The sequence below is a fragment of the Accipiter gentilis genome, chromosome 1 (genome assembly GCF_929443795.1).
Source record: "Accipiter gentilis chromosome 1, bAccGen1.1, whole genome shotgun sequence".
Taxonomy (NCBI): Eukaryota; Metazoa; Chordata; class Aves; order Accipitriformes; family Accipitridae; genus Astur; species Astur gentilis.
Window position 1 is genome coordinate 38,681,686 of NC_064880.1, and position 238,938 is coordinate 38,920,623.

Consider the following 238,938-nt stretch of genomic DNA (forward strand, 5'->3'; position numbering starts at 1 on the left):
ATTACACTCAGCTTCTGTAGAGGGATTTTGATATTCAGTGTTTACATTGTATGCCCAGAAAACGTGGTTCTGATAGTCTCTCTTAAGTACTGCATAAGTAGTTAATCATCTGATTTTAGCAAACATGGTTCTGAAGAAGACAAAAGCAAATTTTTAAATATGTTATTAATCAAACAAATTAATAAAATGTAAAAAAAACCCCAGCCAGTGTTATACTCTATAAATTGGCCTTAAAAGACATTCAAAACAATGGACTGAGCACATTTTTCTTATTTACAGTTCAGAAAAATATCTTCTGGTGACACAAATGCTCTGAAGCTCTGGAAAGATCACTTACTCCCTGCCATCTGCAGTTGAGAAACCCTTTCAAAGTCTGCATGAACTCAGTCAGGTTAGGATGTAAGACAGGAGAGAGCAGGTTGCTGTGTAGGGAGGTAGGGGCAAAAAGCAGTTGCTATTTCCCATACCGAAGCCATTGTTCAGTATAAAGTGCAGATATCCCAAAATATTTTTAACTACAACTCATGATTTCTTTTTTTCTTTTTTTATAATCTTAATACCATTTTGCACAGTATGTTTATACATTTGCAATAATGAAAGAACAGCTTTTACAGGGATGAATCTGGTTGTAACAAAAAAACATCTGTGAAGGTGTCATTAGTGTCTCTCCAGATCTGTAATCAAATTTGAGTATCTCTTTCTAGGCAGTATTTGACTACTTTGCATTGCTCTGTGTAGACAGTACTCCATTTTGGTTACCAATGTTTACTATTATCAGTTATCTATCACAGGTGTCAGTGTACAGCTTTCATGGATTCTTCTGCTCTGTGTTAGCAGTTACCTGCAGTGTATGAAATGGGGATACAACTTATTCATTCATCCTTTTAGCACCAGGAGTATCTACAATAACCATACTAGTTAAAAGTCTAGAAAAAAATCATAAATCCCAGCATATGAAACAGCAAAATGTATAATAGAAAGGGGCAGAGACTGTTGAGCTGCTGCTGACCTGACAGGATAGAGAACCTGTAGTACAGAGATGACCATAATTACTGGTTTGGGTACAGTGTGGCAAAATCAGCACACTTGGCTTTGCTGTGTGCTTTAGATTCTGTTGTGTATTTCAAACTATTACTCTGTGACTCCCTGGCCTAAAAATTTTTCCCATAAGCCTTTGTGGGTTTTTTTCCTCTGTTTTTTTAATAGGAAAAAAGCATGAAAATAGAGACTTTTTCCCTTCTGTAACAGTAACACTATGGAGTTACCTCCACTAAAGATTCAGCATTACATGGTAACCTCACTGTGACATTTCTGTCCTCCTTCCCAGGCAATGTAACAAGAATTTAAGATGCCAGTGAAGATTCTCTTAAAATTTAGTAGTGTTTAGCTGAAAGCAATACCAAGGATAACCTAGATTCAGTGCGCTAAAGAGAAAAAAAAAAAAAAAAAGAGAGAGAGAGATGCTTTGATGCTATCATTACTTCACAAATACTTCAGATTATTTCAATCTTCTGTTCTAGTTTTGAAAATTTGGATGACATTTATACCAACTGGAAATGTCTCTTGGACTTCTGCTCTTATTCAAGAAAATAAAGATGGATATTCTGTCTTCCCATTAGCATCCCGTTCTGTGCCCCATCTCACAGGGAGATCTCTTTCAAAACTTTGCTTGTATAGTCATCATATATCGCCCAGTCACATCATGTCCAGCTGCAAACAGAAGAAATAGATTTGGAAGAAGCAGCATTGAATTCAAGTTATTTCTTACATGTGTGTTTAGCGCTCAGAAAACAAAAAAAAAATTCAGAAATTCTTACTGTGTAACAAAAATGGACTGCACAAAACTTAATACTAAGCTGCTATAAAGTACAAAAACAAACCTAAAAATCTTATCTTCACATAATCATATGTGCAATTTATAGATTTTTAAAAAGTATAGTCCAAAAGTAGAAATCTGCCTGCTGTTGAAGCTTCTTTAAAACTGTCTACACCATCAGCTTAAGCCTTGGAGACAGATTTGTAATGACTCAGCCTGTAAAAAATGGCTAAAATATTTATTAAAAATCCTCTTGGAATCCTTGAATTTCAGTAAGCCTATATAGAGAAGGTTAACTGAGAAGATTAAAACATGTTTTTTAAAATTATTTTTAGTTTTCAACCCACATAAATAGCTGTTCTAGATCTACAAGCTTTGTTAAATGCTATTATAGTAAATTATAACAATCTGCTATCAAATGAGCAGCCTCACTGGCTCCTTCGAAACACACTAGAGGACATGTTTAACCTATGTAAACACCTGTGTTACTACATAACAGTATTTGCCATCATTAAATTACATACCTGGTTATGTTTTACAATAGCAAATAAGTAATTCCATGTGGCTCTTTTCTGACTCAATTCCTTAGGTGTTTTCTAAGCCATGCACTCTAACCTACTGCTTTAAGAAGCACTCTCTCTCTCTCACTGCACCTTTCAGTTATAGTTTAATTCTAAAGCCACATCATGTCTTTACAGTACTCACCAAGTCATCAACATCACCACCTTCATCTGTGGGAGGCAGAGTTTCATTTTTCTTGTCTTTCGGAGCCAAGAACTGAAAATACAAATGTATTTATATGATACTGACAAAACTCAGACTCTTAATATTAACAGAATGTCTCCTTTGTATATCAAAGCAAATCCACCTATAATTAAAAATTATGAAGGAATTTTGTTCTGGTTTTCACCCTGAAAAATAATCTTAAACTACAGAAAATTTCATAAGACTTGCTTTTAAAGGATTTTACGGTGAAGTGTGTTGAAAAACAAACAAAAGGATATGGTTCTTCAGACAACATATGGTTAAGCTGTAGTACACCTTCTAATAAGGATGCTGCAAATATTAGTCTCTAGTCTCACAGGGAGATGGGGAAAGTTCATCGAAAAGAAATCCTTCGAAGTCTAAGTCCACAGAAACAACCTCAAGCACTGAAAGTACTCGAGACATCAGTGGCTGGAGCCTGGAACTGTACACTTTTCCCTACCCATCAGTTATTGTCCACTGTCAAACATGGGATTCTCGGCTAGATGGAAATTTTGTTTATTACAGTGTGGCCATGTTTATGTTCTTAAAAAAGATAATTTTTAAAGTAATATTGTGTGTAGATGCAAAATGCTAAAGGACAGCAAATTGCTCCCCCCAGTATGAATATGTACGTAAGCTGACCAATGGCTTGTTTAGCAAATTTCTTAAGTATGATATTCTAGTTCTGTGTGGAACTTGGAAGTTTCCCATTTAATTCAATTAACATTTAACAAATTAACAAAGACATGAATTTAAAAAAAACCTTCAAACATGCAAGATGGTTAGAATGCCAGTCTTTAAAAATAGAAAATTCATTATGTAAAATTCTATTGCCATAGCTGCTGATACAACTTACCATATGCCCTTCACTTAAAGCATGGCATCCATAAACAGAAGATAAAGGTAAGTTGCTCAGATACTATAACAACTGAAATCAAACATACAGACAATGTCGGGAGTACAACCCCCTCTGAATGATTTTTCTTTTAGCCTAACATAGTGAAAAAAAAAAATTTAGCTAGAAAGGTAGAAAAAAAAATACAGATACTTGACTCTTACTTAAAAAGTATCCAGTTGTCTCAAAGTTTTAGTTACAGTCTCTTTACAAATATCCTTACTATAAAATCATAAATTTTCTTTTCCTTATTAAAATGTACCAGAACAAGTATACAGAGCCAGGAACAACCCTGCCCCAGATAAAAAGATGTCTGTGAAAACTGAGGAGGAAGAAAAGCCACATTCCATAACTTTGAGTTCCATCATCCTTAATTCAGAAACAACTTCGCTGTAACTCTAGATGATGAAAGAGAACAGCTAGTTAGAAAATAACCACATTAAACAGGCTATAAATACCTGCTTAGAGTTTATGTAACTCTTTTGTGCAAACAGCTGGCTCTTGAAAGCAAACTACTGTTTACCTGAGGACTTCAACTATAACAGCCAAGGAGGCTGCATCCCATTTGTGGGAAAGTACCAGCTATCCACTAGGATGAAAAGCAAATACATTGCTTTTGGTTAACACCAAACACAGAGGATATAGACAACCTCTGCCTAGTTGTCTCAATACCCAAAGGTCAGACCTTTCCTACATCCTAATCAGCAACATCCAAGAGGAATGTAGAAAGCTTACTCCACAGACAACACTCAAATTTTGACATTCTGAATTCAACTTACACAGATTTTGTAGCTGCGGGGAAAAAAAAAAAAGAGAAGGTGACAGGGCCAGAAGGAATTAGAATTTCAAGATGCCATATGTCTGTGTAACTTTTTTGCTGGAAAAGTTCTCAATCTAGTAGTAATATAAAGCATAAACTATGAAAATAAAAACTAATGACATTGTCAGCTCTGAAAGGCTTTTCGTGCCAGATCAAATTTCATTTTACACAGTTAATTAAGAGTCAAATGGTATTTCTGAAAGTAGCACATTTTTCAAAGTTTTCAAAATTAGCTTTTCCACACGAAATTAGGTAAAGAAAGCTAAAAGCTAAAGAAATGTATGATGAAGATTTGCAAAAAATTGAAACCTGAAGTTTCCACCAAATGCTGAACAAAGTTAGTTTCCAAAACCCGTTTTACATTTATGCAAAAGCAAATTACATATAATAGTTGTGCTGAAATCCATTATCTTCCCCAAAGCAACCAGAAAAAGCACTTGACACTTCTGCTCTTTTAACCCATCATCATCATGCTCTAAAATGAGTATCTCCGCTATTACAGAAAAAAACCCCCTACCTAAAATCATTTTTCTCAGTGATAAGAAAATATGCATGGATAACCTAGCTCATCCAAAAAGAAAAAGAAATTTTTTACATGTTACCTTTCTAATAATTGGCCTTCTAAGTTTTCCTTTCTCTTTCAAACAACAACCCTCTAAACCTGAAATCTTATATCCAAAACAGTCCTGAAGCTGCTATCAGCTAGCTATCTGCACATAAGATAAAAGGCTTTTGTGTCACATAGGACCACACTGACAGCCAATCTCTTGACCTACATGCTTGCACGTGGTCTATTACACAGGTGAAGAAAACTTGCATCTTACTCTATTGTGTGATATTTTAAAAGATCCAATATAACCCTTTAGAGAATTGTATCACCTTCAGTATATAAAACAAATGAACCATTTTTGCAATCTACTATAGACCTAGGAAAATGCTGGCTTTGTATCACACAGGAAAACTGTGGTAGGGTTTAAGTGGACCAAGGAGGATTAGATTTTAGGTCAGTACCATAACCTCAAGATAAAATTTTCTGTTCCTGCAGATCTTACTCCAAGAATAAGCAGTCTTCCAGTTTCTTAAGTAAAAAGTCATATGAACCTTCAACAGACAACAGCAAATCAGGGTTCTGGGTTTGGGTCTGGAGAGCGTGGGGAGAGGTGGTTATCTAGTGAATAAGTGGGACTGCCAACTGCCTAGTTAGCAAAAAGATGCAACCCATTTATTCTGAAAGTTAACTGCCATGTTAGAGAACTCTGTTGCAGCGCTGATTTCATGCAATCTCTCTTAGTCCCCTATTTTAAAGGGAAGTTATGGCCGTGGTAGGACCTTCAATCAATCACAAATCATTTCCTGTATTGCAACACCTGGTTGACTGTAGGATGATGTTAAATAGAAAAGTCATTTTGAAGTCAGCCTACAAATGCTTTGATCCAGCTTAGCTTGGCAGCTGTAAATCTAGTCCTCGGTACTCCATAATTTCTGCTGCATTCCTACACAGGCACAGTATTTTTTAGCCACCACAAGCTCACAATTAAGACAACAGTATGCTGTAAGGTCTTCGTGGCTAGTAGAGATTTCCTTTAGGAATAGTGGCTATTTCACACAGCATTAGTACATTTTGAGCATCAATGGTAATTTCAAACTAGAAAGCGAAGTTCTCAAGAAAAACATTGTCTTCGGAGATTTCCAAGTAAATTCATAGCATTTGGAATATATAACAAAACCTGATACTCTTTAAAACCACCAATGGGGAAAAAAGTTGCTCTATACAATTATGTGTGACGAGAAACAGCCAGTAGATCCTTCATGTCTAAAAAACCATCATATTGTGTCATTTGTACCCTGCACATGTACTTAGCTTTCTGGACTCTTAGTTTGTTAGCTTTTCATTTTCATGACATTTCTGTGCCTTCTTCACCTTGAGGTAAATTGTTACAGATGAAAAAAGCAGTTTCTAAAATACAACCTTTTATCTACTCATTAATTCACTCATGGAGAACCTACTTTTATCCCCTTCTGGTTATTCCTAACGTAAGGCCTGGAAGTTGCAAAAATCAATGTGGCATCTTTTAGAAAAGCTGCTTCTCTGCAAAGTACTTGGTGATTTTAGCTACGGGTTTACCTTCAGGGGTCTGTAATACAAGGACATTCTTTCTCCTAAACTATTTAAAATCATGGCTAGCAGCCTGACACAAGAATGTCTGTTTTACCCTCTCCACACCAATACAATTTTTGACAGCAACTCTGAATTCTGCTTGTTTTCAAACAGAAGGCACCATTCTGCCTGTTAGAATTCACTGCTTTGTAACTGTGACATCCTCCTTTCATCACTGCAGTTACTGAAGTGATATATTTCTGTAGAAATAATACCTGCTAATACTCCAAAACTTTCATTTCCAAAAGGTTCTATTATGATCACCAATAATACTACCAGCATCATCTACGATGTGCATGAATCCACGAGAACTGCGTAAAGTGGAAAATACTGATATAGTCTCATATATGGTGAAAACTAGCCATAACAACTTTATATTGCTAAAGTTCACAACACCTTTAGACAAAAAAGTATCCTGATTTTTGAACTTGTGTGCTAACAATGAGAAAATAGTTCTTTCTATGAAGTTCAAATAGTCATCCTGCATATATAAATAGTCTATAGCCATTCCACTACACTGAGTTCCTGAAGCTCCTATTCTTTGTAGAGGACATTTTCAGGTAACAATGTCAATACATGCTACTTTCTAAAGACCAATTAAAGTAAAATGCTGTGGTACATGCTAGCAAATTATTTTTGTTCTGAACTGAGGCAATTTCAGTTGTGGGGCAAAAGAACACTCTTCTTCCTTCATATGGATCCTATTTCGTTCACCTAAAAATTTACCCACGTAAGAAAGTATCTTCTGTTCCGCAACAAGGACTCTATACAAATAGAGTCTCATTAAAAAAACGTTACCTTTTCAGCCTCTTCACTAGTCACCGAACTTTCCTCTGTTTCATCTTGAGTGATCAAAGAAATTCTGTCTGAAAAATATAAGGCATATAAAAATATCATTAGAAGGCTTCCCAAAAATGCAGTTAATGTTAGAAATGAAAAAAAGTCTTCCAAATTCCAACTTCTGAATGTGTCATCATCACCAGCAAAAATAAAAAAATATTGCTCAAAGGAAAATGTGACTTGCATAAATGAGTCAACTATGATATAAACTATGATATAAAAATAAATTAATGAGCATATTCATAAGCTTGTGGAAGTATCCATTTAGGAAACTGCTAATATTATGACAATCAAACTAATGAGAGACTGAAATCAGAGATCACAGACGAAATGCTGAAAATCTATTAGAAATTACACTTTTAGTCATTCACAGCATGCTCTTAGGTCCTTAGGAAAATTAACTCCTAAAGTATAAAACACTTATGCTGTGACTACCTGCAATTTGACTACCAAAGTGCTGGTCCTGCCCCTGCTTTGCTCCTTGATTGTGCCAGCACCACCATTCTGTACAGTGACAACCCTGCCCACGACACTCCCTCCCCCAGAAAAAAATCTTAATTACTTTTTACCCCAATAGTTTTTCCAGTCTAGCTCACCACTTGGCTACATGAATGCTTGTGCCTGAATAAAGAAGCTGTGGGTGTGAGGGCAAAGAACAGTAGATTCAAAAAGGTTTCAGAAGCAGCACAAGTGTAATGCCACATTAATGTGCCCATAGAACTACATGGCAGGGTTTCATGAGAAGTGAACTTGTCAAACAAATCTGCCTTGCTCCTGAGCCACTAACTCATTAAGTCACATCCATCCTCTTTTGGTGATTGCAGTCACTCATGGCAAGGCCCAGTGCATGCCACATTTGACAAAAAAGAGGGGATGGATCATGTGACAAGAAGCAGGGAAAACAGGACTTCTGCTTTTGGTAGCAGCAAGTGAAAAGCAATTTCAGCTACCTAGTGAGAGCAGCTAGATTATGCATAAAGCACCACGATTTTATCTTCTCACAAGAAGAGAATCTACTTTGTATGAAAACATCAACCCTGTTTTTATTTGTAAATTTTTTTTTCTCAAAAATATACTCCAGTTTGTCAAAAACTCTGGCTTGTACGAACTAAAAATTATTCTAGCCTGGCTTTGGAAGATCCAAGTTTCCTACTTTCAAAGTGTGATGGTTTCTTTTTTCAAATTTCTTCAGAGAAGGTCCCCTATGATACTACTGAATATAATATTCTTTCAGTGTTGTCTTGTGCTGTTTGGGTTGCTAAACAAATTCCCATCTTATATTTTGAAACAGTTAGATGAAGTAGACATTACAGAGTGTCTGGAGTTCATAATTTTGAAAGGTGCTATACAAAAGCATATAATTGCATTTTATAGCATGCAGCCTTAAGAGATACAGCTGGACATTTAACAGATTTTTTTAGCACTGGTTCCAATTAAAAACAAGAGTATGACGTAAAAGATTTTTTTTAGTCCACCATGTTTTGTATTTGTGAAAATGTTCCTTTATTTATCACTTGCGTAGTCTCTGAATGTCTTTTAGAATTGCACTGCCTTGTATCTCTCAGTTTAATCATAGGTAGGTGTCATATTACTACATATTCTGTCCTTCAGGTTGCTTAAATACAAAATGATCCGTGACATATTTCAATGCTATCTGTGCCTTTTTTGAAGCTTAATTTGGAAGAATCTTTTTATATCTCTGCTGCATGAGTGTTTTCCATTTATTTTGAAATTCAGCTGAACTTGTATCTTCTTCTCCCGACCCTGTAACATTTAATTTGTCTCTCTTCTTCCACAATTAATTTACCATTTCAACAAGACTTGGCAAGGCAGTATGAATATTGCTGATATGAAACTATTAGTGCAAAAAAGGAAGCTGCAATGTGAAAGTTTTTTAAAATTTTTTTAAACAGGCTGCAGGAATGAACCATATCCAAATGCTGCTCTGGGGTAAGTGTACCATTGCTAACTAAGTTTTCTTTTACATAATGGATAATACAACTAGAATTTTAATTTTTTTTAAATGCCATCATACCTTGTATCAGGATATCCCAGAAATCAGCTAAGGCTTTATCTTCCACCTTTGATTTCAGGGCCTGCAGAAAATCATTAAAGCACTGCACCTTGAACAGCTGAAAAAAATAACAGCAATGATAAACAGGAAATATTAAAAATACTAAAGAGCACTGCCAACTTAATTCTTCATGAAGTCATGTAACATGGTGAACACAAAAGTCACTACAGATTTTGGGTTTTATCTCTACTAAACCCAAGAGTTCTAAGGAAAGGTGAGCCACAAAAACTGCCTTCTAGAAAGCTAGAAAGACTTTCTTGTAACTAGCTTTACTGAAGAAGAAATTTGTAGGATTGCTTATATTTCTTTTACAAGCATCAGGTCATAGGCCTTCTGTTTTTATGTTTAAAAGAAAACAAAAAAAACAGCAAATAAGACCAGAGAAGCTAGTCACCATTCCAGAATTCCAGTAAAGAAACATAAAATGCAAATATATTTCTAAACTTTCAAACAGCATAACAGATTTTAATCTACAAATCAATTCTTTTTGCTATAGTAATAAATTCTCAAGTTTCTAATAGAGTAAACAGTCCCATCATGTCTTTAATTTGAAAGAGATGAGAGTTTTCACATATTAACATTACCTTCATGGCCTCCTCTCTGAAAACTCTGATACAGCTGATCCCTTTCATGTAATACTGTGAACTTTTATTTTCCAGGAACTGATCAATGCGTTTTATCAGCTGCTGACTCACTGAAAGACAAGGAGAAATAAATAAATCAAAGAATGCACACTTTCAAGGCAAAAAAAGAATTTTTCCTTTACATCTTTCTATTCCACAGGCATCTAAAGAGTTAATCATACCTACATCACCTGAAGCTACTCAAGTTGATAATTGTGATCTAAGCTACTGACAATTACTTCAGCCTTTCTGGAAAAGCTAGATATACTAGGAAGAAACCTAAGCATGGCCAAGGCAAAAGTCTTTCCCTGAAAGCCAAGAAAAAAAGCACTGGCCTAGCTTACTTGATAGAAAGTAAAACCAGAACATTTGGGATCCTAAAGCTGAGGGAGGTTATGTTCTACAGTGCAAGCATACCCCCCCAAGCATCCTTTGAAATACATGCATATTTCAATAAAAGCGTTAAATTTACAGTGAAGGTGTAATAATGCCAAAACAACATCTGTAGGGTGATTGCAGTTAAAAGACTACCTTGTTGTTGTTGACATTACAGTATATCTTGTCTCTGTACAGGTAGTTTGATGATTTTTTATCTGGGCAATGCTGTTTATGATTATGGAGATAAGTGTTATAAACTGTGCATGCCTGACAGAAAAGCAGAGGCAAACAATGAGACTTGTACCAACAAGAAAGGGAACACCAGTTTCATCCTCACTGTTGAGCTCCTAAAAGGTAGGTAGCTATAAAACACTGCAAACATGACAAGTGGAAAATGTCACCAAGAGCTCTGCAAGCCCAACTAAATTCTGCTGGATTTTAGTACTTTATTTTCTTCATGTTTAATTACAGGTGAGGAACTGTCCTATTTTACCATCTGGCAGACACCTCAGCCTGGGAAAAGACAAGCGTGTGGAGGATACAGCAGTGATTTATAAACTCAGAAGCATTGTGAAAAGGACGGAATGATAATCCACTACATCTCTCAAAACAAGAGCAAAGAGTTGTGTTAAGAGCAAATGAAAGAAGAAGCACCTCTTGAAACAGAACCAGTTAACCTCTTTACCACAGGCTGCTGTGGGATGCTAGAAGTTTGAACAGCTTAAAAAAAATGCTTGAACAAATTCTTAGAAATCTTAAGAGAGGAACTCTATCAAGGGAGATTAAAGATGTTGCCGCCATTGAGGAAGAAAATGCAGGGAAGCATTCTGGGCAAGTCACAGCATCTGCCTGTCCTCTTAGAAGACAGGTTACTGGATTAGCAGAACCTTCAGTCTGACCTATAGCCCTTCTTGTATTCAGATGTTACGGGCACAGATGTCACTGCAAGTATTTCAGCCACAGAAACAACATAGAAAATCATCTGCCAGAGCGATGGAAGAGACAAGGATAAACAAACATACCAAGAAGCAGACATGTTTAACTACTGTATTCCACTCTGCTCACTGTAAGCATACGCAGTGCTAGCTGTTATATTTTTGTTCTATAAAAGGCCTAACTGAACTGAATCTGAGGGACAGCATCTCTGAAGAGTGAAATAAGACATGTCTGATATTCTCCCACTAGCTTTTGACTCTACGGAGTTTCTAGAAAAGGAGGTGTGTAATGGTTCTGTCCAACAGCACCTATCACACAAGAAAATGTGCTGAAGTGCCTACTGCTCCAGAATTGATCAGCTCACTCTATTTATTTTACCAGTAGCTGACAAACTAAATTTAAGTCTCACTACTTAAGCTCTCCAAGTTAAGTCAGTCCATTTTTTTCATGGTTAACGATTTTCTCATTAAATGTTCTAATTTCTTACGAATTGCACTAATAAAAGCAAGTCCTGCTGGTGTTTTCAGTGGTGGTGGCGTGTTTTTTTTTAAACGCTGCCTTTTCATTGATGTGTTAAATTAAAACCCCAGGCACTACGAGGGTGCAATAAAAGTCTTTATTGTCAGAATGATTCCAGCATACTGTTTGAAATTATCAGACACTCTACTTCTTTTGCATTTAATTTTTTTAAAAATTCCTTTCCATTTGATTGCACTGGCAGGCATCAGAAGAAAAGACTTTTTCTTGCTACTGACTGTGAGCTGCCTCCTTTTGAAATCTGTTGTAGGGAACCAAAAAAACTCTTCAACGTTTTACTAGGCACTGAAAGACCATAATATATGCAAGAAACAGGTTACATGGCAACAATATTTTAAGTCAGATTCTTCTAACATCTTGAAACAGCTTGGCTAAAGTTGGGTCTGTCCATTGGGTCTCCCTTAAATGATAGGCCAAAGATTGATGAATCTAAAATAGATAAAATTCTTGTGTTTTGATTAGACTACCAAATTACTTCAGAGGGCCAAAGACAATACCAGAGATGGTAGATAAGGATTATAACTGGAAGTTCTCCAAAGTGGACTCTGTTCCTTTACACTTGTAGGTCTGAGAACTTTGTTTATTTCCTGCTGCCCATTACCTGTCTTTCCATTAGTATGAATCTTTGGTTTTGGGTGCTGCAAAAAATAGATCTCCCTGGTTTTGGAGAAAGGCATGTTCTGCATAAAAATGTCTTTTTAACTAAGCTGTGAATATTAGCATTAACTCTGATATGTCCCAGACAAATCTCAGGCACTGGGGTCTTGAAGAGCAGGTCCTGGAGTTACAAACTGACAGGCTACTTTTGTGTAACAACAGCTTTTTTTCTTCTCTCCCAACTTCCCTCATCCCACACACAAATTTAAGGAAGTGAATTAACAAACTTCTACATTTTGCATAAACTGGAATTCCAGCATGTTCTGCAGAACATCCCAAGAAATTTTAATCTTCTGCTTCCTCCTTTTACTGTACCTGAATGGTTAGATAACAAAATATAGTGATTAAAAGCTGGAGAACAGGAAAAAAAAACCAAAAACCAAAACTCTGAAGAGAAGATCTTTTAGTTTTAACAGAATTTAACCCCTTCCCCACTGGCATTCAGATACATTCCCTACTCTAAAATGCATTCACCAGTGCTGTTATTTCTTGTGAAATATGCCGCCAACAATTATATTAACTTGTTATCTCTGAATAGTTACAGTACAAAAGTGTAGTTATATTTTCATGTTTGTTCAGTTCAGTCCTTATTCTGGATTACTAGGCCAACAAGATTACAGAATAATAGTAGCTAAAATTGTATTATAGTCCAAGTTCAATTCCTTGGGGTTTTTTTCTCCTCCCTTAAAAAAATTAATCAGGTTAAAAAAATAGTTCCTTCTGTAGACAAAAGAATCCTGCTATTATCAATCTTTTAATTTATCACTGATGGTGGTAATGAGTTGTATTCATGGACAGTGCTTAAACTAAGAGTCACTGACAAATCAGTTAAACCACGTCATAATTTTAAACTACTGCTCTGTAGGTATGATCTTTTTGTAACTGAAAAAAAGAAAGATTTTAAACTGAAAAGTGTCCTAATTTTTAAGGATTTCCTTCAGTTTTAAGCCAAGAAATAAGAATTTGAAGATCACGACTGCTGAACTGCTGCAGTGTCCTATGAGGTGCTGTTCAATTTTGAAATGGTCCCTCCAAATGGCCTGTGGGTATGGATCAGAATGATTTAGGCTGGATGTCTGAAGGACATATGGCCCAAATTCCTGCTCAAACCAGGGTCACTGTGGATTAGGTGGCTCACTGCTCCACAGACTTGAGTTCCAAGCAGCTCCAAAGATGGAGAGTCTCCAGGTTCTCTGGGCCCCTCTTTCTGTGTTTGAGTTCTGGGCCCTTCTTTCTGTGTTTGACTACCACCATTGTGATTTTTATTATTTTTCCCCCATAACATCTAATTCAAATTCTGTTTGTTGCAACTCAGAGCTTTGCGTCTCACCCGATCACTATGCCCTTCAAAGACAAATCTGGCTTCATCTTCTCTGTGAAGCAGACGTACAGAAAACTTCAAAGTGATTTTATATACTCAAGTATTTGGTTTGCAAATACTCTTCTAATGACTGAATCATTTTCATCAAACCAGCCATTGCATTTGGCCTACCTAGCAGCAGAGCGTGAACAGTCTCCGAAATACACAAAAACATCCAGTAAGATAAAAACACAGATGAACTACAAAGACATATGCTAACAAAAACTGAAAATAAATACCAGTTTTTTAAAAAACTATCTTAGGTCTAAAAAGGTAGTTAACTATACACATTTCTACAGAAAATCTTGCGATAAAATATCATTCTTGTTGCAACTGTCTAATGAATTCCCACTGCAAATCTCTTATACACAATTCTTTTATGCATACAAAGCATCCAGTGCAAAACCAGTGTTTTACATTTTACTTATGAAGCTATCTACAAGCCATGGGAAAAGTGTGACACCTCAGGCACAATGGAATATTTGCTGAAATCTATATATGTAATTACTGACTCTTTTAACTTTATTTTTCTAGAAATGCCTAGGAATAAAAATATTAACAAACTTGCTATAAATATAAAAATGAGAGTTTGGTACAATTTGTCTATGGACATTTTTTCTTATGACCATAAACTGCACAGTTGTCATTGCAGATTTCTCTCTTTGCTGACAATCAATAAAATAAAAAAAGCTCTTTCAACTACAGGACTTCAGACATCATGTTCTCAGGTAGGAGTCCTGTAAGATGCAATGAAATCCAGCCTATAAGCTTGCCCAGAAAATTTACAACCAAAGAAAACACTGTGCATGTGCCAATATCTTTTTTTACTCCCCATTAAGACATCCTATCTTCTACAGAAGCCTATGAAAATACAACACAGCATATCAGACACCTTCTGCTCTCCAGAAATGCAGACATAGATGGAAACCTGTAAACAGTACAACAGAATGAACTGGTAGTCATGTGGCTACTCCTTTGGTATTACAAAGATGGCAAGCACTCAGTGCATTTGAGAATCTTCTTTGCAGCCACAGCAGTGAAGAAACTCATTATATACCCTTGGGAGTAACAATTAGATTCTACTCAGGCAAACTAATCTATTTTATTTGCATTCATTGACAAAAATGTCAGAAGCTGTTATCAGAAGACTGCTCTTCATGATGACTGTGCACTTGTAACCTGCTCAAAGTAAGACCTGCATAAAATGACATCTCCCTGGCCATGAATGCAAATAAGAAAGTAAAGATATCTGGTGGGGAAACACAATACTAGTTACATGAGCAATCAACATTAACCAGTAAGCTGACACCATCACACAAGCCATAAGTGGGTCTCTAATGTAGTAAACTACACAGATGTCAATTAAAACTAAAGTTGATTACTGTTTCAGGAATTGAGCTGCTAGTCTCAGAAAACCTATCCCTAAGACCCTTGCCAATTTGAAACTCTTAGATTTTCTAAAAATATGTATTTATACATTAGTGACCTGGTTCTCAGAGTGAATGTGTCGTTTCTCCTGCTCTGGTCCACTGTGGGATGCAGTATCAGACACAGGGTGTCTAACTTGCACTTAGGCTTCTCCTATGGATAGCACAAACCCTGATCATCAAATCCCAGTGAGGCCACTGCAAGCGACGCATTGGTACTCATTTTCAATGATAAATATACAATTAGGACTTCCTACAAGCTGTTTGGGGGGTGGGGGGGAAATTCCCCTTGCAATACTTTGGTATTGATAACTTTACAATTTTGGTGAGAGATTTGCTGTGGACTGAAGGGGATGTGTGCCATTAACCTGCAGCTTAATTAAAAAGCCACTGTACTGTCAGTATTTAAAGTACAACTCTTCCTACTGCTACAACTTCTCTATCTGCCAAAAAAAACCACCTCCAATCAAACAGTTGAAAGGTCTTTTTCCTCCCTGTGGAGGGACTCTGTTGCTATTTTGTTTTAAAATGAGAATGTAGGCTCTATTCAGTTTGGAGGAGTACTCTCGATGCTCTTTTTATACAAGAAAGAAGCAAAACAGAATGCAACCTAGTAGTTCCCCTGTCTGTATCCTCACACATAAAATGTAATATTTTTTTCCCCCAATAAATTATTTGAATGCCACAGATTATCGTTTCCTGCAAAGACTTTTTACATTTCACATGTTCTAGCAGAGGAGAAAAAAAAAGTTTCATCATTAAATATGATATAAAATTATACCAAAAAAACCCCTTAGAACCACTGAATAGTTTTAAGGTAGAATTTACTATTTACATAACCAGAATGCAATACAGCAAGCAATTAAAAACATGCCTGTAATGTTTTATGTATTAAACTACCTAAAAGGCTCTAAAGCAGAAAAAGGATTATGCAGAAGAAAAAAGTAATATGCAGAGCATGTTTTTATTTATAGTGGTTTCTATCTCTCCTTTAAATGGGTGACTGTGCTACATTCTGTCTAACTACCCCTTATAATTACAGAGCAAATCACACAAAAAATAAAAGCAGATTGCTGAAAATTTCAGAAGCCATCCAAACATGTACTGCAGTTATCTCCAGCACAGCTACCAAGTGGACATATTTAAGCACTCTTTAGTTAAACCATCTTCAAGGGTAATCACTATACTTATTTGTGCCTTAAAGCTTTCCCACATGATAAAATGAATTACCGTAACGAAGTAGTCAACTGTTTCACAGTTTCTGTATTCTAATATATTGTACAATGCTTTTTTACTGCATCTTAATATAGCTGAGATTTGAGAACACAATTCCAAATAGTTTTTCAATAAACAATTTCTTCTGTATCTAATGCAAAATCCATGTAAAAAGCTGGCTAGGTGGCTTATAGAGCTGGAAATTCTGGACAGAAATAGCTAAGTAGGCTTTAACAGACTGTATCACAAATCAAATATACCACTCAACACCCTCCTTGAACTATGTCTAAAAGGACCAATAGCCATGTTGAAATTCCTAGCACCTCACCTCAGCATCTCTGCGAATCTTCTCTTTGAAAAGAAATGTTACATTAGTGGCTATTCGGCAGATGAGGTTTATCTTGCCACAACCTTCAAATCACCCTTTAAAAGAAGAAAGGACCCCATCCACCTTGTGCACTCTTTTTATGATACCTTTAGATTACATATATCTCTGTAGAGCTATGCCAGTAGGGAAATACCATACAAACAAATGATAATTCCATTGAGTTTTCAGACTTATGGCGTGCAAGACAGTGGCTGACCTGTGCTTTGTATTCTTCCTGCCTCTGCATCAAAACCCTGTTTTGCTGTATGCTGAGAATAGATTCAGTGCACAAAGAGCCTCATCTCATCTTTAAGAGTCACATACTACCTGCTCTTTACACCCTAAATCCACCTTTCTTTTGCTTACCACAAGCAATAAGAAATGTTCTTTGCATGATTTAAATCTCAGGCATCAGATTCTTATTTCTTCATGGAACAGATTAAGTAGACAGCAGAAGACAAGCTTCTCACACCACGTGCAGCCAACACAGAAAGTTCCCATGAAGCTAGATGAAAGCTGATACCCAGTTTGAATGACGCAGTCAGTACGAAGGGATCTTCTGTTAAAAAGACCTGAGGAGTGGCTCAGATGCCTCAATGTAGCTGTCTAGTGCCATCTTACACAAACATAGATATCTGAGACTTTCAAATGGGGAAGGCAAATATTAAGACGGGAATTGAGTGACACCTTTCTTTGCTGAGTGGCACTAGAAGCTAAGCAGTAAAGTCCAGAGCATCTCACATAGCACTAGAAAGTTATGTTTAGACAAACGGATTGTATTTACTGAACCCTGAAGATGCTAGTAAATATAATTAAGACAGATGAAAGTCATTTACCGTCTTTGAAGTCAGCGTTTTTCTGCCTCACCAGAATTCGGAAATCTTCTGCTGGGTTAACGCTGCCAACCTACAAAAGGTCCAAAAATGATACAGTCGTCTGCCAATATCCCTCTCTTTTTTCTTGCAAGGCAATAAGAATCTTTAAATTTCTGTTTGTTTTAATATGGAAACAGAAGCTCTACACTTCTCTGCATGCAGATTCATAAAATGCAAGTCTTGCAATGTGTGTTAACGTGCAGTACTCCTAGCAAAGGTTAGTTATGACATGAGCAAGATGAACTTACTATGCTGCACTGTTAAGCCAACCGTGTTCTCTGGGGTTTAGAGGTCAGAAGCACAGTAATTCAGGTTATCTGCTAGTTCAGCTTTGAGACTTTCTGTAGCACAGACCTCTCACTAATCTTGACAGACGCTTAATGAGGAATGGGAGCTCCCAGGCATGTGGGTACAGAATCATTGGCTTGTCACTCCAATAGGAAGCTCAAAATTAAAAGCTTGCACTCAATTCATCTACCATTTCTGGTCCAGTCTGATATCTTAAAGCTGAAGCTCTAAATAGGCATACAAGTGCAGAAACCTTACAAAGGAACTAAAACGAGGTCAAAAATAAATAAGCACTTACTGAAAAATGGATGCAGTAAGTTTAGAAAAAAAATTACATTGCTTAAAATTTCCTTTCAGGAATCAAAATTCTCCTAAATTTATTTGAAATTTTTATGCCTTGCTGTCAAAATAGTTCACAGATCTTTCAATAAGCTTGCTTGGTGTCTTCATGTTTCTTTTAAATCTGCCAATGTCACTTTTCAGGAAATATCAGAAATTTTTGTTAGGAGTACAGAATATTTAAGTCTTTTTAGATTTAAAATATTTTTTAAAATCTCAATTGTGCATTTTAAAAAACCAACCTTAAAGGATAGCACATTTGAAAACAAGTGAAGTTATCTCAATATTAAATCACTTTTTTTCCTGTAATATGAAAAATCAAATAAACGAAAGCGCACAGTTATGATACAGGCTTCATCTACCCATGTACACAACATCTGGAATTAAGTTAGACCTAGCAGCAAGATTAAACCAAATTTGTGATTCAGAACCCCAACTAATGCAGAGAACAGTCTCTAAAAATCACAATTTAATCACCCTTGATTAAATATACAGAGGCAACTTCTATGTTACAGACGATATGAAAGGGAGCAAGAACAAAATTCAACCACTGAACCCCAGTTCTGAGATTCTGTTTTCTTCAGATCCTCAGGCTTGCCCTTTAGAGTTCTAGACATTGGGGCAGAATTTTGTCCTAAAATATAGAAGGCTGATGGAAACTTGTGCTAACATACGCCTAAGGGCAGAGAAAGTTGTCTTTACAATCTCTAGCAGAGAGTCTCAAATCTACAAGTAGACAGTATTTCAGTCATGTTTCAGGTAGAAACCCTCCTTTTATCAGGAATTCTGTATATTCACTATAATACACTCAGAGAAGTTTATCTTCCCCTTTAATAATCAGATTTGTAAAAAATATGCTTACAGAGGTGACATTGCCTTCAGCAAGTTTTATGATGCTAAAGCTACTTTCCTCATCTTCAGTTTTTAGTTTCTTAGGGTTGGGTCCATCTTCACTGCTGCAAATGAGAAGGAAAAAAAAATTAATATAAACACTTAAACTGTCCTGCCTACTAAACAGGGAGTCAGTAAATTAATGAAATACGCACCAAACACTGAACAAAAATTCATTATATAACTGCTCCAAAATTAACACTAAACCATGCCTCATTTTTCCCCACAGGCTGCACAAAGCATACAGTAGAAACAGAGATCAAACTTAATCTTAGCATAAAACAAGGGCACCGCTTGTTGAAGATGCGAGATTATTCATGCTTATATACACATCTTCTCCACCTTTCTAAATACATAATATCTTCAGTCACTTTACTTGGAACCTGTATATTGAGTTAACCTTGATAATTTACAGCATATGATTTATTGATTTACAGTGTATTACATAACATTTGCTATTCTCACCAGATTCATTCAAAATACGAAGTGGGAATGAAAAGTTAACATTTAAGAGAGAAATTCATTTACTCTTCAAAAATTATCTGCTAGTTCCTGTCTTGGAATTGATAGCTACTACAAACCTGTTTACACAGTGGCTTTTAAGTTTAGTGACCCATATTCTCCACGACTTACAGCAGTCAAAACCTGCTAGACAAACCCCAATTAAGCACGTAAGAACTCTTTTGCAACATTTTAAGCTACATCTCAAAATGCTTTCAAAAGATTATTTGTTATTTTTAAAAAGGTAATTCTGATTTTAGGCTACTTTCTAACTTTGTCCTCACAGGTAACATATACCAAGGTGTGCATTCAAACTAGGAACTTAATTGTAACATCTAATGTGCAAACTTTAGAGCACATCTTGGCAACAGAGGAAAATCCAGGTAATCACAAAACGGGAAAAAAATCAGACACTGTGTTCTGTGTCACTTAATGTGACAGGCTACTGACACAGAAGAATTGATTTCAGTTTAAGAATGACTGAAAGCTACTCAGCGATCTAAACGGCAGTATTTGTGTTCAAGGAATCCCAAAACAAAGTAGGAAGTTTTTCTTAAAAATTCTACTACTGCAGTGAAAAGAAGAAACTGCTTGACAATGTAGGGACAAAGCCAGAGATCCTGGACTAGGTGCCACTTTGCATTCTACAAGGTTAGAACTGATTTTTAAAAACTGCACTGCACGTTACAGAAGCAATCAACTGTTAGAAAGAATTTGTACAGTCTTCCTTTTTACTTTCTATAGCACACTCCTCCCCTACTTTACAATCAGCATTTATCCCACTTTGTTTCAGTAGTCTTCTCTGTCCTTTACTTAATTTTGTCACTACTGAAATGAAATCCCATCTCAGCAACTCCTGTCATCCAACATAACCTTACTTATCACTCTAGGAGAAATGATGACTTTAGTTATGCCTCAGGACAAGGATAGGATACCTTGCTTCATTCTCAACTCTGCTGACCTTCTGGCTGACCTTAAACAAGCTGCTTGACAGCCAATATGCCTGTCCATAAAATGGAGAAACTGATAGTTATCTAAAACCAGTGAGTTTAGAATTTCTACGTGAATCAAAATTCTTGCATATTGATGTGGTTTGATGAAAGGTGCAAAGAACAATGAAAATTCTCTTTTAGAATATTTTTCTCCAAAGGTGTTTTGCAATCAGTTGCAATGTCTTGAAATCTTTTTCCTACTGCATTATTTTTACTGATTCAAAATGCTTTGAGATTAGAGGAAGGAGGAGAACATAAATGATGATGATGCATTTAACTGCCTAAGACCAAATCTATAGCTGTCATTAACCAGAAGAGTTTGTTAGAGTACTGCAGAAACTAATGAATCAATACCCATTTATACCAGCCAAAGATCTGACATTTAGAATCTGTTACTTGTAATGCACTGATTAGCAGTATTTTTAAACTGTAAAACATGCAACTACTATTTGAGAAAAATTAATAAAATAGAAGATTAATTTAAAACACCCACGTCTACATTTATATAGAAGCCTCTCACATACTGCAAAGCTGGATGAGGTAACAGCCTCTCCAAAGCCAACCTAAGAAGTAAAAAGTAAAATGCTTTCTATTTTACTGGATTTTTTTAAATTACACAGAGCTTAGCAAAAGCGAAACAAACAAATGCTGCATATTAAAATCTGTATTAAGATATCATGGCTACATTTATGCTGCCTTAGTAGACATTAATCTGGTCAATATGATAATAGGAGACACAAATCAGTTTTAGAAAACAAAAATAATGGTTAAGAGAGCTTCTAGCTAACTTTTTCAAAATACTGTAGCACAAATTACCTAGATCTGATAATTCTAATAAGTTGAATATTATTTGTTGTTTAACATTTTTCTTAGTCATTGTTGCAGTGATATACCTTTCTCTATCAAGTGATTTTATTTTACCACTCAGCTTTTCCCCAAACACAGAATAAAACCATACAGTTAACATCTGTTATAGTAATGATAATACTACTGTTCTCATTCAATACCACAGCAATACCAATTTTTTTTTGCAATTTTTTAAAATCCTATTACCATTCATTCTTCTTTGTGTAGTTGAGTCTGTATCCTTTTGCCTCCTTCACAGATTTTTTTTAAAATCATTTTAATGCCCTACACCAATTTCTAATCTCAATTATTTTTATAGCTGCTTTCATCACCCCTCTAAAGGAAACCAGTTTTCAAACAAAATAGCTTTCCTTCTTGCTTGTCAACTTGATGCCTTTGGAGCAATATGTTTTTAAGCAACTACCAGTAATGGGTCACTTTTTTGTCTAAATTCTCTCCCTAGCTTGTCTGAAGCCAAGTTTTGATTTTATTTTATTTTTTTAACTGGTTCTATCACTTTTAAAAATACACAAATAAATGTATGTATATGCAACACAGAGAAACTGGGGCACAGAGTAAGGACAAGAGAATTTAATCAGTATGAATTCAGAGACACACCAAGGCAAGACAGGCACACAGAACAATGAACAAAATAAAAAGCAAGGTGTTTCCCAGTCTGTATATAGAAATGTGGTCACTATTCCAGAGCAGTAATGTGAGAAGTCCCATCTCATGTCTTCCCAAAGATAACGCACTGAGGAGGCTCTAGCCAACTCAAGGTAAAGGATATATAACAGCTCACCTAAGCAAGGCCTCAAAATGCCTCAAAGACATTATTCCTTGCACTGAAAGGACTAAGCTAAAAATGACAAAAGGGAGGGAGAAGGAGCTAACTGAGAACTCTCCAACACCCTAGGGGACCCACTAGTTATATTGTAGGCATTCAATAAATTAAGCTCTAAAAAGCAGATTTTTGTTTGAGCAAATTGATTTGGCTGGTGTGACAGTACCAATGCAGTAGCAATTAAGCATTTATTCCTCATATTTTCAGCACAACTAAAGCAAACACAATATAAGTAGTAACATAAAAAAATAATTTTATCTTAAAAACTGTTCAGACAACAGATGTTCCAGGAAGAGTCCATAACAGTTTGATTTTTCGAGACATCCACATTTATTGCACAGCAGATAATAATGAAGCTGCTTTTCTTTTGATTTGGTATTCAAAATGAAAGCTACAGAACAACATAAATTGAGCATGCTGAGAAGGAACACTCATCTTTACAGCTAATTTAAAGCTCTGCAGCATTTATTTTATACTAAATTAGACCTTCTGTTACTCTTCTTTGAACTATTTTCTAACTACCAGTAGGACAAACTGTTTGACCAGGAGACAGTAAGTAATGCGACAGGTTGCCCAGTGAGCATGTGCAGTCTCCATCCCTGGATGTTTTCAAGACCAGACTGGTTGAAGCCCTGAGTTACCTGTTTAGATCTCACAGATTACCCTGCTTTGAGCAGCAGGTTAAACAAGAAACCTGCTGAGGTCCCTTCCAGCCTGATGGATTCTGTGACAACAAATACAGACATAAGGAAGCTACAGACTGGCTCTGGTGTATCTTGCACCATAATAGTAAGACCACCACTATTCAACAAAATACCCCAGACATACTGTGGTACCACAATATTCTCCACCCATCATTATTTTTTCAGTGTGTAACTCATTGATCTTATGTTCAAAAGACTCTAAGCCTGCTTCATCCAGCAAAAACAATTTGAAGTGTAAAAAAAGTTTCAGAAAAATTCATAATACATATCCAACTTACTTGTCTTTGAAGATGTCTTGAGCAGTCTTCTCTTCTTTTTTCTTGCCAACTTCCTTTAGGGGGAAAAGTGCTTTTACTTTTTCAAGAGGAGCCTGACACCGTTCTTTAACCACACAGGGCATCTCCAGCATCTCTAGAAGGTGCTGTTCAATTGGCGGCAATGGCTCATTGGGGTGAAAAGCCTTATGCTGCAAACACTGCAAGAAACAATTTAAACTAATTGCTCATGTGCCTTTAATATAATGCCTGTACGTCTAACATCATATGGTACATGCAAAATATCCTCCATATTAAGAAACTACCATCATATGGCTGACAAATATTCCAGCTGACAAGAGAATTGAAAGTCACATGGTCAGCTGTTTAAGGAGATTAATAATGATATTAAACAAGAATACCGATGCAGATGAGTGTTCCCACACTCACTGGAATGAGTTCTATGAAAATTATTAGGAAAATCCCAGGAATAAAACAGTCATCTGCATCTATTCAGCTTTTTAACTTCACTTTACGTTTAAAATACAGTTCTATTATAAAAGTCACATGGGAGAGACTTCTATACATTCCAAAATTAGGCAACAAGATATATATCCCAACCATGTATTCCAGTTATTGTCACAGTTTATTGTCCCTCAAAGAAAATATTTCTTCTTGGTCAATAAAACTCAGTATGCATACAAGAGAAATCTTCACCAGTTTAGGAGCAAATGGAAAGAGAGAAGTTAAAGGTGCACAGGTGAGGCACAGAATATAGGTATGTTTGTAAATTAACTTTGAAAAGAGTGTAGGAATGAAGGGGCTTGACAGATGTACATCAAAGTTGGAACAGATGGTAGGAGCTACAGAGGAGGAGGCTTTTTCACCAAAGTGTAAAGAAAGTGCATGCAGTCAGGGAGCCAAGCAGAGGGAGAGAGATGAGGTTAATGAGGCAGGCTACAGAAGTTCCACTGAGAATTTTAAAAACAAAGTAGGTATCTCTAAAATGTTGTGAAGTGTGGAATAGCAGTAGAGATGTATGTGTATGTGTATATATATATACATACACAGATACCAGTGCATGCACACACATACATAAAAACACGTGATGTACATGGGAGAATAACTTTTCCAAGCCTGTTGTACTGGGTTAGACAGAATTAGACAGAAGTGTGAAGGTAACTACTCAGTAAACTAGGAATACAGCAGAGATTTGCTCTCCTGTTGGCTGTCAGACATGACATTAATTTAAAAAACAAAACCAAAGCAAACAAACCCCTCTGTTCATGCTGAAAAGCTGCCAATAAAAGAAAATCCAGACCATATGCTACACATCGATACTGATGTGCTTTCATGCTGCCATTAAGATTCCAATCCATATTGGAGCATACTTTCAAAAGGAGGCAGTCATACAAGGCTACTGATTTGGAAACACTTGTAATGATTTAAGGCATAATTATTTTGAAAGAGAGTAAAAATGTTGCTGGAAGCTGCAGTAATGGCTCTTGTGATACAAAAAAACAATATTAAAAGAACATTAGGAAATTGAATTAAACTCACAAAGCAAAAAACCTAAGTCCCCTGTTGTGAATGTGTTTTTCAGGCTTTTGCATCTGAAATCTCTACATGTGGAGCTACAAGAGCTGAGCAGACTGAGTAGCCACAGCCTCCACTTGTTCCTGTTTTTAGGGTAGATGACTGTCCTGGTTTCGGCTGGGATAGAGTTAATTTTCTTTTTAGTAGCTGGTACAGTATTATGTTTTGGATTTAGTATGAGAATAATGTTGATAACACACTGATGTTTTTAGTCTAAACACTGCTTAGCAACAACTAAGTCAAGGTTTTTTCAGTTTCTCATGCCCAGACAGCAAGAAGGCTGGAGGGGCACAAGAAGTTGGGAGTGGACACGGCCAGGAGAGCTGACCCAAACTAGCCAAAGGGGTATTCCGTACCGTGTGACGTCATGCCCGGTATATAAACGGGGTGGGGGGAGTTGGCCAGGTATGGGGGGGATCGCTGCTCAGGGACTAACTGGGCATCAGTCAGCAAGTGGTGGGCAATTGCATTATGCATCACTTGTTTTGTATATTTCAGTTCTTTTATTATTGTCATTTATTATCATTATTATTATTTTCTTCCTTTCTGTTCTATTAAACTGTTTTTATTTCGGCCCACAAGTTTTACTTATTTTTCCTCTGATTCTCTCCCCCATCCCACTGGGTGGGACGGGGAGTTAGCAAGGGGCTGCATGGTGCTTAGTTGCTGGCTGGGGTTAAACTAGAACAATGACAACCTCTGAAACCTGATGGCAGGTACCATCAATACTCAGGTGCTAAATGGAGATGAAGTTGAACAGACTTAACCTGGAGTTTCCAATCCCAGACAGTCCCTTTTAACCTTGTTTCCTCTTCCTTCCGTGCCCAGCAAGAACCACTCTACCTTCACTGGCCAGAAAGCAATCCATGCTGCCACTGGCTTCCAGACTCACTGTTCTACTCATGCATGTTGTCAGCAATGTACTAGCTCCTCCTTGTTCTTCCTAATTTCCTTACATTTCCAGCCTAGAGATGTAGCCAGCTTTCAGGAACAGGGGTCACACTAAGATACTGGTCAATGGATGTAATGAAGTGGGCTTTTCACATAATTAATTCCATGATAAGCAACAGCATAGACAGAAATTTACTGCAAGAAAGCATCCTACCTTGTTCCCTTCCACACAGCATCTAGGAACACACTTTTGTAAGAATGTATTTTAGCAAATCTATAAATACTACAGGAACCTGAGGGTATTTAAAGCCTTAGAACACGGGAGGCAGATTCAGCTATCTAAAAGATAAGCATCTAGTCTCTATCAGTCACCTACTCACTCTACACAACCATAACTATCATGTACTTAGGATCTCTGAAACAAGAAGGATCAATTACTTTCCCAAGGTTCTTTTTTCACGGACTATGGAATAGACTTGGACCACTCAGCTCTCACTAGTTAGCTAGCTGTGGTTAAACCTGTGTGAACTGAATCCCAACATGAGTGTCTTAGACTTCCGTTTACACCTAGTTTGTGACTATTTCAACATGACCTTCCAACAGATCCACTACATTCAACCAAATATAAGATTACTCACTGCTGAAAGCCCTTACAGACTTCTGTGAGTGACCTCCTGTCCCCCTGCTGCTCTGCTTTTTGAAAGAACATAACCATACAGTCCAACCGCTTATAAATGAGCTCAGTCCTCTAAGGTCGCTTACACATGTGGTCTAACAAGAGTCACTACAGCATATTTAGATACAGACTGCAGCTGGATCCCATGAACTATGCGATGCTGCAGGCCACTGTCCCTGCAAACCTTCCCCGCCCAGTACAGAACAATCATTATTGATCAATTTGCTTATTTGGCTATCAAATAAAATGCACTGCATTCTCCAAATGTCTTAGGTGCTTCAAATCCCTGTATTTAAGAGGAACAACTTAAGCAACAACATTGGAAGTCTGCCACCCCAAAAGCTATGGAAGTTCACTTAGGCTTTTCTGGAAGCAAGGAATAAAAGTTGAAACTCTGGATATAGGATATTCCTCATCTTCCATTCCAGCAAGCATTAGCAACTCCTTTCCACCCACTCTGTCATTTCCTGATGCCTACCACTACCTCCAGAGATATAATTTAGCTTGATGTTTCTGTTTAAATTCTGGCTCTTGTGTCACTTATCATTCCAAATATCTTCATGAAGCAACAGAGCAAGAAAATGAAGGAGGAGTTCATCCTTTCTTCAGAGTTATTTTTCCAAACCATTTATAGGTCCTGTTCAGCCCAACCAATTTACTGGATACATTCAAAAGATGATGTATAATTTTCCTTCATAGTTCTTAAGGAACCAGCAGTGCTTCTTGGCCTAAGAGAAAAATATTAAGAATCTGGAACATGTTTGCAGCAATAATTCTTTCTGCAAATTATACAGATTAATAGCAGTTTTGTAACCAAGACAAAAAAAAGGGGTTGTGCGTGGCCAAAAGAAAGCACTAAAAGGACTAGTAATTTAGGGTTTTATAAACAGCAAGCACTGTGGACAGGAACTCTATACTGCCTAGTACATTGAAACAGTCAATAAATACTTTTTTCACCAGTAGCATTCACCCTTCCAAAACCCTATTACCCTCTAAAGAAATTGGCGAGATATGCAGTTACTCTCTTCTAGCAGCACTTGACTCAACTGCTGGGACACCACCATTATACTGTTTCAGAAGACAAATGGCAGACCTAAACAAACATCTTTCATTGGTAGGTGACATCCACTGAACCAAAAGAATGCAAAATTGTATCTAGCAATATAATAGAGAAAATTCTATGCCCTGTGTTTTGTTTATAAGCAAAACTGTATTTGTTTTGTAATACCCAAGCTTTACAATCCTTCCTAAAATATGAGTCATGCAGAAGTCAACCCATTTTAAGCTCTTTCCCAGCTTAAACCTTCTACTGACCAAATACTGCATTCAGTTACACACTGTCTTGTCAATATGACTGGCAGAATTTGTAGGGAACACCAAGTTCTTCAGGTATCAGTCAGTGTAGGATTTGAAGACAGCGGGCTTATATGTGTTCCTGAAATATATATAGAACCTTCAGATCCTTTGGTTCTTTTGACAATACTGAGGTAGCGTGGCTTTTGGAAGCTAGGATAAGTTTTCTTAATTTAAAAAAGCATCTTCTTCCAACTTGTAAACTGAAAAAACAGTTGGAATTGTTGAGATATGATGAATATGGTTGATATAATACCATTTTTGGTCAATTTTCAGAGTGGAGTCATGCACTCAATATATCTCTCTGGTTCTGTATACAACACAATTCTGCAGCTGTATAAATTGCAATGTAATTTTCCTTCCAATGACTTTTTTGCCTCAGTCTGCACTGGCAAGTGCTCCAGCCACACTGCCCAAGTCACAGAAGGCAAAGGCAGGGACTAGGAGAATGAAGAACTGCCCACTATAGAAGAAGATCAGGTTCAAGACCATCTAAGGAACCTGAAGGCGCACATGTCCATGGGACGTGATGAGATGCATCCACAGGTCCTGAGGAAACTGGCAGATGAAGCAGCGAAGCCACTATCCATCATATGTGAGAAGTTGTGGCAGTCCAGGGAAGTTCCCACTGAGTGGAAAAGGGGAAAGATAACCCCCATTTTTAAAAAGGAAATAAAGGAAGATCCAGGGAACTGCAGGCCAGTCAGTCTCACCTCTGTGCCTGGCAAGATCATGGAGCGTATCCTCCTGGAAACTATGCTAGGGCACATGGAAAATAAGGAGGTGATTAGTGACGGCCAACATGGCTTCACTAAGGGCAAATCGTGCCTGACAAAGTCGGTGGCCTTCTACGACAGGGTTACAGCATTGGTGGATAAGGAAAAAGCAGTGGACATCATCTACCTGGACTTGTGCAAAGCATTTGACACTGTCCCACACAACATCCTTGTCTCCAAATTGGAGAGACATGGATTTGACAGATGGACCACTTGATGGATAAGGAATCAGGTGGATGGTCACACTCAAAGAGTTGCCGTCAACAGCTCAGTGTTGGATTGGAGACCAGTGATGAGTTGTGTTCCTCAAGGGTTGGTATTCGGACCAGCGCTGTTTAACATTTTTGTTAGCAACATGGACAGTGGAATTGAGTGCACCCTCAGCAAGTTTGACCACAACACCAAGCTGTGTGGTGCGGTCGACAAACTGGAGGGAAGGGATGCCATCCAGAGAGACCTTGACAGTCTTGAGAGGTGGGCCCATGTGAACCTCACGAAGCTCAACAAGGCCAAGTGCAAGGTCCTGCACATGGGTCGGGGCAATCCCAACCACAAATAAAGGGTGGGTGATGAGCGGATTGAGAGCAGCCCTGAGGAGAAGGACTTGGAGGTATTAGTGGATGAAACACTGAATCTGAGCCAGCAACATGCACTTGCAGCCCAGAAAGCCAATTGCATCCTGCGCTGCATCAAGAGAAGTGTGGCTAGTGGGTCAAGGGAGGCGATTCTCCCCCTCTACTCTGCTTTCATGAGACCCCACCTGGAGTACTGTGTTCAGCTCTGGGGTCCCCAGCAAAGAAAAGACATGGACCTGCTTAAGCAGGTACAGAGGAGGGCCACAAAGATGATCAGGTGGCTGGAGCACCTCCCCAGTGAGAATAGGCTGAGAGAATTGAGGTTGTTCAGCCTGGAGAAGAGAAGGCTCCATGAAGACCTCAGAGCAACCTTCCAGTACTTAAAGGGGGCCTACAGAAAAGATGGGAAGGGACACTTTAACACGGAGTGTAGTGACAGGATGAGGGGTAACGGTTTTAAACTGAAAGAGCATAGATTTAGATTAGATATAAGGAAGAAATTCTTTACTGTGAGGGTGGTGAGGCACTGGAACAGGTTGCCCAGAGTAGTTGTGAATGCCCCCATCCCTGGAAGTGTTCAATGCCAGGTTGGATGGGGCTTTGAGCAACGTGGTCTAGTGGAAGATGTCCCTGCCCCTGGCAGGAGGGTTGGAATTGGATGATCTTTAAGGTCCCTTCCAACCCAAACCATTCTACGATTCTATGATTATTTTTGAATCTGCTGTGTCATTTTTTGAACACTTGAATTTCAATGTATAATTAAATCTCTCATCCTTACAGTTGCTATGAAAATCTTCATGATATGAAAGGAACGTAAATCAAAATGTAGACAGCTTGATACAATAACTGCAAGAAGTGTGAACTGTTCTGCTCGCCTGTAAAATGCATCAGCTCAGACACCCAAATGGAATATTTTAAATGTCAACAATGTTAATCATTCACTACAGATCATATTCACCTCAGACTGATCTGTTTTGGAACCACTGCTAGATGCAACAATGCACAGAAAAGTGACTCTGCTCAAGATTTGATGAGATATAGAATGAGAAGCTGAAGAGATCCCTGACTTTCAGTCAATTTCTCTCTTTACCCAGAAGCTGAAGACTGAGTCTATGTGTGCACCATGATAGCTGCAATACAGTCTTGAGATACCCAAACAAGTTTTAACATGTGTAGTCTAGGTGCCCATGAATATCACTGATGCTGTTGCAGACACCTCAGCATAGGTGTAAATTCCCTTGCTTCCTGGAAACTGGAAATTTTAAGAAAAAATTTATGTCAGGGACAATACAGAAATCATGGGCTACCCCATACTTAAATGCAAAAGACTTTATATTCCCATCTTCACAATGCAGATCTTTTCAGTGTAAATTAGGGAAAGACAGAAAGGGGAAAAGTTTTAACAGAGTAAGTTTTTAAAAAATGTCATATAGTTCATCTCACCTGATACAACCTCTGAAAATGAGGGTTTGGGATTTTGCTGGGCTTAAACAGGTCCTCAAAAGTTTCTCCATCATCATTTTCATAAACCAAATTCATAGAATCAATCAAAGAGTCAACAGCAGATAACTGATCCGCTAAGACAGCAATCATATACAAAGAAAAATTAAATACATTTGCAGATGGATGCATTTCTTGAAACAATTTATAAATGAAGATTCACTTTCCAATGTGAGATTTTGACCAAGTCATTACATGCCACAGAACACACTGCAGATACAGACATGCAATAAAGAATATGGATAACGGACACAGTAATAAACTCCTTGTTTTATTTAAGGACTACAGTGTAAAGTCATAAAGCCTTCCCCCCCCCCCAAGACCTCCATTATTGCTGCCTTTTTGCTTCCATTTTTCTTCTTTTTCAAGATGTTTTTATTTGCAACAGAAGGTTTATAGGCCACTTAGAACATAAGAAGAACAGCTGGTTTGAAAAATTAAATGGTGTCATATAAATTTTAAAAGTTATGATTGCAAATTAACACAGTTCACAATAGCCCACTATTGCTTTGGTAAGACAGATTTTGGATTTGTTCTCAAACTGCTGATTACAGGCAAGAAAATAGAAACTGTTTCAGAAACAACTCAGCATGCTTTATATACCCTGACATGCAGATGCCCATTCAATGGATCTCATAACAAATTGAAGAAGTGGGAGTGGATTTTAAACTACATCCATTTATGCTCATTACTGTGCAAAATTCTCAGAATAGTGAGTCAAGTTTTGTATGGCTGCAGGGGCTCTCCAGAGACGCCCTCCATCTGAATCTGGACACCACTAAGTCCATGCTTTAAAAATCAACACACCACAGCAAAAACAGTCTTTGCCTTTGTACATTATATCAACAGGCCATACTGCAACTGGCTACAGGACCAGCTTTGTACGAACAGAGCTGATGCCTCTATTCTAATTCTAGCTAGCTAATCACATCTTGTAACTCCCACAAGGTTTGGCCATTTAGTCTCACAAATTAGTTCAAAGATCAAAGGATATGGAGGACTAAATCTCAGATCTCTATCACAGAGATCCTGTCAGACTAATAATCCCATAACCTGAGCCAGAAGTCAGGACAGTTTCAAAACACTGTCTGCAAACCTCAAGTCTGCTCAGACCGCAACTAAGCTGGCAAAGTTTTGATACAGGCTTTACACTTCAAGATGACATCACCACAGTGTATTCCCAAAGGCCTGGGCTTTTTTTTTCCCTAAGCCAAAATAATGACAAAGCTGATGTTTTCATTGAAAAGACAAATATTCTAACTCTTTCAGTGTCTTAAAGGAAGAAAAGTAGGTTACTTTGTCCAGTTGCCCAGCAAGGGACTATCTTACCTGTAGGAATGCATTTTTTGTTGTTTTTCAAGGATGAAAATATGTACTGTCTTAAGTCTTCCATGTAGGGTAGTTGCACATAGATGAGACACTGAGCAAGATGAAAGAAGAAAGAAAAACTGAGCCTGAAGAAAAAAAATCTAAAGTATCCCAGAGTGCCCTATCAGGGCAATACAAACACATAAGAAAAATCCAAAGATCTAATATCTGTATGTATCAAAATACTTAAAGAACTTAAAGAGCAACACAGCTTTAAGCAGAATAAAACACAGAATTATTTTATAATGTAGCGATGGCTACAGTCCTAATTTTTCTGCTGTTGGAAAGACCTCCCAGGTCACCCAATCCCTTTTTCTTGTGCAGAGTTCCAACCAGCCAAGCTTTAAATAATCCATATATTGGTGCTTCAGGAGGTTTTATCATAGCTTACTGTGTTTCCAAGTCAAAAGTTGATTTTGGTTTTTTAACATTCTCAGCCTAATGTTTTCTTTATTCAAATACCTCCTCCAGTTCATACCACCCTAAATAATTCCTTTCCATTCTTTATGTTTATAGCCTTCAAAAGTCTGAAGATTGTTATATCTACCCCCACCTTCGTCATTGCTTAGCCACGCTACACATACTTAGTTCTTTCAATAGTCTCTCGTAAGTAAGATCAGTGGAAACATATGCTGCAAAAATTCTGATATGCAGTGCTGCTTCTGGGTCTCTCAGAATTTTAAAAAAAATTATTTCAAATAAGATTCTGCTGTGTACAGAACTTTTTCTTTTTTTTGTTTTTCCTAAGAAACAGACTTCATTTTTTTTCTCCTTTTTTTTAAAATAACCTTTTCAAGTAAATAAACATGCTAATGTCTTCCTAACTCTCCATATGAATTTAAACAACAGCTTTAAATGCTGTGAGCTCCTCCCCTCAGTAACAGCTGACTTGGAAACCCAAAGACAACAGTGTAGTTGGACATGCTTGAAATGTCATGCCAACTATCAAGTTCAAATTTTGCACTACCAAGCATCCTGGAGATAAATCCATAGTTTAAGAAAATGAAAGAATCTAGTGCAACTTTGGATTGTATGCAGAGAGGCAGGTAGTAACACAGAAAGAAAGCAGTAGTAACTTATTACATAACTGTGTGGTTACACTGTTTCTAGATAGCAAAAAAATTGAGACTTCCAGGATAACAAAATGAAATTATTACTATGTTATTGAAATATAAATCAGTATTATTTAAAACTGTAATATAGAGAATACTGATAGAAACATACGGCATTATTTTTCCATGTATTTTTTCCTAGGGAATTTTCTTAAAACTATTTATTACCTCCTTGTCCTAAGACTGGGTACTATTTCCTAAAATCACACTGAAAAGTCATATTGGTATTACACAATACTGCAAATTCATATGGTTCAAACATGATCATTTATTAATTAGTATTTGTAAAGCATCAATACAGAGGCCCTCTGCAGAAAGGCAAGAGTGAAAAATTACCTCGTATGCATCCTTAATATAGGGAAAAGCTACTCCAATTTGCGGGTTGCATCTTCCATCATAAGCATAACGCACTATAGCTACCGCTTTCAACTCATCCAATGCATGAACAAGGGCAGAAAACGCAACTGCTGCATTCTTAGGGGTGGAGGGGAGAGAGAAGAAAACTCTAGTCATGCAAGTTCTCATTAGTCTGCTGAAATACGTCTTTCACAGTCAATTCCACAGCATTGATTTAGTCAAGACTAGTTCCCATTTCAGCTATAACTTCAACACAAGCATTTTTTATATTCAAAAAATGAAGCAGCAGAAAGGTCAAATCTCATCACGATAGTGGATCTGTTCAAAGCTGAGAAAACTTTAGATCCAGCACACTCCACCTTTTCCAGTAGGTGTGAAGAGCTCTCAGAAGTATTAAAGTATTACAAGAGAGAGAAAAAGGGAGGGAAGTCAGACCCTTAAAGGAAAACATCAGAGCATTACAGTGAGTTTTTTACCTCTAATATTTAAAATAATTTGGGGGTCTGTTTTAAGTAACACAGTGACAGGACACACTGTGGCTCTGCATGAGAATGGACTTAAGCACCAATTCCAGGTTCCCCACACCCTTGCACAAACATAGTATTTAACAGTTTCTCATTATTCATGAGATATGGTATTCATTTGAGGCCTAATCCAACTTCTTTTCATCCTAATAGGTAATGGAACAATACATCTGTAAGCTGCATTAAAAATATTTTGTTTATTAACACGGAAAGACAGGACAATCTCAAGCATCACTACTATTCTGTTCCATAGCAAAGCACTTTCAGCATTAAACTTCAGTTCACCTTACCTCATCATCTTTCGCTGCAAAGACCTTCAGAACCTGGTTGCCCATGTAGTAATGCTGCTGGATCTACAGATTCAAATGGTCAAGAGTTAGACTGATCTAAAGAAAATGTCATTAATGCAACTAGAGCAGTTAAATTATGAAACAACTTATATTACTCAAGTGAGAAGCCACAAAATGTAATTACTACAGATAGAAGTTAAAGCCCTGTATATGCTTCATATCTCCATTTATCACTCAATATGGATATTCAGTCATATTCAGCAGGATATTCTCATACCTTCCTATTGGTGGGCAGGAATTAAAGACTATGGTACTTGCAGCTGTTACGAGTCTGAACAATACTGCAGTAACCAAAAGTCAGTGTGGTTACAGTAGTTAAAAGACCTAAACCTAACTGACATCACATCTACGCTATTAAATTTTCCGAGCAAAGATACGTCAAAAAGGAGCTGAAAAAAGTCACATCCTTAACTAATAAAGCTACTTCAACCACAACCTAGTGTATCTACAGTTGTGCTGGCAAAGAAGCACTTCTGTTAGCAGAGTTTATGCTATTCATGAACATGGGTGACACACCCTCTCCCTTCCCCCCCAAAGGAAACTCCACAAACCCAAAACAGTTTCATCAAGGCGCATTGCTGGAATAGCTGGAGCTACAGAGGCTGCGAGGCACACCCAGAGAAACACTGCAATAGTGGAAAACCTGTCACAAAGACTGCACACTACTATGAACACTGGTTAAAATGACCTTTCTTTGTTAAAGAAAAATCTCTTCAAATTACACTCTCTCCATATTAACCTGCAGTTTCATTATTTAGCAAATTACCATAATGCTGTTGAAGTCAGTGACAACTTCCACCAGAGCAGATCTATTTAATGTATTACAGCACGATTCTTCAAGTCAGATTATTCTACCTGCAATCATTCTTTCCTGTTCTGTCTTTAAAGGCTCAGGAAATTTTATGTTCGGTATAGTATAACTAACTAGATGTGTGTATCACTACACCTTTTTTTGTTTGGGAAAAAAAAGAACCCTTTGTAATATTTTCAAGTATTATTTCTTGATTTACATGGCGTTGCTTATAAATTAAAAATCAAAGTTTAAGCGGCCTCTGATCTTCTTTCCTGAGGGATGTGAATAACTCAGAAAAATAATATAAGGTGGTTATATTCCTTCTTTAATTATGTATTTGGAGCTGTTCCAGTTTCTCTAGTTAATAATAAATTATCTTTTCTCCAAAGTTTTTAGAGAAACAATTTAATATAAAACATACGTTTGAATAGTGTCAGTATTATGATTCCAAGCAATAAAACTTATGAGCCAAAACATGAGGAAAGCATGGGTCTTCAAAATTCCAGCTGTAGTTGAAAACTTCCTGATATCATTCTCTATACAGTGTAATTTTAATCCTGCAATCAAACCTGAATAATTTTGTTCCACCGAGGTTTATGCAGCTACTACTGGGCATAATTACTCACACTCCTAGTTACAGGCCAGAGCACACTGTATTTAAGATGTAATCCCTATTCATTATGAAATCCACAGACAAAAGCAGCACATCATAAAAATTATCAAAAGCAATAAATATTTTGTGCATTGAAAAAATATAAAACCAATTTGTTAATTCTTTGAGGCATATTTATGTGAATCAAAAATATTCCTACAATTAATTATATTCCTACAATGTATTTGAAGGTATTACCACACTGTCTGACCAATGGTGGAAAAAAATTCCAGGTGAAATAACAGCACACTTACAAAAGCATGATTCTTCTCATCTGTTTTCCTCTTAGTTTCTGTTTTCAATAAAAGTCAGACTTCAAGTCAACATAGGAGGCCAGCCTCCAGCATAAGAAAACACTGCACATGGTGAAATACATCTTACAGAATTAAGAGAAGAAAGTAAGACTCGGCTGTAGGCTAATAACGCATTAAAAGATGCAAGAAATTGTCTCATTGAAACACTGGGTTCAGACACAACATTTCACTTGATCCAGTTTCTGGTACCGGATTTAGCAGTCCCTAACATCTCTCTGCCATGGTCAATTTAGGGTGTATAAACCCAAGCGTGGTATGTTTCCTTGATCAATCACTTTCGTACACCAGCTCCTGTGTTACTTAAGTTTAAGTTCCCAATGTCCTCAAGGAGCAACCAGGTTACAGTTCTCATTTAGGCTGGCTTCTCATTTCAATAAATCAACTTCCTGGCTCCTCAGTTAATAATATGCTTTGGACCACTACATTGCAGTAGTCTAAGGGCATATCTAGCAACATGCAGGGGTCTGTGCCACCTGTACCGTAAAGTAAAAATAGGTTTAGTTACATCCATTTGGGAGCAAACTCCCACAGATACTTCCTCTTTCATTAGCATCTTTCTATTCCTGGCAAAGGTAACAATTCCTCAACGTTTGTCAAGCATTCTATTTTGTTCAGGCAGCGAGACATTTCAGAGAAGAGCAGGAGGGCTGGGAGCTTTCAGAACAGAAGGCACAGAGCTGCCCTATGATTTCATTTCAGTTTTGAGTGGTGAAGGGGACTGGGTGCAGTGAACTCCAAGAAGAGTAAAGTTTCAGTCACCCTGTGCAATATCCTGGAGAAGAAAGAGTGGGAGCAGCTTAACAGAAAAAAATAAAGCTTTTCAGGACATGGTTTAGTGGGCATGGTGGTGTTGGGTTGATGTTTGGACTCGATGATCTTAAAGGTCTTTTCCAAACTAAACAATTCTATGATTCTATAATATTTCTAGCAATTACTGGCGCTCACATCTCTGTACTTTCTCCTTATGTGTCCTGCTTCAAGAATGCTTTTGTTAAGCCTTTGCCTAAAGCCCTCCTAATGCTTAAGTCCTGGATTTTCTACAGAAAGTCACGTTGTGCTGGATAGCTTTTAAGGTACTTGCTCAATGTAAGTTTCTTACAACTTCCAGGCAAAGTTAATGCCACAAGTACAGGTAAGTGCATACAAACACCAAGCATCTCATTGAAATATGGAGAGTTTTTGAATGATGTTATCTTCATCTAAGCTTTATGAAGTCTTTGCTACATTTAGTTTTTGTTATAGCAGAAACAAGAAGCAAGTCACAGTTCACAAACTAATCTTTATGGAAATGAGAACGAATGCAGTCAGTTCTCAGGCTTTCTTTAACATTTCTTTAATGTTGAGGGAGAGGCTTCTTCTGTTAAAAAGAACACACTTGTGGCTGGACAAAGTCCAAAAAGGCTTCTGCATGACCTGAACAGAAGAGACACTATCTTCTGTTGCAGATCTGGTATCACTATTTAAGTTTGTGAGATAAAGTGGGACTACAACACCTCTGCCTCCACTTTGCAAAGATCTGAGTTCAGTGGCTCTGGCTTCACTTGAGGACCCAATGGCCACATTTATGAGCTTCTCTCCTTTACAAAACTACATACTGTTTACATGTACTAGAATCAGCAAATAAGTCACCCCTGGTATACCTGATTGCAGATGCCTCATTCGCAATACTGGAATACAGTACACCTCCACAACTTTAGTGAATTCAAACTGAAATCAATTGTCTTGAACAACCCAGGAAGTAGAATTGGAAGAAGTTTAGTACTGTACCTGAGAGGATCTGCTGAATCCCAAAACAGAAAAACATTTTCCTTCTGTTTTGTATTTCATTTGCTCTTCATCTTCCTTGGAAAAAGGAACTATATCACTCCCATAGCGAAACCCTGGAGAACAAGAGAAGAGCATCTGGTAAGCATATCGGCCTACAATTCTAACACTGAAATTAGCTCTCTGAATATTTTAACAATGCATGCATGCCCCACAGCTACACTCCACACATGCTCATCAAATTACTTTCCCCGTTAACAAAAAAAACACACACCCCATAGACACTCTTTGTACCTCACGAACAGCAGTTGCACTCCTTGTACATCACTTTATGTAACACCGCTACCCTCATAGTGAGCAGCAAAGAAAATAAAGCAACTGAACATCTTGCCCAACAAAATTACGCTCACAAAATAGATTTAAGCAAATCAGAATAGATTTCAGCAAATAGACTGCAACAATCCCTGCAAACATAGTACAAAAAAACCCAAACATACCACGAATCATGGACAGGAAATGATTCACAGAACAAAATGTGTTAACAGTGGAAGTGAGATACACCCTCACACACAATGGAAAACCAAAACACTCTTGTACACAGAAGTGGTCTTTCTATAGATTTCTGTGTTTTACTTCCATGCCTTACATTACAGGGATAGCGCCACAAAATAGGAAGCTGTTAGTTTCTCAGAGGTATCATCTGTTCCAACTGTTTACTTGCCCATCTCAATCTCTAATACCCTCCCTGTAACATCATCATCACTTTATTTTACAGTCACAGACTAAGGATGATATCCTCAGGTGCGAAGAAAACAGAAGGAACAGAGATAAATCCCTGGATGAAACATCTATATGCAGACACATTTTCCTGGAAGCTGAAAAACAAACACACAGGCAGAATGAAAGAAATTTCAGTATGGGTGCTTCAAATGCAAAATATTGTCTAATTATGACATTTCTCAAAAGGCCCACAAAAGTCCACAAGGCATCAGCAGCTCTTTAACTGTAAGAAATATCACACCATTGGTCTCTTTTGTTCACATTGAACTGTTCATCACTTCTTTTTACTAGCATCCCGCAACCACTCACCAACTTAGGCAGTCAGAACATCACCAGAGAACGGTACAAATACTTCACTATAAAAAGTGGATTTTTTTATTTTACTAGAAGTTTTGAAGTTATAAACATAAACAGACTACTAGCTTTTAACTATCATTTTTGCTTAAAGAAACAAAGAAAATCACATTGTTATTGGGACATTTTTATCTCCTGCTGCTACAAAACACCTATGATTGCTACAACTAAAAGAGATTAAATAAAAAAATACAGTATTTATCTTAATTTTTCAATTTTTTTTATTCATTTGACAGGACTTTCTATACTGTTACTGAATAGTTCTGCCCTTTATAGTTAATACACTTGCCCTACTTGTGTGGGATTGAAACAGCAAGGAAAGAAAAAATTAGTAACAAAATGTATCTATATTGCAAAAAATTAAATATATTTGCTTAACTCCATTTTTAAAAAGTAGACTATTTCATACTGTTTCTGGAGCCTTTAGTCTTCTAAGGAATTTAATCCACTCAGAACGAAGCTGAAGGTTATAAAAGAAGTATTCTGCATACCACTACTTCAGATAGAACCTGTTATGGAATTTAAACAGCAAAGCTAATAGACTCTTGAACACTAAGCCTTCCGTTAATGGTTTCATCTTCCCAATTGCAGAATACCTGGAGCAGTTGCTTATCTAGAAAAAAGCAGTGTTATGAAGGTATTCATGTTATCAGTACAACTGAACATTTGAAAACAGGGTAGAGGTAGCTGCACTACTCACTGCAGAGCTGAGGTATCATCCTCCACAGAATAATTTAGGAAGCTGTAGTGCCTTCCGAGTTCCACCTGGTGGTATTATTATTATTCCTATTACTGGCAAAAGTAAGAATTTTTAAAATACGTGAAGACAAAGAGTCTCACATAACAGTCTTCCATCAGCTTACAGAATTTACATTCTAAGATCACAGCTAGGCTTCGAAGTATAAAACTAAAAGGCACTTAGGTGATTGAAGACTAATATCCATTGTCTTTGGTTTGTCTTCAGGGTGCACATGAAGAAGTCATACCTTGAATAGTATCATCTTTCTGAACCTCTGTCTCATCATCATCATTCAAGCAATAAACAGTTTCTTTTCGCACATCATCTTTTCTGAGGGTTTTAGCATCCACAACTGTCCAAATTTTTTTCACCTTCTCTTCTGTGACCTTCATATCAGAATTCAAAAAAAAGGATTATTTAACATTTCAGCGGGATCCAGAGTGCTTACCAGAACATGCAAAAAATTCTTAGACCAAGTGCTGCATTATTTTGCCAATAAGGGACTACTAATGACAGCCCCAAACATGCATCTCCAACTGCTACCACAGTGCTTTCAGCACACTGTTTCATCTGCACGAGACCTAACACCTGAACTATATCATATTGACTGCATACTTGTCTTGGTTATTTTTTAAAGTCATGGGCTAAGTCATTTGTAGAAGTCTTTTAGTCACAGGATAACATGTAACTTGCTTGCTATGTATTTTACTTCCTCCACCTACATAAATGCTTCTGATGGAGCATTAAGATACATGTTAAAGACAGGAGAAGACTCAATGCTCATTCAGCTTGTTTGCCCAAGTTTTTCATCAGGCTTACTACACTACAGGATAAAAATACCCTATATTACTGCAACTTCCCCAAAAGGCAGAAAAAGATCCCAGTTGCATTACGGGACTGGGAGGGAAAAGAAGGAATAAGTAAGTATCTGCAATGAGTGAATGTTTCCCAAATACAGGGAAAGAAAAATGCTTTCTTTTCTCTCTACTTAAGTGAAATTGATGGTTTTGATGAGAATGAGAAGAAAAATGGAGAACTGGGCAGAAAAGACAGAATAGATTATGTCAGTAGATATCACACGTCTATTCCTAGCTCTAATCCAACTGCTCTATGACCTCGGGCTAGTCACTCGGTTCATGTTGCTTACTCTCCCGAACTTAATTTATTTTGTGTGTAAACACCTTTGGGAGGGGACTCTTACTGCATATTTGTACAGGTCTGGCACAATATCCTAGTTTAAAAAAAAATAAAAAATGAATAAGTATAAATAGAAAGCTGCCAGCAGAGATCTCTTTCAATGCTAGTATGCCTATCTCTCAGAAATTAGATATATTTCAACTTCATAATACATCTTCCTGAAGCCTTGTAATACTGGCCAGACTCTTAGTGTTGGGTTCAAATAAGAAACCAACTAATCTCCATCTCACAAGATCCATCAATGCTGCCACACTATATAGTTACCTATTAATTATTCAATAATTGGAATTTTGCACATTTCCTGTGTTTAAATACACTTCTTCCTAGCACTTTGTGAAGGACCCATATAAACTGTACGGGAAACAGACTGTGCACATGCTCTGCCAAACAGTATAAAGCAAACAAGCTTTTTTCCCAAGTCTGAAATAACAATAGATGCAATTCAACACAATAGTTGGTAAAACATTTACGCCCACCATTTTACATACACATGTGCATAATTCCTCTCGTGCCTAGGGCTTAAGAAATATATACTAAGTCTCGTTTAGCTGCAGACTTATCACTGATGCCAAACAGAAAGCTTCACACAACCGCAGCATTCTTAAATCAGGTTCGTCAACTTCAATACCATTAAGTGTCACAGCGTAGACAGCAATTAGTTCTATTTCTGTACATCATGGATTTTAGTTCTTTAACATATGTGTACAATATGGTGAAGTTAGAGTTGCTGTGGGAACCACAGTTTTAGAAGTACTGGCTTCTACGCACACAAAATCTCTACCATAATTATTTTGGATGCTGTTTTAGCTTTTATTTTCTTAGCTTTAAGGAAAAAACCATGCAGCTGCACCTAACTTGCTGCCAAAACACACTAAAACATACAATTTATGAACTTACTGATTTGTAGGCCACAATGCTTATAGACAAATTAGAACCAATAGTGAGCTGGCAGGGCCAAGCCATAGGTCTTCTTTCTATTTTCTTAAACATTGAAAGACGCTCCAGGCTCTCTCTAAATGAAGGAATCAGGAAAACAGAAATGAACTCTGGTGAACTGTAATAAAATATTACAGACAATACACTCTCTTCAAGGAGATGCAGGAGTCCAATTGTTTCAGCTTAGACTGCATAAAGCATTAGTAAATAAACTGTATGAATAATCTGGTCATTAACTATTGTCAGAAAAGAGAATGAAAAAAAGAGGTGGTACAGTAGATTATTCCCATCTCAAGCCTTTATGATGGTGTGACATTAGGGCTTAAAGACATGGTTATGTTAGGTCTTGTGATGAAACTACACAATTGCTTATTAAGCATTTTACATTTATCTGTACTCACCCAATTAGGGCATGTAGCTAGCTGAACAACCCAAATTACAAAAGGCTCTCTAAGTGGTAAAATGTTTTCTGCAGTGGAGGTGAAGAAATAAAGAATCCAGTTTCAATTAACAGTATTTTGTTTGTGTGGTAATTAACTTTTGACACTTTTTTTTTATACAGTACTAATGAAGTCATTATTTTCAGGGCATCCTGTTAGACTGAAACAAGTTACTTTGAGTATTTCTAGCCTAAACAGCATACAAACAAGTTCATAAAATACACAAAAAAAGGAACTGTAATGATTTTATACTAAAAAGTGTTAACTTAATTGCACAACTTTAAGCAAGGGAGTTCAAAAATTTAAAATTTACAGTAAAAGTAATTTATAATATTTTACTGTGGAATCAAATAGGCTTGCACCCAGAACAGCTTTCACCTAAAACAAACTGTATTGGCTATTTTGCTGCAAAATTCCAATGCAGAGAAAGCACTCGATGAAGCAAAGATAAAACAGTACTGACGTCACCTTTTTCACATGATCATAAAACCCCCAACTACCTCTTTCTTGATTAAAGCACTTGTCTGGCAGAAATTAAGATCAACTCCTAAAACCAGTAATACAGAATTCAAATTGGTATTCTACTTTTCAAGTTTCTTAGGATGAGCAGGGGTTTTTTGAAAATTCTAATGGAAGCAAAATGAAAGGAGAAAATGCACTGGAATTCTTATGAGATAAACATTGTATTTCCTTTTTTAATCTGTTTTTCCCTTGGGGAAAGGAAGGAAGGGAAGACAAATTATTCTTTCTGGCAATAGACACATTAATATAGGATTTTTTAAAAGAACCTGTTACTATATCATTAAAAGTACTGCAACAGCTACATTCAAGAATGAATGTGAATATCAAATACCTAAGTGTCAAATGCCTAAAATTGTCATTTAAGCTTAATATAGTAACTCTATCCTTTAATTTCTTATATGTATAGAAGACAAACGCTTCCTGTTATCAAAGAAGACTCAGCCAACAGAACCCTAGTAAATGCACATTTCAACTTGTACTTTAAAAACATGTCTCTCCTCCTTTGGTCTCCAATCCTTTCCCCTAAAACCCAGAGGCAGCAGAAGTATCTCCTGTCCAATAGTTGGAATATCAACCCCCCAAAAATACAACAAAATTTTCTCACTTACTTTCCTGGCATGACTAATTTATTTTCACAAGAGTTGAAATATTTTTACCAGCAGGAATAACAGATATAGAAAAACAGAGAGTGTATCTGAGTTGGTAGGTTATCATGACAAATTTGCAAGGCTGACTTCTTAAAGCTTGATAAGCAACTTAACTGCATCTAGAACCTCACGTATCCTTCTACAACTTAAACAACTAAAGCTTTAATTTATTTGCCAAATGCCTATTTATCCAAAGATTTTGGATTTCCCCTGAAAGCATGGCACAAAGACAGCTTATACAGTAGCAAGAACCTGCAATAAAAAACCCATATAAAGCAGGCGCCAAGCCACATATAGCTTCATGCATATGGATTATCCTAAAGGATAAATGGGCCCAGAAAGATACTGCTTTTCTGTGCAGTCTTTTGATGCAATGACAAAGCCTGCTTTTTTCTAGATACTGAGACTGCTCTGTTGACTAGTAAGGAATACACATACAGTGATACATGTTTCTTCACTAAACCACACTAATGCTCAAGTAACAGTTTAACTGGCTGCTGACATGCAAAGCAGATTAGTTGGGCAGGGTGCAGGAGGAAAACCCCACAAATAAAATGACAAATAACAGCATGCAAACCTACAGGTACCAACCTCATCTAAAGATTACACTTGATAATCACATTACAGCTATGGTCTACTAAGTTTCCTGAAAAAACATGTTGCCCGAAAGATCACACTTCATAATTGTAGAGTAGAACTACTCAGACAATAACATCAGACTTTTTATAAGGTGCATAGATGCATTTTGCTTGTTTCCCAACTGAGACAACACCTATGTGGAAAAGTCTTGGATATAACATTAGCTACAGTTTTTCAGAGACACACATACATTTTTATTCTTTCAATGGGGAAACATGAAGTGAAAAACCATCTTACAATTCCTTCATTAGGAATGCTGCTAGAAAAAGTATATTGTTTGGCACAATGGCACAGCAGTCTGTGATTAAAAAGCAGGACTCAATCCAACATTACTCAAAACATTTGTGGGAGTTTGATAAAATAGTGAGCTAAAAGAAGTCTGCAACCAAGAAACAAAGGCTAGCATTAAATGCAAATGTTCTACCTGCAGTATGTCACAAATTCCAACTCTTTCCAAAACATGGTTTTGAAATCTCATTTATAGAAACTTTCCCTCCCAAATCCACCAACACTTAAGATGGGAGAAAACTGATTTTTTTCTTTAAATACAGATACAGAAAATTCATTTTCCACTGAAATCTATAAGCTCTTCTACTTATTCTAAAGCCACTGAAGAAGCTGTTTGAAAGGGATTGAGTGTACAATACATTATAAAATTCACTGACTTCAGTGAGACTGAAAGCCAAGTGACTGATTACTTACTTAATTTCATCTTTTGGGGAAGCAATCATAAAGTAAATTTACAGTACAATAAAGAGGATTAGCCAAGTTTACCTAAAAGTGTAAATTTCTTCCAGCCCTCCTTCTTCATCCAAAGTATGCATCAGTTTCCTCACCACATCAATGCCTTCCTTCTGTTGCTCAGTTAAACCGTTTTTTGGAAAAGAGTTTCTGTGCATATGAGAATGTACACTGGCACTGACATCTCCACCTCCATCATCAATATCCATTGGAAATGGCAGACTAAGAACACAAGCAGAAGCAGTTAGTTTAACTTTCTTCTTAATTAAAGCAACCAACCAAAACCAAAACAAAAATTGTATCAGGATCAACAACTTCTATCTAGCTGCAGTCAGATGTATAAAGAGCCACATGGCTTGCGAAACACATGGTAGTAGTATTTCAGGTCTACTTAGCAGTGGTAACATCTTACCAGAGTGCTGCACCGGTTCTGGGCATCATATGTGAACAAAGATATCCACAGACAGGAAGGTATTAGGGACTAAAGACAACGCTGATTAGAAAACAAGATCTATGAAAAAAGATTGAACAAAATAAAACCCATAGAGAAGGGAGTCAGAGGGCAAGAGAGTCCTAAATATAAAAGGCTGTTGCAGAGAGGAAGGGAATAATTGGTTCTTCATAATCAGCCTGCACTCAGATCACATCACGGAGTCAGGTCAAATATTCAAAAACCTGATAAAGGCATTTCAAACCATAATCTCTAAAACCAACTGCCTGAGGAGATAGAAGAGTCCCCATCACTGGAAATCCTTATAAAAAGATTAGACAAACAGCACTCAGCAATGACATACATACAACTGATACAGTCTGAAGCAGAGGATTGCTCTAGATGACTTGTTAAAGGCCATTCCAGGCCTGTGATTCTGTATCGGCTCCAAATGCCAGTAAACGGGACTTACTCTGCAGTGGTGCTATTAGGTATTTCCGGAATAAATGTTACTCTTTGAGATTTTAATAGCTTACAATACTAGGTGAATTTCTGATTGAAGATGACATTTTCCCGCACTTCAAGAATCAGATTTTAAAATTTAGCCAGGGGTTATAGATAAAATGATCTTGCTGCTCTTCAAAATGTAACAGAGTTAACTAAGTATAATAACCAGAGAAAAGAGATGTGTAAGATCCTCCACTCTATGCCCCTGACAATGCCTGCAGATTTTTCAAATCTTTCATCTGATCCAATTTTGAACAAACCACATGATGCCTTTTACCACAAAGTAAAAGAATTTTAGCATTGTATTATGTTTTCAAAAAAGCAGCCTACAGATCTCTACCTTACTTTCACTTCATTGGTCCTCACTGAACTTATCTGTGGAGCAACGTATAATAAGGAGAGTTAACAATAAGCACAACAATGTCACATACAGCAGAATTAAAGATCAAACTTCAGCAAAGTGTTTGGTATCTTTTTAGGAAGCAGCATCCACTGACAAATAGAGAAACTGTACTTTAAAGCTGTTAAAAGAGCAAAAAGCTTCAAACCTCTGATACATAAAAGTTAGACTACTTTTATTATACAGTGCTTAGAGACTCCTGTGATGAGAACTGTGTAATACCCAAAGCTACACAGTGCTTAGCATGTGCTTGGGACTTGATAACAGGGAGGAAAACCAACTATCTACCACAAGTTACAACCTAATCAATAAACAGGGTGTAAGAGATGGAAGCATTGGTTATAACAAAAGGATGAGGTTTAGCAAGAAATTATTTTTAAATCAGTATCCTGAGTATTCTACCTTTGTACATATATTTCTCAAAGCATCATTTGCTCGTATAGCTGAGAGACAGGGTATAAATCTACAGCTAATACTGTAACAGCAACATTTCCCTAGTGCTTCTATTAGATATGGGGCTTTTCCTTTGCTATGTTACAGTCAAAGAAAATGTAAAGACATACCAGAAATCTCACAGAATAAAACTGCAACATTAACTTGCGGTGGTAGCATCTGTGCTACTCTGCACAGCAAACTACAGGTATGGAGACAAGGTAGCAGGGGCTAAATACCAAGCCTCTGAAAGATGTACTGTGGCTGGCAGCATGTACTCAGGTTCACGGTGGTGTGTCTCCCCTGCCTCCAATGCCAACAATGGCTCAAATAAGCTAGAAGGGGCATGTTAAGGCATGTTACAAGCATACCTTCTTTTGCTGTGTAGACAGAACCTGGGAGTAGTCTGACATTTTTACATTGAGCCTCTCCCAAGCACAGGCAAAAAAATTTTTTTGTGGCGGAACAGCCCATGATTTTCAGTCATGCTTTCCTACCTAAGCCCTCTGTCATCTTGCAGGTGGGTCCACAAATGGCTTTAATGAATTTATCAAGTTCACAACATTGCTCCTTACAGAACGCTGGATCTAAGTGAAAGTAAATACTAAAATGATCAGAAGTAAAACTGCAGCTTTAACTTTCTCCTGTGAAATTATTTGTTATAAACAGCAAGCATTAGCATTCACACAAAGTTTTGCTTTTAAATAAACTCTTACTAGAAGGCCTATAGCTTCCTATGTTACCATCATGTGCAACAACTAATACAGATCTCAGCACCACCATTGATTCTTCAGATCAATGCCTATACCTATATCAAGACAGCCAAGGGATTCCTGTCATAACACTTAAGACATTGCTTCCATTTTCCACTCCCATTTTCCAAGCCCATCATTGTGAATATAGCATTTCTCTTCAGACTTGCTTTTCTACTGACACCAGAATCAGGCTATAAACATCTGCAACGCTACTTCCCAGTAACTTCTTCCCAGTAACTCCCTTACCTAAAAGGATCTAGGCTGTTGCTGTGACAAAAGCACTGTTTCTGAGGCTATTTCTGGCTCATTGTTTCCCACTTCTCTGCTTATATAGATGTTTTGTCTCCCATTTTACATTTTGCCTCTAAGCTATAAGCTTACTGGAGAAGCAGCCATCATCTTAACCTGTATTTGCACATCACTTAACCAAGGCAACTTGGTTCATAACTGGAATTCACGGCATGTGTAATTGATAGAAGTACTTACAACAATCATATTACATACTGGTACACCTCTATAGATACAATACACCAACAGATCACCAGTTCCTTCAAGATCGTTATTAAGAAAGTGTGTAACAGCCACTTCCATACTTACAAAATCTGAAGTGAAATTCCTGTTTTTTTCAAGTTAGCAATAATAATTTCCAGCTGATCCTCACTGACAGGACTACTAAGGTCTGTAAACAGTTCAATATGTCTCTTCTTGTATTTCTTGCCTCTTAAAATACAGAAAGAACATTTACATATATCAGAAATATTATCTATAAGGCCTTTTTCTAGTTCTTTCCTTACAAAATTGAAATTTTACCGAAGTACTATATTTGTAAAGAAAAAAATAAGCAAACAAACCTACTTGATAGAAATTATTCTATCATTGGTCATATTATTTACGGCAAATTTTTATTTTTATCAATTACCCCTACTCACTTCTACTCCCTAAAATTGAGGACTCTAGCCTTGTGACTGTTTAAATCACTAACTACATCTAAATGAATGGAATTCTGCCAGTTTCCACCAACGTATATAAAATGCTAATAAAATATGTTAGGCTGTTTATGGACTATACTGGATATTTCCTTTGCAGCTATAAGTCTGTCCTTGTGAAAATGGAAAACATATTTTAAATTACTGTTGCTGGTGGGGGTGCCATTTTAGTAAGCTAATTCAGTAGATTCATTGGATAAGATGGACTTTAAAGCCTACTTAATATGCTAAGAAGTAGTACCAATAAACATCAGAAAGTTCTGCCAGCTACAGAGCAAAATTCAGTCAAACTGATACAGTTTTTATCTGGATATTCAAGCATAAAGGTGATTTTTCTTGAATTTTTACCTGACATTATTTTCTCAACTGAAGGTAAACTCCATACCAAAGGGTTTGGTACATACGAGCAACTTACTCAGAAGATAACAAAAGCAATTGCTCTGTAGGTATTCAAGGTTATACTGCCATAAATACACTGATTTTAATTCACAACTCAGTTTTAACCATTAAATTGATACAGCTTTCCATGCCGATTATACTTTATTCATAAAAATACCAATTGTATCACTAAGTCTAGTCTTCTGCATTCACAATTAGGTCATATAATCTTTTTAACAACTTGTTCAATCTCTGTTTTAAGAGGAAATAAGGTTATCTTCCTTCCTCTGGACCATCAGTTCACCCAGTGTTAGAAAGGGTCAGATTTCCAGTCAAAGTACATTCACTGACAACTTTGTAACACTTGTGCCAACATTTTCTTTCAGCTTAAACAGTGCTTTTCCCTACTGCACATTTGTCTCCCACAGCCTGTGTATTTACTAACAGCGACCTTATCTCCTTCAACAGCCTTTAATTTGCTAGGCTGAACAAACTCACTTTTCTAGTTTTGTTGTCTTTTTTTTTTTTTTTTTGGTAAGATATGCCATCACCCTTATAAATTTGGTAGTCCTTTTCTATGCGTTTTAACATCTGAATTAATGTTTTTTGAAAACAGATCACAAGAAATGCAACACTAAATGAAGTCTTTGTGCCTTGTATAATGGCATTAATATTCTCATGAATCTATTGCAAAGTTTCCAGTTGCATCAGAAAGTTCTTAAGATTGTCTGGAGAAGCTAAGTGTCTCCTGGGGATTCTTCAGGGACAGACTTCTGTAGCGTGTTGTTCGTTTTTAATGTTTGGGGTTTTTTTTATAAAAGTATTTTCCATATTTACACAACACTGGAAATATAATACTGACAAGAAATCAGATTAGCTCCAAAGTGTAAGGTCAGAATTCTGTAAAAGGCTTTGTATTACATACTCACATTGTTTCCTTCTGAAGCAAGTCCATACACACAATAATTGCATCCAGGACTAAGCAAATTTAAGAAAAATCTCACTTAGAACATGAATCATGTCACAAAAGTGGTTTTCCTATGAAACAATCTTCTGTTTTGACCCCCTCCCAAACATTGACAAACATGATTTTAGTTAACAAGCTAACAATTTTTTGAGACAAGTAATCTTCAAATATCTACTGTGCAAGAGGTTCCTATATAACTTGTCTGTTTTGTGATCTTGTCTCTTCTCCATTTATCTGATAGAACAGTAAAAAGACTGCTTCAGGGCCCAATCTTCTAACTGTCAATGAGGACGCTCAAGTCCAACAACAGAGCAACCTAATCATTACATTACTTTGAATCCACAAACAAAATTTACTTCCACTTTCAATACACAATACCATTTTCTCATGCGAGTTTTCTTTCAAAACATCTGCATCTGGCAATTTCTTGATAGTTTCTTCCTCATCACAATTTTCATTAGGAACCTATTTTTATCACTGCACACAAACCTGCCCACCCATCAGAGAAGAAACATGACTGCTTCTGCTAAGATAACAGTTGACTGGCTGCACACTTCTCTGAAACAGCTCTGACTGTCTGAATAGAGGTAACAATCATTTTGCGGCCAGGAAGAGGGAAGACAACACAGGAAGTTGAACAGTAGGTAAATGAAACACACAAAGGGACACTCTATAGACTGCCTTCTTTTAAAACTCTTCACCTTATGCAACTTACAACAGAATACATTCAAACACAAACAACATTCAAACCAGCAAGTGACATTGGGCAATGTTAGAAATCCTTTATATAGAAATCAATTTGATAAACCTCTATTCTGTTTTGTCTGGCTTCTGCTGACATACTTCGTAAACAGTATTTTTATTTGATGAAAAAGCATAAACCAAGTTTTGCAACACTATTTTTAAAGGCAGATGCCTTATTTGAGGCCTAAAATTATATTATTGCTATCTTTGTTCTCTTTAATTGACAGAACACTTCATAAAAGCAATGATTCCCTAAGGCCAAGACTCCATCTGCTACCCTAAAAGAATGTCAAAAAGCAGCTAATCTGCTTTTGAATAAACCTACAACCACAACTTAGCTGAACTCTGATAGCAGTTAAAACTGGAGGCAAATCTGAGCCCATTTCACAACACTAACTTCCTGCCTTCCGTGTAGCTGAATCAGTTCAAAAAGTGCTCTACAATGAAAGGATACAGTCTGCTTTTTCAGAGCCTGGTTTAATCACATCTTGAATGTCTTCCAGCAGATCAAAATCTGGTAGCATGAGTGACCTATGTACAGTAATGTTTTGGTATTGATCCCCACTGGCAAGGTCATTCCTAGTACCATCAGTGCCAAACAAAATTACAGCAACCTCATCTTTACTCTCAGCAAAAACCTGGCAACAGAGAAAACACAAAACAGGTATAAAAACACAGGTAGATTCATACACAACTATGTTAGGCAGACTCCAGCAAGCTTAACTAATTTTGAAACAGTGTCAAGTACAGTGGATTTACTTTTCAAGTGCTATCCTACAAAAATGTAATCTTACAGAAAGTTCACTGGTTTAGATGTAATTAAACTAACAGATTGACATGAAGATATCTAGGATAAAACAAGTAAAGTTGGCTGACTTAGTCCTTGAAATCAGTCTTCAGTGTGGTAAATCTTAACACTGCTGAAACATTTTACAGAAAGAGAAGAGTACTTGTTTTCCCTAAAAGCTTCTACTGCCCTGAAGAAAAAGAGCAACCAATCCAACCCCCACATCTCATCCACAAAAGTACAGCTGAAATAAAGAGCACTGTTACTCCTGCATAAAACCAGACTAATTCTTACTCATTTCTCATTTATTTCAATTATTAGTAAATGAGGAAAATATTTCATAGATATTATTGCTTCCTCTCCCTTTTTAACAGTTTTTTATCACATGTAAAGTCACACATACCTGTCGCTGCACAAATTTCATCATAATCTTCTTGGCTTGTTCAAGTGAAGACTCCTCACCAGGGGCAGAACTGCTCATTGTAAAGCCTACATCCAGGCACAGCACTATGGCTGCCTAGAAAGGAAAGACAATACCAAATGAGAATGCAAAAGGGCCAATATAAACATAATTACTTGAAAGGGTACATACAAAACCTAAAAATCAAACTACATCACTACTGGTTTCTTTTACAGTAACTGTTAATATGAGACAATGGTGGAGGACAGAACCAGTACAACACCACTGAACTGAGGATCATTTAATCCTGTATCATGTTCCAGGCAACTCAGTGGAAAATACAAAAAATCCTATGTTACACAATAATCTGTCAAGAGGGGCAATTTCTATATAACCCTGCAAACTTATTAGGGATCCAAGGGCTCTGCTACACTAGGAAATAAACCAGAAATATTTTGGTTGACATTTACAACACAATACAGTATATCTGCACAACACAAGGTAGAGATACCAACTTGTTCCCTAAACTCTACAGCTACATCCATTCTTCACAGTAGGTCATAATAGCTGTAGAGACCACTCTTTGGTCTTAGCCAAGAACAGTAAAAGTGACAGCACTCCTATAGCTCCCAGGGAGAGCCAGAACATTTATGCTGCTGGAGGTGTCTGCAGCACGCAGTTATGCTCTTAATGCCTTAGAAGAATGAATTCCGATTTCAATTTACAGGCTTAAATCCTACAACCTAGCATATGTGTTTGCATTTCTGACCACTGCTTTAACTGATCTATATATAACACTGCCCAAGTCTTCCCCTTAATTGATTTATAAACAAGTATACAAATAAAATAAAATTGCTTCTTGTAATTTCTCTCGTTCAACTGCTGCAAGTTCCTCTAAAGTTCTTCCACAGACTCTACTTATCTTGATTAACCTGAATAACATTACCATCCAGCTGAATGAAGCTACAAGAGAAATTCAGCAAAATTATGCCCTGCATCTCCAAGGACATTGACAAAAGGCCAGCTCAAATTCATTGTCACTGATTAAACCAAGGTTCTTTAAATATGCATCAAAATCTTGCCTGGTGGACTGCCAGTAGCTTAAATTACACTGCCCGCAAAAAATTATTGTTTGCCAGAACACAGGAAAGTTAGGTATTACCTAGGTTGGAGCCAGTCACCTTGTTTTCAAACACAAAATATATCCAGTTCTCTAAGAAGTGAAGCTGCCAAAAGGATGTGGACAATAAATCAGAAGACTGTCAAGCAACATGAGATGCATAGTCTGCTTTTGCAAAGCAAAAGGGATGAACAGAAAGAAAAGGTGTCAGTCTAAGCTCTTTTGCATATGACAATGCAAGTAACTCCAAAGACCTTTTTAAACATCAACCAAAAGAACCTGATTCTTTCTGTCACCCAAACAGATAATTCTTAGTATCAAGTTGTATTGGGTTTGTGTGGCAAGGTTTTGGTGGGGGGGCCAGGTTACAGGGGTGGCTTCAGTGAGAAGCTGCTTAGAAGCTTCCCCCGTGTCTGACAGAGCCAATGCCAGCCGGCTGCAAGACAGACCCACTGCTGGCCAAGGCCAAGCCCATCAGCAACAGTGGTAGTGCCTCTGTCATAACATATTTAAGAAGGGAAAAAAAAGTTGTGGCAGGCACAGAAACAGCAGCCAGAGAGAGGAGTGAGAACATGGAAGAGAAACAACCCTGCAGACCCCCAGGTCAGTGAAGAAGGAGGGGAAGGAGGTGCTCCAGGCACCAGGGCAAAGATTCCCCTGCAGCCCGTGGTGAAGACCATGGTGAGGCAGGCTGTCCCCCTGCAGCCCATGGAGGTCCACAGTGGAGCAGATATCCACCTGCAGCCCGGGGAGGACCCCACGCTGGAGCAGGTGGATGCCCGAAGTAGGCTGTGACCCTGTGGGAAGCCTGTGCTGGAGCAGGTTACTGGCAGGACCTGCAGATCCATGGAGAGAGGAGCCCACTCTGGAGCAGATTTTCTGGCGGAACTTGTGACCCCACAGGGGACACACGCTAGAGCAGTCTGTTTCTGAAGGACTGCATGCCATGGAAGGAACCTGTCTGTGCTGGAGAAGTTTGTGAAGAACTGCAGCCCATGGGAAGGACCCATGTTGCAGAAGTTCATGGAGGACTGTCTCCCATGGGAGGTACCACACACTGGAGCAGGGGAAGAGTGTGAGGAGTCCTGCCCCTGAGTAGGAAGGAGCGGCCGAGACAACGTGTGATGAACTGAACCCAACCCCCATTCCCTATCCCCCTGTGCCGCTGGGCGGGGGTAGGTAGAGAATCCTGGAGTGAAGCTGTGTCTGGGAATAAGGGGGGGGGGGGGGGGAGGTATTTTAAGATTTGTTTTTATTTCTCATTACCCTACTCAGGTTGATTGGCAATAAATTAAGTTAATTTTCCCCAAGTCAAGCCTGTTTTTCCTGTGACAGCAACTGGTTGGGTGATCTCTCCCTATCTTTACCTTGACCCACAAGCCTTTCATTATATTTTGTCTCCCCTGTCCAGCTGAGGGGGGGAAGTGATAGAGCAGCTTTGGTGGGCACCTGACCTCCAGCCAGGGTCAACCCACCACACAAATTTATAAGAATAATTTGCCGAGATTAGCTGTCTAATGCTCTGTATTAGCAGCTCTAAAACCATTTTCTTATTCTCCTTTTCCCAGGATATGTTGTGCACCTCCCCTGTCATTTTAACAAGCACTGGTTTAACTCCCTGCATCCTCCCAGGACAGGACAAGAGGGAGGCAGGCAGGCAGGCAGGCAGGCAGGAAGCTGAGCAACAGGGCTCCACAAGATGTCCAGCAGGTTATACTCAGTCTCAGCACTCTATTCCTCACTCTACCTTCACTGGTGGCTTGCCAGGAAGCCAGGAATTAACGCCTCTGAGTCAGCTAGGTCTGCAGCTTAGAGTAGAATAGAGGCAGTAACTGAGGCTGCACTAGGTTCTCACAAGAGCTTTGTTACTGCTCATCTGTCAGCCTGAGGAATTAGTATACCACCATCAGCAACTGCAGACCCTCGGCTTGTTGCTATACTGCCTCAAGACACACAACGGCTGGCAGCTGAATTAATTCTGTTGTCCAAAACAGGTAAAATGCTCTTCACAGCTGCTAAGATGACAGCAAAGAAACCAAACAAGTGCAGAAGTGAAGAGCTGCTGTTTTGCTTAAGAAAATACAATCAAGTGTCAAGTGCTAACATGCTCTTCTGGAAGGCAGCAAACTCCAAGCCTGCTGCCTATTCAGGTATATGGAACCCTGCTTCAGGAAGAGGGCAGGTCTCTCTTTTGGTAATCTCCCTCTATATGTCTCTTCGTTTGTTATTAACTTCTGTGCATCTCACCTCTGAGCATCCAGTACTGTCTTTTTCAGGTGCAGTATACTAAGCAATGCTTTTAAGATGCTCAGCATGTGTGGTTGTAGGACAACATTGTCACACCTGAGCTAACATCAATCTGCTTTGCTCAAGTACTGATAAGGGTGAAAATGGAACAAGCCTGCCTTTATCTCTAACCTCTTAGTGCTGAAGCTAGCTGTAATAAAGCTGAGATATAGCTTCAGCAGCACTTCAGCCTGCAGCACAGACAAAACCTGTGTTTAACAGATATTAAACGTCCCTGTATCAGAAGAGAACTTAATGTGGCCTTCACCAACAGGATTCCTTAAACATACCAGACAAACAAACTGCATTTTTTAAGAGGGCAAAACCATTTCTACCATTATTCTAGCAAGAGCAATGGCAATTACTACTGTGGTAGCTGCACTGTGCTTAAAACCACAGCTGCCCCCGAGACAGGAATACTGAAGTCCCTTTGAATTAGACTGGTTTGTAACCAGCAGCAACTCGAAGGTCGGCACAGGGAGGAGTTACTCGGTTTCAGAGATGGATTTTGCAGCCGCGGCTGCCGTGCCGTTTGCTGCTAATACCGAAGTCAGGTCACTGATGGCAAGACGGGCCCGTTCCACCCCACGCGGGCCGCGGTACAGACCAGCCGCCTCACGGCAGTTACAGCCCCTTCCCTCAGCATGAGCGGACCGGCCATGTTCAGCTCACAGAAAGGCACTACCGGAACACCCCCCCGGCGCCCTCAGAACCCCCCCCCACCGAGGACGAGGGCCGCGCAAACACCCTCCGCCACAGGCGCCACGGGCCCAGGGCCAAAGCTGAAACAGCCCTCGCGTTACAGGCGGGCAAAGGCGGCTCCGGCCCGCAGAGGAGGGACCCGTTGTCACGCCCGCCCCCCCCCCCCCCCCCGGGGGGGCTCAGCCGCGGCCGGGCCCAAGCGGGCAGCACCTCCTCCGTGGCACCCTCCACCCCTGAGGCACGTTCCCGCCATACCGGGACGGGGGAGACAGCAGACGAAGTGTATGTGTGTTGGGGGGGGGAGGGTGCCCAAAGGCTGTCGGGATACTGGAAGACACCCCCCCTCCCTTCCCTCCTCTCCCTCACCTTGCTGCTGCGCGCCATCTCGCTCGTTCCGGGACGCGGTGCGCCGCGCTAAGCGCTCCGGCCGGCGACGCGCCCTGTCCGCTCCGCGTCGTCGTCCTTCCCCCGCCCCGGGAACTCGGCGGCGGCGGCGCTGCCTCGCGTTCCGCGGGAGGGCAGGCGCCGCCCAGCGGCGGGCGGCCGCGCGGGCGGGACCGAGACAAAAGGCGGGCGAGGGGCGTGAGAGGGGCCCGGCCTGGGGCTGCCCCGTCCCCAGGCTCCAGCAGCAAGGAGGGGACACGGCCTCCTCAGCCACGGCCTCGAGTCGGGCCGAGGCTGGCGCGGGGCAGGCCGCAGGCGGCAGCTGGGCCGGCTATGGCCCAGCTGGGTGAGAGGGGAGGGAGATGTGGGGTGCCCCCCCCCCCCCCCGCCATCTTTCTTGTCAGGTCATCCCCCCAGCCTCCCGCAAAGTGCCACATCTCACAGGCATGACTGTAGCTGCAATTTTGGCTATAGGGCGAGCAGCGTGTAGCCAAGGTCAAGCCTGGTTTGAGTAGACTTGGCTCAGGTCTCTTGAGGAGGGGCAGCAGCAGGTCAAGTCTCTGGGGCCGGAGAGGCCCTCCTGTCCTCTCCTGCCTCTGAGCACCCCCTGACTCACCCCATCTGTCACCCACCCCACAGGGCCCATCTGCCCAGGGCTCTCCAGCTTCCTCCTGGCACACGGGAGTCCCACAGAACAGCCATCCCCCTCCGCCACCAGGACAGGGCTTTGGGCTGGATGGAAGTGTCCAATAAGCCACATTCTGCCCATGGATCACCAGTGGGACAGGATTTATTTATTTAAACATTGGCACCACGCTAGCTTTCTCCCAACATTAATAATAGAGAGAATTTCTTACCCAAATTACGTCCAGGGTCTTTGATGAAACTGAAGCCTGCTGATTTTATAATAGATGCTATATCACGTATATCTTGGCACCTGTTAGACATTAAATCATCAGCAGAGATGTACAGAGAATGGCAAATATTTCATCACATATATTGAGTACTTCTTGTTCTGTGTTACTTTCCCTGTATCCTTTGAGAATATCATTACCAGTGTCCTTTCTATTCTCAGTGTATCTCAAAAACCACATTATTATCCATAATTATTCTCAAAACAGAGTGCAAAGTGGTGATATTAGTATAGCTACAAAAGAGTAAATCTCACATGAACATTTCAAAAACCTTGTACCAGAAGATGGACCCTACAAACAGAAGTGTTTTCTTTTTATATTGAGTGATGTCTAAAGACAAAAATCCCTTTTCCCTCCTTACTACATTGCCATGCTTTGGGAATATTGGTAATTGAGGGATTCTCTCTTCAAAGTGCTTTTCATATCAAAGAAACAGAGCAGCTTAGCAATGTGACAAACATTTTATGGGAAACCTGTAGATAAAAAAAAAAAACAAAAAACCAAACAGTCAGGAACTGCAAGAGAAAGCTGTGTGTTGTCTTCTGAATGTCTCTAAGGAGATTTCAGATTAATCAGCCAAGGAATTCGGGTCTGCTTACTATTATTATTATTCCTGATGTTATCTTAGTCCCTAGGAGTGCTCAGCACAGACCAAGGCACCCCCCTTTGGCCTAGCAATCAGGCAATCCCCCACCCCAACTGGTTTCGACATAGCTTGCAGTCTATGCATAAGACAAGAGATGTGCACGTGCACGCACACACCCAAATGGGAAGAGTGGAAAACCAAGAATTGATCAACTTCATCAGCGAGGGCTTTACACATCAGCAGAAAAACATTTTGCCAGGCATCATAATAAATGAACATTTTATTTTTATGCCAGGGTTGGGAAGTAAAACCCCGGCCCTGACTGCTGCCACAGAATATCGACACAAACCCCTTCATAGTCCTCTCCGTATCCTAGATTTGACATAAAAGCTGAATCCCAGGCTTTGGTCCAAACTGTCATAGCTAGAGCAGTAAACATTACTCAGGGAAACCTAATTTGGGTATGAACCAGGAACCTCTGCTTTGCAGGAAGGTTGGTGTGCCCAACCCAGGTACAGCACTCTGTTCCCTTACAAAGTCTGAATAAAAAGACACCTGTAATGGTAAAACTCCATCTATGATCTTTCTATACATAAACTCTCAGTCTGGCATAAATGGGGTCTTATAACTCTCTCAGCAAAATGCACAAATGATAAACCCAACATTCCCCCTTTTGTGCCTTCATGCTGCCAAATTTCCTCAGATCTATTTCCCCCATTCAAAGGAAAACTGGCTAATCATTTCTGAAATGTTAATCCCCATTTCCTTTGCAAGTCTGCACAGAGCTCCCTTACAGGTAATCATCAGATCTGACTAACAAACTCCATCTTGGGGCACTGGGGCTTTGTTAACCTGGATTAAGACTTGAGGATCTTTGCTTGTAAATGCTAGCCAAAAGATGCTTGTGATTAATTGGCCATTTCCATTTTACAGAATGCCAGTCTCTGGGCATAAATAATAGATACGTGACATCTCAGAGGATTCAGCATCCAGGGTGATCAGCTGTAATCTCATTTGCAACAAAGTGAGTCAGACTTTAGTCCCAGTGAGTTTCTCACTCACTCATCTGCTTACTCCTTTTTTGGTTACTTTTCTTCCCCCTGAAAAAATAAGCCTGGATTAAATAAGCATGCTCTTGGGAAATAGCAACGAGGGGCTTGCCTTGTGTTTAACTTCACTCGATGCCTTTACAAGGAAAATGGCTTCCCTGATTTGTTACAAGAAGGAATGTATTATCCAGGGAGTTGCAGCTGGGACCCAGCTGCTTATGGCAGCTCTGAGCAAATGTGAATGGTTTCAATGTAAAAGTAGAAAGATGACTTGGCCTTTCTCCCTCTTGGAGCAATTGCCCACAGGGTAAAACTTTGGATAAATGCCTGGTGGAAAGAGGAATACCATAGCCATCTGGGATCAAGCCCAATAGTTTTGTTGAAATAGATACATGAAGCAGAACTTTCCACAGAAGAATTAACTTTGCATTCATTACCTATTCTTCGCCTGGATTCATACATAGAAGGGGGCACTAACTGCAAACTGAGGAATTATGAACTGAATTTCCTACAGAGATAAACAAAGCAGGACAAGGACACTGTGACACCAAGTGGCTTTGTATTTCTACCAGTACCAGCCTGCCAGCAAGCTGAAAGACAAATTAGACAGGAAATTGGCACCCAAAGCAAAGCAGAGCTTAGAAGCACATCTGCTAGCATCTTCCTGCATTGGGCTTCATGAGGTGTGCACAGTTGTCTTCTCCCAAGAGGTCTTTCCAAACACCTGCTTGCAAGCACATGCCAAAACGGCGGTGCAGACCAACAGTAGTATTTATTGTGTCTGTTTAGTGACTCCTGATGGTCCTTCCCAAGCCTAACACATGGTCTTTGCTTAGTTGCTTCTGTGGGATATGCCTGCAGGGAAAAGATCTCAAACACTGGTTTCACTCTCTAAAGCGAAACTGGTCTTTGACTTTAAGGATCAGCTGTAAGTCCACAGGGCTTGTCCTCTTGGCTGTCTATGACTCAGGAACACTTAGCACATTACAAAACTGTGTCTTTAATAAACTTTAAAAATTTTTTAAAAATCCATCTGAGGATTTCACAGTTCCCATCTGTTGGTCTACCTGCTCAGTCCACTTTCTGTTTAGTTTATGCAATGGAAGGAAATGAGCCTACTAGGAAACAAAGAAATTGTTTTGGTAAGAAAATTAGAAAGCTAAATAGTAAGGAGAGGTAATGAGTTATGAGTGTATGTTGACTTGGGGTGTGTCCTACCAGGCACATTCTAGCTCAAGGGTTCCAGAACTGTGGCAATTGGGTGGATCATCGCTGATACACAAACTACTTCAAAGCAGCACACCCACAACTCATAGTCCCACACCACCACAGAGGAGACGGGGAATACGTCAGAAATGGCTCCACAAATCCTTCTGCACAGAGCTGAGAGTCTGCGAGGACCCATGGTCATAGTTCCTCTTCCAAAAGACAGTGTCACTATTGCTTTTCCTCCTCACTAACCCTGATGCCAGCTGCTAAACTTACAGCCTCCTCTTTCCCCTGACCAGTCTTTCTCTTCTTCAGACTATCCAGTTAATGCGCTTTTCTCAGGCAGAGTAAAAACTTCCACTGGCTGTAATACACCAGCAGAGGCCTTATTAAGCACCACAAAGAAGGAAAGCATGAAATCACAAGCCAACTCTGCATTACAACCCCTTTTCCCCACGTGGTATTTACCTTTTTCACACTACCATGGAGTCACACTGAGAATCACACTCTTCTGTAGCACGTGTATACTCTCCTACAGGATTGCTGCCCAGCCAGTAGTTCTTTCATGTGATGGTCATTATTCCAGATGAACACAGAATGGCACATTTGCCCAAAAAGTTGCATCCTGTTTTTTTTCTCTTTCAGATCATTTATGAAATTTCTGACAATCATTTTTTTAGTTCTCATCTTCTCAGCCATTGTGCTTGCCATCCCTCTCAGTTTGGTACCATTTCCAAATTTCATAAGCACATTTTGTCTTCAGCGAAGTCATGAAGGAACAGCACTCAGCCCGAGATGGCCACCCCTGTGAATAACCACTATACACAGCTCTATATATAATGTTGTAGCTACTTTTGCAGCTATTTTATCATATATCAAAATATGGAATAGCTTCCTAGCCCGCTTATGAGAATGTCATTTAAAGCAGCATCAAAGCCTTATTAAAATCAAGGTAAATAATTTCTATCAAAAAAGCCTGTTTCTCTCTCACAACAACAACAAAAAGGGTTGATTCAACACCATTTTTTCTTTACCCCCCCCAATTTTCCTTTTACTTACTAATTTCTGAGCACTTATAAATGGTTTAATTATCTGTTACACTAGTTTCCAGTAACTGGAGCAGGAATAGCATATAACTCCCTGACATCTTTGCATTCCCTCAGTTCTTTTTAAAAGTGGATGTTATATCTCACCCATCATTACAACAAAAATCATTATTGTTCCTGAAATTGCTTTAGCTAGTTTTATATTTCCCTTGGATGAAATTCACCTGACTCAGCTGATTTGAAAACATCTCCACTGTTTAACCGTGCTCTGACTTTTCCTGTTTTATCTTGAATCACTTTTTGCTGCTGGTATTAATTGTGTTGCTGCCTTATTGCAGGTGACCTTTGTAAGTGGACAGTCTTCCACAGCTGTCAATTATTTAATTAGCTAAAAAGGCAGAAGCATATGCTGTGCTTCTAAAGGTTTCAGCCCAGCTGAAACCCATGTGGCTGCCAGGAGGAGTCTATATAATGGAATTTCATTTTATTTCTTTAATGTGTTTTTCTTTAAGAAGTAAAGAGAATGTTAAAGTTGCAAAAGTACAGCTCCAAAATGCAAGGAAATTCTGATATTAATGTTTCTCTTGCAACCTTAACCAAGTAGTTTGTGTCTAAATATTATGATACAGGTTCAACTACAGGAGCAGGTACTTTTTAGTCCCGCAATGCCATAATCTCTTTCAATACATATTGGGATAAAATTAGGGCTGTGCACTAAAGGAGTCATAAGACTCTTGCTTCATTTATTACAAAAATTGGGAGACACAGAGCAAAAGAGGAAATTCTTATGATTATGGTAGCTGAATCACATCTTAAGAATTAAATTCTCTGGGTTTGTTCAGCAGGTTGTCTGTGTTCTGATTTACACATCACCTGAACCCAAGTGTCTCACCAGTAGGCACTGGTTATGTGAGTCACATTTTCTTAGTGCTCAGTTTGAGATAGTCAGATCTGTGTATGTGCTGAGCACTTACAGGCGTTCATGAAAGGAGCTTCACTTTCAACACAGAAAATGCCTTATTATGCTAAGTGTTCTGAAGAAATCAGCTGCAAGGCATCTCAGAGGGGCACTGAGACTTCATAGACATTTGTAGCTTTTAAAACCCTTGTGCCTTTGTTGCCACATATAAGTTTATCAGCATGTATGTCACATGCTATTGCAAAAAAAAAAAAGAAAAGAAAATTTATGTGAAGTACTTACATGTTACAGTGGCATGTATTATTGAGAGATTGCTTTGCACACTCTGTGCAAATGGGTTTTGGCCACACTTTGAAATACAAGGGCAAAACAAAATGCTGGATTGGCTACTTATTAAATGCTTTCACATGCCCCACTATATAAACCTGGTATGCCAGAGAAAGAATAGCATGAACTCCTGTGATTGAAGATTGGTTCAGATTGCATACCTATAAGGAAGGGGGAGAGATTAATTTTATATGAATATGTTAAAAGTTGGCATGATGTAACTTCTTAGTGTCTGCCATTGCACTTTCATGATGTGTAGACTTTGGATGCATTTCTAAGAAGAAAAATACTGCAATGAGCTTTTTTCCCCGTTTTTCAGTTCAGCCACTGGAGGGCAACATGATCCCAGTCATCTACACAGGAAGCACTGCAGCCTTCAGAATCGGGTAGTGTGCACCCAGCAAGCACCGACCGCCAACTGCAGAGGAATTTCTGCATACACGTATGGCAGAAATTAAGCAATAAATATATATATATATACTTTTACATTGCACTTTTTTTGGAAGGTAGATTTAAAAATTTCTTCCTACATTTAAAATCTATTAATCTGGGTTTCTGCTTAGGATGATGTTTTCATGAGTTCTAAATCCATGGATTAGCCAAAGGATTTCTGAAGGAGGCGATGCGAGGGCCACTCAGCCTAGTATTACGGGAGGTGAAATATTTCCTGCTGCTAAGTAATTGAAAGCCTGACACATATTTCTAGTCTTGAAATAACGCTGGCAGACTTTTCTGGATTAGTTGTTAAATCTGTTAAAACAGATGATTTCTTTATTACATTTTAGAGGAGTGTTAGCAGTGTAGGGCCTGATTGTCTTTAAAATTAATAGAAATAGTTTGGCTCAACTGAACTCCAAAGCGCCTGGATTCCTGGAGAGGCCCAGAGACTTCACATCAGATATGCTTGTTTTGGGGAAAGCAAGAGCCCAGCAAAAGAGTATCAAATAGTGCTTGGAAAAAAAGTTAAAGCCAGTGTTTTAGGAAGAGGTAGTAAGTACAAAGTAGATGCCAATAAAATGAAACGGCACCTTGGAAACTGGGGGAAAACGCAGACTGTGTTATAGGACATGGCAAAACAACAACATTTTGCCCAGAAGTCTTGTTTTGGCTATTTCAGAATGGGTTATTGCAGAAGCAGAATCTCATCCATCTTGTTCTTCCCATGCTCTTCATTTCACAGTCTTCCCCTCTCTCTCACCTCTCTCTGTGCAGTAAATCTTTGTTTGCAGCCCTTAGCAATCTAGCTGTGTTTTCAGCATCTCTGGAAAGCGCTTTCATGCAGTGGGATTGTTCTGGACAAGCTAGCCAGGATAACTCAATGTGTGAAGGATTTGCTCTGCGGAAGCACAAGGATAAGCCGTTAGCATCCTCCCTGCTTCATCCCACACACCCCCCCCCCAGCATCATGCACATAGACATGCAGGCACACACACGTGCTGCGTAATGGTCCAATTTAATCCTGAAAGCACAGGATTTGTTTCTTATCCATCCAACCGGACTGCGGGAGGGGATGGGGAGAGTCTTCAGCTGCCAAACAAGGCTCTTTCCAAGCTGGAAGAGAGGATCCCATTTTAAATCCCTATTTGTTTGCCTGCACCTGGAAACAGATTGAAATCAGACTGAAGGGATGGAAGTTTGGATCTTTAGAGAAGTGTCAGCCTTAATGCACTTTAAAAATGGAGCATTGCAACATGGAGGATGGGATGTCATGTTTCAAAGCTTTTAATTCTTGTGAATTCCCAGTTTGTACAGCTTGGGGTACAAAGCAGCAGTGTGAAGGAGGGAGCTGCTATTTGAGAGGAAAGAAGAAGGGATTAAGTTTGGGTTTTATTTGTATAAATTGATGCTAGCCCATGACACTAGCAGATATGTGACAGTGTCAGATGTAGGGGCAGAGGAAGAATAATTTCAAGTTTTCCCTGTCAGTAATTTTTTGCAGGAAATCCTTGGAGGGAAGAGAGTCATCAAGATGACAAATGCTGATTTCTGTGGGGGTTTTTGTACTAGGCAAGGCAGACATTCAAATTTTTATAACTTTCTATTGAAATAAATGGCAAATTTAGCCATCAAGAGACTTGATTTTAGGGTGGATTTCGAGCCTCTGAGCAATCCTGCTGTAATTGTGGGGCTGGCTGAAGTTACCACCACCACATGAAACTATTGCCTTAGAGCCTGTTTCAATATTAGAGTTCATTGGTGTGTAATTTCATTGTAGAGGAGTCAGTATTATTACCTGCTTTGAGTCACTAAAGGTACCTCTACCAACACATATTTGGTGAGAACTGAGATGTCATTTAGCAATGACTACATGTGCCCTGGGATGATACTGCTTACTATATTAAATATTTCACTTCTTTTATTACTACATGCAGATACTAGGAATTATTTCTGCTCATTTCTTAAGTCACAGGAGAGCTCATTTGAATAAATTAATGAAGGTTAAAATTGCTTGTGTTTATTAATTCTGCATGCAACTTTTACATGGTTAAAGTGTTAAGGAAACTCTCCCTTATGATGGAAGGATATTCTAGCAGTTGCCTGTAACTATAAAAGCAGCTCGCTACAATATATTTAAATACATCATAGTGAAAGACATTAGAAGCTGAAACTTCCATAGTTTAAGACAAGTAATGTATTTTAGAAAGAAAGACTAAAAGGCATGCTCTCCTTAGGCTGACTACCCCAGGAGCTGTTGGATTCATGCCCAGCACTGACACTGTCAAAGCCATTCAGTTTACTTATGATATTTGGGGTTGTTAGGATCACAACTGCAGGTGATTCAGATAACCAGGGTAGAATAAATGAAACTGTATTTGTGTTATATCACAATGAGCCAGTTTGACATTATTTTGTAGTAGAAATAATTGATTCACTTCCTTCATCACTGTAGGAGCAGAAAGAATTTGGCGTACATATGAAGATAGTCAAAGGCACCTTGAAATACATTGGTCTTAATATACGTTACTGATGGAGAAACTTGTAATAAACCAAGCCCTGAGGGAACATGTTGCCTGGGAGGTGGGGTTTTATGCTATTTGCCAGGCAGAATGTACTATCAAATTCAGTAGTTAGCCTTTTTTATGTTGTGAAGTTAAATTTCCAGTTGGATGAAATGGTTGGAAAAGGAGCCCTAAGATAGGGAGATCACATCTGGGCATAAACTTTTTACCTTAGAGGGCTCCAGGTCAAATTCATCCACGGCATACCTAATTTCAGTGGATGAAAACCGCAATGGATTTTAGCTGCTCTATTTTGGGGGGAAGGTTTTATGTTGTAGCATGCTAGAAGCAAGGCATTTTTTTAACATGGGGACAAAGGCATTGTTGGCCTAACTCAGGCGTTCTCTTTATTTTAATGCATTCTGACAGACTTCAGCTACCATGTAATGATGAGAAATTAAGACGACTGAATGTTATTGGAACTGGGGGACCAAGAGGGCTCCATAAGAGCCCCTCAAGCCTTGTTTCTCTGGGCTGCTTGGTCACATGCAGACACACTTCACCTGTTTATGTGAAAGGATGCTTAGGGAGTTTTTTGAACCCCCTGGCAACTCAGCCTGATCAAACACACAACCACAAGCTCTCCCTCATCATTAAGTGGCTGCCTGTTGGAAGAGAAATCATGCTTTAGTAAAGATAAGCAAACATGATGTCCCTTGTAATTCACCAAATTAATTGAAAAGTTGCATTTCTAAGTGGATTAGCCCCATGAATTTGCTTCAACCTCCCTCTGAGTTCTCATTTCCATCCAGGGAATGAATTTGGATGGACTAATCTACTCAGAAATGAATCCACATTAATCTAACTGCCTCCACATCAACAAGTCTTTGGAAAGAAGCAGGAAGGGCACTAGTCTCACAGTAATTCACTGCGTGGGACAAAAAGGGCTTGCGTAAGTTTTGAGCAAAATTGTGTCCATCACAGTGCAGGAATGCGGGCTGTGCATAATTATTTTCTCCTTAAATGCTAGTGTAATTGCATGCTTCAGTGTGCAAGAGCAGATGGAATGACTTTTCTTAACTAGTGGTTGCAGCTTTGAAAAGGTATGCATGGGGGTGGCCACATGGATCCATGGAGCAGTCCCTGCTAATAGTCTCAGTGAGGAATTGCAGGATCCCAGCCTCAGGATTCAAAGCACTGGCCCGACGGATTAGAAGGGTGAATTCAAGAGACTAATTGTGGTTAAAAGCACAGTTCATGCTGTGATTGTTTCAGTTCTCAAAGAAACTGAATGGGATGTGGAAGTCAGCAGACAGAATTAGCACCTTCTCTTCCCCTGGTGAAATACATGGTGCAGCCATACAGGTGTGTTTTGCCTGATGCAAAGGTCTTCAATAGGAGTCTCTCCCACTGCTAACCATTATCTTATAAAATGATTACCTTGTACCTCAAAGGTGAGAACTGCAAAGGCTAATGAGCTAATTCTCTGGGCCCACTACCTCCATCCCACCCTGCCACGCCAGGAAGCTGTGTGTCCTTCACCAGGTTCTTCACTGGAGGTGGGAAGTCCCCAACGTACATCTGTCGCGCAGGGAATCCTGTTCCCTTGGCAACGTTTGCAGCAGGAATCACACCAAAAGCACCTTCCTGGTATTTCCAGCTGTTTTCTTGGACATGGCACTGCCAGTTTGAGGAAATCACCTGCAGGTAGCCTTTTGGCTCAAAGAGCTGTTACACTGAAGCTGTGCTAGACCTCTGCTATGCATTTCATTTGGGTTTTCTAAAGATCCCTGTCTCCTTCTTAGAAGAAAGAAAATGTCAAATAAGTGTTTGCCCGTGCTAGCAGGAGAGTAGCACTGTACTAAGACTGTGTAGGAGAGCGCCGAGGGTATCATTTAATATTTAGACACCTCGAAGAACTGTGTTGGTAGATTCTCCTTTGAGTTATCAGAGACATGTCTGGAGTACTTAGGGGATGTAAGAAATCTTCCCATCACAGCTGTAAATAGCAGCTCCAAGTCACAGACACACAGACCATATTTGTAGAGTTAAAGGTACTTCCTATTTTGGTATGGAAGCCTGTCCCTCCTTACAGATCCTTGGGGCTAAAGCCAAACAGATACCCAACGAGTGAAATTAAATCAAAAGTTTTCATTTGTGCACTATGAAGTAAAACCAAAGGAGAACCCAGGGCCCAGAGATCTGACAGTTCTGGATAGGCATAGGTTAACAAGAGGTAAAACTGAGACCCATTTCAGACACATTTTAAAGTGGGTCTTCAAAGATAATGACTTGTAATCAATTATCAGCATAGAATGACTGTGTCCATCCCACAGCGCTGTTTTAACACAAAGTCAAGTAGAAGCATGAGAGCAACACTCTTCTAAAGCCATGTACATCTTTATTCTCCACCCAGGCCAGCAAGGATGGGAAAAGGGAATGCAATTAAAAGTAACAATCAGCAAACACACAGTATCTTTACTTAAAAAAAACATCCAGACTAGAACAGCCAGAAACACACTCAACAATCAGAATAACTGGAATTCCCTGCAGTTTGGCAGTGGCACATATGCAGAAATTACTTGTGAGTTTCTGAAAGCAAGGATAGAACAAGACAAAAACTTGTGCTTTTTTTCTATTACAACAATTGATAATGACTATATATTTTGCAGCAGGCAAACCACTCTTGGGGGATAACAGGCAAGAGAGAAAGCTATCCAGAGTTGTTTTGAGAAAAGTTTGATTGAAACTTTTACAAATAGCACCAGAACTAACCCCAAGCTTAAACTAGCCCCCACCAAAATCAATGGCAGAACACCCTGACTTTGGCAGGAGCAGAGGCAAACTTGGTTAAGTGTAAAGAAGTAGAAAACAGATGATGGATTGTTCCAGTATATCCCCAGAGAGGTGGCCTCTAAACCCAGAAGCATAGCTGCTGTGGCAGAGGGAGGGTATTACAACTTCTCTGATGCTCCTTTGTGTCTACACAGCAGTAAGAGGCACAGATTTGGTTTTGTCTCCACTCTGGCAGGCTGTTCACAATCTGAAGGCAAATCCTGCAGCTCAGCAGACGTTTCACATGGCTGTATTCTGTAATGAGCTAGTATTTACCATTCAAGCCCTCTGTAAGCTGAAGGCTCTTTGTGCTACTGACCCCAGCCTGTCGTCTAGCCTTGAACAGCTGCTCTTTGGCAGTGACAGCTGAACTGGGTTTTCTCCTTCGGCAGCAATGCACACTTGCCAGCCATCCTTCCCCCAAACCCACTTGTTTGCTGCATGTTGGGGCCAAGATACACAATCCAGTCCTTTCACGCCAGCAGTGTCCCTCTAGGCAAAGCGTGAGAACACTTGCCAGCGGGCCTTCCTTCCCATTAATGCGTGTTAAGCATCACTTCTTCCCACCCTCCAGCCATGTGGAAGCCTGCGATTTCCATGTGGAGGAGTATTAAGCAGAGTGGCTGTGCTGGGTCACTACAGGCTGCCAGTACTGACATAACTTATCCTCAGCTTCTGTATTAATTCAGAGGCATATCAAGCTCCCTGATTGAAACAGCCCTGTGAAAGGCATTTCACTGCTTGAACTGGTCCCAGGCATATGTCATCCTCTTTGAACCCCACTGAATTACCTGCCATTGCCTCACAGGTTGGGGTCTATATTTTTTTTTCCTGGAAGTTGGTCATTGCCTTTAAGGACTTAGCCAGTAAAAACTGAGCTGTGCATCAGGAAGAAGCAAATGCAGCCTTGGCTGTACCTGTGCCCAGGGAGCACCTCTGCTTTGTCAGTAAATTGTGGGGCCGAGCCTGCTTTTGATATTTGGCTTGTATACTATTCACACAGTTAATCCCCAAGCCAGTGCTAAGAGGCTGCTTTGGCTGGACCTCCCAGAAGGAGACAGAACAAGGATGCAGCCGGGACTTCACTTATTTCTCCATGTCAGGCCTGGAGGATCGGATGGGCTTGTTTATACATCACCAGTTCCCAGCTGTCCTAAGCAGGACAGACAGCCAGTGTAGTCTTGAGCTTATCCTTGAAATGCAACATGAAGCATTAGTTCCTGTGAAATCCAGCTTCTGAATGCTTCTCCTACCATCCTAAAACTAAAGCAGTTCCCCCTCTGATAGGGAGACTGTGAAAGTGAAACACCTATACAGACATGAGTGACTGTGCAGCCTGACTGACTGCACACTACAAATTACCTACCTACATGCATGCAAATGGTGGGCTCCTCTGGGTTGGGGCTGAGCCAGACTTTCTAGCAGCACCAGCTGAACTAGAGCACTCAGAAAATCAATCATGTTTCAGACATGTAACTCAGTCCCCATTAGAGTCCGTTATAGCTCTCGTATTTTCTTCATGTCCTCCTCAGGACAAAACCCTAAAAGTCAATCCAGAAAAAGAACTTTTCTCCTAGTCAATTTTTAAAGAAACAATTAAAATTTCTCCAGTCTATGGTGGCCACCTCAGCCTGGTCTGGGAGCCCACTAAGATGCCATGCAAAGTCCCAAAAGGAGGGAAACCAATTATGAAAATGAGACATGAGGGCAGGAAGATGTATAATCCATTGCGCTTCCATATAATTAACCAGGAAGTGTAGGGGGGACACAGACTTCCAGAGCTGAGGCACTAATGCAGTTTGCACTAGCACTAACAGACATGGGCTCAGGGATGCTCCTGTTCTGGAAGGGAAGGTCCAGCAGCTCTTCCGTAAGAGCAACTTGAAAAACAGAATGACTGTGTCAGTGAGACCTTGCCATCCCAAGCACCTTCAACTCCACCTCCCAAAATACAGGTGCCGTCGGTCCACACCTGCATTGCAGTGACATGCAAACTGATCACCCTTCCTCAGAGCAGGTGTTTCTTCCCTATACTGCAACTGTTTGCACTGCACACCACGTATGACTCCCATTACCCGTTCCTTCCTAGCAGTGCACCTATCAAGAGATCAAATGCAGGTGTGTCCTAAGCACCTATCTGTGCACCTACAGTCACTGGAGGGAGCTTGGTGACAGGCCCGTCAGGTCCCCATGCACCGCATTACAGAGCAAGCCCTACTCTTCCACCATGTGATGGCTGTGTTTCAGGTCAGTGCAAGGCTCACGTGCCTTTGTTGGAAGCTATGCTGTCCTCTGCCAGTGAAAGGCTGGGCACAACTGTTCCAGTGGTCTGTTTCTCAGACTCTGACAGTGTCTAAGCAGTTAGCCTACCTGGAAAGTTTGCTGCACTTGTTGGAAAGACTGGAAAAGGACCCTTTCTAGGAAAACTGCAGGAACGTCACACATTTTGCAGTTTAGCCTTCACCTCTGAATGGGTTCCTATCTCCTGAAGTTCATTCCCTGAGTAGAGACTTCTTTTCACTGGGTCAATGGGTCACTGTTATGTCCTATTCCTGAAAAATAAAGTCTAACTTTACAGAAGTGGACTTTTCAGCATGTATCTCTGCCACTTCACAAACAGCCTGAGCCCCACAGACCTGGATTTTCTCACCATTCCCAGAAGTTGTAATTAGCTAAAACAGATGATAAATCCTTGGAGAGTCATGCACCTCCCCACCCAGACCACGTGAAGCTAGCACACTTGCATTCTGTGACATTTAAAGAGCACTCCCAGCCCAATATTTTATTCATTAACTTTGTGTTTAAATATATATATATATTAAAAAAATCAGTGTGTTTTTTTCTAGGTGAAAAACCACTCGCATATGACCGAAATAGTCAGCCAGGACAAAGGCTCAGACTGCCGAGGTCTCAACCCCCTGCGCAGAGCTCTTGCCAGAGAGACTACCTGAGATGTTGTCAGAATCTAGCAGCTCGACAATGCTGTATGGAGAACAATCTTCCAAACCCAGCTTGCTGCAGAGCCAGCCACAGAAGCCCTTCTCCATATCCCTGACAGCATGCCACCAGTACCCAAAGGACCATGCTACCTGGGCCACAGCCGAGTACAGGCCTAGGGAAAAAGACACAACCATAATTATAATTGGGTAGAAGATGATCAAAAAGGGACAAAAGGTGATTTTGTGCCAGAAGGTCCTCTCTTCATTGTACACCAAGAAGATGTTGTACCATGTAATGGTTCCATAGTAGAATGAAACCACAAAGGACAGTACAAAAATGATGGGGAGGCAGATGATGGTCCAGAGGACAATGTGGGGTCCTCTGTCCAGCCCAACATCACATTTCTTCTTCTTCTCAGGTACATCCTCTTTAGGAGGTTCCTTTGACTTAGCCAGTTCCTGCAGCTCTTTGTCCGTTAATGTGACATGGATGTCCACCATCTGACCCTTCTTCTTTCCCCTGGTGATTGTTCCAGTCAATGTGACATAGCGGCTGTCTAAAGGCATGTTCCAGACACCTACAAACACAGATAAACTCATCTACATTAGATTTATTTTCTGTATGGATTACATTGTGTAAATCTCCACAGACCCCAAAGACAATTAAAGAGTGCATATGGAGTTATAGTTAAATGAAGAAAAGATGGAACACAAGAAGCAAGGCAGTATAAAGAAGATTATCACAGAAGAAAATGGAAGAGGAGATAATGAGGGAGAAGACAGGAATTCCAGATGACAGAAATCACAAGGGAGAAGACTCCAGCATCTGCACTGGGGATAATATGTGAAGGGAAAGTGCTGAAGGAGTATATGAGAAAGAGATGAGACAGAGTAACTGAATCAAAATGGTATGCCTATTTTCTCTGGTACCCTCACAGATTTATTCCTGAACAGTGTGGACACTTGGGGTGAATTACATAAATAGGACTAAGACCCTTGTTCTGGAATAAGCACATCCAAACGTGGAGTTGTACTTGAATAGCTAATATTTCACTTTACATTTGCACTGTATCTCAATCCAAATTAATTTTCAAAGTTCAGAAAAAACTTACAAACTCTCATATATTATATAATTATATATCGATCAACAAAGGCACCAAACAGGAAAGTGTTGGGATATGTGTTGAAGTCACAGACTGCCTTAGTTTCCAAGTGACATTGGTTTAGGATGGTCCCTGCTGTGGTACTGGCCATAAACTCTTCTATGGGGCTAAAATATGCTTTTTCCTGGTCTTAATTCTGACTAGCTTGGAAGGACATCTTCAGAGGCTCTTCAAAGGAGGCTGAGCATTTTGAAGTGGCCCACAAAAATAGGAAGGCAGCACATAAGCCATGAGGACAGGGGTTGGGATCATGGGAGAATCTGGTGCAGCTGATGGACCAGGAGCATGCATTCACATTTAAGCCCCTCTCAGCCTGCACTGCTGACTCAGAAGAGGATTAGCCATAGAACCTGCCTTCCATACTTCTTCACTGCAAGGGTATTCAGGACAGACATCAGAAGTGAAAGTGACTCCAAGATGACCCACAATGACTTTGGCAAATAATCACTCTTAAAGAGGAAACTGTGCTGAGAATATGCAAACAGAAGGCAACAGCAAATCCTAGACAATGAGTAAAACTCCCTATCACAGGTAGAGCCACTAAATCCATCTGCTTCCATCCTTTCACTTAACGGGCAGTTGTTTTAGGCATGGACAGGGGCTTGATCACAGCATCATTAGTTTAAAGCATTTTTCTGGATCAACCCCAACCAGCACATACATTTAAAACTAAGAGAGCGGCAACAACCAACCTCTGCAAAGAACAGCAGAAGACACCCCAAATCAGCCTGTAATGCTTTTTATTTCAGAGCATTTTCATGTATTAACTCAAACTCTCCTTGCCTGCAATCTTGGAGAAGGTTGGTCCCACCAGCACTTCCATTTGACCTTAGTGCATGCTGGCATCAAAAAAAGTTTATGGAAAGTGGGTGTTCCCAGGAATACATACCATCTGCCATGGACTGACCCAGGAACTTGGAGCCTTCCTCAGAGGTCCTCTCCCCTCCTTCTTCATCCACCTGTTCTTCTTCTACCTTATTCTCATTCTCCGACCGATACACTATTATTGACTCGGGACGGGACTCTTTCTTCTTTTTTTTCCTCCGGTCCATAGTGGCTTCCCCATCAAAGGTGACAGTGGTTGCCACAGCCCTTCTCATGGTGCCGTGGCGAGGGCTCTGGCTTCCAGACTTGCTCTCTTTCTGCATGGTCTCCTCCATCCCACTGCTGCTCTCAAGCATCTCACTTGGCATCTTGTAGCACTTGTTTCCAAACTAACAGCTCCTGCACTTAGAAGTCATTAATTAGACAATGGTCCCATGGATGCTTTTTTTTGGTAAGATGTCTCACTGCTGATGTCCAAACTATGCACTCCATTCCCAGCCTAAAATGAGAGAGAAGGCTGAAAAAGTGTCTTTTTCTTACCAAGCAGAAAAAATTGCCAGAATCTTCCTATAAAGGGTTACTTCCAACTGGTTTAAATGTCATCTGAAGATCCTTATTACTGAACATCAATTTTATTACATGGATACATGTTTTGTAATATCACCTAATCCTGATTCTCAGGTTCCAGTTTTAAATATAACAAAGTAAAGCTACTGGAAAAGGAAAGAGTATTAACATTCATAAGAAGAGATTAAACAAGCACAGCTTCCTGGGTGAATTTAACATTCCTCTGTAATGCTGGAAGCAGATAGAAGACAATAGTTTTGGCCTACATGCATTAGAATGAAGAAATGAAACCATAGACGAAAAATAAGTTGACTGATTTAGGGGACTAGCGTAGATTAGAGACAACAGCAGCAGGAGTGTCCTGTAATGCATCCTGCATTACAACAGCTATATTGATGCCAACCTTTCTCATTTTGAGTGTCTCCTGATTTACTGCCCGTTGCAAGGATATTACAAACAGTAATCAAGTTATGTGAAAATGAATGATGTTTCAAACCTTACCAATTTAGCATTATGTCATGCTGTCAAACCTTAAAAATACAGTATATACAGTGGATTTAAAGCAAAATTACTATTAAGATGACTTCACGGGGAAGGGAATTGGAAACCACAGCAAAGTCTTCTGACTGGGCAAGGAAAACAACCCAAATCTTCACAAATCTTTTAACAAATATAAAGGCTCAGTTTTTTACTCCTCATTCAAGCAAAATTAACAGCAATATCAAGTGACACTGTTATCTATGGGTAAGCTGCCTAACTAAAAACCATATAATTAAACATGCATTGAGGCAGGCAAACTCTGTTTCGTGAACATGGAAGATGCAGGATTAATGGTTCTCAGATTTCATAACAGTTTAGAAACTGACTGCCAAGTATTCATGAAGTATTTAGGTACAAATCTGAATACACTGAATAATGTTTTAACAACTCTGTTAACAAGTTCTGTTGAACGTTTACATGAACATTTATATTTAAAAGAATGCATATGACCAATAATTAAGTGTCTACCTAGTATCTGAATCATCTCTTTAACATGTAACTAAGAAACACAGTTATCATAATTTATAGCCCACACAATGCTGGGGAAATTGTTTTACTTGAACAGATGCTAGGAAAAAGTTGAGCATTTTTAGATTTGGCAGTATGGTCCTGGTCTTCCCACAAATATAAGATTTTGCTGGTTTGTTTTGAAATTTTTTGCAGAACTTTGGATCAACTATTTATGCCTCATACACTCATACTCTCACACAAACACCCCCACACCCCCCACTTTTAATTGTGTCATGTAACACCTAAGAATGTGGCCAGTTGGCTCTATGTAGCTTTGAAGAACTCAACAATTCAGATTATTTTTTGCATTATAAAAAATAAATCTTCCCTGGTGATCAGAAGCCACATAAAATGGAATTCAAAAAGCCCAAGATTTGGCATATCCCAGAAATCAGACTACTTCTAAATCACTGGGCAGGGAATATCTCAGCTAGCTCTGCAGCATGGCTGCGAACAGACTGTTCAGATTACCATCTCAGTTTACACTTGCCGTGCAAAAATGTATGCCTAAATTTGCAGACATACTGGAAAACAGCTCTATAAAATACTAAATTTACTGCAAATACCCTCCTCTCACTGCAGTGTCAAGTGTTGCACTTTAGAACTACCTAGAAGCAACTCAGTTTAAATATTCCAGTGTTGATCAAGGGAAGCAAGAGCAAAGATGGGCCATGATGACTAATGCCCTAATCTGGTGTACCAAATAAGTGTAGTTTGGGGGGGGGGGGGGGTTGTTCAAGGTCACTACCTATGCATTTTCCTCCCATTCCAAAGTCCAACTTCAACAGAGAATGGAGAAAAAACAAGAAGGGAGTTTTTCCCGGAGACCTTTGGGTTTCTGAAAAAAGCATCTCATCACCACCACCCCCCTTAAAAAAAAACATAAATGAGCTAATGAAAAGCAATTCCTCAATATAGTTCTTGTACCTCATCTGCCTGAGGAACGTGGCCTTTACATCTGTTTACAAGCAGTGTGCAGATAGGCAGTTTTCGACATACCATAATATAAAAGAGGAATGGGATACGCAAGAAACTTCGCAATGCAATCTAATGCTTTGCTTTCCACTTCCCCCTTTTAACTCCAAAGCAAACCATCCACTGACTTCAAAGATAAGAAGTTCTGGCTCTTAACGTGTTAACATTGGCAGAATCCAAATATCTCTTCACATCCATTGGAATTCACATAAGCTTTCATTCAGTGTTTTTTAAAAATGCCTTTATGGGGAAATGGAATAAATTTATTCTATAGAATAAACTCACTCTTTGTAGTAAATTCATGCAGGAGGTACAATAGGCTCTAACATGTTCTTCTGAGAATCAGCAATAAAACTTCATGTTTTACATCTATAAAATCCTTAAATCACCTCGAGCCTAATGAGCCCCTGAGACAACAGTGAGATTCCCCTCACAGAGGTGGTGAAAAAAAAGCAGGCCTGGAGCCACAGAGAAGCCAAAAGCATCACTGCTCGGATGATCTACTAAAAGTCTGGAGACACAGAAGTTGATTTGGGATTAGATCCCCAAAGTTCCTGGCTGTAGTTCCACGCTCAGTCCCTACTGCCTTGAAAAGGGGATGACTTGCCAGTAACATTTTAAAATAACACAAAGCTACAGGCAAAGATTTGTGGTTGGGCTTTTTTTTCTTAAAGTTTATCCAGCTGTGACCTTGGTTAAACTCACAGTAGGTGATAAGTGAATGTCAGTTCTCAGTGTGATGCCAAAGCCTAAAGGACTATGTCAACCTTGACTATGCAAGGAAGAGCAAGGTAATGTCACTTTTGAATCTGTCACATAGGCACCAGAAATCTGTGTCCAGTTTTTGTGCTCACTGGTTAGGCGGGATGCTGATTAATGACCAGAAGACACCCATGATCCCTGAGTTATTTTGCCATGTCTAACGTTCCCACCCCCACTATAGCAGCTACTTGCACTGTGAATTACCACCAGGACTAGAAAGAAACACCTCAACAGCAGGGTTATCAAGGGGTGGCAGCTCTGTTTCTTCTTCTCTTGCTCCTGAGCTGAGAAGAAGGGAGGGAATGGGCAATGGGGGACAAGCCCCTACGAAGCGCTGTTGCTGTGGCTGGGTCAGAGCCCTTGGGATAAGGAAGTGAAGGATCTCAGATTATTCTGTTTAAGGCACAAGGACGTAAAATCTGATGTCAGTCTATCTACATCAGAAACAAAAACGTGGTGAAGATCCCTCTGATCCAGCAGAGGAGGATGCAATAAGATAAAAAGTTGAAAGATACAAACACAGGGCAGATGTTGGGTAGGTGTTTTAACAAAGTGGGTAGATGTCACTTGATATACATCACGGATGGCTGTGGAGAGTTGTCCTGTCCCTGGAAACTTCCAAATCTGGACTAGGTATCTTGACAGCAGTTTCGTCACCAGTACTTGACCAGAAGAGGTGCTAATGTGGGGAAGTCCTCTGGCTTGTATTAGGGAGCAGTCAGATTGAAAGATCACAAAGATCTCTCCTGACCTTAAGCCTGTTTTCACAATAGACGTTTATTCTTCTCTAATCTGTTTCTGCCAGTGGAGCAGCTGGGATACCCTCTACCACCTGGTCTAGACCTTCCGAACACAGCACTTCAAAACACCACCATCAGCCCCACATCCTGCAGGGATGCTGGTCATCAAACAGGTTCCTGCCCCAGTCCCATTTTCCTGGCAATATTTTCTCCGTAGTTGCAAACAAAAAAAGGACTCTTGTAGAAATCACAGTAGTGTATGCAAAGCTTGGTTTTCTTCTCTTTCTTTTCTTTACAGCCTGTAAGAACAAGGCCAGCACTCAGCACTACACAGCTGTCCACAGCACCAACTCTTTCAGCCATACACTGACATCTTCACCCCTTAGAAGCCTTGCTGTGGAGCTGAAGCATGACAATTGCTGTGCATATAATATTAGTGGTCTCCCACGTGGGAGCACAGGGGCAGACAGGAATCTAATAACTGTCCATGAGAGGGAAGGAAAAGAACTGGTCAAATTTCAGAGATAGCAGGGACCAGTTTATTAGCCAAACAGTTTGTTATTAATCTCCGTGTGAAAACAGATGGAGAACCCTGGGGAGGCGGCTCTGCAAAAACACTCTGTAGAGGAATTTTTAGAAGCACAGTCTTCTGTTACTAAGCAGGAAAGCTACTGCTGCTTACGCTTCCCATGACAGTATTAGTCTTTGACACACAAAACAGAAGCCTAAAAGCTTGGCCTTGCACCATTTAGGTCAAAGGAAGTTTTTTCCATTGGTTTTCAGGGCTTGATCCTGCTGCTAACACAAGAGAAATTATCTGGTTTGAATGCAGACAGGAAAGAAGAGTCTCCCTGCAAGCTAATAAAATCCTTGATCTTAAATCCTTGCTACAGCACAAGTAACCTTTTTATGACTGCTCAGAGCAGACATGAGAGGAAGAAATGTAGACGGTAAGCAGTAAGGAGCATCAATTTTTATTTTTATAGTCACATAAAATGTACAACACAGAAGAAGGACTGGCACTGTGTCTTCACTCACATCATGCAGGGGTTATCTGCAGAAACAAAAAACAACCTGTGCTTTAGAAGCACTGTGAGTTACCCAGGATAGGGGAGAGATAAGGGGAAATTTAACCCAGAGACACACCTTGAGAGAGAGCTCCCCAGCCATGGATCCTCCTTTGCCTGCTCCTTCTACTCCATAGCCTCCCCATCCCTAATCCCTTTTCCACCCAACCCCACCTCTGATTTTGTGCATGTACTTGTGCATGTTTCTGAGGATGCATGTTACCCAAAGAATTATTTCCAATTCCTAGTATTTTTAAGGGGGTTATCTGCTGGCAGACTGTACACATGAAAAATGGATGGTATCTGACGCATCCAGCTGTTCAGGACAGATCTGGCTGTCACCAGTCAATCATGTAATGATAAAACACACTGGTCTAATGCAGGACATGCAGCCCCAGACCCTACAAAAAACATGTGGCAAGACCTATGTAAGAAAGCACATTTAATTCAGACCTTATGCTGGGAGAGGGCCAAACAGTAGGGCTCCCTCAATAGCTTTGGATCTGTTTTAAATACCTAAATGACTCCACATGATCTTTCACATATGCATCCTCACAAAACCCTGCTGAAACAGGACAACCTCTGTCTCCATTTAATGGTGAAATAGCTCAAACTAGATTATACAGTTACTTGAATCTAGCAAATACTCAAGGCTGTGATGAATGACACATCAGAAGGTGAGGCAAGAACAGCCCCTCCCTATTAGTACCTGTGCAGCTTGCAGTGAGCTTGCCGGGGGCGGGGGGCGGGATTTATCTCACTGAAAAGAACCCTTTTGCATTTTAAAAGAAAATAAAATGTTATTTTCAGCCAGATGGATTCCCTCATCAGGTTCACCATGCAGCTACCCCTAAGAAAAGAATGTCTAAGGAAGGGGAGAAAAACTACCCCTCATGGCAGCAGCCCATTGTGAGGCTACGTTAAGTGCCTGTATAACAATAGCAAGAGGCACAAATTGAAACATCCACCTATGCCATCCCAGCAAGGTAGGAGAAAGCAAACAGCAAAGCTCACAGATCATACCCATCTTTCCCTTCCTGTGTAATCCACAAGCTTCAAAGCACTTTCATTTCTTGGAGAGAGAGACAAGAAAAATGACCATGCTCTGGGCGTGTATCCGAGCAGCAGACCTCAACCTGGACTGCTGAAAGCAGAGGATGGCACTGAGCACCAGACCAGAGGGGATAATGCAGTAAGATGACTCATGGCACCAAAAAGTTTATGGGTGTTTGCTAATGGAGCCCCCTGTGCCATGCCTTCCCCTCAGGAGGTGAGGGTGCTAAAAGCTCAAGCTAAAAGCAAAGGGAGGAGCAGGCAAGCAACGCAATCTCTGCAGGCAAGTGCGGACAGACCTAAGTTTGCCCAGTCCTTCCCATTTATCACTGGCACATGGCTCCTGCCTGTTGGCAGGTGGCACTAGTGCCAGCACTGCCCCACACTGCTGAGCAGCTTCTGGACCAGTCCTGCTGGCACCATGAGCCAGACCTGCATCGGCCAGCACAGGTTGACCATCAGTGAAGCTGCAGTAACGCTGGACTTGCTTGGGTGTGGGTTAAGGGCTCGCTGGCTCCCGGTGCCATGCTGGGCAGCTCAGGCCCCTTGCTCTCCCTGCTGTCCTTCCGTGAGACACCCAAACGCTTGCTGACAGTATTCTATGGGTACAGCCAAAAAAACAAAAAAAAAGTACTGGAGAGAGGCATTCCAAAGTATCACTAATTTGTTTCTGGATGATATTTTCAAAGGATTTTTTTAAAAGTCAAGGACATTTTACAGAGTATCTGTTTTATGAATCAGTTCTTTTTATTTTCCTCTGCTGTTCCATAACTTTTCCAAATGTCACAGAATAATAACTGCTGCGTAGATCAGTATTACTGAAGGCTGGAAAACAGCATACAAGCATAGCTGTGCATTTTTATTTCATACTAAAATTTTATTTTATATTAAATGAAATGCCTAATCGATTTTCTGGCATACTAACTTTTTCAAAATCCCCAAACTGTACTGGTCTAGATTTTTTTAGAGCAAAAGCCTGAAGTGCTGTCTCTCCCTTGTCTCCCCACTTCTTTGTCCAGACTGCTAGAAGAAAGAGAAATTAAGACAAAGGACTCAAAGCTTCCCACTGCCTCCACAGGGATGAGTTCTGTTTCTTTATGTTTACTATACTATGCTAAAAATATCAATGAATGGTACATGCACATTAGCCTTTGAAAAGAACTAAGGCTTTAAAAGGAGAATGACTTGGAAACGGATGTTGGTTTGAAATCTTCAAAGCAAACCAAGTGGTTCAGACATGAATCTTGAATAAACTCAGTAAAAGTCCCTAAATCCTGTAGGAAAAAAAATCAACGATAAAGTGGAGACATGATCTCTCTGTTCCCCTGCTCTACCCCTCACTTCTGCATTTGCCAAAGCAGGCCATCCTGCACCTTGAAAGAGCAGATGCCCATTGTAATTCCTACCCCATCCACCAGGTCACTGCTGGATTACACAGCACCACAGGAACAGCCAAATGAAGTCAGTCCCACCAACTTGAGCCCAGTATACTACCTCCACAGTAGTGCCTTTAGGCTAGGATCAAGTGTAGCATCTATTTTTATTGGTATAATACCTGATTCATCCTCAGTTTGAAGGCTTGATATTAGATGTGATTGGAAGATGCACTAGGAGCTTGCTGCACACATCAAACCAGTGTTGTGCCTCCTCTAGGCATCCAAGCAGATGCCTAGAACACAGTAACAAGAGCAAGCATGTAGAACACGAAAATGGAGTTTTCACCTTCCTTTCCAGAGTACAGAGAAAACACCTTCCACACGGTGTATGCACACACACATGTGCAAGTAAGAAACACTGGGAATTGCTATGTCTGAAGACTGCAGAGCCATGAAGCACCAGTGGTGGGTGTGAAGCACTTGTGCTAATGCAAGACAGCATAGTCCTAGTCCTAGTTTAGCTAGAGACCTGGCTGGCAGGTGGTTACTTCAGTGAAGGACCTCTGTTTCCTTTCCTTAGGAAATCATGCAGTGCTCTCACCAGGATGCCTTAATGCCTGCTGGACTCTTGCCTGACCTTTACAATAACTAAAAACTAGGAGCCTGTGTTGGTACCTCAGACTCTTTCTCCTTCCCTTCCTACTCAGAAGACACCTGACCATCTCGGTGGTCTCTCCTTCCCTGCCCTGCTCTGTGCTGGCAAGATCAAGCATCCCAGTGCTTTACTCAGACAAAATGAGGAGAGACCACACATAGAAATACCTGCAATTAGAGAGCAAGAAGTTGCAGCCATGCAGCCCAGTGGAAAACACAGTCAATTGTAAATCCAGTCTGGAAAGGATTATCAGAAAAATACCAACACCAAACTATATCCTCTGGTTCTTATTTAGGCAAGATATTTGGGGGCTTCAGATTGGAGCTTTCTCCAAGTTATACCCAGCGGCAGCCCAGGAGTTACTGAAGAGCCAAACTGCAGAGACAGAGAACTGGAAGATTCCCCTGGGAGTGATTCAGGATTTCTTAATGCATTGCACAGTAAATATAATCTAAGATATTTAGACAGTATCTCCAGCAGCAGGAATTAATTGGCTCAGGGGACTCTCGATTGGATACAAGTGCAGATACAGATCCGTGATGCCAGGGTATTAAAAATGCAGCACTTTCAATTGCAGATAAGTGAATGCTTCAGTATCATTAGTATGGTATTAGCGGGGTGTGTGATTATTTAGAAAATCCATCTACGTACCAGTTTCAAACTGTTTGATGCTGACATTCTACATCTTGCACCACTACGAACTCTGCTTTGAGCGGGGTCTGTCTTTGGTATCTCCTGTATTTATTTTAATTACTGGAATGAAATTCCTAGGGATAATGATGAAAGGTTGCAAAATCCTGCTCATCTCCTAATAGACTGAAATCCCCCAAGATACCACTGAGAGTGAAGTACCTTTCCAGAGGAGAAGTCCCTAAAGAGATAAATTGACCAGAGAGCCTGACCATCAGCTGGGGCTGACCAGCAAGCATTCTGACATGGAAACCAGAAGCTACAAAACAGAAAGGCTCTCACTTGCCAGTGAGAGATGATGAAAGGAAAAACAGCCACAGAAGAAATGCAGACAAGAGGTGAAAATAGCAGGGATTTCCAAATAGGCCTTTCGCATAATCCCACAAAAAGGTCCAGAGAGGTATGGAAACAGAAACTCATGCCAGTTTTCATTTCGTATTGGCTCATTTCAGGCACTTCTTGTAATAGGTATGGGGGGCAGGGAGGAGAAATGATTGTTATGCTTTGTGCAATTCGGTATCGCAGGAGAAGAAAGATATGAACCTGGAGCATCCATGAGAGTGGGGTTCTGGGAAAGCAGAGACTGCTGGAGTGCAAGCCTGCTTTTTTCTGAAGGCTTGCAGAAACCCTCTGTCAGAAATTGTCTTTGACCTTATTCTGGCACTGAGATGCTTTTCATTAAATCTCCCCTGCTCTCACCTCCTTGCGAGACTGACTGCTGGCCCCAGAGATACCTCTCCCAGGGTCTGGATGCTGCGGAGATTTCTCTCCTATTTGGAACCATCTGTTTTCTCACATCAGGTTGGTATTTAACAACTCTGAGACCTTCCCCCTTGCCAACATGGATTACGAGCTATGGAAGGGCACAGACCCCCTGAAGGACAGCAGGCTATAAGGAATTATTAAGACAGTACCTATCGCTGCCAGGATTTTTAAAGCATGGCAGCATGCTGCACTGGCAGATGTCATCAGATGAATAGCTGAGCCATAGGCTGGCAAAGCACAAAATCAGCTTTTGACAAAAGTAGCCTTTTCTGAAAATGCAGAGTTTCCTATTCATCTCAACAAATTGAACTAGTTCATTCAAAGCCATGACACAATCTGGGAGCTGTAAAAACAGGAAATCTAGTTTTTCCTCTTCAATCTATAAATAAAAAAGTAGATGTTGAAGAACGGCATGTGCTAATCCCACAACTCTGAAGGAGCTGACAACTGGGAAGAAATATTGATGAATTCTTTTTCCTAAATGTGTCATTTTGATTTTTGAATGGTTAATGTCTTAAGTGATAGATATACCAAGGAAAAAAAGTTCAGATGGTTATTAACTTCAAAAATGAAAATGAAGACTCCAAGGCTTTAAATGCAGATTTATTTTCTTCCAAATACAAGCTGACACATACTGAAAAAATACATAAATAAAAAAATCAGCTGTCTAATCAGACACTATTTCCTAACACATAAAAATTAAGAATCTGAACATTAAGTTTATAGAATAACATAAACATGTAAGAAGAGCCTTCTGCTTACTGAATTTACCACTATGGCTGCATGTAGCGACAGACCAACATGTTTTAATGCTACCAATAAAAGAAAATGAACATTCCTTTGCGAATAAGAAACTACAAGTGTAGGAGAAGATTAAAATTTATTGTAGTTAATAAGATTTTCTTCTTTTCAGCTTAAATAATTTTGAATTTCAACCACTAGCGTAAAATCAATTCAACAAAGGTACACTTTGAATCCTTGGTTCAAAGGCAACCCACATGCCAGTGAATAGAAGCCATTGCCTTGCTGAAAACATCTGTGAGCATTGGTTATCTCAGCTCTGTTCTTTGTGGATAGATTTTGTACCAGAAGGGGCTACCCTCCATTGAATGCCAAGGAGTGGATGTCCCCTTTTCTCACCTCCTTACTCTCCAGTCTTTATGCCTTTGCCCTTTCTCTTGCCACCCCTCACACACAGAACCTTAACTCGTGTTCAGCCCTGTATTTATGGCATTTCTATGTCTACTGAGTAAACCAAGCAACTGACAGGGAAGAAAAATCGTTTGATTGTGCTCTCCGGGAAGAACACTGAAATTAAGCAAAGTCGTACGAGCAGAGAGGCCCACTGGACATTCCTTGGTGGCCTGCAGCTCAGTCAGGATGGCAGGCAGGTTGGAATATGAAGATCTAGTTCACTAGCACAGATGAGTGCTTCTCCCTGGGGTTAATTAATGATCACTCTGATACAGCCTGCTTAAGATATGTAGGGCAGTCAGAGGCAGTTAATGGGGATCTGTGGAGTCTACAGATTGTGGAAGATAACTAATGGGGGGAAAAAAAATATTCTTGTAGTGTCACCCACACTGCTTCACATTTTGCCTCCAGAAAGCAATACTGTGCTTTAAAACATTAAAGTATTCTGCAAACATTAGCCCACCCAGAAGGCAACTTTGTCTAATGGTTGCCTCACCAGCCTAAGTCACCATGCAGAAATCCATCCTGTCCTGTCACCCTTTGCTGAATGAGTCTGGACACACTGTTAACTCCTCCATGCTTCCCCTTCCCTGCACTTAACAGGAGGGCATACAGCTTCCTTTGAAACATACTGAACTTCAGGACAAGGATGTTATCTTACAATTGTCTCTGTTTTAAAGTATTAAACCTTAGAACATGTTTAGGAAAAGCAAATAAATGTGTTTAACAAATGAGAAAACCAAAACAGACTCAATGATTCTCCCACTTCACTCATATGTCTTTTAAAAGACTTTTCTCGCTCTCTTCCCACATCAGCCATCTCCCCTAAGGCAAAAATAACAGGACAAAATTGGCATATACTTCCAAACATCTCTTCTATTGAAAAAGACAGAGGAGATGCCTGAAAAGACACTGAACATGCACACACACACTCCTGGGCACATCAGCGCTGGTTAAAATCACCTGCAACGGACAAAGATGCTCTGTCACTTCACTGGAGGATAGAAAGGAAAATAATGTTGCCTGTTCTCCGTGCCAACCGTGTAATTAATACTGAGCTTACTGAGGGCGATTTTAAGTGAAAAAAATCACCATAAAGGCATTTTAGCACAAACCGGCTATGGTACGGACATGGTAAACGGTATCACCTCAGCCTTCACGGCCTCTTCCCGACAAAGTCCGTGCCTGGAGAGAGGATTCTCTGTCCGCGGGTCCCTGGCAGGAGAACACCAGCAGCTTCCTCTGCTATTTATGACACCTTCAGAGCATTACACTGACTTCTCCTGGCTGGGGCTCCACGCCCCACGCTCCTGAGAGTGTCTTCCCGCGTCGCTGTGGAAGGTGACCCGAAACGGTACACAAAAATGGGAATCCCCCTCCCTTTGAAGCAGACGAGACCACGGATGGGGGCTCGGTGGGTTGAGCTGCGAGGCTGCCGCTCCCAGAGGCGGCCCCGAGGCACCAGGACGTTACCTGAGGAACCGAGAGCCCTCCCAGGCGCTGAACGCGCGGCCAACGGTCTCGCCACCGCGGGGACAGACCCGGGCGCCCCCCGACCCGTGGATAACCGCCCCCCTTACCTGCCGCCCGCCGGCTCCGCCCGCGGGGCCCCAGTACGGCGCTGTGCCGTGCCGCAAGACGGGGGAAGCGACCCCGCTCAGCCGCAGCCCGCCCGGGGCCCCGGGCACCGCTGCCGCCGCCGGCTGCTCGCCGTCCCCGGCGCTGAGCCCTGGCGCGAGCGGGCGGGGCCTCTCGTCACGTGGCGGGGGTGGTGGCGGCCGTTGTGCGAGCCGCTGGCTGAGGGGGGAGCGGGCGGGCGAGGAAGATGGCGGCGGCGCGCGGGGTGCTGGCGGCCGAACTGTTCCGTGGGCGGGTGGCCATCGTTACCGGCGGCGGCACCGGCATCGGCAAGGCTATCGCCGCCGACTTGCTGGCGCTAGGTGGGCGCGGGCGGGGTGGGGTGGGGTGGGGTGGGCTCCTCAGGGAGCCGCGGTGGGGCAACGGGGCAAGGTGGGTGTAGGGGGGAGCAGGGCCGGGCGTGAGGTGAAGGCGGGGGATGGAGTTTGAGGAGGCGGGCCAGGGAGTGCTCGGGGGTTGTGGTGCGTTTTGGGGGTAGGCAGCGCTCGGGGAGCGTGCGTGTGAGGAGTTTATGGGTGGGACGTTGTGACAGGAGTCAGTGAATGGCGAGAACGAGGTGAGGTAGACGTGGGGCTATGTCTTTTGACCCGCTGGCACTTAAAAGATGCGCTGTTTTAAATACAGCGGTCAAAGTGAGGTTATATTAAACCCGGGCCCTTTCTCTCATTCTCCCTCTTAGGTGAGTTTTCGTCTTGTTTACCTGGAGGATTATCTGGTCGTTGAACTGAGTCTTACGAAATAGTATGGTTTTGAACTCTTGTCTGCACAGTAAGCTTAGAGAAATGGTGCTTCTCTCTCAGTGCTTGTGACAGAAATGTCCTGAAGTTAATGTACATCTTCAGCGTGCGCTTTGTGGGTTCTCCTTCTGTGCTGATTACAGAGAAGTGGTAAAATCTGGAGTGAAAGGCAGTCTTCTGAGTCATGCACCTTGCAACACCTTTTCTGCAGTTTCAACATAAGTGCTAGGGATCATCGACATTGGACTGTTTTCAGATAATGTTTATTCTCGTGATTGTGTCACTGTCTTCAAAATACCAACACTAGCATTATGCCTCACAGTGCCAGGCTCCTCATGCTTTGCGCTGTTTAAATGTGTACCACGCCATTCCACTGCATATTAAAGAGGTTTCTTTGTTAAGATGGTGTGCTGGGAGACATCTCTGCCTCTCCTGGCCTTTGTCACCTCAGCTCTCCACTTGCTTTGTAGAGCTGAAGTGAGGGGTTAGTTCTGTTACCTTTTTATTACTGGGGAACTAAGCATTTTTTTAAGATGTCCTTACATGCTCCCTTAAAGAGGTGCTTTTTAACCATCATCACACTGTTGGTTGATGATGTTACCCAATTACCTTAAAATTGTACTTAATTTGATCTGCATTATTTTTCTCAAGCAAAATACAAATAATAAAAGTGTGTGTCAGTAACATCCTAAATAGAAAACAAGGCTGCAAATCTCTACAAAGCACATGTGAGAAAATAAAGACTGAGTTATGGCTTAAGTCTGAGTAACCTTCCTTTCCCACAGACTTGCTGGCTACTCCTGACAAGAAGATGGCCAGCAACTATTTCCATGTACACCTTGCTCTTTAGGCTGTATTTTTTTGGAGGGGAGCTGGGTAGAGAGGAAATACCTGTAGGAGCAGTGACAGATAATGCCAGTCATGGTGTACATTGTTTTTATAACTTGCCGCCTTTGAAGCCTTCTGGACAGATTTAAACCTTTCATCTGGAAACTTGTGCCCCTTTCCCCCTGACCCTATCAGGAAATGGACTGGTCATTCTTTGTGAAGAAAAATAAGTGAAGCAGTGTACGCTTGTACAGTAGGTATCCAGTGTTCCTCAGTGAGTTAGAATCTCCCTCTCCCGCAGTTAGCGTACTTAGCAAAAATATAGTCTTTACTGGACCTTATTCTATATCAGTATGTGCACTGATAACAATTTAAGTTGATAAATATAACTGTGCTGCTGTGTTTTAGTATTTTGTTTTAATCGGTAATTGTGTGCCATTTTATGAACTCTCCTCTGTGTTAGTCAGGTGGTTGTGCAGGTGATTTGACTTCTTCATTTAAAAAATCAGGAGACGTCAGAGACTAGTATCTTTACATGTGTTGTTTTAAGACGGCCACTGATTGAAGGTGAACCTCCCATTCCTAGGGATATGTAGTTGCAGCACTTCCTTCTGGAAGAATTCAACTCTTCTTCCCCCCCCCCCCCCAGTTTTATGTATAGTTTCACAAGACAGCCTGAGCCAAATGAACAGCTTGCTGCTCTTTACTTCCACTAGTTATTTTGAGTTGATTCTGGTGTTTGTTTGATCACGATAGGCCAAATTCCACTCAGTAAAATAGCAACAAAGGAAGAAAAAAAACCACCCACCTGGCAAGATGTTAACATTTTTTTTTGACTCTTTGAGGGTGTTGAATTGGTTTATGTTAAAGCAGATGAGCAGCAGAGCTGTTATGAGGAAGGGATGGCTTCTACTGTGGTGCTGAGATTATGGAAGGAGGGAACTGGGAGCAAGATGTCCTTGCCTGCTTGGCAGGAGAAGCTAGTAATTTGTTTTACCCATAATATGAAATTACACACCTACTGGATTTGCTCTAGGAATTAATTGGGTGTGGTCTGTTTTAGTTTATGTAGTAGCAATCACTGAAGCCTTAAAGCTGTCCTGAGTCCACTGGTGTGACAGAAGAAACTAGACTGGTTGTAGTGTAAGTGCTTGCTATTAATTTGGCACCTGCATTGTTTTTCTCTGTAGAATGAGTCCTTCTGCCTCCAAATGCTGAAAAAAACCAGAAGACTTGAGGTTCTGCCTAGTTTTTTCCTCTCCTTTCTGAGCTAGGATTCTACAGAGTGTGGCGGTGCCACAGGGAAGCCTCTGTTCCTGCTGTCTATAGTCTGCAGATAGGAAATAATCTCGTGAGGCTATCATCCTTTCCTTCGGACTCTGTAGGGTTAAAAAGCAGTGTTACATTTGCTCACTGCTAGTCAAAATTACAGCTAGACATATAGTTAGATTATATTTGTGGTTTTAGGAACAAGCATTTTTTTGTAATCAAGATCTGCTGAAACATCTTTAAATCACATAATTGATAAATGAGGCACCTGTGAGCAGAGGCAGCAAAAGTGATGTCTGAAAGCTACTTTGCTGACTCTGCAACTCACAGGCTATCTTCCCTTCTGCAGGAAGGAGAGGGAACCTCATGGACAGTTTTTTGATCGCTCTTTTTCCTAGCACAGTGGGATCTTGTTGCTAAGAAGCACCTGATATCAGTCATTTCTCTCTCTTACAAGAACTTCAACAGTGTATCTTCTAGTCAGTGACTAATAACGCACATCCTACAAGATATCTCCATAATCTTATTAAAAAACTAGCATAACTGTAATTTTAATTATGTTAGCTGAAGGATGTTTAATTTTGTCTCTACAGATTGCAGTGTTGTTATTGCCTCTCGTAAATTTGACCGATTAAAAGCTGCTGCAGAAGAACTGAATAATACATTTTCTTCCATGTGTTCTGCCAAAGTGACTCCCATACAGTGTAATATCCGCAAAGAAGATGAGGTAAAGACTAGCGATCTTGTTCTGGGGCTTAACATGTCAAAAGCTTATTATATATATAAATTCTCAGATCTCCAAAGGTCATCTTTGGCCTTGTCAAAACTGGCTTAGATCTGGGGAAAGGTGCAGTAAAGCACTGTTAAATTGATCTAGGTAAAGATGTGCTTTCCAAGGGAAGACCATTTTTTAGCCAGCTAAGTGAGAAAGCATTTGTAATGGCAAATATTTTTCTGACCATGCATACGTATTTTAGATATTTCTGAGAGAGAGAGGCCTTGGAACTGGGATGTTACACAGCCGAGCTGGAGCCCACTTAGCATGGTTCGGTGTCACATTTCTGTGATAGCAATGGGGGGGCGTTAACTTGTGAAGATGGAGACCTCAGAATAGTTCCTTCAAACACAAAGTCATAGCATGGAATCTCAACCTTGTGACTTGACACAAATGGCCTGCATTGTCAGTTTTGCTTGTATTAAAGCAAAAAAGCACCACAGTTATTATTTTTAGTTGTGTTTCAATTTTGGTTACAATTTGAGGTGTGCCTCATTACAAACTACTACTATCCCAGTTGAGTTTTTTTCTTTATATTACAAAAAATGGAACATCAAGAGCAAAAGTATTTTATCCAGTTTCTTCAGAAGTCTGCATTCACCTCCTAAGTTTTTTAATCCGAGTAATTAAACATTTAAAAGTCCAGCATCACGTTGGACTTTTAATTTATTGAAGACAGCTAGAAAATATTCTAGTAACCACTGATTGCTACATTTTTCTTAACCTTTCAAAGTCTCTGTTAAATTCTAGCATAACTTAAAGAAATGTTAATGACCTTCAGTAGCTGTGTAGATTCTGGAAATTTCCTAATATACAACCATAAAGCAAATAAAAAATAAAATTCTTCCCTTATGGAACAGCTCATGCCATAAAATATTTATAGATATACTTAGACTTTCTCTCCTGAAGGAGATGAACCCTGGGGCTGTGCAGTATGTCACTTCACCTACCAGTGAATTTTAGGTTTGTATTTACTAGCATCAGCAGTGCGATATAATGGGTTGTGACAGATGTCAGAGGGCAACTTACATGATTAAGGGTAAAGAGAGAGAAAAAGTTTAAGCCTTCTTTCACATCAGTGTTCTTGCAGAAAGTACTCTGGCATGCTTAATAGCCTTCTGCAGGTGAATCTTATTTCTGCATCAGTTTAAAAATGATTTAGTGGGAATTGCAGTGTTCTGTGAGATGGTAGAGGGCTTGGATGGTGAAATGAGTTAATCTCCACTAAACAAACTACCATTCCTTCTTTGTTTCCTGTTTATTAAGTGTAGCTAAATACATATTTGATAAAACAGCCTTAGATGGCTTTGGAGACTTTTTTGAAGGTGCTTTTAAATCCTTTTTTATAGTGCTGTGTAAAGTGTTTAGGCATTATTTTGTGTTACTGGTAGCCATGCTGATACTTGGAGAAACTTCTGTCTTTGCTATTACCCTGCAGTTTCATCATAGAATTGTCTTGTTTCCAGCTTAGTTTTCAGCTCTACTCATTTACAGACACACCAGAACTTTCTTAGAACTTTTCATACAATATTGGAGAAGCCTCTATCAGGTGTCTCCTGCCAGTGGAAGTTCTCATAAACCATTGTCTTTTTTATATCTGTATCTATTGAAGACAGCGTTGAGAGGAATAAGGTAGATTAAACTCCAGTTTTGAATTTTTCGATCATTGACTCAGTCTTATAGTTTGACTCAATTCAGTTCTCCAACTGCTCTTACTTCTTTCTGTTGAAGTCCTATTTAGAAAAAAATCACTGTGAAAATTTCATAAGCCTTTTGTGGAAGTTTTGAATAAAGAATGCAATTTCTGTTGCGTATTAACATAAGAACTTACGTGTACCTGCTAAAGAAATATTTATCCATTCCAGATGCCCCTCTCCAAGACCAGATATTTTTACCGGTTAGAGGCATCTTGTGATCTTGGTTCTTTAGCTCTTGTTTTTCTGGCTCTATCCTCTTCCCTTAGCTCTTTAATGCTGAGATTCTCAAAGATTGCTAAATCCTGGACACTTATTACTTAATTTCTACAAATTACTATTGGACCAGAAATACATGGATCACGTTTTCAGCTTTTAAACTTGTAGTGAGGATAGCACTTCCTTACACTTAGGTGCTTGGTGTCTGTAAGTTGAAGCTAGATAAACTTACATTATCAGTTGGTAACTTACGCTGCTAAAAACCATCAGAACTTAGAACTGAGGGATGTGGCAGGTTTTCCACAACCCACTGCTCACTATTGCTTATTTATTATATTTGCTAAGGGCAGCAATGGTGAATACTTTTTTTCTAATTTGCACTTGATTACCTTGCAGAGACTAGATGAAAAGTACCTTTGGGCTTTTACTTCTATTCAAAGGCATCATACATCCACTTTCAAAACCTATTCCATTCTTAACCTAAAATTTAGTGCCTGGGACTTGGAGTCAGGAACAGGGATCAGTAAAAGACGTGGTGAAGGATTTTTCTAGCCTAGGAGGTAAATCTTGAGTAGAGGCAATACAGCAATATAGCTCACTTCAGCATTTTCATAAATACAGGAGTAGCTTCCTGTTTACAGTGGAAGATGGGGTGAGAGGGCATTTAAAGAAACAAGACTTGTACAAATGTGTTGGCTCCATGTGCTACTCATTAATAGCTTTACAACTCATTGTCTGGTTTCAGCTTAGTATGAGTGAAGACTATTTACCTCAGAAATTCACAGAAGCACATTGTTGGGTAGAGAGGACAGCCTCTACAAGTATTCCCTGTGAGTCGTTACATCCTCTTTTTCAGGTACCAAAGAATGTGCGAAGGAGAAAGACCTTATAAATGTTTTAACAAGGGAAAAAAACTTAGGAGTTCAAACCTCCTTAGATGTCAGAACTGATCCATCACAAGCTACAAAGCCCAGGAAGCTTCCTGAAGAACTACATAATTCATTTAGTATATCCTTTTCTTTGACATCTCACTGAAACCTTTCTAAGAGTAAATCTTTCTCTTAAAGGAAGCCACTGTGATCACCTGTAGGAACAAACCATCTTCTTACCGTAGCATGCCTTTTTTTTTTTCCCTCTTATCCCTCCATCAGTTGCTCTGTGTTTCTCTAGAGGCCCCTATGAGTTTTGTCCTGGTTTTAATTTTGTAATCAGGTAAACTGAAGGGAGGGACTCTGAATAGAGGAAATCTAAGAAAGATTAAAGTGCTTTCAAAATTGCCAGATGATTTTTTAATTTTTTTTCCTTCCTATTGCAAATCTTAAAGTAACTGACCTGCTTTGAAGATGACACAGCTCATTCCTCTTGCGTGCCCTAGTTTGGATTTGTGAAATTCAAGCATTAGAAGATTCATCCCTTATCATATAGTGCGATATGTCTGTTAGAGTTCTTTATGGCCTAGGAAGAGTCAAAGAAGGTGCAGTGAATTAATTGCTGCAGAAGCTTGATGGTGTATATCATGGGAATAGCTTAATGAATTCACATTTTTAAGTCTCTTAATCTTCATCCTCAGAGGCCCTTTTGCTTTCTATTTTCTAGCAAAGCTTACTTTTCATTTAATGTGCAAGAAATAATCTTGCTTGATGGAGGATTTTCAACCACTGCATAACCTGTCAGGCTTATTTCTGTCACGAGTTTGCTGCTGCTACTTTTGGCTAGTTTTCCATTGAGTGTTTTGTAAAGGATTACAAACCTGTTTTGTTTTTAAAGATGGAAGAGTAGAAGGTTCTGAGATGCTGGTAAGAACACATGAGGTTTCTATGTTCTGTCTTCATAGGGCCTTATCCTGAAGCACTGATTGTGCACCTGTCCCTTATCCTGTGGTCTGGAGTATATGTAGTGATCAATACTGCTTCTTAGTGATTATGAAGTTGAAGTGATTTTAATTACTTGGATATTTTCTAGCACTGCTCACATAATGTGTTGAACATAACAAGAGCAGGTCAGTTTGCTCTTGCTGAGATGCAGGCCAGACAGCTGTCTGTGTGTGTGCATCTTTTCAAACCAAGCTCTTTTCTCAAAATCCAAGGATCTAATTAATTAATTCCAGTGCCTCAGTGTAATGGTGGCCAGAGTGGAGGAGAGAGACCCCATCCTTTTTCTGTTGTAAAAAGAGCTTTCTATTTATCTTTGTAGGCGTTGGGAAGGGGAAGCATGTGTTTGTGTATCTTAAATGTTGAGCTACAGCAAATCTGTAGATGGGGGAAAGAAAGACGTGAGGAACTTTTTACCCTTGTAAAGCCTTTGTGCTATATGCTCTGGACAAACATTTCTTTAACTAGCATCTAGGTAAGTAGAAGACATATCCAGGTAAGTGGAAGATAAAACCTTGTACTTCTAGTAGGCCACTGCTCTTCTTGAAATCAGCAATTCAGAATTCTGTCCATACTCAAGCTCCAGCAACAGCAACTGCTGCTGGACCAGACCCCAAGGCTAAAATCTATCACTTGGACATCTGACAAACAAGACTTCTTGAGACGGACTCAGTACAGTATTATTTAGGACTTGTGTCTGAGTTCAGTAGTAGCTTTTCTTTTCCAATAAACTTTATAGCTTAGCATAGTTTCAATTGTCTTATAAATACTTTAATGCCTGTCTGTGTGAAGCCTGTAGTGGAAGACTGTGGCTTGGTGGGGAGCTGTGGATAAGAGATTCCTGTTGTCATACTTTAAAATAACACAGCAATAACACAAAGTAAAAATACCTGTTATCACTGTGCAAGAATGCCTACTAGTGCTAGTCCCCAAAGAACAAATCTCTAACACTCTGTAGTAGATAGTTTGCCTGTTGAGTTTTACTGAAGTTCAAGGTGACCTGCGAATGCAGGTGGACATTTGTCCCTTTTCTCTGTGTCAGCAAGTACTGCCATCTCAGTTACCTTTGGAAGTGTGCTACTGAATAACACTTTTGAGTTGCAGTCACACAAAAGAGTTCCTTATTGAAGAGCTCCAGTCTTCTGGTTATGTCTGAAGTGCCTGATTTTGTTCTTTTCAGTCTTTTTTCAGAAGAACGTTCTAAACTGTTAGCTCTACCTTGTGCGGTTTTGCTTTGCTTCTGGAGAGAGTCTTTAATAGCTTTTTTTATGAAGTTCTTTCTGTGTGGTTTTTGGTTAGGAATAGAAAGGAATCTTCTTTAGTTCTCACTGTGATTTAAACGTGTTCCAATAGACTCTCTTCCTCACTGTGCTGGTGGCTGCTGTCACCATCTTTACTGTAATTGTGAGAAGCACTGCAATGATGCTTTCTCTACAACATAGAAGACATTGTGAAGATTGCTATAGTTGGAGCCATCTGAGCTGTCACGGGAGAGCTTGTTAGCCTTTCCTAGCTTTTGGAAAGCCGAACTGATATGCGTTTGTTGGGGTTTTTTATTGCCCTGAGAATATGGTGTGACAAGTAGGAACAACAACAGAGTTTCTTAGAATACAACATGTGAACCATTTTGAATTGATACGTCATAGCAGATTTTGTCCACCTGTTGAAAACTTGCTTGTAATGCCCCTTCTTAGTGGATTTTTCTTCTGTTAATTTGTTGTTTTGTTGAGGGTTTTTTACGATCTTAGCATTTTGCCTTTTTTTTCTCTCTCTTCCCTCCCCACCCCCAGCCTGAATAGCCTTAGTCTGTTCAAACATTCCTTGTACTGAAACCATTTCTCTTCCATAAATGAGCCCATACTTCAGTGACTTATGGAGAACAATATTCAAAGCAAGATTCTCAGGCTGGCAAGGAGAAGAGTTTGATATTGCTGAGCAAAGCACAACTTCTGCTGCCTAGTGACAGATAACTTGGTTTTCTCTGGTTGTGAGCAAACCTGGAAGTCTTAGTGTGGCATGGTGGTTCTCACCAGTCATGGTTTTGGGACTGCTGTCACAGGAGTTTTGATTTTTTTTTTGTGGTTTCTTTTCCCTCAGATCCCACAAGCTGCAGTGACTGATGTGAGGAATAAGATGACATTCAGAACTTAAAGATGGTGATTTAGGTATTAAAATTATTTTCTTAAAGCATTTTTTCTCAGCAGGCATTATTTTTCAGTCAGGCTTCACTCACTATATATTTAGGTTTTCTTCTTCAGAGAGATGCATCCTTACAGGATCCATACTATCCTGTTAAACCATCCTGAACTGTTAGCAGCACAAGATGTAAGGCAGCTATTTATGAGACTGAGTTGGTGGCACTCTTGGTGAGATACAGATCATGCATTGCTTGTTCTTTTATTTCTGATGGTTTTTACTGCTAACTCAATACAGAGGAAGGCTGATTGATATCCTTCCCCTAATCAAATCTGTTTCAGCAGCAGCATTGCTCCTGCTGTTTGTTTTTTAGGGTTTTTTTTGGTCTGTGTTTTCTTTGACCACAGATGCTGGATTAACTTTTTATACATGCTTGAATAGGAATAAGTGATGCATGGTATCTAGTTATGATAGACAGTGTAAGCAGGAAACAGTCATGTTGTCCCATTTACCCTGGTTCTTGAGATAAAGGTTAAATTATTAAGCAGTTGCTATAGAGTTCTTATTACTATCTTGTAATAGGAAAAATACATCAGCTTTGGTATCTGTAAAATCTTTGAATGCTTTGAAATACATTCCCCTCCAGAAGTTCTGTTGTGTTTAGTGTGTGTGATAAAACTGCTGTACTTCCAAAACAGAAGACAATGTAAAAGGCTCAGCTCACAGCCTGTGGCTCAGATTAGGTCAGTGTTAGAACTAGGTTTAGATTCTCAAAATCTCTTTCCTTCTACATGAACTTAAGCCACTCCTTTTCTGCACTGACAGCTCGTTGAGTGAGTGAATAAAATGTCTGTTGCTATATTTGCTGTTAATACCTTCTCAGAGTACCCAAAGGTAAATAGTGCCAGACAGTGCTCTTAATCATAAGTATTCATCCTGCTTATAGACAGATGGTATCTGCTTAATCAAATATTCACCTTTGTTTTGCTGAAGAAGACAACTTGTAGTATTTCCAGCACTTTTTAGAGTTTATGTTTTGTAGGGTAGCAGACTAACCTTCCTGGTCTGCGTAAGAAGATTGGCTGTTGCCAACTCATATGTCAGAGCTTTAGTGAATGTACAAAACTTCTAGATGAGAATGTTAAAACTTCACAAGATGACTTATGTTTTCTATTTAAAATGCTCAGGTGTATGGGTCAGGAAAAAAACCCAGTAGCTACCTTATATGGAACTCTTCCACCATCTGATGTGAACACCCTCACCCTTGTGAAAAATGTCAGGAGATTCTTAGTAGGTCTTAAGTAGCGGGGGTTTTTATGTGTGTGTGTTTTTACAAACCTTCAGCAGCTTAAATCCCCTTCTTTCAGTGCTGGTATTCTGTGTAGCACCTGCATTATACCAGGAAGATTTCCTAAGTAAACATGGAGTCAGCCCAATCCTTCTTGGCTGACTAAACCTGTCATACCAATCTTCCAGCCTCTCTGAAGGCTGGTACCTCCTCTTTATGTGTGAAAAGGACATGAGAGAGAAAATACTGTCTGAGAATCAAATTGGGTATATAGCTTAATCAGCATACCACACTAACAAATATTGTTTCAGGTAGAAGCTTTGGTGAAGTCTACACTGAGTCTGCATGGGAAGATTGACTTCCTGGTGAATAATGGAGGTGGCCAATTCTCAAGTTCTTCTGAAGCCATCCGTGCAAAAGGGTGGAATGCTGTGATAGACACGAATCTGACAGGGACCTTCTACTGCTGCAAAGCAGGTAAGGACTGACCATTAAGCCTTTTTTGTTTAATTGTTTTGTTCTTTACAGCAATACCAGAAGACAAGAAATGTAAAGTTTCCCTACCTTCTTTTTTCACACACTTCTCTGACAGCAGATATTTGTTTCCATGAATCTCATTCAAAGCTTTATATTAAACTGTACGTTACATTTGTTCATATATACAAGCATACATTTAGGCAAGTATGATCTTCTGGTTAAGGCCAGGTTTGGGGAGTCACTTGGCTTGGATACTCATTTAAAAGACTATAGGAAAGCCACTTAACTTCTGTGGCCTGTATTCACTGTGTGTAACAGGAAAAGATTTCTCTCCCATTAGGAATGTAAATTTAAAGTTAAATTTAAGTATGATACGTGATTCTCAGATAGCATTGGGAACGTGGAAATGAAAGTAATTTACATGGAAGCATGAAATCTTGATTGCCACCAAAAGGCTTCTTGACAAACATTGAGCCTTACCTGGACTGCACCTGTTATCTCACCAATCCAGTGGTGAGGCTATGGTACGAAGAGCAGATTGCATATCTATATCTGCACAGGAAATGTGTAGTGTAATTCGAGTTAAGGCTCCAAATTTGGCTTCCAGTTGGCAAGTTCATTTGTATGCATTTCTTCTGATATTTAAGGTTATCTTCCTCCTTCATACAGTGTACAATGCCTGGATGGAGGAACATGGTGGAGTCATTGTCAACATTACTGCTGCCGTGAGAAATGGGCTTCCTGGAATGTCGTAATACATATTTTATTTTTACATTTTCCTATATTTTTTCCCCTAGAAGTACTAATTGCTCCTGAATACTTCATTTTAGAAAGGTGTGCACTGGGCAGCAGTAGAGTATAGAAATACGGTAGTTAGGTCAAGAGAGAGCAATAGTATCACTTGGCTGTATGTGTGGGGATCTCTTATTAATTCAGTAGAGACTAGAGGAGTAAATGGCATCTCTGGTCTCTGTCAACTTGTTTGTAAGAAACTATGAAGCAAGACTTGCCAGTGAAGCTTTCACTGGAAGTGGTATGCTAGGGGGACTAGTTGCACTGAAATGTGACCTTTACTTGTTCTCTCTCCAAATTTCTGGAGGGTTTGCAAGAGCTTGGCACCTGTTGTTTTCTTCTACTGTTAGTTTACAGGTCTTGATGGTGTAATGAGTTATGGGAGTTGGACTGGGAACAGGGGACTAGGAGGAACATTTCTAGTATGTTACCAGGTTTTGTCTTTGTCCTTTGGGTCACATAATGCCTGCCTTTCCCATTTTCCTTTTTACTCTCGCTTTGTAGCCATCTTTCTTGGAGAAGGTCTCTGATGCAGAGAATTGGTTCTATTTGCTCTGCTCATTTTTTGACTGGGAGAAGGCTCATGGGTACAAACATATTACCACATTTGTAGTTCTTTTATACTGACATAAATGATCACAGCTGTCTACATGAATATGCAGCATCCTCTCCATATCCCTATGTGTACTATATTTGTTCAAATTTCTTTATCCTCAAAATGGGGGCGAGCAGGAGTCTTCCTGTTTGAAACTTTTCCACCAAAAAGTTCCAATTTGTTGAAATAGAAATACTGCTCAGAAAATTAATTGTTTCAGTTCTTTTCTTTTCAAAGGAAATTTTGAAGTTATCAAAATACTGCATTTTGACAGTTTCTTAATTGAAAAAAAGTCTGAATTTCTTCTTTGAAACTACCTATTTTTTTAAACTTTGAAATTGAGTTTCTATTGAAGAAAATATAAAAATATAATTTGAGCATATTTTACGTTACCACTCTTTTTCCTGATTCAGTGTTGAAAGTTTCCAAAATGTAAAATTTTCAAGGAACAGCAAAATATTGTCTTACTTGTTCTTGGCAGTACAAAATAAATTTAGAGATCCACAGGGTGGTGCTGATGCTACAATTATTTGAGTTTCTCCACTCTGGTTAAGTCTCATTGAATTGTCACAGCAAATAGGCTGAAGCTATATTTGAGAGTTGAACCAAGAGATAAAAAACCTAATTCTGACTAACAGTGGAAAAAAATTTCCCAAATAACTGTTGCATGTGGATGTAGATGGATAGACAAAATTACTCTCAAATTAAATTCCTGTTGAACTGATACTTGTTTTAGAAATATACTATTGAAAAAGACTTGCCTTTACAAGTCTAGCCACCATTCATGCCAAAAATCACCTGATACAGTTTTTTGTAAGTATTAGTTTTGAACATAAAACTAGTCAAGTTTGTTTGCTTATAGTGTACCTGGAAGTTATTTATTTCTGGCCTAAATGTATGAATAAGTTGGGTTTTCTTATGTTTTTCTTAAGTGTTCCTTATTCCTTTCCTGGTATCTGAGAATCTATTGTATCTATTTTCTCTGTTTTGCTAGGCTAAAGGAACTAAACTCTGTTAGTTTTCTCTGAGTCCCACTGTCCACTATTTACTACAGTAATTTTGTCTGTATTTGTTCAAACTTGTAATCATTTCAGACTAGTGTCCTATAGCAGCAAGGTGTGTGAGATCACTCTGCCTATGGTCATCTCTTCCGTCTATAGCAATTTTTGAATAGTGGCTTATTTTAATGATGTTTGTCAGAAGATCTAAACTATTTTTCAGACCACTGTCCTTCCAAGTGTTTCTTTACCTATGCAGCCTAGCTTTCGTAGTTTTACACAGTTTGAACTTTGCCTCCAGTTGTTTTTCATTTTATAAGCCTGCTTCTGCAGTAGAATGTAGCTGATCTCGTGTTACGCTGGGGAAGAGATGGTAAGTATTTACAGAAATTACAGGAAATCATAGCATAGCTTGTTTGAACTGTGAAGCTATGGTCAAACTTACAAACTAGAACATATCTCTCTCTCTCAGATGCTTGGTCCAGTCATAGAAACCACTCTGACTACCCTAGTGAGGCTGCGGTAGAATTAACATTGGGCACTGTTAGCTGAGGGAACAGATGTTTCTTTTGCTTTCTTTTCTCAATAGGCATACAGGAGCTGCAAGAGCTGCAGTGAATAACCTAACCAAGACTCTAGCTTTAGAATGGGCCCACAGCGGAGTAAGAATCAACAGTGTTGCTCCTGTAAGTAATGGCAAATGATCTGATTAAACTTAGCCATCATATGTGTTCATGGTTAAAACTTTCAGACCAAAAGGGTTTTTAAAACCTATAGCCTGTAACTGTTTATGGATCATTTATGTATTTATTTATTTATAATTCCCTCATCTATCTTCTTCAGGTCATTTGAGAGTGTTTTGTACTGTTTGGATGACAAGCCAGAGACGTGGGATAAAATGGCTTCTGCTTTCTGCTTTGACTTGGCATTCTTGGGTTTTTTTCCTAGCTTAATGAATTGATACCTGGGAGGAGTTGGTAACCTGTCTTACAAACCCTTGACATAAAATTACCAAATGCTTTGTGTTTCAGTAATGAGTACATTATTTCTGAGTTCACAAAACTTTTTCTATTTGAGGTTCAGGTATGCTGATGATTTCTACCTGTCGTTACAAAGTTATGCTTCATGTTAAGTTAGACTAGTTTTAGGCATAAAAAGACTATTTGGAGTGGACCTTCTCTCAAAGAAATTACATGTAAAAATGTGTGTTCTGATTTTTTTCTTGTCAAATATATGCAGACAGGAAACCGCTATACAGGTCAGCTAAAATATGCCTACCTCACATTTCTGAGGAAGTAGGTAGCATGTAGCAGTTGTTTTAAATAACTGTATGGAAAAAGCAGCTATATTTTCTAGTGCATGGTGCTGTGGATACAGAGGTTACATAGAAGCCCTAGGTTTGACATTTGAGATTCTGATTTGTGTAATCTTCACTCTTAACCACAATTTGTTTTGCACATTTACTCCCTTGAAAACAAAAGAGGAAAGGTAAACTTTGCCCAGTTACTTCTACATTCAGAATTTCTCTTACCTCACAGTATAGTAAAGTGTCAAATTTGTTTAACTGATCCCTAGGAAGATCTTTCTACTATCTTTGTAGGATGTCTGTATATCTCGTTGTGCCTCTTGTCCTAAAACATCTGGCTCACTTTCTTTGGCATAGCACAGAATGCTTAATGGCAGATGTGTGATGATCATTCAGGTCGTGGCTCTTATGTAGCCTCTGGAGGCCCAGCTCATCTGGAGACTTGTTAAATTTTAAGATCTACTTGCTTGTTTTTCCTGTTCATTTGTTTTTTTCTGATTTATCAAGTCTTGGGGAAGTAAGTAATTAAGACAGCATTATTATGTGAATATTTTTTTCAGGCATGCTAATTACCTAATGAATCATACTAATTATAATTTATAGCACTTGTCAAAAGAAGTTTTTGACAAGCCAATGCTTCAGTGGTTTGGCTCTTTCAGAAGTATTTGCTAGCTTTGTTACTAGCCTGGTAACAAAAATCCATGTTGTAGTTAGAGTAATACTTTATATCCTTCTGTCACCTTTATGGACACACTAGGTCTGTGGTAACCATGCAAAACTTACTGCTTTATAGGAGCAGAGTAATATGTAGGGAATGAGTAGATAGAGAGGGAAACATGCATTCTAAAAAAAACCAGTTTCACTGTGAGTTACTTCCCTAGCTCCCAAAATATAGTCACTCACATTTCACGGATATCTTAGAATAGAAATCTTAGCATGTACTCCATGGAAGAGTTCAAATTTTTTTATCTTACTTGAACTTGAGTCCTAAAGGTTCTGTCATAACTAATCTATGTAACCTTGTTGTCCCCATTGCTGTAGCCTTCATCTTGCCTCTGAAGTCTAAACTGGACTGTATGATCATCAGAGCAAAGAGTTGCCTATTTCTATAGCAGCTAAGTAGGGAGAGTCTGAATTCTGACTGTGAAATCTGTCCCCTTCTGTAATTCACAATAAAATCAATCTAGTGTTTTTATGGTTTACAACAAACTGTTGAGAACTTGTTCTTGGGGCTTTATAGTTTTCTGCTGTAAGTTTATATGAAATGATTGTAATTTCAAAACAGTCTTTGAGTTTCTTCTTTATACTCTCCACTTCATAGTTATTGAAGTGACAGTGGAGAATTGGAATAATCTGAATTATTGCGCTTGAATAGAGATGTGGCTAGCAGCCAAATTACCTTCTTGTAGAAATTATACCATTCCATTAAATTTAAAAACTTGCATTCAAGTGCTGTGCAGCTAGTTTAATCCCACAAAAAATACCGGTAATGACAACTTAACAATTTTACATTTATCACAGTTTAAACATATGCAGGAGAATGTAATTTTCACTGTGCTGTTTTAAAATAGGGAATAGTATTTTCGGAAACTGCTGTTGCAAACTATGGAGAACAAGGTGCAATGATGTGGTTAAACACCATGCCAAAGATTCCTGCCAAGAGGTTAGCGGTTCCTGAGGAGGTAACGTATTTCAGAACATTTGTAATATTTCTACTTCTGTGTCTCTATTTTGAAGCCACTTTATTATGTGGAGAACAAAAAAAGACTTAAGTTTTGCACCGTAATGTAATATTAAAAAAGAAAAAAGCTTGTAATAATGTGTAGTAGTACCAAGTGGGAGACTTAACCAGTAGTCACTGTTACACTGAAAATTTAATTTAGATGCCTCTTATACCTGAAGTGTTTCATAGTAGACATTAATTCCTGAAAAGGTTGACTTCCAGTAGGGAGCACTAAAAGAATGAATATTAATGTGAAAAAAGTGTATCTTAAAAGTACTTAGCTCTCTTCCACAAGAATGTGCATCTTTGATAAACCAGTCAATTTTTTTGTTTGAGTTTTGGCATCTGATGTGTATTTTTGAGAGCTTACTGTTTTCATCTGTTATGTACTTGATGTTTGTGCCTGGAAAGATGGCCTTAAGACTGTTAGGGTTTTCATTATTGAGTAGAAAATGTTGCTATGCCTTGCCTGTAAAAGTTTTTACAAGCATCTTTGCTATGAACAATTCGCAGGAGTTTAAGACAGATTAAAATTGTCATTCTTTTGTTAGATCTCTTCTGCAGTGTGTTTCCTACTATCTCCAGCTGCTTCTTACATAACTGGGATAACCATGGTTGTGGATGGTGGCCACAGTTTATATAGCCAGATCCTAGAAATACCTGGTAAGAAATGGGCTACAAAATAATACCCTTCAAGTGACTGAAGTTGGGCAATGGGAGGACACAAAAGTAAAATGCTTGGCTTCTCAATCAACTAAGTATGTTGTTTTATTTGTTTTCCTCAGATCATGACAGATGGCCCTCACCACCAGAAGGAAAAAACTCTGAAATGCTTAAAGAGTTTCTTTCTGGCAAATTCAAGCCAAAGCTGTAAAATAATGAGATTTCACCATATTCCCAGTTGCACACTTGCTGATAATCTTGTTTTGTGATTTGGGCATGTTTTTCTCAGTAATTTAGGGGTTTTTTTTTCCTCTTGTGTAACTACACAAGAGTTGAGTGCCTTGATTATCATTGGTATATATTTAAAACTTGAAAGGCTGTACGTAGTAAATTTCTTCTCTGAAAACATTCACTGTCCTGAAAACATTCAGTCTCTTGGGAAGAGAAGGTATAAAAGAAATTTTGGTTTGCACAGGCATTAAGTAATGAAGAATCTCAGTCAGAAGTGAATAAAAAAAATACTTATTTTGAAGAGAAGGGGGCAGAGAAGGAGTGTTTCGGAATCCTTCTATTCTGAATGATTTTGGGGAGAAGATAATTTAAATCTCTGTTATTATTAGTTGCATTGGTAACCCTTGAGGTAGCTGTTAGCTCTATGCTATTTCTGTTCAGCCACACACTGAGTGTTCAACAATGATTTTAAAGACTAAGTAGGGTAGGTATTTCTCTGAAAAGAATTAAAAATACGGCAGAATACTGTTATTAATGTTTCAAACAAATATGGCATATCATATTGGGAAAGTTTTGAATTGTTTGCAGATAAAACAACATAATGGAGTTAAACTGGCTGCAACTTATATTTGGTAATAGAATAATCTGATAATAAACTTAAGCTTTAACATACAGTGATGGAAAACAGTATAGATTCAACAGTTTGACATGCAAAGTCTTGAAGCAAAAGCTGTGGTGTATATTGCAGTGCTTTCTGCAGTATGCTATACTATTAAAAGGAGAAACTCGGAATCCTTCATTTACCAGTTAAAACTCTTTCTATCCATACTGTGATGTCTTACAATGTTAACACAATTTTGTTCACCAGTGTCTCTAAAACAGGTGTGATTTTTGTGATCAATGCAGAGATTCCATTTAAAAAACCAGAAATCTTGCAATATATTGCTCCAAGAGGCTAGATTTGTAGTTACTCACTTCTTTTTATTAACTTCAAGGCATGTCTGATAACTTTAATCAAAATATAAAAAATAAGTCGTGACTGTGTTTGCTGTAACAACTGAAATTTGTGGAATCAAGTTGCTGATATGGAAGTGACCTCTTTAATACTTCATTTAGGATTGAATGTAAGAGTCTCTGCCAGTTGTTTGTTCTCTGCAAAGATATTTGACTTTTGTGTCCTTCATTAAAACATGGGAACTTACATGGGTACATGTAGACTGCTTTTTCATGAAAATCTGAATGCCACTTTTGTGGGGGAGGAGGAGTTTGAGCCAAAATGCTTTCTCCTTCTGATACATCCTTAGTAACTGAGTGGTCATTTATGTGGTTGTGAGAAACTTGTACAGAGATAAAACCAGCTTTTTTTAAACCTCTTGTGCAAGGTATATTTTGATTATTGCAAATGTTAGTGCAGGGTACGCAGCAAGAGAATTCCTGGAAGAAAATGCACCCGTTACATAACTAACTCTAGAAGCCTAGCCCATTGCATTTAAGTGAAATTACTTAATTAATCTCTTGTTAAGAGATTGTTTCTACATTCTTAACATCTTTCTTAAGAAGATTAAACACGAACAGGCTCGAGACTTGTGGAATTTACTTTCTCTTCATGTTTAACTGTGAGCTTCTGTGATACGTGTGGACTGTAGATTTGTGAAATGGAAATTATTTGTTAAAACTAAATTACTTTTATTATATACCAGAACTGTTCTCTACAGGATTTGAGCATAAACTTGGAAATAATTTTATACTGTTGCAAATTTCCTCGTTAACTTTGCTGGAGTTTGAATATTCATAAAGAGGGAAAGTTTATACATGATGGTGGTGAAATGCATCACTCATCTCAGTGAAATGAAACATTAGAAAAGTGAGCATTCTCCTGTGTGGGAGACATGTTCAGTCTGCAATTAATAAACTTCTCCACAAGTAAGAACTATAACAAACCTTTCCACTTGCACTGAATAGAAGGAACGTTTATTTGGCCTTGCCTTCTTCAACTTCCATCAAAGCAATGGATCTATTCAGAAGATCTAAGCTAGTTCTTCAGGAGAGTCTTGTTCCTGTGTGTGCTTTCTTCCCTGGCAAGAAGTTGAAACAGCCAGCATTTGTGGAGCCAAATGTGCTGCAGCTTAGTGCAATAGGAGAACATACTCAGAATACTCTAGGGGTAAGTATGATGTAAGAATGCAGAAAATACATCCTCGAAAAGAAAAGGGGAAACATCACTGTTCTCTGTTTTTTTTGCTTTTTCTTTTTTTTCAGTAATAATGTTCTCTATGTGTTGAGGCTTACTGTGCACAATATTAAAATGCTTATCACATTATATTAGTTATTAGGATACTGACTCTCTCTTGCTGTAATAGTTTTGCAATGATCACAGCCTCTCTTCTTTTTTTTTTTTTTTTTTTTTTTTTTTGTTTCCCCCTCCATTTTTTCTTCTTGCACCAGGGAGAACATGAAATTTTATTTTGGTCTTTGCCTGTTTGGTCCATTTGTTTGCAGATTAAAATGATTTTAAAAGTTTTGCAGTGCCTTGCAGAAACCCAGTGTTGTGTCAGCTGGCAGCACAAATGTTTCAGGTTTCTGCTGTTAGTGCCACAGATAATATAAGCTGTAGCAAAGCTCCTATGCTGCTGTTGTAACAACAGCCCTTGATCAAAGGGCATTGAGAGGTTAAAAAAAAAATGGGTGTGGTAACAAAAACATCCTTGACCTCTATAAGATTTGGGTATCTGAAGTTCAGAGAACAGGGCTTGATTTCATTTTATTTATTTTACAAGGGAGGTGAATGCAACTGTGGGAAAAGTGCTAAGGAACCTTAGGAGGAATCAAGGAGATTATTGACCAAACACTGAAACTTAAACGTTTGCTGTACTGTACAGTTGTAATAAGAGAAGAATGTTAGAATGACACATTTACCATTCTGTTAGAAATCTCTTTTCAGTTGCTTTAATATTTACCTCTGGCTAAACCTGTACCTATTCTGCCTACCCCCTATCAGATAGTCATTTGACTGATAAATAGGTGCTTATCCACTGTCTGGTGTTATATCTGAATATGTGTCGTAGAACATTACATTTATGAAAGCAGTGTAGTTCCATGAAGGGGAATTTTTATCAAGTGTATGTGCCTTATGTTTTACAGATATTTTTTGTGTTAAGCAGAATACTGATTATTCAGGGTATTTAGTGTAAAATGAAGTTTGATTAGTCAGGGGGTTTACTTAGTGTAAAATGAAGTCTGTGTTGTAAAAATCGTCGTTCTTTAAAGATTAACAGTCATTGTGTTTGCTAAAGGCAATATAGTCTGTGTAGTGTCATTCTGCAGTAAGGTCCATTGCCTGCCTTAAGATGTAAATGAATGAATACAAGGCAACAGTTGCTTGTTGCAAGCTTTTATGGCTATGTTTAGTCTTCTGAATCGTTGTATAGAACATCCTGTATAATCTTTAAGAAAGCATGCTATTTGCCAGGTAGTGTAATTTCATATACTTCTAATCAGCATCTCCTAGTTTACTTTTGCCATCTTGACTAGCAGACTTGCATTAAATGGCTGAGTAATGTAGACATTAGGGGAATAATCTTATTAGTAGAGTCAACAGTGCCTGTGTTCTGGATTACTGAATATGGCTGAGTCCTAAAGGTAAATGAGTTGCTCTATAAACTTCAATGACAGGGTTGGAGCAAACAAACGTATCAGTACTGCTGCCCAGGCTCATTTACAGTGTCCTTTTTCCAGAGAAGCAACTCCATACCTGAATGACTACTGTATTTTTCCCATACTTAGGTCATTTCAGGTATTACAGACAAGCCAATAGCTAGCTGCTCTTTATTTATTTTGTTCTGGAGCTAAACGTAAATGTCTTGGGCAGTGGGAATGCATCCTGAAATGCAAAATACTAAGTGTGATGGGAGATTCCAGTCTGGATAAGAAATACAGTTGCTAGGGGAGGAGATGAAGCTTCTTATGAATCTTCCAGCAGAGGTTTAGGACTGTCCTCCCCAAGCTATTTGCTCTTCCGGTCTTGGCATCAGCCTCACAGTGATGGGGCATTTGTATCGAGATGAACTAGAATTACTGAGATGCAGGCACATGTTTCCTTCTCTCATGGAAAGGCAGAGGAGCACAGCAGACAGGTAGGACTAGCAAATGCTTGAAATAATACTGTTGTTTGCTCAATGCACGCGAGCTGGATTTAAATTTATAAACAGAAAGTTGGTCCTCCTGCTGGTGAGGCAGGACTCTTGATCATGTTATAATATCCTGGCATCACAAACTTTATGCTACTGCTGTTCCCAAAAGAAGCTGTTTTGACTTCCCTTATCTGCTCTGTCTCCAGCAGCTTGTTCCTTTGCCAGGTAACTCCTCTTTTGATTTAAAAAATATGAAATTAATCACTTATTTAATTAGATACTTTTCTGGATGTAGTTCAGAACGTGGTAACATGGTAATACAGTGCCAGCTATAGGAAGGAGTGGTAGGGAGGCAAAGAAACTTGGGGAGGAAAAGGAGGATGAAGGCATGGCCATGAAAAGCATCTGGTTTGTTCCCATTTAAAGTTTAGAAGCTGTGGCTTTAGCGTTAACTAATACAGGCACTTGTTAGCCTCAAGCAGTACGTCTAGAAGGTGAGAACCTCTTATTGCAATGAGGTATTGATTCTGGAATCCAGGGAGAGACACACTGCCAGATTTCAGTCAATTGCTTGAGTAGACTATCCTAAGATGTGCTTACCCTATAATTTCCACCCCTGCTCCTCCCAGCTTCCATCATCTGTATAGGGCTTGTACTGAATGCATAAGTGACCTAATGTGCTTTATTGCAACTTCTGTCACCTATTTTTATGCTCTTCCATATCAGCAATTACACTGTTTCTATAAGGTCTGTTTTGCTCCAGTAGCATGACACGCGGGCTGTGCTTAGCATGAGCCAGTGTCATAAGTGCTTGTCCCTGGTGTTGATAGATATTTTTTATCTCAAAGTCAATATTTAGCTGTTTATCCTGCTCCTGATACTGCAGATGCTCTGGTTTAGGGACTATGGCACAGTAGCGCTGATGCCTGTCAGGATGCAGGCACTGCAAAGCACTCTCGGGATGGCGCTCATACTGCAGTGAGAGTGCTCTGTGCTATGCGGTCTTTGTGCAGAAATACAAAGGACCACATGAGTAGAGGAATGTGGGATGATTTTCCACAACCCTTGCTAGCTGCTCCTGTAATGAAGAAACTCTTGACTTCAAAACCTACTGTTCACTAACCCTTCCTCCATCAGTGAAATCCATTTGCAAGATGCTAAAACTGACAAATGGCCATGAACTGGAACATTAAGGCGAGGGAAACACTGGATGTGTTTTCAAAGCTGTGTAAGCAGCTGTGGCTCATTGATCTTGCTTGATGGTACAGGAGCATCACACGACATCAGCATTTTTCTTGGCTCTTTCCCTATCATTTAGCAGAGAAGGTCACCTTTTTAACTTTCTAGTTGAAGGCTCTTGGTCACGACAAGTGTCTCATGAACATGGCTGACAATTTTGCCAGCTGTGGAACAAAGTGTCTTAGCTTTGAGATACGACTACCTCTCCTTCGTGTTGGCTCTGGAGTTCTTATTAATCAGTGTGATTCAGAGCCTTGTGCCTTTCTTGGATATGCTTCATCAGTTGGTCTTTCTTTAGCACAGTCCTCTTCATTCCATTTTTTTTAAAGATGACAGTATTAGTTGTTATCATTTTCTGTGGCCTGTTTCAGTGGAAGATCTCAAAATACTCAGGTTGTGGGCCTTGATGTGCAATTTTTTAGTTTCTTATGTGGTTCCCACTGAAGGTTTACTTCCTTCCCTGGGTATGCAGCTTGGGGTCCTGTCCCACTGGAAGACTTGTCTATTTGCAAGAGCTTCCCTGCATAGTTATATATGCCTATAGTAACGATGTAAGTCTTAAACTTCTGTTCAAGTAGGCTTTCCCAGGTTTGTTTAAGGTGGCCACAAAAAGCCCCCAACCCTTGTTTTGGGTAGGTTTTGAGGGCTTGTCCAGGCTTTACAAACCTCTAATTGTCTTAAAGGTCAAATACCTCCGGCCCCATGGCCAGAAAGCAGCATGTGAGTGGCAGCTCAGCTGGGATTACTGTGCTGTAGTCAAGTTGCAGCAGCACCGATCACCGCTACCTCGGTACGACTCTGAACACGCGCCGCCCGCCCGTCAGCATGTCACAGAAGGGAGTTCGCTAAACACGCACAGGTCACTCGTGCATCTTGTACGCCACGGCTCATGCCCGTAAGCTTACTTTTAAATCTGTACAAAACTAATTACAGTGCCATAGTAATCTTCACAGGCATCCGCTACTTAGACTTCGAGGGTAGCAATAATAGTTGTCCTGCTACCTACTGGGGCATGCTTCCTCGCTGACTAATGTAGGGTAGCATCCTTCTTCCTAGCATGTACTGATTTCCTGAGGGAAGAAGGTGGCTCCTGCAGAGGACGGGCAGCCAGTGCTGGGAGAAACGGGCACCCCGCGAGCAGCGGAGCGGCGTTTTGAATTGTCCCTAAAAAGCGTGCGCAGCCGGCTCACCCTGGGGTCACGGCAGCTTGTCCGACCGCAGGACGGTGGCGGGGGGCTTGTCTCCGGGACCAGGGTTTTGGGGGTTTTTTTTTTGCAGTAAGCAGCTGAGGAGACAGGATTGTACCGGGGCGAACGTCCCCATCCGCTCCTCGAACAGCACACGTCGCAAACCGCAGGACGGCGACCGGCGGCTCCCCCGTGCCGCGGAGCGCAGCGCGGCGCTCCAGCAGCAGCGGCCGCCGCGGAGGCTGCCGGCGGCGCCCCGGCTGCGTCCCCCGCTACCGCCGCAGCGGCGGGCGGGGCGGCAGCGCTCTTCCGCAGCCGCACCGGGGAAGGCGGGGCCCGGCCTCGTCCCAGGCCTCCTCACGGCGACGCCCCGCCTCAGGCCCCGCCGATTCCCGGCCCCGCGGAGCGGGCGGGGGGGGGGGGGTGTGTGTGCCGCCGCCCCGTGACCCGAGGCGGGGGAGGCCGCTGCGCACGCGGCTCCGCCGCCCTTCGGTGCCGGCTTCCCCCGTCGCCGCCTCCTCCCCTTTCTGCGCGCGCGCAAGAGGCGGGCCGTCGCGGTGGCGACCGGCCGTGCGCCGTGACGGCGAGCCGCGGTGACGTGCCGCGCTCCCGCCTCCCGCCGACGTCACGAGTTTCGGCGGAGGGGGAGGCGGAGCTTTCGGTTGGCAGCAGAAGCAGCGGCGGCGGCCGCCGGCGCCTCACGCCTGACGGGACCCTCCCCGCCCCCTCCCCCGGCCCGGCCCGGTCCCGCCGCGGCGCCGGGCGCTCCGGGGGCACCCTCCCCGCTCCCCCGCCTGGGCGCGCGGCTTCCTCCGCGCCGGCCTCGGTGCCTCCTGTCACCCTCCCCGCCGTGCCCCCGCGCGGGCAGGCCCCGGGCCCCTTCCCCCCCTCCTCCGGGGGGGGGTGGGCTCCTCTCCGGAAACCTGGCCGCTCCCTCCGCGCCGCCTGCCCCGCCGGGCCTGCGCCCGCCGCCGCCGCCGTCGCCGGGCAGCGCGGGGGGGGTCCCTCGCGGCCGCCTGGCCTCCGCCGTGACACAGGTCGGTGCCGGCAGGGCGGGCGGGGGCGGCTGCGGGAGAGGCCGGGCGGCCCTCAGCCGCGCGGATGCGCGTGTGTTTGGCGGGTGGGGGGGGGGGGGGCGAGCTCGCCGGTGTGGGGGGCGCCTGGGGCAGCGCCGGCGCCCGGGGAGGGGGCGAGCCCCGGCCGCCGCGCCGGGAGCGGCCGGGGGCAGCGTCCCTGTGTGCAGGTGGCGGAGGTGCGCGGCGGCGGCGGCGCAGTTGTTGGAGGTGCCGGGGGGACGGGACGCGGTAGTTGTGTGCGTTACGGCTGCGGAATCTTGAGGGGTTTGCGAGCTCCGCCAGTAATTATGTGTCACCGTAAACCTTCCCGTGATTGCATTCTGGTGCTGTCGTCTCTTGTCTTTCAATTGCTCCGCAGTGATAGCAGTGCTACGAATGGGGTATGTAGGTCAGATTCCGCGAGATGTTTTTGTCGGGGGAAAAAGTGGATGTTAGATTATTTTTTCCCCTTGCTGCTTTTGAGGTGCATTGCAGCACCCACGAGTTTTGATGGCGGTTTTTTGGTGGTTTGTTTGTTGTTTTTTTTTCTTTTTTTTTTTTTTTTTCCGGTTTATCCCCCCCCCCCCGGCTTCCTCTCTTGCTTCATAAATCTGGTTTTAGTTTTTGGCTGTGGAATTACCGAAGATCAAAGCGTTAAATAAGCTGAGCGCTTCTAAGCTGTATTGTATCGTGAAGTGTCCTCTAAGAGGGGGGTAGAAGATAATAGAAGACTGCCTTGAAATAAGGGGGATTTCTAGTCTGTGCAGAAAATGTTTCTCAGCTATAACGTTTCTTTTCTTTAAACAATGCAGCACGTTGCAGAGCGTAAGAGGCCTTCAGAAATGTGTTGCTATGTATATGCCAAAGACATAGTATTTGCAGAATGAATGTCTACATGCTTGTCTTGCACAACATTTTGTATTCTCTTGGGGCATAGCACTTATTAGCAGAATACCCTAGAAAATGTTTGTTTGTTGTTTTTTTTCTATGAAATTCTCTTATAGAGCGTTTTAAGGGAATGGGCAGCGACGAGTTTGGTGGGTTTTTTGTTGTTTGGGTTTGGTTTTTTTTCCCCCTACCCTATGGCTAAACCCTTCACTGTCATTTGAAAATGACAGAAATAATGTATGCAGAAATTTTACTTTCATGTATGCTTTTGCTTACAGTGGCTTTTTAAAATAATTTCTTTCCTCATAAATATATTAGAAAATGAGAATTTGCTGTAATTCCTGTTTTCTTTACACTTTGTGTTCCATCATGATTGCCCCTGAAATGTATTGAACCCAAATATTGATTCAGATAATGAGGCTGTATATAATTAATTTGATTTTTTTTTCCCCCAAGGTTTTATTGTATTTTGATAAAGCAGAATAGCAAAGGTAATGTTTGTCAAATTGACTCATTGCTGGAGAAAAATCTGTGTATAGCTTGTCTTGATGAACTCTGTGTCAGTGGTTTACCTGACACTAATGGAAGACTACAGTGAAGAAAACGTGTTTCTGAACTGAATTGCTTGTCTTGGCTTGCTGAGATTTCTAAAGTGTCAGAGGAGACTTTTTTCTAAGATAGCTGTGGCGTTTGGTAATCTTGAGAGTTTTTATAGTATATGCGAGTAGGCAGATATCTGTGACAGGTAGAATTTATTAATGTAGTGTGACAGGAGCATTATCTTATTGTTTAATATCATGACATAGAGTCATGGACCTGTCAGTGGTTCTTTGCTGTGGTTCTTAGGAAAGCTAATCAATGCACAGGCTTGTGGAATTTAAAGCTGGTTGAGGCTAAATGCAGAATACTTATTGTTTTATGATAAAGTTTTCTTCTGGAGGAAGCAAGAAAGTTGGTTATGCTGTAAATTTAATTCATATTTATAGCTTTTACTTAACTTTTTTTTTCTTACGATTTCCTATAATACAGTGTTAAAATTTAGGTACAAATCAGAAGTACTGTTTTTTAAAACCTTGTCGTTATTAATAAAATAAGAATTTATGGAGAACTTTTCGAAAAAAGCTTTGCATACTAGCAATCCTAAGTTTCATTTTTTGTCTTTCATCTATATTATCTTTACTGCAGGCTGACTTTTTACATCAGCAAACTAAGTCAAAAGTAATGAATAACATGTAATTTATTTTTGCGACAGATTGTTCAGTGGCTCTGTAACTGAGCATTCTCTGAACCGAAAATGATGTTTTCTTATAAAATGCAACCTGAGAATGGTAATATAGTAATTACCTTCATTGATTCCCCCTCTTGCACGGAACACACAGCCAAAGGTGTTCTGATTTATCAAGAGGTACACACTTGGTCTGGAATAATGAATGTATTGTCTAATAATTTCTTTTTAGATCTTTGCTGTTAACATTATCCTCCCTTTAGATTCCTATTTGGAGAAAAATAAATGAATGATGAAAATGTGACTGATCACTGTAATTAAGGACATCTTATTACTTTTGTAGAGCTTGTTTTCTACGTATGACAAACTAATCTAAATATGTATATTGACTAGTGACTCTACCTAGGTTTATCTAATTGGCAAACAATTAAGTTTGCTGTCCTGCAAGTTTAATTTCTAAAGTTAAGCATATAAAATTCTGAAGTAGAACTGACACAGTGTTAAATTAAAAAAAATAAATATTAAAAATCAGTGAGTTCTATTAAGCCCACTAATTTTTCTGTGGGAGAGAAGAAAAATCTTTTTTTTTTTTTTTTTTTTTTTAAAGAATAAATGCTGCATTTGCTATTTTAATACTCTGGTATTTTGTAGTGCTAAGGAAGAGGTCAAAACAGATCATGCATGCTATAGTTGCATATATCTTGCAAAATAACATCGTAAACATATAATTGGGCAGTGGGAACATGTTCAGAATGCAGTGCGTTAGCAGTGATTCTCACTTCTGGATCTTAGCACGAGATCTTGATTTAGTAATATGGTAGTAATGACAAATGCAGCTTATGGCTCTCTGTTAACCTAATTTCTTAGACTAAACATCCTTGTTTACAGGTTTTTCTGAGATGTTTTAATATGTTCACCTTAAGTCTATTTTTTGAGAAGCTGCAGAAGGTTTGGTGACAAGAAGTGGAGGAAAGATGTGGTTCTGTGTTAGGCTGTTGCACTGATTTCAATCTGTGGGAACCACTGCTCTGGAGACACTTGACCCACAAATACACATATGGCATAGTTTAGAGCCCAGCTTAATGAGGTCATTTGAAGTTGGACTTACTTGAGCAAGGCCAAAGCAGGAGTATCTGCAGTGTGCTTTAAAAACTGAGAGTCGGGAATGGGTAATGTAGGGAGGCCTGTAAAGACGTGACTTTCCTGTTCATTTGCGAAGTCTTTTCCTTATGTTTACTTCTATATCCCAAGTTATTGCATACTTTTGAAGTTATACCAGCAAACTGTAATTTAGTTTTTCATGTGAGAGGAAAATAATTTTCTTTATGCGAAATATATTTTTTTTTCACTGTAGCTTTGTTTTCAGCCACTTTTTCTTTGAGTCCTTCACTATTTTTTCCTCACTTGCTTCTCTTTCTGTATTTCCGTTCAATCATTCGCTCACTTCTGTGGATTATCTGCAGTAGTAAAAGATGATGCTTTTGTGTTCCTGAGATGTTTTGTGCTAAGTACACTAACAGTCTTGACAACAGCAATGTAATAAAATTCAAATATTTCAGATGTTTATGTTGCAAAGACTGTACTTTTGAAGCTCAGGTATGATAACACTGATAAACAGTTGTCACTTGGATAAACAAAGGAGTGATAGATGTCTAAGAAGGGAAGGGAATTCGTGAGGTCAGTCCCTACTGTGAGGCAGAAGCAAATATACTGAAATCGTGTCTGAAGACATTTGTCTGATCTTTTCTTAAAAAAACTCAAAAGAAGGGAATACCACACCTCTTCACTGGTCTATTTATAGCTAGTACATAACTATCATTATAGTTAGGAGGCTTTTCTTAAATATTTAACTTAAGTCTGTCTTTGTGCTAGTTAAGCCAGTTAGTTCTTGTCCAACTATTATTACTCATGCAGGATAATGATTTCTGTACTCTTTGCACCAACTGTTTGCATACGTGAAGACTGTTCCTCTGTCTCCTTTTATTTCAGACTTCTCTTTACTAAACTGTGCAAACAGCCCTTTTCTTCACAGGTCATGTTTTCTCAAGATTTTTGTTACTGTTGTTAACTCTCACTGGACTCTGTGTGATTTGTCTGTATCTTTTTCAAAGTTGCCCAGACAAAGTCTTACAGCAACAGGGTAATTAACTTACTGTATATGCTGCAGCAGAAGTAATGTGACAGCCTTATTAAAATGTCATTCTAGGGTGTGGGTGCACAAATATGGTTGTGGGGTTTGTTTGGTTTGGTTTGGGTTTGGGGTTTTCTTCCAACACCATCAGGTTCTTGGCTCCTGCATTTGTTAACATGGGAGCTTGGATTAGTATTTGTTACACCACGTATCTCTTTCTTCATATATATGATTTGAGTTACCTTTTCAAAGAATAGAACCTTACACTGTATTGAATTCAATCTTTGTTGCAGGTTAGTTTTCTTACATTAAGCATTTCTAGACTCAGCAGGATCACTGGTCAGTACGTTATTCTACAGGGAAGTATGCAGTTTCTGCTCTTGGACATCTATTTCCCAGCACTTACAATCCCTGTGGCTTTTGAACGTAAGCCTGCTCTACAACAGGAAACTTGATTGAGAACAAGTTCTCCTAGGGTTAGATGCAGAATCTATTGGCAAAATGTGTCTTTACCTGTCTATTTTATACATGTGCTGTCTTTGAAGTAAGTCATATTGCTAAGATAACTTCTGTCAGTGTAACTGTACCTGAACAAGGCTTTTGCCATTTTGAGATGTCATACAGTCCAATGACGTAGTAGAAGAAATTTTTATCCTATAGCCGTGCTTTATTGGAAGAATTGCAGAGCCATCTACAAAACAGATGTGTTCAACATGTTCTCTGGCTTTACTCCATTTTATCTGACTTATGTGAATGATTTTATCCATAATTTTTGAGACTAGATCACAGATGGGACAAATTGTGCGATTCTTTCAGCAGTGCTGCCTTTACAAAAGAGATACCAATAATAATTATTAAAGAAGGCCTTTAGTTTCTTGCAGGAAGAAGTATTCAAGTAGTAGTCAGTGTTGATTACCTCTTACCTATCCTCAAAATTATTTTAAAATAATTTAGACAAGAGAGTTCTGTAAATGCCAACAGTTTGAATGCCGTGTTACCAAAATGGTAGTGATAGGAACTGTAGTCTCACCTTTGAACAAAGATTTGAAAACTGGAAAACATCTGTATCAAACTGTTGTTTGAATTAAAAAAAATAATAATAGACACAAGCAATAAATAAACTTCTAAAGAAAATGTAAAGAAAATCAGATGTTCTATTGAAGAACATGAGAATTGTCACCCTAAATATTTTTTTTTTTTTTAAATCTAACTGCTGAAAACTGATTGGTAAAGCTCAACCTGCATTTAATTGTTTTGTCACACTAGCTATGTGTATTTTTAGCAGTACTACAATTATTGTTAAGTTCAGCATAAGACTTTTTTTTTTTTTTTTTTAATAAAAGTCAATTGGAATGGCAAACCCCCAAACCTTCAAGCACTGTTTTGTCTTTTCCATAATGGTTTGATGATAACTGAATGGGTATAAAGTAGTAGTTAGAAAAGCATTTCTCGTAAGTGTAGTAACTTCAGGCAGGGATGAAGTAGATAGTGTAATGAATAACTTTTTAAGCTGCTGCAGCAAGCTCCCTTAGAGAATATCTATGAAGGCTCTGTGTCTGTGATATTGGCACTATCATGAATACCAAATGAGACTTTCAAATGAAAATCTAAACGTTGTTGGTGAAGTGGCTGACAGGTTTTAGGTAAAATCTTAATCTGTAATGAAATCAGACAAAAGATAATCCAGTATTCTTCCTCCAATGGTGAGCATGAATGAATACTTATGGAAGAGTGAGAACAGGGCAAGCGTATATAATACTTAGCTTGAATATTCTTTCAATTCCTAGCTATTTTCAGTAAAGGTTTGTTCTAAATCTGATGTGAGTTTTGTGTAGCTAGTAACCTTTGGATTTTTTATCCTCAAACTTGGCCAGTCCTTTTTTTGCATGCAGCTAAGTATCTGGCGTACAAATATCCTTTGGTAAGGAATTCTACAGGTATCTTATTTGTCATGTTAAAATCTACCACTTTTTTTTTTTTTTTTAAACTTGTACTGGATTCCTTTGGTGCCACATTTCTTTCAGAAGAGAGTGAACAATCCATCTGTCCTGGTTTGGGCTGGGATAGAGTTCATTTTCTTTCTAGTAGCTGGTATAGTGTTATGTTTTGGATTTAGTATGAGAAAAATGTTGATAATGCTGATGTTTTCAGTTGTTGCTAAGTAGTGTTTAGACTAAGTCAAGGGTTTTTCAGCTTCTCATGCCCAGCCAGCGAGAAGGCTGGAGGGGCACAAGAAGTTGGGAGGGGACACAGCCAAGACGGCTGACCCAAACCAGCCAAAGAAATGTTCCATACCATGTGGTGTCATGCCTAGTATACAAACTGGGGGCAGTTGGCCTGGGGCAGGGGGGATCACCGCTCGGGAACTAACTGGGTATTGGTCAGCAAGTGGTGAGCAATTGCATTGTGCATCACTTGTTTTGTATATTCCAATCCTTTTATTATTGTTATTGTTATCATTATTATTTTCTTTCTTTCTGTCCTATATAGCTGTCTTTATCTCAACCCATGAGTTTTACTTTTTTCCCTGATTCTCTCTGGCATCCCCACTGGCGGGGGGGGGAAGTGAGTGAGCTGCTGCATTGCTGGCTGGGGTTAAACCACGACAGAATCTCTGAATATAACAATCCATCTCTCTGTTCCTCATATAATTTTGTAGCCCTTTATCTTTTTCTCCCTCCACCCGAGTATTTCTGAAACCAGAGTCCTAACTTGCCTATTTGTTTTCCCCTGTAGCACCCATTCTACGCCTCTGATTGTACCTTTTGCTCTTCTCTGAAACTACTGCGTTCTGCTACATCCTCTTCTGGAGCTGAAGGCCCCAGGACTGCTAGTGATAATTCAAGATGGGCAGACAGTGATATGTTTTGGACTGATTTTTTTCATAATAAGTCCTAACATTGGCTTTCATTTCTGAATGCTGGCAATATTCAGGACAAAGCCCATTGGTTTATGTGCAAAGTTAGAACTGCTTCTCTCCCTCCTCCACTCTGCCCCCCAACTTCCATCACTTCCATTCATCTGTGCTGGCTATCATATACTTTATTGCTTAGTCCCCTAGTCTGATAAAGACCACCTCCTCTACTGTAGTCAGCCCTTTCCTTGCTCTCCCAAATAATGTAATACTGATAGGCACAGTAGTGTCAGAAAACTTTTTACCTTGCTTCTGTTTCCTGGGTAATTTAGAATACACTGAACAACACAGACACTTGTGGAGCTCCACTGGTATCCTCCTTCCTTGTGAGAACACCAACTGTGTTTGTCCTGTGTTTTCTATATTTTAACCAATTTATTCATGCAAGGGTCTGTCTTCTTTCTGTTGATGTGACTGCAGGCAAGGCTTTGGTGAGACTTTTCCAGCACAGGAAATCCAAGTAGACCATGACAGTGATGAGTTCAGCTCTTTATACACATGTTCAGAGTGCACAAAGAGATTTAAAAGTGAGGATCTCTTTTTGGAACAGCCACATCTACTCTTTCCTGCTCTATCATAATTATCCATATGTTCATTATTTCTAGTTTATTTGTTATAGGTCACACTTAACTGTTTGTAGTTCCCTGGAATCCCTGCATTACACGTGCCGTCTTTTAAAAAGATCCAAATCTGTGCAGTGGCCAAGAGGGTGGTTCCAGCATGAGTTCTTGCTCCTTTCTTTGTGTTGGTATTGGTGCTGTAGAAGTGTGAGATCAGTTAGACAGGCTGATGGTTAATTAAAACGCAAACTAAATATTTTCAGCTGGATCATCTGTTTGCTCTGCATCTCCTGCTTGTCATTGAGGTTCAGCTGGAAAGCAGCAGTTGCTGTAGACAAGCAGGACTACTCCCTTGACAGAAATGCAACCTTAGCAGTGGAACTGTAGTCTTAAAGATGATGATTAGGTGTGAGCATGTACATAGTAATCCTTCCTCTGGAACTTTTGAGTCTGTAGTTAATTTACCTTATTAGCGGTATTTATGAGGGTTCTTACATTTTTATCACTTGAGGGAAAAGTATGATTATGTAGCATTATAGATGTCATTGTAATGATTTGATACCCACTTCTAAGGGGTGTGCTATGGGAGGTGCAAGAAGGAAACCTTATGAAGGTATGTTGTCTTTGTGTCTTTGCGTTTGATTCTTGGATGTTTTGACAAAGCTAGATTTTTATTGTTACATTTTGGTTTAAATGTTATTATGAGAGATTAAGTTGAATTACATTTTTTTCTGGTTTGCAGAAGGCTAAAGATTGTTGCCAAAGCACAAAGTGAAAAAGAGTTTGTGTATTTGATAGCTTAGCAATGTCTTAATGTGTTGGCCTTTGTGGGTCATCCAGTTCAAAAATAGTGCCTACTGAATATGGATAAAAACTTACAAGTTTGTCCATTTAGACCTGCTGGCTACAGAAATTATGCACAAGCATATTACGCATGTAGTAAAAAAAACTTTGGATTTTGCATGGTTTGTGTTACCTATGCATGCACACGAGGTTTTCTCAGTTTCTGTTACTGTATATTAAGTACACACTTGTCCGTCTTCTCAGTGGTATTATTGAGCCCTCTGTACAGTTCCAAGCATGAGAGGTCTGAGTCTACCTATACCTGTGGCTCCTTGGTTAAATTTATTGCTCTTCGTGGTTGTCATTGTTGAATGTTTTAATCTTGAATTGGAGATTGATTCAGGAGTGCCTTTTCTATGCTGTGTTGGAAATGAGTATGGCTCATGAATGTCTTACACTAACATGGAATATTTAAGTAGGATATTATGAGACTCTTCTGCATTTTATGTTATTATTGAGGATGGAAATAATGGAAGAAATGTCTGACTGAATGTAGAGAATTAATTAGAGTTATGATGGGGAAAGTGCACATGGCGTATTGAACTAGGAAGACTGGAGTGTGAGCCAGGAAAGACATTTTAGATGGAAGCTCCAGGTGATGGTGTGTTAATGGGGTGGGAAAACTTGGTGGCAAGGTAGCGGAAGAAGATGAGAAAAATTGTAGTTATATTACCATACTCTGGATTTCATCATTGTATTGCTGCTTTATGTAGTGTGCAGGAAGAACTGTGCTTTGAGGAATGACTGCGCTTTGAGGAATGAGTAAGCCAGTATGCAACAAAGGCTGTTCACTGAGGAGGATTCCTCCTTGATTTGTTGCAAAATCTAGAAGATGTATAGCAAATGAGACTGAGATGCCTTCACAGTGAAGACACAAAAATGTCCCTAGAGAATTAGATTCTGTCCTTGCTGGTGTCACAGATACCAGACAGATCATGTTAATCAGAAAGGTTCCTATGTGGTGTTGTGTTAAGTTTTTTTGGTACTTGATTTGAAATAATAGTAGTGTGATTTGCAGCCATAATTAAAACTCACATCTGCTGCAGCAGTGAAATCAGTGAGTTTTGCTCTGAATGGAAGATGCTGTCAAGTGTGATGGTTGTATTGAAAAAACCCCACAAAGTTTCTCAGATTTAGCACCTGAAGATAGATATTAAAACTAGCTGTAGAAGTGGAGAGTGGTTTTATTTTTCTAGTTTATTTCCCAAAATAGTCATCTTTCAACCCATCATGGTCAAAAAACTGGAAGATGAACTGAAATGGATAGAACTAGTTACTGGAGTTTAAGGATGTGCTTTCTTCTGTATGTTCTCAAAAGCAAAATCTGACTGATGATTTGTATGTGTTTGTTCTCATACGTTAATTGAAATGCTCTACTTGTTTGCAATACTCAGTTTCTGCTGGAAGCCTGCTTTTTTTCTCATGTACTTTATTTTTGCTTAAAGAATAATGTTCATAGATTATAAGTGGTTTGTGAGAGGTTTACTTTTGATAGTGAATGGTTATTCTGAAAATTAATTTATTTGTCACTGGTTGTAGCACAGTCTTCCATTCTTAACAGTTGTGAAGATTACCGGAATTGCTAATACCAGTAGAGCTGGTAAGATTAAGCTTGTTTACTGTGTTCAATTAATTCTTTGGCTTAACTGGTGTTCTTGAATTATGTCACAAGGAAGAGAGATATACTGCATTATTTTAAGGTATATGCTGTGAACTGTCTGTGATACAAAAAAAGTTTTCCTCCTGTAGGATCTTGGTTAAGGGGACATGCAGTTACATTTGTAGTAGGGAATGGTTTTCATTTTAACACCTTTAGCCCTTCTTCACAAATACTTTGACTTGCTAGTCATAAGTTTGGAGTAAAACTAATGTTTATGCCACTCATGACAGCTTCAGCAGAAGGCCTCCAAATGACAGCAGCAGGTGCTGAGCTGAGAGCACCACTGTGATTTTTGGAAGGAGAAACAGAAGCACCTAAATCTGATTATGACACTCTCTGTAGTGCATGTTTCATGGGATTGTATGGATTAAAATTTCATGCAACGGTTTTCTTTGAGAAGCCTTTTATGGGGCTACTCAGTTCACATAAGATAGTAAATAAGGAAAAAGTTACAAACATCAAAGAGGTGGTTTACTCTGTGTATTTGTGAGCACTCTAATGTTATCTTAATATACTGAGTAAGCCTTAAACATTTTTATGATGTGAATAGCATTAATCAGTTTGTGTAGTGTTTGGCTTAGTTAATGGTAAGGAATTTGTTGTTCTTAGTGTTGTGATGCTCTGATACTTTCCATCACAGTGGTGGTGATAAATTTCCAAGATGCCAGAGAGATTTTGGAGGCCGTGATGCAATTATTTGTAGCCCGGTGAACTGTGTCTATTACTTTTTAACATACTTTTGTGAGAAAATCTGGTCTCACATAAGAGTAGAGGAGTATGAGTGGTCGATTTCTAGCCAGTATGTACTGTTGCAAATTTGGCAACACTAAAATATTTTGCAAGGTTTCATTGTGGCATCTGTCCGCAAGTTTCAGCTGTTGTGACCCTTCCTCAATTTAAAATGCATATGTTTATTTCATAATAGTTGCCTTTTTTTTCCCTTAGAATCATGAACAGGTCTCAAGAAAGCATCATGACTTTCAAGGCAGCTTTGCTTGATTTATCAGCAAAGTCATTCTTCAGTTGGGTCGAGAAATGAGCTGTCAGAGTGCTTTGGCTGCTGCTGAGGCAATAACAGATACAGGAAATGGAGAGGTTCTGTAAAACTTGAATTAGGTGAAGAAAGATCTTGTTGAGGAAAGTAGATGCTTTTCTGTTTGAGGCCAATCACAGTCTTATCTTTTTTGTGTACATGGAGTGGGCTTATGAAGGGTTAGCCAATAGAGACTCTTGATACCATTTGGAAAGAAGAGGTTCATTCAAAGCAGGAAACTTGCATTTAAGTGCCTTGAAACTCTAAATATGCTTATCTCTCCCTATCAACTGTAAAGGAAGTGTAGGGAGATTAGTTTTACTAGACTACAGTTACTCTTTGTGAATATTGCTGTAAGTGTTAAGATATTTATCTCAAAAGCATAATTTTGCTATAAACTAATCTTGAACTAAATTATCTGCAACTTTGCATTTTTATGAGAACAATCCTTAAAAACTGTGCCCTTGCATTCTCAAACCCTCCAGCACATTTAAACTTATTCAAGTCAAGATAGTTGTTCATCAAGCTAATAAATGTTAGACGAAAGTGTCAAATTACGGTTTATAGAACAGCAGGAACTAAAGATTTAATCTGAGTAGGATGAAGTTTTACTTCTGTCACTGGGCACGTTGGATCCTTCGGTTCATTCTGAAATCTGCTTCTCAAAGTACTTTGAGAGACGAGCTGCATTTATAGTCCTAGAACTGACAGCACTGCTTTTCGAGATTTTATCCTCCTTGTTACTGGGAGGGCACCATCCATAATTAGAAGTTGTATTTTATGCAAGTCTGGTATGTTTTATGTGTTTTGGTTTTGTTGTGTTGTTTTGTTGGGTTTTTTTGTTTGTTTGTTTTTAATTGAGCTCTGGAAGGAGTACAGCTAGTAACCATTCTTTTCAGAAAATAAACTAATACCAAATCCTGTCTGTAGCTGTACAGATGAGGTAAGTCTGTGTGGTCTTGTGTGCTAAATTAGACATAAATTCACTTTTTGCTTCCCAGGAAGATTTTAGCAGTCTTTAGTTTAAGAAATTTCAAGTCTGCATATCTGATACATCTGTAGCAGCAGTAAAGGTACTGATGGTTCAGCTATCCCACACTTGCTGTCTGCAGTCTTTCTGATATTCTGCACTGAACAGTGTATCTGTAGGTTGTCTACAGAAGCAAAATGGCTTCTGCATACACTGCATTTTTATACACACAAGATTGCATTATCCCTCTTTAATTTTGTGTTGCACTTATGTTTGATAATTATACATTGTTTTAATAATTCTTCTGAATTGCCTCTTGCTAAAGACTGTCTAATCTTGCAGCTGCAACTTTTTGCTAATTTCCTAAATTATTTTCTTTATGTTAAAATGCATTCAATGCAAAAACATTTTATTGAATAAACATAATAAACCACAATATTTAGACTTACATGAAATACAGCTTCTAATTATGGGCGGTACCCTCCTGGTTGCAGGGAAGATAAAGGTTCAAAAAGCAGTCCTGTCAGTTTTAGCGCCATAAATGCAGCTCATCTCTTTAAAAAAATTATTAAACACAATAAAAATTAATATTGAATGGGGGCAAAAATCACAATAAATTATTTCATGTATTTAAAATATTTAACTGTATTTAAATACATTTTGCTGGACTATGACTGTTTTTAAGTGATTCAGGTCATTTGCTTAAGCCATAACTTGTATATCTCATTGTGCCTACCTGATCATTGCTGGTCTGTAGGGGGTTGCACTAGGAATCATGTTCATTGACGTTTTCTGCTAAATAGGAATATGGATTTCAAAATATTTTATTTTAATCCATCAACTGACCTTCCTGTTAGTTAATTGAGACTTTAAAGCAAACAATTCAAATGTCATGTGATGTTTAACCAAATATGTTGGAAAAACCTAAGTAGGGTAATTGCTGTAGTTAGTTCTGTTAACTAATCTGTAATCATTTCAAAAAGCAATATTTTGCTTGGCAGTACTAATAATCCTTGAAATCAAGGCACTTACTGTGTTTTTACTTTTAATTCCATGAAACCAGAAACCAAGCTAATTATTACGTTATTTTACTCTCAATTGATATGGAGGTAAATAATCAGCAGCTCTTTGACCTTTTCCTTTATCCTTCTCATTTATTTATACAATATTTACAATCCACTAGAATCTTCTTGTTTTCCACATATTTCCAAATATTTGCAAGAATGGTCCAGAAAACTGAACCACTAATTTTATGAAGAGCCTTAGTTAGACTCTTCTAAGTCCCTGGATCTTTAATTTAAAATGTTTGATCTGAAGTATATTACAAGTAGTGCACTATATCTCTTTGTTGTTGTGGATGGTGAAATTTCTATTCCAGTAACACTGTGCTGTGGTTTGGATACATCCTCTTGATTTTTTTCAAAACCAGAACAAAAAATGGATGCTGGCTATTTCCTGTTTTTTATCACCACTTGCTATTTCACCATCTACATTCAGTAGAACACATGTATCTGAGGGTGGGGTGGTTTTTTTTTTTTTCCTTTTAATGTATTTTTATTTAAAAGTCTGTTAACTTTGAATGCGTTGGGTGCTGCTGTTTTATGAAGCCCATTATGGTGATAGAGGTAGTTGGCTCAGGATTCTATGTGTTTAAGGTTGCTTGGTCTCTACACTAGGTTAAAATAGCTTGGGGTTCTGAATAAACTGGTTTAATTACAAGAGAGTGAGAAATTCAGGGCAAAGTTTAGAACTATACTGACTAAGCTACATACGATCAGAACAAGACTTAAAATATTTTGAAAAATAAACCCAAGTACTTTTGGAGGAAATGAACCAGAAATGCTCTCTCTGCAAAGGAGTATTCGATGCGTTTATGTTCCTTACTCTGTCAGTCATTTTAGTGGTAGCTGGGTTTAGTTCAGTTGTTCAGGATAGTATTGTTGAATGATGATAAAGCAAGCAGTAAGGGGAAAAATAGCGGGGAACACAGTTCCTGTCTGATGCTGTCTGACTCTAGGACAGGTAGTCAGTCCTGAATTACTGCCCTGGTTGTGAGAGATGCTGCTCTAGATTGTGTCTTTCTTCCTTGTTGTGGCAGAGCTTGATTGCCAGTCTTCCCTAGCACAGCAGAACGAAGTGGACCCTCTCAGTGTATCCTGCCCAGTGCAATTAATCTCACCATTTATTGCTATTGGGATAGTGCTTCAGAATAGAAGGGGGCATGTGACAGAGGAAGAACTAAGGAGGAAATTATTACTGCTCTGTGACTCATGCCCTTACTGGTGTGCTGTTGATAGGCAAGATCCCTCCCTGCTGGCTTTCACATCTTAAGATTCCCTGAGGTATGCAAAGAAGGCTGGAATCAAACATTTTAACATCTTTTTTTCCTAAGAAACTTTTATCCATTCATTCTCCTCCAATATCTTTTCATTTTCAAAGTTCCCATAGTACTGTGACAGGAAGAATATTTCTGTTATTTTATTCAGCAGTTAAACTTAATGTCTAATGTTCCAAATTTGACACACAGAATCCTATTTTTGTTTTGCTTTGTTTTCCTTAATTTAACAATGCGTCATTGGCTTTTGATTTGCATTGATTTAATCTTTCTCTTCCTTTCCTACTTCCCTGTGAACACCTTTTCTTATGTATTATTTCAATATGTTAAAGATCTGAGTTTTTCTAAAACTGAGCCTCAAGTCTGATGTGTTATTGTTAGGCTCCAATTATTAACAGACCTTTCTGTCACCTGCTTAAATGTTTTTCTTGTTACTGCTCTTTGCTTCTCTTTTTTCTGTCCTTCATGATTTTGTGTTGCTGCTGCTTTCATACTCTTTGAAAAGAGTGTTTTTTTGTCCAGTGTTCACTTGTGTGTATGTCCATATAAAATCCTCTATGCTTGGTTCTATGGAGTTACCTTTTTTTTAGGTATCTGCTAATGTCTTGTAACAATACTGAATTTGCTTCTATGCTTGCCACACTGTGTAAGTTCCTGTCATTTATGCCAACAGTTGCTTTGAGCTATGAAAAATTCTTCTACAGAAGTTCAGATGTAGGTATTACTGTTTGCTGTCTTGTTCACAGACACTATTTTTATTTGATTTTAAATAAAAAAATTATTTTAGTTAATGGTTAAGTAGGTGTATTTGACTAGGTGATCATTTGAGGTTTTGTCAGCCTTGCTTACTGTGATTTATAAGAGGTTGGTTGAGTGAGACCAAGCATTTGTTTAAAAATAACATTTTTGGGGTAAATCCATTTTGTCTGGCTCATTCTTCTTGCTATGAAATAAATTTTTATAGTCTTACTTTATATTCTGATTATCCATTCTGCAGTCTGAAAAATTACCTGTGAATGCTCACTCATCATGTTTACCTAGCTCTTTGTATCATCTATTATTTTTTTTATAGACAAGTATGTCTCTGAACAGCAATGCTAGCTAATTTTGATTTCTTGTCATTTTGGTTTAATTTGCTTATGCCTAATGTAGTATAATCTCTAATTTAATCTTTACCTGTGGTTGGAATAATTATAGTGCATCTTTCTTCTTTTGAGTTCACACTGTATCATTTTGCTTTGGTGCAAGAATGGGGACCTATATATCCTTGGACTGATTAGTTTTAGTGAAAATTTGTAGGGAATTGATATCCTCGAGATTCCTGCCCCACTATTGGAACAGGTTTGGACTCCAAAGGTGTAAGGCACCTTTCTGTGTAGGAGAAGTGCTACTGTATAAGGCTGAATTCCTTACAAAATCAGGCTAAGATAGATTGCTTGCTTCACCGTATTTTTTGCTTGTTTTTTAACATATGAGGCAGCATGAAAACTGGCTTATGTTCTGAAGTGCTTATATACTACCTTTACTGTTCTTATATGATTAGTTTATGGCTCTTATTGTAGCCATAGCTAATTTTACTCTTTAAAAATTGTGCTTCTGTTATTAAATTTGATACTGTAGAAGCAGTTTTGTTTCTGCACACTGGTGATCTCCATATTCCACAAAACTAAAACACCCTTCTAGCTCACTTAATAAATACTCACTTCATATAGCATCTGTTTGCTTTCTTCTCTACTGCAAGAGGGTAAAGCGCTTTTTTTATTTCTAACCTACAAGTTTTTGAATGTGACCAAGTCAGTCATGAGAGACAATGTAATATGTATGCTGGTGTTTGTGTACTTTTCTCTCTCAGTAACTGAGAGGCAGCTTAACCCTGTTGCTTTTATTATAGGAGAACTGTATGAAGATGGACAATTAGCACAGTGTATTTGAGCAGCTAGATTATTGCCTGCATGACTTATTCACCCTCAGGCTTTATTTCATTTGCCATGAGAATGCTAAAAACAATTTCCAAGAATCACCTGGATGTCTTCATCCTTCAGCAGCTTTCTCTGATTCTGAAAGACTTCCAGGCTTTGTGGAAGGTGGCTGATGGGAAGTGAATCATGAATATGAATCAGCATCTTTCCACCCTTCTTCCAAAATGCTGTTGCTAGAATATTCTTCTTTGTTTGCTACTCCTATCACATCATCACCTTTTTGAAATTCACTCTCTGTCATCCTTTCTTTAATTACATTCAAATTCAAGCTGCTTGTGTTTCTCTGCAAGACCTTGACATAATCTTACTCTACCTTTGCATCTGCTCTTGGGTTTTGCTGCCTTTGCTTCTTCTGAATCTTTCTCTGAGTTCCAGTTTCCTCTGTTTTGCTTCCTTTTTGTCCTGGATTGTCATCTACTCTGTATGTGCAGTTTGCTAATGCTACTTTGTAACCATGGAGTAGGGTATGCTTTTTCCCCCCTTTCTACTGAATATATACTTTGTTTAAAAAATGTTGATTTTTGTCAGCTTGTTTTTACTCTCTCCCCACCACCACCCTGTTGTTATAGTCCATTGTGAAAATGAGCGGTTAAAAATAGAAGTGTTTTCTCATTTCACAAAAGTGAAGTCTTCATAAAGTTTCATCTGGGTCACTTGCTTAACTGAAATTTTAATGTTGCTAGCTTATTTCTGAAGTGACACTAAATGCTAACAAAAAGATTAAGATGTTTAGTTGGTGATTAATTATACTTTATATTTGAACAGAAAGAATTTTGGTTAAAGGGGATGATAAAGTGAGAAGTCCCTAAGTTATTCGGAGAGATTTAAGTTTTCTAGGTTTTTGTTTTGTTTTGTTGGGTTTTTTTCTTCTGAGGAATAAGAAGGAAGTAGAAGGGAAAAGAAATGGATGCTCACTCATTAGCTTATGTTCTTTTAATGAGAGATGCCACAGATTAATACTAAAGAATGAATTCTTGTAGCTGGAGGAACTTGCAGAAGATGTTTCCTAAGGTGATTCTTTTTCTTCAGCTTGCCTGGCCTGTATGAGCCCTGTAGCTCAAATATATTGAGCTTCCAAGTTTGGTTATTTCAGCTAGGTTGAAGAGGAACATCTGGGGTATTTTTGTTTGGAGATATAACTTGTTCTTGTTTTCTTAAAGTGTGGCAGAAGATTTAAAATGCCTCATGGAACTTTGGTATTTCTTTGAAATGCTTACAAAGAAGTGTTACAAAAGTACTTCATCTGAAGTCTTGAAACACATTTTTCTGTTTAATGTATTAAGAGAGCTAATTAAATCAGACATTTTATGAAAATGACACTAGCTCTCATTTTAAGACAGTTGGATCAAATACAGAATTTTAAAAAATGTTTTGTAAGCACTTTAGTGAATAATTCTTTGGAAAATCCCCTAAGACTACTGCGGATACAAAAAGGAAAAAAGCGTAGGAAATAATTGAATATGTGTTCTGTTTTGCTTTTTTGACTCTTAGGGATGGAAAAGATGCAAAGAATCAGACATGGGGAAAAAAGTGTTTTGTGATATTTAAGGCTATTAAGGTAATCCCAGTTCACTAAGAAAACCAGATCTCCTGGCATCTTGTGTAAGAGCAAGGTGCAAAGATTCTGTCCTTATTTTGAGTGATCATCTACTATCACTTGGCAAATAAATGAAAATTCAGCCCCTGTTTTTCTCTCTGAAGATTAGTACAAATCCCTTTCTTTTGTATCTTCATGGTTTTCCTTTTCTGTTATGGAGCAACAGAAGCTTTTTCTTTTTTAATTTTTTTTATACAGATTTTTCTGTTTCCCACTGTGGTGGTATGAAGAGGCCGGAGACCATGTTAGTAGTAAACGTCAGGGTTGTGTCTTAAGACTGTGGCCAGCCCAGGTCAGATATGCTTCTTGCACTCTTGCAGGCTTTAATACTTTACAAAGCATTAGATGGGAGTTTCTTTCCCACAACACTTGGAAGCTGCTTCAGGTAATGTTTTGAGGCTGTCCATAGACATGGGAATATGTAACTGGATACACTTGAATCGTATTTTCAGCTTTATTTTGGTTTTAACGTGCTCTCTTGGGTGCTCTCTCAACTGAACTGATTTCTGATTGCAGAGTTGGACCTCTGGATCTTCTTTAAAAGCCTGATCTTTTCTTGGTTATTATGGAGCTTGAAATAGACAATAGTAGATGAGTCATCTGATGTGTAGGTAAAAGGCAGTATACAGCAGACCTTTATATGGTTCTCATGTCCAAATTTCTTTCTGAAAAATGTCATACGTACTTGAAGCTTTCTAGTTCCACTGGTGAAATGAATGCTGCTTAAAAAGGCTGTTTTCATGAAATGAGTATGTAAGAGATACGATGCCAGAAACTTAGATGCTGAACTGAAGATGCTCAGAGATCCTTTGAAAAATTGTAATTAATTTGTTGTTAGCTAGAAAATTGGCAGAATATTCAAGCAAGGAAGCCTGGCTGGCTGGTGCTGAAAGGGCTGGCCCATCTCCCCTCTGTTCTCAGCCATGTGCTCCCACAGGTGGCCCTGTGCTGGCATCAGGTGTCATTTGACACTGGTAAGAAACTAAACCATGAGAAAACACATTCTGTTTAAAAAAAGAAAAAAAACAGAGTCATATTCTGTTGGTGTAGCTTCTTGAATGAACTTGCAGGGAAATCATCTGTTTTATCAGAGTAGGGTAGATCTTTTGGCTCCAAGTCAGAAGGATGGATGGTCCACTGCAGCCAGGAAAAGGGAGGAGGGAATAGACTCTCCCTACTTGGTCGCAATGACTACATAAGAAATTAGAGAGTTTTCTTCTATGATCTTGCATTAAAAATTCAGAATTCTTCCTGTGGTAGCCTGTATTTCAACAAACCTCCTTGTCTATTTAGGGATATGTCTTTAGTTTTTTGCTGTTAAGCTCCATAATAGCATCTCATAGAAAGATTATTTTAATCGGTCCTTAATTATTGGTGGTTTTTTTTTAATTGACTGATGTTCAAGATATTGTGATAGACAGGGTTTGTTCATAAATGTGCCCCCTTTGTTTCTGCTTTTCTAGATAACTTGGATATTGTATATTCAAAGTTAATACCTGCTGTCTTCCAGAGTCATTTGCTTTAAGGGTGTTGGCTATCTGTGTAATGCTCTTGAATTATGATGAAAAAAACTTACCAGTTGAAATTTTCTAGTTTATATAATCAGTGGGTATTGATGCCTTTTGATTTGTGCTATGAGTTTCATATATATTTATATATGAACTATATATATGTAGTATATAACATATGTATGTATAACACAGAACTTTGAACACCAGATAGAGGAACCTGTAGAAAAAGAATTGGCTCTTAATAATCTAGAGTAGTGGGTATCCCATGTAGCAGTGTTATGGCTAATTAAGCTACTAATCATCATTTGGGTGTGTAGATAGAGACTAAAGTCCAGAATAATATTTAGTTCAGGCTTTGTCTTTTGAAAGTCTGTGTGTATGTTGCTCAGAGCCCAGTGAGGCTTTGGGGACAATATCTGTTTTCTCCACACGTCATATCTCAATATGCCATCTTATTTGTAGTTTATATGCATATTCAATAGGTATAATATTAGAAAAAGTGCCTGTAAAAATGAAGAGTTGACTGTTTTACATGGATCTGACAATTTCAATAATTATGTATTCTTGGTTTTGCATTTTAGGAAATAAAATAATGCTAATGAAGCAGCCATTTCCCTGAAGTTCAAGTTTTCAGACTCACTGCCATTATGGGTAAGTCTTTTATGTAACATATATAAAAAATTAATTTGGATAATTTTCATTTCTATTGAAGACCAAAACCATTGATGTAATACCATTCCTAGGAAATATGTGCTTTAGCCATGTAAGTCAATGTAATGTCTACATGAAAGGCAGTGTTCAGCTAATATTCAAAATACTTCTGTTTTTTTTCCATTGGAATAAAGCACTTTTCCCTCACTATGTGATAACTTAGAAATTCAAGTATAGGAAATTGAGATTCATGGTATTAGGTGACTGAGCAATATTACTGTGCTGTAAATGGTAATGGCTATTGGGGAAAAAAAACCCCCACAAAGTTTATATTAAAGAATTTTATCGTATTGTGTTGTGTCGTTGCAGTGCAAAGCCAGGACTGTGTAGGTGGTCTAACTGTGTTTTTCTAAATATGTAGCACATTTGTATTACTTTCAATTTGATGTTGATTTTTCAAGTTGTACTTGCTTTCTAATTAGTTGACTGTGTTGTTACTGTAATCACTTATCAGTGCTCAGTCTCAAAAAAATCCAACAAACCAACCAACTAAAACACAGGGGTTTTGTATCGCTTTTGTTTATCTTTTATTGTTATGCTATTTTTTTTTCCCTAACCTTTTGCTTAATAGTAAAGTAGCTGAATCTAGGAATACAGCACTCTAGATTTCTCATATTCTCCAGCATTTTGTGTGAGAGAAATGACTGTTGAGTCATATTGGATATTCAGTAAACTTTCAGATGCTTTGCCACAATGCTTTCATTTCCTTGGCATGAAATATGCTACCTAGTAACCACTGGTAATTAAATTTCCTCCAACCAACTGCTAAAAGAACAATTATTTTTTTTATTGCTGAGCACTAGAATAGACTATAACACAATAAAATAGTTTAACTTTTTTAATTGTGGCAAGTTTTGAAGTGTGTTTTAATGTGAGAAAGGAATAACTGAGCTGCAAGAATACTTTCAGTTCTGCCTTTAACTATTGCTAGTAAAACTTGCTTTTATAGATTTGCATATCATAGTAGAGTTACGAATAATGACAGCATGAACGATGATCACAGTTACTAATTTTTAGACCATCTTTCTGATCTGTTAGGAATCTATTAAATTAGAACACTGAAATCCCACAATTTCATGATATGACAAATATATTTGGTTATATTTGAACAGAGTGTGAAGGAATTCTCATCATTGCTGAATACTGGAATGCTTGTTTGCTGATTTTTTAATGTCGAATTTTACTCAGGTCAACATTGGAGAAATACTGTTCTTTGTAAATCACAGCACTTGGCAATGAATTCTTCAACAAACATATCCATTGTGAAGTAGCGTGAAGGCATGCAATCAACACCTTTGTAGATAAATTTTGTTATCCAGTGTTCTAGATACATGTTGAGTATAGTAATGGCGCTGTGGCAAGGAATTAATACAAAATATTAGTGACAAATAAATTTCCCTTAGTTATGGATGGCTTTTCAGCTCCTAGGTGCTTTCCTGTCTAAAGGATTGTCCCAGTTTCAGGGCAAACCTTGTCTAGCATGGCCTCAGGCCTTCACAGCTGCAGCAGATCATCAGCATTTAGGATTTTGTATGAACTTGAAATTTAAGCTGTGTGGCACTCTTGCCCCTAAATTGTCCCCTGGGTTCAATGCTTCTGTTTCTTCTTGTGAATTACTCCTGTAAGCCCTGAAAAACCATACGTTTGCAGTCCTGGAGAAGTTCTGCGGCTGTTTTTGGGTTTTTGTTTGGTTTTTGTTTGTTTGTTTTATTTATTTACCTATTTATTTTTATTACTCTCTGGGCCATCAGTAGATGCTCAGGCAGTGGAGGTGTTCCTCTGGGAGTTTGTGTATGCTTCCTGTGTGCATGACCATACCTGTTCAGGACAGAGGAAAAATTATTCATAAGTACTTGGTTTCTCTTTATTTTATGATTTGGGGAGGAAGTGTGATTTCTAGTTAACATCTTCTCTATGAACATTATTTGAAACAAAGTAGATAAACCTCTTTTTTTTCCCCATCCTTCTCTTATTAATACAGCCTGCAGTTCTGTAGAGTTTTCAATCTCTGTTTTGACTTCAGTTTTTTAAACTGTTTCAGTGTGTTTACTGATTACGTTGTTTTATTTCCTTAAGCACTGTTAATGATAAAAATGTTTGCAACATGGCAGTAATTTTTTTTTATTTGTCAATTATTTATTGAAGTGTAATGTGGACTTCTAGATTTTAGAAAAATGCCTGCCTAATTGTGAAATGAGACAGTAATGCACTTCAAACGTAACAGTCATTTACACTTCTCTTATCTGGTCTTTTTCTCTGAGCAGATGAGCAGCAAGCTTTAAATTCAATCATGCAGGATTTGGCTGTGCTTCATAAGGCCAGTCGTCCTGTCTTGCCCCAGCAAGAAACAGGAAAACCAAAGTCATCTTCGCCTAAAAAACAGGTAATCTTTAATATCCTTACTAACCTATTGAACACAGAGTGTCCTGCTGTGACTTCTATAATTATTTTTCTTGCCAGACCAGTGAGCATACCAGAATAAGCTATTAGTCTCCCACATGTGCTGCCATTTTCTTTGTTCGCGTTCTTAAATTAGCAGCAAAATGAAATGGTGGCATTTCAGACCAGATCATAGTGTATGCTTAAATGACTCTGATCCTGGTAAATTGAAGATTATAGGGGTATTTTGACACTGTATGTAGGTTGGTTTGTTTATATATCATCATCATCATCATTTGGTACTAGACTATTTTAAAATACCAAGGTGTGCTAGTATCTCTTAATTGGAATGCTTCTTTAGAATTATTTTTATAGGTATATTAGATTGCCTAGTTGTTATACTAAAGAACATCAGTACAGCAGCAGAAACACACTTAAGCTACTTTATTGCATCTTTGGCCTCGATTTTTTGTTTCCATATATGCTGGAAATGTAAGTTCTTTTCAGCTGTATTTTTTTTTTCCCCTGCAGATACTGAACAGAGATGGAAAAGTAGTAAATACTTAGTTGATAGGTTTGAACTACTATAGAGAGAGAGATTAGGAGGGGATAGGATGTAGATTTTTACCTGAATTGTTGTAATAGCCTGATTGAGTTAATTGTTTGTTTATTTGATTGGATCCTTAATTGGCAGTCCAATATTTTATGAAACTTCAGTCTGTGCCGTCTGGTTTTAACCTGTTAAAGATCAAAGTATTTGAATATATTTGGCTCTTAAACTGTCAAAAACTAATGGCTACATCTTTTTCATTCTGTGCTTAAAAGCTGTAAGAGTTCAGTATATAACACAATGGTGCCTCGCTAGTGTCATATAACTAATTTCTGAGCTGTGACTTTAGACATTGTTTTAATGTGCATATATGATCCAAAATGATTTTAAAATAATACATGTTCAGAAAGTTAGAAGAAAAATTGTTGAGCCATTTCTGAGCTTAAATGTGATAGTGGTGAGGGGGAAATATGTATTTGTCATTCTGTTTCAATTTGTGAATTTTGAAAGTAATCACTTGTGAATCAAGTAATTCTTTTGGAAGATAAATCATTGTTGTTTGGATATATGGTTGAATGCATTATTTTTTTTTCCTGCAATAGTCGCTAATACAATTTGAGTCTTAAAATTACAATTTTGCAAAATAATTTTATTTGCACGTAACTGCAGATACTTACAGGTATCTTTGTTACTGGGACACTGATTGCATGAATGCTGGCTTAATTACATATGTGGGTTTCTACAGTAATGCTTATAAAACAAGGTATGTTTCTTAAGCCTGGAGTGCTCAGCTCTGAAGTGTATATAAAATCCTGTTACAGTATCTACCTGCCTGTTCATGATAATCAGTTCCATGCTGAATTTGAAATCATGAATCTGTTATGGTATTAAAATATATTGATAGAAAATAACATATTTACTTACAGAAACATTTGTTGCACTTCAGAATAATTTATTGTATTTTTTTTACACACTTAAGCCTCTCTCAGATACCTCAGCAGAAGTAGCTTGTTAAAATGCTTCATATATCAGGAAGGACAGAAAATTAATATGGGCTGCTTAAGGATTTTACTTCTGATGTAGGATTATTGAATGAGATTTCACGGCCTTCATTAAAGGAGGTAGTAACAAACTAATAGTGATTCCTTCATTGTTTTTCTTACAGAACGATGTTAGAGTCAAATTTGAGCATCGAGGTGAAAAAAGGTAAGGTGGGACCACAGGAAACAGTCTTGTCTTTTAATTATTTATAGAATTTTGTTGGGCTCCTATCATAAAGTTTCAAATAAACTGTTTAAAGTATTTCAGATATCTGAGTGTATTTGGTTTGAGCTTAAATTTAATTTTTGATATGAATATAATTTAAGGAGAATTAATCTGTCAAAAATGTGGGCTCTAAGTATACATAAAAGTAGATGTATCTTACCTTAGCTGTGTCCCATGTAATATCCTTCATTTGTTTACCCTTCAGATAGGTGTTTGTAGCCTAGAACAATTACTTAGATCATTAGCATAGATCTCAAATATGAGTAGACCAGCAAGTAATTTTTTTGCCGTATCATGTGTGTAATAAATGCATGATTGTATATTGTTACTGTAACACCCAGAGGAATTAGCCTAGACATAAAGCTCAACATCGGGTTGTACTTTGATGAACCGGTCTGAGAACTGCAATAGGAAAATTTTAGACTTTGTAATTAGATTGTTTTCATTGGTAATTTTGACTAATCAGTTAAAATTTATTTTCATTCTGTGTATGAGAGGTGAGTGATGTAGATGCTTAAAATATACAAACATCTGTCTCTATATCTGCTCTGATGGCTGCTCAAAAGCTTTTACAGACATTGATCTGCAGTTCCGTGCAGAACTGGTTTGTGTGCAACTCATTTTGTCTGTTTGTCTCTGAAACCATAAACTTTCATTATACCTATAGAGAAATGGTTAGAGAATAAGATCTTGGAAAGTACTTCATGGAGAAGGAAATAATATCCTGGTCATGCTATTTGTCAGTAGAAATGGTAAATTCCTTAAGTAAAGAGCATCAGTACAGCGCATCGGTAATGGTTGAGTGCTATAAGTAATTTGGAGGAAATAAGTCTTTTCAAAAGCTTTGACAATTGAGGACTCTTCTACCTAGCAGTTCTTGTGAAATAAGCAGAAACATGAATTTAAAACAGAACTGTTTACTCACTGCCAGTCTGCACAGACAGTGCATTTTTGCAGTTTATCTTAATTCACTTTCACAGTGGACTAAGTTAATCAATATGAATACAAGTATAAAGTAAGTGTGTGGAAAGATACCTTTCCCAAGCTTTTGTGCTGATGGGCCTAGGTCTGTTTAGGACTGTCTCAAGTAACTTGAGCCTGCTTGCCCAGGGGTACTGAGCAGCACAGGCTCATTGCTCAGCATGAGTTGTAATACTTCTGTTGCCTGAGCATGTAGATCTAAAGATAAAATAATGAAATTATGCAAGAAAAATAAGTTACGCAATGGCTTTCTCACTAGTTTTTAAAAAGGGAAGTGGAAGAGAGAAGTGATTCCAGAGGTTTTTTTCAGTAGTGAATGTGGCACTCTCTTCCAAGGAGTGTGCAGTGTGATGGGTAGAGTTCCAGGCTTGCTAAAGAAATTGGTAGCTACAATGAGAATTGATCATGGTGTCTGGGTTTTTGTTTTGGTTTTTGAGTTGTTTTTTGTTTTGTTTTTTTAAGATTTGATTTTTTCAAATAATTTTTAATTGGAGGTGGTCTGGCTTCTAGCCTCATTTCATTGAGAAATATTGTTCCCTAACCAGTATACCATTTGAAACACTGGTAAAATGGACAGTTACCCTTTGCTAATTTTTCTGCTTCACAAAATTTAAGTACTGTTTCTTTTTGGAATGTGAATTCAATGTACCTTACTAGCTTAGTCGCTTCTAAAAATGTTTTTTGTTAGTGGCATTGTGTCTCAAATAATACAATCGTTTTCTATATTAAAAGGTCAGTTACAGGCATTTTGGGCTATTTGGTTTGGTGAGACATTGATTTAAAAGAAGATCTCAGTTGTTGACCTACAACTGCACCATTCTTACAGGACCACACTTGAAGCACAAGTGATGTACTTCACACTGTGAAGTGATCACTGTAGTGATGGACTCGGCAGTTTGAGCATGTAATACATTATGGTGACATTTAGTTACCTTCCTCAGAAAAGATAGTCTTTTGGATTTCCAAAAAATGGGGACTGTAGGAGTAATTCCTTTCTGATGCCTATGCTTGTCAGCCTGTGGTACTCCATTGTTTTAGTTTTCTGAAGTAGAAAATCTTAGAAGTTTCTAAGAATTTGCCTCTGGAATGGAGACATGCAAAGCATTAAGTTAAGAAAGAAGCCATATGCAACCAAGTAAAATAGTCATAATCAGATCTAACTTATGTTTGATTATCCCTTATAACTCTTTCACTGCTTTTCTTTATTTTTAATGACTCAAAATATGGAGGACAGTGAATAAAGCATAGCTTGTTAAGGTCTTTTTAATAAGAAATTTAATTCTAAGATCGTTCTTAAGTAATGACTTGCCAGATTTTCATAAGTAATGGACAAAAATTCTTTATAACTTAAATTGTGTTTCAGGATCCTGCAATTACCAAGGCCTGTTAAACTTGAAGATCTTGCAGCTAAAGCTAAAGTCGCTTTTGGACAGACTATGGATTTACATTACAGCAATAATGAGGTAATATTTTGTGTCTTCTAAATTCTTGATGACTTGTATGCTGATTATTTTAAGGCTGAAATTTGCTCTCATAAGCAGTGAGAACCGCTCATGTGACAGAACTTACTCCTGTGACAAAACTGTAGATTTCTAATGTGTGTGTTCTCAAATATGTAAGGCTTGTCTAAATTAGGATAGGCAGGAGATGCATTAAATGTTCTATGAGGAGAGTCATATCTTAATGAATTATGTCTCAGACTTGATTGGGAATGGGTAGATTGTCTTCCCGCTCTGCCACAGTCCTGTTGCATGACTTTGGGAAAGTCTTTACCTCTTTCAGCTTTGTCATGTTTGTAAATTTGAAATAACATTTGTCTGTTCTTGTACACTTTTTTTTTCTTTAAGAATTCATCTTGTTTGGTAATCGCTGCAATGCTGCATTTAGTAATGTTTAGATCGGAGAACTAGTCTTAACTGTTGCCCCTTTTAAAGTGGCTGGAACACAAAGATTTCTTGGGAACAGTGCTAGTGCTTTCAAGCCACTTATACCTGATCAATATTACTTCCAGCTTTTCTTTAGAAGTAGAGATGGAATTATTAATAGCAAATATATTTACAGATGCAGGATCTATTCTGAGGAGTTACTTCTGGTTTTTGCCTTGAGGCAGCAAAGTGCACGGAAGATTATTTATGTGCTTGGTTATGCACAACATAATTGCTATATCTAATCTGCATCTTTGCAGAAGAAAATGCCTGTAATTGCTGTTTGTTGGTTACTCACCTTACCAGGCACTTCTGGGAAACTGATCTCAAAACAAAGAATTCCAACAGAAGGCTTTTGGAGATTAGGAAGGTCAGAAGAGACGGCCATTCCTCTGATAGATTTTTAGGCATTTGAGCAGGCTTTCTGCTTGTCAGTTTCTGCACTAGTTGGCAAATCATCCCGCCATGTTTCAGAAATGTGATGATAATAACCTGTCATTAGCATTAAAACTGCAATTTAAGAGCATACTCATTTGTTATCAAGACCTTCCTCCCTCATTCCCATTTCTTTTCGTATAAAAGTACTGTATTTCCACTGATGTATTTAAGCATCACTGACTGAGACTTTTTACAAGTAGAATAGATTTTTTAAAAAAAATCTATATTACGTTGTTCCTTTGTTAGAAGCAGAAGTTGTAATTTACACTCCCAAAACATAAGCCCAATTTTAATTGTTACAGAACTTGGATCTCAAGTATATTTTAATGGCATAACATTTTCTGTTGTAAAGATACATGTATGTCAAGTTAATTCTAATTAATTAGATCCAATTAAGAGTCTAGTGATGACTACAGTTGTTCCATGCCTGATACACTTCCTTAACAAATTCTGTTTTTCAGTGGAGAAATTCTGTTAGTGATGTAACTTCAAATATAGTTGTAATATTGTGAGATACAAAAATGTGCTTTATGGTCTATAAAATAGGCTTATTTTTATTTATCTTATAGACTTGCATTAATTTAGGCAATGGCAAATACACTGACACTGTTGCACATGTTTCTCTGAAATTTGTAGAAAATTAAGTTGTACCTATGTAAAATGATTGCTCCTTCATTGTGAAGACTTGTTCCACCATGCTGTACCTATTCAAGGCAACTGAAGGAAGAGTTAAGGTTGAACTTCAGTCATTTTGTTGCTAACTTGAGGCATCATTTAATAGATTTTATTTTCAAGCTGTTTGGAATGAAAGGAAAGAAAGCATGTTTGTTTGTTTCTCTGCTCTTCCTCATTTCTTTCTTGTGTCCTGTTTAAGACTTTTTTTTTTCTCCCCTTTTTGTAGCTTGTCATTCCATTAACCACACAGGATGACCTGGACAAAGCTGTTGAACTGCTTGACCGTAGTGTTCATATGAAGAGTCTCAAGATATTGCTTGTAATACATGGAAATACACAGGTATGAGTTGGCATGCTAAGTGTATTTTTCCTCAGTTTTCATATTGAAGTATAATTTATATCTTTTCTTAAAGAACATTCTTAAAGAATAACTAAAGACATTTTTTCAGTTGAAAATATTAGTGATTGCTTCTTCAGTTCACTTTAAGCATCTATTAGCATTTTGTATTGACTCAGTTTTAAGTTTTTCCTAGATCCTGTTCCTCTCTCTTTGTTTGCCTTCCCTACAGTGATAGAAAAGTGTTCCTTAATAGGATGATTATGTGACACAAATTTGAGAAGTCCATAGAATTTAAGTAGCTGTAGTTATTTGAAACTGTTAAGTCATATGTTGGTGACGCTCCTTTGTGGCAAGTTCAATGTTTGTTGTAGCAAACAGTGGCTAAATACTGAGTTATTTTGGTATTATCTAACACATCATGGCCATGCTATTGCTGGGATTTGTATAGTAATACATATTGAAACTTATATTTAAATACTAAAGGTGAGCTGTTAAAATAGATGAATTTTGATATACATTGGCAAGCTTCTTTTTGACTGCCTGAAAAAAGGAATGTGCTGCACAAAGCCTATAAAGTTTGTGAAGTATTTTCATTGTCAGGAGTATAAAGTAATAACTGCAGTTTGTAATATGCATTTTCAGTCACCCAGTGTAAATAGCGTGGAACCCTTGCCCTCACTGGAAGATCTAGATAACACAGTGTTTGGTGTGACAGACAGAAAAAGGCGACTGTCTGTTATAGGTAAGCTATATATTTCAATAGTTTTAATTGTAAAAACTTTTCTTATATAATGTTTTCTTCATGAAGATCTTGCTCTCAATGTAGACTGTTTGAATTTCTCTTACTCATCAATGACTCTAGTATAGAGTTTGCACTCGTGGGAGTGGATTTTGAATTTCAAGTCAAAGGTGGTTTAAACATATATAATACAGAAAATTAACAAAATAAATATTACAAGTAAATAAATCTATGTAGAGTTATTTGAGGTAACTGATGGGTATCCTAAAAAGTTGATAATAGTACTCCCCTTTATTTTCAGATACAGGAATGAGTTACTGAAAAAACTGTTTGGTTATATGGCAATGTGTTTCCTTGCTGAATTTAGAACTCCCACATTTTTTTAATCTCAATATGTGAACATTTGTTTACGATACTTATTTTGGCATTGACATAACCTTTTTGCTTATTCATATTTTAAAGTTGGTGTGATGTTAACTTTCAAATTTAATTATGAAACTAGAGAGTTTAATGAATAATTTTCAGACAATTTAATTTATTATACATTTATTATGAATAGAGTATTCATATTCTTGCAGGCATAATATTCTACAAAGAGAAACTGACATTCTCAAGAGTTGGAAAGGATTAGTTGACATGGGTGGAAGGGTTTGGATTTTTATTTTGTTTCAAAAGAAGAAATTTACCCAGCTAGGTGTGCAGGCAAATTATATTTCTGTTCCTATATAATGAAAATTCTTCTTAATGCTATTGAGGCAACCCTGCCCCACATTTTTCATAACTCCTGGATTACAGATTTTAAATGCTATATGTAAGTCTTGTATTGCATAGGCATATGGAAAATTTCTAAACCAAGAAGACATCTAGGCCGGCTCAGTGCCTATGAAGCATTTGAATAAAGCCCCTGGATTCTGGGTTAGTGAAGAGACTCTGACTAGGCCTTTTCTTTCAAAAGGTTCTAATACTCGTGATAGGAGTTCACCTCCCCCAGGATACATTCCAGATGAGCTCCATCAGGTGGCCCGAAATGGGTCCTTCACCAGTATCAACAGTGAGGGTGAATTCATTCCAGAAAGTATGGATCAGGTATGTGTGTGATTTATTAATATTACAGGGGTTTTTAGGTTGATTTATGAAATACTGCTGTTGAAGTGGGGTATGGAATTGTTAGAAAGAACAGCTAAAAAAAAATGACAACCACCCTAGAAAACATGATCCGTGAGAGAAGGTTAAAATAACTGTGGTTGTTTAGTCTTGTAGAACCTGTTTTTTCCTCTGTTAGTCTCTTCAATTATTTAAATACGTTGCTACAAGGAGAAAGACAATATTCTTAATTTCCATGATAGTTTTGTGAGGTAGTGATAGATGCAAATCACAGCAAATGATGTCTACATTAGAAAGCACAAACCCCTTTATTTTAATGAGAAGGATATGTAAGCAAGACCAGTTTTACAACTTTCCCAGGTAATTAAAGGAGGTTTTAAAGAAGAGTTTGGATCTGTCAGAATTATTTGAACTCAGTTGATACTGTGTTGGGGTAGAGGCAAGGGGATGGCAATGGGCCTGGTATAAATAAGGTCTGAAATATTTTCCATGGTCACATTTTTGTGTGAGAATCACAAATGTATGCTATTTTGTTCTCCATATTCACCTGCATTCTTGGTGTGGGATATCATCACACTTAGCATGAATAAAAATCCTGCTCTCTGAGTATCTCCCTCAAAAACAGCAGGAAAAGATGGAGGAATGTAATGGCTCACAGAATTGGCAATGGAGAAAGAGATATTTTAAGGAGGAAAAAAAAATAATGCTGCGTACCCGAATCACTTCAAGTTCTTGTTGACATTGGCACTGTATTCACAAATGGCAAGAGGCAATGGTTTTTATGAGCTGACTAAATGAGAGACAGATGATAGAATAAAAATAGAGGCAAAGAGATTGTGCAATTTGTTGCACAATTTTAACGACTGAGCTGGGAATAGAGACTGAATCTCCTAATTTCCAGACCAGGGTGCTATTCATTATCATAGCCACGTGGTCAGATCCAGCCCAGGCCTGGATTCTTTCAGTGAAATGATTACTTTTGGCCTGGGTAAAGTCACTTTTGGTCACTGGCTGGTCATACAGACAGATGATCTCTGAGGCCCAGGACGTCCTTTCAGAGTATTCAGGAAACATGTAACCTGTCATGTATGCGTTGCTGTGTAAACTGTCAGCAGGGTTTAAATACAGGAATTTTACTTTCATAGGAAGCCAGCTTAGTTCAACCTAAGCAGCTTCAAGGGCCAGGTTGGAGAGTTTGGAACTCACAACCTCCATTTGCTCCATTCCGCCTAAGCTGCCATGTCACTTTTTGGCAAGTGTTGACCATGCTGCCTACATCTGTCACAGCCTGCCCCACAAAGACAAGAAGGGAATTTGGGAGTGGAAGGCTCTGCTCTGCTCTGCTCTGCTGTTGATCTGCCTGAGCACAGCTATTCACACTCTTGACAGCAGACCCCACACTTTCTCTACAGAAGAGATGATGGGTTGGACAGAAGTGGGCCGTGGTCTGCCAGTTGGACCATACTGCATTAAGTTATAGAGGTAATTAATATGGCAGCACATGGGCTTTTTTCCCTTTCAGAACCCACTGCTCAGCATGAGAAAAGAGGGATATAATTGCTGAACCTATGGTAAATGTTCTCCTCCCCAATACAGAGTTCACTGAAGTGCTTGAGTTTCCATAGTGCAAACTTTGCACTCACTTTCTGGACCATATTTCTTTAATAAGTCCCTGATTGATACTTGGCAAAGTATGTGCCCAGGACCTTTAAGATGCAGCACAGACCATAGATATTAGAGGGGTAACTACTTAATTTACAGTAAAAGACTGGTGTCCAATTAGTAGAAAATAATAGATGTTATATTATATACCAAAACAAACTTTATTTTAGGAAGGAGCTCATTTTAAGACAACAGATGAGCTTTCCACTCTGTTTTTGAGGGGCAGGCTGGGAAAATTGTCACATTCAATAATTCAAAATTTAGATTCTTTTTCCACTACTTCTGAAAAATAAATCTGTAACACATTTCAGATTGCTTTACTGCAGAAGATGAGGGAGTGATGTTTGCCTGTCATTCAACTTAAAACTTAAAGAGTTGTAGCGCAAGATAAACAAAATGAATGTCAGCCAAAAGAAATAGCTGGTAATCAAGAGGATGCTCTTGATTATCAATCAATTTCTTCTTCTCTGGATTGGATTCAAGAAACAGAGAAAGTGTTGATGATTGTTTTCATTATGTAATAGATCTGGCCTAGATATTCAGTTTTATGACTTCTTCAGACTGATACATGGCAGATTTCACATAGCTCATAAGCATTGATTACTAGGTTGTCAGAAGTGTTTTAGGAAAAAAGTAATCTATCTTTGGTGTTTTTGTAAAAGCTAGTTTCACGTGAAAGTTTATTTTATTTGGATTCTGGTTTGGGTGAAAACAGAATGTTTATAAATTTTATGCCTTCTCCCTCTTTCTCCTTCCATTTTCTCTTCAGTTCTATTTAAAATCTCTGTAACTTGCTTAGAGTCCTAACCAGAGATAATTGTTTAAAAGCTTTTTACAGTATTTGATTTCAGCTGTTTTCTGTGACTGCTAGTTGGTCAAACTTAATCCACTCCAGAGATTATATAAATCGTATTCATCACAATCTGTGTCATATTTGAGATTTTTTCTTTCTTTGGTGATGACAACAAAATCCACATTTTTTTAAAACTGTCTCAGCTTTTTATCCTCTAGAGTCCTTTTTTTTAATTATTATTATTCTGTTAACCTACTCTCATGCAGATATTGCTATAATATTAAAGAGACAATGGCACATACGGGAAGAATGTAGCAGTACAACTTGTTATGTGCAAAGCGTGATAGAGGATTAAATACCTTAACTATATTCTAGTTAGATGCGAGAAACATGATGGAGTCCTTTCAGGATTGCAGAATGCAATGCAGGTTCAACTAGGCAGCAAACTTTTTCTCTAGTAATTAATATTTCTGGTTTGTTTTTGTTTATTATTAGATGCTTCAAAGCAGAAACCTTCAAGTATTTAAAAAAACAAAATCAAAAACTTGAACTTGTTGGTCTGTCTTTGTTATTTATTAGATGCTGGATCCGTTGTCTTTGAGCAGTCCTGAAAACTCTGGCTCGGGAAGCTGTCCCTCACTTGACAGCCCTTTAGATGGGTAAAAATTACTTACATTCATTATTTATCTTTATTAGATTGCATAATGTATCAGTTGTAACATAATAACTCTCCAGTGACAGCTATAACTGAACTTCCAGAAATTCCTCTGTAGGTTATAGAACATTTATAAAAGCTTATTGATACTTAATTTCTTGCTAATGCACGGAAAATAGAAGTAACTTTATTATTTTTTTTACAATTTGCATTTGAAAAAAAAATTAGACTTCAGATCCTACAAAATGTACTGAAGATTTTTACTAAATTTTGCCAGTCTTGCGTATATGTGAAGTATATTCCCTGGCAGTGAGCTGCCCCATCAAATTTACATTTCTTAGGTACTGCTATATGAAGTAAGCTTCCCTTTTGCAAGGTAGAGGATACCTAGTTCAAGAAAGAGGGTAGAATCATTTAAAGACTTCAACAGACAATCCCTTCCTTTTCTTTGCAATTAACTGTCTGTTCCTCTCCACTTGTTCCCATTGCAGACTTACCACTTATTTTTCCTTGTTAAACCTGTCAGTTAGCAAGAGGCAATGTGTGCTGTGGTGGGTCTGGAGATCTGTTTTGATTGACCTGTTAGGAGACTAATGTGTTTCAAAAGGGTCACTGTCCACAGTTTTTCAGCCACCAGGGAAGCCAAACAGAACATATTCCTTTTTGGCTTATGGTTGGCCAGGCATATAACCTTGGGTCTTATGTTGCACAGACTGGCTACTCGTTTATTTGGAACTGCAATACCTTATTATGCTGCTAATTAAATATTTTATTTAATTGGTAGAAAGGTAAAAATGTTGGAAATCATTGCCTGTGGCAATTAATCAGAGCTATAGTATTCCATTTGAGAATATGTGATTTGAGGGCTAAAATACATTTGGTCTAACAAATTTTTTAGTTAAATGAGTCTCCATTTCACAAGCAAGAAAACAATAGACATGGAAAGTATTTTGTGGTTGAAGTGTGATATGTTGTACATACAGAGTGTTTAATGTAGCTACCAAAAAAAGTTCTACCAAATGGCCAAATTTTTATTTTTTTTGTTGGGTACGGGTAAGTGGAATAAGGGGAAACAAAGCAATCTTGATTCAACTCATATTTCTTCTTCAAAACTTCTTTTGGTTGTTTTTTATTTACTTCATTTGTCACCTCTACTTAGATTGTTTTCCTTTTTTTTTTTTTTTTTTTTTTCTTCATTCAAATATTTCCTACAAAGATGTAGGTTTTGTGTCTCCATTTAGCTTCTGTTACCCATTAGAGAAATTCTTACCAGAAAGAGGAGGACATTGTTTTGGTATGTTTATGGAAATATACTGAAATATACTGTAATCGGTCTCTCTGACTGGCAATCCCATCCATTCCTTTTGGTGGCTGGGAGTTACATACCAACTGTAGGTAAGAAACAATGTGATTGTGTAAGAACCAAAAAATTCTTCATCATTCTATAACTCAATAAAATTACTCTCTTAATCCTATGACTTTCCTGGAGAGAAGGGGAAATACTTTGAGACACTAAAAGGTTCTACATTTCTTTGGTTAAATTTCCTCAAGAGTTTTTATAGGCTATATAAGAGATTTTTGCCAGTCTGTAAACCTGTGTGTTCACCCATAAAGGTATTAAACATAACAGTGCTCCTTTGTGGCTTTACTTGTGATAATTCATGTTTTTACTAATAGCATTGCTCATTAACAGCGTGTTGCTTTCTTACTACGTTAAGCTCAATAAGCAAGCTTTTCCATTGTTACTGATCTTGAATTGTTATTGATACCTACTAGATTTGATTTTCAAAATTGGGTTCCACATTTGTAAACTGGTGCAGCAACTTGTATAGCAATAACTTTTCATCAGTCATAAGGAATTGTGAGACAGTAAGATTAAATGTTTAAGTACTAGATTAACAGCAGGTTTTAGATGCTGTATGTTTTTACACTTCCAGAGACAACTATCCCAAATCTCGGATGCCAAGAGCACAGAGCTATCCAGATAATCATCAGGAATTCTCAGGTAGGCAAAAATCACTGGACATACTAGCTTTCCAGAGCTCTTCCTCTTGCAAATAGTAGGGATTAGAAGGGAAGTTCACACTGAGAGGTATTGTACTACACAAACTTAATAGGGTAGGAGAAAAGAAAGCAACAAAATCCAATCCAAATGCACACAGTAAAAGATACAATGAAACATAAGATCTTCCAGATGTTTTCTAGGTTGTCATGTGTAACACCACTGTTAGTGTGCATAGTATAACTTACCTGCTTCTCTGAAAAGAACAAATGATGCAGTGGATAGGGGCACACAACAGTTGTTTGTTAGACTGGACTGTAGTATCCATCTCTAAGTTGGCACATAACCTTTGTTAATTTATTGAATTTTTGGAGTGTTGTGGTTTAACCCCAGTAGGCAACTAAGCACCACACAGCTGCTTGCTCACTCCCCCGCAGTGGGATGGATGAGAGAACAAGGAGGGTAGACGTGAGAAAATGTGTGAGTTGAGTAAAGAGGGTTTAATAGGTAAAGCAAAAGCTGCCCATGCAAGCAAAGCAAAATAAGGAATTCATTCACTACTTCCTGTCAGCAGGCAGATGTTTAGCCATTTCCAGGGAAGCAGGAGTTCATCACACCTAACAGTTACCTGGGAAGACAAATGCCATAACTCCGAATGTCCTCCCTTCCTCCTTCTTTCTCCCAGCTTTTATTGCTGAGCACAACCTCATATGGTATGGGATATTCCTTTTGTCAGCTGTCCCAGCTGTGTCTCTTCCCCACTTCTTGTGCACCCCCAGCCTACTGGCTGGCATGGCAGTGTGAGAAACAAAAAAAGCCTTGATGCTGTGTAAACACAGTTCAGCTTCAACTAAAACATTCCTATGTTATCAACACTGTTTTGGTCACAAATCCAAAACATAACACCATACTAGCTACTCTGAAGAAAATTAACTCTATTCCAGCCAAACCCAGTACATGGAGCCTTCATTTTCTCTTGTGTGAAATGAGGATCACTTTGAAGTGCTCATGACTTCTGTAACTGAAAGCTCTGCAAAGTGAAAGAATGAAGGAGAACTGTGTGCTGTGCCTATAAATTAATCATCACTACTAATGTTTTCATATGATACTCTGGCTTGAATCCAAGTTGTGCATGTTTCAGGATACGAAGCGCAATGGGTAACCTTTAAAGTGCTTTGAAGTGTCTCTCATGGACATGCCTCTACAGAATTTTGCTGTTGAACAATAATTAGCTTCCAGTGAAGCTGTGGTGTTCTGTGGTTTTTGGTCTAGTATATACTTTAAGGCTTATTTTTATTTTGTTTATGAAGCTTTATCCAGATAACCGTGTGATGGTGTGGTTTTTTTCTTTTAAGGATTCTAGACTGTTTAACAGATTGCACCAATTTTAGATGAAAATAAAACTAAAACTATGTATAAGAAACTTATGTATAAGAAACTTCTAGGTGGCAGAGATAAATACCAAAAAAGTTGGAAATATCAGAAATTAGTTTGCCTTTGGTAATCGTAATATAGTTTACTTGTGTATGTTTATTACAGTTACTTTTCTAATAAGATGATTTTGCAATATTTTTTCTATGTTTTTCCTGTGGGATGCTCTGGTATTTTGATGATGGGATAGCCAGCAATCATTAATTCCATATTCAATATTTATTCTCATAATTTGATGTGTAACAAAACCAGAATAGTATATAGCATCAGAAAAAATGTCCATCTGGCCTAGTCTTTCCTCCTGTCACAACCAGTACCATGCTTCTATAGAGGAGCATGTGGTATTCCTTCCTCAGAATACATTCCTAGTCATGTATAGCTTAAGAATTCTGCAAGTGCAAGATGCTTTTCTGTGATGTGATGGATTTTTTTTTCCCTTTTACAAATTTTTCCAGTCCCTATTTCAACTTGTATAAACTTTTTCAGTATCAACAGTATGTTGTGACAAAAAGCTGTGCAACTTACTGTGTTTTATGAAGAAGTATGCCCTTTGTGATTATTTTTTTTCTTTTTTTTTTTTTTATAGACCTCTTTATGTCTCCCTTTGAGCTGTTGCTTTTCTGGTCTATAGAGGCCTGCATTCCTTATGGAGAAGCAATTTTGTGTCTTTGATCATCTGTGTACTTCTAAATCTTTTCCAGTTTCACTAAATCCTTTGAAATAGAGTAGACCAAAACTTTGTTCAGTATGTCTTAATGATTTATAGCATTTAATTTGCTTCTTAGCCAATACAGAGAGTTCAGCTGCTGCTTTATTGGAACTCTCTATCACAGACCTTTACACTAGCCTACACTGAATTTCATCTGCCATTTTAACATCCAGTCACGTAGACTCTTAAGCACTTTTTGCAATTCTTCTTTTGGCCTTATTTCTCAAAATTATTTTGTCACCTCACTATTCATTGTTCTGTCCAGAGAATTCATGCATAATTAAACTGCATGAGTTGTAGCCCACATTCTTGTGTAACTGTTGACCATTTATTCCCATCTTATGTACTTACCTTTTAACAATTACTGCATGCATCAAGGAATTTTCCCTTTATCTTGTGAATACTTTTCTCCTTCAATAATTTTTAAAAGAAGACCTTTCTGAAGTAATTCAGGCTGTGTTGACTCATTCACCAATTTTTCATATTTATGCATCTTTAAATTTTATTCTTTGTAGTATAGTTTCTGCCAATTTTCCTCTAGAAACTATTTTTAAAACAAGTAATTAGGCATGCTGCAGTCCTCTGACATTCCTTTAAGCAAGAGGTTACAAACCACTTGAGCTATTGAATTCTTGATCCTTTGGAACTTCTGGCTGAATGTCCTTTTAGTTCTTGTGATTTGTTAGATTTGTGGCTTTTGTTCTATTACCTTTTTTGCTCTGATGCTTCAACTTCAAGCAACTGGTATGTTCCCCCATGTTTAAGTTTATAATACTAAACTGATTAATTTGATGTGCTTTTGTCACATTTTAAATTTTGACATGTATCTTTTTATTTTCTAGTAGAGTATGATATCCCAATATTTGAGAAATTTGGAAAGGGGGGGACTTATCCCCGAAGATACCATATTTCATATCATCAACAAGACTACAATGACGGTAAGTGCGAATACTGCAAGAGTTCTACTTTATTAATAGGTTTTATTTTCTTGAAACGTGAAGAAGAAATTTTAGATTGCAAAACCTTAATTAATTAAAATATTGAAGAAATTGAAAGCTTAACTTATTTCCCCAAACTCACTAGCTAAATTTCTAATGAATGATAGAGCTGCTGAGCAGTCTTACCTCTGGTAAAGTTATGGATTACGGAATTCATGACTCATATGCACAGCTATGAAAATGTTCTCTATCTTTGGCCATGCACAAGTCATCCAGTCAGTATAAGCTTTTGACCTTTGTGACCCTTTTCTATCCAAACTAGGTATGTCAGTTTGTCATTTCTTGTTTTGCTTTAAAAAACCCCAAATACAGTGGAGTTCCTATTAACAGTTTCTCAGATTAAAAGATTAAATAAAATTCAAGAGCAGTGATTTAAATCAAGAATTAACAATTAGCTGGTGAAATCAATTGTTGGAATGCAAGACAGCACCTGCTGATATGGCCACAAAATTGATTTGGACAGTAGTAACATTGTTGTAAATTTAACCCATGTTAAATTTCCAAAGGAAGGAAAGAGAAGCAGCTGAAGGATTGTATAACTTAAGGGTGTGTTAAGGGTGTGTCAAGCACTAGTTGAGAAGTGTTAAGAAGAAATTTCTCCAAAGACCAGATGGTTTCATTTGCAGTATGGAATGAGCACAGGAATAAATGGAATTCTGTCACAGAAATCACAGAAATACCAAATTGAAGGACTGCAAGGCAGCTTCGGTCCAATCCCTTGCTTTAAGGCAAGATTAAAGAGGCAAAGATCTGTCACACTGACTTTTAAGTAAACTCTACATTGACTTTATGATAAAGAGATACTCATTTTCTTTACGTAACTAATTTTGAAGATAGCTTATCTTATAACTTACCTTTTTACGTCTTCTAAATAATTTTTCCTGCAAATGAAACTAGTAACTAGTTACTCTGTTTTAACATAGTGAATAATTGGTCACTGCCCATATATAAAGCTACATCACACATGCATCTGTTTTCTCTCATTAGTTTTCTTCTTTCAAGCCTTAAGTCTTACCTCAGACATTTTTGCAAGCCTCGTATTTTTTTTGCGGTGTCTTCTCCATTCTTGTGGTGGCCAAAACTCACTAGAGTACTCTAGCTGAGGCTTTTCTCATGGCCACTTCAAGTATAACATAGGATATAACCATAACTTGGTATGTAACTGTGGTGGGTTGACCCTGGCCAGATGCTAGGTGCCCAGCAAAGTTGCTCTATCACTCCCCCTGCTTAGCTGGACAGGGGAGAGAAAATATAATGAAAGGCTTGCGGGTCAAGATAAGGGCAGGGAGAGATCACTCAGCAATTACTGTCATGGCAAAGCAGACTCAACTTGGGGAAAATTAACCTAATTTATTGCCAATCAACTGGAGTAGGGTAATGAGAAATAAAACCAAATCTTAAAACACCTCCCTTCTTACCTGGGCTTAACTTTACTTCTGATTTCCTCTACCTCCTCCCTGCCAGTGGCACAGGAGGACTTTGAATGGGGGTTGCATCACTTGCCTCTGCCGCTCCTTCCTCCTCAAGGGGGAGGACTCCTCACACTCTTCCCCTTCTCCAGTGTGGGGTCCCTCCCACAGGAGACAGTTCTCCACAAACTTCTCCAAGGTGGGTCCTTCCCATGGGCTGCAGTTCTTCACAAACTGCTCCAGCGTGGGTCCCTTCCACGGGATGCAGTCCTTCAGGCACAGACTGCTCCAGCGTGGGTCCCCCACGGGGTCACAAGTCCTTCCAGAAAACCTGCTCCAGCATGGGCTCCTCTCTCCATGGGTCCACAGGTCCTGCCAGGAGCCTGCTCCAGCGTGGGCTTCCCACGGGGTCACAGTCTCCTTCGAGTACCCACCTGCTCCGGTGTGGGGTCCTCCCTGGGCTGCAGGTGGAGATCTGCTCCACCGTGGACCTCCCTGGGCTGCAGGGGGACAGCCTGCCTCAGCATGGTCTTTATCACGGGCTGCAGGGGAATCTCTGCTCTGGCACCTGGAACATCTCCTCCCCTTCCTTCTTCAGTGAGCTGGGGGTCTGCAGGGTTGTTTCTCTCTCATATTCTCAATCCTTTCTCCAGCTGAAGTTGCTGTTATGTGGGTTTTTTTCCCCTTTTTAAGCATATTATCCCAGAGGCGTTACCACTGTCGCTGATGGGCTTGGCCTTGGCCAGCAGCAGGTCCGTCTTGGAGCTGGCTGGCATTGGCTCTGTCGGACACAGGGGAAGCTTCTGGCAGCTTCTCACAGAAGCCACCCCTGTAACCTCCCTGCTACCAAAACCTTGCCATGCAAACCCCCTAATACATGCTAATACATTCCACAATGACACACTACTTTTTTCATGGTCACCATACTGACTGCTACTGCTGTTCAGTCTGTGGTTCCTATATCCTTTTCTACGTGACTTATAGCCAACCAATTACTTTACACTTTGTGGTTTCTGGATTTGATTTCTCTTTAAGTATGTTGTACTTCCTTACTGAATTTCATCTTGTTGATTTCTGAATCTTCTCCAATTTACTAATATCATTGTGAATTTTGATTTTTATCTTTAAATGGACCAGTGACAATTAACTTGATGTCATCTGCGATGTATCAGTGTATTACGTTCCATCATATATACATAATCTGTTAAAATAGTGTATGGAAGTGGACTGAAGGTGATGAGAAATCACCATTAATTGCTCTGAATCTGTGTTGGCCATAGTCTACATAGGAAGTTGGTCTGTGCAACACTTCAGTAGTTAGCTTATGAAAATGTCCCAATGAAATAGGGTAATTGGATTAGCTACACGTGACAAACCAGTTACAACTTTTGTTTACTACCTTATCCTCTCAGTGATAAAACTGCTTAGTTGTTTGTTTGCCTATCATTCTTGGAATTTAAATTGGCTGGGCTAGTATAAATCTGAGTCTACTTTTTCAAAGATATTTTATCTGCCTTCTTCAGTCCTCTGGGAACTCCTTCTCCAGTGTAGTACCTAATGAATCAGAGACTCCTTCAGCTATTTCCGAGTTCTGTTGGATGAAACTTCATCAAGCTATGCTGAACTAAAAATGTTCACGTTATCTAAATATATTAACATGAATTTTGTTAGTCATCTGGTTGTAATTAACCTTTTTGAAGGTCAATGCCTTTTTTTTATTCTAATGCTGTAGCCATCTCAGAATTGTGTATTGTTTGTGATTTTTTTTTTTTTTTTTTTTTTTTTTTGTGGTCTCCCTGTTGATTCCATGTGTAGGTCTTTCTCTGCATTCAATTCTTATTAGTTTACAGGATGAAGATGCCAGCATGGGCACCACTGGAATGTAAACGTATCTCTTGCTTTTCTATTTATCAGGAATTTGGTATTTACACCTTAATAGAGGAATAAAAGTAGACGCAGGGCATTTTCCTTTCTCCTCTCACAGTCCTCTAGGTTTCTGAAGTATGTCGATTACATTTCAGAACAGTTCCAGAATTTGGTCCCAATTTTGGTCACTTAAAAGTAAACCAGTTTTTTAATAAGTCTAATGCTTACACACATCTGTGATGAATGTTTGTTTTCTTCTAGGTGGAAAGTTAAACCAGTAAATGTCATGACCATTACATCATATCATATGCTGTGGAAGATAACTACATTATGTGGAATTCATAAAGTATTTGCACGTACACGTTGCATAGCAGTATTTTTTGTAGTGCAACATTAGTATTTTTTGTATATCATTGTAGGTCGTAAAACTTTTCCAAGAGCCAGAAGGACTCAGGGAAACAGCTTCCGATCACCAGTTAGTTTCAGTCCCACTGATCACTCACTGAGCACCAGTAGTGGAAGCAGCGTCTTTACGCCGGAATATGAAGATAACCGAATGAGGAGGAGGGGAAGTGACATAGACAATCCTACCTTGTCAGTCATGGACATTAGCCCACCCAGTCGCTGTAAGTTAAGGCATTTTGTGAACTCCACTGTAAAACTCTTTACCTTTCAAGTATATCATGTCAAAACTAAGCGTGTCATCAAAATACATGCAATTGAATAATGTTTTTATCTCTCTAATAGGAAAAAGTCAAGACTGTATGCTCATCAGTTTTTTCATTGCTTACTGTGCCAACCTTCATCTACATTTTCCCATGGAATTTCTATCTGTGATAACAAAACACTGTAAAAATATTTTTGATTATTTGTTAGGCACTTGAGGACTCAAGAAGGGTTATGTAGGTTGCAGTTACTATTTATTTTTGCAGATGTTGGTCAAGTTCTCTGATAACTTGTAGACCTTAAGTGGTACTGTTTTAAATCTGTGGTGGCATTTCAGGAGCAAATATACTTCATGATGACTTCAGTAGCTGGAGCATTTTAATCACGCCTCGATTTTTTGAAAAAATGTTATTAAGTTTGTTTAACATGCTTTTTCTGTTTTTCAGATTAGCTGTTGCTAGTTGTTTTAAGTATGTCTATCTCCACCACAAATTAATTTGTGAATAAATTTAAGTAGTTCATATTTTCCATCTTACAGGAAGTTTTATTGATCTTTGTAACTTAAATGGGGAGGTTTAGGACACATAGTCTCTGTTGTTGAAAAACATAGTCTTTTAAAAAATTATTTTCTGTGTATTCCAGTTTTTCTCGATCAGCTGAATAACAAGCTCATTTGAAAACCAAAACATACTTATATTTTCAGCACCACGAGCTCCAACTAACTGGAGACTTGGTAAACTGCTGGGTCAAGGTGCATTTGGCAGAGTATATCTGTGTTACGATGCTGACACTGGAAGAGAACTAGCTGTTAAACAAGTTCAGTTTGATCCTGATAGTCCAGAAACCAGCAAGGTAAGTGATGCAAAAGAGAGAGTTTGTAAAGGGCTTCTGCTGAAGTGGTGTGTTCTAGACTAGACTGATGTTCCGATGTTTTAAAACATGTTGTGTTTTCAGGTCCTTGTTAGGAATCCTGGTTTATTAGTACCTGAGAGAATTAGTTTGTTTACCTGATTTTAATGTTACATCCCATTTTTTTTAATTTTCAGACATACCTTTAGGCAGTGAACATATAACTTAATTTGGTGCGGTCTCAGTCTCTAAAATTAAACAATCCATTATGAAGTGTTCTCTGAAATAGATAATTTTTTATACTTATAGGAATTAGAACAAATTGCATTTATAAACAGAAAAATCTGTACTAATTTAAGTGTTCCTGAAAATAAATTCTCAAGGATATTTTGTTTGGCTATGAAGCGAGTTTGAAATTCTTTTTTTTTTTTTTTTTTTTTTTTTAATCGGGGGGTGGGGGGGGCAGGGGGGGCGGATTTTTTTTAAAAAAAACCAAACAAACTTTGGGCATCAGGGCTAGCTACTGTTATTCACTGCATGTCTCTCTGAAGAGCAGATGTTTCATTGTCAGTTTGTTCTCTTTTCTAAAACTGAACTTGTCCTTCTTTAATTACTGGACACTTGAGGAGAGAAACTATTTAAAAGTAGCACTGATTTTATATTTCTTTTTTCCCAAACCATACTTGCTGCTTTTTACAGGATGGAAAAAGAAATATTACTTTTCTGCATTAGGACTGCATTCTGCACTGTGGGGAGCAAGGCCGGGGAAACAATGGGTGTAAGCATGATTGCAGAATTGAGTGGCCACCAGTTATAGTTGCTGCTACTAGTGATGTAGGATCAAGGAAAAAAGCCAAGATAATTTGTGCTGTAGATTTCTAGTGTAGTTGTTGTTGTTACTTCTTTAAAATGTAATAGAACAACTGATTATGCTTTGGAAATGTTAAATATAAAATACTGTAGTGTCTCCTGTAGCAACAGTTTTGTGACCTCACTTGCCATAGCATTTTGTCATGTGTGCCTCTCGGTGTCAAAAAATCTCTTTTCCTTCTAACCTCAGAAGTGTGAGGGTATGAGTAATAGCCTGTGATGGACAAACAGTAAGTTTTGATGAAAGACATCTACGTGAAATTTGGACTCCAGTCAAGTTTGAATTGGTGGATTAGTATTTTTCCAGCATCTTACTGTACAGTCTGTTTCAAAATATCTTACTTCCCATTTGCAAAAGTTTTAGTATTTCGGATAGCTCTAGAGAAAGCACCATATGTGTTAATGATTTCCTTTGTTGTATTTCATTATTAAAACATTAAGTGGTCCTTGAAGGCATTTTTAAAGAGTAAACTGTCATCCTGGAAAAGTTAAGAATTAATGCTAATTATTCCACTACAAAGGTTTAAAGATTGATTGACTTATTTACCCAATTGGAGGTTTGTGACATGTTGCATATTGATCACTGACTTCATATACATACTGATATCTGCTGTGCTCTGAAACAAACATAACCTCAAAGTAAGAGTAACAATGAAATAACAGCAAAATCATCCCAAATTCAATTTATAGAAAAGGCATAGGTTTTTTTACTTCCATCTATCTAATGGTGATATTTTCTTGTTATAAAATGTATAAACTTTATATAAGCTACAAGAGTATTTTGTTACTTAGTTTACATAACCCCTTAATATGTACATACGGTCCTGCTTTTAAAAAATCCAAATCCAAAACATTATTATTACTACATCAAGTGTGGTAAATCTTCTCTGTTTTTTCCTTTTAGGAAGTAAATGCACTTGAATGTGAGATTCAGTTGCTGAAAAATCTGCTGCATGAAAGAATTGTTCAATATTATGGCTTCTTGAGAGATCCACCAGAAAGAACTCTCTCTATATTCATGGAATATATGCCTGGGGTAAGCAAGAGACCCAGTCCACTTCAACCAGCTTTTCTATGCAATATGATGAGCACCCAAGTGGACAGCTTTTGCGGAAGTGTGCACAGATACTAAAGAAATGTCCAAGTTAAAAACAGTACCACTGACAAGTGCTTACAGCAGCCTCTCTTCTCCATTGCTTGTTCGGGTTTTCAGAATTACAGTGGTTTGTACAAAAGTACTTTGCATTCCATTCTGGCAATGTCTTTGAAAAGACAGTATTATCATTAGTAAACTCTTGAATCGTCCTGAATTTTAATGTTTCTTTTTGCCACACTTCAGCTTGTCAGCTTGCATAGTCACCATCACAACCACTCAATTATTTCAGGAAAACAAGAAGTAGCTAAGATGGGTGTGGGAATAAGTGCACACAGAAAATCTTGGTGCTTGTTTTTTGTGTGGCACCTAGGTACATGCTGAACTGTTCTTCTACTGTTTTGTTAAGAAGTATGATAAGGTCAGAAAAATGTGGATTTTCATTTTTCTCACCAAGTGGGGTCAGCAGAACAAAGTAAAACGTGCTTGTATAAAAACATAGGCTCTGTATATCTGAATAGTTACAGGATTCTACTTTACTGTGAGACTCCACAGAAGAAAAGCGGTGTATGGGTGTGTTTTTGTTGTTGGTGGTGGTTTTTTTGTTTGTCTCTTTGGTTTTTTTAGGCGAGTTCTGGGCTTTGTTTTGGGGGGCTTCTTGAATTTTTCTGAGATTTGGCGGACAGTGTCACAGACGTAATCTTAGCAGTTTGTGTGACAAAGCCAAGTTATACAAAAATAGTTAGAAAATGATAAAATTTTGATTTAATGTTATTTTAAGCCAAGACTTGTTTACCTCTTAATTTTTACATAAAGCACCATCCTCCAGCATGTGGTGGTTTTTTTCTTGACAACCTTTTTTTTTATTGAGTATAAACTAACCAGGGTAAATGGCATGTGTCTTGTCCAATTTGAGTCTGAGACTGATGTTTGAGTGAAAGTACTGCTGTTCTTTTTTTGTACGTGACACTGGAAGTATTCAGCTGCTTGACAGTTTTAGAGTTAATAGCTTAACATTTCAGTATATGACTTCTCTGTCCAGCCTTTCTTTTGTCAAAGTTTTTATTTTTCTCAGTGGAAGTAAAACTATATCTGTGCTTTTAAGTTGATCTAGAGAAGTATTGCAACTTTAAATGTCTACATTTCAGGCATAAATTTCATTGAAATTCAACTGTAGTATTAGCCCACTTGTGATTCTAGAAATGCTAGTGTTTTATACTTCATGTTTGCCATAGGGTTCCATCAAAGACCAATTGAAATCATATGGAGCACTCACAGAAAATGTGACTCGTAAATATACGCGGCAGATTTTGGAAGGAGTTCACTATTTGCACAGTAATATGATTGTCCATCGAGATATTAAAGGTAATGGTAGTTCTGTGCACAGTTCAGTGCTCTTTACTACAGATTCTTTTCCAGTCTTGTGTGAAGTGCTAAAGTGTAATTAAGTCTAAAATGCCAAAATACTGACTTAAAATCAATGAAATTGCTTTCCCTCATTTATTCTTGTTACTGTTGTAACCTGAGGGGGGAAAAATAAGCATCTTTGTGATGTTCTAGCAGACTTCTGAAAATGTTTCCATAGTCTGTCTCTAAAACAATCATGATAAATTTCTTTCTGATTTTATTTTAGTATTAATAGCTTTGAATATATCAAAGGATGATGTCATTATAAATAGATAGAATGTGCAGAGGAAAGCATCATGACTCAAAAGTTTATTTTTACAGAGTTTTGTTTCATCAATTATATGGAAATTACCCAGCACTTCACTAGTACAAGAAATGACTGGCAGAGGTGACTTGCCTGATCAAATGACTCAGAATTCTTTGATTTTACTGCCAGGAAACTTGAGGAAACAGACATACTTACTTTTTGCAGATAGATACAGCTGAATTGCAAGTGCTGCATAAGCAAGTTATGAATATGTAGTAAGATGGTGATGTGCAAAATAGGTGTGTTGAACACAATGCTGTTGTATTCCCTAAAATGTTTACAATTTTCCTGTTGCTTTGTATTGATAGTGTTTTGTTCCAAAAAAGGTTGAGATATCGCGGTCAATTTGTACATGCTTATGCAGATAAGTGTTTTGAACAAATTTGTAACACAGTTTGAGATATTGCTTTAATATTCTATGAAGGGGTTTTCAGTCATGGGGAAACTTCTTTCTCATTTCTTTTATTTGCTTGTATGGCATATTCCTTATTTTGTTAGGAAGGCTTTACAAAGGGACTGGCACTTTCTGGAGAAGGCCTAGGATGCAAACCAGTGTGTACAGTTCGTTATTTTCTGAACCTTGGAATAGCGTAATAGGAATGAGCAGAGAAAGTAAATTCTCTGACTTGAAATACTAGGCTGATCTTGCATGGTATCACTGAATCCAAACTCCACACCAAAATGTTAATGAGCCTTTCATGAATGTAATGCTGTATTCCCTTCCTTCCAGGAGCAAATATTCTGCGAGATTCAGCAGGCAATGTGAAACTTGGTGACTTTGGTGCCAGCAAACGACTGCAGACCATCTGTCTCTCTGGTACAGGAATGAAGTCTGTCACAGGAACTCCATACTGGATGAGTCCAGAAGTTATTAGTGGAGAAGGGTATGGCAGAAAAGCAGACATCTGGTATGTTAAAAAAACCTTCTCTACCAAAAGGTTTCATTTCAGAATGGGCTGTTTTTCGACAGTGTAGGTATTTGTTATCTGAAATTGGAGTGTTTCATTCTGGGGTTTAAGCTGAAGAAGGTGGCAAGCGTGAGCACTTACAGTCACGTTTGGAGATTGTAACGCTGAAATTTGGGAATTTTTCATTTGGCAATTCCTCAGCCCATCAATTTAGTGTACATAAGAGAATCTTCTGAACTGACCTTGCATGAAGTGAGGATTATCAGACTGTTTGTAAATGCTGGAGAGTTACTGGGTGAAAGCAACATGTGAAGCTTTGAAGCATCAGTAAAGGCAATGTCCTGTAATGAAATTTTACCACTGAAATACCTTTGATGCAAGGCAGAAAATGAAACACTGGTCCTTTAAAAGATGAGCACATAAGAATGAATTAACGAGATGTAAATGGGAGGTATGAAAAATAATTTGGTTAAGTTGTTATTAAATATTTAAGAATTAAGATGGAAAGGTAACTTTCAAAAATGAATGTTTGTGATACATTGTGTAATAAGACATAGTCTAACATAGCTCCAGCCCAATGGACAGATGATTTTAGCGATTAGATTCCTTGCACCACAGGTGATCTGTGAACACCCAGAATAATGGGTAGGCAACAGTAGATATGCAGGAGTAGTAACACTTTGTGTGTTTAAAAAGGAACCACATTATATCCAATCAATTGCAGTACTCTTAATTTCAGGGAATGACAGGGAAATTAATTTAGCCTACTTCAGATCACTTAGTAAATATTCTGCTATACTTGAATAGTAGGACAGCCTTATAGATTTCAGGCAGTTGACTTGTTCAACTTTGAAGAATTTGTACCAAGGCTAATACATGGTTTTTTGATGGAGAAAATCCTGGTTAAGAAAAAAATATTGAAGTTGGACTTCTGTCATTCAGTAAATCCTTGTTGTGTAAAGAAGTGTACCTCTGTCTAACCATAAAACTTCTTGCATGCATCTTGAAAAACCATAAAACTTCCTGAAAACTGGGAAATTATTCCAGCCTATCCATTTCACAGTATCATTTGCTTGTTACTGGAAGAAGCTGATCTTGCAGGACTTGAGGAACAAAGTTTTTTCCGGCCACACGCATGCCTTTCTGCCTTCCTAAATCCTTTAAACATAGGCTTGTATATAAAGATTGTTTAGGATCTTAAAATTTTGTTTGGCAATCTAAGTATATTTTTAGTATCCTTAACGAAAAAAAGGATACTACTGAGGTATGGTTTTAAACTTTTTAACTTCCATGTCATGTTTGTGCATTATACATTGGCGATAATTTGTGCATTTCTTATGAGCTAGCAATATATGTAGTATACTCAAAGCATTCCTGTTGCTTTGTATTTCCATTAGGCCTTAATGAGCAAGAAATCTTTCAAGTGCATTCAAGTTCTGCAGGCATCTGAAGAGCTGGGGTACAAGGGCTGCACAGCATTTGTAGCCTGCATCAGCCTGCTGAGCACTGATTAGTGGCAGTACCATAACGCAGTTGGTATCTGAGAAATACCTAGAGAAATACCTAACTGTCTCTTCACTGAGGTTGTAGCTTTTGGCTCAGTGAAGTAATCAAGTGAAGATGTAGGTAGTGATTTATGTAACTTGGAGATAGTGTAGAGCTGTACGTGCGATTTTTGTGAACACCTATTTCCATTGAAGTTGCTCCGTAGAGTTAAGTGGACACTACTTATATGTGGTATTTTAGTAGCTCTCTGCTATTTCTTGTTTTCTTAGAAGGGCATGACTCTGTTGTAACCTGCTGTTTCACTTCTGCCTCTGTTTCAGGAGCGTAGGTTGTACAGTGGTAGAAATGCTCACTGAGAAGCCCCCGTGGGCAGAGTTCGAAGCCATGGCTGCCATCTTTAAAATTGCCACTCAGCCAACCAACCCCCAGCTACCACCTCATGTCTCCGACCATGCTCGGGATTTCTTGAAACGGATTTTTATCGAGGCCAAGCTGCGACCGTTTGCAGATGAACTGCTAAGACACACGTTTGCACACTATCACTAACAGCCTGCCTCAACTCAGCTTGCATCTACTGCATTTATTTTCTATTTGACTGCACTTTTATTTTTATTTTTTACAAAAAAAGGAAAAAAAAAGACAAGAGAGAATATTCTCTTGATTCTTTGTTTCACTTAGATTGTAAACAATCTAAATTTTGTATCTAAAATGAGAATCTTCTCTCCCCTGCTCCCACCAGGACTAGAACTTTTTGTTTCTATAATGTACTGATGTGGTTCATGTAGATAAAGCACTTTAGTACATATTTGTTCCTTATTTAAAGGGGGAAAAAAAAAAAAAAGACAAATGCTTGGACAGTCAGGAACTGTGTGACCTTTTTCTGACACCACTGACTGACTCAGGGTGCAGGGAAAAATAGACATGCAGCTAAAGGACAAGAAGGTTACTTCTCTGTGATTCTTCTTTATATTGTAGGTACTTGTGGCAGAGTGTTCTAAGTTCTTACTGTATTTTAGCATTTTAATCAGTTTCTGGATTTTACAGTTTAAGCTGGAACATGCAGTTCTGAGAATTAATGATAAAGCTGGAAGAACTTGGCACTCTTTGTACAGCACTGTGTCTAACCAGTACTTCTATGTGACCAAAAGAAAATAACAAAAAAAGAACTCAACACTGATGTACTAGTTAGAGGTTTTGGTGTAGAACTAGTGTATTATCTTAATAGGAAAATAATTACAGGTAAACAGATTATGGACCCAGACTCCTAGGAACTACTATACTGCAAGGGGAAAATTTCCATAATAGACCAGGGTCAGCTGTTGGATGTAAATAGTTAGGAGAATGCCTCCTGCTGTATCTGCCAAAGAGAACCTGTGTTGCATAAGCTGGGAGGGAGATGGTTATCTTAGATCAGAAAAAAAAAAGTGATGTTCAGAGTCAGTTCTCCTCCACAATCCCACGAGTGGCTGAGGGGGAAAGGGAGTGACTAATCCTTGTGCAGTATATGAGTTACTTAATTCAGAATGAGTTATAAGAAATAAAGTTTTCAAAGCTGTTGAGGGGCACTAGGATAGAATGTATATCAACATCAAGTGCCTGAATAATACAAAATTACTCCCATTATGCACTAAAAAAAAATTTAGTAACACAGTTCAGTCATCTAGGATGCGTTGAAAATTCCTGAAATAATGTTAAACATCTTTTAATGCCAGGAATAAGTCACTGAGAAAGATAAGACTCCAGTTATATTTTTAATAAGGTAGCAATGATGAATCCACATGAACAAGGAGGCACAGCACAAAAGATTGTATGAACAGGCCAAAAGTGCAATGAGAGCCAGCAATTAAATAACATAAGCATGATTACTCCAGCCTGATAATCCAGATGATTGGTGTTTGTCAGATTACCAACTGTTATAAAAAGTACGTGAATCACTTTTTCCATTTCTGAAAGAGTATAATAAAAGTGCAAAAGTAAAACTCTGAAATACTGCTTCTCAATTGAAAGTTCAGGTACTGATCAGGTGTAGTGAATAACTGACTTTTCACAACAGAGAAGTCAAACTCTCATATTTTTGTAGAAGAACACAACATAATATAAAAGGTCATTTGGAAATAAACTATTGGACTACAGAACTGAAATAATGTATACTGTTTTGGATGATTCATTGCTTGCTTTTGTTGTTTTGTAAAGGCAGAATGGGCTGGTACTGTGAACCTTGTCCACTCTGACAAGGCTCTACCTGTTTTGTATCTTCAGACAACTATCAGAATTATGAAGTGCGTGGAGATAGAAAAATAAGCTTACCCATTCCCATGGTAGTTCACTCATGAGATTTTTTAATTTATTCTGCTAACTTCCAAATTTTGTACCAGAGCATAAACAGGAGTATGGATCTATCTTAATCACTTTACCTGTAGTGGAGTAAGAACAATTTTTTTTTTTTCCTTCGGTTTATGTGAATATTTTACACAGCCTATAATTTTCTCAGTCAGGGTACACAACTGTGCAAGGTTTTCTGAGCATGGGAAGAACTAGTCAGACCAGAGAAAGTTTAGAAGGCTGAAAAGAAAGTTCAGCTTGTATTGACTTTTTTTTTTGCTTGTCTGTCCCTAGATAAAAGCTATGAAAGCAGCCTTTAAGAAGAATTAGTATGTACTCTGCTGTAAAGGACCTTTGCTTTATAAGCAAAATTTATTGACAGCAGGGATGGGAAGTTTAATGTAGAGCCTAATAGTTTATGTAGGTAATTTAAAGATCATATAATTGAAATGATTGATTTCAAACAGATTAAGAAGGTACCAAAACCAAGGTGAAAATGTATATAAAAATCAGTACTGGACAGTGATATCTGAAAAGGTAAGGAAATTTTATATTACCAAAAAAGGACATTAAAGGGAAAATGTAACCAGGTTTATCTGTAGCATTCATAACATTTAAATATACTATTCTAAAACAAAACTGCACACTCTGAAGCTTGAAAACTTTCAGAATCTAGTTTTCTTATAATTATGTGTCCTTTTTGTGAAACAGTGCTGGCTCATGTATATTGCAATATCACCTCCTCATTGTGATTTTTAATTACTGAATAATAGATTTTGCTGCTTTTGTGCCTTTTCTAAAAAACAGCATTCAGTCATGACAACGGTAAGCATTTTGGAGCCAGGAACAAAAGAATTTGCAGAACGCATTTTCCTTAATTTCTTTGACATAACAGAAAGCTGCCAACATAAAGACAGTGCTTCTTAAATGAAGATGACATTTGCCAGTTCCAGTGATTCTAGTAAAATCTTATTAATTTAACCAAGATTAGGCTTGAGCTTTTTTTTTTTTTAACCCTATGGAGAATTTGTCTACTGGCCTAAGCAACTTACAGTAAATTAGATGGTTATTAACATAAGTGTTTTGAGTTAGAAATAATTATGAAGCTAAATCAAACTTTTACAAAAGGTTAGCTAATATATGTCCTCTATTGGGGTAATGTAGTAAAACAAGCTGCATTAAATAACATAGTACCTCTGTATACATATACAACATCTGTTAAACACTTAACATTGACTACTGGCGTGATAACAAACCCTTGTTCTAGACTTTGAGCGGGCACATGGAATTGCATGCTTAAAACTCTATTGGAGGAAGGCTGCAGAGCCAAGATCCCTGCTCACCACTTGTACTATCTTACTAACAAAGATACCAGCATTTTAGAATCATGAATTATTCTTAATTGTTGAATCCAATTACTAGAAAATGCCATTGAAAACAATACTGTTGCAGGGTTGTTTTGCTTTTCTGTAAATGCCATGATGAAGCCATGCTCTCAAAAAAACAAGGATCAAGGTTCACAGTGAGTATGCGTATTTTCAAAGGACTCACTTATCTGCTAATGAATTTTGTCATTCTGTTTGTTGCATGTATTAACATTAATGGTGTGACTTAACAGTCCTGCTCAAGTGCGACTGAAAGTTTCAATCGTGTTAAAGTTGTTTTTTTTTAATTTGGGTGATAGAAATATTCATGCAAGGACTTAAAAAGGTATGGATCTAATAACTGCAAAGTTAAATCTGCATAGGCTTTTTTTCTTGACAGTTTAAATAGTCTTAAAATTTTAACTTGATTTCCAATTTGATTTGTAGCCAAACAGTCCTTTCAGTACTATAAAATGAAAAGTTACTTGGGTTTTTTTAGCTAGTGCCTTTTTATCTGTATGCCTTAATTTTGTTTGTATTTGAACACCATGTTGAAATATGTCATGCAATTCCATGTCACCAAAACAATCTTAGAATGTTTTTTTTTCCAAAGTGTCCAAAACAGAATTCGTCTAACTGCACTGAAAAGTATACTTTAGTTATAATCTGCTGCAGACATTTAAATTGAGAATTTTAAAAGGTGCTTTTTGGAGCACTTCCTGAAGGCTTCGTGTGCTAATAGAGGTTTTGTATTTGCGTTTTGGAGATGGTACACTGATGTGCATACCAAGAAAAGGACTTTTCTGCACTCACAGAAGTACTGTTAAGAGTTGAGATTTAGCTTCCTAGCTGTGGGTACTGGACTCTGGGTTTGCTGTAGAGACTGCAGCAGAGTTCTTCATGGACTTGAAGTTGCAGTTGGTGCACTCATAAATGTGGTACTGTATTAAAAGCTGTTTACTTTCAACACACAGGAATATGATGTGTCTAAGCAAATCAACAGATATCTCAGTGAAGCTAACATCGTGCCCATGAAATTTTTTCCTGTGCCTTTTGGATAATCTTAATCCTGCCGTTGTCTTGACTGAAAGCCTTGTAGCACCTGTAGGTACAGCGCAGTACAGCAAGCCATTCTTTCGGACAACTTGGAGCGATGTCTAACTGTAGCTTCAGAGACTTGAGCAAATTAGTCAGATCTACAGTTATTTATAACCAATTTCTTACTTTTTTTAATCCTGAAAGTCTTTGTCACACCTATAGAAAAGCATAATTTGTGTGCTTGAATGTTAGTCCCTATGGTGTTTCTGGAGAAGCAGAAGTATTACCGCCAGTATAATTTCTTCTTGCTGGTAACTTCCTGTGTGGTGTTAATGCCAAGTCTGCAGTGTAAAACCACGTACAATTACCAAAGCTTTTCTATCCCCATATACATATAGCCGAAAGTGATGTTTCATGGATTAGTACTGTTACTTATAGAAACATATGTATCCATCAGTAAGCTATTGCTAACTGAGTAAAGCAGGTACTAGTAAACAAGTGATAGACACTGCCCATGTTTAAGAGATTTGGGTGTTTATAGTTGTTGTTTTGACGTGCAAAATTCATGCCAGCATTAAAATGAAGAGTTTGCTTTTTAAAACTCTTTTCTACCCTAATCTTATTACTGTCATTCTAAAAGTAATGCGTAAGCTTGGTGACTAAACCGGGTGACTTTTATAGCCAGGTTTGAGTTTTGGGACATTTAAGGAACACCATGAAGATGTGTAGATTTGTGACCTGAACCGCTCTGCGCCATGGTGAGAGCATTTCCAAGCTGCTGGGAAGCAGTCCGCTTGACGTGACAGCCTAAACGTCACCCACAGCAACAGGGGTGTCGATGCTGCCTTCGGGAGGAGCCACAAATGCACGCCAAGGGGGGCAGGCAGAATTGCTGCCAGCCCGGGGTTTCTGGATCAAAATCCTTGGTCAGAAACAAAGGAGCTCCTTTCTCTTCTTATTTCCCCCAGCTGGCCTGCACCGTTTCTTTTTCCTTCTAGCTGGCATAACTTAAAAACTGCACGGGTGGTGGCCACTGATAGCTCCCGGAGGGGGTGCGAGTTCATGTACAGCTTTATACCAGGGCCCTGTCACTTGAACCCAGGACGCTGCAGCTCCCTGCTGGCTGGAGCAACCCTTGGGTTTTCTCTAGCAATATATATATATATATATATATATATATATATACACGTACGTATTGGAGGGGTAGACGGGATGGAGGAAACGAAATTTCTCGCGTTTCAAAGCACCGATGCTAGCAGTCATGCTTTGGCTAGGTCTTAATGCTCATAAACGTATTTTAAAGGGAGAGGAACTGGATTAAGACGTATTAAAATTGTAACCCATGGTTCAGCCCTTAACGTTGGGTCCACCGATGAGGTTTGGAGGTCAGGGTCTGCTGTCGAGAGAGAAGGAAAAAGATACTCTTAACTCCAGAGTGGATACTCATGGGAAATATTTCACAGGTTTTTCACGTCTTTTACCCCAGAACTAGACGATCCTTTTCCCCAGAGGTTATGTAACATGGATTTAAAAACAAGGATTGCGTTTTCTTTTCTGAACAGGCATTAGATTGTTGGTTCCCTAGTGTTTGTCTCTCGTTAATACCAGTAAAAAAGGTGGTGTCATCCTAAAATTGGAACGGTTTATTAAAGCATGGCGTCTGTCATCTCAGACCTCGCAGGAGTCATATAATGGAATATCACTGTAAATACATGGAGGAGGCTTAGATGAATTGGAACGTAGGCTTTTAGTTTTCATGAAGCTATGAATAAAAATTTGTAAATTTACTCTTGATCTAATGTACATTTTTATGTAGCCATTAAATTCTCTATTTAATCTATCAGTTTCTCACTGTAAATGTTTTTACTCTCAGTTGAATGCTGGGCACAGTTTGTAATGTATGTACACAAAGGTGTTTTTTTCTATCAACGTTGACTTTTTTGCACATTTTTGGAAATATTTAATTTGTACACTGATTTAATACTCTGACCAATTGTTGATGGGTGTATGAGAATCACGTGTGTGTGCAATGTACTACTGTCTGGATGTATGGTTTTTTTATTACTTTTGAGATGTTGCTACCAGTAACTGCACTGCTGTTGCTGCTTTACATGGAATATCTTGTGTTAAAAAAAAAAAAAAAAAAAGATAAAACGATTAAAAAATTAGCCTATGGTTATCTTGGTTGAGGGACTCAGGAGTTGAGCATTGCTTACTAGTTCCGTTTGTCTAACAACCTTCCAAACGTTAACAAACAAACAAACCCCCCTTGTAATTCTGTGTATGCATTGAATGTGTGCGTGTGTGTATATATATATCTCCCAGTAATCTTATTCCACAATTTCATTTCTACATTTTTATGAACTTGTTTTTTAAGGGTACTATGTTTAGTTAGAATAATTAAATATATAAAGGCTTTGAGAGATGATTTACTAGATAAATATATTTTCAGCTGGCTGATGTTCAGAATATTTTTTTAATTTTTGTTTTTAACCATTCGAAATGTATTTGTATTTCCAAAATCAGACACGAATTGTACTTAGAAATATATTAAAACACTCTGTAGGGACAACAGTGTCATTTCTCTTTTAAGAGTTTTGTCCTTTAGAAGAATGCGGAATGTCAGTCTCTCCTCCCTGAATTTCCCATTGGCGGTTTTTTTGTGGTTTGGTTTTTTTTGTTTATTTAAGGTATGCTTTGCCGCAGCCTGTGTTCTTAATTTATTATTTTGTTAAAAATCCCATTTCTCAGCCTCGGCCCGGTCCCCGCCGCTGCCCGCCGTCACCGCGGCCCCGCTCTCCTGCCCGCCCGCGCCTCCCGCCCCGCGCCGGGGGCGGCCCCGGGAACAGAAAATCGACGGCGCTCTCGCCGTGGGTCGCCGGCTCTGCGCCTCCTCCCCTCCCGCGCGGCGGAAGTGACGCGCCGGCCGGCCGCTGGCGTGCGGCGGGGCGCTGCGCGGCGGCCATGGGCAGGAAGGAGCGGGGTGAGCGGAGCGGCCCGGCCCCGGCCCGGGCGGGGGGCAGCGGCCCGGCGGGGGGGGGGGGGGGCGGGGCGCGGGGCCGGGGGAGCGCGGGGCGGGGAGGTCAGCTGTGGGGGTGCCGCCGGGCCGGGTGGCGGCCGTGCCGCCCGGTCACGGCTCCGGCTTTGCTCCCAGATAAGAAGAAGTCCAAGAAGCGCCATTACGATGACGACGAGGACGACGAAGACGACGCTCCCGGCAAGGAGTCGCAGGAGGCGGTGCCGTCCGCGGCGGGGAAGCAGGTGGAGGACAGCGGCACCAAAGTGGACGAGTACGGGGCGAAGGACTACCGGCAGCAGATGCCCCTGAAGGCCGACCACGCCTCGCGTCCCCTCTGGGTGGTACGGCCGGCCGGCGGGCGGGTGGGTGGGTGGGTGAGGGCGGCCGGGCCGCCCTGCCGCGCCAGCCCTTCCCGTTAACTGCGGTTCGTCACGGAGCGAGACGCGCCGCGGGCCTGGGCAGGTGCCCCGGCTGCCGTGGGCCTGTCCCTGACCGGGGGAGGGTGGCGGGGGGGAGCTGACAGGGTGGCGTGTGTGGGCACGCCGAGGCAGGGGGCTGGGGTCGGCCTCGGCCGCTGCCTCGGAGCCAGCGTTGCCCGGGCGCCGCCCGGGGCGGGCGAGCGCCGTACCCGCAGCGGCCGTGCGGGCTGCGAGCAGCCTGGGAGCCCCTCGGAAAGCCCGGGTGGATTGCTCCCATCCCAGCAGTCTGCTCGCAGGCCCCCTCTCTCTCGGGCATCCCTTGCCGTGGGGGCGCCGTGACAGGAGGGGGCGGTGGAGCGCCTTTAGCCAGATGTTTCTGGGAGGGAGATAAAACGGCCTGTAGAAGCGACTGCGTTGGCTAATGACACCAGCGGGGTCTGTCGTTGCGGTGACACAGCAGCGGCGTTCGTATGCTGCAATGAAACAGGCTTAAAGGCAGTCTGGTCTCATTCTCTGCAGCTGGTACCGTTGGTTTTCTCTGCCTTGAAAGGGGCAATGATAAACCTGTCCAAGGCTTGGCTGGTACTCCCAGCATATAGACAAGAGGTGGCTGTCCTGCCAGCATCTGCAGGGCGTCTGTTACTGAATGCTGTGACACACGAGTGCTATCTTTCCTCCTCCATTTCTTCTGTGTAAAAGGAGTGAGGAGTTTTGCTTTGTTTCGGGGCAGCAGGCCTGGAAGATTGCCTCTGCTCAAGCAATTTGCTTAGCATTAAAAAAAAAAAAATTTCCCAACGTGTCAGTCTGGAAAAGCTTAATTGATCTGGGTGCGGTTTATTCTTAGTGGCATAGAAGGGACAGGGACAAATCAATCAGGGACCGTTCCAGAAGACAGAAATTGTATGTTCTTGTGTCTCCTTCCTTCTTTTTCTTGTAACTTCATTGTTAGGGCAAATGCTTTTTTTGAAACTCTATGATGTGTTGCTACCTAAATGGTGGACTGTCTCGATATCATAACAGCTGCTTTATAGGAAAAGCCTGATTCTGTTCAACTAACACCATTGTACCTTCAGCATTCCTTTTTATTTCCATAGGCTCCTGACGGCCATATTTTTCTGGAAGCCTTTTCTCCGGTTTACAAATACGCACAGGATTTTTTGGTTGCTATTGCTGAGCCTGTGTGCAGACCGACCCACATTCATGAGTACAAGCTGACTGCTTACTCGCTGTATGCTGCTGTTAGTGTTGGCTTACAAACAAGCGACATCACAGATTATTTACAAAAACTGAGCAAAACTGGAGTCCCAGATGGAATAATTCAGTTTATCAAGGTAAAGCTATTTTATTGGCATTGGAAATATATGTACTGCTACTAGTGAAATCCTTTCCTGCTGCTTCTGCTTAATTGATTTATTTTTTTAATCATTCATTGTTTTTACTGTCTTATTCTATTTTGTCACTGTTTCAAGCGAACAGAGGCTTCATCTTATTTTTTTTGTCTTTTTCTATAGTATATTGCTGCACACATACTATTTTCACAATATATCCTGCATGGGGTTTATACCTTAAAAAAAAAAAAAAGCAAACTCAAGCGTCTGTGCACACTTGCAGCTAGTAGGAATTGTACGTGAGGAGAGTTTCCTCAGATTTACTCTGGAAGAAGACTGTGAACATGGGAGGCAGTCTGGAATAGCCAGGCACTATAAAATATAGCCTACCTTATCCTGCAAGTATGTTCTTGCAGTCTTGGAACCAGACTGGAATTGGATATAAAAACTGAATATCTGTGACTCATCTTCTGTGTCAGGTGATGTGTGCGTCTTCTGAAAATTCTTTTTCAGGTTTGTTTTGTAAGCATAGCAACATTACAAGTAAATGTTTTATGATACCATGCTTCCCCACAAAGACTTAAACTGCATTGCAGCATTTGGTCCCAAACATGGAATCACTCTTTTGCCTATTCCTAACAACTACTCTTGTTTGTTTGTAGCTGTGTACTGTCAGCTATGGGAAGGTGAAGCTGGTACTGAAGCATAACAGGTAAGTGGCTTCTTTCTTAACTAGCATGGCAGAGGAAGTCTTCCAAATGCACAGATGTGCATAAATGAGTGGTCTCAGTAGCTATTGAGTCTTACTGCTCCCAGCTGAGTGTAGCATCTGTCAATACAAGATCGCTTTTTCAGTTGTTGAAAGCGTTTAATACATTAGTCAATGAATTCAGTTTGGCTGTCCTGAGCTACTACTGGTTATCATTAAGTTTTTAAAAGTAGGTTGCAAATTTTATATTCTAGCTTGTTTCTTTATTGCTTGGACTTGCAGTATATCCTTAAGGTTTTCAGATAATTGTTTCATTCGTTCCTTAGTGATTTACACGAGCCTGGTTAGACAAGTTTTTCTACAGCTGTTCTTCAGTCTTCTGTATTCTGACTTGTAATCCGTTAGTCAGGAAGGGCAAGCAAATCCATTGGCAAGAGGTGTACGCTTGTTGCTGGGTTGAATCTGATTTGTTTTAAACATAGAAGATAACGTTGGAAGGGACCTTGAGAGGTCAGCTACTTTAGAGCTGACCAATTTTATCTAAACCTGTGATTCTGTGGTAGGAAGAGGGAAAGGAAGGAGACAGCAGAAACCCGAAGCCTATGTCTGTACCTTGCTTGTGTTTTCTTTTATTTCTTCTGCAAAGTTCTTTGTTGTCCAACAGCCATGGATAAGCCCTGGGACTATAATCTAACGCTCTGCTTGTGCTGCTGCTTTTTTGAACCTGCTGCTTTGGGTAGAACTAACGCTAGTATTACTAGCAGGTTTTTGTCCTCTTCCTAGGTGTTTCTGAGAAAAAGATTTCTCCTATGCCGCTTCAGACTTAAGTGTCTCTTGGCTCATATTTTATCTGTGACCTCCAAGGAGCATCATTATTGATGAATTGGCAGGGAGAGAAACAATTTCAGGATGCACTCATTTAAATTTTTAGATGGCTTGTGTTTTGGAGGTTTTAGATTTTTGTCTTTGGGGCTTTTTTGGTCCCATGGGCAGGACTTTAAAACATCATGTTCAGTGTTTTCACAGACTTGCCTCAATTCAGTCTCAAAAAAATTGACTTGTGTCACATGTCATAAATAAGACGTGTATGCGAGAGGTCTCTCTAGGCAGTTCTGCTGGAGTTTTCCCACTCACGTTATGTTAGAGAACATTTGAGCAACAAGGATAACTGCAAAGTGCACGATGGTTTTGCTATGAGGCATCTTTTAAAAATTTTGGTTGCCATAATTTATTTTTAAATTGTCACCCCCAAGATTGGATACTTGAGAGTGCATCTGGGATAGCTATGTATTTAAGCATCAGTGCCACTATTCCTGTAAGGTATTCAGTTGATTAGTTCATAAAAATGGGGGGGGTTGTTCTTAATTTTAGGTATTTTGTGGAAAGTACCCACCCTGATGTCATTCAGCAGCTTCTGCAAGACCATGTAATTAAGGACTGTCGCCTGAGAAATGCTGAGGGTGAAGAAACAGAGCTCATTACAGAGACATTCACAAGTAAATCTGCGGTATGTTGCACATGTTTCAAAATTATTGAACTAACAGTAGATAAACTGTTGATTATTTTAAAGTGGTTACTGTTTGTTTGTTGTATCAGCAGTTGCTTTTGGTTCTGATAGCAATGATCTGTGCCTTCTTAACAAGCCCAAACTGGGAGGGGGGCAGAGTGTATCTCTAATGAAACCCTTGGTAAAAATTCCTGTCCCATCTATTTCAGATTTCCAAATCCAGTGAAGGTGGCTTTGGTCCATCAACATCACAGGGAACAGATGCTCAAAATAAGCCAGATGTCCCAGCTGACTTATTTGAGTTTTATGAACAGATGGACAAAGATGAGGAGGAGGAGGAGGAAACACAGACAGTGTCCTTTGAAGTCAAGCAGGTACAAGTATTTTAGTCTCTGCATTTGTAGCTTTGAGGAATGTGCCCAGGACTTGCAAATAAGCACGAGAACTTTGTAAAGTACTGTGGGTCTTTGTTTGATAGGGGAGATCACTGGAAGTCATTAACATTTCTTTCCTTCTGCCTACCAAAATCTTTGAATCTTCCTCTTCTGTACAGAGGGCGGCAGACGGGGCATTGTTCCTTCCCTACCCACAAGGCATAGTGCTCTCAGGCCAGAGAAAGGCTCCAGAGACTGAGGGAGGTTCCTGTCATGTGTGGCCTACTGTTGCTTTGTGCAAGACAAGGGAGAATTCAGTGGAGGGAAAATCTGCTGTTGGTTTCAGACCGCTCCCCTCCCGCCCCCGTTTTTATTTTGTGGTTCATGTTCGCAGAAGGAACTCTAGGTGGTTCTGATTGTACAGCTTGAGAAGGGTAGCTGGAGGTTGGAGCACAGTCCTGGCTTGACCTTCAGAGAACTTTTGTAGAATTTCTCAAGTTGTTTTTGGACTCAGTGTTTCTAATGATGTCTAAGTGGGGAAAACAGAATTTTTTTTAAAAGATAACTTAGTAGCTATTTTGTTTATTTTAAAAAACCCAAACCAACAACCTCTCAGTGATTGAATCAACCTGTCATTGTGATGGAATGACTGCATTACCAAGGTATGGAGATTTTCCACATAACAGATGTGCAGCTTTGGTAGGTCCATCTGCGTAACACACAGAACCTTTTGTGTCTGTTATTGAGTTCCTTGTTGCAGGACTTCATAATGTAGTTTAGTCACTGCCGGATAAACAACACATTGGAGATTAATGCGTCATGTTTTTCCATTTGTCTAAATAGCCCTCTCTAATATCAACTGTTATTTAAAATGTTTGAGGGGGCAGGGGTGATCATGAATAAAGGTTTTGGAATAAACTTGAATTCTTGCAAACTTCATGAGCATAAAAAATAAATGTAACTTTGCATGGTACTATATAATCTGGTTGTTTGTAAAAAAGAAAAAAAAAAAAAAGATTCAGATGTGGAGAATTTACCATCTGATGCTTTGTTTCTTCTTCAGGAGATGATTGAAGAACTTCAGAAGCGTTGTATCCATTTGGAGTACCCCTTGCTGGCAGAATATGATTTCAGAAATGATTCTGTGAATCCTGATATTAATATTGATCTGAAACCTACAGCTGTCCTCAGGCCCTATCAAGAGAAAAGCCTAAGGAAGATGTTTGGAAATGGGCGAGCCAGATCTGGTGTGATTGTCTTGCCATGTGGTAAGTTTCTGGGTTGGTTTAGTTCTTCATTCGCCTGTAGTAAAGCAACTTCCAAATATGACAGCTGCTTAGATTTCAAACAGAAGTAGGGACTGTTCTGGGTACCAATGTGCAGAGTCCTGTTGGTTTTTAGCAAGTGGATGGTGAGGCTGTGGTGAGGGAGAGTCTGGTTAATAGAGCTGTCAGGCATGTGCTTACATCCCTGTAGTGACTGACGAACTGATTTGTGATTGTAGTAGCTTCAGATTACCATTCATGCTTTCACTGTTCTCTCTAAGTCAGCTTTGCTGATCTTCCAGTGAATTGTAAAGCTGTTGCCATTGGAATCATTTGCTCCTTGCTTGGGAATGGGGAGACTGGGGGGAGCTGGAAATACAAATATGGCATAAGCGGGGTGCAAGGAAGAAGAGAGTTCATGTGCACAAGTTCTGGGCAGGGGAGCTTGAGAAAGAAATGAGGAATGTGCAGACTGGGACAACCTACGGGAAGCAACGGAAAAAGGATAGAACAGGAGACTGCATGCCAGTGACCTTGGTACTGAGAGTGGAGGAGGCACATGGGAGATACGGCAGGGGCCTGAGAGTGTGTAAGGGATGCTGGAAGAAGTGTGAAGGAGGAATGGAAAGATTTAAGGACTTGCTATGTGAGGGGATGAACATAGCTGGGAGGGGCAGTGGGAAAGGTCACCTCTAGGGGAAGCTTTCTGTAGCCACCTGGAATTTAACATGCTTTTGAAATTAAGCAAGCATTAAAATGATTTCTTCTAATTGGCAAAGCCATTGTTTACAATTAATTTCTTGAGAAAATACAGTTACATGTCCAGCAGACATTCCAGCTGTTTTTTTAGGAGTGAATACTCCATTTCTTTCTAAGCTCAACATGACCCGGCAGTGTGTGTTTGCAGCCCGCAAAGCCAACCGTATCCTGGGCTGCACCAAGAGAAGTGTGGCTAGCAGGTCGAGGGAGGTGATTCTGCCCCTGTACTCCGCTCTCATGAGACCCCACCTGGAGTACTGCATCCAGCTCTGGGGCCCCCAGCATAAGAAAGATGTGGACCTCTTGGACCGAGTCCAGAGGAGGGCCATGAAGATGGTTAGGGGGCTGGAGCACCTGCCTGATGAGGACAGACTGAGGGAGTTGAGGTTGTTCACCCTGGGGAAGAGGAGGCTCCAGGGAGACCTTATAGCGGCCTACAGGAAAGATGGGGAGGGACTCCTTAACAGGGAGTATAGTGATAGGATGAGGGGTAACGGTTTTAAACTGAAAGAGCATAGATTTAGATTAGATGTAAGGAAGAAGCTCTTCACTGTGAGGGTGGTGAGACACTGGAAGAGGTTGCCCAGGAGGGGCTGTGGATGCCCCATCCCTGGAAGTGTTCAAGGCCAGGTTGGATGGGGCTTTGACCAACCTGGTCTAGTGGAAGGTGTCCCTGCCCATGGCAGGGGGTTGGAACTAGACGATCTTTAAGGTCCCTTCCAACCCATACCATTCTATGATTTTTTTTTTTTAAGATTATTACAGTGAAGAAACAACAAAGAATTTGCCTTTACATGATTTCAAATCCTCTCACAGTTTTCCTGTTTTCTTTTGCTCTTTTTTGGTTGTTTTTTTCCTACTCCAGTAATATCTGAAAGGTGACTAATGACTTCTTCCCCTGCAGGTGCTGGCAAGTCTCTAGTTGGAGTGACAGCTGCATGTACGGTCCGCAAGCGGTGTCTGGTCCTTGGTAATTCTGCAGTGTCTGTAGAGCAGTGGAAGGCCCAATTCAAGATGTGGTCTACCATCGATGACAGCCAGATATGTCGGTTCACTTCTGATGCCAAAGACAAGCCCATTGGCTGTTCTATAGCTATCAGCACATATTCCATGTTGGGGCACACGACAAAAAGATCCTGGGAAGCAGAAAGAGTAATGGAGTGGCTTAAAAGTCAAGAGTGGGGCCTTATGATACTTGATGAAGTACATACTATACCTGGTAAGGAAACGGTGTGCAAACCTTTCACTTTATTTACACTGTTAATATTACTCTGCTCTTTTAGAAGTGGTGTTTTTTGCTGTCTTTTCTTGTGATTAATATAGTGAGTAAACCATAGCTTAGTTTTGAGACAAGTAAACCGCCTTGTTCTACTTGCTTTTTTTTCTTTTTTTTTTTTTCCCCTGATACTACAGACTTTTAGCTGACTGTTAGTTTTCTGAAACCCTTCGAATTAGACACTGTGTTTTCTATAATGGCAGTGTAAAATACAAGTGCCTTTTTCTGTGTAGGTCGATAAAGTGCTCTTAAGATACCTGAACTACATTTGTATAATTTTGCTGTAGATGAATTTGAAGAGGAGAGGAATTCATCTGCCTTCTTTCCTTTCGAGATGTAGTGGCGCTGTAGGCTAGCTTTTAATATCTATTTCTATTCAATAAAATGAGTTACCATAGTGATTACTGTCCAGAAATAGCTGTTGTATTTGAAATTACTATGTAATTGAGATCTATACTATTGGAAAGCAATAATGTAGTATTAAAGTGTCTGTGGAATAATCCTGGATAAAAATACCACCCAGGATTCTGTTAGCTGCTCTACCTTGTTCTGATGATTTCATTTGAATATAATTTGGTGTCTACAGAAATGATGGATTTCAGAAGTAGACCTTGATGACTAACTGCCATTTTAGCAAAGTAGCATGTTGCTGCCCCTGTTCTTTCATTTTTGTTCTTTCTCGGTTTCATAAAAGTTAAGGTATAGAATCTCCTCTGTGAACTCTAGCAATGCTAAGGATGAGCAATTCTGTCATATACTAAAAGTCCTGAATGTGACAGCCAAGAGTCCTTGTGTCATAGTTCTTTCTATGAAATACTGTATGGCCTAAAACAAGCCATGTAATCTCTGAATATATTGATTTTCTCTCAGGAAATGCAAAATAATAAAGATGCCAGAAGGTTTACAGGGATTTTCAAAGTATACTGAAGATGTAAACTAAAGCTGCAATCAGCATGAAGTTTTGCTGTAGTGCAGATTTGTTAGAATTGTACGTAAAATGGGGTAAAATTTCCCAACACTGTGTTTGCTTTGTGTTCAGGAGTTGATGAAAGTGGTTTTTTTAAGTTGCAGTATTTGTCTTCTAAATCCATTCAGGAAAGTAAACAGAAAATTTGTCTTGCATTTCTTAGCAAAAATGTTCAGACGTGTGCTCACTATTGTACAAGCTCATTGTAAACTGGGGCTGACTGCTACACTGGTCAGAGAAGATGATAAAATTGTTGACCTGAACTTCCTGATCGGACCAAAGCTCTATGAAGCCAACTGGATGGAGCTGCAGAACAGTGGCTACATTGCTAAAGTCCAGTGTGCTGAGGTGATGCTCTGCTTTTTGGTACTACTAGTGTTTATTTAGTATGTGTATAACTTCTTTTTTAAGGAAGATGTATAAAATTGTAAGTATTTAACTGGGAAAAACAGGTGCCCTGAAGACTTTTCACTTACTTTGTAGTTTAGGCCAGGTTGTCGCTGGTCAATATGAACATGTGGTAGGCAAATCCAGTAGCCGCGTGTTCTTTAGAGGGACTTCAGCACTATTCCTGTTTGTGGGGATTGTGGTGCTTGATCGGCTGTCTCCAAGTCAGCATTCAGAAATGTGAACAGTGGTTGCAGTATTGTAGACCTAGTTCGATGCCATTGACGTTTGTGTTGTCTGACTTGACTTTGTATCTTAAGCTCAGTTCTCTGTGGTAGCGTAACATCATGTTATGATGAGCATAACATCAGGTGATATGCTGGAAGCTTTTTAGAGACTTCTTTAGAGACTTCAACTGGCAGACAGTCTGTAGTTGTTTGAGGAAAATTCTTGTAACTCTTAAAATGAAGAAGGATAATAGAAAGTTTAAAAAATGTAAGAAAACACCTTTATTTCAAGCCTGAATGCACGAGGTTGAAAATTGAAAACATAGGACTGGATCTTACTATTTCTTTCCAATATACTGGTGTGACCTCTGTTATTTCCAGCATATGAATGAGAGAAAAATCTGGTATCAGAGAAGTGGAAACCTTTCACACAGGCATGTTAGAACATTAAAGTAACCTCTCTAGGTCAGACTAAAGGTCTAACTTACTATATAGTCTCTGGTAATTGTCAAGGAAGATACTTAGGGAATAGTACAGAAACAGGACAAACATAATCTGTTACTTCTCATACTTCCCCAAGCCCTCAATTATTCATAAGCTATACGTGGTTTCTGTGTAACCATCAGTGGGTTTCTTTTTCATGAACTTGTCCAGACTCCCACTGAATGGAAGTAAAGTTTTAGTAGCTGCAGTGTGCAATGGTAGAGTTTCATAACTCTCTCTTGGGTTTTTTCCTGTTTTTTTTTTTTTTGCTTTCTTTTTCGTTTTTGCTTTCTTTTTCCATTGTTTGTGTGGGGGGTTGTGTTGGTTTGTTGTTGGTGGTTGTTGTTGGTTTTTGGTTTTTTAAACCTGTCTTGCTAGTTTCATGCAATTCTTCCTAGCTCCGGTGCTGGAATAAAAGATGCAGATGCAGGTCAGCTGTTCTTCTGAACTTTGTGCAGATTGGAGGTTGTAGAATTAAAAAAACCCCACAACTATTTTTAAGTAATAGAATGCAAGGGAAGAGCATCTAGAAAACAACTATCTTGAGGGGAAAGTAACCAGTCTGCAAAATCAAATTTGACTGTTGAGGCACTTTGGTTAATTCTGCCTCGGGAGCATAATTCTTCTCAGTCCCTGACTTCCCTTTAGACATTGAAAAGTGAAGCATGGGCTACCTTTGTTCTGAATGATGTGAAAATTCTGCAAATTTATATTCTTCAGGCCATTGTTTTGAAATAACATTCAGTGGGACTACCAAAAGCAAAGAATGAAAAAAAGCAATGTTGATGCCTGATGAATAACAAGTCTAATACATGCACAACTGCATTGCATATTTGTTTGGATTTTCTTGACATGTTGTTGAGAAGTAGCATCTTTAATCAAATTGGCTTATTCCCCATAGCCGAGAAAGATGTCTGGTCTGCTCTTTAAGTGCGGTTCTTTCCAGGTGGCAAGAGAGGGCAATTTTGCTGTCTGATAAGGCAGGTCGTGGTCATTGCAGGTACTACTCTTTCACTGCTCTAAAGGAGAACAAGCAGCACAGTTTAAAGAGTTAAAAAAAGATTAAAAAAGAGAACAAGCCTGTTCTTTAACTGTATTTTCAGGGTTTTGTAACCTAGAAATAATCCTTTCCCTGCTGCCATACTAAGTTATTGGTTTGAAGTGTGCATCTTGCAAAATGTAAAAATGAAAAGATTATTGGAGTGAGAAGATTTTATCCATTTCTAAATCCAGAAGAGAGTGCAAATACAAATCAAAATATATTGCTTGCCATGTAGTCAGAAGCATTGAACAATAGACGAAGTATTTTAGTACAATCAAATGTTCAGTATTCATATCTCATTCTCACTTTGAAATATTCTCTTCTGATTTAAGAATTTAAAATCTTTCATATAGACAGCATACAACAACAACAGTGCCTATTCAATGCATAAGTTTATTGTTAATGTAGTTAAGGGATTAAAAAAAAAATCTCTAGCATTTAACTCACTGGAAAAAATGTTTTGAAACAAAAAAGTAGTTCTTAACAGTACAGAACAATTCAGATTGTTTAAATAAACTTCTGAAAATTGTCACGTAACTTCCTTAGCTGAACAATGGTTATGAAAGAGGCTTTTCTTTGCAGTATTCTGTTAATTTGAACTGTGCAGTGGATATGGGGGAATAACCCATGTACAGCAGAATTACTGTCTTCTAAATTATATGCGCTATGGATAGTGTCATTATATGCTTTAGATAGTGTCACTGCATTGGCATAAACTTTTAAACTTCATAATTTTTTCTATTTTCTTGCTAGAGTAGAAAAAGTAGCTCAGTAAGCCTAGACTTGTGCAGTGCTATGGTATGTATTTACATAATAAAATAATAGTTTAGGGAAACCTGATGCAAACTTCTAATCAGTCTTAGTGTTTTGAAAGCTGTAGACTCAATAGCTGTTAAAATAAAGGTCACTCCTTTGCGGGTATATGAAAAAAAGATTGGTAAATTTGTTCTGTAATTAAGACTAAATGTGTCTTTGAGCTTTCAGAATATGGATGAAAATTAATTTTTATGGAAAAAGCATTGACCACTGTGACAGGGTGATTACACAGACAGTTAATGCCTTTAATTATTGCTCTGTAAAAAGTAGTAGCATTCAGTAAACTTACCAAGTATGAAAGATAAAGGAAATATCTTCCAGTCCTGCTGCCTATTTCTGTCATGGATCTCGCTGCCGAAGCATTGTGGAAGGCCAGAGTATTAATGAGGTTAAACAGTTTGGCAGTGCTGGGGACTACACCAACCAGTAGCTTTCAGTTTAGTAAAGATATTACTGTGTTAAAATCTGTGGCCTCTGCTATATAGAAAGTTATAATGCATTATCATCCCTCCCCAGTATCTTTTCAATTCCCATGGGAATAAAATAAATAAATAATGGAGGGTTACTTTGTGTGTGCATGTATGTATGTTTTTTAATTCTAGGTTTGGTGCCCAATGTCACCTGAATTTTATAGAGAATACGTAGCTATCAAAACAAAGAAACGGATACTGCTGTACACCATGAACCCAAATAAATTCAGAGCCTGCCAGTTCCTGATTAAGTTTCATGAGCGACGGAATGATAAAATCATCGTATTTGCTGACAATGTGTTTGCACTGAAGGAATATGCAATCAGACTTGGGAAGTAAGTGTTTACAACTAACAACGGCACCGTTGTTTTCCTCCTTCCTAGAAAATTGTCTTGTAATCTCGCAGCTTTCAGTAGTCTTTAGATGTTTCTTGAAATACTTTAACTCCAATCTTCCTATATAAAAAGGAGCTCAGAAGAGTGGTTTTTTTGGATGGATTTTATTGGCACTGCAACATTATTTTGGTGTAGAACTGTTTGAAAAGAATCTCTGTTTAGTACTTGCCTCAAGAGGAGTTTTCATCTAAGATTTCTGTGAAAGACTGCTAGTATTTCTCAATCCATTTTATTATTATTAAAAGCCAGTGGAAAAAGGAGGGACTTTTAAAAATATCACTAGAACTATTTCTTTAACAGATGGTAGCTTCTCCCGACTCTCTGAGACAGAGGTTTTCAAATATACACTCTCTGGAGTGTATCAAGATCTCCTGAGACCCAGGGCATTCCTCTTCAGATTCTCAAAAGGTCTTAACCTTAGTTTTTTTAGATAAGACAAGCTTTTTGGGGATCTGTGCTGTACCAGAGGATATGGCTCCCATGAGCTCCTCCGCTACCTTAAATGACTCTAATGTGACTGCAGTTAGAGAAGGTTGTACAAATAGAGTTTAATGAGGGGTTAGCATCAGTGTGTTTGTAGGGTTTGGGGAGGGATGATCAGGGAGAGTGTTTGCCAGGATAAGGCATAGAGCAGTTATTGGGGAAAATAAGCATAGAAGCTGGCCTCATCCTTTCTTTGACAAGTCCAAATAACACCTGCTTGCTGGAAGCTGTGGGGCATTTTGACTGTGTATGATTTCATGTCTAGGAATTTCAGCAGTACTTCTTAGCAAAACCACAAACAAGCCTTACACTTTCCAAAATTCACGATCAGTTTTGACTGTAGTTTAACAGCCATGTTGTGTTGGTTTGCTGTGACATCAAATAGTAAGCAGAGCTAACGGTACTGGATGAATTCCAACACCCGTGGTCTCTTTCATCATCTTTTTTAATCTGTCTGGACAGAGATTAGCTGTAATGATGCCTCTGGAATGTCTCTAGCAGCGTTAAGTGCACCACAGAAAAAGCCTTTAGCAAAGGCGATGCTGGGTTGGGTGCTTGCTAAGTAGCACAACAGTTGTTAAGTGGGGTAGACGCTGTAGAAGCACGGCAGGAAAAACAGTTGAAGAAATATTAGGGGCTTACTTCTCATGTTCTTGAGTGAATTCTCCATTCCTCACATCATTTATGGAGCTCCAGGTTATATGGCTGTCAGTGTTAGAAAGAAAGGAGGCTTGCAGTGCTGGGTAAAGATGAGGGAGTCTTTATTTTAACCAGAGAATTTTCTATCATAGTTTGCTGAAACATGCTGAAACAAAGGGAGCTGTTGGTTTGGGTGAGGCAGGAATCGCATGTGTAAGGAGGAGAGAGCAGCCCAGGGGTTACGGCAGTAGTGGCTGGGGGTGTCTGCCCGGCCTCTGCTGGCCCAGTAGGAGGATGGTTCCCACTGCACTTCTCATGACCTGATTCAAGCACGTAGGGTGGGTGCACTCCAGGAGAGATGGCCATTGTCTGGCTGTCTCTGCCGGCTCCTCCCTTACCCCCCCTTTCCCTCTGTGCTGGCAGGGAAAGACCATGCACATGGCAGGAATTATTTTGACTATAATTTGGGGGGCTGCAGAATTCAGATTTACGTAGCCACCTTTTACTCTGTCATGAGTCTGTCATCCCATGAGTCTGTCATCTAGTGTCATGTAGCTCATGTGCTAACTGTTTTTTACTGGTGTTACTAATATCTTTACATCACTGTTTCTGGAGGACTGTGCCTCCATGGTTTTGACAGTTATGTCAGTTAATGGGAGAGGGATCTGTCTTTCCAAATTTCTCAAATGTCTTTTTGCAGCGAGGAAAAGGAGTCAAAAAAAACCCCCAAAAAAGTCAATTTTGCATTGGATGTTCTAGGTTCAGGAACGTGGTCAGATATATGTTAATGAATCATTGCCAAGTAGGATCTGGGTAGGTTAAAATGGAGGATTGATAGCCAAGAGTTCTAGGTTACGCTGTTCTTAATAAAAAATGTGTTTGAACACCTTCTTGATGGCTTTAAGAAACAGAAGGCTCACAAATGTTTTAGATGCAGTTTAAATCTTCCATTTAACTTTTGTTGGGGATTAAAATCATCACAATTTAAATATTAAATGAAATTTCAAATAAGGCTTAAAATATTACTGGATGCTACTAATTGAAAAACAATAGTATTTTTTCAGAGTTGACTAATTTGCCACTTTCATGTTCTAGCTGTGTTTTTCTAAAAATTTGGTTAAATACACAAAGTAGAAGAATTAGATTACAGGTAACTAGGATTGTTTGGTAAAAGAAAAACTTGAATAAAGTTTGTAGTAAAGAAAGCAAGAGGAGCCAATGCACAGGAATTGGCTACCACCCATGTATTTGCAATATTAAAAGGTAAATGAAACATTTGAGGTTGTTCCTTGTGTTAGAAATAATGTGTGGAAGTGGGAACAAAATAGAAATTGTAGAACTCGATTCCTGTTATTTGGAGATGCTTGTTAACATGCATTTGGAAAAGTAGTGAAACAGATGAAAAAGCAGTGGCTATGCACTCCTGCATGCCTCTCATTTTTTGTGTGGGCTTTGCTGTTTCTAGCTTCTTGCTTTTTTTTTTTTTTAAATCTGCTTAGGCAGGAGGAAAACAGCCAGAGTCTAGAGAGAATCTTGGAAAATTCATAGTAGCCCAAGTTATTAATGAAGTCTGTGGGTGACTGAGAGTTTGTGTGAGCCTTCTGGGTTGAGATATTAAATGTTGCAGATGAGTGATTGTCAAACATTAGAAACCTTAGGTGAAATGCCACTGTGAGCTGCTCGTGGCCATGGAATGTTTGGGACCTTGTTCTCATTTCAGTAGATTCAGAAGGTATTAGTAGGGGCAAGAGGTTAGCTTCAAAAGCAAAAATAATTCTCCCAGAACAATATCCAGCAGCCAACTTGTGGTACTCAGCATGTCATTGATAGAGAAGCCTGGATTTTCAAGTGTTTAAATAGGAAGTAAAAGTTGCAGCTGTCAGTGTGCTAACTCAGTAGATTTGGGGGAAAAAAATCTCTTATTTTAACAGCTGCCTTCAGTCTTTCATGTAGGCTTAGCAAATGCATTCAGTCTGTTGATACATAGCTTCATTGGTGCATGTAATTGCAAAACATTTATAACTGTCGGAATTTATTTCTGGCAGACTGGGTTGTGGCAGAGGGTTCCACAAACAATTGTGCAGCTGCCATAAATAGCCAAACAAGCTGTAAGTAAACTGTAAGCTGTACCAAAATCTGTTTTGTTTTGTGTACTGTACTCCCTGCCATGGTATCTTAGTACCTCATAAGAAATGATTGACAAATCTTGAATTGATTTAATTTGCATATGTTCTGTTCTTTTCAGACCCTACATATATGGTCCTACTGCACAAGGAGAAAGAATGCAAATTCTACAAAACTTCAAGCACAATCCAAAAATCAACACTATTTTCATTTCCAAGGTAAGTGAGGACATTCAGTCCTTATGCCTATCTTCAGAGTGAACTTTATTTAAGAGTAAGTTATACATGCATGTTGTGCATTTGACATCTTTGTATCGCAGGTCACAAAGGTGTACTTTGTATTAAGTCTTTGTTGATCATATATGGAAATAAGATACTGCTCAGAGGCTGCTTCTGTGTTATAGGTAGGTGACACATCCTTCGATCTGCCAGAAGCCAATGTTCTGATTCAGATTTCGTCCCATGGTGGGTCTCGAAGACAGGAGGCTCAAAGACTGGGGCGAGTGCTGAGAGCCAAAAAAGGTAAATGAGGTGGTTGTTGGGCTCTGGGCCTTGGGTCATAGTATCATAGAACTGCAGAGAAACTGGATATTCGTGATACTTCTTTATATTGGCCTTGGATTATGTTTTAGTCAAAGAGAATATGCCTATATACCAGTGCATGAAAGCATTTTCTGGGTCAGTAAAGCGTTGTCTTGGGAAAACTTCCAAAGGACAAAAAAAGCTGAAGGAAAATGAACTTTTCATTCTTTGGTGGTTCTTTCACTTTTTCATTCCTTGGTAATTTCCTTAACATGGAATCGTTTTTAAAAAATGGTAGTCTCTAGAAAGCACATTTTTGATACTGCAGATTACTTTCTTCTAAAAATGGGATTTGTTTCCAACTAGTTGGTTTTTTGCAAAACATAACCAAGGAGCTTTTTGTTTAGAAGGATGATTTTTGAAACACCTTCTACTTGCACTCTAAGATCTGCATACACTTATTTCTATGTGCAGTTTGTGCTTGTTACAGCTGAGGCTTTGTTTGAAAATGCATACAAAACCTATGTTAGTGAATTAACAAAGTCTTAGTGAAACCTTGGGTTTTAAAAGATAACCCAGTGCTGTTTGGGTAATAGATCTTACCGACTGCAAGTTTAAAAACATAAATTGTACGCAGCCTGGTATATCCTGGGTTTCAAATAGCCCTATGAATTCTTAGCTAAATAGCTTTGTCTCACCTTTTTTAATGCAAAACCACTGCAAACACTGGTTTACATTGATAAAACTTATCCTTTGTCTTTTTCTATTGAACTTTTTTGACATGTGTTGCAATCCTTGCTTTTGACTTTTTACTTCTTCCTTACATTATAGACTTAAAAATAATTTTATCTTTCACCTTGCCTAGCATAATAAAGAAGCAGGTTCTTTTCAGAGCACCAGTAATTGTGCTTTCTGTTTTTACCTTTTCACCCATTCTGAAGTTATTAAGAAGAAGAGTAGGAATTTCTATGCTGTGTACTTCGTCAGTCAGTTTGTGTAAGGTCCGGGTGCAGCTAAACTTTGCAAATTGTTTTTGTGGAGAGACAACTTATTTAAACACCAGTATTCAGTCCTTTTTTGTTCTTTGTTGCAGTGTTCCAAATGGAACTAATCACTCAGTGTCTTTGTCTCCTAGGCATGGTTGCAGAGGAATACAATGCCTTTTTTTATTCTCTTGTATCCCAAGACACTCAGGAAATGGCATATTCAACAAAGCGACAACGGTTTCTCGTAGATCAAGGTTATAGCTTCAAGGTAACTTGTCCCTTCTATTTATTATAATTGTGGCCTAAGAATATAAGTCATATTCTTTCACGTTAGTACTAGGTCAAATACTTGAGAATACTGCTTATGGAGTGTGTTAATGAAGGTTTTGCTCGCAAGCAAGAACTGTTCCAGTATTGTCTTATCATCTATATTACTGTGAGGGTAGATACAAGTAGCTTAGTACAGCTTCTAGAAAAGTAAGTATTCTAACTTCCAAGCAAGCACCCATTGGGGAGTGAAGTGGAACATTACTTGCATGGTTGGTTTATATTTATGCTGTTCAGTTGTCCGTCCATGCAGGCCTCCTATTATACATTATCATACTGGTTATGCATAAAGCATTGCTGATAGGTATTTATGTCATAGTCGCTGGCAGCAATTCAGAAAACTTCCAGAATATCACAAGTCACAAATAATTTCCAAAGAACTCCAGTTTCAGACCAGTATTTCACTAGGGGAAGAAAATCTTTTTCTTTATGGCTAAGGACAACATACAATGGGTGGGATTCATCCGTCCTACATTCATACATCTGACTCTGGGAATCATAAAGTTTAGGTGTCTGAAGTGTCTAGCAACCTGTTCCAAAACAAATACCTTTCAGGGATCCTTGTCTACACACTAGTCTCGTGCACCATTTCCACAGTGCTGTGCAAAGCCTGCAGTGGTACAGAAAATCAGTCAGGATGCAGACTTGTTGATACGGTGGCTCTGTGTTAGCAGAAATTATTCTGGCTAATGGTGGTCTTCAGACTGTGCTAATTTAGCTTCCACCAACAGTTTGACTTTCCTCTTGTAATGTTCTCTCACGGAATTAAGTACATCTCCAAAATCACTGGGTTGAATGTTAATTGATTAAGAAATGACAGAATTTACTGCAGGAAAAGACTCTTACTGCAGAGTAGAAATCTTCTGACCTAAAACTAAACCACACCCCTCAAAATAGAGAACATTTTCACTGTTGACAATGGAACAGAGTCATGACTTGAAAGTCAGAAGTTTCCCCTAAAGTCCCTTTTGTAAAGGGCTGAATGCCGTCTCATTTCTCCCAGACATACTTGAAAATTGATCACCCCTTGTACTTCAGTTTATTATGTATTTCTGTGTGTCGTCTTCTTCCAAACATAAAATCTCACTCCACTAAAACTCCTCTATTTTATAGATTTCATGGTGTATCTCATTTATTTTTCTTCTAATACATGGGCTGCCCCATGTGCTCATCTATTGGGTTGTTAAAGGCAACAGAGTGTCATGATAGCTCTTGCTTTTAGGTAAATATTCCTTTACAAAACTGGAGTTTACTGCTCTGATTAGAGGCCTTCCCAATAAGAAACGTTGCTAAGAAGAAGAGTAAAAGATAAGGCTCCCATATCTGCCTTTAGAGAACAAGCTCAAGCTTATGGTGTTGACAGAATCATGCAAAGATTGCATGAGGTGCCAGAGCAGGCAGCCTCCACTGGATTGCACTTCAGCTATTTCAGAGCTTTTCCTCATGAGGCATACATGCAGTACGGGACATCCCTATGGGTAAAGCCTTGCTGAACTGCAGTTATGCTAAAGTAAATAATTGCTCTGTAATCAGTGGCCCATTAAAGAGAGCTTTAAGGGGGTCCTTACACTGAAACAGACATGCCACAGTCTTTATAGGTAAAAACCTTGTTTTGCTTTGTAGTGAATGTATTTTGACAAAATTGTGGATCAGTACTAAGCTGCAACTAATTACAGCAATTGCATCTATGCGGCTATAGCCAAGAAGATTAGACAAATCCCTTATATTTGAATGCTTTCGATTTTAGAACCAAGAAAGAGGCTAAAATAGAGGGATTTTTATTTTGCAAGGAAGACCTAGTCCTAGGAGCTTTGGTGTAATATCGGAAAAAAAGCAGTGCAAGTGGCAACTCAGTATCTGGAGCAACATTTTAGCTGAACAGTACTGGAACATTCTTTATTTGCAATTTAGGATCAAAATGTTAGAATATATATTTTCTTCTGTTTGCCAGACTTTAAGCCTTAGTCATAGCTGGCATCAAAGAATAATAGGGGTGGAAGAAACTTCCAAGAAGCCATCTATTGTGTTTCTTCATTCCAAGCCAGGATCAACTATGTGTATGTCATTCCCAGCAGATCTTATTCTTCCAAATATGGAGACTCTACCTCATCTTTAGGTAACTATTTCAGTACTGATGTCCTCTCCTTCAGAATTTTTGTTCCTAAATTACTAAAAATGTATTACTCCTTTAAAAGGGTAACAGTCTTTTCTTCTAGGACTTACTTTCTTCTCACCATCTCTCAATAGCTCCATTCTCTGCCTTTCATCAAAAAGAGGACTGGAATAATAATTTTTTTTTTTGCTAAATCACATATTTTGTCTTTGCTTCTTAAATAGGAGTCTTGTCATCACAATTTACTGCTTGGAGTTTACTGCTAGCAGGTTTTATTGATTAGCTAACCATAGTTCAATTATTTACTGTATCATGTTTTTATTTAGAGGCTGAATGTAGGCCATATTCAATTTTAAACCAATAGCAGAAGAACTCACTATATCAAAGAATTGGGGATAACTTTAAACTTGGCATCTGTTGAACAGCTTAAAAAATGATGATGCAGCAGGAATTCTTTCCGTTCTATGAATCACGTTCATACTGTTTTGCAACCACAACTGGAAACAGGCTAATGCAATTTAAAACTGCTTTTTGTGACTCCTTTTTCTTTGGTTTTGAGATGATCATAGGACATGCCCTTCTAAACAGAGGGGGGACCATAGTGTTCCTTTAGTCATATAGTAGGACAGGTTGCTTCCCTGAATGGATTCTTAAAACTAGGATGTTTCTCATGAAGATATCCGTATTTGAATTCGAAATTGCCATTGACAACAGCCCACAACAGTGATTATTTGTTCTAGTATTTCACTACCCCGTTTTTCAAAAACAGTACTTTGCATCTAATGTGGATTTGTTTTACCTTAAGCTGTATTTATATTTTTTTAAATCAGTCTTTGTGATCAGATCCAGCCAAGATTACTGAGGTAATTAGTTTCTAATTGTATTAACTCAAGAGGTAAGCTGAAAAAGAAAGATAAGGAGGGGAAACACTATGTAAGGGAAATGGCTGAATTAAAATGTCTTTCTCAAAACTTCTTCAGGCTGGAAACATAGTGGGAAAACTGAGATTCTCATGTATAAACATACGTTTACCAGAATGCATTTAACTGCAGGAAAAAATCTTGTGAAATTTCCAAAATACCTCTAATGAAGAAAGCAGGATGCCTATTATAAAGCTTTATAAGAGAAGCTCGAGAGCTTTTCAGTTCTTCAGAAGAGGAGGTTTTTCAGCTAATGACATGTATGGCACTGTATTGCCAGTAGATGGCATGTGCCCTGCATCCGTGGTCATCGAATTTGGAAGAGAACAAATGTAACAGCTAAGTTACCTTGTGTCTAAGTACACAAACGTTGAAAGAGCCTTTTGCTGTGCTGCTGGTGCTTAGTTGCAGGTTGTTGCATTGTCTCTCAACGACTGGTCATACACCTCAACTTGTTAGGGTTTTTTCTCCCATGTTCCTCAATGTTTATTGCTAAATTCTCAGTGTCGGGAAAGCTAGTGGATTACTTTCGTTAAATATAAAGTACTAGTTCTTAAACTAGACAAATCTATTGCCCACAGCACGAAGCTAATCTTGCAGTAAGTTGAGTATTCATCTGAGCTATATGTGCTTTGGTCAGGTTCTTGGTCAATCTGGTATGGACAGTGTTTGGCTGACATTCTCTGTCCATAACTTTTCTTTTTTTTTTCCCCAAAGGTTTGTATTTTGCATTTCCAGCTAGGATATAACAAGGGATGTGGGTGTATGCATGTGTGTACACCACTTAGCAAGATTTTATATGTATCTGCACTATCCATAGTGTTAAGCTGTTCATACCATTAATAAAAGTTGAAGGCAGTTCCAACAGGATGCAGAATCAGAAATCCTTGTCTTGGTTTTGAATAGCTAGCACTGAGGAGGAAGAGCCCTCACCTTGTACTGTGCTCTGTTTCTTAGGTAATAACAAAGCTTGCGGGCATGGAGGAAGAAGAACTTTCTTTTTCATCCAAAGAAGAACAGCAGCAGCTTCTCCAGAAAGTCCTGCAAGCATCTGACCTGGATGCTGAGGAGGAAGTAGTCGCTGGAGAATATGGTTCAAAGTCAGCTCAGGTAATGAAGAATGCTTTGAAAAGGATGACCACAAACGTGACAGAACTGGACCATTTCATTTTAGTTCTAAATGTGGTGCCATCATTGATGCCCTAGTATCTTTGTGAAACATTGGAGAGCAGATTATTTTTATTTTTTGTTTTAAACTGCATTAGCACTTAGCTATTTGAGTAATTCACTTGTTGGGCATTAGAAAGAAGTTAGACATGGAATTCATGTTTGAGGGAGAAGATGACAGATCTGTTGTTACAGGTTTGGAAGTAAATATTCTAAGTCACGAGCAAAGAAAATATTTTAAAACATTTTTAAGATACAGATATGTCACAGCACATACTCTTTTGTGACACTGTGCTCCTTGAATCAGGCCCTGATTTCCTCATGCCCAGATTTCCTCATGCCCAGAGGGCAGAAGCCTAAGGGCCACTTTTGTTCATTTTCAAGAGAAGTACTATTATTATAGGTAGTAGTTTGACATTTTCAGCAGCAGATGTGAGAAAAATAAATGGCCTGAAAGATTTATTGATACATAAGGTAAAATCAAGCTACAATGTGGTAATAATTTTCTAGGGTTAATTTTTAGCTAAATGGCATTGTGCTGAAATGCATTAGGAATTCCCACTCCAAGGTATCTTTCCATATTAACCCTTACATACATTTATATACTTATGATGAATGGCAGGCAGTGACCTTCTTTGTAGAAATTTTTCTTAAGAAAAAAAACTTTGAAGGCTTTTTTGGCATTAAGATCACTAAATAAACAGTGCTGCCCAGTAGCCAGGGGGCATCAAGAGGTTAGAGTTGGTCTATCTAATCACACACAAAGCATGTGTTTTTTCTCCCCTTACTTGCAGGTGTCACGTCGCACAGGCACAATGAGCTCTATGTCAGGAGCAGATGATACGGTTTACATGGAATACCACTCTTCACGGAGTAAGGCATCTTCAAATAAACACATCCATCCACTATTTAAACGCTTCCGGAAATGATGTCCTTCATGTGTGCATTTTGTTAAAACTGTGGATCCATGTACCTGATTCCATAACTAAAAATATGGAGTTGAAATTTCTGACAGGTCCTTTAAAAGACTTTTTTTTATATGCATCTATATGGCCACATATTTACTTAGCAATATATGTGCTTTCATGGGTGAATGTGAAAGGAAAAAAGGAACTAAATCTTACCACAGGAAAGATATTATCCAGTGACTGGATCCTGGTTATACCTGTCTGGTTTTCAGGGTAATTAATAGAATTTATTTTTATCAGCTGAAGACCCTTTTTCAGAAGAATTCTGGAAAGGTTTTGTAAATGGCATTTGTACTGATGTTTGAAATATTATTTATCTGATTATTGTGTCTGCTCAACAAAATACTGTTTTTAAAAATGCTTAAATAAAAGTCATTCATTGAGCTGAACAAATCCTTGTAGGAGCACTTTACATAATATTTTTAATCTGGGAACTAATTTATACTTATGACTTAACCTGTCTTAAAATTATAACAGATTGTTTGGAAATATTTTGAAGTTCCAAGACAAGGAGAAAGAGGGACTTTGTCTCCAAAGTAAACTCAAGGGAAGTGTTAGTAAATACAAATAAATTCTGTGCTCCATTTTTCCTCACTTTTGTTGCTACTGTTGAGAAGTTACTGAAATAAAAGCTGTTTCCCTTGTCATTTATATTCTATTTATTAACCATGCAATAAAACCATCTTAACTGCTAAACAGTGCAATGTTACTGCAGAAGTGACTGAATCAAAAAGTGTTTTGACTTGTCATAAGTGAGTTGGAAGCAGAGGTGTGAAGGAAAGGTTCCCCAGTTTGGGGCTTTTTTCTTAATGAAAACTGCAGTACATTTCTAGAAAATTTGAGGAGAGGTGAGGGTGGTTTGTGGCAGAAGAACACTTTTTAAATAACATCTGCTTAATATTGTAACAGTTATGCTACTTGGTATTGTATTATGTGGTGGGGTTTTTGCTGAGAGTTTGTAGAGCTTTAGGAACAGCCTGTGAAATAACATTGATCTTGATGTGTAGGTTCAAAATAGGGCAGTATAAATCTTTACCATACTGGAAGGAGTATGTATGGTAGAGCTATTCTGGTTATATGACAAATGTGCTTCAGAAAAATATTGATGCCGTTTCTTATTAGCATAAATTCACAAATTGAGAATATAGAAATATTGGAAACATAATTCAGAACACATGGTGCTTGTTTTCAGTCTCTGTATCAGTTTGAAAATGGAACTGATCCAGTTCAGTTTAAAGTTTGTTTAGTCTTTGAGCCCTACACCATAAAGCCTGGTTCTTTCTCTTGTTCTGAGTCTTCTGCCTCACAAACTGGGACTGGCATGATACTGCTTGAGTGGCTTATACGGAAGAGATTTATGTGCAGTATTCTGGTGCTGATTTCCTCTCCCCAGTTTTAAAGCATTATTTACTTCTAATAGTAGTTTGGACCAGCTCTTGTGGCAACAGTTAGTAGAAAAATGATAATTTAGTATAATGGGAGGGGTCTGTGACAATGGGATAGCTGAGCAAGTCAGCCAGTGTCCCTCTGCATAATTCTAACACACTTTATGAATTGCTTTGAAACTATTCTCCACTGTTCATAAACTTGAAAAAAACCCCAACCTACTAAATGTGGAAATGGCTTAATAGTAATACTGATTTTTGTAATTGTGGCACTAGTGGTAGCTGGATTTATGTCAGCGCTCTAGTTCTGTAGTAAATCTTGGCTATGATGACTAATGATCTTATTCTTCTAAGTAATGGGCCTGGGTGGGATGCAGTACTGAGCATCAAGTAAAGCATAATAAATGTTACGAGGTAAGAATGACTCCATGCTTCAGTAACAGCATGTTGGTATTCAAACTTTAGATTTAATTACTTCGACATGATTACTGCAGTAATTACTGCCTGCTATTACTCCAGACCGTAGCTGCGAGTGGGAGACTGATATGCATTTACTCACTACAAAACAGTTGCTGCTGCGCGTGGTAGCATCCGTACTGGCATATAGTTGGTCAGTTCTGCTTTCCAGACGGGTCAGTCGCTGAGAAACACTGCTGGTTCCTGTGGCTTTTGTTCCACTGGACTCTCACTGATCCGCAGTCCGGCAGTGCTCCTCACCCAACGGTCGCAATAGACTGCTCCAGAATTAGTCTCTAATCCCAGCCGTCTAGGAAAGTAAATTGTCTTGTTCAGTCACAAAACTCAGCACTGTATTTTGTCAGGCAGGTGTCTTCATTTGAAGCAGCACTGTAGACTGCAATCGTAATGCTTCGCCATGACCAGACAGTGCGTGGTGGGCTCTCGCTGCCCAGTAGCCTGAATCCAGAGAATCTGGGACCCAGCTCTCTTGTGAGGACCTGACTGCACTCCATGCTTTATCAGATGCTCTTGTTGGCCACCGCCTCTCTTGCACAAATGGATAACGAGATCCTTTGCTAAGCAGACAGCGGAACAACATGGCTGAGAGCTCCGTGTTTCTCTTGAAAATGGTACACATGAAGAAAATCTTGCTTTCTGCCCTCGCGCTGCTATATACATACCTTTCTGAGATGTTGTGTTTATCCCTACGGCAGCATGCTTGCACGACACTGTGTTTCCTAGCAGCAGCAAGGTGCGATGCAGTTCACGGATCCAGATGACTTGCAAATGAACAGCAATAGCTAGATGATGACTGAGAAAGTGTTTGCTGTAGGGCTCTCACTAAACTGGGGGCAAAATAACAGATAGGTGTGGCAAAACTGTTTCAGACCATGAGTGATGGCAGAGGCGGGTGAACTTTGGGGTAAGTATGTTATTTCTTGCAAGTCTGTGGACAGAAGAGGTGCGATTTTCTTGGATCTAATTCAGGTTTCCTTGTTGAAATAAAAGCTTTTTTACTCTGCTCCCTGGCCACCTCCTTAGGCTGAATTCCATACTGAGGAAACTTAATCTTCTTGAGGAATTGTCCTTTTTAATAGTGCTTTTCTTCGTTTATGTTTCTCGTAGGCTACAATACTGAAACTTGTGTTTATGTGCTCTTCGTCCTTGTGGCAAACCAGGAAGTGTCTGTCTATGAAGGGATCAATGCTTGAAGGATATTGTTGTTATTCATTAAGATGGCCTTCTAGACTAAAAGAGCACAGTGACATTGGGGTGACAATTTCAGCAGCATTACATGTAGCTCAGCAGAGCTATTTCTCTGGTTCCTTATGCTCTCCTGATAGTCATAATTTTTAGTAGCACCTCAATTTCTTTTCTAGTGTATTTTAAAACTTGGGACTTAAAGGCAAGTGGTTCTCAGGATAACTTAATGGGGTACACAATAAGCATAGGATAAGGATCTAAACCTGCTACAAAAAGTCTGCAAGTAGAGCTGAACTCCATTTGTTGCAGTCAATTCATGGGGTTTTTGTTAAGCACTGAACAGTAAATCATGCACAGTACTATCAACACCTGGGACTGGCTAGCTTACTCTGATTTAAATATCTTTTTGTACAATACTCGGTTAGGATTTTAATTGTTGTCATGTGGTAGATGAAACTAAACATTGAGAGAAGCAGTTTCCATTTTTCTTTTAAACTAAAGCTGCTTCAATAGTAAATTACCTATAAGCTCTGTTCTTACCTCATAGCCTGTTAAGTTCAAATTTGTCCCCTTTTCAGGAAGAAGCATGGGAATTTAGAAGGCTTTTAAAATTCCAAAGAGGTAACTTCAGAACTTGAGAAGATCTTTTGGAAGATGGGTTTGAGGACAGTCAGAAAAGGCAAAAATCATGACTAACTGTATAGCTTTTTCACTAAAGAGATGTTTCAAACTACACTGAAAATTTTTGCTTACATTTCTGATGTTTTTGATGCTGTTTTCAGCTTTTCTTCCTTGCAAATGTTCCAAAGAGCCTATCTGTACAGTCTTAGCTGAAGGTGTTACTCGGGCAAAGTTAAATGCCTCCAATCAAATCTCTTTTACTTCCATAAATTATACTTGTAGTTGCATTAGCTATTTAAACAGTTATGTAAAACATACAGCACAATATTTATTATACTGTATATCATAAAATAATGTTCAAATAATTACAAGCCAGATATAACCAAGACACTTAAAAAGTGAGAATAATTCTAAGAAAACAGAATTCCTGGTAAGATGATAATGTAGCCATTGACTCTGAATACCAATGTTATTAGGACACAAAGAAAGCTTCAACTGAACTTTGTCAGAGTTCACGCAAAGAGGAGGGCAAGTTTAAATTGGATTTAGAAATAACTAAGTGAAGGTAACAAAGTAAATTAATATGACCCCACTAGGGGGTCTGGACTGAGAGAACAGTATGACTGGATTTGGAGACAAATTATCATCCAAAAATAATACATAATCTAAATTATTGATAGTCAAGGTTAGCTTATACTGTGATCCCATTACATACCAAAAGTTAACTAAAATTCAAGCAGTTCTGCTGTGAAGAGGCACGTGTTCCAACTTGTTTGAAATAACAAAAGTCCAAACTGAGTAGTTACATAAAACAGTTTTACAAGCTCGACAGACCGACAGGCTAGGACAAATGTCATTGTTTAAAGAACTGTTGAGTGTGTTTTTGAGTCGGTGTTAAGATGTCTGATAAATATACACGCTGGAAGATCACAGAAGTAGGAGAAAATACTTATCTTTCGAGTCACATAAATTTGTTTTGGTTGGCTAGTGCTGATGGCATAACTTCTCCCTTCTTTATGGATTGGTAGTTTTATGTGGATTGGAAGGAGGGTTTATATCATGGCTACTACACTTACTGTTATTCCTGGGAGTTCTGTGGCAATACTACTGGACTTCTGTTACCTGAAACAAGTCTGTGATCATATTTGAGAGGAAAATGGGATCAGGAAATGACGATCCCTCCACCAGTTTAGGTTACACCCTAAACCTTTCACTATGTAAAACCCTCTGCTGCTCTTTCAAGTGGTTGTTGGTTTCTTTCCTTCATTCTTCCTTTCTCTTTTTCAGGTCTACTCTAGGAAACTTATTTCAGCTTTGTCTGTTTCTTGTAGCATAAATTTTGGGGTTTACTCATAATGTTGATTATTTAACATGCTGCAGTTTGCAAGTTTGACCTCCAACTCAGATTCTGCAGTAGTAAGGATGCTAAGTGTGTCAGTAAAGCAGCAACCTTAGTGGCATGCACATACGTTAATAACTCTAATTTGAAAGTCAAACAGAACCACACAATTATGATCTGGCACAGCAAAGAGAAGCAAATAGTTTAATTACACATTCCATGTTGTGGTAGCCCACATGTATTCATTCACATTCATAAATACTCACTTCCTGTACTTGGTTACTTAACCACCATAGAATTTGGCTATTGTTGTCTGGAGTGTTCTTCTTCCATAGTTTACGTAGAAAACCAAACTTGTATCTGCACTGATGGGTTACTATAGTATTATTGATAATTATTGTATAGTAGTGTTGCAGTAGTGTACTTGAGCCTACATCTGTTAGTGGCTCTGCATTTCTACTCCATCTAGCAAACCTCCTAGAAATATCTTTTATTTATAGATATTTTTGAATGTTAAAACAGGGTTATTTGATAACCTGTTTTGTGACTTTTTTGTCATCTGTTACTCACTTATGACAAACTACAGTATGTTGGCCTTTTAGGCCCAGTGGTCCTCAGACCTACTACTGGTCCACCACCTGCACTACCTAAAAATTACGTTTCTGTGGATCTCAATCCACTCACATCTCCTTTTGTACAAGGCAGGCACTCTTTATACAGATTTGCAGAACAGCATCCTTATTCCCCTTTAAATCCTTCTCCTGTTATATCCAAGATATTTGGTAATTTTAACCATTAATTCATTGCTACTTTGTGCTTTCTTCATTTATTTCTTCGTTATACTCAGCTGTTGCCTCTAACCCGCTCTGGAAATTCTTCAGGATGGGATGGTTTTGGTTTTGTTTGTAAAACACTGATGGCAGTTTCTAATAAAAATACAAGATAGTAAGTAGTAATGGAGGTGTCTCATAGGTGCTCCCTGGTTAGGACTCTTCTCAAATGGCACATATATTCCACCTTTTCTTTAGAAGCAGACAGACAGTAAGTATAAAATCTTATTCAAAGTTAATTACATACGTTGAGGTTTTCCTGAAATTTTTGTTCTTATTTTTTTGCATTAATAAATATTTGCATGTGGATAATGGGAGAAACTGTCTTAGACTTTCTGTTGTTGAGTGCCATCTTAAAAAACAACAACAAAGCCTTGCCAGACAGTGGAGAGAACATCAAAATCCTCAGGAGACTTGGTACAATGGATAGCTAGAATTTTTTCCTGAAATTGGCTTTACTGTGATTGTATAAGCTGCACATGTAAACTTGATAGCTGGTAATCATAGACTATTTGACTAATATTAAAGATTTGCCAATAATGAGATCCAAATGTCTGCAGCTGGTTTACATGCCACACCAGGTGAGCTAGTAAATAGAGAATATACATAAATGTGTATTCAGGTAGCTGTTACATTGGAGGATATAGTAGTGAGCAAGGTAACTATTTAAGAACAGCTTGGCAAGGTAGAAATGATGTCATAAATAATCCTCCAGACATGCTACAGATGTGAAGAAGCATAGCTGCCTTGGCTGCAATTAAAGGCAAGACAACTCTACTTTATAATATTAAAATGATAACACAGCACTCTGTCCTGTATTGCTGTCCTGCACATTGTACACAAGTTCTGTGGTTTAATGTCCCCTGAAGTGAACGGCATATGGATAATTAGAGCTGCCTTCAGGTCCCTCTTTTGCTGAAATTGCATACTCTGAGTGTTTACCTGTTTATTTTAAATGGGATCTGTGTTTCAGACTCAGTGCAAACAAAAAAATATCTAACAATAAGTGAACTGCTTAGAAGACTGAGTGAAAGTGGGGTTATACAACACAGCTCCTATGCTGGGACTACTGCCACCTCCAGAAATTCCTCAGAGGGAAAACAGGTACTGTTCTAGTGAAGTACTTACAAGGCAAGACTTCTGAAACTCTTTTTCAAGTAGTTTGGCTAGAAACACTCTCTCCTGCAATGATTTTTTTATGGTAAAGAGGTAACAGTGGGAAAAGAGTGAATGTCCAAATATGGAATTAACTGCAAAAACGTACAACAGGAGAAAGCTACTGCCAGTTGCAAAACTGTAGCCTTCACAGCATGATGTATCTGAGTTTATCTCACTAGCATATTAACAGAAGCAGATACAGATGCTTTACACTATCTTAATGGTGTATGACTTTAAAATAATATAATGGTGTATGACTTTAAAATAAAATAATACCATACTGATAGCTGTGAGCAGCATTTTTTTAGGAAGAGTGCATATGTTCCCTCCATCAATCTAGGGATTACAATATGAATATGATTTTTAAAGCTGGAGAACTGCTGCATAAATTTGAAAAAAAAAAATTCAAAGTATTGTACTGAGATTAAGAATTATTTTTTTTAATTCTGCTATAACCTTTAGTATGTATAGCTAAGGGATTATATTGCTGTTCATTACAAAGTGAATTCCTATTCTTTCCATTCTATTTGTTGACTTACAATCTAGGGACAACTGTTGTTCAACACCTTTAAATTTTTGTGGTTATTGTTCACAGAATATGACAAATGTAATTTAGATAGTGTGGATAATTTAGATAGTTTGGATGGTTCTTTGCATGTTCTAGGATGTGTGTCCATCTTTCCTGCCAAATAAATAAATGTTCTAGTTTTTAATCCTCCTGCAGAGATCTCATAGTGCCTCTACTTGCTCTGGGAGATATTCCTTGTTGTTCTTGTCCTCCACTGTCCCTAAGGGAGCCTTCCATTTACTTATGATGATAAACTTGTTCTGAATTTTACACTCACCAGCTGGTTTTAATATTTTTCCTCATAAGTATTTATTTTATGAGTAACTGTGTCTCTCAACGCATCTTTATATAAATATTAAAGAAATAATGTAGCAACACCATGTAGAAATGGAGGAGGAAAAGGGAAACTTCAGAGGTAACCTAGACAGTGATCTATCCAGACGTGCCTAACAAATGTTTCTCAAACCTGTTCTTACAAAGTTCAGTGATAGCAATAACATAACTTCCTGAGATACCTTGGCTATCTGAAATATTCCCAAAATATCTGTGATGGCAAGGCTGCCTGAAAATCTAACCAAGAAATCTGTAGCTGCAAACTAAGCCCATTATTTTCCGTCTTCTCTCTCTGACATGGATCTTTTTTTAACAAAAGATGTAAACATCTGTAGGCTGTTGTCATGCTCCTGGTAGTCATCTTTCCCAGATGAAATAATTCTCTCAACCTCCTCCTTATGTCATTTTAAAAAAACCTTCTAATTTTTTCTGTTGCTGTTCTCTGGACCCTTTTAAGTATGATGAAGCCCATTTTAAAGACATTGTTTTAGCTCAAACCAATATGTACTTTACAGATTTTAAGACTGTTGACCATCTGCCTTTTATTCCTGTAATATTTACTGCTGTATCTACAAAGACTGGTGTACATGTCTAGTTTCAGAGGTAGATTTATTTCAGTGGAGTTATCAGTGGTAAAATTTAAGCATGTACATTAAATCTTAATTGGATTGCAGCCTCAAAAATATAAATGTAGAAAAATAAACAGAAGGAAAACAAAGGCAAATAACTTTGAAGCTCACTAGACTTACTTTTCCAGCAGTTTATTCATAACTAAGTCCTGGAAATGTGGATCTTCCTTGAGACTTTCCTCTGTCCTCAAGCTTTACCTGAGCTTCTGATTCAGTTAAAACCAAGGTGGTCTCTTCCACATAATTTCTGAAACTAATCAACATTTTACAGATTATCACCAACACCTACGGAATTACACAGAAATACACATGAAGATAGCACGAACGCTTTTGAAACTGTGCAACCAAACTGATACACAGGTTGGAGCTCAAGTTCTCTGTGTGTGACTACAGATCTATGCCGCCGAATTGAGGAAAAACTGTGGTGGAACACTATGTAGTTACAGGGCACTGGTGATTTTCTACAAAAGTTGGCACAAGCTCCTGTCCAAAAGATAAATCATTCTGCAATACAAATAACATCCCTGGATATTGTAATTTACAGGAACTCTTTGTAAGGTTGCTGTGTAAAACCATTGCTATCTGTATGTGGATGCAGAAATATTTTCCATATATGTTAAAGGATGAAGAATGGTACCAAGAGAACTTCTCGCAGAAAATACAGTATTTTCTAACATGGGAGTGAATTAATGCCACAGAAAAAATAGCCCTAAACCCACCTTTTTAATGAAGGAGAAAGATAGGATAATCCTTATGTGAGCTTTCTGCCAAACCAAAGGGGGAAAGAGGGAAAAACTAAACTTTGGCTGCATGCTTAATGGGTAAATTTATCTGCTTTGAATTATACAAAATAATAGGTTCGTTCTATTCAAGTCTCATCCCAGACCCACCCCCCTTTTCCAGCCCTAGGGGAGGGAGCGTTAAATAATGGTCTGTGTAAACTGATGCTCATGCAGTAAGTTTGGAGAAGTGCTGCTTGTACAAGTTAAAGCAGGCAGTGAAGAAAGAGCAACCAAATAAAAAGCAGCTGCAGGAGCAAAGTGGACCTTTCTGAATTTAAAAGACATGTCTTTCTTCACGAGGGTTTCGACAATGAAATGCAAGCAGGCGCTTGAATCTGAGAGAACTTACTTTTACCACGCGATTTTTGTCGGCAGGTTTCACCAACTGCCCAAACTTTCCAGCAGCCAGTCTCTGGAGGTGCAGAATAACTCACCAGCGGCGGCAGAGAACAAAGGCGAGGAGATGGTGGCAGACCCGGGGCGCGCAGGGGAGCTGCTGAAGCCCACCCCGCACCAGCTTGGCAGGGTGAAGAGCCTGCAAGAAATGCCTGGACCCAACACCCTCTACAACCTCTACGAGTTCTTCTGGAAGGACGGCTTCGGCCGCATTCATGAAATCCAGGTACAGCTTGCTCGGCTATTTAATATTTTTATTCACGTCAGGATCACTTCAACCTTTCCTCTTCTCCCCTCACAAAGCGTTGCCTAATCACCGGCTTACCAGCACCGCAGCTAGTCACCGCCGCCTTCCCGCTGTTACGAAAGAGCCGGGACGGCGAGGATCCCCGCAACCCCCGCCCCCCGCAGCGCTCGGAGGTTTTGGCTTTTTTGTTTCGGGGAGTGGGAGGGGGGGGGTGGTGGGGGGAGCCGGGGAGTACGTGGCTCCCGAGCCCTGCCGACACCCTCCGCCCGAGACCCCCCCCCCCTGCCCCTCGTACGCGGGGTGACCGCCTCGCCGGCACCCCCCGCCTTTGAGCTTTCGCCCTCTTCATCTTTGTGCGTATTTTGGAACTTTTAGGTAGTGCCTTGGACAAAAAAAAAAAAAAAAAAAAAAAATCCCATCTTTTGAACCGGGTTGCTTCGCGGACTTGGCAGAGGGCTTATTTTTGGCGGGCGAAGCTGGGAAACGTGGGCTTTCCTCGAACGTGGGGCGGCAGCGTCCACCCTGAAGGTGAGGCCGTGCCGGCACCCTGGGCGGCTTCCCGCCCGCACCGCCTCAGTCGCGCTGCGGCTGGCGGCCGAGGCGCTACCGCCGGGGCGGTGCGGAGGGGGGGGGGTGTGGGGGTGTGGGCTCCCGCTGCTTTTCCCTCCTTCAGCTCAGCCCGGCGCTCCCCCGCTGTGGCCAGAGACCATTTTGTCTCTCCAACCCTCACCGCTCCTCTGGCCTCCCCTTACATAAATATTCTTCGCCTATATAGGTCCCCTGAGGGGGCGGTAGATGCGCCTGGCCCCGCTGCCGTCAGCGCTGGCCGGCCGGCCCACGGCCGCCGCCGCCACTCTCCCCTCAGCAGGAGGCGGGCGGTTTGAAACCTTCCCGGGGGGGTGGGGGCGGTCAGCGGAGGCGGCCGGCGCTGCCCGCCCGCCCGCGGCCCCCGGCCGGCTCTGCCGCCCCCTCCCCTGGCGGCCCCATTGGCTCGCGGGCGGGTGGTGCGGCGAGGGGGAGGGGAGGCGGGAAGCGGGGCCTGATGGCGGCGGGAGGAGGGCGGGCGGCGAGCGGCTCCTGTCACCTGGCGTGTGGCAGCTGTGGGGTAGGCGGTGGGGTGGGAGACCGTAAAATGAGGCTGAGCCCGGGCGGGGGTTGAGGACCGCCCTCTGTGGTTTGGGCAGCTCCGCTTGGGGAGTGGTCCGCAGGCCGCGGCGGGTCCCCTTCCTCAGGCGCACCCGGCGAAGGTGGGTGAAGGACGGTTATCAGGGCTCGGGCGGGCGAGTATGCGTCCTCCGTACTGCGTGTCTTGCATGTTGGCATGGGCAAGTGTCTTCCCATAAGGCTGTCTCTAGCCAAAAATGAATTCTTATGGTTGCTTGGCCAAAGACGTGGGTTTCATTCCTGAGAAGTCACAGCGCATCTCCTGGGGCCCCTTCCCAGGTAGTCCAAGTGATTCTAAAGCGAGCACTTGTGTTTGAGGGAGTAAGGCAGTGGTTTTCACCCTTTTGCAGTCGTGGATCCATAATGCTTTCCACTGGCGGTACAGATCTCTTTGGGAATACCTTAAACGTGGCATTTATTATTTTGTTTTTTCTTAGTGACCTTTCCCAGATCGCTAGGGAGAGATTTACAGACAAGCCTAAGACGTTCACTGCCTGAAAATCACTGAAATAACAACAAAAATTAGAGGGAAGTAAAAACAGAGAAGGGAAACCAAAGAGAACAGGACAGAACTTTAAATGGTTTGAGAACCAAAATTCAAAAGTTATGATTTGCAAAGGGCCTAAAAACACCAGAAAGAGGCAGGAAACAGGAAAAAAAAAAAAAAGAAAAAATCACATAAGTTGCTTGGTTTTGTCTGGCTTTGTTGTATTTACCATTTAGATTTGTAAAAAAAAAAGTGTTAGGCTCCTCAGTGTACGCTGTGTTTGATGGCAGCCAAACTAGATTGCTAATGATGAATTGCTCAACTTAATTGCTTGCTAACCAAGACGTATGCAGATGAAACTTCATGATAGCTAGAGCTTTTTGTTGCATTGTATTTCTTTTTTTCTCTGCTTCTGTGGTGGTGTACAGAATTTGAGAGGCATTCACCATAGTCTCATAACACTAAAAAAAAATATGCTACCACTGAATTCAAGTTCTTTGACAGTCAAAACAGGGAAAATTATTCAAAATATTAAAAGGAATATAAGACAACCTAAATAGTATATGTTTTTCACTATCACTAGCTGATAGGGATATATTTTTCGATGAGTGTTATTCATAGAAGGGGAAGCAGGAGGAAGGATAAGGAGGAGTTGTAATACGATACTAGTTTTTATTCTGTTTAGAGTCTCAAAAATCATTTTACAAGTCATGGATGCCCTGTTTGCATACACGCTGGATGCAAATAGGCATTAACTGGATTAATAACAGTCTGTTTAAATTTAACAATACAGTGAACATCAGGAATGAATTAATCTGAAACCCTTTGGTAACCAGCACGGCTACTTAAACGATGTCCTTCGGCACACACAAGTATTTGTATGCTATACGCAGAAGGGGTGGGGAAGTCGAGGACTTTTTCACAAAGGAGGTTCTGTTCTCAGTAACATGATTCCAGTTAGTCCTGGCCAAAGCAGTAATGCCTACAGCAATTATGACAAAGGGAAAGTATTTTTAATTTGATGGGGTTAGATCTCTTTTGTCTCATCAGTGCTATGCAATTATAAAGAAAAGAAAGGTGAGGGGGGAGGGTTTGGATCCTGGCAGTTTGAATTTATGATGTGTGAAAGAATGTCTGGTGTGAGAGTGGTATGTGAGACATTAAAGTGTAGTATTTTTAAGGTTTGGAACAAGGGAAAGAAAACCGATGTTGTGATAGAAAATATTGAAGAGAAATTCCGGGCATTTCTTTAAACATGAAGTTGATACACTGAACATCATTCTGTTGAAAGCAAGAGATGTTCAAATACCTTGTCCTTATCTGTTTCTGGTTTAAAACTAGTATTTCATTTATTTGATTGGATGGCTCAACAGTTGATTTGTTTTCTGTTAAAGTTTATGCTCCCATGTAAACCTCACCATCAGTGGAAGAAACAAGCTGCTCCATAAATAGCAAAATTTGTTGAACCTGTTTTCTGTGAATGGTGACCTGTGTCCCCCTCACTCCACTGGCTTTTCCTTGCAGCACTTGTGTCCCAACTCATGCTTTCCTTTAAAGACTCATGCTCTCGATTGTCTCCAAGTTCAGTTTCAATATCCCTAAAATATCTCCAAGGCAAGAGCTACTTAGGGTTTTGGGAGTGCTTCTTCATACATTGGTCTGCATGTGGTGTTTGGTTAGCAGCAGACCAAGCAGAAACGGTAACAGTTGAGATCCTACTGTAACATTTCCCTCATCAGGGTGACTAATATGTATGTCTCATTTGAATCCAGATGCTGGTTTTTGAAAATGGCAAGAATATAGTTGTAGGAGACCTTTAACTCTCTGTTAAATTTGACTGAAATTGGCTGTTGTGTTCCAAAAGTAGTTAAGAGGAGACTGGCAGAGACCACAATTGCATAACTCTTGTTTTATTTGGAAACAGGCAAAAAGAGTTACTTTTTTATAAGCCCTTGGTACCATATGCTGAAGAGTGATTCATGTGTAAACTTACTGTTGGCAATTAAACAATTCATCTCTGTAACCAAGACTGATTAAAAAAGTATTTCTCATAAGTTAATCTTCGGTCAACACTAGACTTTCACTAGTGTAGTTGTATCAAACATCTTTGATTTATCATCAACATAACTTTGCAAGCAGATGTCTTTGGATTAGATTGCAGGTAGCATGCCGAAGTTAAACTTTGGTCAGTTTATCTTGTCTTGCTAGTTTAACCTGAAATAAAGGCTTTAAAATTTAAAGCTTTCTTAAATCTAAAGTCCTAATAATATCTCTTTAACAACTCCTTTGCAGTTTAGGTTTTTTTCACCTAAAATTATGGTGTACCTCTACGCCAAGTGAATTAGTGGGAATTTGGTGTTTCATTTGATGACCATGTCGAAGTTAAATTTGTTTGAAATAATAAGTAAGATTTCATGGGACAGTGATAGAGCAATGTTACTGGAAAACTTCTGTTTTTTTTTTGAATGCATAATTTAATGTTTTCCAATCCTCTTTCTTAATTGCTTGTTCCTTGCCTTCAAGCTTGAATCATACAACTTGTGGATCAGCCACTAAATAAACCTCACTACAGGGATAAGACCTCAACATTTCTGTCCTTTTGCAGAATTAACATATGTCTTTCTAAAGTTCACTGCTGATGAAGCTGTGAGAAAATACAGTTTTTCACTAGGCTGCTATACTATCATTGTCGTCGGTTAGGTGTGAGAAACTTACAAGTAGTTTTTTGTAAAGAATAAAATGGTAGAGTTAAGTCTTTATTTACAAAAGACATTAAAAGTAAATTGTTATGTCTTTGTATTATACTGTTAATTTCACTCTATTTACCTCCGTGTTTTTCACTTTTTCAGACATTCTTTCTAACCTGTTTGATCTGAAGGGATGTGTTTTTAAGTGTCCCACGTCCCAGTATTTGGTTTCACTCATGCTTTGTGCCTTAGAGCTTTGGGTCTTCTCAGTCAGAGGCCCTGAATGGTGTGACCTCTCCGTTTTCCTTGTGAATATTTGACAGTAATGCTTAGATGCTTTCTTCTGACATTTCAAACCATTCCTTGACCGGAAGGCTGTGGATCAAGTTCTAGATGTGATAGATTGATTCACTGTATAACAAATTTGTCGGTTTCCTTTTATTTTAATTTTCCTTAGTAATACTTTACTTCTGTTTCTCTTTGTTGGTGCTATTGTAGCAAAAACACACTCAGGAATATGGAAAGATCTTCAAGTCTCACTTTGGTCCCCAGTTTGTTGTATCCATTGCAGATCGAGATATGGTTGCTCAAGTCCTCCGAGCAGAAGGTAGAGCACCACAAAGAGCTAACATGGAATCCTGGCAGGAATACAGAGACTTACGAGGGAGAGCCACGGGACTTATTTCTGCGTAAGTGTTGTTACTCCTTAATTTTCTTTGTTTTCTTGTAAAAATTTAGTGATTTTTCTGAAGGACTGTACAGGTCATTTGGGAATTCAGGCCTTATTGGGTGGGGAAATTTGTGTGTCTAGTCGGGGGAAGAGCATAGGAATTTATGGGGAATTGTTTGTTCTGCTGTAAATTTTCAAAGGCATGGTAGTGATGTGTAGTTTGAATGCGGAGCAAGCTGCCTTGCATAAAAACGTTCTTGGGGAGTGTGTATCAGCTAGAGTTGTCTGAGCTTACTCACTTACCTGGAAGCAGTATTGCAGAATAGGGATTACAAACTTCGGCGCAGCACCGTGCAAACTGTGCTTTTAATGCTTCAGATCTAGACTGTTGCATCTGGTTGGCAGTGTGCTGTGTGGACTTGTTGGCTCAGGTTGGCTTTAGCTTTATTGTTCACCAAAGTGCCCCCTCAGTAGATTAATGCAGAGAAGTTACTGTATGGTAAATTCACACTGTTGTGCATCCCTGTGCACATATTTTTGTATGTGGCTGATTGTAGAGAGTTATCTATCTTTATGGCTTGCATAAATTGGCAGTGCATGTGGGTGTGGTTAATTGCCACTGGGAACTACTCACAGTCCCCACTGACATAGGATGTTTATTTAGAGGGAAACTAGTTTCCTGAGTCATGGACAGTCTGCTTCTTTCATGGTGGCAAAAAGCGTTATGTATTGCACTGAAGACTCAAATCTTAAGCCGCAGTTCAGAGTCAAACTAACAGTTCCTTGATGTTTTGTGAGATGAGATCTTAAATCAAGAGATAGTCAGAAAGTATCTGTTTAAAGAGATTAAATTCTTTTGCTGGCCAGTAAGTTTCTGTACCCTGCAGCAGCATTGCTCCAGGTGAAAAAAATTAATGGGAAATACATAGCAATTTAAAATAAATGCATAAAAGACAATTGCCTGTCTTCCTAAGGAATTGAAAGATATCCCTGGAACCACTGTTCCCAAATACTCTGCTCATAGGAAGTATGCAGATGCTGCAATTCAGATTTTTAGTCTTCAGCACAAAGATTTCAATACATAGCTCAAGGAGAATCTAGCTGTAAATTGTTTCTCTATAGCTAGGTCTGCTATCCTATTCCTTTGTAGGTTTAGAATTAGGGTAACTGAAAGTGATGTATCAGTAGTGGCATTTAAGGTACTAGCTCAAATTGTTGATTTGTCAGATCTGAATGTGATGCCTTTCTTTGGTAATTAGGCACCAATTCTAGGTAAAAGCGATTTTTGCAGACTATCCATTCAAATATTTATTTAAAGTAATTTTAATAAGAAATTTTTGCTAATTTCTTGTGTTAGCTGCTACTAAAATACTAATACAGAGATACTTGTCAAATTCAGCACACTGAGTGGGCAAGTTCTGTCACTCAAACTAGAGATTGACTTACACATGCATGTACATGTTGCAACACTGAAATTTAGTGAGGACGTGCAATAAATGTGGAATAAAAATGTAGGCGCATAATACCAAATATACGTTATCATAATTTTCATTTCACCACTTACTTTCATTTGACATGAAAAAAATCATAAACAGTTTCATTGCAGAGCTCTTACCCAGGTGATGATTGTTAAGGAAAATTGTGTATAGACATTATGAATAATTTCTTCTAGGGAGGGGGAACAGTGGCTAAAAATGAGAAGTGTACTGAGGCAAAAAATTCTGAAACCCAAAGATGTGGCTGTTTACTCTGAAGGAGTCAATGAAGTTATCACAGACTTAATTAAAAGAATCCACACCCTCAGAAGTCAAGAGGACGATGGGGAAACAGTGACCAATATTAACAACCTTTTCTTCAAGTATTCAATGGAAGGTAAGCCCAGGCTGTATAATATCGGTAAAGAAAATGCATATAAAGCAGTGTGCTTATGGTTAGGCATTTTTGTCAAATGGCTAGTGCCCCATTGTGATTGATCTGAAAAGGCAAGCTTGTTCTGCACTCAAGTGTCTTTCTACTTAGTGCAGTAGATATCAGTGAAATTCCTTTGTAGAGTCCAAAGAGATGATACCTTGTATTAAGGGACAGTTCCTGTGTAATTGCTGGTATATAGGTAAAATGTAAAATCAAGGCCGCCCTGAGCAGTTTCAGTACTCCATATTTCTGTATTAATTTCTCAAGAACAAGGGTGTTGACCTTCTGACAGTGTGACTTCTAAGACATGTTAATCTGACAACATACTGGCCAAATTCCAGGTGAGGAATCACTGCGTGATGTATGTAAATTCTGTTTATACCATAATGTGGGAGAAGATACTGCTTTACCCTGCCTACACATGCCAAGTGTGGGATTGTTATGCTTGCCTTAAAATCATCTGCCACTGGCTACCATTAATGAGGGAACGCTAAATGGAACTACAGCCTGAGCTAGTATGGTATTTCCCATGGTCTTATAGAAAGCTAACAGTGATTCATACCTTATGCATTCCTTCAACTGACTGCATACAACCTGATCTAGTTATACGTAGTGCCTTTTAAAAAACATTGGTACTCTTTGCTGACAGGCGGCTGATTAATTTGAGATTTGCAAGAACTTCCAATGCTCACCTATGAAGATGCTATATCAAATTGCTGGCTGCCTGTTTGGTAAATGAACCTCAGTCTGTTCTGCATTAATAGGGTCTATAAATGGCATTAAACTAAGAGTTACCAATTTTATGGAATTTTAAACTCTGAGCTTACAGATTCACTTTAACTGATGGGTTAGTTTAAATTCTTCACATTCTTTTAGCTTTTCATTTATAACTTGTGCCTGGCACGCACTTATTTCCTATATGAATTGCAGTTTTAATTAACTTACACTGTCAGCTCTTCAGGGAACCAACGTGTAAGTTTTTTTTGAACGGACCATGTAAAGAGCAAAAGAATGCATAAGAACTAGCAGTTGCTGAAAGAGGCATGAGAGAAATAAAAGGCACAGAAAAATATCTTCCCAGGGAGGAAAATTAGGGAAGGAAGAGTGAGTTGAAAATAGCCAGTTCTAAAAATTATTTTTGTCAATAAAGAAGAAATACAAAGCAAACAACAGGGAAAAAGAAAAGTTTCTTAAAATATCTCTATGTATATATACTTGAGAATTTATGGAGAGTTTGATGGAGGGCAGGATCAAGGTTAAACATCATTATTCTACCTGCTTTTAATAGGAAAAACAGAGAAAAAAGAGATTAGAGTGTTAATAGACCAGTTACTCTAATTATCTAGTTAACAGTTATTCTAATATTTCCTGGAAAGATTTAGACAAACTATTAACTAATGAATTTAAAAGCACAAAATTTATTTAAAAACTTCTGATTTGATGCAGATGGCTTTAAGAGATTATCTAAATGGTTTTTTAAATTACCTAATTGCCCCACTGGATTTTAGAAAAATCATTAAATAAGATTATTTTGACAATAGGAATGCTTTTTATACCATAACATGTGATATTTTAATAAATGAACTGGGCAATATGATCTAGATTTTGCAAGCTGGGAGGAAAAATTGCTAGAAACCTGTGTTCAGGAAGTAATTAAGAAATGTTTTTCTGTCAAACTGAGAGAACATTTTGGCTAACTCCAGTAGGGCAGTTTCTGACTGAGCTCTGTCTAGTATTTGATAATTTGGCTATGTTTATAAAAACTGAGCTGAGAGATTTCAGGGACACTAATGTACAGGTAAGGATTAACTTGATAAATGTAAGAAATGGTCCAGAGTGGAGAAGAAGAATTTAATGAAAATATATATAAAGTACTGTTGTTTGTGGGGAGGAAAGGGAATGGTATTCCTAGTAGGGATCATGGCAGTACTGCAGAAAAGTATGTGAGAAAATTACAGCAAGTCAAGAACAAGAGAGGAGTCAGTATTGTCACTTGCAACAGTGTCACACACTTGCTGTTTTTCAGGGCCACATGGAGTATATTGTGTGCAGTAAAATCACTGTCTAGAGTGCAAGTTCTTTATCCATTTATGCATACTCATTATTCATTTACTACCAGCTTATGATGAAGAAAGGCATAGCCACTGCTAGAAACTCCTGTGTTATCACAAGTTACCAAAAATGTCTTTGGACTTGTATGTCCCTGTGTATTCAGAGGCCAACGCGGCAGGCTCAGGATTAGCGGTGCAATGTGAAACACAGAAAACATGCTGGAGGGCTGCTCTACTGCTGGTGGAATTCCTGGCTGTTTTCTCATGCTGAGCATTATTGACATTGTAACCACTGTCTCCGTATGATGTTTAGCTGGGATTTTTTTACTGTGTTTTAAATTTCTATTTGATCTGCTCCCAACTGCAGAAATAATAACTAAATATTTTTGGAAGGTAGTTCCATTAGGTAGCATTTTAATTCCTTAAATTATTAATATGTATATATGCATGTGTATAGCAAATTCTTTGATTTCATATGTGCAGGTGTGGCAACTATTCTGTATGAATGCCGGTTGGGCTGCCTGGAAAACAACGTCCCACAGCAGACTGTTGAATATATTGAGGCTCTGGAGTTGATGTTTAGTATGTTTAAGACCACTATGTATGCAGGTGCTATTCCCAAATGGCTTCGTCCACTTATTCCAAAACCCTGGAGAGAGTTCTGCAGATCCTGGGATGGACTCTTCAAATTTAGTAAGATTTAGTAGTAGAAAAGTTCAGCTGTATTTCTGCAGGTTCTGTGTGTGTTTGAACAGGACTTGCTGCATTTCTTTTCTAAAATTATAAAGAAGACATGGTGGCGGAAGTAAGTTTAATACTAAATGCAGACTGGCCAAGGGAACCGTTTTAAAAATACACTCTATTGAAAAAAGAATTTTACCTGTACACTTTAAATATTCCCCTATTTTATACTGCTGTTTCTTTATTTGTCTTCATCTGTTTCAGTACCCAGTCCTCACTCCAGGTCTAAGTTCTTTGCCAAGGCTTTATCTTAAGCCACTCAGATTTTAATGAGGGTAGTTTTGTTGACTTCAGCAAGTATTCTCAGTCAGGCACTCTGACAAATAATCACCACTAAAACTGACTAGAAGGGTAAAAAATTAGACTTTAGCAATTAATTAAACTCTTTCTGAAGTTTATATGTACACATACAAGCATATAAGTTGACATAGAAGTAGACTGCTGTACTACAGTATGTTTTTTTGTAAATAAAGCATTCCAGGCTACTTTATGAATCAGCTTTCATATAAGTAAGAAGAAAGAGTTGTCTTTGCAATATAGATATTTTTTTAACTTTCTGGAGTGTTAAAAACCCCTAGCTCTCTTTCCCTCTCTAATGTTAGAAAGCTGCATGCATTTTAAAATATTTTTTATTAGCACTATTGGTATAGGTGGGTCTGTGTATGTCTTCTTGAAGGTAGATTCTTTAGTTTCTTAACTTTTAGTATGTGTAATAGGTTTAATTTTTAATATGTATTGATCTGTACCTCTAGTAGGCATTAGGGAATCCATTTAATGCTGATACAGGTGTATTTTCTATGAAACACGTACTTTTTTGCACTGCCACTTCTAAGTTATTTCCCATGATAAAGTTCTCTTGTTAGCTTTTGTGGGTTAAAAACAACAGCAGACTTCAGCTTTATCCTAACAGCAGCTGAAAAACTGTTCTTGAGGAATTTGTTTGGTTTGAAACTTGTTGTCATGATGTTTCTTTGTTTAATCTTTTTGTGAAAAAGGAATTAAATGATGAAACTCACTGTATGTGATGTGTGTATTTGTGTAGGTTTCATAAAGGAATATGTTGATTCTAGTTCACTTTTTTGTAAGCTCATTCTGTGAGGCATTAATTTTCTGAGGAGTTTTCCTTTTTTTAAAGCCCTTCTTTCACTGAAGATGCTGTTTGTAGTCACTAAATTATAAATGGGACTGTGGATGAAATTGCTCAAAATGTTATTCACTGAAGTTTTTCAATTTTTGTTACTACTTGATGCTCTCCATCTTTGTTTTCAGTGTAATTCAGTACTGTGGCTTGACCTTCCAGTTGCTGCTAACATCTTGTAGCAGCCCGTGTGTGCTGAGTTGCAGCATGCTCTGCAGAGTTCACCACTTCTTGCAGAGTTGTCAGAAAACAAGCCCGGTGGCCGTAAAAAACTTGACCTTGAGCTTCCTTCACTCCATGTCAGAAACTGTAGTCTCTTGTGTCCTTTCTTCATGCTCAGCATTCTCATGCTGTGAGCTACCAAGGTTCCTGTCAGCTCAGTCTTTCCTTGCAATGAGTACCCAAGGACTTCCACCACCACTGTATTAACTTTTCCCTGAGAAAATAGATTCAAATTAAAAAATATTTTTTTTGGGGGGGGAGGGGGGGGGGGGGAGGGCATGCTATGTAGTGTAGCATAAGGGAGAAATGCCATTACTGCATGGAACCAGCAGAAAAATAAAAATGGAGGCTTAACAATTTTTTTGAATCCTAAAGGTCAAATCCATGTTGACAACAAATTGAAGGCTATCCAGTCTCAGCTGGACCAAGGAGAAGAAGTGAATGGTGGGCTACTTACATACCTTCTAGTGAGTAAGGAACTTACTTTGGAAGAGATCTATGCCAATATGACTGAAATGCTTCTGGCAGGAGTGGACACAGTAAGCTTGTTATCATTTTTCCTGTGCACACTTGTTTTCATAAACCAGTACCATTCACAGCTGTCTTCAGGGGGGTTCTATTGTTTATAAGGTTTATATTGTTTATATTGTTTATATTGTTTTTTCTTTTACTAGTTTGAATATCAGGTTGGTATTTGTGCTTCTTTAGGTAGACCACAGTAGAAAAGGCTGCTGAAATATAATGTGAAAAAAATTGATCAATAAACTCATATGTAGAATTTGGTAAAGGATTTTCATGTGTGGCTAGCTAAATCAACTGGGACACACATTATGGATCAGATACCTGGTTTCTGCTGAAGTCCATTAGGAGGGGCGTGTTAGGCCAGCACTAATGTGGGTGAGGTGTAAGTTCGCTATACCCATGCTTATGCTGGCAATATACAGTCAGTCTGAGGCAAAGAGCTGTGGTAATGGAGCTCAATATATATACAGTACGTTAACACCTAGTGAAGCGTTTTAAGTGGCCATCTCTAATTGAATTCAGATTTTTTTGATTTAAGAAAGTTTGTATGGTTTCTAAAGAAAACAAAAATAAAACCCCAAGAGTAATACTTTTGAGTTCCGAAATAAGGAGTACATGTAAAGCTTATTTATGTGCTGAAGATTATTCCATTGGTTAAATATCCTAAGGGCTTACGAGTTTGGAGAACTTTTTGATGTTTGTTTCTTAAGTAAAGCACAGTTATTCATCCCATTCATTTTCTAATCTTTCAGACCATTAATTTTCCATTTTTAGCGTGTGACAAAGTTCTCATTAAAGTAAAAGCACAATGTTCAAATTCATGCCAGCAAGAGTTTCTCTTTCTGTTTGACTCAGCTTTCTCAGCTGGCAACAATCTTTTTGTGAGAGGACGGTACTTCTGATTTCCTCATTTCCAAGTACAAGACAGAAATTGAGGGAATCTTTTTTTCCCCTACTGCTGTTACTTCGGATCTCATTTTATCATAGAAACTGAAAGAGGTTTAGAGGATTATAAAAGCTTTCAACAGAATTGTAAGGCAGTTTTTGGCTACAAAGCATTTTGGCTTTCCCTGGAACAGTGCTAATTTTTAAGAGGTTATGAAGGAGCTGGGAAACTGGGAAGAAACAGTGTTTATATCAGAGAAGTTCTGTATACAGCTGGCACAATTGCCAGCTCTTGTGAGCTCTGAGAGGAATAGAACAGGGTTGCATTTTAGCAAGGGACAGCCACTCAATATTACAAGAAAAAAGAAAGGTTTTGAGAATGATACTTCTAGTATTATATCCCAGTTGGAAGACAAGACATAAAAGGTCACTGTCATGATGTATTTGCATTCTAAATTGATCTTAATTGTAAGCCCAAAATAAGACATTTCCAGAAGTTGGGTTTTTTCCCATACATTGTTTACAACCTTTAAGCTTTGTTGTGCTAATGAGTGAGAAGCTGAAAATAAAGCTGTTTCCTGTGTAGAAAGCGATACTGGTTGTCTGCCTTTGTAACACAAGTTGAAAAAAATACATTTAAAAATAATTCAAGAGAATTAGGGTAGGAATTACATTTTTTGTCTCTTAAATGTTGTAAGTTAGCAAGAACAACACAGGTAAGGAACAGAATGATTGCATTCTCACTTTCTCTGCCATATTTACTCAGGAACATGGAAAATACATTTTTTTCATGGTAAATTTTCTGTCTTCAGTGAGGGAAATGGGCTCAAGTAAGGCCATTTGCTTGACCTTAATGTCTTGGGTGCAGCTGATAGCAGAAGCAAAATGTCCTGAGTCTGTCTAGTATTTGAATGGGATAGTCCCTGAAATCCAGGTAGCTTAAACACAGGGACTCGTCGTTAAATGAATGGTAAGTAGTGGATCACAAAAACTTAAAAGAGTTGAAATATTCTACTTAGTTCCATGTTACTACAGACACAGTGCGAATGCATGGTTTCAGAGTGTGTCCTAAACCACAAATGTGCACTGAAGTGCAATTTTTCCAGCTGAGGTGAAAAAGGATTAGGTGATGGGTTCCTTTAAATCATCTTGTGCTCAAAGTCTCAAAGTTGAACTGTCTCCTGCCTTGTGTTCTGTTTCTTCCTTCGTATAAAATATTTTTAAATGATTTTTCACACAGTACCTCTTTTCTGGTGCCTTAATGATTATTAGAATCATTAAGGGGGGGAGGGGGACGTGTGTATTTTAACATTTTTGGGCCCCTTTAAATGTATGAGCTCCTCTTCGAGCTTCCTTAAGAAAGCTTTCAATTGGATGCTTAATTTCAGTCAAGTTGGAATTTTCAAGAGATAGAAAGTGCCAGTTGTGGTGTAGCATTGCTTACTACAGGATAAAGTATAATCTTAGCAGTGATAGTATAAATTCTGTTGTGTGGATGCTATGAGACCACCATATGCTTAAAAGGGGTTAGTAATGTTCTGAGTAGTATTCTCTTATCTTGTTTCCCGTGAAATGTTTTTGTTGGGAGGAAAGGTGAAATACATATTGAAAACTAACAGTTAACTTAATCCATTGCTGTTTAGAGTGTTGATGTTTCCGTGTTGTTTATGTAGTTTTGTTTGCATTTGGTTTTTCTGTTGCTTTTTATATTTCACTGGGAAAATATCAGCATGGATTGTTTTGATATGTGGGGGATTTTTAGATGGAAAAGGGATGGAGGAGGGGATTGTGAAATCTGACAACATCCCATTGAGTCCAGATGTGAATCATTGCCAGTCTGTTTTATAACTTTAGATGTATAAAACACATAGTTGAAAACTGATTGTTTTTCTTGGCTTGAAATTATTTTTAATCTAATCTTGTTGGACTTGACGATGATGGTTGTGGTTTCTTGCTTAGACTTCTTTTACTTTGTCCTGGGCAACATACTTGTTGGCAAAGCACCCTGAGATTCAACAACGTGTTCATGAGGAAATAGTCAATAAGCTGGGGAAACACCAAGTTCCTCTTGCTCATGATGTCCCAAAATTGCCTTTGATTAGAGCTGTGCTGAAAGAAACCTTGAGGTAAGTAACAGACAACTTCAATCATTAATTAAAAAAATTAATTCTGTGTAGTTGTAATGGATTTTGAGTCCATGCTAACATTTGTATTTAGTTGTCGTTACTGCTATTTGCTGCTTCTGGTTTTATTTATTGTAGCAGTATTGTGTCCAAGGATGCCTAAGCAATGAAATATGATAGATTATATAATGTTTAATATTTTTAAGTATGGTAGAAGTAGTATCATATATGTAGGACATGTCTGTTAATTGAAAGCTTGATTTTTGCCTTATAAGTATTAGTCTGTATGATGGACTGTAACAACCTCCTCCCCCACGCCGGTACTTTGCAGTGCCACTACAATCATTTTAAGCTTCTTGACTTAAATTGAAGGCATGTGACATGCTTTTTTTACGTGTTTATGCCAAGTGTTCACAGTGAGGTGAGGGGAATAAAAGGATTTTAGAGAAGGCATCAGCAAGGCTTTTTCAGTTCCCTGTAGTGCTAAAACATCTCCAGCTTGACCAATTGATTGCATGTTTTTACATGTGTAAAGCAAATAAATACATAGACCAAATAGCTCAACTTCCAGCTACAAGTAAATAACTTTTTTCAGGTGTTAATCATATTCTTAGAGATGATTCAAGGTCTTTAAATCTCCAAGGTGTTCTGTACTTTTGAAAAACCTTTTTGCTGTGAATGCATATTGCATTTGTATTGTATATTTGTGAATGCAAATTGGAATCTAAACTTTTAAAGTTGTACTAGTTATTACTGCAGAACTTCTCACAAATATTTGTCTCTAGGTTATATCCAGTATTGCCAGGAAATGGAAGAGTGACCCAAAAAGACTTGATTGTTGGAGGATACTTGATACCTAAAGGGGTAGGTTCTGTTGCAGTCCTCTGCAGAGAACAGTTTAATTTTTGTGTATGAAATGCAATTACAACATATATATGCTTCATTGATTTCAAAAGATTTCACCAACCTAGAGCATTAAGAGGAAGGTATTTCCCATAATACCCATTTATATGACAAAAATGGATTTTATAATTGACTTATTGCTGTTGTTTGGGTTTTTTTAGATTTAGTCCTCACCTGCTAATCAAATTTACCATCATGGCTTGTTCTTAATATTCTTCAGGGTGGAGTCTATTAATAACATCTTCGTGCAATGCTACAATTTGTTTAAAAAAAGCATAAATTTCATTATTCTTGTGGTTTTCTAATTCTTTGTGTGTTAATTCCCTTTGTAGAAAGAGTTTAATTTCCTTTTTAAATTATGAATCTTTTCTTTATACTATTCAAAGATTACACAGAGATCATGGTAGTGCTGTATGGTTCTATTTTAAATGACAGCACTTCTGTGTTAGAGCAACATGGCTTTAAAACAGTCAGAATTCTTAATTCAATAATATACTTAATGAATATATTAAGTATATTATATATTATAATATAATTCATTTAAAACAATTTGAAGATTATTTCATTTGACCAGTTGAGAAAGGGATCTGATTTTCTAGGCATCCTTTTTTCTTCTAGAATTACTGAAAGATACTTAGTTTTTATCACCTCATGTTGCAGAAATTACAGTAATTACAAATGCTTTTTTATTTTTTGATGTGTATTGGAGTTAGCTAAATATAAATATAATTTATTTCCTTAGACGCAGCTGGCACTCTGTCATTATACTACTTCATACAGCGAAGAAAATTTCTCAATGGCAAATGAGTTCCGACCTGAGCGCTGGCTGAGGAAAGATAATTTGGACAGAGTAGACAATTTTGGTTCAATCCCCTTTGGTTATGGCATTCGAAGCTGTATAGGAAAAAGAATTGCAGAGCTGGAAATTCATCTTGCACTGATTCAGGTTAGAACTATGTGACAGCATTACAAGAAGAAAAATATATTGGTATGATAATTTTCTATGTATACCATTTCTGGATAACTTACAGTGCTCAAAACCTTTGTTTTGGAGTGTTGTCTAGCATACTCATCCTGCAAAGGCTTAAAAAATGAAAATAATCATGCTTGAAGTGTAGCATACTAGTTAAACTACATTGCAGAAGAAAAGGTGTTTATAGTACAAATGAAGTAAAACTAAAGGTAAGACTGTTAAGGAAATCTACGGATTTAGTACAGAAGGTTTTTGTAAGCAAATTGGAAATCTTTCTTAATGTATATTAGAATAGTTACCTGCTCAGTTTCAGTATTTTAGTTACGACGAATTCAGTACTACAAAGGTATAAATAGTATTTATATCCTTTTACTGACCACAGTGTTAAGACAAATAGTAGAATTTTTCCGTATTCTGTGGTTTTCTGTCCCTTCTTGTTCTTTCTTCTAACTTTATTATCATTTTATATATATATTATTTATAGTTATAGAAGTAGTTAGTACATATTGATATATATTGTTTTCCATCGCTTCATATCATAAAGAAAGCTTTCCCAACAGCTGTTACATTTTTTGTCATTTACAAGACACCCTTTAACTTAAATATTGAGATCAGATTGTGCAATCAAACCTCAAAGATTTGGAAACTATTTATAGTTACTTAACTATAAAAATATTTAGACCCATTATATGTATTCAAAGCAAACTTGATTGAGTTTGCCTTAGAATTTCCTTAAGTAAACTCCTAGAGCAATCTCTGAACAATTAGCATCTGTCTTTCAGAACTCAGAGTGAGATAGCTCTCAGGGGGCTGGATAAAACAAACATACTTGCATCTTTTTGAAAACGAGGATCAAGGAGGTAATAGAGAGCCTGCTTTTGTTTTCTGGAAAGAAACTAGAACAAAATAGCACACAACCAATTCACAAGAATCGAGATGATATTTAAGTAATTTAAAAATAGAAACACATGAAGCATGGAGCTGATCAATGAGAAATTATGTCAGACCAGTCTGATTTCTTTCTTTGACTTGATCATTTACCTAATGTGGTGGATATAAAATAAATCATGTATTCTGACTTCAGGAAGTATTTTCACATGTCCTAAACATTGTTCCCATAATTAAATTAAATAAAGTTTGTTCCAGATGGAAGTACCTATAAAATGCATGCACAACTGGTTGGAAAAAAGAAATAGCTGGAGGCAGTAGCTGTCAAATATTTGCTGTTGAACTGGGAAAACATTTAATTAAAATTCTATAAGAGTCTGTCCTGCATTTGATTTAGGTTGGTATTTTCATTAACAGTGTAAATGATGGATTAGAGAATACTTTTAGAGTTTGCGTAGGATGTCAAGCTGACATGTATTAAGTTAAAATCAGAGGATGTGAATATAGAATTATGAAAAAATGGAGAAATGTTCCAGAATCAACACAAAATTGTTCACTAAGGACAGTTGCAAGTTACTGCTCTTGAGAAGAAATCAAATGCATAAATACAAATTGCTGACCAGCTGGCTGGGTAATTAGTACCATAGAAACAGACTGCAGGTATATAGTAAAAAATCGGTCAACAATAATAATGATGCTAATTCTGAAAAGACAGCATAATTCTTGCGTGTATTAACAAGCATGTTGTATGCCAGAAAGAGGAGTTAAATTACTCAGTCTTACCAAACACTGGTGAATCCTCAGCTAGACAATGATGTGCAACCAACCCTGTACGCTGCATTTTAAGGGCAATATAGTCAAATTGGAGGCAATTCAGAAGACGGAGAGAATACCAAGAATGAGGTGCTTGAAAAAGAGAAGAATGAGATGAAAATTTGATCAAACTTCTAACACTGAAAAGGTAGTTAAGTATAGGAAAATAGTGCATTGTTTACCATGCTTACTAGGAGAAGGATAAGAGCAGATTGCTTAGTTTTTAGGAAAAAGTGTTTGAGATTTAATATTGGGAAAAGCTGAGGATGTTGCGGTATTTTCTTCTTGAAAGTTTAAAATAGATAGCTGAAGTATTCTTATGTTCAGCTTCAAAACAGGTGAGATAAATCTCTTGAAGTTTGTTTTAGCCCATGATTTCTGTGATTTATGTTTGCAACTAATTCTCTCAGTTTCATTCATTAAGTGTATAGAAATAGAGGTTTAATGTATTGAGAACCTGTGTGATTGAATGACAGTGATTCTGTTTAGGAGAGGTTCTACTATTTGGCTCCTTGATGATTGTTTCACTTGGTGCACTTGCTGTCTCATGTTTGTTTTGTTTCCTTCTGCCCAGGAAGAGAAATATGTGTGATGGGATTGGGATGCTTTTATTGCTTTGTTTTATAATTGCACATATTGATTTGTATTAAAGGAAGCAAAATCAAAAACACATAGGGAGGAAGCTTGCAAGGTTTGAAAGAAACCTTAGTTTCTTTGATAGCTCAGACTGTTTAATCTAGTTGTGTGGAAATTCTTCAGGAAGGACTGGCTGAGTCCTCCCTCAATCAGAGGAGGAAGATTTTTAGCTATAATCTTTACCTTGTAACAACTATTTTTTCTTTCCTGTGTGGGAATTCTAGCACTTAGACCCCACAGAACTGGCAAGAGATATTTTGTTTGTGACAGTCTGTTATGTTCTCTTTTCCAAAGTCTAATCTTCATCTGTAATTTTGCAGGTTTTCTAATACTTGTCCTGTTTATCTTCACAGTTGCTTCAGAATTTTGAGATCAAAATTTCTCCCAAAACCAAACCAGTTCATGCCAAAACCCATGGACTTTTGACTCCTGGAAACTCCATCAATGTGAGATTTTCTGACAGAAAGTGAGACTCAAATATTTTGGAAATACTTGCGTGATTTTCATGGGAACAGACATGCATCTTACGGATGTTTAATCATGTTTGTTCTCTGGTTTGTAGGTATTGGGCAAAATGATCAAGTATTATGTTCTTCCTTAGTTCTACCAGTACATAAGAGAAATTACCTCTCCTATAGTAGATAATTACATATATGAAAATATATACTAAAAAAATTCCTTCTTGCCCTTGGAATCTCTTTTTACCTGGAAAGATTTCTAGTAATAACAAATGCACTGAAAAAAAAACAAAATTAAATTCAGACATGTCGGTATTATTCAGTGGTTTTGTTACACTGCTTTGTCATGGAAGTCAACTACTCAGTGAGTCTGTTTGAGAGCAAGAGGGTTACTACATAATATGTGAAAATTAGCTGCATTTATGAGTTCATGTTTTCCTCTGTCACATCCTCCAGTGTTTTTTAAAAGTTTCCACATACCATTGAAATTATGAGATCATTTTTCTCTTGTCTGTAAGAACATTTACTCTGCGTGTAATAAAAAGTTAATGCAGCAATATGAAAACTAAAGATAGAAAAAATACAATTTGTCACTTTGTTTAGACTTGAAATACAGAACAATTACAAATTTATCCGAACATAATCCCTATAAATATTTCTATATAATTAAAAAAAAAATCTTAAAAATAAAAGTTTAAATGTCACATTGTACAGTTATGAACCCAGACATTGTCCTCATCACCAAACCATAAACTGAGTGGAACAGCACAAGCCACTTTCACTAATCTAGCTAATATTATGCCAAAACCAAATGTAAATAAAAAAAATGAAGTAGTTGTTACATTTTTATCATTTAATTAAAACGCTAGTATTACCATCTTCACAGTTCTGCAGTAAGAACTGGAAACTTCCCATTGTAACATACTGTATCCGTAGGCAGGTGCACAGTTGCCTTCTGTGGGATGGAAATGTGACTGCAGAAGTATTTGGAGATTATTTTTTTTTACTATGTAGTGTCCAATACAAGGAGTGGACACCTGAAAGGTTTTTTTAGTTATTATTTTATTTTTCCTATGATGACTAACAGAAAAGTCTCTCTTGCATGAGACTTTGGTCTTTAGATAACTTTAGTATCACTGCACTAACCTTACGTTCTCATTTTTGAGAGAAACAGTACATCTTGGGACCATGTTATGCCTTGAACAATGCTCAAACCTACATATCCTAATATGAAATTAACTGTAATTATGTATAGTTAACTATTTACATGTCAGGCTCTGACTGTTGTTTGTGAGGTAGTTTACGTACTGATAATAGTAAACTTTTTAGATGTATGCAGAATTAGAAAAACATTCTGCAACTTGGTTTTTAAAATGACAACATTTTTCTTTGCTCATCTAGCTGTAAAAAGTCAAAGACAGGTTACAAATTAAATAACACTGTAGTTTTAATGGTGTACATGACATTCCACATAGCTAACTACTACAGTCACATTGTTGTAGTATTTATGTTACTTTTTGTAGTGCCTTTTCAAGGTCTTGACAAAAGAAGAAAAAAATCTCCTTTGTATGGATCTCTTATATAAAACAACAACACTAAACAAAATTGATCTGATCTGTGAGAAGATTAAATGTTTACATGATGACTTTAAAGTGTTACTCCTGTATTGAGCATGTGTATGTACTGTAAGAAAAACAGGTAATCTGTGGAGGGTTTTTTCCCTGAATGAGCTTGCCTTCTGATGCTGTTTTCCAGGGCTTCACATTATTCCCCTTTTTTTTTTTTCTTTCCCATTGTTATTTCCAATTGTCCCTATCTTAAATAGAATGAAGAGAGTTGTATTTGCCAGAGCCAGCTGACATTCCAAAGGAGATGTTTTGCAAAGGTCTATTTAAAAGTCTGTGGATTGAGTATTTGACTCCATAACTCTGCCTGTTTTTGTTGATTTGGGGATAAAAGGGCCCAAGCCTTGAATCCAAATCTTGATTCTGTATGGTGCCCTCCTTTTCCATTGTCATAGCATCATTAGAAACACCAGCTATTGCTATGTTGCTGTACATTTGCTCCTTGGTATCTGTCCCTAAGTAATACATCACTGTAGAAGAGGGAAGAGGCATTCTAAAATGCTCTTTAAAGCATTTGATTCTTTTCATGAAAACAGAAAGCCTGTGATTTGTTTTAATAGAGCATCTATCCATGTAAGTTGTCTTTTATACTTAATAAAATATTTATACAGAATTTACAAGTCCTGGTTCTCATTTTAATTGCTATTTATAATTGCATTTTTCTTTAGTGTCTTAAAGTTTTTAACTTGTTGGATAGAACTACTACATGAGAAATAACTAGTTCAGCTAGAAAAGATGGGGCATCATACAAGAATTTTAAGGTGTGTAATGACCTGGTTGGAGGAGAGATAATATTATACTAGCATTACTGTCATTCTGGAGGAAAGTTACTGGCAAAGTTACTCAAGAAATACCCTAGGACTTACTCTAATGCAATGTTTTGATTAATGGTGATTGCTTAATACATAGAAGAATATTAATGATACAAAGAGTGAAGGCATGAAGTGTTAAAAAAAAAATATATTAAAAAAACCCAGAACCCAGAATGTAATAGAGATGGGGTGGAATTTAATAGCAAAAGCCATGTATATAGGGAATAAAAAAAAATTGAGAAGCTCACCAGTTGAAAATTAAATGTGTAGAAGACGACCTAGGTAATCACAGATTACTAGAAATTGCAAATGTGTTGGAATAGTGAAAAATACAGCCTAGAATGTATGAGATGAAGTACCTCTGACAGAGATTGGGGAAGAGTAGGTGAGCCTGTATCTTAAGTGCTGTATACAGTGTGGTTATGTGTTCAAGAAAGGTGGAGTTTGATTTGAACTGGTAAGGCGACTACTAAGATTATCCGGTTAATAAAGTTTCTGTGAGTGGAGAAAAGGTTATACTTTAAAAGTTTTTGTTCTGCCTCCCTGTGATTTAAGCAGACCACAAGCTTGCAGATCAAGCCCTGGCACATCTGGAAGCTATGTAACCATAGGCTTAGCAGAATTTGTTTCTTCGGACACAAAACTGCTGACTTGATGATGCTCCTTTCAGTTGGATTAGATAGCACGTAGTGGAAACACTGATGTCTGCAAGGACATCTAGAAGTCTAGAAAAAGTGAATATGGAGAAAGGAGATAAATATTCTCTTCAAATACCTTGAAGTTAAGATGTTTACTCCTTAAGGTAAAAGGCAATGCTTGCCGAAAACAAGTATCACCAGCTAGCAATGAACAAAACCTGGTATAGAAAGTTTCAAGCCATCAGGGGAATGAGAGTTTAGAATAAATGTACTGTGAGTAATGGTGAAGACAAAAAAACCCAAAACCCAACCAGCCATGAAATGTTGCAGCACAGTGAAAAGAATTCTGTAAAGCGATTGTTTAACTAGAATCACTGTATTTAGCCAGTCTGTTTTGTTTTTTTCTTACTCTGTTGTAGGTACATAGGCGTGAAAGGAATCTATGAGGTCAATGGTGAAGTAGTCACAACTTCAGCAAAGTTGTATGCCAGTGGTGAATGAAACTTATGAGCTCCTTAAATACCTCAGCATTGATGTGGCCGTGAAGATGGAGAGTAGCATGCCTGGCAGCTGTGAACATGAGAGAAGTAGGCACTGGGGGTGTGTTTGGAGCTAGAAACAGAAGAGTTGTGCTGTCATGCACAGGACTGGGGAAAGGGAGTAGGAGAGTCACAGAGTGGAGGCTTTGGGGCTATACCAAATAGATAATGTATGGAAGCATACATGAGATCAAAATTAAGGAACTGGAGAGGTGAGCTGTGGACTGCATGTAGGATGGGGGCAGACGAGAGAAACGGGGTGAGGCAAGAGTAGTTTGGGTGCCTGATGTGTGTGCTGTTTGCACCACATACCAAAAAAAAAAAAAGGCCACTACTGGTTTTGATAATTGATTTTTTGGTTTGTTTTTTTTCCTTCCTATATTACATTGTCACATCATGTTCATAATGTAAAAAAAATACTGTCATATAATTACTAAAGATTTACGTCTTTGGTAGTGCCAAACTTCCCCTGTGCATGCCCAGAGAAAGACTCTGAAGGGGTATAACATATCATTAATTCTCATTTTTCCAGAGCAATGTTAGTTTGCATTAGCAGGCTCCCACAGAGGCAGGTGCGTTGCAGGGTTTTTCACCTCCTGAGGTATCAATAGAGGATTTACAGTGTCATGTGAAAAGCAGATGCTAAGATGATTTAAAATCCAAGTTATACCAAGTTATAGTCATAGCACCGTACAGCTACATGGGACAGACATAAATACATATGCCAATACAATCACTGTGGAAGACAAGTCCAACTGCTGTTACACATTAGACCCTTCTGATTTTTGCAAAGTGATCATCTATGTCATGGACTGTATATAGTGAAGCAAGATAAACTATGGTTCACTGGAATGTGTGTTGGAAAATATTAGGGAAGAGGTCCAAAGTTGCTGGATATTACTTATTCATATGTAGGTTTTCATCTAAATTTTACACCAGCAGCAATAAATAATAAAGTTAGATGGGAAGGTGTGAGTAGTAACTATTTTAATACCTGATCATTTAAAAATATATATATATGTATAGATCTATGCACAAAAAAAGAAAAATATTTTATCTTCTGTGATTAATACACACATTCACATATTTTTTCCCTTTCAAGGAAAATAAGTAAATGTATATCCAGAGCTTGAACATGTTATTTATTCATGTTCATGCTGAACTAAAAAAAAACCCCCAAACATGTAGATGTCATGTGGGTATTTTAAAAATAGTTTCATCTGAGAGTTTCCCCTATGGTTTCCAAAGTAATTTTCAAGGAAACCACTGAAAACACTACACTGTGGTTTTGGTACCACTAGGTGGTGCTGCATTTATAGTATTCCTTACTAACAGTCTGTGATTGAGTATCTATTTAAAAAAAAATAAATTCAAAGCAATGTACTTACTATACCTCCTCAAAGATAGAGGAGTTTTGTTATACTTGTTTGACAAGGACTCTTATCCCTTGTATGTATAAATGTGCTCAATTTGTGTTTATCTTTTGCATATGCTTGCTTAAAAAGAGAATTTCCATGTAACAAATAGTACAGTACATCCAAAGTTTCATGTAGGCCTCATTAGAGAAAATCCAGCCTTTGCAGTCCTGTATGCCTTCTGCTGAGATTTATCTTTAACAAAGTTTGTTAATCATTGAGCTTTGACACTCTATCATGTGAAATTCAAAATAAAGACAGTTCCTAGTCTGAAGAGATTACAGTGTAGAAGAGATAAGAGGAAAGAAGACAGGAAATAATTTAGGGGGATATTTTGCATGTTTCAGGCACTATTGTAAATTTCAGTCCTGCATTGCAGTAAACAGCAAATCTTTTTGACACTATTTAAAGGGTATTGTACCAATCTTGGCAATGTTTGAAACATACTGTTTGCTGTCAAGTGTTTATCTAGTTGGAAAACAGTTAAATTGAAGTGTAAATTGAAGCAGCCTACTTCTCAGATTAAAGGAAGGCTGGATTTTGGAAGGAAGTGTCTAAGGGATAAACAACTGCAAGCGAATATTTGCTGCAGTTGTTTCAGGGTAAGATCTGTTTTTACCATTTTATTGTTTGAAATCTGTCAAATGTAGAATTGGTGTCTAAGCCAGAAGCTGAAAGGTGTGAGCAGATTATTCAGATTGCATTGTTTCTATATTTTTAGAGGAAAAAGGGAAAAATTTGGAAGTACGAATGAAACATTTTCCTTAAAGGCAAAAAGTTGTGTGCTTTCCCCTATGCAGGACATGAGCTATGAAACTGCCCAAATTTGCTCAAGTTAACCATTATCTTTTCAGAACGCAAGTTGCTCAGCCAACTTCAAGAAACCAGTAAGCAGTAGTAGCTGTTTGGAATACATTTAAAGTAGATTAAATGTCTTTGTCTGCAAAATGCAGATAAGGATTTGCATTCAGGTTGCCAGTTGTCAGCTGAACTGCAGAATGTTTGTGGGGGCTCTTAGCTCCTGACAAATACAAAATGATGCAAGTAACCTGCAATGAAGAATATTTAGGCAAAGTGGTATTGCCATGAGCCAGGAGTATGCAAATAGGCAATTACCAAACTGACCTGATATGCATTATCTTAATCATTTGTCTGAATATTAGCATTTATTGGAGATTTGTACAGTTTAAACTGCATGCTGAGACACAAACTGGAAAAGGTATAATAATATGAGATAAAACAATGCCCATATGAAAGTATTTAATATACGACACATAAAAAACCCCCACAAAAAACATACAGAAGCAAGTAACTGTTACAAGTGGTCTGAAAAATAGCATCATGTGGTATCTTTCCCATTAGCAAATGTTGATGTTCTTAAAATTAGAAACCATGCCAACATTTTTTGGAGGTGCTTATGGGAAATGTCAAAGAACTGTAGACAGAGAACATGACTAAGATGCTAAAGGAATTGTTGATGGAGAAATGTATAATACATCAACGTTGACGCATCCACAATTACGGAAATCTAGTCTTAAACAAAAAAATCAGTTTATTTAGGTTGAAAGGTGTAACATGGGGAATCTAGGGTGTGCAATTAAGTAAAACACCTACAATATGCGTTAAAGAGGCTAATTTATGACAGAAGAGAAATCTTTGACCTGGGTCTAAGGGAAGCTGATAAAAATGGATGCTTAAGAACTTTCCTTAAATAAGTTCTTAGGTAATATCATAAGATTTCAGCCACGTTTACATTTACAGTTAGGTTCCTTTTGGCAGTTGGTTATCAGTTGTTTGTTTTTCTAACTGAATTAGTGCTTACCTTAGTTTACAATTGCCGTTGTAGACAAGAAGAAGTTAAAAAACATTTAGACAAGTCTCTTTTACTCTCCGTAGCTCAGCTTGTGAAGGTCTTTGTCTCCTTTACGCAGATGGGGGTAACCACTTGAATTTGCTTGAAGATTCCCAAATACTGCAGAGATAGTGTCATCCCAGATGGAAAAAGGAAGCATTAACTCTAGATGATTAGAGAATCATAAAGGTATGTGGGGAATTAGTTACACATATCTGGAAGGGCTTGGTTAGAAATCTTCCTCTAAGATACCACTGAAAACACAATCAATATTTCACTATCACATTTATAGATGCTTCTTTTATGTTATTGTCACAAATTCATAGATAATAAATGCATAGTAATAATGATAACTCTGTCAAACACAGTTATTTTCAGATGAAGTTGTATGAAATAACATGCAATTCTTTTCACACAGAACAAAGGCACGAAATTCATCCAAGAAATAATAATCTACTAGTTGCTAGCCAGCTTAGTTTTGTGATATAAATAGGTATCAGTGCCAGAAAGTGTGGGCGGCCATTTGTCTCACTTCTATCCTACGTTGTATTTTATAGGTGGTTACAAAAAATCCCAACTTTGCAAAGTTCTGAGACATTAATCTCAGCTGGCAAAGCTTTCTAATTCATATCATGATGCAGTTGATCACCTTCTCACCAGCTAAGACTGCAGGAATGGCTACATTTATTCATTCATTTGCTTTGTGAGATTAAGTTGATGCAGGAAAGATCTAATTCAGCCATGCTATCCTAGCAAAGCAAATGTCTCTAATGTTTGTGTGTTTGCCAGACTGTAGATTTTAGGCTCACAGTGAACAGTTTCAGTGTGTTGAATTCTACTTTCTGCATCTTCTGATGTGGGGTCATCTCAATTTATGAGGCATTATTGGCAAATGTATAGTAGAGGTTAATGTTTTTATCTGTCATGACGCTGGGCCACATAAGTAGTACTTGTAAATACTGCAATTATACTGTTGTACAATTTGGTATTATGTACATTTATAATAATTTATTGATGTTGGAATTTCACCATCTAATACTATGGGAGAGGGAGAGAGCAAATGAAATCTATGCAATTATTTAGCTAGAAAAAAGTTACAAATAGCACACTATCCTCATTCTACTGGCACAGACAATAGTGGTCTATTAATGAGTTTCTGCCACGAGAAGCAATAAAGTAACAGTTGTTCAATTCGGGTAAAATTAAAATGAATTAAATTACAGAAAAATGTATGCTGGATGGGGAATAGTTTTATGCTTCCCAGATGATGGGTTAGGTCAGGGTCCTAAGGCTTTTCCACTGTACTGGCTACTTCTCAGTGGACAAAATCTTTCCTAGGCCTTTGCTTTACTTTTATGATTAGTATTTCAACTGCGTAGTGTTGGAAAAAAGTTAGCAGAAAAAAGTTCATTATTTTTTAGATGTCTTTAAGATAATGCAACAAGTGGAGCATCCTCCAATTCTTTATTGGTTATCAATATTGGTTGCTTGGCATCTGAAGTCTGAAAGTCTAATGTTGGACGATTTGACTGGAAGAGTGATGTTTAGCCTCAGGAGTTGTTCATGCTCAAGGATTTGTAAAGATGGACTAAACCAAGGAAGCCTATTGTGTCATGCTTTAATGTTTTTATGGAGTGTTTTTTAAGATGATGGCAAATCAGAAAAGGGTAAGAACTGCTAGCTAGAAGATATTTTCCTTGGTTCGTTTCTGTGATTCTGATTGATGCTTTTAGTGACTAGTGTTTTTGTAACCAGGAGGCTAAGAGAAACAGGTATCAAAGACAGCAATGATTCAGTATATTCTTCATGATCAGCTGGACATTCCTATGGGATGAATAGGAACCTCTAATTGCAAGAGACAACTGGGGACTGGTACTTGTTGTGTCCAAAGAACTGCCTCTACCCTTCCATATCAATGAGCAGGAGCCTGTGAAATATTTTTTTTAAAAAAAGAGCATAGCTGATCAGATTAACTTTATCAAAACATGTCTAGGGCACAGTTCCATCCCATATGGTATAAAAAGAAAAATTGTGTGTGTTTATATATATCTTTTCTGATATTTATATAAGAAGATGAAGACTTGTTTGCTGTGAGTTTTGTGGATAGGATAATTAATATCTCTAGGAAACATTTCATTAATGGCAAGGTCAAACCTTCTTGTTCTTCCTCCCTTAAAAAAAGCTTCCTATATTGTCGTGGTTTAACCCCAGCCAGCAACCAAGCACCACGCAGCCACTCACTCACTCCCCCCCATCCAGTGGGATGGGGGAGGAAATCAGGAAAAAAAGTAAAACTCCTGGGTTGAGATAAGAACGGTTTAATGGAACAGAAAAGGAGAAACTAATAATGATAACACTAATAAAATGACAACAGTAGTAATAAAAGGATTGGAATGTACAAATGATGCACAGGGCAATTGCTCACCACCCGCCGACCGACACCCAGCTAGTCCCTGAGCGGCGATTCCCTGCCCCCACTTCCCATTTCCTATACTAAATGGGACGTCCCATGGTATGGATTACACCGCTGGCCAGTTTGGGTCAGGTGCCCTGGCTGTGTCCTGTGCCAACTTCTTGTGCCCTGGCTGGGCATGAGAAGCTGAAAAAATCCTTGACTATGGTCTAAACACTACTGAGCACCAACTGAAAATATCAGTGTTATCAACATTCTTCACATGCTGAACTCAAAACATAGCACTGTACCAGCTGAAACCAGGACAGTATATAGAATGGGAATATCCAATTTCAGCAGGAAATAATTGTGTGGTTTCTAGGATTATCATACCCCTATGAGGCTATGAGTAGATGTAGTATTGGTAGGATTTGCAACTGATTTGTACCTATTTGTTTCTCTGTCTAGGGAATGTAGGATTGCTTGCCTTGCTAAATGTCTTCCTTTCAAGTCTTGGTAAGCCTGGAGTGTGTTGACATGCTAGGAAAGGATTGTCTTTTTTTTTTTTTTTTTTAAAAAAAAAAATCTAGGATCTCGGAAGATCTGTAAGTGTACATACATCCAGAGGATAATGCTGTGCAAGATTATTCTTATCCAGGCAGTTTTCTTTGTCTTGCTGTGATGGAGCTCATTAGTGTTACGTAGACCAGAAATACTGTTCTCTTATAATAGTTGTCTTTTGGGTTTCTGCTTGCTACCAGTTTCTGGAAGCTAAATATGAGTAGCTATAGTATGCAGTGGCTCATATCTATTTGTGGGTATGAAGTCTACTATTGCTCACAGTAGTGTAACAACAGTATTAGAGCTATAAGCAAGCTAATGACCTCAGTGAAGCAGGAGTAGATGAGGAACAGTCTCTTCCAAATCCCAGCTAGAATAGAGAACTACTACATCTTTTGGAATTGAAAAGATCAGATCATAACTGAGATTTTAATTCCTTTTTATTTCCTTTTTGTAATAAGACATTCAAAATTTCTAAAATCACAACTCTGGCCTAAATGGTATCTCAGGAAAAAAAATGTGTAAGTGCAAAAGCCATACAGACAGATGAGTTCATGATTTTGCTCTTTTTTTTTAATGTTTATTTGAAATAAAATACTTGCAATAAGCAGTTTCTCTTTCATTCCTCTCTTTGCATATAAGATGGAATTACTGGGTGGAAAAATGTACTTTTGAGAAAGGGGAGTGGAATGTTAGCAGTAGCTGGAAATTATAGCTTGCTTTCACTGTTTCAGGTTCCCATTTCAAGCCAGAATTTATCTGATGTATTTTCTTGCAGGTTCCTTTGTTTCCTCAAGGTATCAGATGATGACAGGGAAGGGAAATATCAAAGCCTTTCCTTCATGGAATGTGGAGTTCCTCTGTTTGGGTATTTCTGGTTATATTCAGTTTGTTATTTAGACTGAAATGTGTATGTGAGCATTGCAAACCATGAAACTTTCTTCCTTTATAGGGACTGGTCTTTGGGAAGCTCAGCAAACTTCCAGCTAATCAAACTCTCTCCCTTTGGCTAAAGTGTTAGAGGCTCAAGCTTCTAGCATAGACCCATCCAGGTTTAGTTCACACTTTCAGCCCAGGTTTCTGCACAAGAAGTTTGATTGAGTTTATCAGAATTAGATGATTAAATGAGGTTAGTCTGTCACCATGCTCTCATTTTGGACCAGGTAACTTCAGTGCTGTGAAATATCTGCCTGGATGTGGAGACGTGAGACTGCCTCCTCATTTTGTGCCACTCTTTCTTGACTTTCTCATCACTGTACTTTTTTTGTCAAGCTTTTGCCAAATATCAAACCAGGTGATGCTGACTGTGACCACATTCCCCTGTCACTCTTAGGCAGGAAAGAGGACCTCACTCCTCTTAAATTATCAGGGCTGTACCTGCAATAGCTATAAGAAGTCTGTGTGAAGGGATATAAATGGGGAGAACAAAGCATTTAAGGATTTCATACAGTAAAGGGACCAGTGTCTCACGTGTGCAAGGGAAGGGGCTTACTGCTGCTATTCAATGCAACAGGAGCAGTGGGGGGAAGAGTAGGAGGTTCTCTGGTTGTTTTCCAAGCAGCACATTTTTGCAATCTAGAAACTGAATTTACCTTTACCTCCATGTCCAAGAGAAGTATCATGTCTTCCCTTAGCTTATGACTCAATGTCACTATTATCAAAGTATGCAGAGAAATAAATGACCATGAATGCCTTAAAATTAATGAAAATGTTGAAGCAATGGTTTAATTCTCCCTGCCCCTCATTTTTGAGGTTTTGGGATTCAGATTTTTACATTTTCTTCCTCTCTGGAAGCCTATTCATGTGATTCTAAAAAGTGGAGTTTTGAGAGAACATCCTGTATTGCAAAATTCCTAGTAAAGACATTGAGATGCTGCAACATTTCCAGACTTGTTCTTTGGCTTTCAGAGTAAAGTACTAGAAATAGCATGCATTTCTGTCACTTGTAGAAGAAGTTTCACAATTTAAGATGTTTGCTTGGTTTATCTGGTAGAGTTGCCTTGTTTCAAAATAGAGTTTGGAAACAAAACAGAAATTTAGCTTGACATTTATGTGTATTCCTTCTAGCATGCTGATGACCCTGATATCTGTATACACAAGGCTGTGACTGATTAAACGGTCAAGGATGCTTACTTTAAGACTGTAAATGTTTTCTCCTAAATTTGGCAGGGACACTTCAAGATATTAGAGCATTGAATAACATCTAAAAATGTCACATAATCTGTGAAGAGAAATGTATCAATTCTAACTAGGTGACCCTCAATTCTAAGTCTCGATAGTATTTCATGATCAATCATGGATCAAATATTTGTATGAATAAAAGAAAACTGGTAATTTACCAAAGTTGGAAACAGCTAAGTATCTGCAGCAATTGAGTACAGTATTTAGAATTTAGGTAAGAATCCATGTTGGAATAGCAAAGAGCTGTTCACATTTTGATGGGATCGTCTGCCCTTTTCTTTCAGAATGGCTTATGCTTCATTCCTGGTTTTCTAAGGAAAATGCATGGACCCACATTATTTTTAAGGTGGAATATTTGAGTGATGCAGCTGGCATCTAGATAATATAAATGATTCCAATGCATGAAGGCTTACATACAGCAAACATCTACTTTAATTTTCTCTTGAGCCTGTTCTTTTCTTCCCACTAGAAATTAACCCTTCGGTGTGCACCAAATAATGGTATCAAGAATAAAGCACATGCATAGTTTGAAAAATTCCTTAAAATCCCTATAATATCCAGAAGCATTGTTTTCCTTTATCAGATTTTTTTACTAGAAATGCAAACATTTGTATTGATATACCTTTAATGAAAATTAGTGACTCCAAGAGTAGTTTTTATAAAGATGTACAGTTATCTTCTAAATTACTTACTGTGTGTTTTTTCACTGAATCTTTATGGAAGTCTTTAATAGAGTTGATAAAGCCAGCTGGTAGAAATGGTTGAGTTGTTACAGGTAAGAATAATTTTTTTGGATTTGTTTGTGTTGTATTTTCTGCAGTTCAGTCCTGGTCCAGGACTAGGAAAATGCTATCATAAATGTCAGTAATTATTAATTAGAAGAGATTGTATAGTAATGGTGTATTGAATACATGCAGAAAACTGCACTTGCCCAAAGCAGAAAGTCCTCATTTTCTGAAAAATCAAATCCCAAACACCAAAAGCAAAGAGTTGGACGATTTTGAAAACTGAGCAAATCTGAAGTGATAGTGAGCTTACAGTAAACAAAGGTGAGATAGCTCTCATAAATAATTTGTAGTGAACGAGTCAGTCAATTGCATTACCAAAGAAATTAAATTAGGCTGTTGGTAAAGGGAAGCAAGGAGGAAGACATTGCAACGGAGGCAACTGTTACCATTACATAAGTCTACCTGATATGTTTATCACCAATATGAAACCTTGTGGAGGTATGTTTTATTGAAAATATTTTCAGGATTTCACTGATGTTTTGTGCTGTTGATATGATATCCTGGTGATATGATATCCTTTATGTGATTCCACCAGATGGGCCATGCATTCTACCATAGCTATACATGGGGATAAACTGGTCCATTAATAGAGTGTATAATTAATTTCCATTTTTTAAATATTGTAATAAATAATAGAAGGCTTCCAGAATCTCAGAATACTATCCAAAGCAAGCACACGATTCACTTACCTGCTCCCTTGTTGATTGATGATAATGAAAAACTAAAAAAATTTGTTTCATATGTGCCAAATCCCTTCATTTCCTGCACGATGGGGCACACAGAAATTTGGTAAGTTTCTAGGAAGTGTATTTGTGCAAAGCTTACAGACCATTCCTGTTCTTTACTCACTTCATTTATTACTGAAGTGTAGCTAATCTATCACACATTCAGGGCCTAAGATGACTTTGTGGTGGCCAAATCCACACAGGCAGAAAACAGAAAATAGCTACATGCAGCTGAATCAAGCATCCAAAATGGCACATGGACGGAAAAGAAATTTGATCTGAGTTTTGAAATTCAGTGAAATATTTGCCAAAGTTTTGAGGTCCCAGTAAAATATATCATGAACACCACCGCATAATTCTCAATAATTTAAGCAAGCTTGCAATCAAGGGACAGTCTTAAGTGAGATATGAGGCAAAGTTTTAATGTAATTTTATTTCCTGCCTCTCCCCCTTTCTGAGCGGGTGAGTCTTTCTGAACTAGACTGGCAACTTAGCTTTGGAGCCTTCTCTATGCTGTGGTACTAGGTATTTTTTTTGTGTTTGGGACATGAGAAGAGTCACTCAGGTATCATCATGTGTCCCTCATAACAAGATAGTGAAGAGATTCAACAGAAGTGGTGAGTTTGAGAGATGTGGGAAAGAACACCTTCTGGACACTACTTTTAAATCAAAGTTGTTTCATCTTGCTTTTGTTTTGGAACACATAATCAGCAAGGTTTTATCTATTATTTTTATGGCAGAAACTTCCTAATCCTTCCCAGCACCTTTCTGTGGGAGAACAAAGGGAGAGTTTGCATGAGAATATAGTCAGTCAGAAAGGAATGCTAAAGCAAACTAGATAATGGTGAAATTGATGTCTGAATTACCCTTGATAATGTTATCAAGTTAGAAGGAAAGATAAAAGTCACTTTTGCAAGCTCTTCCTCAATGTAGTCGCAGAAGAATGCATACCTGCAATGGAAGGAAAAAAGTGAGCAGGCTGTGTAAGGCAAGCAAGGTTGGAGTCAGAAGTGGATTAGATTTTGCTACATAATATATTTTGTGTAATTTGTTGTTTTCAAGGTGTTGGATTTACCGTCTTAAATTAATCCTTCAACTGACGTCACTAAAGCAAGGGAGTAGTGCTGGGAATGAGTGAGGCCAAGTGGCTTGTAGTGTTATGGCTAGAGTTAGAGCCAGAACAAGACTATGGACCCAAACAACTAGAGGCTTTGGGGTTGTTTAAAATATGAACCTCAGCTTTGAATACAAACAAGAAATCATGAGTGAAATAGACCCATCTTGCATTATATTAGTACTCGGGGAGAAGGGCTTTAGAGTTTTTGCGATAATTTATTGCAAATAATATTATTTAGTATGAATATAAACATTTTAAGAATTCAATAATGATATATTTATATTTACCATAAACATCTTTAATTAACCGAGCTCTACTAAATATTTTAAACAAACAATAATCATAAACTTAAAATCAGACCTTCTTTCTGAAAAGAAACAAAAATCAATTTTACTGGGTTTTAATCTTCTCTGTAACTGGAACAGAGAATATATACTTCTAGTTCCATGAATAGTAGAGACCACTACTATTGAAATTTTAAGATAATTTTATTTAAATGAATTGGATTATACATTAAAGATTTTGCCACCAGTAGCAGAGAAGCAGATACATTTTGATTATCACAGCTTGTAGCTCTAAACACACAAGCTACAATTGAAAGGTTCAAGTCAGAAAAAAGTAAAGATATTTTAATGGACACATTGCTGATATCACTCTTTAAAAAATAAAGTTTTATACCAATTTAAATTGGGAATCATGAAGAAAACATCCTGCTCCCAGATGGACAAACTTGGCAAAACAGGAACAATAATTTAAAAAAAAAAAAGTATCAACAATTTGTGTAATGAAAGGAATAAATTGTACCTAAAGTACAAAATAATATTCTCCAACCCAGCAAGCTCTTAAGCATATGCTTAATTGTAAACAGGTGAGCAGTTCATCTCTCTTTAATGAGACAAATGAGAAGTGAAATGCACTTATGGGGCTGAGACCTAACATAGGCATTATTGACTAGAGTATTAATCAATTAAGAAAGCAATAAAAAAGCAGTGGTAGGTATGTACATGTTAAATATATGGGTTAGTGCTGTTGTGTTTGACAGATTTGTTTCTTCCCTATGAACTGTGTAAATGAATCACATTGTCACCAGGGAGATGGACTACAGGTGGGTTTCATAACCCACCTGGCTTTCTTAACTTTAGCTATTTAAGCTATTCATCGAATCTCCCTCTGTAGCTAAGGGGGAAGGGAGACGTTTCTAGAAGCTGTTTTACCTTTATCATCCTTTGGAGGTACTGATTTCTCTCTTTTGACTATAAAAGGAGCCTAGGTGACTCAGCTTAAATTAAACTAGATGCATTTGCTGGTTACAGTTAAGTGAAAGGAAGTGTTCTAGGGTCTAGTGTTAGAATAAAGGAGATAACTATGCACATATTGAACTTAAATAAATCTCATTGCAAGAGATGGATGTAAGCATCAAGTCTTATTTAACTCCAGTTGTGCAGAATCTGTCACGAATGGCTTCTAAATGGTTAGGCAGCTCTTCCTCACAATGACACAAAGCACAAATGAATATAAGTATTAAGTTGCTAGCCTGTATGTTTGTTACTATGTGCAGCCCTACTGAAATACAAAATTATTTACATTTATAAGATTGTAAAAACCTGTAAGCTTGAGATGAGAACAATGGTGGATAGATGTGAGACTGAAACCTCTCTGCAAAGCAACAGCCTTCAGCATATATCACCTGCCTAAAATGGCTTATGTGTTCATTCAAATGCACAGCCACTCATAGTATGTGACGTTCACTGGGTCATGCTAGGGGAATACCTTTTGCGACACACCTAGAGCCCTGCAAATGCTTTGCAGCTTTGGTGCTGATCCAATCAGGCACAGAAATAACTGGGAATTGACTCATGCTTAGAGGTGGATACTTGCTGTTAATCCCAGCTTTTAAAATGTACACAGTTTGTCATCGTTTTCATTGTGGTGAATGTGTGTGTCTGGCCACTTTTGTTTCACAATTGTCTGATGTTTGCCATGGACTCTTTTTTCAGCTCATGTGCTGCAGTCATTCGCTTTTCACTTGAAAGGAGGTAATCAGACAAAAATCCCTTCAAAACCAGTTTCACTGAAGAAACGACCTAAGCAGGAGCAAATATATGAGGTAGGATGGAGAGGAATGTGTTCTGACCCTGAAACATCTGCTCTTTTAAACCTGACATTACAAATGTTTAACCACATGTGCATTTTTCACTCTTAAAAGCTCAGCTGAGGAGGAGGAGATGGGGAGTAAGAGACAAAGAAAATGGGATATTAATTATGTTTCCATATGAAACTGGCCAGTGAGATGCTACAAAATTATAGATGATGCCGGACAAGAAAAGTAATATCAAAATACCTAGTAAGGCTGGAATTATGGTCAAAATGAGATGCGTTTGGGACAAATACACAGTTGTGGGTCTACAGAAAAACACACAGAAATATGAATACTAAATGTAAAGCCAGAAAGGAATTGAGTAAAATGTACAGTTATGCATGTGCTTGAGTCTGAATATGTCTTGTATCGCTGCCCTTTTCTCATATACAACCGAAGCACATGCCTAGAGTATTTTATTAAATAGGAATAGTATGTCTAGTAACATAATTGAAGTATAGCACGGATTTAAACCAGTTTCTCAATGGGGGCTTTTGTCATTAAAAAAAAAAGCCACTGTCATAACAGGCAAGAAATGCAGAGGCACTTATCTCACAAAGCCTCACAAAGAGGTGTTGACAGGTTCTCTGCCCACAGTTTCTAAGGGCTCTGGCAAGACAATTGTTTTTATTCCAAGTTCTGAATGAACAGAAATAGTACTGAAGCAGAAATGGGAAACAATAAATGAAATACAAGATGAAAAATCCAGCCTAGCTCTCTTAAGTAATCACCTTCAACATTTCTCTGTTGCTTTAGATTGCAATAGTGAGTGCTATACTACTCCCTATGTGTGTGAAACTCTGGAGATAACAGTCTTCATCTGGCAAAATAAAGACGGTGTGAAATCGTATTGGAACACATTTTGGTACCATCTTTCAATGAAAATAGGTGCAAGAGATGCAAATCTCCATCTTAAAGGCAAATGCAAGTTCCTTGGATAGCTAAATTGTCCACAGAGCGTTGGTTTGGTCAATGCCGTGCTGGGTACTGTGTGTGCACAGAGCCGATGTAAGCTCCCACAAAGAAGATGAGTGTGCAGAAGCGGGCTAGGAAGGAAGCTTCCCCACCTGACCGTGCGTGGAACCGACGGAAGCTTTGGGGCCGAGTATTAGGATATGAATATAACAGCACGGAGGTGGCTTCCTGTGTTCCAGGAAGCAGAACTTTGTCCTATCTTGTAAAGGAATGGAGTTTTGTGAAAGGTATTTGCGCAGTAGGTCTAGCAAAGCACCACTGAAGCCCTGTTGCGATGAAAGCAGTGGCGTAACTGCAGTGTCTGCAGCCAGGAAGTCCAGGTTCACCGATGGGGGACAAGGGCAGGGGGCATATTTGGGCCAGGAACAAAGACACTGAAAAGCAGTTGAGTCACAGCTGAAGAGTCATGCCATACAGACTAAGGTAGCAGGAATTCAGGGGAAGTTAGTCATATAAGGCTGTGCGGTCGTGGCTGGTTTTCTCCTGGTAAATGCCCCGTCACTGCAACGTCTTCTGTGGTGGAGACACACGAAGCACCGCACTCCACTGTCACCATTACTCCCTAACTGGAACAGCCATCCCGTGCAGCCATACTGAATCCAAATTCTTGTGCAAGTCCTAAAATGTGTAAAAAGCTGCTACCACAGCACATCCAAAGTTCCGTACAAGCATTGACTAATTAGCCATTCTAATGTTCCTGTGAGACAAGCTAGTCAATTGATTAATCCAGTTGTCAAAGGTGAAGGGTTACCTGGGTCCCATAATAGCTTGGTCAATTAAAGGGTGAAATCTTCTGAAATTTCAGCTTGCTTTTTAAAATCAGGGTTTTGTTTGACTTACAGATACCCTCCCCCCACCCCCCAAGAATGTGAATTTCTCACTTTGTGTTTGTAAAGACCCAGGAA

At 38.7% G+C, this 238,938-nt stretch overlaps 6 protein-coding genes and 1 non-coding gene across 15 annotated transcripts; 5 read left to right on the forward strand and 2 right to left on the reverse strand.

Annotated features, from left to right (window-relative positions):
- Positions 1 to 1,163: 1,163 nt before the first annotated feature.
- On the reverse strand, positions 1,164 to 56,352 carry XRCC5 (X-ray repair cross complementing 5). Its single transcript, XM_049806145.1, has 23 exons — positions 56,241 to 56,352; positions 51,770 to 51,883; positions 51,034 to 51,217; positions 49,798 to 49,846; positions 48,102 to 48,224; positions 45,014 to 45,202; positions 41,953 to 42,067; positions 40,106 to 40,244; positions 37,989 to 38,101; positions 34,403 to 34,465; positions 33,568 to 33,705; positions 32,081 to 32,171; positions 30,695 to 30,828; positions 30,468 to 30,503; positions 23,409 to 23,605; positions 21,261 to 21,299; positions 19,215 to 19,308; positions 17,687 to 17,756; positions 9,935 to 10,044; positions 9,312 to 9,408; positions 7,235 to 7,302; positions 2,522 to 2,593; positions 1,164 to 1,710 (listed from the first exon to the last, which is right to left on the reverse strand). Exons 1-23 carry the CDS (start codon positions 56,256 to 56,258, stop codon positions 1,696 to 1,698), a joined length of 2,268 nt encoding a protein of 755 aa, XP_049662102.1. The 5' UTR covers positions 56,259 to 56,352; the 3' UTR covers positions 1,164 to 1,695.
- Positions 56,353 to 67,651: 11,299 nt separating this feature from the next.
- TMEM169 (transmembrane protein 169) lies at positions 67,652 to 85,631 on the reverse strand. Its single transcript, XM_049809432.1, has 3 exons — positions 85,484 to 85,631; positions 73,074 to 73,508; positions 67,652 to 71,599 (listed from the first exon to the last, which is right to left on the reverse strand). The coding sequence occupies exons 2-3, from the start codon at positions 73,375 to 73,377 to the stop codon at positions 70,977 to 70,979; spliced, it is 927 nt and encodes a 308-aa protein (XP_049665389.1). The 5' UTR covers positions 73,378 to 73,508; positions 85,484 to 85,631; the 3' UTR covers positions 67,652 to 70,976.
- Positions 80,713 to 80,895, forward strand: LOC126045610 (U2 spliceosomal RNA). Its single transcript, XR_007508121.1, has one exon. It is a non-coding gene; the product is annotated as a U2 spliceosomal RNA (small nuclear RNA).
- A 97-nt stretch (positions 85,632 to 85,728) lies between the features above and the next one.
- PECR (peroxisomal trans-2-enoyl-CoA reductase) lies at positions 85,729 to 105,463 on the forward strand. Its single transcript, XM_049807542.1, has 8 exons — positions 85,729 to 85,843; positions 88,969 to 89,102; positions 96,670 to 96,835; positions 97,505 to 97,586; positions 99,810 to 99,906; positions 102,098 to 102,208; positions 102,801 to 102,912; positions 103,035 to 105,463. Exons 1-8 carry the CDS (start codon positions 85,729 to 85,731, stop codon positions 103,121 to 103,123), a joined length of 906 nt encoding a protein of 301 aa, XP_049663499.1. The 3' UTR covers positions 103,124 to 105,463.
- A 5,022-nt stretch (positions 105,464 to 110,485) lies between these two features.
- Positions 110,486 to 161,486, forward strand: MAP3K2 (mitogen-activated protein kinase kinase kinase 2). 4 transcript variants are annotated; one of them, XM_049798974.1, is made up of 17 exons: positions 110,486 to 110,736; positions 130,982 to 131,051; positions 133,376 to 133,494; positions 135,206 to 135,246; positions 137,651 to 137,750; positions 139,552 to 139,665; positions 140,308 to 140,407; positions 141,360 to 141,490; positions 144,543 to 144,622; positions 146,556 to 146,623; positions 149,603 to 149,698; positions 153,453 to 153,659; positions 154,403 to 154,551; positions 156,323 to 156,454; positions 157,747 to 157,876; positions 158,956 to 159,133; positions 160,960 to 161,486. In XM_049798974.1, the coding sequence occupies exons 2-17, from the start codon at positions 131,048 to 131,050 to the stop codon at positions 161,183 to 161,185; spliced, it is 1,875 nt and encodes a 624-aa protein (XP_049654931.1). In that variant the 5' UTR covers positions 110,486 to 110,736; positions 130,982 to 131,047; the 3' UTR covers positions 161,186 to 161,486. The 4 variants fall into 4 exon arrangements, with proteins under 4 accessions (XP_049654931.1, XP_049654951.1, XP_049654960.1 ...); XM_049798994.1 differs by having other exon boundaries at positions 149,606 to 149,698; XM_049799003.1 differs by lacking the exon at positions 160,960 to 161,486 and adding an exon at positions 160,531 to 160,934.
- A 6,790-nt stretch (positions 161,487 to 168,276) lies between these two features.
- ERCC3 (ERCC excision repair 3, TFIIH core complex helicase subunit) lies at positions 168,277 to 191,701 on the forward strand. Of its 3 annotated transcripts, none has more exons than XM_049799462.1 (15): positions 168,277 to 168,346; positions 168,518 to 168,723; positions 169,896 to 170,132; positions 170,792 to 170,841; positions 172,210 to 172,345; positions 172,555 to 172,719; positions 173,783 to 173,987; positions 175,648 to 175,962; positions 177,150 to 177,334; positions 180,544 to 180,746; positions 184,174 to 184,270; positions 184,456 to 184,573; positions 185,709 to 185,827; positions 189,877 to 190,029; positions 190,881 to 191,701. In XM_049799462.1, exons 1-15 carry the CDS (start codon positions 168,328 to 168,330, stop codon positions 191,013 to 191,015), a joined length of 2,343 nt encoding a protein of 780 aa, XP_049655419.1. In that variant the 5' UTR covers positions 168,277 to 168,327; the 3' UTR covers positions 191,016 to 191,701. The 3 variants fall into 3 exon arrangements, 2 of the variants coding, with proteins under 2 accessions (XP_049655419.1, XP_049655430.1); XM_049799473.1 differs by lacking the exon at positions 190,881 to 191,701 and adding an exon at positions 187,838 to 188,002 and having other exon boundaries at positions 189,877 to 189,962; XR_007505947.1 differs by lacking the exon at positions 185,709 to 185,827 and having other exon boundaries at positions 190,881 to 191,014.
- Positions 191,702 to 200,528: 8,827 nt separating this feature from the next.
- On the forward strand, positions 200,529 to 221,649 carry LOC126038701 (cytochrome P450 27C1). 4 transcript variants are annotated; one of them, XM_049800792.1, is made up of 9 exons: positions 200,529 to 200,983; positions 205,841 to 206,031; positions 207,685 to 207,884; positions 210,458 to 210,667; positions 212,451 to 212,614; positions 215,442 to 215,608; positions 216,391 to 216,469; positions 217,251 to 217,454; positions 220,172 to 221,649. In XM_049800792.1, exons 1-9 carry the CDS (start codon positions 200,645 to 200,647, stop codon positions 220,286 to 220,288), a joined length of 1,671 nt encoding a protein of 556 aa, XP_049656749.1. In that variant the 5' UTR covers positions 200,529 to 200,644; the 3' UTR covers positions 220,289 to 221,649. The 4 variants fall into 4 exon arrangements, with proteins under 4 accessions (XP_049656749.1, XP_049656759.1, XP_049656767.1 ...); XM_049800802.1 differs by having other exon boundaries at positions 217,251 to 217,496; positions 220,172 to 220,262; XM_049800819.1 differs by lacking the exon at positions 200,529 to 200,983 and adding an exon at positions 202,170 to 202,251.
- The last annotated feature ends 17,289 nt before the right edge of the window (positions 221,650 to 238,938 follow it).

Bases quoted from the DNA above. Each gene is read 5' to 3' on its own strand.
- XRCC5 (XM_049806145.1), bottom strand. The intron at 49,847-51,033 runs GTATCCTTTCAT...AAATTTGCTTAG, and splicing joins AGGCTCTGAAAAAGCAGACT to TCCTGGATGCAATTATTGTG. The intron at 45,203-48,101 runs GTAAGTATGGAA...TTGTGTTCTTAG, and splicing joins GGAATTTCACTTCAGATTTT to TCTGCCATTTCCAATGGATA.
- TMEM169 (XM_049809432.1), bottom strand. From the start codon at position 73,377: ATGCCAAGTGAGATGCTTGAGAGCAGCAGTGGGATGGAGGAGACCATG. The intron at 71,600-73,073 runs GTATGTATTCCT...CTGTGTTTGTAG, and splicing joins GGGTCAGTCCATGGCAGATG to GTGTCTGGAACATGCCTTTA.
- PECR (XM_049807542.1), top strand. From the start codon at position 85,729: ATGGCGGCGGCGCGCGGGGTGCTGGCGGCCGAACTGTTCCGTGGGCGG. The intron at 102,209-102,800 runs GTAACGTATTTC...TTCTTTTGTTAG, and splicing joins GGTTAGCGGTTCCTGAGGAG to ATCTCTTCTGCAGTGTGTTT. The intron at 102,913-103,034 runs GTAAGAAATGGG...TGTTTTCCTCAG, and splicing joins CCAGATCCTAGAAATACCTG to ATCATGACAGATGGCCCTCA.
- MAP3K2 (XM_049798974.1), top strand. The intron at 133,495-135,205 runs GTAATCTTTAAT...TTTTTCTTACAG, and splicing joins CATCTTCGCCTAAAAAACAG to AACGATGTTAGAGTCAAATT. The intron at 154,552-156,322 runs GTAAGTGATGCA...TTTTCCTTTTAG, and splicing joins ATAGTCCAGAAACCAGCAAG to GAAGTAAATGCACTTGAATG.
- ERCC3 (XM_049799462.1), top strand. The intron at 170,842-172,209 runs GTAAGTGGCTTC...TCTTAATTTTAG, and splicing joins CTGGTACTGAAGCATAACAG to GTATTTTGTGGAAAGTACCC. The intron at 173,988-175,647 runs GTAAGTTTCTGG...CTTCCCCTGCAG, and splicing joins TGTGATTGTCTTGCCATGTG to GTGCTGGCAAGTCTCTAGTT.
- LOC126038701 (XM_049800792.1), top strand. From the start codon at position 200,645: ATGTCTTTCTTCACGAGGGTTTCGACAATGAAATGCAAGCAGGCGCTT. The intron at 216,470-217,250 runs GTAGGTTCTGTT...TTATTTCCTTAG, and splicing joins GATACTTGATACCTAAAGGG to ACGCAGCTGGCACTCTGTCA. The intron at 217,455-220,171 runs GTTAGAACTATG...TTATCTTCACAG, and splicing joins TTCATCTTGCACTGATTCAG to TTGCTTCAGAATTTTGAGAT.